We start from the raw sequence: 288,358 nt of genomic DNA on the forward strand, positions 1-288,358 counted from the left end.
TCATCGCACTTTTTCCGACAGGAAAACTGCAAGGAATCCCGGCGGGAAAATAGAGAACCTGCTCTCTATTTTCCCGCTGTGATTGCCAGCGGTTTTAAACTTGGCAGTTTTCCTATGGGGAAACACTGCCTTTCTATCATCTTGAGCCAGTCCGATCTCCTCTGACATCAACAAGGCATTTTTGTCTGCCACTCACTGGATATTTTCTCTTTTTCTGAACATTCTTTGTAAAGCCTATAGATGATTATATGTGAAAGAGTTTTTTAAATAGTCAGACCAGCCCACCTGGTACCAACAACCATGCCATGGTCAAAGTCACTTAGATGCCCTTTATTCCCCATTCTGATGCTCAGTTTGAACTTCAGCAAGTTGTCTTCATCATGTCTAGATGCCTAAATGCATTGAGTTGCTGCCATGTGATTTGCTAATTAGAAATTTGTTTCACCAAGCAATTGAACAGGTGTACCTAATAAAGTGGCCTGTAAATCTATGGCACAATCATCACCTCCTTTACTTAACTTGCCTTACCATAGATGTTTCCTTCACTGTTGTCTGTTCTAGTTTACATTCTATTTATTACTTCTCTGGTGAACTCTAGAAGAGTTGTACAATAAAAGTTTTGGGTTAAGATGGAAGTTCTTCACTTACAACTTGGCTCCATACTGAGTTTATTTTCTCAATATACCGTATTTTCCACTTGCCCCCACTGTGCCATCACTTGCCCCCATTTGCCCCTCACTGTGCCATCACTTGCCCCTCACTGTGCCATCACTTGCCCCCTCTCTGTGCCATCACTTGCCCCCTCTCTGTGCCATCACTTGCCCCCTCTCTGTGCCATCACTTTCCCCTCACTGTGCCTGAGCTTGCCCCCACTGTGCCTGAACTTGCCCCCCAGTGCAATCACTGCAAACAGTGCCATCACTCACTTTTTTTCTGAATAGGCGGTGCGGTGCGGTGACAGTCTCCGTGCTGCGAGCGTCAATGATTTAAAAGACGCACCTTCTCCTCAGACTGTCCTGTGTTAGGCGGAACACAAAATTTCCCACGTCTTCTCATCTTGTCCGAGGATGAGAAGGCATCTGTGATAGGAGGAACACAGAACAGAGGCGCTGCTGGGAAGATTTGTGTTCCACCTATCACAGAACACTCTGAGGAGAAGGAGCGTCTTTTAAATCATTGACGCTCTCGCAGCACGGAGACCGTACCCGGCGTATAAGACGACCCCCGACTTTGGATGCATTTTTTTGCATCCAGAAAGTCGTCTTATACGCCGGAAAATACGGTAAAACTATTTAGGGTAACTTTGTTTTTCCTAATTCACAAACTTTAGCAAGTTAATCACACAATACAAAAATATTAAGATATGGATAAACATTTATATTCATATACATGAAAGATCAGCACTAATCAATTCAACAAATGCATCAATGTGCCATGCCAGGACATTATTTCAATATACATGTTAACACCACAACAATCTGAGTGTTAACATGAATAAAGGACTACTACCCTGACTTACAAAATACTTTATTCTGATTCTTTTGTTTTGCTTTCACATTCTTTATATCATTTTTGCACCTTTTCAAACAGACTAAACTGACTTCAAAAGTTACAATGACAGGGACTGAACTAATGTTATTCTAGGAGTGCTTTAGTAGCTTTGTTCAGATTTAATCCATAATTAAAAAAATGTGGCTACAGTAGGCACCCCTACTAATGTTATCATTACATGTATTAAACATATTAAGTTATCATAATATTTAAAATACAATAAATGTTACCTTTAAAGTAATCAAAATAAAATGGTGTTCATGATAGTGGTCCTTTAACACACAGTAAATTGCATTAAGCCTGCACCTATTACTGCTCACAATTGTAGACTCAGAGGACTATTCATGTTTTATTTAATTAAATATAATGGTAAATTGGGTGAAAAAATTGATAAATAGACTGCTTAGTGTAAAGCCTGCTTGTAATCTAAGCAGGAAGGTGATCTTACCCACAAAATCCAACAGAGGTTTTGGAAATTAGTTAGTAATCCATCCCACCATAATTTGCATATTAGTCCTGGATAGCCTTATGCCGCGTACACACGATCAGGCTTTTACCCGGCCAAATCACATTGGAATTCCGACGCAATTCCATCGGAAAAAAATAGAACATGTTCTATATCTATGATAATAGACAGAGGGGTCTTCTGCGCTGGCCAAGTGAATCTACAAAGGAAATTTACAACCGGGAAAGTGATGTGTAAACGTAAGTGAAAATGCTGCTCAAATCTAAAGTGTACAAATACTAAAAATGGGAAAAATAAGTAAATAATGATGAGCGCAATCTCAAACACACCTGATGTGCATGAATATAAATTGTGAAGGACTTTTATGCATTTGCCTATATGCTTCAGTTTAATTCTCTCCCTGCTATGTTAATGTCTGTGTGTTATGTGTAGAAGGTGATTTCATGCTACCCGAGTGTCTCATTCCTCTGCATAACAGACTGTTGAAATGCTAATGTACCATCACCAGCCAGCTCTCTATTCTAAAGGGTAATTGATCTATTGTGTGTGTGAAGAAGACCTGTGTTTACCCTTAAGAGATGTGTATTGTATCGTCAGGCTAAATGATTAGATAATTGGCTCATGTTAATTATTCTGATTGCTTCGTTGTAGTAATTAACTTCACTGATGTCATTATCTAAAGAAATGGGTCTTGTCAGGGTCGGCACCAGAGTGTCTAACTATAATCTGTATGGGAGCCCTAGTGTGTGAAAAGGGGGTGGAGATTTCATTGTTCTTTGATTGATGATTAGCTTGTAAACTGTATATAACTAGCAGAATGCTACCATTAAAGAGTGTCTTGTTCCAGCATTAAGCTTTGGCTCATGTATGGATTATTCAGCGATTCCAGGGATTCCTACTCATGGAATATTGGGTGATTTTCTTTTATGGGAAGAAGGGAATGCTTGACAGGGATATCTTCTACTACCGTCACAACTGGTTGGCAGCAGCGGGATTTTCCCTTCTACTCTCCTTTACACCAGGATTCCAAGCAGACACTGGGAACAGTGAATGGAAGGCTGCTACACCCTGCTTAAAAGAAATACACTGAAAGAACTACTGGAAGTTCGTGAAAGGATTGCTAGCAACAAAACCAAGAGGGTCATCATAGGAGAATTAATGGAGCTAGACCAGGAGAACTTGGTTGCAGCAACGCCAGCAGTACAAGAGATGGAGACACCAGTGATTCAGGAGGAGGAATCACCAGCCAACAAGGTAATGAGAGAGAAGCTAGCATGGTTCGGTCCGAACCCAACGGCGGATGTGGTGCTGAAAGTGATGGACCTGTTAGCGAAGGAGGCTAAACAAATAAGAGACGCAGAGCTACAGTTAAAACTGGCAGCAGTCCAACAAGCAGCCGCACATTCTCCAAACAGTGAGTACAGCACAGCAGACACAAGGAAGATTCCGTTTAGCGCTTTTAAAGCTTTTGATGAAAAAGACTGTGAAATTGATAACTACCTGGCAGATTTTGAGCGACAATGTAACCTGCACCGAATAGCTAGAGGAGAGTGGGTTTCAATATTGTCAGGCAAACTGTCAGGCAAAGCTTCTGATGCTTTCCGAACCGTGCCAGAGCAGGAGATCCATAGCTACGCCAGGGTTAAAGAAGTGCTCCTGGCTCGTTATGCAGTAACCCCAGAGTCCTACCGACAGAAGTTCAGGGACTCACGCAAAACCACAAAAGACTCTTATGTGGAATGGGCATGCCAGTTATCCCTGTCGGCCTCTAACTGGGTTAACAGCAGCCAGGCCACCACCGCAGAGGACATTTTGCAACTAATGCTCCTGGAGCAATTTTACAATCACATCCAGATGGATGTCAAAGACTGGGTGAGAGATCGCAGGCCCATGACTCTACCAGAGGCCGCTAAGTTGGCGGATGAATATGCGGATACTCGCAAGACGAACCAGGTCACACCACGGGTACAACCTCCACGACCAACGGTGCCCTCACACCCATCAGCCGCTAGATACCAACCTCCTAACAGACCGGTGACATCTAGCCCTCGCTATCCACGCCAGGAGGACAACGAACAACGCTGCTTCCGGTGCAAACAGCTGGGTCACTTCAAGCAGAATTGCCCCATGGACGACAACACCAGGTCAAATTGGTCTCGACCTGGGTACCGCCCACCAGCAGCAGCCCATTGTGTAGACTCGGCTTGGGATCCCCAGGAGCTGGGTCAGGAAGAACCATTGGGCACCCTTTACGAAGCCCTCATGGTACAATCTGTTATTACGGACAACAGGAAACACCATTGTCAGCTGGTCATGGGTAACGGAAAAACCGCCCGGGGATTAAGAGACAGCCGGGTGGGCGACAGCCATGAGCCGGAGCCCTGGAGGGAGCTGGGCAGAAAGAGGCACCGCCGGCTACCCTCCAAGAAGAAGAGGTCCTGGAAGCCGTATAACAAGCTGACCTGGGAGGAGAAGAAGCGTCTGGAGGAGAGGGAGTCGCAGCGGGCGTCCAAGATGCGGGCCGAGATGTTCGCCAAGGGCCAACCGGTGGCCCCTTACAACACCACCCAGTTCCTGATGGAGGACCACGTGGAGAGCCTGCAGGACATGAGCAAGCAGGAGCTGATCCGTGAGTACACGGAGCTGGAGAAGTGCATAAGCCGCATGGAGGAGGAGAACAACCACCTGAGGTCACAGCAGGCCGACCCCCCCAGGCTTCATGAACTGAAGATGGAGCTGGAGAAGCTCAAAGAGGAGAACCGGCGGCTGCGGAGGGAGCAGGTGGTGGCTGACCCTATGGGGCACTGATCCACCCCCCCCCCTCCCCCCGGACTCTGAGCACCAGTGCTACAGCATTTCAACAAATATCAATTTTTCTTTTTATGAATCTCCTGTGATTGTCACTTCAGAGCCATAACCTGCCCCCTCCCATAGCGGGACACCTAGACGGCGGCGCACAGACCCATCCGCCGTCTTCACACTGACTTCTGGTGACTCTGCAGATCGCACAAAGACTTGGGGACTGACCGGCGTGTGATCTGACGACCCGGTGGCATACCTGAGTCAGAAGCTGTTGCCAAGGGAGGTCAGTTACGCCACCATTGAAAAAGAGTGTTTGGCTTTGGTATGGGCACTCAAAAAGCTCACACCTTACCTTTATGGCCGGGCTTTCACTCTCATCACCGATCACAACCCCTTGGTGTGGCTTAACCGGGTTTCGGGGGACAACGCCGTTTGCTACGCCGGAGCTTGGCCTTACAGCCCTATGACTTTACGATTCATTATCGCCCAGGCAAGCAAAACGGGAATGCCGATGGATTGTCACGCCAAACGGAGTTAACCTCGGACTAAAAGCTCTGAACCCGTTAACCCTACTGGACCAGGAAAGGTCCAACCGAGTTGCCGGAGCAGGGAGAAAAAGGGGGGCCATTGTGAAGGACTTTTATGCATTTGCCTATATGCTTCAGTTTAATTCTCTCCCTGCTATTTTAATGTCTGTGTGTTATGTGTAGAAGGTGATTTCATGCTACCCGAGTGACTCATTCCTCTGCATAACAAACTGTTAAAAAGCTAATGTACCATCACCAGCCAGCTCTCTATTCTAAAGGGTAATTGATCTATTGTGTGTGTGAAGAAGACCTGTGTTTACCCTTAAGAGATGTGTATTGTATCGTCAGGCTAAATGATTAGATAATTGGCTCATGTTAATTATTCTGATTGCTTCGTTGTAGTAATTAACTTCACTGATGTCATTATCTAAAGAAATGGGTCTTGTCAGGGTCGGCACCAGAGTGTCTAACTATAATCTGTATGGGAGCCCCAGTGTGTGAAAAGGGGGTGGAGATTTAATTGTTCTTTGATTGATGATTAGCTTGTAAACTGTATATAACTAGCAGAATGCTGCCATTAACCACTTGACCACTAGGCACGTAAACCCCCTTAATAACCAGACCAATTTTCAGCTTTCGGGTGCTCTCACAATTTGAATGACAATTACTCAGTCATACAACACTGTACCCAAATGAAATTTTCGTCCTTTTTTTCACACAAATAGAGCTTTCTTTTGGTGGTATTTAATCACCGTTGGGTTTTTTATTTTTTGCGCTATAAAAGAAAAAAGACTGAAAATTCTGTAAAAAATAATAATTTTTCTTTGTTTCTGTTATAAAATTTGGCAAATTTAGTATTTTTTCTTCATTCTTTTGCATAAATGTGAAAGATGAAGTTACGCCGAGTAAATAGATACCCAACATGTCACCCTTCAAAATTGCACACGCTCGTGGAATGGCGCCAAACTTCGCTACTTAAAAATCCCCATAGACGACGTTGCAGGGTATTGCGGAGTATTGTGGGGTATTGCGGAGTATTGTGGGGTATTGCGGAGTATTGTGGGGTATTGCAGGGTATTGCGGAGTATTGCGGGGTATTGTGGGGTATTGCGGAGTATTGCGGAGTATTGCGGGGTATTGTGGAGTATTGCGGGGTATTGCGGGGTATTGCGGAGTATTGCGGGGTATTGCGGAGTATTGCGGGGTATTGCGGGGTATTGCGGAGTATTGCGGGGTATTGCGGGGCATTGCGGAGTATTGCGGGGCATTGCGGAGTATTGCGGGGCATTGCGGAGTATTGCGGGGCATTGCGGAGTATTGCGGGCATTGCAGAGTATTTTGGGGTATTGCAGAGTATTTTGGGGTATTGCACAGTGTGGGGGCATTGCAGAGTGTGGGGGCATTGCAGAGTATTTTGGGGTATTGCACAGTGTGGGGGCATTGCAGAGTGTGGGGGCATTGCAGAGTGTGGGGGCATTGCAGAGTATGGCTGGTACTGCAGAGTATTGCACAGGGAGGGATCGATAGCTGGATCTGTGACTGCATGTGTCACAGATCCAGCCCGCAGCAGCAGCAGCAGCTGCTGCTGCTTCCGCTCTCTCCCCTCTCCTCTCTCACACTGTACCGTTCGGTACAGAGAGGAGATGGAGGAACCGGCGTCATCACATGACGCCGGTTTGTTTACTAGTGATCGCTCCGTCATTGGACGGAGCGATCACGTGGTAAACCGCCGCTATCAGCGGCGATTTACCGTGATCCGTGATCAGCCGGCGGTCACTGAGACTAACATGTGCGCGCCCCACAGGGCGCGCGGGAGCGCGATTCTGGGAGGACGTACATTGACGCCCCCCCAGAGTTAAGCAACCGCCTTGTAGACATATTTTGTCTATAGGGCGTTTGCTAACTGGTTAAAGAGTGTCTTGTTCCAGTATTAAGCTTTGGCTCATGTATGGATTATTCGGCGATTCCAGGGATTCCTACTCATGGAATATTGGGTGATTTTCTCTTATGGGAAGAAGGGAATGCTTGACGGAGATATCTTCTACTACCGTCATATAAATCAATGCTGAAAGTAAGCAGTGTGTGTACCTATAAATGTGTCTCAAACAACAATAAAGTGCAAGTGCAATGTGGAGCTATATCCAACAAAAGCTCCAAAAGAGCAACAGCTCTATGTGAAAGTGCAAATAAACAAGCCAGAACAATATAACAACTCATAAAAATGAGTCAACAGTCCAAAATGAGTGCATCGGATGAAAAATCTCTTCACATGCTTTAATTCACAATATAAATTCTTCAATCCACAATGAAAGTGCTTTAAAAATGCAGATCTTCCTGATAGATGGGCTCACAGAGCGGTTCCCTCAATAGGTGAGTAAATCAGCTTTCAATAGCTATACCCCAGCTTCCCGAGCAGATGGTATCTTCAATGTATGTCTTCCTGATACTGACACTAGCTGTGACGGTCTTCAAGAAAATGGAGGCTCACAGACGGATCAGGTATTCACCAGGCAAGCAGAGAACAAATATCTACACTATTCCAAAGCTACATAAGGACAAAGATAATCCCCCGGGGAGACCCATTGTAAATGGGATCAATTCCCTTACGTCAAGAATGGGACAATATCTGGACTTCTTTATGCAGCCCGCAATACAGCAAACCAAATCTTATCTTAAAGACACAAAACATGTATTACAACTAATAGAGGAGGTTCCAGTTATAGAAGGGAAAACATATATAACAGCAGATGTATCATCCCTCTATACCATTGTCCAACACCACCAAGCGTGCAGTGCTACCATATGGTTACTGAGGAATTATACGACATTGATGTGTATACAACGGAAATACCTTATCAAGTGTTTAGAGTTTTACTTGAAATCCAATTATTTTTGGTAAAATCAAACATACTACAACCAAAAGTACAGGTATAGCAATGGGGGCCAAGTTTGCCCCCTCGGTGGCGAATGCCTTAATGGCACAGTGGGAGGAGAGTGTAATATATTCCAACACTCCGGTTGAACTCACCTTCTACAAACGATACATAGATGATGTGCTATTAGTGTGGAATGGAACCAAGGATTCACTCGAAGAATTTCTCACTCAACTCAATATCAATGATAAAAATATAAAATTGATATATAACATCAGTGATAAACAGGTGAGTTTCCTTGATTGGAAAATCACGTTGTCACATCAAACACTTACCACCAAAACCCATTTGAAAAATATTGACATTAACAGCTATCTATCCCTCAATAGTTGCCATTTCAAGCCATCGTTATACAACATCCCTAAGGGACAAATGGTACGCATTAAAAGAAATTGCACGAATGATACTGACTTCCTCGTTCAAGCTGATTTTATAGGCAGTGGGCCAGATTCACATAGAATTGCCCTGGCGCAGCGTATCAGAGATACGCTACGCCGCCATATCTTACCTGGCTCTAAGTCGAATCCAGGAAGATTTTGCGCCGTAAGTTACGGCGGCATAGTGTATCTCTCGGCGCGTTGTTCAAATTGGGCGGGTAGGGGGCGTGATTCATTTAAATGAAGCGTGTCCCCGCACCGATTGAACTGCGCATGCTCCATTTTTAAATTTCCTGCCGTGCTTTGCGCGAAATGACGTCGCACCGACCTAATTTTTTGAACTTAGACGTGAGTTACGTCCTTTCCTATTCACGGACGACTTACGCAAAAAAAAAAAATTTGACGCGGGAACGACGGCCATACTTTAACATGGCAAGTCTATCTATACGCCACAAAATAGCAGCTTTAACTATACGCCGGGAAAAGCCGACTAGCGACGACATAAGAGAATGCGACGGCCGCGCGTACCTTCGTGGATCGACGGAAAAAGCTAATTAGCATACCCGATGCGGAAAAAAGACACGAACTCCACCCAGCGGGTGCCGAAGTATTGCACCTACGATCCGAAGGCGTACGAAGCCGTACGCCTGTCGGATCGAAGCCAGAAGCTGTCGTATCTTGGTTTGAGGATTCAAACTAAAGATACGACGTGGCAAATTTGAAAGTACGCCGGTGTATCAGTAGATACGCGGGCGTACTTCTTCTGTGAATCTGGCCCAGTATGTTTAGAGCTAAAGGGTATTCTGAGGAATTTATTCAACAGCAGATTCAAATGGTCTCAGGACTGAATAGGAACGTTATGCCTGAAGCACCAGCTTTAATACTGGATTATAACGTCCAACACAAAGATGTAAAAAAGTTAATAAAAAAACACTGGCATATTCCTAAAAGTGATAAACATTTGAAAAGTATTCTACCAGATAAACCCAACATTATATACAAAAAGGCACCGACTATTAGGGATATTCTTGTGAAAAATGTGATTGACCCTCCCCCACCCAGCGGTTATACCTTTTTTAATAGTAAAGGGGTTTTTCCCTGTAAATATTGCAATGCCTGCATTAATACTTAAACCCCACAAGTTAAAAGAATGAAATTTATAGGCACCAAGACCGGGATTTGTCATCCCATTGGGAATTTTATTAGCTGTCACATTGAAGGAGTGGTCTATGTTCTACAGTGTACCTGCAACCTACAAAATGTGGGTAGAACCAAAAGACCTTTGAAGTTTCGCATCAAGGAACATGTTAAGAATATCATTAATGGTTTTCCCAAACATAACGTTAGTAGGCATTTTGCAGAGGCCCACAATAAAGACCCCACGCATTTGTCCTTTTGGGGCATAGATAAATATACTAAGCCATGGAGGGGTGCCCATTTGGTTAGATCAATTAGCCAGAAGGAATCCCAATGGATTCATTCTCTCCCCACTCTCGTACCGGACGGTTTAAAGGTAGAATATGACTTGAACTGTTTCTTGAGCAATTTTTAGCTGATGAGTACTTTAAACACATTTTAGTAGGCCACTTTTATTGATACATATATTTTTCACTTGCCCTTCATTATGGATTATGATATATGCATATATGTCTGCAGATGATTTTATTTTATTTTTATTTTATTCATATTTTTTTGCTAATATATAGGTTATGTGGATATAGATTATTATTATATATGTTTGCCGATGATAATTATTATTGCCAACATATGTGTCATGTAGATATAGACACATGTCCTTTCCGGTTCACAGTACCATATATTCATCTGCTATGGACATTATACCTGACGGGAATGGTTAATTTTATATATAATCTGTTTTAATATTTTAGCCGTGATGCCATTTGCCTAAGTAGTATCATCATATGATGAATATTCTCTGGGCAGTCCAATAAGTAAAATGGCCGCCGTAAGCTCTGTGCATACGAGCTCCATTCATATAGCTGTTTATTCAGGTTATTCCCACCATTAAAACGGCCGCCGCCTGTATTGGAGACTAGTTTATTTCCAAAATGGCTGCCGATGCACTGTTTATTCAGGTTATTTCCACCATTAAAATGGCAGCCGCCTGTATTGGAGACTAGTTTCTTTCAAAATGGCTGCCGATGCACTTCCGCTTTGAGCACTTATAAAGAAAAGTTATGCACCCAATTAGATTCCTCTGATGAAGTCACATAACATGACGACACGCGTAAGGAACAGCACACGTTACCGGAAGTGACGTGGAGTCCGTCCGTCCATTTGGATGCCAATTTTATCTCTGCCTGGTTTTATTTTATGCGATGTAAACATATATTTATTTTATTAAAAGTCATTTATCTTTGCGTACTTCACGATGGGACTTCCTTTTTGTTTTCTGCTTGCCTGGTGAATACCTGATCTGTCTGTGAGGCTCCATTTTCTTGAAGACCGTCACAGATAGTGTCAGTATCAGGAAGACATACATTGAAGATACCATCTGCTCGGGAAGCTGAGGTATAGCAATTAAAAGCTGATTTACTCACCTATTGAGGGAACCGCTCTGTGAGCCCATCTATCAGGAAGATCTGCATTTTTGAAGCACTTTCATTGTGGATTGAAGCACTTATATTGTGGATTGAAGCATGTGAAGAGATTTTTCATCCATTGCACTCATTTTGGACTATTGACTAATTTTTATGAGTTGTTATATTGTTTTAGCTTGTTTATTTGCACTTTCACATAGAGCTGTTGCTCTTTTGGAGCTTTTGCTGACTATAGCTCCACATTCCACTTGCACTTTATTGTTGCTTGAGACACGTTTATAGGTACACACACTGCTTACTTTCAGCAGTGATTTATATTCATGCACATCAGGTGTGTTTGAGATTGCGCTCATCATTATATACTTAATGTTCTATATCTAAACTCCGATAGAATAATTGGGGATTTTCCTTGTGTAGTGTGTTGCAGTGTTTGTGAAAGACAGACAGACAGAGAAAGAGAGAGACAGTGTCACTTCAATTGAGTTAGATAGAGCAGGCAGGCGAGTCAGTTAGCTGCAGTGACAGTGTGTAGAGGATATATATGCATCCCAGGTGTTGTATATATATTTATACACTGTATCCAGTTTAGCTAGATACGTTCCTGTATGCTCTTCCTAATATAATGACAGGCAGGCAGGTGATTGTGCTAGCTGCAGTATTTTCACTTAGTGTACTGTGTCCTTTGCACAGTGTGCACCTAAACCTGACCTGAATACAATTGCTAGTGTTATCATACAAATACAGGCAGGGACATACAGTATTCAGTTTTATTGTCCTTTGCACAGTGTGCACCTAAAGCTTACCTGAATACAATTGCTGGTGTTCTCATACAAAATACAGGCAGGGACATACAGTATTCAGTTTTATTGTCCTTTGCACAGTGTGCACCTAAAGCTTACCTGAATACAATTGCCGGTATTCTCATACAAATACAGGCAGGGACATACAGTATTCAGTTTTATTGTCCTTTGCACAGTGTGTACCTAAAGCTACCTGAATACAATTGCTGGTGTTCTCATACTAATTCCACAGGCAGGGATCTGCAAGTATTGTCAGTTAGTGTACTGTGTCTTTGCACAGTGTGCACCCAGTGCCGGCCCAAGACATTGTGCTGCCTGGGACCAAGAATGAAATGCTGCCCCCCCCCAAAAAAAAATCACGTCATGGCTCTATATATGTATAAAGAGGACCTGTCATGGCTCTATTCATGTATAAAGAGGACCTGTCATGGCTCTATTCATGTGATAAAGACAAAATTGCTTAAGGAAAGCAACCAATGGTCAGACTTTACAGGCAACACAGACAGGGATAGCAAAAAATATATAATTTTATTACAAAGTAGTTGCATAAAACAACATTAAAAAGTAAACCATACAAGATGTCAGGTATGTATGTTGCCTATAAATGTCCCCTGTGCGTCTACGCGTTTTGCGGTGAGGCTTCTTCAGGACAGACAAGAGAGGAAAATAGTAAATGTCATCCGAACCACATAGGCATAGAAATATCCTGTACACAGGCTGTCTCCCGGGGGCAAACACTGCTATCCAATCTGCCATAATGAGTAATAACATTGTACCGGGGACGCGCACGGGGACGGGGTGGTATTAGGATCATAAGAATTTGTGGGTAGAGTAGGAGAGAGCGGCAATGCAGAGGGCTGGAAAGGCGGGCGGTACTAGGATCATAAAAATTTGTGGGTAGAGTAGGAGGGAGCGGCAATGCAGAGGGCTGGAGAGGTGGGCGGTACTAGGATCATAAGAATTTGTGGGTAGAGTAGGAGGGAGCGGCAATGCAGAGGGCTGGAGAGGCGGAGTTCCGATCAGAGCCGAGAGACAGGGGGGAACAGATTCCGACGGGGCAACCATTCTCGGCACAACAGGTTCCTCAGAGGGAGCGGTGCCTGCCTTTCTCATTCGCACTCGACTGCTCCCCTCGGGCTGCGAGTGTCCTCACAGGCAGCAGAGTGGGCTGTCTGGCGGGCGGCAGAATGCTGCCCCCCTAAAAGTGCTGCCTGGTACCCATGGTACCACCCGGTCCCATCATAGGGCCGGCCCTGTTTGCACCTAAAACTATGTGACTACAATTGCTGGTGTTCTCATACTAATACCACAGGCAGGGATCTGCAAGTATTTTCACTTTGTGTACTGTGTCCTCTGTACAGTGTGCACCTAAAGCTACCTGACTACAATTGCTGGTGTTCTCATACTAATACCACAGGCAGGGATCTGCAAGTATTGTCAGATAGTGTACTGTGTCTTTGCACAGTGTGCACCTAAAACTACGTGACTACAATTGCTGGTGTTCTCATACTAATACCACAGGCAGGGATCTGCAAGTATTTTCACTTGGTGTACTGTGTCCTCTGTACAGTGTGCACCTAAAGCTACCTGAATACAATTGCTGGTGTTCTCATACTAATACCACAGACAGGGATCTGCAAGTATTGTCAGTTAGTGGACTGTGTCTTTGCACAGTGTGCACCTAAAGCTACGTGACTACAATTGCTGGTGTTCTCATACTAATACCACAGGCAGGCATCTGCAAGTATTTTCTATTGGTGTACCGTGTCCTCTTTACAGTGTGCACCTAAAGCTACCTGACTACAATTGCTGGTACTAATACCACAGGCAGGGATCTTCAAGTATTGTCAGTTAGTGTACTGTGTCTTTGCACAGTGTGTACCTAAAGCTACGTGACTACAATTGCTGGTGTTCTTATACTTATACCACAGGCAGGGATCTGCAAGTATTTTCACTTGGTGTACTGTGTCCTCTGCACAGTGTGCACCTAAAGCTACCTGACTACAATTGCTGGTGTTCTCATACTAATATCATAGGCAGGGATCTGCAAGTATTGTCAGTATTTGTGCAGCTACATCTCCCTGCAGGCCATTAGTATGTCTGGATGGACAACAAGGAGAGGCAGAGAGTCACGAGCCGATTAAAGAGGGCAAGCAGGCTCTACGTCTAGAGGCAACAGTGCTGGTCATGGACGCGGTGCATCCTCATCAGCACGTGGCAGTGGGTCACGCTCGTCCTTTTTTTCGGCAGCTGGCCGTGTTGAGTCGCAACATGCCGAAGACTTGGTAGAGTGGATGACCAAGCCGTCCTCATCCTCCTCATCCTCACTCACCCAGGCTCAGGGTATTTTGTCTGGCAAAGCAGCTGCCAACGCGACCTCTTCCCTCTGCTCAATGGCATCAATCACTCCTTCCCTAGCCCCACCATGTCCTCCTGAGGAGTCCCCCAAACTGTTTGACCACAGTGTTGGGTACATGCTGCAAGAGGATGCGCAGCGTTTTGAAGGCTCCGATGATGGTACCCAGCTAGAGGAAGACAGTAACGTGAACCCAGAGAGAGGGGGTGCCCAAGATGTACAGCAATCTGGCAGTCATGTTCCCCCATCTGCAGCATAGTGCCAGGTTTGTTACAGTGATAAGGAGGGAGGGGATGATGAGGTTACTGACTCCATGTGTGTGCCTGATAGGAGAGAGGAGGAGGAGGAGGCACAGCTCCAATGAGGCAGGATGCCCTCCAGGGGCAAGCTTAAGGGCAGCACACTGACTACATCACACTTCAGAGCTCTGCATGTGCAGGGTGCTGCTTTCTCTCCGCGTTATTCCAAAAGTTCTTTGGTCTGGCCCTTTTTTGAGACGAGTGCATCAGATCGCACCGCTGCTATTTGCAACTAGTGTTGAGCAGAATATGCCATATTCGATTTCGCGATATATCTCGAATATATATTCGAATATTCGAGATATATTCGCTAAATTCGAATATTCGTGATATTTTATCGAAAGTAAATGATTGCGATTTTTCGCTATTGCGAATGCGAAAATAATTGCGATTTTTTGATAACTGCGGTAGGAGCACTCTGATTGGCTCAGAATATTCGTGATATTTTATTGAAATATCGCAACATGCGAATGCGATATTTATTGCGCAATTTCGAGAAATGCTGGAGGAGCGCTCTGATTGGCTCAGAATATTCGTGATATTTTATCGAAATATCGCAACATGCGAATGCGATATTTATTGCGCAATTTCGAGAAATGCTGTAGGAGCACTCTGATTGGCTCAGAATATTCGTGATATTTTACAATACAAAATAATTGCGAATATTCGGCAAATGCGGAAGGAGCACTCTGATTGGCTCAGAATATTCTTGATATTTTACAATACAAAATAATTGCGAATATTCGGCAAATGCAGAAGGAGCACTCTGATTGGCTCAGAATATTCTTGATATTTTACAATACAAAATAATTGCGAATATTCGGCAAATGCGGAAGGAGCACTCTGATTGGCTCAGAATATTCTTGATATTTTACAATAGAAAATAAAAAGTGTTTTGCATTGGTGGTGATTCTTTACTCTATCCATCTGTCACAGCCGTTTGTCAATCAAACACCTTAAAGATTGAACACGTTCATGCTGCATGCTTTGGACTTTTTTTCACTTCACATATCAAAGACATTTTTATGAAAGATTATTTTTCTATTATTGGGACTATATTTCTTTATATATTTGTTTCACTGTGTATTTCACAAGTTATTTGCGCTTGCTTATTTTATAATTTGCCCACATGTCTTGTCACTAGACATATTTTTTATTCTTGTAGAGCGACTCCATTTTCTGTCTTGTATTAATTTATGTTGTATAACATTTTTGAGTTGCTGCTGTATTCTCCCCTTTTTTAAGGTATGCGCAATTTTTTCCTTCTTACAAAAAATAATAATATCAAACATACAAATATTCATAACATACACATACACAAAGCCCCCCCCTTTTGCATCAGAGACAATCAGAGTTCTCCTACCACAGTTATCGAAAATTCGCAATCATTTTCGCATTCGCAATAGCGAAAAATCGCAATTTTTTTTTTTTCAATTTGGCAACATAAAAGGATCGCCTCAGCTTAGCTACTCGGCCCAGGGTCTCTAATCATACCAGCAATGCTTTTAGACGTCGATAGGATGTGATCTGTTTTAAAAATCAAATTGAAAAAATGCGAATATTCGGAATTGCGAATATTCACCGCGAAATTCGAAATATAGCGCGATTTCTCGAATATGCTATATTCGAGTCGAATATTCGCAATGCGAATATTCGTGAGCAACACTATTTGCAACATATGTCTCAAGCGTATCTCGCGTGGCCAAAACATAACCTGCTTGAGCACTACATGCTTGACCAGACATATGTCGACCCGCCATGCAGTTTGTTGGCAAGCGCACCTAAAAGACCCACACCAAAGAACAAAGCGGACCTCTCCTTGCTCCACATCAGCTGGGATCTCCAACCCCACTATACCTTCAGTCCTCTGTGAAACCTGCACTGAGAGGAATGAAGGTGTAGAATTAGGTGTGTTACAACCAAGTACTTGCGGGCAATCTGCTATCGGTACACCAATGTCAGATTGTACAAGGCGAATTTCCCTGGCCCAGCTGCTGCGGCGCCAAAATAAGTTTGCTCCCAGCCATCCACATGCCCAGCGGTTGAATGCTAGCTTGGCTAAATTGCTAGCACTTCAACTGCCGCCTTTTCAGTTGGTAGACTCTGCCCCCTTCCGTGAGTTTGTGGAATGTGCGGTACCTCAGTTGCAGGTTCCCAAACGCCACTTTTTCTCATGGAAGGCGATTCCGGCTCTCTACCGGCATGTGGAAGGCAATGTCCATGACTCGCTGGACAGGGCGGTCAGTGGTAAGGTGCATATTACGGCTGACTTATGGTCCAGCAGGCATGGACAGGGACGTTACCTATCTTTCACGGTGCATTGGGTGACTCTGCTGGCAGCTGGGAAGGATGCAGGACAAGGTACAGTAGTGTTGGAGGTTGTTCCGCCACCACGCCTCCAAAATGCTACTACTGGTGATTGTGACACACCTCTCTCCTCCACCCCCTCCTCTTGTTCTTCCTCCGTGGCCTCTTCCTGTGCTGATTTGTCCTCGGAAACCAGCGGTGCTCCATAGGCGATCAAGGGGCTAATCAGGTACGCAGGCAAAAAGATGCCATGCAGTGCTTGAGCTATTGTGCTTGGGGGACAGGAGCCACACTGGGGCAGAGGTTCTGTCAGCTCTGCAGGGGTAGGCTCAGAGGTGGTTGATGCCACACCAGCTTAAGCCAGGAATGGTGGTTTGTGACAATGGCACCAACCTCCTCTCCGTCCTCCGACAGGGACAACTGACCCATGTGCCCTGTTTTGCTCACGTCCTTAACTTGGTGGTGCAGCGGTTCTTGGGCAGGTACCCGGGCTTACAGGATGTCCTGAAGCAGGCCAAAAACCTGTGTGTATTTCCGACGCTCATATAATGCCAGTTCTCGGCTGGCTGACCTCCAAAAGGAATACAACCTGCCCAAGAACTGCCTAATCTGTGAAATGCCCACCAGGTGGAACTCTATGTTGGCCATGCTGCAGCAGCTGCACACGCAGCAGAGGGCCATCAATGAGTATCTGTGCCAATATGGCACCAGGACAGGGTCAGGGGAGCTTGTTTTTTTCCCCCACACCAGTGGGCCATGATCAGAGAAGGCCACGATGATGGTGAGCAGTGACAGTGCATGCATCAGTGACACTGTCCCTCTTATCCACCTGTTGGAGCACACGCTGCTTGGAATAATGGACAGGGCACTTGAGGCAGAACAGAGGGAGGAAGAGGAGGACTTCCTTACCTCTCAAGGTCCCCTTTATCCAGACAGTGTTCCTGCTTCCCCGCCTATCACACAGGAAGAGGACGAGGAGTAGGAGGAGGATTGTGTCAGCCTGGAGGTGGGGCCTAGCACTCAGCATCAGCATCAGTCTTCAAGGGATTAATTACAGTCCCAAGAAACCCATGGACTTGTACGTGGCTGGGTAGAGGTGGCTGCGGATCATGTCGTCCTCAGTGACCCAAAGGACTCTGCACCGAATGCCTCAGAAAACCTACGCTGCTTGGCCTCCCTCATCCTGCAAAGCCTGCGGAAGGATCCTTGTATTCGTGCTATCAAGGAGAGGGATCATTACTGGGTGGCAACCCTCCTTGATCCACGTTACAAGGGTAACCTTATCTTGCCGTCACAGAGGGAGCAGAGGATGAAATATCTTCGGGAGGCCTTGCAGAAAGGTCTGTGCAACACGTTCCCAGAGACTGGGAGGTTACAAAATCCTGGTCCTGGGCAACGTGTTGCTGAGGCTTCGGTCAGTCAAAGAAGGAGCAGTGTAGAAGGTGGCCGTCTAACTGATGCGTTCAGACAATTTTATAGTATGCAGCCCCAAGGTATGATCGGTTCCAGCAACCATCGCCAGCGTCTGTTTTACATACCTGGGGGCAAGATCAGACTTGGACACCTTTCCCACCAAAAATCCTCTGGCTTACTGGGTCTTGAGGTTGAATCACTGGCCAGAGCTTGCACAGTATGCAATTGAGCTACTGGCCTGTCCTGCATCCAGCGTTCTTTCGGAACGCACATTCAGTGCTGCGGTAGGCTTTGTAACCAATCACAGTGTGCGCCTGTCCACCGACTTGGTCGATCGACTGACCTTCATAAAAATGAATCAGTCTTGGATAACCACCAGCTACCAAGCACCTGATGCTGATGTAACCGAATCATTTTTTTTAAATGTCAGATCCCTTCAAGACTGCCTATGCTGATGCTGAGTGACTATCCTTTTATGCTGAGTGACTATCCTGTTATGCTGTGTGACTATCCTCTTCCTCCTCAATGATCATGCTGATAGCTTGTAAGAACATTTTTGGTTCTGGGCACCGCCACCAGTGGCTAAGGCCCAATTTTTCTGCCCCTGTTTAACAGGAGAGTGTAGTTACAATTTTTGATGCCCAATTTTTCTGCCCCTCTTCAACAGGTGCATGTAATTACAATTCTTGATCTAATATTTAACAGCAAAGCTCATTCATGCGCACACCAAGAGTAACTGTGAGGACTTACAGTGTTGTGGCACCAGCACCACCACCACCACCAAAGGCCCAATTTTTCTACCACTGTTCAACAATGGCATGTAGCTACAATTTTTTATATAATAGTTCACAGCTGGGCGTTCCAGCACCCACCAAGACTAAGGCCCCGTACACACCAGCGGATCTGTCCGATGAAAACGGTCCGCGGATCGTTTTCATCGGACATGTCCGCTGCCGGATTTTGGTCTGATGGCAGTACACACCATCAGACCAAGCAGCAATCCCAGCAGAAAAACAAATGCGGTGACGTGTCGCGACGTGGCCGCGCCGTCGCCGCGACGATGACGCTGCGACGTGCGCGACCCTGGAAGGTCAATGCTTCCACGCATGCGTCGAATCACTTTGACGCATGCGAGGGATGGCGGCCGATCGGACGTGTCCGGTGAGTCTGTACAGACGACCGAACACGTCTGACGGACAGGCTTCCAGCAGACATGTTTCTTAGCATGCTAAGAAACATTTGTCCGCTGGAAAAAGTCCGCTCGGCTGGGAATCCGGTCCGGTCGGCTGTACACACGACCAAACATGTCTGCTGAAACTGGTCAGCGGACCAGTTTCAGCAGACATGTTCGGTCGTGTGTACGAGGCCTTAACTGTGAGGGCTTACAGTGTTGTGGCAACACCAACACCTAAGGCCCAAATTTCTGCAGAGTATATATGGCAGGCCCCTACTTTCAAACATCCAACTTACAAACGACTCCTACTTGCAAACAGAAGGAGACAACAGGAAGTGAGAGGAAATTTACCCCTAGGAAGGGAAATTCTCTCCTGTAAGAGGTGTCTCCTGTCCACTGATGCTTTATCACCAATCCTTGTTTCACTAAAAACCCCAAATAAAAAATAAAAAACATTTGTCATTGGGACAGAAAGTGAGGTGAAATCATCTGAACAGATGCACAGACAGCAAAACAAATGTTACATGGGTGATAACCCATCCCTATGTTTTCCAAAAAGCTTAAAAATAGACTTTTTGGCTGGAGCTACACTTAAAAATTTACCAAAATTTAAAAATTACGAACAGATTCTACTTAACAATAAACCTACAGACCTTGGGGCAGATTCAGGTACCTGCGCGCCTAGTTACGGCGGCGCAGCGTATTGTATTTATGCTACGCCGGCGCAACTTACAGGAGGAAGTGCAGTATTCACAAAGCACTTGCTCCGTAAGTTGCGGCGGCATAGCGTAAATGGGGCCGGCGTAAGCCCGCGTAATTCAAATGTGGAAGGGGGGGCGTGTTTTATAGTAATGTGTTATGACCTGACGTGATTGATGTGTTTTACGAACGGCGCATGCGCCGTCCGTGTACATATCCCAGTATGCATTGCTCTCAAGTACGCTGCAACGACGTATTGGTTTTGACGTGAACGTAAATTACGTCCAGCCCTATTCGCGAACGACTTACGCAAACGACGCAAACAATTCAAATTTCGAAGCGGGAACGACGTCCATACTTAACGCCACCTAATAGCAGGAGCAACGTTGCGCTGAAAACGACTTACGACAAACGATGTAAAAAACTACCGCCGGGCACACGTACGTTTGTGAATCAGCGTAACTAGGTAATTTGCATAATCTACGCCGAAAATGACGGGAGCGCCACCTAGCGGCCAGCGTGAGAATGCACCCTAAGATACGATGGCGTAAGAGACTTATGCCAGTCGTATCTTAGGCTAATGTCGGCGTATCTTGCTTTCTGAATACAGAAATAAGATACGCCGGCGCAGATTTGAATTTACACAGCATATCTATAGATACGCCGGCGTAAATTCTCTCTGAATCTACCCCCTTGTCTTGTTTGCACCACCTGTATACTGCTGTTCAGAGTATATAGGGCCTGGGGGCCCCACGCCTTTCCTTTTTCTAAGTTGGGTGCGGGGTTCCCTTAATATCCATACAAGACCCAAAGGGCCTGGGGGGGGGGGTACCCGGGGGGGGGGGGGCACCCCTGCCATTTTTCTCAATGATTTTCATCCATATTGCCGGGACCCGACATTACATTAAAGCCGCAAGCAGTTTTTAATAACTTTTTTCCTATAGAAATTTCATTTTGTGCAGGGACAGTTCTAAACAAGCATACAATAGACACCCAGCAGGTACGATATTTAAAGGAATATTTCACTTTTTTTTTTTCACTTTAAGCATCATTAACCACTTGCCGCCCGCCAATGACATATTGACGTCGGCAAAGTGGTTGTAGAATCCTGACTGGACGTCATATGACGTCCTCGGGATTCTGAGCCGCTGCGCGCCTCCGGGGGCGCGCGTCGCGGTGATCGTTGTTGCAGGGTGTCAGTCTGACACCCCGCAACACCGATCAAGGTAAAGAGTCTCTCACGGAGGCTCTTTACCACGTGATCAGCCGTGTCCAACCACAGCTGATCATGATGTAAACAGGAAGAGCCGTTGATGGCTCTTCCTCACTCGCGTCTGACAGAGAGAGAGAGCCGATCGGCGGCTCTCCTGACAGGGGGGGTTCGCGCTGATTGTTTATCAGCGCAGCCCCCCTCGGATCGCCACACTGGACCACCAGGGAAGCCCACCCTGGACCACCAGGGAAGGACAAACAAAAAAAAAAGGGGGCAAAAAAAAAAAAGCATTACAAAATAAAAAAGATGCCAATCAGTGCCCACAAATGGGTAAATTAGTGCCTCCCCACAGTGTCCATCAGTGCCACCCCACAGTGTCCATCAGTGCCACCCCACAGTGTCCATCAGTGCCACCCCACAGTGCCCATCCATGCCCAGTGCCCACCTATCAGTGCCCACCTGTGCCATCCATAAGTATCCATCAGTGCCACCCATAAGTGCTGCCCATGAGTGCCCATCTGTGCCGCCTATGAGTGCCCAGTGCCGCCCATGAGTGCCCATCAGTGCCGCCCATGAGTGCCCATCAGTGCCGCCCATGAGTGCCCATCAGTGCCGCCTATGTGTGCCCATCAGTGCCGCCTATGTATGCCCATCAGTGCCTCCTATGTGTGCCACATACCAGTGCCGCCAATCAGTGCCACCTCATCTGTGCCCGTCAGTACTACCTCATCGATGTCCATCAGTGCCATCTCATCAGTGCCCATCAGTGGCGCCATATCAGTGCCCATAATTGAAAGAGAAAACATACTTATTTACAAAAAAATTAACAGAAAAAAATAAAAACGTATTTTTTTTTCAAAATGTTCAGACTTTTTTTAGTTGTTGCGCAAAAAAAAAATCGCAGAGGTGATCAAATACCACCAAAAGAAAGCTCTATTTGTGGGGAAAAAAGGACGTCAATTTTGTTTGGGTACAGTGTAGCATGACCGCGCAATTGCCATTCAAAGTGCGACAGTGCTGAAAGCTGAAAATTGGCTTGGGCGGGAAGGTGTGTAAGTATGGAAGTGGTTAAAATCACTGCTCCCTAAAAAAACTGACATTTTTAAAACTGTTTTTGCATTGATACATGTTCCGTGGGGCAGGACCCGGGTCCCCAAACCCCTTTTAGGACAATAACTTGCATATTAGCCTTTAAAATTTGCAGTTTTGATTTCGAACGTTCGAGCCCCATAGACTTCAATGGGGTTCTAAAGTTCGCGGAAAAACAAACAAAAAAAGTGTCTAAATAATTTCAATTTTTTTTTTATTTCATTTTTATTACAATAGTAACACTGTACTACTCTGGGGAAGTGATCAAGTAATTTTTTGCGTTATTTTTTACACTTCATGGCCCGGATTCACAAAGCACTTACGCTGACGTATCTCGAGATACGCCGCGTAAGTCTATCTATGCGCCGTCGTATCTGTGCGCCGTGCCCACAATCTGAGATACGCCTGAAAATAGGCTGCATACTGTACGACCGGCGTAACTTTCCTACGCCGGCGTATCGTGGGCACATATTTACGCTGGCCGCAAGGGGCGCTCCCATTGATTTTCTATGCACATATGCAAATGAGGGAGATACGCCGATTCATGAACGTAGTTGCGCCCGGCACATAATATACACGGTTTGCGTAAGGCGTACGTCAGGCGTACAGTTATTCCACATATAGGAGGCGCAACTCATGCAAAGGTATGGACCAGGGAAAAGAGCCGTCATATTTGACGTTGTTTACGTAGTACGTGAATAGGGCTGGGCGTAGGTTACGTTCACGTCGTAGGCAGTGATCCGTCGTATCTTAGGGAGTAGTTCCGACGTGATTCTGTGCATGCGCACTGGGATGCATCCACGGGACGGCGCATGCGCCGTATGTTATTTGTATCATTATGACGCTCAGTTCATTATTTACATGGGGTCACGCCTCATTAGCATGGCTCACGCCCACTTCCACCTACGCTGGCTTACGCTGAGGAAACCCAGCGTAGATTTGGGGGCGAGTGCTTTGTGAATACTGTGCTTGCCTCTGTGCGCTGCGTCGGCGTAGCGTATATTAGATACGCTACGCCCGCATAAATATGCGCCGATGTATGTGAATCCGGGCCTATGACTGTTAATACCAGTGAATTTAAGTGTAATGAGCAAGCATTTTTACTGAACGAAATTGATTAATTCAGTGCTTATTACTGTTGTTAGCTGTGGTACAAACATGATACAGATGGGCTGTGATTGGTCCTATCTGTACCAGGTGATCCCTATGACCAATCACAGAGATCAACACAATAGTACACAATGAATGGCATGAATCAAAGCCAGTCATTGTGTACAATTGTCATGTGATTTGCTCTGATTGGTCCCAGCAATCACATGGTACCAGCAGCGGCCGGTACACTGATCAGTCATCTGCTGTGTTCGGTTAGCACAGGCAGCACAGGCCATGGGGTGCATTCCGGGGGCAATGTCATAAGACATCCACCCAAAATGACAAATGTCCCGCCTGGCTGTCATTTCCCTATAAGCCGGGGCGGGGGTTGGCTAAAATAGTTTTTGTCTATAGTTTTGGGGCTATACCCTTAATTTTTTTATAAGCTAACATAAATATATATATTTTCATGTCGTAGTGTGCTGTTTTTGTGAAAGAAAAGTAACACTGCTCTGCAATGACTTTAGGGAATTTAGGAATTGTTTTAGGTTGTTTGTATACTATTATGTGTCAATTGCAGTCATTTGTTTTCTATTTTATTAATGTGATGTAATAAAATGTAGTTTGTGACCAATGTGTAAGTAAAAGTTATATTATTTTTTTTCCTTTAAGTGTCCTATGAATAAAATATGCTTTCTTATTGCTGTGTTACATTCCAGTTACACACATTTGCTATGGGAAATATAAAGCATGAAGAAGTTTATCATTATTTCTCATCAGGATGTCAAGGCACTTCTTCAGCTGAACATCTTGGTTTATGATATCAGCACAGCTTTATGTCTGATTTACAGCTTATGTTTTTTGTGCACAGAGCAACACCAAGAGTATCTAAAGTTTACTTTCCGCCTAAAGGTCTTGATTGGCTGTCCATGAGATCATGCTAGCATTTGCTTGTCACAATCCTTAGGTAATGCCAGATCAGGGCCACTTTGTGTATATGTTTTACAGCGTAAGTTTCATTATTGTCATAAGACTCACCAGGAAATGTACTTCTAAGGGATTATTGAAGTTCTCATGAGATTGGAATCACCTGGCCTTGGGCTCAATTCCTGACAATATGTCTCAGGCATGCAAACCAATTTAAATGAGCTTCCCATATTGTGTTTTGTTACACAATGTGACTGATGGTAACTCTTGCTATACTTTACTGTATATGAATTATTTCCATTGTGTTCAGCTAAAGCAGTACTTTACTAAAATAAAATGTTTTTTTTTTTTCTTTTTAATAAGTTGGCACATGTTGGTCTATGTTAATTTTTAAAAGTAGACCTTTTTTCATTTAACTTGCATGTATGCAACATATATACAGGGGCGGACTGACCATTGGGACTCCCGGGCACTGCCCGAGGGCCCCATGCCTCTAGGGGGCCCCATCAGGGTTTCCAGGCTCAATAAAACCAGGGACAGTATGTAAAAATCTATGTTTTTTTTACATCTGTCGCTGATATGTCTGAAACCAACATGCTTTTGATGTTAAAATCCGGAGATTTTAGCTGCCCCGCCTCTGCACTGCCTCCTGGCGTGGCCATCTGTAAGCCCGGGGGCCCCATAATCTTCTATTGCCCGGGGGCCCCATGAGTTGTCAGTCCACCCCTGCATATATATATTATAATATATATGTAGCAAACCCCAGAGGGAGCTGCTTTTGTTTGTTCAGTCCGTTACTCTGCCTTTCAACCCCAACCCCACAGAATAACTCAACAGGAATACACAACACAGTTCTGTTTGTAGTTTACTTGAAGAAAAGTAAATTTCAGGTTAACATTAGTCAGCCAGGGCATGTGTAAGTACCCAGAACTTGGTTGAAACTGTTTAAAGAATACAGTCAGGACCACTAACAATGAAAGCAATAGGTAACAATATGTACAGATTAAATAGACTCCCCAATAACTTTTGGTGTGTGTGGGATGCTGTGGCCGGCCTACGATACCTCTAGTACACACCCAGTGACATAATCTCAAAACCCATGGTGTGTCCCCTTTAAGAGAAACCGCGGTAATGTCCTGGAGGCAAAGCTTTGCTTTTTATTATCTTCACCGGCAATGTAGGAGCTCTGTGGACAATATTTGGATGTGGTATTCTATGAAAAGCATTAAAAGGTTCCTGGGCAAAGCACCTTCACCAAATCCTGTACACAGTCAGCGGTCCTCCGCTGAGCGATCGATCGATCTTAGATGCAGGTGTGTCGCAGTGGCATTCAGTCCTTGAGCTGTTGCAGGGTGTCCTTCTTTAGCATGGACAGTCTGTTCCTCTGGGCTGGAGCTGCATGAACAATCTGTTCCTCTGGGCTGGAGCTGCAGGCTGTGTGCCCCTTGGTAGGCCGCGATTCCACACACACACATAGAGTGCAGGAGATGCTCTCCTGATTGGGTGCAGGCACAAAGAGGCTCTGGCCTAGTTCCTCTCGCTTTTTATCTCCTCCCCCCACAGTCCTTAGCTGCTGCCTGATGATTGGCTCAGGCTCTTCCAATATGGAGTTTACAGACACCTTCCAGCAGGGAGTTTACAAACAAGCAGTTCTGAGTGTCTGTGTGAAGAGAGAAAGGGGGGTGAAAAAGCCCACGCTGCTGCAGCAGACAGTTCTCCCATCATAGATTAGATCAGTCTGTTCTACATGTACCTGCTACATATATATATTAATTACCTCTCAAAGAGATCATATTATTAGCTAATTCCTGAAATAAAACCTTTGTATTGGGATACGTGCAAAAGTTGTCTCACATAGATCAGCTCTCCTACTGCTGGTTCTCACCTTGTTACAAAGTGCAGACTTAGTAATCACTAGGTATGAGCCGAACACCCCCCGGTTCGGTTTGCAGCAGAACATGCGAACATGCAAAAAATTTGTTTGAACACACAAGCACAGTTAAAGTCTATGGGACATGAACGTGAATATGCAAGTTATTGTCATAAAAAGTGTTTGGGGACCTGGGTCCTGCCCCAGGGGACATGTATCAATGCAAAAATAAGTTTTAAAAAAGTTTTTTTCGAGAGCAATGATTTTACTAATGCTTAAAGTGAAACAATAAAAGTTAAATATTCCTTTAAATTTCATGCCTGGGGGTGGCTATAGTATGCCTGTAAAGTGTCGCATTTTTCCCGTGTTTAAAACAGTCACTGCACAAAATGACATCTCTAAAGGAAAAAAAGTAATTTAAAACTACTTGCGGCTATAATGAATTGTTGGCCCCGGTAATACAGATAAAAGTAATTGAAAAAAACTGCATGGGTCCCCCCCCCCCCCAGTTCATTACCAGGCCCTTTGGGTCAGCTATGACATATCATGACAGCGTTTTTTTTTTTTTCTCCGTATCCACTGGTCGAGAATCGATTTACATCGCTGAATTTTTTATTTTTTTTTAAAAAAAATTAATAAAAAGGACTTGTCCAAAGCTATCTCCTGTATTTTTTTAATTGTTGACACTTTTTTTGGGAAATGGTAGGGCTCTTGGGTTCCCCTTGTTAAAGGGGGGCCTCCAGATTCTGATAAGCCCCCCCGCCCGCATACCCCCACAGCCACCGGGCAAGGGATGAGGCCCCTGTCCCCATTAACATGGGGACATGGTGCTTTGGGGTCCAGACCCCAAAGCATCCTCCCCATGTTGAGGGCACGGCCTGGTACCGTTCAGGAGGGGGAGGCGCTCTCTCGTCTCCCCTCTTTTCCTGCGGCCTGCCAGGTTGTGTGCTCGGATAAGGGTCTGGTATGGATTTTTGGGAGACCCCACATAATTTTTTTTTATTTTGGCATGGGATTCCCCTTAAAATCCATACCAGACCTATGGATTTTGAGGTGGACCCCTACACCAAAATAGGCGCAGGGTTCCCCTTAATATTCATACCAGACTCAAAGGGCCTGGTAATGGACTGTGGGGGAACCCATGCCGTTTTTTTCAATGACTTTTATCTGTATTGCCGTACCCGACAATTCATTATAGCCGCAAGTAGTTTTCCTTCCTGACGGTGCCCCCTTTGCTGAGGAGGGCCCTGTTTTGGTGTGCGCTCCCAAACTGGGCTGTGCGGATCCATAGACACTCACATCACTGATACAGGAGTTTGACTAACAGCATTGGCTACTGCAAGCTGTCCAATGTCTGTGAGACTAGGAAGTGAGGAGAGTGGTTCTGCAGCCGGGATGGCGCAGGATCATGAGAAGAGACAGGCAAGTGTTTAGGGATGGGGGGAGACAAGTAATTGGGAGTTTCTAGAATACATTTCAGTAAAACACTTTTTGACTTTAGAGCCACTTTAATCCATACATTAAATCTTCCAGGCTGCAGCAGAGGACTGCTATCATTCAATGCAGTGGTGGCAGATTTAAAGGGACACTGAGCACCAATATTGTAGGATTGTTTTGGGGGGATTTAAAGTGGCGGTGACCACTAATGATGGCTGAGGGTGTGGGGTCAGGGGTAAAATGGAGGGCGGTTTAAAGTGCCTTTGGTTTATCCATGACATCTAGCTATTGCACACAATGCAATTTCATCCTTAAAGGGAACTTTCTTCCACTATTTACTGAAGCACTTGGCTTCAATGGGTGACTTTTAAAGGCTTAGCACACCTTAACCACCAATATTTTAAATTTAAAAAAACTGTGACAAACTTGCGGTGTCCACTTTCCAAAAAAGGGTAGTTTGGAGGTGTTTGTATATTTATTTGGTATGTTTTAAAGCAGAAAGTAAGGAAAACTTTTTTTTTCTACATCAGTAAAAAAATAAAATAAAAATGAATAGAAAGAGAGTGTAACATGCTAGTATTGAGGTGGTTAAGCTAATAGTCAATGACAAGACAGAAAATGCTCAAAGTCTGACATAACTTTATTATACACAAAAACTCACACAAGCTCCACTGCAACATAGAAGGATAATGAACTGAGTGTAGGTGCTTAGGGTATTACGTCCGTTCTATGCTGTGAGGAAGGTTTTGGCCGCAGCGCATTATAATTTAAGATGTTGCACTGCTGTTAATGCTACAATAAAGGTTCCTAAGAAGAAACATTTGTTGCCGGCTTTTTTGATTACTTGACAACTTTTGATACCTGTCACTGCACTGGCATTACAGAATGATCCCACATGAGCTGCCATCAACAGAGCAGGAGAAATATGTGGGTAGGGGCTACCGCAAGCAAAAAACAACAGGGCTTTGCACAGGAGGGCAGGTAACTGTTGCTGGACGATTCATGGAATGGAGGGAAAATGTAAGGCCGCGTATACACGGTCGTTCCAAACGGATGAGAATGGTCCGACGGGCCATTTCCATCGATTCACCGCCGAAGTGGCCTGATGGTCTGATGTGCGTACACACCATCGTTCCAAAAACCGATCGGGTCAGAACGCGGTGACATCAAACACGCAGCGTGCTGAATAAAACGAAGTTCAATGCTTCCAAGCATGCGTCGACTTGATTCTGAGCATGCGCAGGTTTTGAACCAATGCTTTCTGTACTAACCATCGGTTTGGACCGATCGGGCAGCGGTCCATCGGTTCGATTTTGAAGCATGTTTTAAAATTTTGGACCGAAGGAAAACAGACCGATGGGCTATACACACGGTCGGTTTGGACCGATGAAACTGAACCTCGGTCCATTCTCATCGGTTTTGTCCAACCGTGTGTACGCGGCCTAAGAGATTTGTGTGCTGAAAGAGGTTTTATTGGAAGAAACAGGATGGCCGATTTTAAAGTTTTCTGTCTGCAGTTTTCTTCACACTACATTGTCCATAGAAGATACAACAATATTATATGGTAGTAATAAAAAGCACAATAATAATATAAATATATACACACACACACACAGTGGGTAACATAAATATTGAACATGTCACCATTTTTCTAAGTAAATATATTTCTAAAGGTGACATTACGAAATGTTCCCTACATGTCGGTAAGAACCCATGCGATCCATATATACAAAAGAATCCAAAACAAATAAGTTCTGTTATTACTGTGTAATAAAATGGAATGACACACGGAAAAAGTATTGAACACGCTAACTGAAATTTATTTAATACTTTGTTTATAATGACAGCTTCAAGATGGCTCAAGTATGGAGAAACAATTCACATGCATTGCTCAGGTGTGGTTTTGGCCCACTCTTCCACACAAATGGTCTTCAAATCTTGAAGGTTTTGTGGGCTTCTTCTCTAAACTATGATATTTAATTCTTTCTATATATTTTCTATTGGATTCAAGTCAAGTGATTGGCTGGGCCATTCTAGTAGCTTTATTTTCTTTCTTTGAAACCAATTGAGAGTTTCCTTGGCTTTGTGTTCGGGATTGTTGTCTTGCTGAAATGTCCACCCTCATTTTATCTTAATTATCCTGGTAGATGGCAGCAGATTGTTATCAAGAATGTCTTGGTACATTTTTCCATTCATCTTTCTTTCATTCAATTCAATTTCCCAGTACCCAATGCTGAAAAACAGCCCCACACCATGATGTTCCCACCTCCAAACTTCACTGTTGGTATGGGGGTGTTTTTGGGGTGAAGCGCAGTGCCGTTTGACCTCTAAACATGGTGTGTATTATGGCATCCAAAGAGTTGAATTTTGGTCTCATCTGACCAGACTATATTCTCCCAGTATTTCACAGGCTTGTCTAAATGTTGTGCAGCAAACTTTAAACAAGCTTCAACATGCTTTTTCTTCAGAAATGGTGTCTTGTGTGGTGAGCATGTATACAGGCCATGGCGATTGAGTGCTTACTTATTGTTTTCTTTTTAAGAGATTGTACTTGTAAATTTCAAGTCTTTCTGAAGCTCTCCACACGTGGTCCTTGGCTCTTGGACAACTCTTCTGATAATTCTTTTCACTCCTCTGTTAGAGATCTTGCAAGGAGCACCTGGTCGTGGCCGGTTTATGGTAAGATGATGTTCTTTTCACTTCCGATAATGGCCCCAACACTGCTCACTGGAACATTCAGAATTTTAATAATCCTTCTGTAACCAATGTCATCAGTATGTTTTGCAACAATAAGTTTGTGAAGGTCTTGCAAAGGTCTTGGGAGAGCTCTTTGATTTTACCTATCATGAGATGTTTCTTGTGTGACAATCTTGGTAATGAGACACCTTTTTATAGGCCATCAGTTGAGACTGAACCAGCTGATATTAATTTTCACTGACAAGGGGCAGATTTGCTTTCTAATTACTGATAGATTTCAGCTGGTGTCTTGGCTTTCCATGCCTTTTTGTATCTCCCTTTCTTCACGCGTTCAATACTTTTTCCCTGTGTCATTCCATTTTATTACACATAACTTAATTTCTGAACCTATTTGTTTTGGTTTCTTTGTATCTTTGCGTGCATGGATTACCATGGGTTGTTACCTTCATGTGGTGGAAATTTTATGTCAATAGCACCTTTAGAGATGGATTTACCTAGAAAAATGGTGACATGCTCAATACTTTTACTGAACTAAATTATATATATATATATATATATATGCTTTATAATAATATTATTGTTATTATCAATGGTTCCGTAACAGCACAGGAAATACACTTCCATTTGTGCAGCTCTGATAATAGCATGATCAAGCACGGTACATAGAAACCTAGCATTGAAGTAATACAATTTTTTTTGTCTCTTTTCAGACAATGCTGGCCAAGGTGAGTTTATTACCAAGTGGCATTTTACCCCTTTTGTGCAGACCTTTGCAAGTTTGTGGAAAGGCTGCATTACCCTATCAAAATGTATTTATTTATATAAGATTTTTAGATTGGCCAAAATTAGCAGTGGTCATAAATATCAAGCTAACAGATCGATAAAAATGGCTATAATGAGTTTAAATGACATCCAAACCTGCTTAAAATATACATGTATACTTTTCTCTAAATGTCCGCTAAGCCCACCGCCATCTAAACTACATTAAACCTCCCCTCTTATACTCCTTAGTTCAAAGACCAAGGTACCTTGTGTTGATTACAGCCCTTCCAAGGAAGAGCTCCTCAGTGAGCAGTAGGAATAGGGAGTGGTAGAGTCCTTTAGATTGCAGGGGTGCTTTAGTAAAAGTTTACAATATGGTACAGCTGTCCTTGAAAGCATATTGCTCTTTTCATCACACTGCATTTTTATACAATATTTGAGAGCCTAAAGGAGAACTGAGATCCATGGGTCCTAGAAAAGTAGCACCTACAATAGGACTACTGGCTTTATTTCATGACTGCATCATCCCTGTTATTACCTCACCCTATAGAAGGAAAAACTAAAGTGAAGATAATTTTTTTTATCTCTATATACATAGGCCAGGATTCACAAAGACTTACGCCGACGTATCTACTGATACGCCGTCATAAGTCCAAATGAGCGCCGTCGTATCTATGCGCTGATTCTTTAAATGATATACGCCTGAATTTTGCCAAGATACAACCGACATAAGTCTCCTACGCTGTCATATCTTGGGTGCATATTTACGCTGGCCGCTAGGTGCGCTTCCGTTGATTTACGAATATGTAAATGAGCTAGATACGCCGATTCACGAACGTACTTGCGCCCGTCGCAGTAAGCTACGCCGTTTACGCAAGGCGTACGTCCGGCGTAAAGATAAACCACACAATAGCTGGTCTAAATCGTGTAGGGTATGGACGTCGGAACTGCCGTCGGATTTTACGTTGTTTACGTAAGTCGTACGTGAATGAGCCGACGTATCTTAGGGAGTATTTGCGACGTAAGTTCTGAGCATGCACTCGCATGCGCCGTTCATTCGGCCATGCATTCACATGGGGTCACGCTTCATTATAATACTACACGCCCACTGCCTTGCTACTTTGAATTAGGCGGGCTTACGCCGGACCATTTACGCTACGCCGACGTAACTTAGGGAGCAAGTGCTTTGTGAATACTGTACTTGCCTCTCTATTTTACGTCGGCGTAGCGCATATGAGCTGCGCTACGCCCGCTTAAACATACGCCGCTCTACCTGAATCTGGCCCATAATCTATATAAAAATCTATGTTTAAAAAAAAACAAAAAACTGTATAATTCTATTTTTAACAGCAAAGTTTCTGGCCTATCTGTGTTTATACATTTATTCTTGATTTGCCACTTCTAATCAGAACTTTTTTTTTTTGTTTAAAACATCTGCCTAATTAATCTAAATCTTGACACTATCCAAATAAACACTTTCATACCGAGATATGTTAAATCCGCTGTCTTTAGACTTACTTTCTGGTCCAAATGTTTTCAAATCTCAGTTGACTTAATTAGACCAAAATTTTAAGATATACATCTGTTTGTTCTAAACGAAAAATAAAAGTATAATTAACATCGTGCTGAATGGCTAATATTAATGCTCTTTGGCAGGTTTAAAATTTGCTGAATCTGACCTTAACAGTGTTTAAACCATAACAGACACTTGTTATTGCTCCCGCGGGAAGTGTTACACACTTAGGGATATGTAAGTTAATTAGACATTGTACTGATAATAAACAGTTCAGTTCTGTAATTAATAAAATATGGATAATCGTCATAACAAATTTTTACACTTTGTAGTAACAGTTATTTTAAGTCATGATTACCTTTTAAAATTCTAATTTGTTTAATAAAGGGTCGGTCAATGTCGAGAGCCTTGACATCTGTATTTGGGTCCTGTATGTTTGTTCTTTATAGAACAGCAAGTACATGCTTTTGCTGAGACCAGTGTTGTATTACTGAAAAAATAAATACTTATGTAAGTGGTTAACTAACACAAACTTACAGTAAAAATGTACAGACCTTAAAGAGTTTATTTTAGACATGTAATAAATTAGATTATTAGCATGCGTAAATGGGAATACTTATTCCCTGCAGCAAATCCAACAAAGCCCAGTCACTCAGCTCTATAGAATTTTCCTTTACTGCAAATTAAGTAATATGTAAGGTTTCCTTGCTATGCAAGTGGAATCAATAACAGAAAATTATCAAAATTTTATATTTTGTATATTTACATTTTTTTGGGTTGTGGAGAGTGATCCTGATACGCCGTCGTATCTCTGAGATACGCTTGTCGTATCTATGCGGCTGATTCATAGAATCAGTTCCGCATAGATAGCCCTAAGATCCGACAGGTGTAATTGACTTACACCGTCGGATCTTAGGATGCAATTCTAGGCCGGCCGCTAGGTTGCGTTTCCATTGCGGTCGGCGTAGAATATGCAAATCACTAGTTTCACGATTCACGAACGTACGCTTTACCAGTCGCTCTAACTTTATGTCGTTTCCGTCGAGATACGCCGCGTAAAACTAAGGCTGCCCTCTAGGTGGACTAGCCAATGTTAAAGTGGAGGTTCCATCAAAAAAAAAAATTTGCTTTAAACTCTAGCTTACGTCTAAAAAAGAAAAAATTTTTTTTTTTTTTTACTCATCTGGAAATGCCTGTTGCTATGCGGTCCCACGAAATCTGCCTTTGAATCCACCTAGGATTCTGACATCATCTCCCTCTAATGCTCCTGGGAAATGTGTGTCATCATTTCCCAGGATGCAGTGCGCTGTCCAATTATCACTCCCCATCCAAGACTTCCAGGAAGTAAGTGCTTGTAGGCTTCACATTGCCCACAAGCAAAATGACAACGGTGTAGATATAGTTTTATAAACTATCTTTTTTGAATATCTATGCGGATCGGTGGCAGATTGTAAAATAGTAAGTGACCAGATTTATATTATAAAAACGCAGGATGAAAGGACATACATTTAAAAAATGCTAATTGTGGTTGGAACTCCGCTTTAAGTATGGCCGTCGTTCCCGCGTCGAAATTCTAAAAATCACGTCGTTTGTGTAAGTTGTCCGTGAATGGCGCTGGACACCATTTACGTTAACGTCGAAACCAATGACGTCCTTGCGACGTCATTTAGCGCAATGCACATCGGGTAATTTTCCCGACGAAGCATGCGCAGTACGTTCGGCGTGGGAACGCGCCTAATTTAAATGGTGCCCGCCCCATTTGAATTAGGCGGGCTTGCGCCGAGCGGATTTACGTTACACCGCCGCAAGTTTACAGGTAAGTGCTTTGTGAATCAGGCACTTACGCTGTAAACTTGCGGCGGTGTAACGTAAATCAGATACGTTACGCCACCGCGGCGCGACGTATTTGTCTGTGAATCTGGCCCTGTGTGTTTAAGCAGTATTAAACACAAAAGCAAAAATGTATTACCGTATATACTCGAGTATAAGCCGACCCGAATATAAGCCGAGGCACCTAATTTTACCACAAAAAAATGTGAAAGCTTATTGACTCGAGTATAAGCCTAGGGTGTCCATCTTCATGCCTCACTGTGCCTCACTTTGCCTCACTGTGTCCATGTGCATGCCTCACAGTTTCCATGCCTCACAGTGTCCATGCCTCACTGTGTCCATGTCTCACTGTGCCCATGCCTCACTGTGCCCATGCCTCACTGTGCCCATGCCTCACTGTGCCCATGCCTCCCTGTGCCCATGCCTCACTATGCCCATGCCTAGACTGATGTTTAACATAGGAGTCTATGGAAGGGCTGCCCTGCTTTGAAAAAACAGTGCTCCCCAGCTGTAGGTTCCTCAGACAACAAATGTTGCACACTTGAGAGAAATGGGGCTACATGTGTGCCAAGTTCCGGGTCCAGGGGACCTACGACCAGCCAGTACCGGGTCCCCAAACTCACCAGAGAAATTACCATTTAACATGGGAGTCTATAGAAGGGGTGCCCGGCTTTGAAAAATCGGTGTTCCCTGGCCATAGGTCCCCCAGACAACAAACTGTGCACACTTATAGAGGAGTGGGGCTAAAAGTGTGCCAAGTTTGGGGGCCAGGGGACCTACGGCCAGCCAGTACCGGGTCCCCAAAGTCCGAGAGATCAGGTGCAAAAAAGTGACTCGAGTATAAGCCAAGGGGGGCATTTTCAGCACAAAAAAAGTGCTGAAAAACTTGGCTTATATATGAGTATATATGGTATATTGCAGCTTACTATCCTTTTTCTGGCTTTCTTTCTTCTATTTTCATCTGGTGATTCAGCCAGTAAGTCTGCTGTTTTTTAGAAGCCCAAGCTGTCCGGCAAAATGTGTCAGTTACAGGCATCCCTTTACCACTGACAGGGGTTATTAAAATGATCAGCTTTTATTTATTCTTGTAAAACCTTTATCCCAAAAGGAAAAAAAAAAATATTTCTGTGACTGCTTATAAAGTGTGACCTGAAGTTTGTCCTCAATTTGCTATTGCATTTAAACCCGCTAATACATTTAACACTACCCTCCCCCAAGACTGACAATGTGGATGTCTGCTGTGTTCTGTGTTCATTCCTCCAGAGTTGTGTCTCACTAATACAGGAGGTGTGTTATTGGTCAGATCACCAGGTAAAAACAGAGGACAAAAGCCAAAGGAAAGAAAAACAGATGAAGCCGCAACATCTAATGATTGGTAAGCTGCAATATAATATACTTTTTATTTTGGTTTTAATACTGCTTTAACTGCGGGTCGGGCGCAACGCGCTCTGTGATTAGCGAGTCTATGAGACTCGGCTGATCACAGATCAAAGGGTCGATCTGGGCCCCTTACCACGTGATCAGTTGTCAGCCAATGACAGCTGATCACGTGATGTAAACAGAAGATCAGTAATCAGTATTTTTTTCCCTCACACTATAAGCTATGACTGGCTTCTGTCAGAGGGACATCGGTCCCTCACACAGAGAGCCGTGGCTGCATTTTCTGTGCCCAAAAGGTGCCAATGCCCACAGTGCCACCAACCTGTGCCACCTATCAGTACCCACAAGTGCCACCTACCAGTCCCCACCAGTGCCACCTACCAGTGCCCACCAGTGCCACCCAACAATGCCCACCAGTGCTACCCAACAATGCCCATCTCATAATCAGTGACACCGATCAGTGCTGCCTATTAGTGTCACCTACCAGTGCCTACCAGTGCCACCCATCAGTGAACATCAGTGCCCATCAGTGCCACCTATCAGAGCCAATCAGTGCAGTCTCAATAGCGCACATCAGTGAAGGAGAAAAATTACCTGTTTTCAAAATTTTATAACAAACTATGAAACTTTTTTTTTTTTTACGTTTTCGGTCCTTTTTCGTTTCATTTAGCAAAAAAAAATAAAAACCCAGCAGTGATTAAATACCACCAAAAGTAAGCTCGATTTGTGTGAAAAAAAATTATAAGAATTTAATTTGAGTACAGTTTAGCACGACTGCGCAATTGTCATTCAAAGAGTGCGAGCGCTGAAAGCTGAACATTGGTTTAAGTGCCCAGTGAGCAAGTGGTAAATTGTATTTACCTTGATGTAAAGATTACAGTAATCACAGATTCAATTATTAATCTTTCCTAATTAGTGAGAATTAGCTATATATGCTTTTGATTTCAGTCCTCCCAAATTAAATCACTAAGTCACCCCTAAACTGAAGGGTTCATTCACATCATATGTGTTGGCTTGCACTTGGCAGCCTAGTTCAACGCACTCCCAACTCATAGACAAGGCAAGGTTCTATGAGTTCAGTTCACACTACTATGCTACAATGGTGTACCTTGAATTTTTTTTAGCACACTCTCTAATATTTTTTATGGTAGTGCATTGCGCATCACACCAATTGGCTTCTTACATTGTACATTAGAAGCTGCTGCATGTCAGATAAAGCTGGTCTCTTGGCTGGTAGGCTTCCAGCATCATTTAATAACCATTTCCTCTGCAGCCTAAGGCCCCTTTCACATGGGGCGGATCAGTAATGATCCGCCCCGTGAACCTCCGCTTGCTCAGCAGGGATCGCTCCGTTGATCCCCGCTGAGCCGGCGGATGACAGGGCGGTCCCCGCACACTGTGCAGGGACCACCCTGTCTTTTCTCTGCTCTCCCCTATGGGGGGATCGGATGAACACGGACCGTCTGTCCGTGTGCACCCGATCCAATCCGCCAGACGGATGGAAAAGTAGGTTTTTCCTCCGTCACACTTTGGTGGATCGGAGCGGGTCGGATGTCAGCGGGCATGTCACCGCTGACATCTGCGGCTCCATAGAGGAGCATGGAGCACCCGTTCAGGTCTGCCAAAAAAACTGGCAGGCGAACCTGAACGGGCCGCCCATGTGAAAGAGCCCTTAGGCCTCGTACACACGATAGGTTAACCAGAGGACAACGGTCTAAAGGACCGTTTTCAACGGTCCAAACCGATCGTGTGTAGGCCCCATAGGTTGTTTAACCTTAGGTTAAAAAAATGGCAACTTGCTTTAAAATTTAACCGATGGATTGCTAACCGATAGGTCAAAACCGATGATAAAGAGGCCACTTTTCACCACCAACAGAACTGTCCACCAGAGATTCAGAAAGAAATAGAGAAGGGGTTCTTCTGCTTCTACTACTAACGCTGCGCTACAGAATTGGTGAGAGGGTTGTTAACCCTCTGTCTACACTGTTTGGCAGGAACAGAGTTATCCTGGAAAGACTACAACAGTTCTCCAGCATGTTAAAAACTGAATGCATGTTCTATAGACACTATTAAAGTGCACCAACACTTAAAAGGGCCCCAACGGTAGTCAGCAGAAGAAGCAAATGAAGGACTGCCCTTGGTTATTTTATTTTACCCATATATCACCTCCTGTTTCCTATTTGGGGTCGGTAGGGCCAAGATGGTGCCCTGCAGGTAGCATTAGGCCTAGCATGGCCAGTATAGCTCTGGGGGTTTAGACATATCTATGATCATTCCTCTATTACATTGTTTGACCAATGACAGATATCAATATACAAAATTTGATTTTCTTTTACTGACTGGTTTGGTGTCTATCCTTTAAGGTTGGCATTATTATAAAACACTAGGTTTGATATCCATGATCCCCATGTGAGACCCAGCATTTGTGAGCTCAGCTGGGTGTGTTGGTGTCACGTACCTGATGGTGGTGAGCCTGATATAGCAGAGGGAGGCCTCCCTTACGGCTCCTACTCTCGGCCCCTGGTAAAGTAACAGATGGCGCAGGAGTGAGGAGTGGTACGAGTGCCTGGCAGGATCAACAGAGGTAGAGGTAATCCGGACGATCAGGAACTCCTCAGGAACTGGGAAACAGGAGCTGAAGCAGCTGACAGGTTAGGCAGACAGGAACTGGATCACTGGACCGGAACCAGGAACAAACAGGCTCAGTTCAGCAGACTGGAACAGCTTGGACTGGAACCAGGACAGACAGGAATCGTTCAGCAGACTGGACTGGAAGTAGGAACAGACAGGAACCGTTCAGCAGACTGGACTGGAACTAGGAACAACAAATACAAGGGCGCTACTATCATAGCATCAAAGCCATGGTTGACCAATGTGCATAGTGAATGGAATGCATCAAAAAAAATGATGAAAATATAAATACAAATAAAAAGTCTCTGTGTGACAGATAACCACAAGTGTTGTAAAGCAGTAGGTGCAATAAGTCCTATCGCAAAGCAGCTGATTTTATACTCTTCATAAACACTTGTTCCTATGGCGATATCAGCAGGAAGGTAATTGAAATCCAAAAAGATATAGGATGGCCTCTTACCAGAACGTTGTACCCTCAAGGGGTTATTGGGCACTATTGTAATTCCGTGGATCCCAGGAAGTACTCCAATGCTGTCAGTGGCGTATCTAGGGTATGGCAGCCATGGCAAGTGCCATGGGCGCCATATGAAGGGGGCATTGTTGAGTGGCTGGGCAGCAAGGTACTTACCAGGGTCTGAGGGTCTCTTCTTCCCTCCTCTCGAGGATAGGCAGGATCTCCTTTTCAGCACCTTTGCTAATGGACAATGGCAGCGTTATCCCTGCTACGTTCAGCCACAGCCCTCCCCTGTTCTTCCAGGCTCTCCCTTTCCATCTGGTCGGATTGGCAGCGCACAAAGAAGAAGGAGGAACATCAGATTTTTCCTCTCCTCTGTGAAAACTGAGGCCTTAAGTGATGAAGATTTCATCACTTCCAGTATTGGTTCTGCATTTACCTGGCCTTGGAGGGCAGAGGAGGGATCAGGGGTCTAATAAACCCCATATTTCTTCATAAAGAGGATATGTCACTACCCAAGGTATCACAAGGGATGATATAAATCACTAGTTTTGTTAGCTGTTTTGTTTGTTAAGGTTATCTGAAAGATGGTTTTAAAATGTTTCGACAGGGGCGCAGTTTTAGTGCTTGCCATAGGCGCTATTTTCACTAGATACGCCTCTGAATGCTGTGTCTCAGCTCCCTTCTTGGACCTTCAGGATTGGAAGATATGCCGTTCCGTGTGCTCAAACAAATTCTTTATGCTCAAACGATGAGTGGGATTAGAAGGAGAGGATAAAGGACTTCATGGTGCAGTAGGTTTAATAAAGGATTTTATTTTCTTCAGTATGACACTGACAGATGGTAAAACGAATTCACCCTGCACACACGGATCCTCATGAATCAAAAGATAGGATGTCAGCGTGTGTAACAGCTGACGGCTGCGATGCAGTCTACTGCGTGACTACGCCTCCTTTATCCTCTCCTTCTAATTCCACTCATCGTTTGAGCATAAAGAATTTGTTTGAGCACACGGAACGGCATATCTTCCAATCCTGAAGGTCCAAGAAGGGAGCTGAGACACAGCATTGGAGTACTTCCTGGGATCCACGGAATTACAGCCCTCTGAGTGCCCAATAACCCCTTGAGGGTACAATGTTCTGGTAAGCGGCCATCCTATATCTTTTTGGATTTAAATTACCTGCCTGCTGATATCGCCATAGGAACAAGTGTTTATGAAGAGTATAAAATCAGCTGCTTTGCGATAGGACTTATTGCACCTACTGCTTTACAACACTTGTGGTTATCTGTCACACAGAGACTTTTTTATTTGTATTTATATTTTCATCATTTTTTTTTGATGCATTCCATTCACTATGCACATTGGTCAACCATGGCTTTGATGCTATGATAGTAGCGCACTTGTATTGTTTGTTTCGATATGTCTTCTGGAGCCCAATATTAGGTTCCTATATTTTTGAGTGCAGCACTTCACTTTTTATTTTTTATCACTATTTATATTCAACATTATTTCAATTGTACTTTTTGGGAGTAGCGCGGATTCATCTGTGCCTTTATTATTTGGAACTAGGAACAGACAGGAACCATTCAGCAGACTGGACTGGAACTAGGAACAGACAGGAACCGTTCAGCAGACTGAAGCAGACTGGATGGTCAGACAGGCCGGTTCGGTTATCAGGCAGTCGGCGAGGTTCAGAGGTGCAGACAGAAGAGTAATAGTCACAGGTAAGCCAGGGTCTTTCACAGGTTAAGTCACAGATCAGGTTTCAGGTGCACAAACGCTGTAGAGCAGACAGCAGGAACGGTGTGTGACAGGCCGGCTTGAATAACCTGCTTGGCTCCAACAGAGGTGTGCGTACGCACGCGCATGCGCGGTTGCAGCCGCAATCGGGAACCGTAGAGTCCGAGGCGCCTGTTTCTGGCAGGATCTTCATGACAGTTGGAGAGGCTGGGGGCTTGGATACGGTTGAGGCCAGTATCAGAGGGACCCACCTTAACCAGGAGCTCTTTCGGGGGTGGCACTACATGTTCTTTAAATACATTTTTACAGACAATTAGATTGTCCCTTGCAATCTTACATACTTTGTTTGTGGTTGGGGGATGTTTCAGAAGAAATTGTCAGCGTTCACTATGGCAGTATCGCCTGGTAAAATTAAAGAGTAAAATACAACCATCACAAAAGACTGCACAAAGTGTTTATAAATTAAACTAAGCTATCTCTTACTAAATATTATTATTATTATTTGCCTTTACATACACTTACATTTTTTTTTGCTTGCATTGTTTCTTTGTGCATTGTATTTTTGTAACGTTTGCCCATTTTTCAGTCTGAAGTTTGAGTACTTGGCATATATACTCTATAAAAAGAAATAAGCTATTTTATGAAAAGTAAGACTATTGTTGGCATCAGTATTGAGATATCACCTAGAACAGCTAATAGCTTTGCTAATGTGTAAGTTTCAGATAAATCAGAAGGGTTGCTTGGAACACTGAAAGTCAAATAAACGCTGCAAGATATCCATACCACCTTGGACGTAATGTAAACCCTACCAGATATCTTCATTTTTTTCCTTAGGAAATTAGAACATTTATTATGAGAACAGTATACTCTATTTTACTGTGCCAATGCATTCAGAGTACTTTCAAGATCAGCCATACATCATGTGGAACCATAGACTGTGGGCTATCTACCAGATGTTAGAATTTTGGAAACCCTTCAGAAAATAGGAGTCATTTATAACAAATGGATCCTTCTCAAGGCTGTTTCCAGGAATCCTGGTTTAACAAAGAGACTGTTTGAAGATGATGTTGACCTGAGATTTTCAAGAAATTACAAATTCTAACAAAATAGCTAATCAGAAGTTAAACCTTCCTAATGTCTACAACACCATAAGAAAAGCATTTCCAGCAAACTACACAACATGTGGTGGTACATAAAATGTATCTCTATTAAAATAAGCCTTTATTGTTTGTCTTGGAGAGAGTGATGGGGGTTTAGAAACCTTGGTGGGTTTTTATACCTGTCTGAGGGAGATTTCTGCACACATTGGCCCGGATTCAGATATGAGATACGACGGCGTATCTCCTGATACGCCGTCGTATATCTCTGAGTCCGGCCGTCGTATCTATGCGCCTGATTCAGAGAATCAGTTACGCATAGATATCCCTAAGATCCGCCAGGTGTAAGTGTCGGATCTTAGGCTGCAATTTCAGGCTGACTGCTAGGTGGCGCTTCCGTATGTTTTACGCAAGGAATATGCAAATTAGGATTTACGCCGATTCAGAAACGAACGACCGCCCGGCGCTTTTTTTTTGCGTCGTTTGCGTTCGGCTTTTTCCGGCGTATAGTTACCCCTGCTATATGAGGCGTAGCTAATGTTAAGTATGGCCGTCGTTCCCGCACCGAGTTTTGAAATTTGACGTTGTTTGTGTAAGTCGAGTCACAATTGAGCTTGTCGTAAGTTACGCTCACGTCGTTTTCATTGACAAATAGCGACGTGATTTGGAGCATGCGCACTGGGATTCAGTCGCGGCCGGCGCATGCGCAGTTCGTTCGGCACGGGGACACGCTTCATTTAAATGTAACACGCCCCCTACCCGCGGAATTTGAATTCCGCCGGGTGATTTACGCTACGCCGGCTCAACTTTACAGGCAAGTGCTTTCTGAATAAAGCACTTGCCTGAAAAACTTGCGGCGGCGTAACGTAAATGAGATACGTTACGCCAGCAGAAAGATCCGCTGATCTTTCTGAATCTGGCCCTTTATGTTTTGGTTACCCCTGCATGTGGAAAAAGTAATGAGATTATCACAGAAATAAGGATACAGTCAGCAAAACAAACATGACAAAGATTATAACGCTTGCCCACTTTAAGGTTCAGTTCACACTGCTGAGAATTGGGATCCGATTTGTGAGACCCCAAGCGTGACATGTGTAATCCCATTTTAGTCAATGAGAGCTGTCTTAATTAGCAATACTAAAGTCACTCCGACTTTAAGAAAGGTTCCTGTACTACTTGAAGGCGTCTTCTATCCAACTTGTGCACATACTTTAATAGAAGTTGCCTCCACGTTGGATCCTCATCTTAATTGATGTGATTTGGATCTGACATTACAGGAGGATTACCCAGACATTCCCTGAAGTTGCTACAAAGTCACTTCAAATCACTTAAAATTTGCTTAAATGCCGCACAATGCATTGGAAGCCCTGATTGGCTGAAGCAGGGGTAGGCAATCTTAAAGAGGTGAAGATTTACCTGAACAACATGGGAGAAGTCGCTTCCTCACACATTTAAACCTTTAATTGCCATACTACCATGTCGCAATCGGGTGAATTGCACAGTAATTATAGGTTTAAAACAGGTCGCGAGGAGGCACCATATCGCCTCCTCACCACCTGTCAAACACACTCGGATTGCTTTTCAGGGGAGTAGCAGTGCCTGCTGCACTTGTGAATTAGCTCTTAGGTGCATTCCGCAGCAGTACCCTTAGTGCTCTTTCACATGCAAAGTTAGGGAGGTGTGGTAAAACCCTGTGGTTGAGTTGCAGTTTTACCACCCTCAACCCCTTACCCTCTTTAAAAAAAAAATTATACATACCTGAAGTGCCTGTTGCTAGGCAGATCGTCCTAATCTGCCACTTCCTGATCCGCGGTCCTTCATCTTTCTTCTGTTCCTCGGCTGCCTACTGTGGACCTTGTGTGTGTCCCAGGAGACATCATCCATTCACGTCGTGCCACGCGGCTCGCACATTCGCAGCAGGGAATCGGGCGGTGAAGCCGCAAGGCTTCACTTCCTGATTCCCTCACCGAGGATGGCCGCGGGGCAGCCGAGACCCGAGCAATTGCTCGGCTTCGGCTGCCGTCATCGAGGGAACCCTGCATAGGTAAGTCTCCTTATTAAAAGTCAGCAGCTACAGTGTTAGTAGCCGCTGACTTTTAATTTTTTTTTTCTAACCGGACCTCCGCTTTAAGCCCCCTGGGGCTTTTGATGGATGCTACCGCCTGCCAATCACAACCCATTCAAGTAAATGGGGCATCTGCAAGTGCCCCGCAACTGCATGCTTCTGGTGGTCCAAGGGGTTTAGTCAGGTGGCGAGAAAGCAACGCAACGCTGCCGGCTTTAACCCCTTGTTTGCTGTACTGCACAAGGTTTCACTTCACTGGGTCATGCTCGGCAGCAGTGGTGGTGGCAAACTAATACCATTCACCCCCCGGACAGACGGGAAGGCTGCAAGCAACATAAGGGGAGACGAACGGCAGACGGGAAGGCAGCGATTGACGCAAGCACACCAATGACTCCCCCTGGGGCGTTAGACGGATGAGAAGGTGGTGGTGCAGACTAACCTTAAGATAAGAGGCAGGGGGAATGAAGAGCCTGGCTATTCTCCTCTCCTTTCTCCTCCAGGCTTGAACAGAAAGTGTGTTCTGAGACACGATTGGTCAGTGTCTCCAGAGACACGATTGGGAGTCCTAAGACTCCCTGGCCAATTGGGTCTCAGGAGCTGCTTCCTGATTGGCCAGGAGGGAAATCAGGAAGACACTAGTGAATATTAATTCGCTATTGTCACACAAGTGGGTGGTCTCGGGGTGCAGTGCTTTGTGCCCTGAGCATAACCTTTTTTGAAGCCAATTAGAGCTTCAGGCTCTAATCATGTGCTTAAAAAACACATTGAAATCAATGCGTCTGGTGCTCTGCATGTAGATTAGGGGCTGGGTGCATGGATTAGGGGGGTGGCGGCCCTGCGCCTCATATGGATGGGCCGCCACTGCTAGGCAGGTGCTATATCCACCAACCATGACAGGGCGTATAACTCTTGAGGTTTTACTAACTCCCAAACTGCAAACTAACCCTTGCTGTTCTGAGCCCCCAATAAGTCTGCTTTCACACGGATGTTTTGCGGTTTACCTGAACCGTGCCCGCTGCGGGTACACTGCACTGCTCCCCCCGTGTGGGTAAACAGCAGCAAATCAGTGTAAAACAGCCCTATACTATTATGCCCAGTGTATTAGTGCTCACTGACCTAAAGATCGTATCTTCCCTGCTGTTGGCATCACTCTGGTGATGGCTAAGTGCTGTCAAAGCGAAGAGAGAGCAGTTGGCGGGAGGCTTCTCATGGAGGCGGAGCATTTATTTATTTTTTTGCTATTTTTCAGGTCCATTGGGCGGCGTGATTGACGGTGGATTTACTGCGAGACACTTTAAAAAAAATAAAGGATTTCTCAAAAAGGTGATTTTTACTTTTTGACACTTTTAAACAGTCGATCCAGTATTCCCACACGAGGGCCCCAACTTTACACAATAACAATGTTAACAAAAAATACCAAGCCATCTGGCTCTCTGGACAGCACTGCTGCTCAGGCTTTGGCATTGGTCCTCGTGACCCTGTAACAGTGTCCCTGTGTTTGGTACACACTCTATACCTTTGCTGGTACTCTCTTTCACGGCTTCATTGCTGCTCCAGCCCACAGACTTTGGGGTCTCTGTCTGACTGCACCATGCAGACATGAATGCGTCTTTCTTGCACACCTGGACTCCTTAGGAGGGTGGAGCCCAGAACCCTGGTCCTGACTCAACTAATAGTCCAGAACCCACCTAAACAATCAGTGTCCTGGCTATTCCCAAATTCTGGTCCCAGGACTGGAGATTTCCTGCCATCCAGATCGCTAAGAAATCTCCAGGCTCCAGGTCCCCAACTGGATTTTAGAAACCACAGAGGAAAATGACAAAACAGATTCCTCCAAATATTCCGGGAGCCCCTCAACCTGTCTGGTTGAAAATCCTGGGTGACATACCCCATCCCAGATGACTGCACTGTCACACATCATATAATAAATGAATGAAGGCACACTGCTATCTTTGGCTCAACTAATGTAGCTGCTGTGCATATTCCTAAAATGTTTTTTTTTTTTTTTGCAACATATTCCAACAACATCAACACCTTGGTCTCACTGGAAATGAACCCGAGATCTTAAGTTGAGCCTTAAACCAAAATGTGGGTGTAAGCAGTTCTAAAATGCTGATCTATCACTACACAATTTGAAAATTCTAACCATTTTGTCAAAAGAAAATAGTTGCTGATGTCAAGCATCACATAAATGATGTCTCCAGACCAGATAACCACAAAAGAAGCAGTATTAGTCATTTAAAAAAAAAAAAAAAAACAACGCCGGTCAAATATATAAATCTTTCTGAAAATATTGTCATCCCTGAATATTTTTTGGTGACTTATTAAAATAATTTTTTATATGTTTATAAGCATTTGTAGTGAACATACAAATACTGGACACCTGAAAAATGTGCAAACATGACACTGTTATGTTTGCTTTTTAAGCTCTTTCAGCAAAGCATAATGTTACAATTGGAGACACTTAACAGAGCTTTTAGGTTATGCTAGGTAGCATGGAACCAAAGCAAACAGGAGAGTGTGTTTTATTCCTTAAGATTTGCTGCTTAACATGGAACCAAAGCAAACACTAGAGTGTACTTTATTCCCAGCTGTTTCTGATCTCTGTCCATTGAATCATTAACCCTAACTTCATTTAGTGGGTATACTACATGTACAGTTGACTTTTTAAAGTTGATAGCAACTTCGACAGCAGCATTTTGCAGGACTACTGTGATGCCGCGTACACACGATCAGGCCTTTGCCCGGGCCAAAAGCATATCAGAATTCCGACGAATTCCATCAGAGTAAAATAGAACATGTTCTATATTTAAAACTCTGATGGAATTTTTCTGATGGGGCATACACACGGTCGGAATTTCATATGGAAAAAGTCCATCTGACTTCTTCCATCGGAAATTCCGATCGTGTGTATGCGGCATAAAAGGACCAATCCACTTATAATGGATATAAAAGTTTTAAAAAGATGACAGAAAATACAGTCAACCAATATCTTCTAATACCTTTAGGCAATGTCAGTGAAAACAGCTACCCACCTAAATTCACAGCCTCACTAATTACTTCCTGGATTTTTAGACAGCCCTTAGATGATTTGATTTTCTTTTGCTATTGTCTTCTGCTGCGAGGCGAGGCATTGGTGGCAGGGGGAACCTTCCCAGCTGGCAGAACACAATGATTGATCACAGTGATCAGTCACTGTACAACCCACTCCTATTTATGTCTCCCTTTGAATGGAGGAAAAATATATAGTGTATCTTGTTCTCCTTGCTAGAGGAGAAGATTGTGAATAAAAAAAGTGCGTAAAAAAATAAAAAGAAGATAAAATTGGTAGACCAGGGTTTGATTTAGGTTAGTGTCAAGATTAGAGTTAGGATCAAAGGTCATGTTCAGAGTGAAGATCAGGGTTAAAAGTCAGTTCCAGTGTGTTTAAGGATCGATTTTTGTGATATGTGATATTGCTGCAATCGTCAGGAGTAGGAGAATTTTTTTTGGGCTGCTCTGGTCATGGTAGCTGGTAGGTCATGGTAATTGTAAGAAATATACAGCTAAATAAAAAAAAATACAAATTTTGTGCCAGTTTTCCCCAAACCTGCCTGTTAATTGGGACCCAATGTAAGATGTAAACAGTATAGTACAGGGAAAAAAAAAAAAAAACAGCACAAAGAAAAAAAAAAGCCATTTGAACTAAAGTCCCTTTAATGTGTGCATTTTGGAAAATCTCTGGTAATGGTCCCCATGACATTTTTTTTTTTTTTTTTTTTTTTTAAAGAAAAAAGCCATAAGGGAAAAAAAAATGATCTGCAACTTTTTTTTTCCTAAACTGTAAACGGTCCTTTATCTTTAGTACATCCAACTGCAAGAATGACAAAACAATCAAGCCTGTTATAGATTTATAGGGGAACCCTATGCAAAAAAATAATTGGCCTAGGGGTCTCCCCCAAAATTCATACTAAATCCTCATAAGAGAATGCAGCCTAAATGGCCAGAAAGGGGGAGACAAGTGTGCACCCCCTTCCTGAACTTTACTAGACCACATGCCCTCAAAATAGGGAGGGTACCTTACCAAGAGTATGAGTGTCATTGATTAATGTCATTGCCCAAATATGGCTATGGCCATTTCAAGGATGTCAGATATCATCTCTGCCCTTTTGCATTCTCTGTATTCCATTTGCATCCAACTGAATGGGCCAAGTGAGGTTGGGACCTAATGTGGGGAGCAAGCCTTTGTCCCTCAATATTGAAAGGCCCATGCTTGCTCGCTCCCTTTCCTGGCCACCTAGGCTGCATGTGTGGATAAGGATCTGGTTAAAATATTAAAGGTAACTCAATGCATTATTTTTAAACATATGTCCTGTATCATAATCCAACTTAAGGATTTTACAATTCAAGATTCCTATTATTATATGAGGTTGCTAAACTGGATCCTGCTCCCTCTCAAATTCTATGCTTACCCTCTGACTCGATTTTACACCCTCTAACTCACATTTTCAACCTCACCCTCTCTTCTGGTATCTTCTCAAACTCTCTAAAATATGCGTTAGTCACCCCCATGCCTAAAAACCCCTCACTGGACCCCACCAATTTTAACCACCTATGCCCCATCTCCCCTTTTCCTCCAAACTTCTGGAAAGACTGGTCTACAACCGATGAGTGACCATCTGACCATGAACAAACTTCTTGACCCCCATTAGTCTAGATTTCGCCCTCAACACTCCAGGGAAACTGCTCTCCTCAAAAACTCACAAATGACCTAACGGCTAAAACCAACGGACACTATTCAGTACTACTTCTCCTGAACCTCTCTGCTGCCTTTGACACAGTGGACCACTCCCTCCTCCTTAAAAAACTTCACTCCTTTGGTCTTTGTAACTGTACGCTTCACTGGTTCTGCTCCTTCAGTGTCACTTACAACTCTACTTCCTCCTCTTTTCTTCCTTTCTCTGTCGGGGTCCCACAAGGTTATGTTCTTGGACCTCCCCTTTTCTCAATCTACACCACCTCCCTGGGTCAGCTGATTGCCTCCCATGTTTCAATATAATTTATATGCCGATGACACCCAAATCTATTTCTCCACCCCCAGCTCTCCATCTGTCTCCTCATGCATCACCAACTTACTAACAGACATATCAGTCTGGATGTCACATCACTTCCTCAAACTCAACCTATCCAAAACCGAGCTTATGATATTTCCTCTCCTACGTGCCACTTCCCTGGATTTCTCAGTCAAAATCAACGGCTCAACTATAAACTTGTCCCCCAGTGCCAAGATCCTAGGTGTAATCCTGGACTCCGAACGAACCTTTCGGCCGCACATCCAATCGCTATCTAAAATTTGTTGCCTCAACCTCCACAACATCTCCAAGATATGCCCCTTCCTGACCAATGTCACCACAAAGCTTATAATCAACTCCCTGGTCATCTCTCGACTACTGCAACTCCCTCCTCACTGGCTTACCTCTAAATAGACTATCCCCATTTTAGTCCATCACGAACGCTCAGCGTCTGCTATACCCCTCTGCCAATCCCTCCATTGCCTGCCTCTTAACCTACAAATAAAATTCAAGATACTAACAATAACTTGCAAAGACATCCACAACCTGGCCCCCAGCTACATTACTAACCTGGTCCCAAAATATCAACCAAATCATTCTCTTTGCTCCTCCCAAGACCTTCTGCTCTCAATCTCCCTTGTCACCTCATCCCATGCTCGCCACCAGGACTGCTCCAGAGCCTTTCCCATCCTCTGGAATGCTCTACCCCAATCTGTCCGACTTTCTCCTACTTTATCCACTTTCAGACGATCCCTGAAAACGTAGTACTTCAGAGAAGCCTGTCTGGCCCCCACCTAACAATTGTACATTTATTTTCTCCATCAGCACATCCCCAACAGTTATTATGACATGTATCTTTGAACCTTCCCTCTTAGATTGTAAGCTCTAAGGAGCAGGGCCCTCTGATTCCTACTGTATTAAAGTGTATTGTATTTGTACTGTCTACCCTCAAGTTGTAAAGCACTGTGTAAACTGTTGGCGCTATATAAATCCATAATAATAATAATAATAATAATCTTAATTATATAGTACAGGACACTGTACATAGACCACAGGATGTACCCAAGCAATAAACTGATGAGTGGGCAACAACATAGCAAACAGAACTGCCAACAAGTCCACAATACTGTGAAGGAAAGATTTTCCTAATTCCAAGGCAGGATTTGACTGGCAGGACAGAAGCGTTGAGCAATCTAAGAATTGGATTAGCTTGTTTCATGTTGTGAATATGTTGGATTGAAGAGATCTTGAGTAAAATTGGACAAAGAAACTGCCCCAAAGGAGGCTACCATTAAGCCTAGGACCCTCATGAAGTGAATTGAGGAGTGCTGTTTTGACCTGAGGGTCTTCATTTGAGGCCCTAGGAAAGCAACAGTCTCCTGGGGAAGGAAGAGTCTGGCTTAGACTGTGTATAAGATCGGACTCAGGTGCTCCAGATGGTGTAAGGGCTGGAGATCAGTCTCTGGAAAGTTGATAATCCAGCCATAGTTCTAAAAGAACTGAATAATCCTTTATACATTGACAGACAAAGTTGTGGAGTCCTTTTGGAAGTAATAGGTGTTCAGGTAACCTGTAACATGAATGTACTGGGTTTGTAGAAGAGCAAGAAGTGAGGCAAGCACTTTTGTGAACACTCAAGGTGCAGAGTACAACACAAATAAAAGTGTCACAAATTGAAGGGAATATTGTAGTACTGCTGAGAAATCTGACCCATTTATATGAATAGGGCCACACTGCAACCACCCTTCAACCATGTGAAATGCAATTTGTAGCCTAACTCTGGTCCTGTAGATATGACATACCATCACTGAGGCACACCTGTGTTTAATTTTCTTTATACTTGCCTTTTCCAAAAGTCTTCAGACTGCTCACATGATAAAGAGGGACCTCTTGTGTTGAAAAGGGATGGACTGATTGTAGAGGTGGTAAGTACTACATCAAAAGTTGCTTTTTTAACCTCTTCTTTACTGTGCTGAAAGATGGCTACAGTGCGGTCGTCAAGTTCTGGGAGGGCATCCAAGGATCCCCTCCTAAAACCAAGGCACTCTTTGGCCCCCTGCAGTGTACATCCGGCCTGATCTTTGATCGATGTGTCTTTCGAACACAACTGGTCACTGATCGGGGTAAAGGGCTAATCAAAGAAGCCATTTACCATGTGATCTGCTGTGCCCAATGTCACAGCATGAGGAGAGGAAAGTCGGTAAGTGGCAAGTGTGACAGGGGACATGTACACTGATAATCAGGGTACTGATCATCAGTGCCACTTCATTAGTGCCCATCAGTGCATCCCATCAGTGCAGCCTCATCAGGGCACATCAGTGAAGGAGAAAAAATACTTATTTTAAAATTTTAATAACAGAAACTAAAAAAAAATTCTGTCTATTTTGTTTGTTTAGCAAAAAATAAAGAAAACCCCAGTGGCAATTAAATACCCCCAAAAGAAAGCTCTATCTCTCTGAAAAAAATTATAACAATTTCATATGTGTACAGTGTTGCATGGCCGTGCAATTGTCATTCAAAGTGCAACAGCACTGAAAGCTGAAAGGGGGTGAAAGTGCCCAGTATTGAAGTGGTTAAATGTCACCTATGCCTGGCAGACTTTATTTAAAAACATTATGCCAGAGTTGGGCTAAAAGTAATCTCAGTATAGAAATAAAAAGAGAAAACATGACACAATACACTACATTAATCTTTTTGTCCTCCATTTGAATCTAATGATGTCTCCAAAAAGTACTGAAAAGCACAAACAGTGTTTCTTGTACAGCATTTAATATGGTTCAACCTTGGCAGAATTTACATTGAGTCAGAGGTGGTATTGATATGTTTAAGGTTACCTTGGAACATTTCAGTAAAACTTTTTTATCATAAACTTTTTGATTTGCAGTTCTTATTCTAGGAATCATTCAGCGCCAAGAAATACCAATAGACATATATATTATTTTGAAGATGGTAAACAGTACAGCATTATTATTGAAATGAACTGAAGCAGAACAGCCAGCCCAATTAAAACATAAATATGAATAGCTAGTAATTCAAGTTAATCCTGATGCCATTTTTCAATCCTCAAATCCTGCTGTTAACAAATATTAAAACAGACTAGTCTTCCAAAATCATTACAAATAATGTGATGGTTGAAATGAGAAAATGCAGAACAGCAAGTAACAGATTTATAGTCAAACATTTTATGTTCATGTTATGCTGCCAGTTAAGCTATAACTACAGAACCCAAAAAATTCAACATTTTGAATAGAATTTATTATTAAAGAGCTGAGGAAAGTTTGCAGCTTGTTGACAAGGTTGCTACACTTGTAGATGAGGGGGACATCCTAAGCCTAAAATTGCAACGTGGTTTCTTCTGTCATGAGTTGATCATATTACTGTACCCTGGACTGTACAGTAGGTGATAACCGCTGTGGAACGTTTTCCTTTCTTGTTGCTGTATTGTCCTTCTGCAGTGTGGACAGCTTTAAAGGGAATATTCAATAATACAGAAGTGCAGCAGCCATCTTTAAGAAAACCAATTTGCAACGATCGTCTATGGAGTGTCTTCAGTGCAGGGGGCAACCTTCTTGGCTGGGTCTGGGTTGATCCTGGAAGGACAGTGTTTAAGTGATGCAACAAAGAAAGATGAGGAGGGTGTGTAGACAAGCTGGTGAGGAGGGAACGTTCTTAAAGCATCAGGTGTGTGGAAAAGAGACTGATCTGCTGCTGAATGAATATATCCCTGCCATAGCTGATCACAATCAAGTGAGAAGTAGAGAGTGAGAACCTTCTCCCTGGATTGGTGTGATTTGGGTGCAAGGTGAGATCACACTGTACTAGAGAGCACTCTCACTGCTTATAAGCAAGGAAAAGGGGGAGTGTCTCATCTTTGTTGAAAGAGAGACATCACAGCAAATTCTATCCCTGTCTGAACTAAACTTGACTTTTACTGAGTTTGAGTATGTGTCTGTACCAGAATACAGTAGAAACCCTTCATATACACTATCCACTACCTACAGTTAATCCAGAGGAAGGTAAAAAACACCAATAAAGCATGATTTAATTTGCTACAGCAGGGGAAAATATTCATTTTTGATTCCCCAAGAGGCAAACGGATATTCCCTGGATCAACTTTACCTATAAATATTGGTGACCAGTTATATTATGTGCATTTAGGAAAGAATCCAGACCTTTCTTAAAATAATCTAGTGAGTTGGCCAGAACCAGCTCTTGAGTCTATTCCACATTTTCACAGCTCTGTGAAAGAAGCCTTTCCATATTTGGAGATTCAATTTATTTTTCTCAAGACGTAAAGAGTACCCCCTTGTCCTCTGTGATGACCTTAAAGTGAATAACTCTACACCATATGCACTATATGGACCACTTTTGAATTTATACATGTTAATCGTATCCCCCCTTAATCTCCTCTCCTCAAGAAAGATCATTCAGTTCAGCTAATCTTTTCTTCGGCTGATCCATGACTCTTATCAGTTTGGTTGCCCTTCTCTTCACTTTCTTTTGTTCCCCAATATCCTTTTTGTGAACTGGTGCCCAAAACTGAACTGCATATACTAGATGAGATCTTACTAATGACTTGTACAGGGGCAAAATGATATCTCTCTTTCTGGAGTCCATACCTCTTTTAATACAAGAAAGACTTTTGCTTGCTTTGGAAACCACTGCTTGGCATTGCATGCCATTATTAAGCTTAAGATCTACCACAACACCCAGCTCCTTCTCCATGGATTTCCCCAGTTGTACTCCCCCAAGTATGTATGATGCATGCATATTCTTAGCCCCAAGGGCATAACTTTACATTTATCAACATTAAACGTAATTTGCCACACAGTTGTCCAATTAAAAGTATGGTATTCCACTGCATAGTTTGGTGTCATCGACAAAGACTGAAATGGTACTTTAAAATCCCAGACCATATATGATTTATAAATATATTAAAAAGTAAGGGTCCCAACACTGAACCTTAGGGTACACCACTAATAACCTTAGAGCATTCAGAGTATACTGCATGTGTTTAATCATATCTCTCAGAATAACATCATTGTTTTATTGATTGTTTGCGAGTTGTGCATCTTCAGATGTGTTGAGAAATACCAAAACAATTCAGTGGTTCTTCTCAGTAGGAGTTGGAGTATCTTAATCTGCTGATTATTAAACTACCTGGAATACATATATTGCTATTGTGGTCAAGGATCTGGCATGCTTTTGCATCCCCTTTATTGATGTCAGGATTAAATTGTAGACCAGAATTTATTTGGATTATTGTATACATATTTTGCTCTTTCTCTTTGAAGCTTTTTGCCTGTGATGTAAAAAAGTGGATGACTATATTGGAGATTTATTACACCTTTAATTATTATCGTTATGTCCCTCAGCTGTACCCTTCTGTATTTGAGAATTTCCACTCCAGCAAACTGTATGAAAACTTTTGACTTTACACTACTGAGTTTTCTTAAACAGATACTGTTCATATGTTCTCCTGATGAAGATGTTTGAAGCATTCAAAACACGTTGAACTAACATGTGGATGTTGAATTGAAATAAGATTTGTGAACTTCACGTTGCAAACACTGGATATGGTGCTATAGACAATTTTAATGTTTATATAATAAAACTTTATAATTTTATGAATCTACTTTGTGGTACCATTTTCTATATGCCCAAAAAAAAAAAAATTCCTGTTCTATGTGTATTCATACTATAATCACTTGAAACCCCTGACTACACACAGGTGATCAATGTGTTTGTTTTATTGGAGGTGATTTAGGAATATTATATTAAAGGTGCTTACAATTATGCAATTGTATACTTACCCCAAATTTGATCCTCGGATGTTCAATTTATCACTACATCACTACAACCCAGTTCCCCTTCAACCAAGCTTTTTTGGATTTCATTTACAAAAGGACAGCTCTATAACATATTTTTTTATTCAGTCTTCTGGTCAAAGATATTTGACATGTTCAAGAATTAAAAAAAAAAAAAATGTGTAACAGGAAAAGTAGAAATGTTCCAATATCTTTCAAAAAACAATGATATGTCTCAAGAAATTCTAGTTGTAATTCTCATACAAATAACAGCCAAATTATAAATAACTACATTCTGAGGATCTTCTATTCAACAAACATGTGAGTGGTGGGGAGCATGTACATCCTTGCTGATGCCTCTGAGCTGTAAGCCCATGGGGTTCTGGGGCTATGCCAGGCAATGTGGGCAGTGTCACTTGCCCTACATGCGGCGGTACCTTTTTGTGTGGAGTGCGCTCATCAATGTCCGAGACCAAGCAGAGACTGTGGTCATTTGAAGAATTTAACATTAAGGCAGTTAGACTTGGAGATTAGCCTTCACTGTGTGCAGCGATTAAGGTATACAGTTCCTCAAAAAAAAAAAAAAAACTTCTCCAATGTCACTACACACTGTAACTTGTATGTTTGCATTAGAAGAGACGTGCTGAGCCCATGCCCTCTCCACCAATCCAGCGTATCTCGGTTACTTCACTCCCAGTATCATAATGGGGTCCAGCAATGCACATAGAGCAGACCTCATGCGTGTACTTTTTAACTTTTCCACTTTATATTTACCTTGCGACTAGGTTATATATTCCCATAATGCAGGTTTGGACCTGATTGCTATGGGATACCGACAGCTAGGGAGGGAGCCAAAACACGACCCCCTAAGCTACCAGAGAATCTGTCACTTTACTATACCAGGTACCACGCCTAATGACTGGTTTCTTTGTGTCTTGAACTTGTGCTTGGTTACCCCTTAGCAAAGGCTTTACTCTTCCCTGCCTTGCTGAGTTAACTCCTTGCAACTGACCTGCTTCATACCCTGTATGTGCTTTACTGACCAAAAATAGTGTAGTGTTATCTGCCATAGAACACTTATGCACCCCTTTAGTGACTTTAGATAGGCTCAGGAAAAAGTTAACAAACTTTACTGAAAGTTCTGCAGCATAACAGGTTCAGTGCAAACACAGTTTGATGCATCCATCCCTAACTAGCTACTCTAGAGTGTGACTGCCCAGGCATACCTTGCAAAGGTGAGAGTCCATTACTTGGTACAACTTCATGCTATGGCAGGAGAGCCCCCTTTATGGCTTGTCTCTGTCTTCTTCCCATGCAGACTCTGAGCAGAGCCTTTCCCCTTTTATAACAGCACAGGGAGAGAAGCAGGGCTCAGAAAGAGCAGAAACAGCAGAACCTTTTCCTAACCTTGGCAGACTAGCTAGTTTACTAACATGGTATATTCTCTTGTTAGGCAACTGCCTATAAATATACATTGAGGAGGAAAGAGCTGTTTTATCATATATAATAATGAAAAAAATTGAAAATTAAAACATATATTTCAGTTAAGTTACCCATCATTACACAATATGATCAAATGAGATATTTGCTAGGAAAAAATCTGTAATCTGTAAACATTGTCATGTATTTTTTATTTTTTTTAGTTCCTTTAGTGAATATGTAATAGTGACCAGGAATGAGTGAACCAGGAAGAATTTACAGGAAGATCAGTCAACCCAGGATGAAAATACACTTAACCCGAGTCTAGCGTTGAACTGTGAAGTATTGTAATTCTGTGAATCAAGTTATTTTTTCAAGCCCTTTTCAAAGTCAATGAAAGCTAGGCAATCAAAGCAATGAAAGCTAGGCACTGCTATAAGGGAAATGTAACAATGCAAAAAAATGGGGGGGGGGGGGGTTAAGGTGGCTTAAGGGCAACATCAAAATTATACATATCCTTGAAATAGCATGCTTTGAGGAATGCCGCAAACCTGCACATGAAGTTAAGGAGCACAATGTATGTATTTTAAATCATCTTTTTTTTTTTTTTTTTTTACAAACATTGACTGGGGACCTGTCATTAAGTGGCAGTAACACTACTGCCTCTAAATTACAAATCTCCATCTGACATTTGGCTAGGTTCACACTTGTGCGGGTCTGCGAGCCATGTTTTGTGCTGGGCTGCGCTGGGCTGCGCTGCGCTGCTGACCTGTGCTGTGAATGTACACAGGGTGAGTTTGTCATCAGATTTCAGCCAATGATTTATTGCTGAAGCCTGCTGATTGGCTGTGGTCAACCACAACACAGAGTTCTGTGTTGCCAAACACAGAAAACGCTATACACAGACAGCGATCTGGCTGTTTCTTCTCCCTGAAACCAAATCTGACTTCAGGGAGAAAAAGAAGCCAGATAAAAACAGTACACATTACACTTGTTAGGCACACAGTTAATCCCTTGATTTCCCCTTGATGTTTATCTCTTCCCAACCAGTGTCCTTAGTCCGGTTTATAGTTTACAATATTATCACTGATTGCTGTAATAATATCATTAATGATATTGGGTCTGAGATCAAAAGTAACATTTCTGTCTTTGCAGATGACACCAAGCTATGCAGTGGAATAACGTCCTTGCAGGATGTCTCCAATTTACAAGCCGACCTCAATGCTCTGTCTAATTGGGCGACTAAGTGGCAGATGAGGTTTAATGTAGATAAATGTAAAGTTATGCACTTGGGGGCTAAGAATATGCATGCATCATACATGCTAGGGGGAGTACAACTGGGGGGATCTGTAGTGGAGAAGGATCTGGGGGTTTTAGTTGATCATAAGCTCAATAATGGCATGCAATGCCAAGCTGCGGTTTCCAAAGCGAGCAAAGTCCTTTCTTGTATTAAGAGAGGTATGGACTCCAGAGACAGAGATATAATTTTGCCCCTGTACAAATCATTAGTAAGACCTCATCTGGAATATGCAGTTCAGTTTTGGGCACCAGTTCTCAAGAAGGATATCGGGGAGCTGGAGAAAGTGCAGAGAAGGGCAACCAAACTGATAAGAGGCATGGAGTAGCTCAGCTATGAGGAAAGATTAGAGGAACTGAATTTATTCACTCTTGAGAAGAGGAGAATAAGGGGGGATATGATCAACATGTACAAATATATAAGAGGTCCATACAGTGAACTTGGTGTTGAGTTATTCACTTTACGGTCAACACTGAGGACAAGGGGGCACTCTTTACATCTAGAGGAAAAGAGATTTCACCTCCAAATACGGAAAGGTTTTTTCACAGTAAGAGCTGTGAAAATGTGGAACAGACTCCCTCCAGACGTGGTTCTGGCCAGCTCAGTAGATTGCTATAAGAAAGGCCTGGATTCTTTCCTAAATGTACATAATATAACTGAGTACTAAGATTTGTAGGTAAAGTTGATCCAGGGTAAATCCGATTGCCTCTCGGGGGGATCAGGAAGGAATTTTTTCCCCTGCTGTAGCAAATTGGATCTCATGCTCTGCTGGGGTTTTTTGCCTTCCTCTGGATCAACTGTGGGTATGGAGTTGGGTGTATAGGATTTTACTGTGTTTTTTATTTTGTTTTTTTTATTTTTTGTGGTTGAACTGGATGGACTTGTGTCTTTTTTCAACCTGACTAACTATGTAACTATGTAACTATGTAACTATATGTCAGTGTCAGTTAGTCAGCTAGTGTCCCTTCCAGCCAGTATGCCTACCACACTATCACAGTAGCACTATAAGTCGCTGATCACTGCCATTACAAGTATAGCCTCTATAGCTGTGTAAATTCCAGTATATATACCATAGTTTGTAAACTATATAACTTTCACACAAACCAATTAATATACAATTATTGTGACTATTTTTTCCAAAGACATGTACTGTAGCAGCATATGTAGTGCCCTGCTACTTTCATAGCGGGTGCTGCCTTAAATTTAGAGGGTGGTCATTAGACATGTGCAGACTGGAATATTTTGTTTCGTTTTTTCGTTTTCGTTTTGGAAAACAAATTTATTTAGTTACTCCCGAAAATCTTTTTGATCTATTTCGTTTTTCGTTGGGGGAATAGCTTTCGTCCGAAAATCCAATAATACTTGGTTTCTGTCTAATGGTCAAAAAATATTCGACGGAACGTCGAATCTTTACATCGAATCGTACATTTCCGTTCGAATATTCCGCCTACAAGAATTCTAATGTTTTATCGCTGGAAGCAGGATTGTTTCCGAACAAAGTTATACACCTGAACCTACTACCTACTATTCTTTCTACCTCTTCAACTACTACTTTTATTATTTTACCACGTTGGGTAATAAAGCACAGAAAAAGACACCTAAAGTGTGGACATTGCAGTTCTTCTCAGCTCTCATTGTGTATCCTAGATGGCAAAGGAATAGAGGTAACATGCCACCCAAAACAAACCAGCAGCTCCTTCGGGGGTAGTGCTACACATACATTTGGCCTAAATTGATGAAGACATTTGATTTTAATGGATACATTTTTAATAGAAAGTAGAAAATATAAATTTTCAAAATTTCCTGTCTTTTTCCATTTTTATAATGTAGCACTACCCCCGAAGGAGCTGCTGGTTTGTTTTGGGTGGCACATTTACCTCGTGGCTCTCCGAATTCCTAGGGGTGTATGGTGCATATAGCAGTAGTAATGGACTGTCCACAACAGGTGTCTTTTGCTGTGCTCTTTATTACCCAGCCGGGTTAAAACAATTAAACTTGTGGTGAAGAAGGTAGAGTTGAAAGGAGAAGAAGAATAGCAAATTCAGGCGTAGCAATGGGGAAACAATCCTGCTCCCACGTGTAACACTTCTTGCGCCACTCCTGCCTGAGTGGGAATAGCGTACCTGGACAGGCCTCTCTCACTGACCTGACAGCCAAAGTCTCTGCCACAGACCCTCCTGGAATGAACTGGAACCTTTTGGGAGAAGTCTCTGCCACAGACCCTCCTGGAATGGATTCATAGAGAAACCTCTGCCACAGACCCTCCTGATTGTGGTTACAGAGAAAAACCTCCTTGGTAGAATTACGCCTGGATCTCCTTCAAGTTGCTTTCAGGTACTGACTGACAGGTGACCAGCCTCTCAGTGTCCGGATACCTCGATCCCCGGTGGTTTGTCGAGACCCTATTGGATCGCCAGCCTCTCATTGGCTCTCCTCAGATGGACTCCCCAACGAACAGCTATACCGCATGGGATCTTCAGGATTGGGAACCCATTTCCTGGCCACAGCTCAATTGTTCCGGACCAACATGGTCCCGGTACCAGGAACTCCCCGTGGCACGTACGCCCAGGCCTGGTAGGTCCGTGGTGCAGACACCCTAAAGGTAGATGCCGCATTCGAAGAAGAAGACCCAGAACTAATGGCGTCTGCCCCATAAATACCTTCCCCCAGCATGCACAGCGAGGTCCAACCCTCCGGATTGGCTGCTGGGAAAGAGCACCCAAGCCTTGACTCCACTGCTGCCACCTACTGTCCTGGGGTGGGAAGAGCACCCCAGCAACAACAGAATGAGCCCACAGCACAGTCAAGCTCAGACAGAGACCCACGTTTGAACACATTAACTAGATCAGAGTTCAATTAACACTCTGATCTCCCTCTAAAATTAAAAACCCAGCGGTGATCAAATACTACCAAAAAAAGCTCTATTTGTGTGAAAAAAATCTAGTGAGGCCTCGTGTACACGAAAACCAGCAAGAAACTTGCTGGGAGATATTTTTTTGCCGAGGAAACCGGTCGTGTGTACATTTTCGTCGAGGAAACTGTCGAGAAACTTGAGGAGCCAAAAAGAGAGCAAGTTCTCTATTTCCTCGATGGGAATGGAGAAACTTGCCTTATCGAGTTCCTCGACAGCCCAACTAGGAACTCGACGAGGAAAACGATGTGTTTCGCCCGTCGAGTTCCTCGGTCGTGTGTACGAGGCTTGACACTTTTTTGGGGACCAGTGACACCAATACAGTAATTAATGTTAAAAAAATAATTTGTGGATGAGGCCTCTGCCCTTATCAACATGGGGACAAGGTGACAGGCAAGTAAGGGAGGCTTTAATCATCCACCCCCTGCAAGCTACCCTCACAATTTTCTTTCTAAAAATATTTTTTTTTTCACAAGGTAGGTGTTTTATTTACAATTTAAATGTTTTCTATGAATGAGTAATAAAGGTTGCTTTGTCATGTCACATTGTGGGTGGCCATATATCTAGGGCCCTCTAATTTCAAAGGCGACTTTCAGATTTGGGTAAGCCCCCACACACCCACATCTTTTGGAGGACAGGATGTGGGAATGAGGCCCTTGCCCCTATCAACACGGGGACAAAAAGCCTTGCAAGAGAAGAGATATTGAGGCATATGGCCAGGAGGTCCAAGAGGAAAGGGGGCCTGCCTCATGTTTGCTGCCCCTCCCTCCCCCTTCTTTCTTGGTCAGCCAAACAAAAACACAATTTCAAAAACATTTACATTGGATATCCCAAAAAATACATAAAAGGCTCCCATATTTGAACCCCCTCCGACGTTCTCAGTGAATCAGTAAAGAGAAAATAGTACTCTTTGTTACTCATTTACAAAAAAAATTGTAAATACGAACACACTTTCCTTCATTGTAAAAAAAAATGTCTTCTGATGTAAATTCAATGTCCGTTATACCATCCAGCAATATAAAGCCATGTCAACAACGATAAACACTGTCCAATGAAGTTGAGCTGATGCTCTACCGATCTGCTGTGCACAACGATCTCCAGCTGCCGCTACTCCCATCACAAAGGACAAATCCCTGCTAGCTTCTGTGTAAATAAACTTGCAAGGATTCTGGGTGACATCATTAACCAAATATGGCCAGGCCATTTTTGGTCACTGATCACATTCCGGATTACCCAACTTGTTTACAAACAGAAGCCACTGGGGAACATACCACTAAATCACAGACCTTCAACAAACATCAGCCAGAGGTTGGGAGAACTGGCCAAAAATAGCTAGTTTGTTCACCCATTTGCTGAACTGCAAACAAGATGAGTGTGAGTCAAACTAATGTTCAACCTGAAGGCAAAGCTCATCCCCAAAGCTGACTAAGCATTATTATCATTTTTAAAATGTTTTCGTATTATTAATTTTGTGTTCAAATATGGAAAACCAGATCCCATATTGTTTTCAGTATGGGTCTGTAACGGAATGACCCGTGACACCCAAAGACTTTGTGAGGATGGAGGATACTCCTGTGTCAGCGTCACTGATAACTCTTGGGTCTGAGTCCACTCTGTGCCCTTTGGGCATGGAGTGGCAAGGGAATCATAATTCATGTATTACATGAGATAGGACCTCAATAATAGTTCATATTGCAGGATCTTGAGAAATTGCAAGATGTTGGCCCAACCAGTCAATAGTGACTCATTTCTAGTGACATGCTAATTGCATCAGGGCCTGGGAGACAGTCCATTGTCCTTGTGTAAAGGTGTTGTAACGGACAGGTGTTAATCCCAGGTCTGCTCCCAGACCTATAATTATGCATGCTAAAAACTGTTTATGTGTGGAATGTACTTGCAGAGAGGGAGTGGGTGAAGGTGTTTTGTTGTTGATTAAGGAATGTTAAGTAATTACCCTTAGTGTGTGATTAGGGGGGTGGAGATCTCATTGTCCCTTTGAATACTGTCACATGCTTGTACTGTATAAAAAGCTGAGAAGAAACCATTAAAGTTGTCATTACATTTGGAACAAGCACAGAGCTGTGTCTCGTCTTGATTCTGGGCAAATGAAATGGGATCGGGTCCTGTCGGTTGGAGTGTCGATAAGCTGTCGTGACTGGGATGGAAGGTCGTAAACGGTGGTGACCGTTACAGGGTCTAATGTTCAAGAACCAACAGCCTGATACAATCTACTAGTAATAAAAATAGTATACTTGAAGTGGACCTGAGACATCCTGAATTATAATCATCGCTCAGGCATATTACTCACCTGGCACATCAGGAATCTGGCAAAGAGATGGTCCACTCTGAAAATCGTCCAGTATTGCGGAATGTAGTGATTGCTTCTTCCTGCATGAGAAGGAAATGAGTGGGAAACATGCCACATAGGTTCATGTAAAGAACTTTGCGTCTGAAGCAAGCAATGTAATACAATGTGATTCAATGAAAAGAGCAGGTGTTCATAAAGAATAGAAATAAATAATCAATTTTAGATTACACTCATAGCATAGCAAATTAAATGTTTCTTTCCTGCACATAATACAAGATGTACACTGTATGACCATAAGAAATGTAGAGCTAAAGGAAGAAAAAAAAATCTGACTCCGATCCCTCCTAAATTTTGAAAGCACTTAGTGAACATGCCTATTCTAAGCAATGACAGCAAAAATATGGACCCAGCATCAGATAGATTTTTTCAATGTGGAGTAAGTGAATGCTACATAATATGTAGGTGTAAGGCCGGCCATACATGGAGCGAACCATGAGTTGCAGGAAAGAAATTTGCTTGATTCACCTATCAACACATACAGTGTTGAAGAAGGAATCCCTCCTGCTGGGCCATTGTCTTCTTCAGGGGGCGGGGGAAGCTGTCCCAGCTGGGAGAAGACAGTGTATATTGATAGCAGCTATAGCAGCCACTAGCGATATTCATAGGGAAAATCCAACATGTTGGTTGTACATAGGTTGATTAATTGACCAACTTGCTACATTCAGCCTGCCCATACATGGTTCGAGATTCATGTATGGCCAGCCGAACACTTTCAAAAATGTATTATCCTTTACAGAGATCACAGTAATTCATTGATTTGTTTTAATTTCTGGAAGAACAGAGCTATCTTTGTTTAGACATTATTTAGGTTAAGCATCTATTTTCTAGACTGGAAATGCTGGCTCAAAGATCTTGGGGCCAGATTCACGTACAAGAGCACCGGTGTAACGTAACCCGTTTACGATACACCGCCGCAAGTTTCCAGTTTTAGTGCCCGATCCACAAAGCACTTACCTGGAAACTTGCGGCGGTGTATCGTAAAGACGTCCGGCGCAAGGCGGGCCAATTCAAATGGGCGTGTGCCATTTAAATTAGGCGCGCTCCCGCGCCAGACCTTCTGCGCATACTCCGTTTCGCAATTCCCGTCGTGCTTTACGCGCAGTGACGTAATTTTTTCAAACGGCGACGCGCGTAGCGTAATTCCGTATTTCCGGACGGCTTACGCAAACGACGTTCATTTTTAAATTTCGACGCGGGAACGACGGCCATACTTTATCCACTTAAGCCCCGGACCAATACGCTGTCCAAAGACCCAAGGTGTTTTTACAATTTGGCAATGCGCTGCTTTAACTGGTAATTGCGCGGTCATGCAATGTTGTACCGAAACGAAACTTGCGTCCTTTTCTTCCCACAAATAGAGCTTTCTTTTGATGGTATTTGATTGCCTGTGCGATTTTTATTTTGTGCGATATAAACGCAAAAAGACCGTAAATTTTGAAAAAAAATGATTTTTCTTATAACAAAAAGTAAAAAATATCGAATAAACTAAATTTTAGTCAAACATTTAGGCCAAAATGTATTCAGCCACATGTCTTTAGTAAAAAAAATCGCAATAAGCGTATATTTATTGGTTTTCGCAAAAGTTATAGCGTCTACAAACTAGGGTACGTTTTCTGGAATTTACACAGCTTTTATTTTATGACTGCCTATCTCATTTCTTGAGGTGCTAAAATGGCAGGGCAGTACTAAACCCCCCTAAATGACCCCATTTTGGAAAGTAGACACCCCAAGGAAACTGCTGAGAAGCATGTTGAGTCCATTGAATATTTTTTTTTTTGTCCCAAGTGATTGAATAATGACGAAAAAAAAAAAAAAAAAAAATGTTTACAAAAAGTTGTCACTAAATGATATATTGCTCACACATGCCATGGTTATATGTGGAATTGCACCCCAAAATACATTCTGCTGCTTCTCCTGAGTACGGGGATACCACATGTGAGGGACTTTTTGGGAGCCTAGCCGCATACGGGGCCCCAAAACCAAGCAACGCCTTCAGCATTTCTAAGGGCACAAATTTTTGATTTCACTCCTCACTACCTATCAAGGTTTCGAAGGCCATAAAATGCCAAAATAGCAAAAAAAATAAACAAATGACCCATTTTGGAAAGTAGACACCCCAAGCTATTTGCTGAGAGGCATGTCGAGTCCATGGAATATTTTATATTTTGACACAAGTTGCGGGAATATGACAAACTGATTTTTTTTTGCACAAAGTTGTCACTAAATGATATATTTATCGCACATGCCATAGTTATATGTGGAATTGCACCCCAAAATACATTCTGCTGCTTCTCCTGAGTACGGGGATACCACATGTGTGGGACTTTTTGTGAGCCTAGCCGCATACGGGGCCCCGAAAACAAAGCACCGCCTTCAAGTTTTCTAAGGGCATACATTTTTGATTTCACTCCTCACTACCTATCACTACCTATCACAGTTTTGAAGGCCATAAAATGCCAAGATGTCACACAACCCCCCCCAAATGACCCCATTTTGGAAAGAAGACACCCCAAGCTATTTGCTGAGAGGCATGTTGAGTCCATGGAATATTTAATTTTATGGCCCCAAGTGATTGAATAATGACCAAAAAAAATAATTTTTTTTTTTAAACAAAACGTTGTCACTAAATGATATATTTCTCACATATGCCATGGGCATATGTGGAATTACACCCCAAAATACATTCTGCTGCTTCTCCTGAGTACGGGGATACCACATGTGTGGGACTTTTTGGGAGCCTAGCCGCGTACGGGACCCCGAAAACCAAGCACCGCCTTCAAGATTTCTAAGGGCATACATTTTTGATTTCACTCCTCACTACCTATCACAGTTTCGAAGGCCATAAAATGCCAAAACAGCACAAAACCCCCCCAAATGACCCCATTTTGGAAAGTAGACACCCCAAGCTATTTGCTGAGAGGGATGTTGAGTCCATGGAATATTAAATTTTTTTGCCCCAAGTCACTGAATAATGACCAAAAAAAAAAAATTACAAAACGTTGTCACTAAATGATATATTTCTCACACATGCCACGGTTATATGTGGAATTGCACCCCAAAATACATTCTGCTGCTTCTCCTGAGTACGGGGATACCACATGTGTGGGACTTTTTGGGAGCCTAGCCGCGTACGGGGCCCCGAAAACCAAGCACTGCCTTCAAGATTTGTGTGAGTGAAATCAAAAATTTATGTCCTTAGAAATCCTGAAGGCGGTGCTTGGTTTTCGGGGTCTCATACGCGGCTAGGCTCCCAAAAAGTCCCACACATGTGGTATCCCCGTACTCAGGAGAAGTAGCAGAATGTATTTTGGGGTGCAATTCCACATATAACCGTGGCATGTGTGAGAAATATATCATTTAGTGACAATGTTTTGTACATTTTTTTATTTTTATTTTTTTTGGTCATGATTCAATCACTTGGGGCAAAAAAATTAAATATTCCATGGACTCAACATGCCTCTCAGCAAATAGCTTGGGGTGTCTACTTTCCAAAATGGGGTCATTTGGGGGGGTTTTGTGCTATTTTGGCATTTTATGGCCTTCGAAACTGTGATAGGTAGTGAGGAGTGAAATCAAAAATTTGCGCCCTTAGAAATGCTGAAGGCGGTGCTTGGTTTTCGGGGTCCCGTATGCGGCTAGGCTCCCAAAAAGTCCCAAACATGTGGTATCCCCGTACTCAGGAGAAGCAGCAGAATGTATTTTAGGGTGCAACTCCACATATAACCGTGGCATGTGTGAGCAATATATCATTTAGTGACACATTTTTTTTTTTTTTTTTTTTTTTTGTCATTATTCAATCACTTTGGACAAAAAAAAAAAATCAATGGACTCAGCATGCCTCTCAGCAGTTTCCTTGGGGTGTCTTCTTTCCAAAATGGGGTCATTTGGGTTTTTTTTGTGCTATTTTGACATTTTATGGCCTTCAAAACTGTGATAGGTAGTGAGGAGTGAAATCAAAAATTTACACCCTTAGAAAGCCTGAAGGCGGTGATTGGTTTTTGGGGTCCCGTACGCGGCTAGGCTCCCAAAAAGTCTCACACATGTGGTATCCCCGTACTCAGGAGAAGCAGCAGAATGTATTTTGGGGTGTAATTCCACATATGCCCATGGCATGTTTGAGCAATATATCATTTAGTGACAACTTTGCGCAAAAAAAATATATATATATATATATATATTTATATATCCCGCAACTTGGGTCAAAATCTAAAATATTCCATGGACTTGAGATGCCTCTCAGCAAATAGCTTGGGGTGTCTACTTTCCAAAATGGGGTCATTTGGGGGGGTTTTCAATTGTCCTGGCATTTTATGCACAACATTTAGAAGCTTATGTCACACATCACCCACTCTTCTAACCACTTGAAGAAAAAGCCCTTTCTGACACTGTTTGTTTACATAAAAACCTATTATTTTTTTGCAAGAAAGTTAAGTTGAACCCCCAAACATTATATATTTTTTTAAAGCAAAGGCCCTACAGATTAAAATGGTGGGTGTTGCAAAAAAAATTTCCACACAGTATTTGCGCAGCGTTTTTTCAAACGCATTTTTTGGGGAAAAAATACACTTTTTTTTATTTTAAAGCACTAAAACACACTATATTGCCCAAATTATTGATGAAATTAAAATTATGATCTTAGGCCGAGTACGTGGATACCAAACACGACATACTTTAAAATTGCGCACAAACGCGCAGTGGCGACAAACTACATACATTTTTAAAAGCCTTTAAAAGCCTTTACAGGTTACCACATTAGATTTACAGAGTAGGTCTACTGCTAAAATTACTGTCCTCGATCTGCCCTTCGCGGTGATACCTCACATGCATGGTGCAATTGCTGTTTACATATGACTCCAGACCGACGCTTGCGTTCGCCTTTGCGCAAGAGCAGGGGGGGACAGGGATGCTTTTTTTTTTTTTTTTTTTTTTTTTTAATATATTTATTTCGCTTTTTCTATTTTATTTGTTAACTGTTCCTTCCATTTTTTTTTTTTTTACCATTTTTATTGTTATCTCAGGGAATGTAAATATCCCTTATGATAGCAATAGTTAGTGACAGGTACTCTTTTTTTTTTTAAATGGGGTCTAATAGACCCTAGATCTTTCCTCTGCCCTCAAAGCATCTGACCACACCAAGATCGGTGTGATAAAATGCTTTCCCATATTCTCAATGGCGCCGTTTATATCCGGGGGGGGACATTCCCTCCCACTGAATGTAGAAGCAGTCTAGAGGCTAATTAGCCGCTAGGACTGCTTTTACATGAAAGCCGACCGCTGGCTGAAAAGAATGATACCAAGATGATGCCTAAACCCGCAGGCATCATTCTGGTATAACCATTCAAAGTCCAGCAACATACCAGTACGTTGATGGTTCTTGTTGGACATGTATTGTAATCTTTTTTTTTCCATGCAGCCTGTTGGCTGAACGAAAAAAAGATTGATCGGTGGGTATGCCCACCATTAGAATACCTCCCTTCATCCACCCACTTCTAATGATGGGCATACATGCACCATTTATATATGCCGAAGCATGGGGGCATCCTCCCGCAAAAAAGTTATGCCGCGTACGGTCGGACTTTTCTATGCCGCGTACACACGGTCGGACTTTTCTATGCCGTGTACACATGGTCAGACTTTTCCACGGGAAAGCCTCCGTAGGAATGTCAACCGTATGTACGCGGCATTAGGAGCAAAATCGCTCCTCCGCCCCTAATGCCCCTATGCTTCGGCATATATGCTCTTTTTTGAACTGTGGTGGTGAAATCACCTCATACAGCATTGGAGTCGCGGCTTTATATATATCGTGGGAGCAAACGCTGTTGCTGTCACGCTAAATAAATCCGCACTGCAACTGAATGGCGTACCTGCTAAGCAAATGATGGTTAACATTAAAACAAAGTAACATTCCAGTATAACAGTAAGATCATACCATACCTGCAAAGCAAATACCTATAAAAAAAACATAGTAAAAAATAAAACATTTTTTAACGCAACCTGTGCCTAAAATATATATATGCCGAAGCATGGGGACATCCTCCCGCAAAAAAGTTATGCCGCGTACGGTCAGACTTTTCTATGCCGCGTACACACGGTCGGACTTTTCTATGCCGTGTACACATGGTCAGACTTTTCCACGGGAAAGCATCCGTAGGAATGTCAACCGTATGTACGCGGCATTAGGAGCAAAATCGCTCCTCCGCCCCTGCTGCCCCCATGCTTCGGCATATATGCTCTTTTTTTTAACTGTGGTGGTAAAAACACCTCCTACAGCACTGGAGTCGCGGCTTTATATATCGTGGGAGCAAACGCTGTTGCTGTCAAGATAAATAAGTCCGCGCAACAGCTGAATGGCGTACCTGAAAACAGTAAAGTAAATTACATACCTGAAAAGCAAGCATGAAAAAACACAACAACAATAAAACTTTGCAGAATAGAATACAGTAAAAAAGAGCAGAACAATAGAGAGAGAATAGAGAGGGAGAGAACAATAAAACGACAACTATTTTTTTGTTTTTTATTTTTTCCTTTTTAACACTTTTTTTTGTAACTGTTCAACTTTTCGGTTTGCAGGTTTGGGTCTCTCAAAATGCGATGGCATCTTGGGAGACCCTGTGTAAGTGTACTTAGCCTGTGTAATGTTTTGCCCTACACTAATAATTAACTCGTGTGTGGAAGCGTTCAAAACATTCCCCAATACAAAGACCAGGATTGTCAGGACAGCGGGGACAAAAATAACGGGTGTCACGCCTAAATCCGCGCTTTCTACAGACACGACATTTTCTTTGGGGGGCTCGTTGGGTAGGGGTACTCTCGAGGGCATACGAAAAATGCCTCTCATGCAGTCGGCTTACTGCATTTGGTTGGGGATGGTGAGGTACAGTACCGCCTGGATACAGGAGTTCTGTGATGATCTCCTTCTGGAATGCAAGAAAGGATCCATTCTGTCCTGAAGCTCTGTATAAGACGTGAGCATTCAGTAGAGCCAATTGAAATAAATGTAGAGACACTTTTTTGTACCAGCGTCTCGTCTTACGGACAATATGATACGGCGCCATCAACTGGTCGTTGAGGTCCACCCCTCCCATGTTTTGGTTATATTCGTGGATACAGAGGGGTTTCTCCACAACACCAGTCGCCGTACGAATTTGTACTGTCGTGTCTGCATGAAGGGTGGTAAGAACGAAAACATTCTTATTGTCCCGCCACTTCACAGCGAGCAAATTATTACTTCTGAAGCAGGCTCTCGCCCCCAGGCTAAGACGGGAATCTACAAGCCTCTGGGGGAAGCCCCGGCGATTAGGTCGCACGGTGCCACATGCTCCAATCTGATGATCGAACAGGTGACTAAAAAGTGGCACGCTGCTGTAATAATTGTCCACGTATAAGTGGTACCCCTTTCCGAATAAGGGTGACACCAAGTCCCACACGATCTTGCCAGCGCTCCCCATGTAATCTGGGCATCCTTCCGGCTCTACCTCACTATCTTTGCCCTCATAAACCCTAAAGCTCCATGTGTAGCCTGTTGCCCTGTCACAGAGCTTATAGAGCTTGACCCCGTATCTGGCACGCTTGTTGGGAAGGTACTGCTTGAAAGACAAGCGGCCAGAAAATTTAATCAGGGACTCGTCAACGCAAACAACCTGCTGGGGATTAAACAAGGCTGCAAAACGTTCGTTGAAATGATTTATGAGGGGCCGAATTTTGTAGAGCCGGTCAAATTCAGGGTCTCCACGTGGACGACAAAGTGCATTGTCACTGAAATGCAGAAACCGCAGGATCGCCTCGTATCGTTTCCTGGCCATGTGAGCAGAGAACACGGGCATATGGTCGATGGGATGTGTGGACCAATACATCCGCAACTCCGGAAATTGGTGTATGCCCATGTTGAGGGTAAGGCCCAGAAAGGTTTTAAATTCGGAAACCTCAAGAGGTTTCCATTCTTTGGCAAGGAGAGACTGGGGGTTAGCGGCGATGTAGGTACCAGCATATAAATTACTCTGGTCCACAATAGATCTAAAGAGATCTTCCGTGAAAAACAGCGAATAAAAATCAAGTGCCATAAAATTCGCTGTATCCACCTGAATACCGGGTTGGCCAGTGAATGGGGGAAGTACGGGTGCTGCAGAAGTGGTGGGGACCCAATCAGGATAGGCGAATTCTGCAGGAAGGGCACTATGGGCACGACGGGCCTGTCTCTGTCTTCTTCTTGGTGGCAGCGGGACACTACTTGTGCTTGCCACATCGCCAGCTTGAACTGCACTTATGGGACTCGCTACGTCACCACGTGATACTGCAGTGCTGGATGAACGACCAGGGTGTACTAGGCCGCTGGTGCTTGCCAATCCACCAGAAGGAATGGCGGCGCTAGTACTGGCTCTCTGCTCCATACAAGGGTCCTGCGGTTCTTGCTGCTCAACAACATCAGAACGGGGTCGGGTACGCCTGGCCTTAGCAGGGACCACTACTCCGTCGTCCGAGCTATCTGACATGGAGCCGCTGTCGTAAACAGGATCGTATTCTGAGCCAGATTCTGTCAGATACGTGACCTCCTCTTCTTCACTATCTGACATGCACAGAATCCTGACGGCCTCTTCACCACTGTACATTCGCTTTGCCATTTTGGGTTTTAAATTTAGTGGTACACTGGTGATGATTCACAGGTAAAAAAAGCACCTGACTATAGAAAGGAAAATGTAGAAAACGCTTCCAAAAAAAACTGTTAGCGATCGCAGGGATCAGGCCTGTCTCTACGAACGCTGCAGTTGTGTGTTGTGTTTTTGAAGTGACAGTGATCGATCGATACTGCACTTGGGTGGGTTGGGCAGAGGGGGAAAACGCAGGTGCTAGCGGGTATCTGGGCTGATTCCGCTAACAATGCGTTTTTGGGTACCCTAAACTGCTGGGTACGCTAGTATAGATCTGATCAGATCAGGTATCGATCCGTTCAGATACTATACCACTAAGGGGGGTGTATGCTTTGTGGGTGTAAGCGGTACTGGCACTAACCTAACACTGCCTGGGGCGACGCAGACCCTGACTGACGCTAAAATTTAATTTATATCACCCGCCGGGCGATCAGGGGGTTAAACCTTTATTGGGTTATATACGGCGGGTGCCCTGATGCTATAAACAGCAAACTAACCAGCGTCAACCGTAACACTTATACGGTGATCACTGGTGAAAGGGTTAACTAGGGGGCAATCAGGGGTTAAAAACTTTATTTATGGGGGTACCTAACGCTATAGAACTTGGCGGGGAACCTCAAAAAAAGCTAACTGCCTAGCGGCAACAGTGACACTAATAGAGCGATCAGAAAATCGATCGCTTAGTGACACTGGCAATAGGGGGTGAAAGGGTTAACTAGGGGGCAATCAGGGGTTAAAAACTTTATTTATTGGGGGTACCTAACGCTATAGAACTTGGCGGGGAACCTCAAAAAAAGCTAACTGCCTAGCGGCAACAGTGACACTAATACAGCGATCAGAAAATCGATCGCTTAGTGACACTGGCAATAGGGGGTGAAAGGGTTAACTAGGGGGCAATCAGGGGTTAAAAACTTTATTTATTGGGGGTACCTAACGCTATAGAACCTGGCGGCGAACCTCAAAAAAAACTAACTGCCTAGCGGCAACAGTGACACTAATACAGCGATCAGAAAATCGATCGCTTAGTGACACTGGCAATAGGGGGTGAAAGGGTTAACTAGGGCGGTGATCAAGGGGTTAAACCTTTATTAGGGGGGGGTAGGGGGCTACCCTGGACCTAAAGGGGGCTAAAACTAACTGCCCTGACACTTTTTTCTGTAACACTGACACTAAATGCAGAAATCAGAAAATAAATGATCCCTGCAATCAGTGTCAATGTTACAGGAGACTGGGGGGGGCGATCGGCGGTGACTGAAGGGGTTAAAAGGGGGTTAAATGTGCCTAATGTACAGGTGTCAGTGTGCTGTTAGGTGCAACTTACGATTGTGATGTCTTCTCTCCGCAGCGGTGGTCGATATGACCACCACGAGGAGAGAACACACACTTCCCTCTTCCTGTGTTTACACTAAACACAGGAAGAGGAAGGGGGAGTTCAGTCATTGGCTCAGAGCGATCGCAGAGGGGGAGCTGAAAACGGACAGCCGCCCCCTCATCACGGATCGCTTCTGGAGCCTACCGAACCGCCGCATGTACCGGGGGGGGTCCAATCGGACCCCCGACCGGCGTCTAGGCAGGGACGTACAGGTACGCCAATGTGCCTGTACGTGCCATTCTGCCGACGTATATGTACAGGCGGCGGTCCGGAACCGGTTATACAGCAATACGATTGCTGCATAAAGTTAGGGCACCTAAAACGATGACTAACTTTGCGACGGGAAACTAGACTATCGGCGACGTAGCGAACGCGAAAATCCGTTGTGGATCACCGTAACTCCTAATTTGCATACCCAACGCTGGTTTACGACGCAAACTCCCCCCAGCGGCGGCCGCGGTACTGCATCCTAAGATCCGACAGTGTAAAACAATTACACCTGTCGGATCTTATGGATATCTATGCGTAACTGATTCTATGAATCAGTCGCATAGATAGAAACAGAGATTTGACAGCGTATAAGGAGATATGCCGTCGTATCTCTTTTGTGAATCTGGCCCTTGGTGCCTGTGTAGTCCTTGGCTGTATTCACATATGTTCTCTGACACAGAGCACCCCCTGCTGCAGGTTCTCACAATGCAACTTACCATAAAGTTACAATGCTGCAATGTGATCAGTGAAGGAGAGGAGACTGAGGAAATGCTTCCTCCTTCCTGCAGCAGATTGATGACTCCCATTTCACACAGGCAGCCGGCTCGCCCCCAGCTCCCAGGCAGCCCTTCCTTACCAGCCCTCAAAATCCACTCGCAAAATGTGAGCAGGTGAGTGGATTTTTTGAGGGCTGAGATATATATATATAAATATATATATATATATATATATACTCTGCATTTAGTGTAGACTAGATATTCAGTGTGGACTCTATATGCAGTCAGTGCAGGCAGTGTAGTATAATAACACAGTGTATTAAAGTGGTTAAGGGGAACTCCGCGCCAAAATTTAAAAAATAAATGGCTTGGGTGGTCCCCCCAAAATCCATACCAGGCTCTTCAGGTCTGGTATGTATTTTAAGGGGAACCCCATGCCAAAAGGGGGAAAAAATGGCGTGGAGTCCCCCCCAAAATCCATACCAGAGCCTTATCTGAGCAAGCAGCCATGGCAGGCCAAGAAGGAGGGGGAAGAGAGAGCGCCCCCCCGAACCATATCAGGCCACTTGCCCTCAACATGGGGAAGGTGCTTTGGGGTCCCCCTCAAAGCACCTTGTCCCCCTCAAAGCACCTTGTCCCCATGTTGATGGGGTAAAGGGTCTCGTCCCCACAACCCCTGCCCGGTGGTTTTGGGGGTCTGCGGGCAGGGGGCTTATCGGAATCTGGAAGCCCCCTTTAACAAGGGGGACCCCAGATCCCGTCCCCCCTTGTGATTAGTTAGGGTTATGGTTAATTGTCAAAAACTACAGGAGACAGTTTTTGACAATTCCTTTATTAAAAAAAAAAAGTGTCCCGCAATGTCCATCCATCTTCAAACACGGCGAGTGGCCTATGGTGGCAGTGGGGTTATGATATGGGTAGGATTATGCCATGGACAATGAACACGGGTGCATTTTATTGATGGCATTTTCAATACCGTGATGAGATCCTGAGGCCCATTGTTGTGCCATTCATCCACGACCCTCACCTCATGTTGCAGCATGATAATGCACGGCCCCATGTTGCAAGGATCTGTACACAATTCCTGGAAGCTGAAAACATCCCAGTTCTTGCATAGCCAGCATACTCACCAGACATGTCACCCATTGAGCATGTGTGGGATGCTCTCGATTGGCATATACAACAGCGTGTTCCAGTTCCAGCAACTTTGCACAGCCATTGAAGTGGAATGGACCAACATTCCACAGGACACAATCAACAACCTAATCAACTCAATGCGAAGGAGATGTGCTGCACTGCGTGAGGCAAATGGTGGTCACACCAGATACTGACTGGTTTTCAGACCCGACCCCCCAATACAGTAAAACTGCAGGTTTTTGAGTGGCCTAAGGCACACCTGTGCAATAATCATGAATTTTCTTGTGCAATAATCATGCTGTCTAATCAGCATCTGGTTATGCCACATCTGTGAGGTGGATGGATTATCTCGGCAAAGGAGAAGTGCTCACTAACACAGATTAAGCCCTGGTTCACACTGGTGCGTTTTGCCATGTGATTTGACATGTCAAATCAGCGGGAATTGCCGGCAATTGCTGGCAATGGCACGTCCTAATCGGTGTGACTCCGCTTCTGTGGCGCTGCACCGATTTCAAAAAGTTGTTTCTGTACTACATTTTGCAATTTCTGGCCACGATTTACATTTACATCTATGAAGAAACCTGCACAGATGTCTCTGAAATCACGTCCGAAATCAGGACTGACAAGCGGGAGTAAATTGTGTGAGTTCAGCTGAACTCACATGGCTTCATTCCCACAGCCCAGTGTGAACCTGGGCTTAGACAGATTTGTGAACAATATTTGAGAGGAATAGGCCTTTTGTGTACATAGAAAAAGTCATAGATCTTTGAGTTCAGCTCATGATAAATAGGGGCAAACACAAAAGTAATATGTATCTTCATGAAAAAAAAAAAAGACTACCATTTTTCTCTATAACTGGCTATGATTAGGCTCTAATAGGTTTACAAAAGGTGGACTTGGAGCCCAGAGCATTGAGCTCGCAGTCCACCCAGGCGTGTTAGAAAAGCAAATAAATATTTGCTTTTCTATAACTGAACCGCCTCTCCACCAATCGGACGGATTGGCTGAAGGCACAGGCGATCCCATTGGCTAGCTAGCAGATATGAAGAGACGCATGGAGGACACAGGAGCCATCGTCTGACCCGTGCTACCCATCCCACAGCTCGCCGCTGTCACTTGCTGCCTGACCCGCCACCAAGATGGGGTAAGTGTCGGTCAGACAGCGAGCAGGCAGGGGCACAGTGGCTGCATATATTATGATGGGCACAGAGGCTGCAATTGATGGGGCACAGAGGCTGCATTTCATGGGCACAGAGGCTGCATATGATGGGCACAGTGGCTGCAATTGATGGGGCACAGAGGCTGCATATGATGGGCACAGTGGCTGCAATTGATGGGGCACAGAGGCTGCATTTCATGGGCACAGAGACTGCATACATATGATAGGTATAGAGGCTGCAATTGATGGGGCACAGTAGCTGCAATTAATGGGCACAGTAGCTGCAATTGATGGGCACAGTGGCTGCAATTGATGGGCACGGAGGCTGCATTTCATGGTCACAGAGGCTGCATATGATGGGCACAGAGGCCGCATTTCATGGGCACAGAGGCTGCATATGTTGGGCACAGTAGCTGCAATTAATGGACACAGTAGCTACAATTGATGGGCATAGTGACTGCAATTGATGGCTACAGAGGCTGCATTTCATGGGCACAGAGGCTGCAATTGATGGGGCACATGGGCTGAGTTTCATGGGCACAGAGGCTGCATATAATGGGCGTAGTAGCTGCAATTGATAGGCACAGTGGCTGCAATTGATGGGCACAGATGCTGCATTTCATGGGCACAGAGGCTGCATATAATGGGCATAGAGGCTACATATGATGGGCACAGTGGCTGTATTTGATGGGGCACAGTGGCTGCAATTGATGGCTCAGTGGCTGCATTTGATTTTCGTTTTTGCTTGATTTTTTTCCTGAATTTTTCAGTTTGTTTGTGCCCCCCCCCCCCCAAACATTTTGAGCACCAGCCACCACTGCTTTACGTAGGTTTATTTCAAAATCTATTCACCTCTCCTGTTATAAATATAGAAATGTTTCCTGCAAAGTTCTGCTTTCACTGGGGTAAAGGGAAATGTTCACATTTCTGATCTTCTTTGATCCAATTATGCTTTAATTAAACATATCTACATAGGGCTGATGTAACATCTTTACCACACCTCCCAACTTTTTGAGATGGGAATGAGTGACACTTACTAGCAAAAGCATGTAGGCATAGGACACGCCCCCCTGCCACGCCCCCTTAAAGGAGAATTAACCTAAAAAAATTAGTTAAAGGGGTAGTAAAGGTTCATTTTTTATTTTCTATATAGGTTACTTTAAGCTAGTGCATTGTTGGTTCGCTTACCCTTTCCTTCCATATGTTTTTTTTCTTTGTTTCTTTGTCTGAATTTCTCACTTCCTGTTTCTCCTCAGTAAGGTGTTCAGTAAGCTGTTCTAAATGACTTTCCACCGCTCAGATGATGGTGGAAAGCTTACTGAGGAGAAACAGGAAGTGAGAAATTCAGACAAAGAAAAAAAACATTTAGAAGGGAAATGGAAGGAAAAGGTTAGTGCTAAAACACATCTTTTTTGAAGTAGATACCAAGGTAATACATATTAAAATAAAGAAGTATTCTCCAAGAACACTTCTTTACTGCAAAAAAAACTAAACGATTAAAGCGTTATAACAATACCTGCCTACAACTTTTTGCTAGGCCGGGTGCGAGGAGCTACTGAGGATTAATACATCACCACTATCATGTGTTATGCCGCGTACACACGTTCGTAATTTTTAACTACAAATGTTCGATGGGAGCTTGTTGTCGGAAAATCCGACCGTGTAGGCTCCATCGGACATTTGCCGTCGGATTTTCAACAACAAAAATTTGAGAGCTGGTTCTCAAATTTTTCGACAACAAAACTTGTCAGAAATTTTGAGCATGTGTACACAATTCCGGCTCACAAAATTCCATGCATGCTCGAAATCAAGCAGAAGAGCCGCACTGACTATTAAACTTCCTTTTTATCGGCTCGTTGTACGTGTTATACGTCACCATGTTCTTGACGTTCACAATTTCCGACAACATTTGTGTGATCGTGTGTATGCCAGACAAGTTTGAGCCAACATCCGTCGGAAAAAAATCCACGGTTTTGTTATCAGAATGTCCGATCTTCTGTACGCGGCATAAGACTATAACAGCCTTTGTAAACCTTTTCAACACTTGAAATTACTTTCCAGTTATGACTATATAACTATGTCTATAACTCATGATAGATTAGTGTGATGGTCAGTAGGAAGAATGCTCCTTACAGTTGTGGTCATTGGGATGAATTGCCCCTTTACCGATCACTAAAAAGATCAATGGTCTCAGTGGGGACTTATGTGAGAGGCAGAAATTGCTCATTGCCCAAGGAATCCCTAGAAACCTCTGGAGGAACCCTAGTTGAGTAACTCTGAACTAAACCTTGCTTGCTATAGCTCTGGAGGCAGCGTCAGCAATATTTCAGTCACCAACAACTTCTCTAGGCAGGCAGCATGATGATGTGGATCTGAATGACAACAGCGGTGTGACAATTACCATTGAAGGCCTTCCCTGAGAAATACTCAAGTTGAGCACACGCTGGCAGGATCACCAGGTAAATAGTGCCCTCTGATTCCTCCTGTATTCAATTATTTGTTACTGTACTGTGTGCCCTCATGTTGTAAAGCGCTGCGCAAACTCTTGGCGCTATATACAGGCATACCCCACTTTTAAGTACACAATGGAGTTTATTTACTAAAGCTGGAAAGTGCAAAATCAGACTCACTTCTGCATAGAAACCAATGAGCTTCTCACGCCAGCTTGTTGAATTAAGCTTTGCTAATAAAACCTGGAAGCTCATTGGTTTCTATGCAGAAGTGAGCCTGATTTTGCACTTTCCAGCTTAAGTAAATAAACCCCATTGTGTACTTAAAAGTGGGGTATGCCTGCAAAGCCTGTATGGTAATAATAATAATAATAATAATAATAATAATAATAATAATAATAATAATAAATATTTACAGATGAATATATTATTTTAGTTTATAAAACAAAATGTGAATGTATTTGTGCACACTTTTTGGGAGTTCTAATTTAAATTTTCATCCTTATTGAGTATAACTGTATTGAAAGTAAGCATTTACTTTTGCTAAGGGAACAGCTTTTGCTTATTTGTAAATCAATACGCACACACACGCACACACACGCACACACACACACACACACACACACACATCAAAAGCATAAATGGAGAAGGATAGCACTACAACTATTAATAATAATAATGATAATAATAATAATTTCTCTTTCTATTTTGTTTAAAAAGGCCTGTTTGATCAGGATATAACAGTGACACCAAGTGGTGAGAGTCAGCATTGCTATGGGATATTTTCCCAGTTGCTGTCCAGTAATATAAATGCAGTACAGTAAAACCTTGGTTTGAGAGCGTTTTGCAAGACAAGAAAAATGTTTTAATAAATTCTGCCTTGATATACAAGTGATGTCTTGATATAAGAGTAGCGCCATGTCACAACTGAGTATAAAAGAGAAGAGAGGAGCCTCTAAGTGTAGTAATATGGTTACATTTAATGAAGGTACAACATTTAGCAACTTAGAGTTGCCTCTCTTCTCTTTTACACCCTGTAAAAAAAAATGCTTTGATATACAAGTGCTTTGGATTACAAGCATGTTTCTGGAACAAATTATGCTTGGTTTTACTGTATATCCACAGACAACCTGTGTAAGGCATTTTTATCGCATACACCTTTCTTGATTAGAGACGTCAGTATTGATTTACTAAAAAATCAGAGACTGTTCTCTTATTAACCACTTGCTTACTGGGCACATAAACCCCCTTCGTTCCCAGGCGAAATTTCAGTTTCCGGCACTGCGTTGCTTTAACTGACATTTGCGCGGTCGTGCGACGTGGCTCCCAAACAAAATTGACGTCCTTTTTTCCCCACAAATAGAGCTTTATTTTGGTGGTATTTGATCACCTCTGCGGTTTTTATTTTTTGCGCTATAAACAAAAAAAGAGCGACAATTTAAAAAATATATATATTTTTTTACTTGTTGCTATAATAAATATCCCCATTTTTTTTAAAAAATATATTTTTTTTTTCTCAGTTAAGGCCGATACGTATTTTTCGACGTATTTTTGTGTAAAAAAAAAAAAAAACGCAATAAGCGACTGGTTTGCGCAAAAGTTATAGCGCTTACAAAATAGGGGACAGAATTATGTTTTTTTTTTATTATTTATTTTTTTACTAGTAATGGCGGCGATCTGCGATTTTTATTGGGACTGCGATATTGCGACGGACGTATCGGACACTTTTGACACAAATTTGGCGCCATTCACATTTATACAGCGATCAGTGCTATAAAAATGCACTAATTACTGTATAAATGTGACTGGCAGTGAAGGGGTTAACACTAGGGGGTGAGGAAGGGGTTAAATGTGTATCCTGGGTGTGTTCTAACTGTGTGGGGGGAGGGGGGTGACTGGGGGAGGTGACCGATGCTGTGTCTCTATGTACAAGAGACACAGATCGGTCTCCTCTCCTCTGACAGCATGTGGAGCTCTGTGTTTACACATAGAGCTCCACGTCCCTGCTGTCTTACAGACGATCGCGTGTACCCGGCGGACATCGCGGCCGCCAGGTACACGCATCGGATCCCCAGTGATGCGCCGGGACAGTGTTTACCCGCTGCGCGCCCCCCAGTGGCGCGCGCGGGTAATGCTATTAAATGACGTCCAAAGACGTCCTGTTGGCACTTGAGAGCCGTCTTTTGTAAATAGCGCGGGTCTCAAGTGGTTAAAGTGAATGTTTACTTTGTAATGGGAATATCACTTAGGATAGTGAATGAGTTGAAGCTGTAGGGGTTATTTACTAAAACTGGAGAGTGCAAACTCTAGTGCAGCTCTGCAAAGAAACCAATCAGCTTCCAGGTTTTATTGCCAAAGCTTAATTGAACAAGCTGAATTTAGAAGCTGATTGGCTACTATGCACAGCTGCACCAGATTCTAAATGCACCACTTTTAGTAATTCTCTCCTTGTGCGCTTTATGAATACCCAATAGTGCAAGAGAAAGCAAGATTTTGCCTTGCTCATGATTGGATACTTGAAATGAATACATCTTCACATGATTTAGTAAGCCTTTACCTTGCTCACAATTTGCTTTTACCTAGAACATAATGGAGATATTTACGAAAGGGAAATCCACTTTGCACTAAGTGCAAACTACAAGTGCAAAGTGCACTTGGAAGTGCAGTCGCTGTAGATCCGAGGGGGACATGCAAGGAAAAGAAAAAACAGCATTGTAGCTGGCACATGATTGGATGATAAAATCAGCAGAGCTTCCCCTCATTTCAGATCTACCCCTCAGATTTACAGCGACTGCACTTCCAAGTGGACTTTCAGTGCAATTTCAAGTGCACTTTGCACCTGTAGTTTGCACTTGTAGTGCAAAATGGATTTGCCTTTTGTAAATAACCCCCAACATACATAAACATGATACACTAAAGCACAGAGCAGTGATAGTGAGGTGCTATAAATTCAAAAGGGTGCCATCCTATAACCCCAAAACATAGGTCAACTATAGCTGTGAATAAGCAAACCCACACATTTTATGATGCAGTTTGAGGTCTGGACACCCTGAAATTATGTTTTTTGGACCTCATTCTTTTACACCTGACTGTTTTACCTCTTTTTTTTTTTTTTTTGATTCTCTGCCTTTCACACTATTGTAAACTTTTATGCCTTGACCCATTTGTATACTGTGTATAACTTGTTTATACTGCTTGCTAAGCTGTTGCTGATGCCGTTTGTTAGGCAGTTTTTTGGCTTCAATACATGAAGTGAATCATTAGGTTTGTGGGTGTGCCTATTCACTGCTATTCACTTTGCTCAATGAACAACAAGGTTACGCATTTAGGGCCAGATCCACATACAAATAGATCGGCGCAGCGTATCAGAGATACGCTACGCCGCCGTACCTCACCTGGCGTAATTTCGAATCCTTAAAGATTTTGCGCCGTAAGTTACGGCAGCGTAGTGTATCTCTGGCGGCGGAATTCAAATCGGCGATTAGGGGGCGTGTTTCATTTAAATGAAGCGCGTCCCCGCGCCGAATGAACTGCGCATGCTACGTTTCTAAATTTCCCGCCGTGCATTGCGCTAAATGATGTCGCAACAACGTCATTTTTATTAACTTAGACATGAATTACGTCCATCCCGAATCACGGACGACTTACGCAAAAAAAAAAATCTAATTTCGACGCGGGAACGACGGCCATGCTTAACATGGCAAGTCTAACTAGACGCCGCAAAATACCAGCTTTAACTATACGCCAGGAAAAAGCCGACTAGGGACGCCGGAAAAAAATGCGCCGGCCGCTCGTACGTTCGTGGATCGTCGGAAATAGCTAATTTGCATACCCGACGCGGAAAACCATGTGAACGCCACCCAGCGGATGCCGAAGTATTGCATCTTAGATCGGAAGGCGTACGAGGACGTACACCTGTCGGATCTAACCCAGAAGCCGTCGTATCTTGGTTTGAGGATTCAAACTAAAGATACGACGCAGGTAATTTGAAAGTACGCCGGCGTATCAGTGTCTGTGGATCTGCCCCTGTGAATATAAACCTAATTTTAAGCAGGGAATTGCAATAATTTCTCAGTAATTTTCATTTTTTCCCTCTGTATGCTCATTCAGACTTTCATTTTTATTGCCATACCCTACATCTCATCCTCTAGCAGTTTTCTTCCATCCTAGCTTGTCTTTTTTATCAAGTTATAGTCTTTTGACGAAAAATGCCATTTTAGTTTTAGTCATATCGTTAGTCTTTTGTCCAAAATGCCATCTTAGTTTAAGTCATATTTTAGTCATCTGAGTAATTTTAGTTTTAGTTGTATTTTAGTCTACTAAAATCCCCAGTACATTTTAGTCTACTAAAATCCCCAGTACATTTTAGTCAACTAAAATCGAATGGGTTTAGTTAAATTTTAATGCATTATTTCTATAGAACTGCCCAACATTATAAATATATACTCCTGGAGTAAAAAATCTAATAACATGTTTATTATTTATGGTTTGAACATGCACTACAGACACAGATTTAGCCGATGTGATATAAATTCAATTTCGTTTTAGTCATAGTTTTTTGACTAAATTGCCATTTTAGTTTTAGCCTTATTTTAGTCATCTGAATTGTTTTTGTTTTAGCTGTATTTTAGTTGACTAAAATAGTATGGGGCAGATCCACTTTCAAATTTCCCGCGTCGTATCTTTGTTTTGAATCCTCAAAACAAGATACGACGGTATATGGGTTAGATCCGACAGGCGTACGTCTTTGTACGCCTTTGGATCTAAGATGCAATTCTTCGGCGTCCGCTGGGTGGCGTTCCCGTCGTAATCCGCGGCGAGTATGCAAATTAGCTATTTCCGACGATCTACGAACGTACGAGCGGCCGTCGCATTCTTTTACGTCGTCTCTAGTCAGCTTTTTCCGGCGTATAGTTAAACCTGCTATTTGGTGGCGTACGCAATGTTAAGTATGGCCGTCGTTCCCGCGTATCATTTAAAAAAAAAATAGTTTTCGTAAGTCGTCCGTGAATCGGGATGGACGTAATTTAGGTCCACGTCAAAACAATGACGTCCTTGCGACGTCATTTAGCGCAATGCATGGCGGGAAATTTAGGGACGGCGCATTCGCAGTTCGTTCGGCGCGGGGACCCGCTTCATTTAAATGAAACACGCCCCCCTACTCGCCGATTTGAATTAGGCGCCGTTACGCCGCGAGAGATACACTACGCCGCCGTAACTTACGGCGCAAATTCTTTCAGGATTCAAACCAACAAAAGTAAGTTACGGCGGCGTAGCGTATCTCAGATACGCTGCGCCGGGGCAGATCTTTGTGGATCTGCCCCTATATATTTAGTCAACGAAAATATTTTTGTAGATGAAATTAACACTGTTGGCTGGTTTATGGGCACCAATCTGCAATTATTTTTAATTGGCTGAGCCTAGATGATATAGGGAGTGCAGGCCGGCAGGCAGGCTATGACTAAGTGTTAAGGGAGCGTGAAATGCGTTAGTGGTGCTGCTGCTCCCCTCTATTTGTGTTTTTGGACATGTTTTTATGGCCTTGCTGAAATAAAGGTGATTTTACTGGACGTTCAGCCAACCAGAATTCTTTTTTGCTCATTGGAAGGGACTGGTATGCTCCTGGAAGGGGAACCCATGCCGTTTTTTATCAAATATTTGGCGTTCAGTTCCCCCTCATAATTCATACCAAACACAGTGTCTGGAATTGATGGGAATACAATTCGGATCCTCGTTCATTGTAAGTCGTATGTATGTCGGCTTTTTCCCTTACCGGCGAGCCAGCTCAGCACTTGCTCCCACGACCGGGCTCGTAGGTGGTCAATCTCGCCAAGAAAAGCAGCGAGATTGACACAATATCGCAGTCGCCTACTGTTATAGAGGGGTTCCCTGGACTCTTCTAAGTTTTAAACAGCTATGATCAGTGACTAACAAGCCACTAGTTGCAGCCATTCATATCATAAATTGAGTTCAAACCCCCATCCCCCGTCCTGTGTATCCTGTCTGTCAGATCCTCCCTATTGTGTGCCACAACCATCTCTTTCATTTTCTGAATGAATGCAGAAGTGCTGAATATTCAGCGCTTATGTGTTTAGTAGTAAACGGGGCCGGCGCTACCACTAGGCGGAATAGGCAACCGCCTAGGGCGCACTGCCGCCTAGGGTGCCCAGCCGTACTGTCCTCCACGGAGCTTGCACTATCCACCAGGCAGCCGCCCTGACATGTCAAGCAGCAGCAGCAGCGCCGACACCGCCCCCCCCCTGGCTTGAGCTCTCCGCTCTGACACTGACAGAGAGCAGAGGAGGGGGGGGGGCGGCTGCCTTGTTTGAATCTGAGTGGAGAGTGTAGAGGGGGATTGCTGGACACATGTGACTCACATGTGTCCAGCAATCCCCCTCTAAACTCTCCGTTCAGAACAAGGCAGCCGCGCCCCCCCCCTCTGCTCTCTGTGTCCACAGGCCACTCTCACTTCTCTCTAGTCTACAGTGTCCAGCAGCACAGCGCCCCCTCCCCCCCCCATGTCTGGAGCGGACATGGATGGTGCATCATGGGATATAGCATGGCACTGGCACCTGGCAGCGACTCCCGGGCTTGGGGACAGGTGGAGCCTGGAAGAGGCACGAACGCAGAGGAAGCAAACAGCAGGTACACTTACACAGTACAGCAGAGTTGATCATGCGAGCAAGGGACAGGCAGCAATTACAGGGTCACCTGTCATATTGTCAGAAGTTTACCGAGCCCAAGACCGTCACCTGGTGACACTAGTGTGGTGAATAAAAACTGTTGCATATTGTATATATGTGATGACAACTTCTTGTGTAACTGCATTTATGAGGATTTAGGTTGAAGATTGTCCTCCTGTTAATCGCTAGTGTCATTTTGGAGTATCCTGATCCCTGAACCCTTCTCATGATCGTTGACATGAAATTTTAAAATGTGTATTAAAATATCCCCCACCCCACACTGCATTGATTGGCACTGGTGACGCTGCATTTGATGGGCGCTGGTGACGCTGCATTTGATGGGCGTTGGTGACACTGTATTTGATGGGCGCTGGTGACACTGTATTTGATGGGCCCTGGTGATGCTGTATTTGATGGGCGCTGGTGACACTGTATTTGATGGGCGCTGGTGACGCTGTATTTGATGGGCGCTGGTGACGCTGCATTTGATGGGCGCTGGTGACGCTGCATTTGATGTGCGCTAGTAAGGCTGTATTTGATGGGCCCTGGTGACGCTGCATTTGATGGGCGCTGGTGAGGCTGTATTTGATGGGCGCTGGTTACGCTGCATTTGATGGGCGCTGGTGACACTGTATTTGATGTGCACTAGTGAGGCTGTATTTGATGGGCCCTGGAAACTCTGTTCCTTTGATCTTTTTCTCTATTTCAAAGGGGAAATATTAGACTTCAGATATTTTCCTTAAAGCCTCCACTGGGGGGGGGGGGGGGGGAACTACCAAAATAAATAAAATAAAAATGAAAAAATACACCCCATCCTGACAAACATGACACAAATTGCACACACTTAGTGCACATTCACTTGAATGCAGGAAGCGATGCACCACAAAAATTTTGCATATTTCTGCAATCAAAAAATGGGTGTTTGTGTACAGCTGAGGCCAGTAGTCTGTGCAGATCAATGACCGGTTAACAGGCGCTGGCGGTATGGATGTAACTGTACATCTGAGCAGTTACATGCATACAGGAAGTATCACTCCGCTCTAGACATAGACAGTTTGCTAATCAGTAACCACTCAGACATGTGTACAGCTATTGATTTGTACAGGTGATACAAATTGAGCAGCGCCATCTTTTTTTTCCCGAAGAGTTCCATGCTTTCAGAAAAAGTATGGTTTGAGGATTTTTAAATAGGTAAAAAAATTGGCAAACATAATTAAAAGGTGCAAAATAGCACACAAAGTCTGGCTACCTGAGGTAAAAATGGAGAGCAGGGCCCTAAAAGGGTTAAAGGGGATAGTAAATGGTTAAATGTGCATGTATTATAGAGATGAGCTACTGTCTATTTTTTTCCAATTTGGCTAGAAATACACTTTATGCATTTGTATTGGGGGTCTAGTCCTCCTACAGACCCAGTGATTAGCAGTAGGAAAGAGGGCTCTATTCCATCTAGACCTCCTGGAAACACAAGGTGACCCTCTGTACCTTTATACCATCCTCCTTACCTTTGGGCCCTGATGGGGTAGCATAGAACTACAGCACTATAATCACATCCATGTTTTTCTGACTTTTGCTGTAACTAGTATATCTAGTTTGCTTGCCGCTGACCTTCAGATAGCCTTATTGATATTATTATTAGATGACATGACTCCAATCCTCCAAAATCCATTTATTTACCCCATAGTTACCACTGTGCTTTTCCTGGATTATTATTTGAACAATATTGTTGTAGAAAGTTCACTCACAGCCATTGTTTTTATGCCCTTATCTTGACAGTGGGGTAACTGCCTTTGGCAAGATAGCACCCTTTTCTCCTTTCATTTTCAGATAACATACACCTTGGCCAGAAGTACAAAACCGAGTCAGTTCTATTTAACAGTTTGTTCCTGTAGGCAGGAAACTAATACAAATTTTCCATTCAGCATGTGTTATTATTTTAATATAATTTTAAAGAAAATCACTTGTCCTAAACTTGAACCACATTGCAGTCCTGTTGATCACTGCAAACGCCATAATATTAAAAGTACTTTAGTTGGACAATCAATATCTCTGTTTTAATCATTTGTTCTTGCCAAAATAAAGATCTGTATTAAAAATAATACTGGGGGTTTTCTGTAGAGATAAACAACTTTGATCAGAAAGTCCCTATAGCAGTTAATCTCTCTGCATAAAGACCTGGAGTTTCAAAGAAATGCAAACATATTTCTGTCATAACTAGTATAACATTTTAGCTGGGATTTGATGTTACTAATTATTTATTCTTTAAGCGGTGATCTTCCCGCTACAGCATGTTTTAATATCCAATTTGGCACTTTTCAAAGATGTTCTGTTAATTGCTATTGAATAAAATATGGGAGCAGTGAGAGATTTGAAGTCAGTGCTCAGACCATACGCTGCACACTGCATCAAATTGGTCTGGATGGCTGTCATCCCAGAAGGAAGCTTCTTCTAAAGATGTTGCACAAGAAAGCCAGTTTGCTGAAGACAAGCAGACTTGGACATGGATTACTGGAACCATGTACTGTGGTCTAATGAGAGCAAAATAAATGTATTTGGTTCAGATGGCATCAAGTGTGTGTGGCGGCAACCAGGTGAGGAGTACAAAGACAAGTGTGTCTTGGATATAGTCAAGAATGGTGGTGGGAGTGTCATAATCTGGGGCTGTATGAGTGCTGCCGGCACTGGGGAGCTAAAGCTCATTGAAGGAACCATGAATGCCAACAAGTACTGTGACATACTAAAGCAGAGCATGATCCACTTTGTTTAGAGACTGGGTCGCAGGGCAGTATTCCAACATGTTAACGACCCCAAACACACCTCCAAGATGACCACTGCCTTGCTAAAGGAGCTGAGGGTAAAAGTGATGGAGTGGCCAAGCATGTCTAAGCTCTAACTATAGTTTGAGATTCATTCACAGAAGATGTACTATAGTTTTTATGAATTGAGAATGGGTGTATGATGGAAAGGTCTTCCCCATTCATAGACTGTAATTTTTTCATAGAAGCTGTAGGTATTGGCTTCTATGAGTGGATGAGCTAGGCAGAAAGATTAAGCATGGTTATGACTGCCTGTCACAGCTCTCAAATTTCTACTAACCTCCACTGTACTGGAAGAAGGGAAAGATTCACATACACCATGAGACAGCAGCACAAGGGACACATCATACTCAGGGTAAGAAATGCCCCTTGTTTTTATTTAGGCTTTAAATATTTTTTGGGCAGAGTAGAGAATGGTTCAGTGTTAAAGAGATGGTATGAAGATTTTAGGTGACTTTTATTTTTTTATTTTTTTACATTTAAATGATTTAAACTGATGTTATTATTTAGGGGAGGGGGCTCTAACTTGTTCAGTTATGTTTGGAATATTCAGCTTGATATACTGAGCTCTATAAACAACAGGTTTTCTTTGTAAACTAGAAATAATGAGCCTAAAGCACTACCTGCTGCCTTGATATAAGAAATCTTACTATTCATGTGCAATATTTTACATTTACCTCATAGCAAAAAAATGATTTTTAAAATTTGCTTTCGTTGTGCTGTTCATAAAAAGAAATTATACATTTTACACAAAAATACAGAATAGTTCCTTTAAGATCAAGCTACATCGTTACAAAGTAGGTGAGGTTGAAAAAAAAAGTCCATCAAGTCCAACCTATGTGTAGCACCCCCTTACTTTCGCTAAAGTTAGTGGGGAATGGGAGAGTTATTTTGCTCCCATTCACAATTTGCTAAATTTAGAATTCTGTCATTCCAGAAAAATCCACTGGGTCAGTCTGTGCTCCAGGGATGCGGTACCATCCCTGGCCAGCAGTTGGCGCCAGAGAGGTTCTGGCAGAGTACGTTTTCCCCAGCAGCCAATTAGAGGAGTTTTTCCCTCGCGGGGCATGCTGGGGCAGGGTATATCTGTGACAGGTGTCATGTGCTAGACAAGCTTTCGCGGGGTCCCGGTTCCAGGTGCGGCATCCACCTTCAGGGTGCGCGCATCCATGGACCCCGCCAGCGCTGCCCACCAGGCCAGAATTGCCGGCTACACAAAACCTCATCCGGAGGTAAAAGGGGACTCCAGTGACTTACTGGGTCCCCAGTTCTATTGAAAGAATCCCAGGCTGGGTGCTGTTCGATTGGGGGGTTAGCTTGAGGGGAACCCGGAGGCAGGTTGTCCAACAGGGCTTGAACGAACCAATCAGGGATCTGGAGACCGGAATGTTGACAGGTACGCTTTTCTATCATCTGGTGACCTATGCTAAAAAACCTACTGGGAGGATTCTCTCCATTCATCCATTTAGCTCACCTAAAGTAATTGGCCTGTGGCAGAGGCCCTAGAGCCAGGTCTGTGAGAGAGATCTGTTCCTCCCAGCAAATCCAAAGTGACACCTCGGCTGCCAGGCTTGTGAGAGGGGTCTGTCCGGGGGCACTTCACCCACTCAGAAAGAGTGGCGACGAATCACAGGTTGATACTACTGAGAGCAGGACTGCTCGGTTCATATACAGGCCTGATATCGCAAGGTTCTCCCTTTCTCCTCATCAACCTTTTCTTCCCATTTGAAGTTGATGTTGGCCGAGTTGGCCAGGAAATAAAGCATTGGAAAACCCTTTATTCACTGTCTGGACCTTCGCTCACTGCTTTGTTCTCCAACTGCACCCATACGCCATATTAAGGTAACTCAATATGCCGATTTGAATAACAAATCAGCGGCTCTTTCAGGGGTAGCACTACACATGTGTGTGATTATATGTCAGTATTACATTGTATATCCCTGTATTTTGCGGTCATTCAGGTGCTTATCTAATAGTTTCTTGAAACTATCGATGCTCCCCGCTGAAACCACCTCCTGTGGAATGGAATTCCACATCCTTGCTGCTCTTACAGTAAAGAATCTCTACGTAGTTTAAGGTAAACCTCTCTTCTTCTAATTTTAATGAGTGGCCACGTGTTATTAAACTCAGTTCCGCGAAAAAAGTTTTATCCCTATTGTGGGGTCACCAGTATGGTATTTTTAAATTGAAATCATATCCCCTCTCAAACCTCTCTTCTCCAGAGAGAATAAGTTCAGTGCTCGCAACCTTTCCTCATAACTAATATTCTCCAGAACCTTTATTAGCTTTGTTGCCCTTCTTTGTACTCGCTCCATTTCCAGTACATCCTTCCTGAGGACTGGTGCCCAGAACTGGACAGCATACTCCAGGTGCGGCCGGACCAAAGTCTTTGTAGAGTGAGAGAATTATCACTTTATCTCTGGAGTTAATCCCCTTTTTAATCCATGCCAATATTCTGTTTTGCTTTGCTAGCTGCAGCTTAGGATTGCATGCCATTGCTGAGCCTATCATCTACTAGGACCCCAGGTCCTTTCCCATCCTAGATTCCCCCAGAGGTTCACCTCCTAGTGAGTAGATTGCATTCATATTTTTGCCACACAAATGCATCATTTTACATGTTTTTACATTAAACCTCATTTGCCATGTAGTTGCCCACCCCATTAATTTGTTCAGATCTCCTTGCAAGGTTTCCACATCCTGTGGAGAAGATATTGCCCAGCTTAGCTTAGTGTTGTCCGCACATACAGAGATTGAACTATTTACCCCATCCTCCAGGTCGTTTATGAACAAATTAAACAGGATTGGTCCCAGCACAGAACCCTGGGGGACCCCACTATCCACCCCTGACCATTCCGAGTATTACCCATTTATCACCACCCTCTGAACTTGCCCTTGTAGCCAGTTTTCAATCCATGTACTCACCCTATGGTCCATGCCAACGGACCTTACTTTGTACAGTAAATGTTTATAAGGGACTGTGTCAAATGCTTTTGCAAAATCCAGATACACCACAGCTATGGACCTTTCTTTATCTAGATGGCAGCTCACCACCTCATAGAAGATTAATAGATTGGTTTGGCAAGAATGATTCTTCACAAATCCATGCTAATTACTGCTAATGATACAGTTTTCCTTACTAAAATCTTGTATATAGTCCCTTAACATCCCCTCCAAGTGCTTGCATACTATTGATGTTAGGCTAACTAGTCTGTAATTACCAGGGATGTATTTTGGCCCCTTTTTAAATATTGGTGCTACATTTTCTCCAATCAGCTGGTACCAATCCAGTCAGTAGACTGTCAATAAAAATTAGGAACTATGGTCTGGCAATTACTTAACTGAGTTCCCTAAGTACCCTCGAGTGCAAGCCATCTGGTCCAAGTGAATTATTAATGTTAAGCTTCCCTACATTCAATACCTTCACCATCTCCCCATCCTTATGTGGCCAATGGTCTGTCCTCCCGTTTTACTGTTAATATACTTAACAAGCTTCTTGGGATTTTTTTTTTTTTTGCTCTCCTCCACTATGTGTCTTTCGTGCTCTATCTTAGCTGCCCTAATTGCACCCTTACATATCTTGTTGCATTCTTTGTAAACTTTGAATGCTGCTGATTATCCTTCGGCCTTGTATTTTTTTGAAGGCCTTCTCCTATGCTTTTATATGCATTTTACATTGGAGTTAAGCCACCCAGGATTTTTGTTCTCTCTTTAAAATGTATTTCCCAATGGGATGCACTGACTAATTCCCTTATTTAACCACTTCCATACAGGGCACTTATACACCTCCCCCCCAGACCAATTTTTAGCTTTCATCGCTGTTGCACTTTGAATGACAATTGCACGGTCATACTACACTGTACCCAAACTAAATTTTTATCATTTTGTTCCCACATATAGAGCTTTCTTTTGGTGGTATTTGACCACCTCTGGGATTTTTATTTTCTGCAAAAAATATAAAAAAATGACTGAAAATTTAGAAAAATTTTTTGTTTCAGTTATAAAACATTGTAAATAAGTACATTTTCTCCTTCACTGATGGGCACTGATGGTACTGCACTGACGGGCACTGATAAGGCAACACTGATGGGCACCAACGAGGTGGCACTGATGTGGTGGCATTGATGGGCACTAATATGCAGCACTGATAGGCGGCATGGATTGGCACTGATAGGCGGCACGGATGGGCACGGATAGGCGGCATGGATGCTCACACATAGGCGACACGGATGGGCACAGATAGGTGGCATGGATGGGCACGGATAGGCAGCATGGATGGGCACTGATAGGCAGCATGGATGGGCATAGATGGGCACTGATAGGTGGCACAAACGTACTAATAGTATGTGTTGTACTAATGGATGCCAATCAGTGCCAAACAATAATGCCTGCCAATCAGTGATACCCATTGTGGGCACTGATTGGCATCCATTGTGGGCACTCATTGGCATCCATTTGTGATTGTCATCCCTGGTGGTCTAGGGTGGCATACCTGTGATGGCATCCCTGGTGGTCTAGTGGCATCCCTGGTGGTCCAGTGTGGGAATCCTCGGGGGGGGCTGTGCTGATAATCGATCAGCACAAACCCCCCCTGTCAGAGGAGCAGCCGATCAGCTCTCCTCTACTCGCGCCTGACAGACGAGAGTGAGGAAAAGCCGATTACAGGCTTTTCCTGTTTACATCGTGATCAGTTGTGATTGGACACGGCTGATCACGTGGTAAAGAGTCCCTGTCGGAGACTCTTTACCTAGATCGGTGTTGCGGGGTGTCAGACAGACACCCTGCAACAACGATCGTCTCGATGTGCGCCCCCGGGGGCGCGCATCGGCTCAATATCCTGAGGACGTCATATGACTTCCACTCAGGGTATTGAAACCACTTTGCCAACGTCTTTTTGCATAAGGCGGGCGGCATCTCTCCTCCGTGTTCTTTGTTTCTAACATTTTATCCCAATTTATATCTTCTAGCAAGGTTCGTAGTTTAAGTAAGTTGGCTCTTTTGAAGTTCAGTGTCTTTGTGTTCCCCTTGTGTTTCCTATTTGTGTGATTTATATTAAAGTCAATTGACCTGTGATCGCTGTTTCCTAAATTGCCCCGTATTTCCACATCCGTGATCAGGTCTGTATTGTTGTTAATCAGTAGATCTAATAGTGTCTTGTTTCTAATTGGTACATCTGCCATCTGACCCATGAAATTGTCCTGCAAGACATTTAGGAACTGGCAAGCCTTAGACAAATGCGTGGTTCCCTCTGCCCAGTCTATGTTTGGATAATTAAAATCCCCCATTATGATAACATTTGCTGCTAATCCAAATTGTGATAGGAGGTCCGTCTCCCCCTCATCCCTCAGGTTAGGGGGCCTATAGCATACTCCCAGTATTATTTTTCCCTTAGCTTCATCCCTTTGGATCTCCACCCATAATGATACCACCTCCTCCCTAGCTCCCTTATTGATTAAGAAAATGATGTAGACTGGTGTGAACTGAGCTCAACTCGGCAATGCTCGAGATCAGATCGGTCCCTGCTCGGTGGTGCTCGGGGCTAATAATAGAATTGTGAATGCCCGAGACCTGTGCCTTTTTGGGGACCCACTCGGGGCTCCAGCACCCCTTAGTCCCCTCCCTCCCAACGCCACTGAAGGAAGGAGAAAGCAGTTGAAGGATTTAAAGTGGCTGTCTATAGGTTTATGGTTACCCCAATAAAACAAGAAAGTAATAATAAAACATTTCTGTACAAACACCATTTCTCCTGCCCTGTTTACACTGTCTCAAAGACGTTAAGCCATATGTGCGGGGCACATAAATTGGTCCCCAACCAGGTACCTTGCATCCTTTCAATATTCATTCAGTTTTTTTGTTTACAAACGGTTTATTGAAAAATAAGTCTCAATACAGTTTTAACAAACATTGGCAAGAAGTACAAGATGGTGTGACAATAAAGCTTTTTGGTGGTTGCTTTGAGTGTATGGTTGGATGTTTCTTTTCAATGAATTCAGTATGGAGCAAATTGTCTGAACATCAAAAAGTGCTATTACACTGCTCCAATCCTCCATCCTTACTGCTGCCTTTTATGCTTCTGTCTCCTCTGGCAATCTACCATTAGACCTAATTCTGCAAACTGTAGTGACAATCTGCTGTATTTGCACATTATGGAAGACATAGGAAAGAGCAAAAATTCTGTTTAGACTTGTCTCTTGCTCATCCATTTTGTCCAGTGCATTTTACAAAGTCACCGACAGAGAATTACCATTTGCATGTATAACCTATACTAACGACATATAGCTAGATTCAGTAAGATGGCCGCAACTTTGCGGCGGCGTAGCTTAGTGTGTTTAGGCTACGCCGCCGTAAGTTAGCTAGGCAAGTACATGATTCACAATGTACTTGCCTGCTAAGTTACGGCGGCGTAAACAAAAGCGGGCGGGCGTAAGGGCGCCTAATTCATATGTATGTAAGGGGGCGTGTTTTATGTTAATGGCGCTTGACCTTACGTTTTTGATGGGTTTTTTTTAACTGCATATGCGCCGGGCGCCTACATTTCCCAGTGTGCATTGCGGCTAAGTACGCCGCACGGGCCTATTGATTTCGACGTGGACGTAAACAACGTAAATCCCTATTCACGGACGACTTACACAAATGACGTAAAAAATTCGAATTTCGACGGGGGAAGGCCGGCCAAACTTAACATTACTATTCCAACTAGGGCCTAGCTCTAACTTTACGCGGCCTATCTCTAACGTAAACAGCGTAAAAGTACTGCGTCGGCCGGGCGTACGTTTGTGAATCGGTGTATCTACTAATTTACACATTCTACGCCGACCGCAATGGAAGCGCCACCTAGCGGCCAGCAAAAATATTGCAACCTAAGATAGGACGGCGCAAGGCGTCGTATCTTAGATATGTTTAAGTGTAACTCTGATTGAGAATACACTTTAAAGTCGGCGTAGATTCTGAGTTAGGTCGGCTTATCTACTGATAAGCCGGCCTAACTCTTTCTGAATCTACCTAATAGTATTTTCAGACCCATGATGAAGAGGTTTGAGGGTGGACGTGATCACTTTGATACTTCCCGAGATAAAAAAGGTCCTCTATCGGCCATATCATGATGCCTATGATAATTTAGTGCAGCTCATGCACCTGGTATATGTACATGTTCATTTTGTAAATTTGACAGGCGGTCCCCTACTTACCAACAGAAGAAGACAACAGGAAGTGAGAGGGAATCTTCCCCTAGGAAGGGAAATTATCTCCTGTGAGAGTTAATATGGGAAAAGGGTACCTCCACTGATGCTTTATCACCAATTCTTGTTTTCACAACAACCCAAAATGTTCTAAATCCAATTGTCATTGGGACAGAAAGTGAGGTGAGATCTGCTGAACAGGGTTACAGACAGCAAAACAAACATACCAGGGGTATTAACCCTTATCTATGCTATCCAAAAGCTTAAAAATAGTTTTTTTGGCTGGAGCTACACTTAGGAAATTCACCTGTTCCGACTTACAAACAGATTCAACTTAAGAACAAACCCTATCTTGTTTGTAACCCGGGGACTGCCTCTACTCCTTTTTTTAACAATAAACAGTATAATACAATTTTTTCGCGCTTCCTTATACATTATGTAACATGGTATGGTATAAGTGGGAGTGATGCGGTTGCTATTTGCTCGTGAACAACGTACTTTTGACCCACCTATAATCTGGAAGTCACTGTTAGTGAGTGCAATTCTAATTTGGTGGAAGTGCATGAAATGATCAGGATTTAGATATCTTCATTTATCATATGAGAAGTTTTTCAAATTTTCACACATTTTCACAAATGTTGGAAATGTACACTGACCAACCATAACATTATAACCACTGACAGGTAAAGTGACTTTGATTATTTTGTTACAATCACACCTGAAAGTGGGAGGCATATATTAAGCAGAAAGTAAACATAAACTGAAGACGATGTGTTGACAGCAGAAAAAAAAGACAAGCTTTAGGGCTCTTTTACACGGGCAGCCAGTTTTTTAGGCGGACCTGAATGGGCGCTCCGTGCTCCTCTATGGAGCCGCGGATGTCAGCGGTGACATGCCCGCTGACATCCGACCCGCTCCGATCCGCCAAAGTGTGATGGAGGAAAAACCTACTTTTCCATCCGTCTGGCGGATCGGATCGGGTGAACACGGACAGACGGTCCGTGTTCATCCGATCCCCCCATAGGGGAGAGCGGAGAAAAGACAGGGCGGTCCCTGCACAGTGTGCGGGGACCGCCCTGTCATCCGCCGGCTCAGCGGGGATCAACGGAGCGATCCCCGCTGAGCAAGCAGAGGTTCACAGGGAGGATCATTACTGATTACTATTAGAGATACATTTTTGCACATTCTTCTTTGCAAAACAGCTCAAGCTCTGTCAGACTGGATGAGGAGCATCTGTAAATAGCATTTTTCAAGTCTTGCCACATAATTTCAATTGGATTTAGGTCTGGACTTTGACTGGGCCATTGTAACACATTTATATGCTTTGATCTAAACAATTCCATTGTAGCTTTGGCTGTATGTTTAGGGTCATTGCCCAGTCTCCAGTCTTTTGAAGACATTAACAGGTTTTCTTCGAAGATTGCCTTGTATTTGGCTCCATCCATCTCCCCATCAAATCTGACCAGCTTTCCTGTCCCTGCTGAAGAAAAGCATCCCCACAACATGATGCTGCTGCCAACTTTTTTTTACGTTGGGGATGGTGTGTTCAAGGTGAAGTGCAGTGTTAGTTTTCCACCACACACAGTGTTATGCTTTTAAGTGCCAAAAAGTTACATTTTGGTCATCTGATCTGAGCACCTTCTTCCACATGTTTGCTGTGTCCCCCAAATGGCTTCTCACAAACTGCAAACAGGACTTCTTAAAGTGGAGGTTCACCCTAAAAACAAGTATATACCATTCAATCCAGCATACTGCCGACATGTACAGTATGCTATTTTTTTTTTTCCGGTTTACATACCGTAGTATAGGTATTTCTTCCCCCGGCTTCCGGGTAGTGAATCCCACGGGACTGGGCGTTCCTATTCGAGACTAAGTGATTGACGTGATGACAAAATCTTGCCCCCCGGCGCATAATGCACATCACCAGTTTCCGAAAAAAGTCAAACGTCGGTGCGCAGGCGCCGTATAGCGCCGACTCGCAGTTCGGCTTCTTTCGGAAACTGGTGATGCGCATTATGAGCCGGGGGGGCAAGCTTTTGTCATACGTCAATCACTTAGTCTCGAATAGGAACGCCCAGTCCCGCGGGATTCACTACCCGGAAGCCGGGGGAAGAAATACCTATAATACGGTATGTAAACCGAAAAGAAAAAAAACAGCATACTGTACATGTCGGCAGTATGCTGGATTGAATGGTATATACTTGTTTTAGGGTGAACCTCCACTTTAAGCAAACAGGATAAAGGCCAGATTTGTGGAGTGCATGACTAATAGTTGTCCTGTGGACAGATTTTCTCACCTGAGCTGTGGATCTCTGCTCTGTGAGATGTTCAAAGCTTGTTTTTTATTTTATTTCTAACCTAACCCTGCTTTAACCACTTGCTTACTGGGCACATATACCCCCCTCCTGCCCAGGTGAAATTTCAGCTTTCGGCACTGCGTCGCTTTAACTAACAATTGCGCGGTCGTGCGACGTGGCTCCCAAACAAAATTGACGTCCTTTTTTCCCCACAAGTAGAGCTTTCTTTTGGTGGTATTTGATCGCCGGTGCGGTTTTTATTTTTTGCGCTATAAACAAAAAAGTGCAACAATTTTGAAAAAAATACAATTTTTTTTCTCAGTTTAGGCCGATATGTATTCTTCTACATATTTTTGGTAAAAAAAAAAAAAATCGCAATAAGCGACTGGTTTGCGCAAAAGTTATAGCGCTTACAATATAGGGGACAGAATTATTATTTTTTTATTTATTTTTTACTAGAAATGGCGGCGATCTGCGATTTTTATTGGGACTGCGACGTTATGGTGGACACATCGGACACATTTTTGGCGCCATTCACATTTATACTGCGATTAGTGCTATAAATATGCACTAATTACAGTATAAATGTGACTGGCATTGAAGGGGTTAACACTAGGGGGTGAGGAAGGGGTTAAATATGTTTTCCTATATAGTGTTCTAACTGTGGGGGAAGGGGGGTGACTGGGGGGGTGACCGATCTGTGTCTCTATGTACAAGAGACACAGATCGGTCTCCTCTCCAGAGACAGCACCGCTGTCTCTGTGTGAGCCGGCAATGAGAGATGATCTCATATGTTTACATATGAGATCATCTCTCATTGGCCGCACAGATCGCATCGCAAACGGCCACTCTGATTGGCCGTTCGCGGCGATCTGTAATTGGCTGTGTCCAAGGGACACGGCCAACACAGATTTTCAATTGACGTCCTGTTGGCTTTTGGGATCCGCGCTGTAGCCGTCAATTGACGGCAGGCGGATCCCAAGTGGTTAAACTTCTCCACAACTATATCCCTGACTTGTCTGGTGTGTTCCTGGTTGCTGTTTCTGGTTGCTGTTTGTTCACTAAGAATCTTTAAAAAAACTCTGAGGGCTTCACAGAACAACTGTTTTTAAAATGAGATTAAATTACACACAGGTGGTCTTTATTTACTAAATAGATGACTTCTGAAGGCAATGGTTCCACTAGATTTTAGTTAGGGGTACCAGTGTAAATGGGGCTGAATACAAATGCACGCTACACTTTCCATTTATTTATTTGTAAAAAACTGAAAACCAATTATCATTTTCCTTCCACTTCACAATTATGTGCCACTTTGCGTTGGTCTATCACATAAAATCCCAATAAAAAACAATTACGTTTTTGGTTGAAACATGATAAAATTTGGAAAATTTCAAGGGGTATGAGTACTTTTTTAAGGCACTGTATAACAGCTTCAACTCTGGGAAGGCTGTCCACAAGGTTTAGGAGTGTGTCTATGGGAATGTTTGACCATTCTTCCAGAAGTGCATTTGTGAGGTCAGGCACTGATGTGGACGAGAAGGTCTGGCTCACAGTCTATGCTCTAATTCCTCCCAAAGGTGTTCTATCAGGTTGAGGTCAGGACAGTCAAGTTCCTCCACCCAAAACTTGTTCATCCATGTCTATATGGACCTTTCTTTGTGCACTGGTCAAAATCATTTGGTGGAGGGGGGATTATGGTGTTGGGTTGTTTTTCAAGGGTTGGACTTGGCCCCTTTGTTCCAGTGGGTTGGACTTGACTCCTTAGTTCCAGGTGTCAGAATACCAAGACATTTTGGCCAATTTCATGCTCCTGAATTTGTGCAAACATTTTCAGGTTGGCCCCTTCCTGTTCCAACATGACTGCGCACAAAGCAAGGTCCATAAAGACATGGATGAGCGAGTTTGGGGTGGAGGATCTTGACTGGCTTGCACAGTCCTGACCTCAACCAGATAGAACACCTTTGGGATGAATTAGAGTGGAGACTGCGAGCCAGGCCGTCTCATCCAACATCAGTACCTGATCTCACAAATGCGCTTCTGAAAGAATAGTCAAATATTCCCATAGACACACTCCTAAACCTTGTGGACAGCCTTCCCAGAAGAGTTGAAGCTGTTCTAGCTGCAAAGGGTGGGCCAACTCAATATTGAAGCCTACGGACTAAGACTGAGGCCGCATACACACGACCGGTTTTCTCGGCAGAATCCAGCAAGAAACTCGATGGGAGACGTATTCTGCCGAGAAAACCGGTCGTGTGTACACTTTTCGCCGAGAAACCAGTCGGGAAACTCGTCGAGCCAAAAAGAGAGCATGTTCTCTATTTCCTCGACGGGCAATGGGAAAATTTGGCTCGACAAGTTTTTTGACAGCCGAACAAGGAACTCGACAGGGAAAACGATGTGTTTCGCCCGTCGAGTTTCTCGGTCGTGTGTACACGGCCTGAGATGTCATTAAAGTTCATGTGCGTGTAAAGGCAGACGTCTCAATACTTTTACTCTCAATAAAGTGTACATTCTTCAGATTGTAATGGAGGAGATTTGAAGGTATATGATGGTAATAAGGAGCCAGGTGTTGTGCACCAGCATTAATAATCCCCCATCTACAGTAAGCCCCCCTCGCCCCCCAATACACACACACATGCCATATGTTATGAGTGTGAAGAGGGCTCCTTTACATTAAGAACATGGGGTGAACATCAACTGCGTAATATGATTCAGAAAGAAGCCTTCAAACACAGACCATCGTTTGCCTTATCCTGGACCCTCATTGGCCGACTCTCCAGGTCTGAAGCTTACAGATATCATATCCTCATTTGAAAAAACAATACATTCCTTAATGCTGAAAATAAACTATAGTGGGATCTGTGGCAGGCCTAATGCCTTGTACACACAATCGGAATTTCTAATGGAAAAAGTCTGACGGACTTTTTCCATCGGATTTTCCGCTCGTGTGTAGCCCCATCAGAGTTTTTTCATTGGATATTCCGATGAATTCCGTTGGAGTTTAGATATGGAACATTATCTATTTTACTCCGATGGAATTCAGGTGGAATTCCAATGTGATTTGCCAGATCGTGGCCAGATCGTGTGTACAAGACATTACTGTGCCATGTGTTAGGCCTCGTACACATGACCGAGTTTCCTCAGCAAAAACCAGCAAGAAACTTGCTGGGAGATATTTTTTTGCCGAGGAAACCGGTCGTGTGTTCATTTTCGTCGAGGAAACTGTCGAGAAACTCGACGAGCCAAAAAGAGAGCAAGTTCTCTATTTCCTCGATGGGAGTCTCAAATTGGCTCATCGAGTTCCTGGTCGGGCTGGTTTCCGACGAGAAACTTGAGCGTGTGTTTGCTAAGAAACCCGCGCTTGCTCAGAATAAAGTATGAGACGGGAGTAAAAGTAGCATTTGTAATGGAGATAACACATTTTTCAAGCTGTAACTGAAAAAGTGCAAATCGTCTTTTACTTTTACTTAAAGCGGAGGTTCACCGGTAATATGCTGTTTTTACCCTTAGATGGATGCTCATTTAGTCTAGGGGAATCGGCTAGTTGTTTTAAAATCCGAGCATTACTTACCGTTGTAGAGGGCGATCTTCTCCGCCACTTCCGGGTATGGGCTGCAGGACTGGGCGTTCCTTCTTGATTGACAGTCTTCCGACAGGCTTCCGAAAGGCTTCCGACGGTCGCATCCATCGCGTCACGATTTTCCGAAAGTAGCCGAACGTCGGTGCGCAGGCACAGTATAGAGCCGCACCGACGTTCGGCTTCTTTCGGCTACTCGTGACGCGATAGATGCGACCGTCGGAAGCCTTTCGGAAGCCTGTCGGAAGACTGTCAATCAAGAAGGAACGCCCAGTCCCGAAGACCCATACCCGGAAGTGGCGGAGAAGATCGCTCTCTACAACGGTAAGTAATGCTCGGATTTTAAAACAACTAGCCGATTCCCCTAGACTAAATGAGCATCCATCTAAGGGTAAAAACAGCATTTATGGGTGAACTCCCGCTTTAACACGCAAACACATGAGATTAGCAAAAGCAGCCCCAAGAGTTTAGCCAGTGGAATCGAACTTCCCCTGCCGTTGTATGAGTTGTATGTCACCGCGTTTTAAGAACGAGGAGATTTTGTCTTGACTGTGTGTACGCAAAGCAAGCTTGTCAAGTTCCTCGACAAGCCTAACAAGGAACTCGACAAGGAAAACGTTGTGTTTCGCCCATCGAGTTCCTCGGTCGTGTGTACGAGGCCTTAGTGAACTTTCTGTTGCTTCTTACCCTATTCTCACAAGATCAGTCAGTCAGAGTTCTGTCAATGGGTGACCGGTGCTAGGAGGCTGGGAACACTTACCATGTTACTTTATAAAGCATGCTGAAGAAGTTAAAGCAGTTCTATTTTAATTTGTTTTATAAACAATGAAAGTTAACATAATGTAGTGAAAGGAGTTGTAGATTAAGAAAAGTCTCTCACTATTTAAAGTTGATGTAAAAAGCTATACTTATGTACACAGTAAGCATGAACGTGTGCACACTTTGTAAACACTGAGATCTTCGACAGACATTTTCTTCAAATGACCCATAAACATAGACTGGATGGTAAAAATGAATAGTGTCACATTGACAAACCTCCTACTTTAGTTTTACACAGTGGAAAATCTTCAGAGCAATTTACAAGCAATTTTCCGGATTGAGTTTCTTCTGCTTCCAATGGCAGCTGAAAACCACCGCTTGCTGAGACATTTTCAGGTGATTTCAAGATTTCCTATGTAAAGAAAGAGACAGCCACAAATTACTGTTTAACAGGGCATGCCCAGTGGGCTGAAAGTGATATGTTTTACACAAGAGGAGAACATTTCAAAGTTTTAACACTCGGTAAAGAAATGCTTTTTCTTTGTGGTCACATAAAAAAACTCTCTGTCACACTTCCTCTTAATTTAAAGTGGTTGTAAACCCTTATATATACCCAGTGAAGTTACTATGCTCAGGTGATGCATACAGATGAAACAAATCCTCCTACATAAGTTGTATCTGTTTGTCTGTAGTCTTCTCTACAGCCCTTCAAAGTCCAGCATTTATAAAGCTTGTCTGAGCTGTCAGAAAAATAGGGGTAGAGAGCTGAAGTCACACTCTAAAGCCCCGTACACACGATCTGAAAATCGTACGAAAAATGACACTTTTGAATCGTTCGTACGATAATCGGATCGTTAGTACAGAGCTTTTCGAGAGCCGATCAGGACAGTTCATCCGATATTATTCTATCGGACATGCACGGAATTTTTTTTCGTGCGATGCCAGATCGTGCGATTTTCGCTTATTCAGTACAGCTGTCGTTCGAAAATGCAATACAAATGCATTACAACGCATGACATCACTTCCGAATTTGTATTTTGTCGTACGAGAATTTTCATGACTTTAGTAAACTCATCAGATTCGACTTGAGATTAGGATGCAAAAAAAAAAGATAAAGATAATCGGATCGTGTGTACCGGGCATTAGAGCTGATTGGAGGAAAGTGACACACCCCCCTTCACGCAGCACACAGGAACAGAGCTGAGGCTGTCGATGGCTCCTTCCCCTGTCATCTTTTTTCTCTTGGTGTCAGTAATACTTGTGAGAATTCATGCTGATAGCAGAGGAATGAAGCAGCAGACAGAAATGACACATATCGCTCAGGGGCGGCCATTATGATAAAAAACCTTCTGTGTGCAGCACGCCCTAATATTTACCTGAGCCTTATCACTGTCCAGCAATGTCTAAGGGTTCCTCGGCTGTTCGGCAGAGGGCTGTATGCGGCACCTATTAAATTCAGGGCAGAGAATAACCCCAAGGTGCATGCCTTACAAGCATTCCCCTCTTAGCCAAGGTTCACACGCAAATGTCAAATCGCATGTCAATTCGCCGCCTCTTGCCGGCAACGGCGCCGGCTGAATCAGTGCAACACCACACAGATTCCCAAAAGTAGTTCCTGCACTATTTTTGGCAACTTCGGGTGATTTAAATAGACTTCCGTGCATGAACCCGCACAGATATCTGTCAAACGAGCCCGATTTCGGACTGAAATGCCAGTTTGAAATCGCACAAGTTCGGCCCTCAGTGTGACCGTGGGCTCAGACACAGTTGTCACCAGAGCAGGTGTACCTATTAGAAGATTCCCCTCTCCTTCTATAATGATATTCTTAAATGTTGGATTTTCCATCAGTTTCTGTTGTGCTACTAATGGTCACCAAGACAAATAGATGTAGTCCCAGTTTGAGGCACTCCCTGAACAATAGCTGCATGGACCAGGCTGTCACTGACAGTGTCAGACATGCTGCTGCAGCTCACACATAGCCAGTGCTGATCTTCCTCTCCTTGCCTGCCAGTAAACATTGAACATTTCCAGGGCTGTATGCAGCCACAGAGAGAGCAGAAGAAAGCCTGTCCACCACCAGAAAAACAAAGAAAGCAGTAATACTGCTGCTGTGCAGCCTGGGAAAAGACCAAGCCTGCTGTAAAGAGCAAGGACTATTGAGAGAGATACTGTACCTGAGGCTACAAAGTGTTTTGGAACTACAAATCCCAGCATCGCCGGAGCTCTGCAGAGGAGGAACCATTCCTGAGCTTGGGGCAGTCAGAGCACATACTGTGCAGCAGGCTGCTGATAGGATGGCTTGCTGCAGTGTTGGTGGGGATGAGAGAAGTAGAGTTGCTGACATCTTCTGTTCTGTAGGAATATCATTATCAAGCCTGGTGTCACCGCTTGGTCAAGGGGAGGATATCATAGCAGCTGGCATCGCTGAGCACTGGACAGAGAGCGGGAGAAGACAAGTCATCATCCTATGTATTAGTGAGAGGCCACTGTCTGTACCCTCTGCACACTTTTTAAAGGAACAGCATTGCCACTTCCACCTGGGTTTGCGGGACTCACATTTGAGTGCCCTGATGCTGGATTTGGACCCCAACATGCTAGTGGGAGAGAAATTGCCAGAGACCATTATTTTAGCAATGTCCCTTCATCAGGACTCCTCTAAGGGTTGGGATTATGGGTAAAATGACTAGTCCGCATGCTAGTTACTAAGTCACACATTATTTAGCAAATGTTTTTGTTTATTTGTTAAAGTCTTTGTTACTGCTTTTCCATCCTTTGGGTATTGCACATGTATCGCTTGGTTACTTAAAAGGTAACGGTGCTAGTCAAACTTAGAGGAGGATCAGAGTGTTAACTGACTCTGATCCAATTGTTATGTTCTAAACTGGTCTCTGTCTCGGCTTGGCTGTGGGCTGTCTATTGTTACTGGGGTGTAGTTCCTACCCCAGGACAGTAGGTGGCAGCAGTGGAGTCAAGGTTTGGGTTCTCTTCCCCAGCAGCCAATCAGGAGGGTTGAGCCTCGCTGTGCATGCTGGGGGAGGGTATTTATTTGGCAGATGCCATTTAGTCTGGGTTCTTCTTCGGAGTGCGGCACCCACCTTTAGGGGGACTGCACATCACGGCGCCCCGGCGAAATGGCCTTCCAGGCTGGGGAGCGAGTGCCACGTGGAGTTCCTGGTTCCGGGACCATGTTGGTCCGGAACATTTGAGATGTGGCAGGGAGCCCAGTGGTCGACTGGGTTCCCAAGATCCCAGGCGGGATAGCTGTTCGGTGGGGAGTTCATCTGAGGAGAGCCAATGAGAGGCTGGCGATCCAATAGGGTCTCGACAAACCACTGGGGATCAAGGTAGCCGGACATTGAGAGACTGGTCACCTCTCAGTCGGTACCTGAAAATTATCTGAAGGAGTTCCAGACGCAATTCTATCAAGGAGGATCATCTCCGCAATTACAATCACAGAGAGGGCCTGTGGCAGAGGCTTTTACCTGAGTCCATTTGAGGAGGGTCTGTGGCAGAGACTTTTCCTACATGTTTGAGTGGTACTCTGGCTGCCAGGTCAGTGAGAGGGGCCTGTCCAGGTTCCGTTTGAAGGAATTTGGGGGCCCCAAGCAAAATGGGGGCCCCCAAGCCCCCCCCCCCCCCCGCACGCAAAGACTACGTAGCGATTCACTAATTTTTTACATCCATGTTCTTACTCCTCACCCCCCCCAATGTTTTTCTATTCTCACCTCCCCTTCTTCCCTGTAGGCTGCTGCTGTAGTGTGGCCAAGCTTCTCTTCCTCCTGTCAGATAGTGCCCGGGCCGGGTACCGCGCGGTACAGGAGATTCAGTTTCCTGTATTGCCGGCCGGACTGACAGGAAGTGAGCACTCAGTGTGCACTTCCTCTCAGTCCGGCCGGGAACAGGAAACTGAATCTCCTGTACCACGCGCGGTACCCAGCCGGACTGACAGGACTCCATGAGGAAGGAAGAGGAGCTCGGCCACGCTACAACCTGGGAAGGGGAAGTTGGGGCCTCAGGCCAGCTCGGGGCCCCAAGCAATTGTTTGTTTTGCCTGTCCTGTAGCGACGGGCCTGGCTATACCCACTCTGGCTGGAGTGGTGAAGAATACAAAGTATTGTTGGAAGTAGGACTGTTTCCCTTTTGTTGCGCCTGAGTCTGCTACTTCTTCTTTTACTTCACCTCTACTCTTCATCACAAGTTTTGATGTTTTTACCCGGCTGGGTAATAAAGAGCACAGCAAAAGACATGTGTCGTGGACATTCTGTTACTACTATATGCACCATACACCCCTAGGCCGGCGGAAGAGCCACGAGGTAACATGCCACCCAAAACAAACCAGCAGCTCCTTCAGGGGGTAGTGCTACACACACATGAGGTCATTAACCTGGGAAGGTCATTAACATCCGAGGTCAGGGGACCATAACATCCGTGGATCCTTCAGGGGTAGGCATACATAGAGAGAGCAAATCTCCCCAGTAGAAACAGCAATACAAACTTGATAGGGGTTCTAATGCTCATTTAGGTCTAGTGGCTGCAAAAAAGCAGTCTTACTTACCCAGTCCTCTGTTTCTACAAACTCTCTCCAGGCTGCAAGTTGTTGCTGTGTGGTTGTACTGTACATCTTCTAAACATAAGATCAATGCTGAGCCCTTAGGCCTGCATTGGATGTGAGGACACCAAGGAATAATCCACTGCCACATTATAGGGGAGTAGAGGAGACTGGGTAATCACAATTCCTTTTTGCAGCCCCCTAGACCTAAACAAGTATTTAAAGTGGTTGTAAACCCTTGCACACCACTTTTACCTACAGCTAAGCCTATAAAAAAGCTTACCTGTAGGTACTGGAAATATCTCCTAAACCATATATGCTTGCACTGATGTCATCGGCGCATGCACACTGAAGTAAGGGCGGGAGTGATGTCATGCGACTCCAGCCAGTCACAGAGACAGTGTCTACGGCCCCGGAAGGAAGAGGTGTGAAGATGGACGCGGCCACCAGCGGCCACATTGCGGGCTTCGTTTGCAGGTAAGTGCAATATAATGGGCTAGTATGCGATGTATACTAGCCCATTATGCTTTTACTTTGCAGGGGAAAAAAGAGGAAGTAAAACCTGTCAGGGTTTACGTCCTGTTTAACTTTGCAATGCAGGTTCAGTCCTACTGCAAGGGAGGACTTTTAAGTTCCCTGGAGATGGGTTTTAAAGCTGAGGTCTGGTTAATTTTTTTTTGGCAGTGCATTGGAGGTTCTCTGAATAGGGGAGAAGCGAATGAATGAAAGAATCCTCTACTCCAATAAGAAAACGTATTATATTCTGTGACAACAGTTTTTGAGCGTTTTTAGAAGTGTATTAAAGTGTTTTACAGCTTTAGGCGTTTTTGTTTATCCAATAGAAAGTGCTAGGTGGAGGAGAGGGAGAGGAAATTAGGGGTGGAGAGCTGCTGTTTGGACATCAAAATGTGCGCCAAAACGCTTGTAAAACGTTCAAATCAGGTGTTTCTATTGAAGTCTATGGGACCAAAAACGCTTGTAATCTGCCAAAAAGAAGCTTGTGTTCTTTTTTGAGTGACAGACGTTTTGCTTCAGGCAACAGCATGCTCATATGTGACTATTGAAATGAATTGAATTTAACCTGTTGAGTATTTTAGAGGTACAAGCTTTAAGGCTGGATTCACATCTATGCATTTTTCGTGCTTTTTGCAGATTTGCACTACAGTCCATTTAACATGGTTTCCTACGGAACACGTTCTGTAGGGCAAATCTGCAAAATGCAAAAAGCACTAAAAATGCATAGGTGTGAATCCAGCCTAAGCAGAATATTGCTCAGGTGTGAACAGGAGCCTAATGCCGCCTACACACGACCGTTTTTCGGGTTGTAAAAAAATTATGTTTTTAAGGGTCTAGAAAAAACAAAGTTTTTTTTCAACCCCATCATTAAAACGGCCTTGCCTACGCACGATGGTGAAAAAAAAATGCTCTAGCAAAGCGCGGTGACGTACAACAGCACTATAAAGGGGAAGTTCCATGCGGATGGCGCCACCCTTTGGGCTGCTTTTGCTGATTTTGTGTTAGTAAAGCCCTGTAAACACGATCAGTCCATCCGATGAGAACGGACTGAGGGACCAGTTCATCGGTTAACCGATGAAGCTGACTGATGGTCTGATGTGCCTACACACCATCAGTTAAAAAAACGATCGAGTCCAACGTGGTGACGTAAAACACAATGACGTGCTGAGAAAAATTAAGTTAAATGCTTCCAAGCATGCGTCGACTTGATTCTGAGCATGCGCGGGTTTTTAACCAATGCTTTTGCATACTAACGGTCGGTTTTGACCTATCGGTTAGGCGTCCATCGGTTCAATCTTAAAGCAAGTTCTATTTTTTTGGACCGAAGGATAACTGACCGATGGGGCCCACACACGGTCCAAACGGTTTGGACCGATGAAACGGTCCTTCAGTCCGTTTTCATCTGTTTAGACTGATCGTGTGTACAAGGCCTAAAAGATGATTTGCGCTTTTCAGTCTGTTACAGCGTGATGAATGCGCTTACTCCATTACGAACGCTAGTTTTACCAGAACGAGCGCTCTCATAACTTGCTTCTGAGCATGCACGTTTTTTTCACGCCGTTAAAGCCCACACACGACCATTTTTTGCGACGTAAAGAACGACAACGTTAAAAACAACGTGAAAAATTAGAGCATGTTCGAAATTTTTAATGCCCATTTTCGTGAAAAATGCTCTGGAGCCCACACACGATCGTTTTTAACGACATTAAAAAAAAACTTAATTTTTTACAACCCGAAAAACGGTCGTGTGTATGCGGCATAAGGGCTAGTTCACACCATAAAAACGTCCTCCACATCCTTTCCGAATGCGTTTCTGCATGTGTATTTTTAATGCGCGCTTGATGCGTTTCTGGATGTGTTCCAGATGCTTTTCTATTCTTTTTTTTTCTTTCACTGTACTGAGGTCTGGTGGGTTTTGGATGCGTTTTATAGGTTTGTTTCAGTGCGTTTTTGATGCGTTTTACCTTGTTCCAGTAAAATTTTGTGCAGAAAAAATTGAGCATGTTTTACTTTTTTCTGGAACTGCAAGCACTGGTGGGAACTATGCCATTGAAAACCATGTAACCTACTTTCTATGCGTCTTCGATGCACTGGTGCGCATGTGGTGTGATCTAGCCCTAAAAAAATAATCTGTGACAACAACACAAGTAGGAGGCCTCGTACACACGACAGAGTTTCTCGGCAGAATTCGGCGAGAAACTCGGTCAGAGCCTGATTCTGCCGAGAAACTCTGTCGTGTGTACACTTTCGGCCCGATGGAGCCGCCGAGGAACTCGTCGAGAAAATAGAGAACATGTTCTCTATTTTCTCGTTGTTCTATGGGAGCTCTCGGCCCGCCGATCTCCTCGGCGGCTTCAGGGCTGAACTGGCCGAGGAACTCGATGTGTTTGGCACGTCGAGTTCCTCGGCCCTGTGTACGAGGCCGGAGAGTTATGCCCTGTACACACAACCGGTTTTCCTGACATGCCAAAACCCGTCATTTTCCCCCAACGTGATTCCTCTAAAGCCTGCCTTGCATGCACACATTCAGTCAAAAGAACGCTCGACCAAAGCGCAGTGGCGTCCAACACGTACAACGGCACTATAAAGGGAACGTTCCATTCAAATGGCACCACCCTTTGGGCTTCTTTTGCTGATCCTCGTGTTAGTAAAAGTTTGGTGAGAGACAATTCAAGCTTTTCAGCCTCCTGCTTTTCAGTCCATTACAGCGTGACGAATGTGCTATCTCCATTAGGAATGCTAGTTTTACCAGAACGAACACTCCTGTCTCATACTTGATTCTGCGCATGCACGATTTTTTCCCCTCGGAAAAGCATACACAGGAGAGGTTTTTGCGACGAGAAAAAGACTGATGGGAAACACAACGTGAAAAAATAGAGCAGGTTCGATTTTTTTGGCGGGCAGTTTTCTCGTCTGGAATACTGCTAGGGAGCATACACACGACCAGTTTTCCCGACCAATCTAAAAAATGTCAGTTTTCTCGTCAGGAAAACCGGTCGTGTGTATGAGGCATTACATTTCCAGACATCCTTCCTAGAGCGGCATCCCTCTTCCCAACAACACAAGGAGTGTTATGAATGGAGGAAAGGACAGAAAGAGATGGGCAGCTGCTGGGACCTTCTTCAGTGCGCGTCAATGTAAGAGCCAAAACTATTAACCCTTGCAGCGCCAACATTTCAGCACTGTGAGTATGACCGGTCATCATTAAAGAGAAGATTTCTACATTAAGTGGTTGTAGACCCAACCACACATCTTGCACCTACAGGTAAGCCTAGATTAAGGCTTACCTGTAGGTGCAAGAAATATCTCCTAAACCTGCCCGGTTTAGGAGATATTTCCAGTAATTACAGGCGCCGATGTCTACGGTGCATACGCGCCGTAGACAACGGCGCAGACGCACTGAAAGTGCAGTTTTTCTTAATGGCATAACCAGGGTAAATGCTGTATTCCCGTGCGCGGGAGTGACGTCATCACCGCTCGAGCCAATCACAGCGCCGGAGCGGCGAATACAGGAAGTAACTGCGAGGGGACATGGCAGTGGCGGTGGAGGTGGACGAGGAGGACTTCGGGGGCTGAGATCTCAGGTAAGTGCCACATAATGAGCTAGTATGCTATGCATACTAGCTCATTATGCCTTTCTCTTGCAGGTAATTTTTTTCCCCCAGTTTTCAGGGGGGCGGGTGTTTATTTCACATTTTGTACACACGGCCGGATTCTCGTCAGGAAAAAAAAATAGTTTTTCCTGACGAGATTCCTTGCAAGGTTCTCTTGCCGGCCGAGTGTACACACGTACGATTCAAAAGAACCGCGGTTCTTTTGAATGGCACGAACGCGGTAACGTCATCGATTATGACGAGCATGCGCTCGTCACATCTTGCTTCACCCTACCTATGCCTTGGAAGCTTCCGTGCATGCGTCAAAGTCATTTCGAGCATGCGCGGGTTTCCATGGAGACAGGAAAGTATACACACTCTTGGGTTTCTCGGCAGGGAATCACGACGAGAAAATAGAGAGCAGGTTCTCCTTTTTTCTTGTCTAGATTCTGGGCATTTTTTCTCTACGAGAAACCTGAAAGCCTCGTACACACGCACGGTTTACTCGGCAAGAAAGCTTTGCCAGCAGTTTTCTTGCTGTTTCTTACCGAGAAAACCGAGCGTGTGTACGAGGTTTTAGTCTGCAGCATGTGGGACATTACTTTATTACAAGAATATTATGTGAGTGCAGCTGTAGCTAAAAAAATAAAGAAAAATGAAACTTCAGTGATTGTCAGCTCTGTGTCCCATCAAGTAAAGAAATGGTCTTTTGTCATTGATGTGACAACACCACAGAGCTTTCAATAACACTGCAAACCCCAAATTTCTCAAAGCTCTGCTAAAACACAGCATGTCGCGTATTTTTCAGAGAATAATCCATCAGTACTGCGGTCTGACTGCATGCCAGGAGATTACATTGTAAACAAAACCATATTTGCTATAATGAAACCGTTTCGCTTACATTAAATGTCGCAAAATGATTCACGTCGCCATAAGTCCCACAAAAAAAGAAATGATCATATTTGACTTGTTTTTAAAATGACGGTGACATTCCTTCTAATTATAATCCTATCCAATCTATCCATTTGGATTTTATTTTTGGTGGGCTTGTGGCTGTCAAGCACAGAGCGCACAGAAAGCTGATCTGATTTAACATTTATCATTAGTTCATGTAAACCAGAGCTGCCTTTCTTAGAGGAATTCAGCAATCAGAGCAATGTATGTGTATACCTGTACCCAATTAGCAATCTGTAGGGAGCTGGGACCCCCCTCTCCTTATATTGGATAACCATATGGTGAGGTATAGAAACCACAGCTCTATTAGACATAATTCTGCATTAGAAACATATATTATCAAGCCCTGGCCATCCCACATGGAACTTGTATCTGAGAGACGTCTGATATTCGGAAAGAAAAGATTTCCTGTGGAACAGCTGTGCAGACTGTAATTGTTTATAACGCAGGAAAAGAGAGAACAATACGACGTGTCTGGGTGTTATGTGTCTCTGATAATGCCTTGCAGATAGTTACATACCAGAGGAGAGCTCATGTGAGAAGTGCCAGCTTCTCCTGCCTGGGAGGATGCAATAGGCTTGTCTTCATCATCATCACCAGGCAACTTTTCAGAAGGGCATCTCTCTTCTCCTCTCCAACTTCTAGAAGTAGCTAGTGGATCAGTTACATGCTTTGTCACTCCTGGAGGTGGGCGGGAGAAATAAACCCCTTTGTGGAATCCTATAAAAAGAAAGGAGCTGAGGTCATTAAAGACCAAAGAGAAAAAAGGGGGAGTAGGAAGACTCAGAAACACACAGGGTGTTTGCATAAGTTTGAGTACACTGTGAGCTCTCAGCTGCTTGTAGAATACAGCACATCCCTGGCAGCACTGCACTAAGCAACACAGATTGTCATTACATGGGACAGCAGAGCTACGTCTAGTAGCAGCAGCTAGGTCTAGTAGCAGCTAAGTCTAGTAGCAGCTAGGTCTAGTAGCAGCTAAGTCTAGTAGCAGCTAGGTCTAGTAGCAGCTAGGTCTAGTAGCAGCTAGGTCTAGTAGCAGCTAAGTCTAGTAGCAGCTAAGTCTAGTAGCAGCTAAGTCTAGTAGCAGCTAAGTCTAGTAGCAGCTAAGTCTAGTAGCAGCATCTTCATTCATCTTCTCCTTACCTGGCTCAAACTCCAATCGCTGGACTATCTGCCTAACATCTGGATCTTCTGTTTTCTGGACTCAAACAAGACAATCTCATACACCTTGCTATGCTAAGTGCTTTGGCAACTGTATAGAAAATACCCATATATTTTGACAGCTGTCTGATTGGACTGTGGAGGATCTACTTTTATTTTACTGATGCTTCCAAACATCCGGATCTGTTGTTTCTACAGCAAGTTCTTAATGTTTTGGGTGTGATTGTAAACTAAGCAGTTGCCATAGTGACTTCTGCTTTGGACATTGGGAGGACTGTTGTGTGTGACTGTTTTTTTACTTAGACTGGTGAAGGATGAACATGGTTTTTCTTGGGTGGAATGGAGAGTGCTGCTGTCTGTTACCTATTTTACTAGCAGTACTGTTGGTGGAGGGGACCCAGATAGACTATTCCAGATCCAAAGCTAACTCAATCAAGTCCATTCTGGTGGTGCAGACCCCAACCCTGGCAACCAACAGGTCTTCCAGCTTCCAGCATGGAGGGTCACACAAGAAAGGGAAAAGCCTTAGCCAGGTAAGAGATGGCTCTCATTACTTATATTTATTGAAGGGGTAATGCTTGTATAAGAAAAACAGGTCATTAGGTAGGAAAAGGCATGTGCCCAAAAACATTCAGTCATGTTCCAGAACTGTTTAGTAGATGTTGGTGTATCAAACAAGAACCTAATGAAATTATATTGGCAATAGTCTATACAGTAAAACCTTGGTTTGCGAGCATAATTCGTTCCAGAAACATGCTTGTAATCCAACGCACTTGTATATCAAAGCATTTTTTTTACAGGGTATAAAAGAGAAGGGAGGCACCTCTAAGAGTAGCAAAAAGTTGCTAAATGTTGTACCTTCATTAAATGTAACCATATTGCTACACTTAGTGGCTCCTCTCTTCTTTTTTATACTCAGTTGTGACATGACGCTACTCTTATATCAAGACATCGCTTGTATATCAAAACATTTCGCTTGTCTTGCAAAACGCTCTCAAACCAAGGTTTTACTGTATAATGTTAACTGGACAGTTACTAAAATTATCCTATTTTATTATTTTTTTTACTCCCTTATTGCACAAGTTTCATACTTAAATATACATATCATTTACATTTTACTGTATATTTGAGGAAGATACTGTTATTTTTAAATATCATACTACATGTTGTTTTTCTTTGCAAATAAAGGTGATCACTAGATGTTTACCATGGTCAGGTACATTAGGATGGGCTATTCGTTCCATTTTTGTTAATCGATTAAATAGCAATGGGATTTATTTACTAAAGCTGGAGAGTGCAAGATCAGTCTCACTTCTGCATATAAACCAATCAGCTTCCAGGTTTTATTGCCAAACCTTAATTGAACAAGCTGAGGTTAGTAGCTGATTGGTTCTATGCAGAAATGAGCCTGATTTTGCACTCTCCGGCTTTAGTAAATAAACCCCACTAATATCAAATCTATCTGCAGTGTAGAGCATGTTGCTTCTCTAAAGATCTGCATGTCTATCTGTTATGCATGATTTGTTGTCTGATCTACTGCTCGAATTGTTGCTTAAGTATCATTTATGTGTGTTAAGAGTATAATAATTGGAGGATTTTAGTATGAATCTGGTCGAGAAATGGTCATCATGGTCTTCTGTGTGAGCATTTGCTCCTTTTTTTATTTATTTTTTCTCACATGCAAACAGTTAAAAAGGATATTGACCAACAGGTTACAAATTACACTGAGAAAGTTCTTGACATCTTGTTGCCATTATCTTTGTAGAACTACAAGACATAGCCCGCCATGCCAACAAACAACCAAGATGGTGTTAGCTGTTCTTTTTGACTGGGCAAAGACTCATTGGTGTTGATTTACTGGTGTTGATTTACTAAAACTGGAGAGTGCAAAATCAGCTTCCAGTTTTTTTTTTGTCAAAGCTTAAATGAACAAGCTGAAGTTAGAAGCTGATTGGTTACCATGCACGGCTGCACCAGATTCCAAGTGCTCCAGTTTTAGTAAATAAGACCAATTGGATCAACAAAGTTGGAAAGTCAGTGATTGCCTATCGCCTATGGCTGGCCATATAATATACAATTTTCTTATTCAAATTCCTTCAGAGTTATCTTCAACTATGTAGTGCAAGTGCCTTTCTGATTGCATACAAATTGAACGTGTTTAGGTTTGACTTTATATATACTGTGTGTATATATATATATATATATATATATATATATATATATATATATATATATATATATATCTAAAGGAAAATTGTATAATGTATGGACAGCCTATGGCATTTATTTACATTAATTTCATTTTTAATGAACCACTCCTTTTGGGCATTTAAATCCATTAAAAAAAATTCTGGCAGTGCAAATCTTCCCAAAGCTGCGTTTAATTTTTTAGGTTTATAGGAGCATCCCAAAGCAGATTAAGTACAAGTAATGGCTACATCAATTACATCTGAAAGGATGGATTATATTACACTGTGCCCTGTGTTACATCAGTGCACGCTGGGGTTATCTGCGCACTGCCTGTTGAGCTAGACAGTTTAATCCTGGGTTCACAAACAGTTGCCACTCACACTGATTCGCGTGTGATTTCTATGGGGATGCTGTGATCTTAACTTATTTGTCATATAAAAGAATCTTAAGGTACAAGTAAATGTGTTAGAGTTCGCGTTAGATGTATTTAGATAATAGGAGTCTACAGCTGACAGCAAACATCATGATTTTACTTAATGGGCAATGTATGATTTCTTTTTTTTTTAAGAAATGTTTCTGAAAAATCTTTTACATTTTACCAACGCAGAGCTTTAGTTTAGAAAAGAAAGCTGTCATAGTATAGCAGAGACTTCTTACTTTCATTAAAATCTTACAAAAAAATTTATATATAACCAAACTTTTAAAGAGAAACACCCTGATATCTTTTCACTTGTGATATGTATTTAATAAAGCAAAAAATAGTGGCATATAAAGAATGACAATCTTTCTACTAAAAGAGTAATAACAAGTAAAATGACATCTGTAAGATGCACTATGAGTCTTTAACCAAATTAACTATACATGTGATTTTAATTAATATTTTGTAAGAAATTTAACTCCTTATTGATAGTGGTAAAAATTGCAGTACATTGTTTTCAACTGAAGCAGTTGTCAGCCAGGGGTTAAATGTCTCTCTAACAAGCGATTAAAATCTCACATGTAGCCCCACACTTCTGCTTGGTTCATTGCAGGGATATAATACCGCACATTAAAGCAAGTCTTTTAAAAAGTCCCATCTGGTGAACAGGTACCCAATGGTCTGATACACACCAGACTGCTTCTTAACCCATTCTGTGTGATTGGTTTTAATGTATTGTATATGGGCATCTTTTATTATTTCTACTTAGGCAATCCAATATGAAATACTCTAGATAATTTATGTTGCTTTTTGTTAGAAATTCTGCCACTTTGTGTTGTTTTTTTTGGCATTTGTTTACTATGAAGGGAATGCATTACAGCTGTGCTGTGGTTTAGGTCTTAATGACCCCAGGTTGTGTGGTTTTCAATGCTGCAAGTCTTGTTTTATGTCCTTATTCCCAATGTGTAGCCTCCTGTTCCTCAGCAAGATGTGCAGACAGGGAATTCATCGGTTCAGCTCTGGACATCCTAGACAGATATTCCCAGCACCCCATCTTATCACACCAGCCATCTGGCTTCTATTAACATGGTTCTAGCAGATTTTTCCCCTTCAGAATGAGCTAACATAAAACTGCACATCATAAGATAAGTGACATATAATATGTCAAAAGAGAAAAGAACATTGCAAATTCTCCTGAAATAACACATTGGACAGGTTACCTGATATGGCAGCTCATGATAAACATTTGTTATTTATCCAAATAAATCAGCACTAATTACATGCATGTGTCCCATGGGTAGGAAGAGGAAAAAAGATACAGATCACAGGATGGTGAATAGCCTATCCCCTTTTCCTATACGCACATAACTAACACATATGGATATGCGTAATTTGTTCTGTGCATCATTAAATACTAATTTGTAACTTTTACTGCTTCACCCATCCGCCATAGTTCACAAAACGCTTTGTCTTCATCTCCCAGGCATGATATCTACCAATTCCTGATTACCTTAGAAAGCAGATCAGTCATTTTAAATATTCCTATCTTTCTGCTGACTTAAAGGCTTATATTGCAATTTCCCCAGTTAAAAGGATCCAGAAACTGTAGTCTACAGTTTGTCAACCGGTGGTAACTGTTTCATTAGGGGAACTTTTGACATACCCCAGGAGCACTTCCTCTTTCTGATCTTTTTAGCTAGTAAAGCACTGTGTGCAAAACAGGCATCAAACGCTTGAAAATGTATAATTAATTTTGGTCTGTGCCCAGTTGGTCACATGTAGGATAGAGACTAACTGAGCTAACTGGATGTGTGGGACCAAGGAGCACTATTTTATTGGGGGTATGTCAGGGCCCTTGCAGTGGTTAGCACAGAAGCCTAGTGGTTAACATTGTAACCCTAAATCATGGAGACCATGGGTTTCAACCCCGCAGAACACTATATGAGATTTATAGGTTCTCACTATGTTTGTGTGGTTTTGTTGAGGTGTTCTGGCTTTTCCCCACAGTCAAAAACATAGCGTTGGGTTAATTACGTCTAATCAAAACAGTTCTACTATACATTTGCATCTGTAAAACTGTGGTAGGAACATAGGAGTTAGGAGGTCATGCTAGTAGCCATTAATAGAAACATCTTCAATATTACAGAACAAGTCAAGTTTAATATGACTGACTAAAAGCATTACCATGACCTGGATACATTAAAACTTTTTAGAAACATGGGAGCGCAAATTCTTTCTAGGGAAAACACTGATGGAAACAACTGTTTGTATATGATAAAGTGCTGTGGAATAATTTAGCGCCATATAAACAAATAAAATACTTGGTACAAATTTGCCATTACAAAAGAGTATGTAATATAATAAATCTGGGGCTTTCTTTTGTAAATTGAAGTATGCAAACATTTCTTAGACAATTCCTTTTCTGTTTCCAATAAAGTAATTATGTTAAACTTTTCAGTACTTAAAAGCATGCTGTAATAAATATACTGAGAAAGTCAATTAGGCGTAGGTTGAGGACAGGTATTGTACATGATGTAGAATTATTATCAACAAGCTAAAATTTAAGCAACACTTTTAAACAGCTGGAATGCTGTTTATTTTGTATTGCAGTTTTATGCCATTGTGTATTTTTCCATTGCGGATATTTATTTGGAGATCATTCTTCACTTTAATTGTATGAAACAAATTTAAGGAAGCTGAAGCTCAACTTAATCCAAAAATATCTCACAGATGGGGATAGTTATTTAAAAGTCTTATGTTAATCAGAATTTTAAAAATAATATTTTTTTTTAAGACTTGGGAACTTAAAGGATTTTGTTGTTACCGTCAGAATATTAGAGAATGTTTATTAAGCACAAAAGAAATAACTTTTTACAAGCAGCCAGCAATCATTATCATTGTTCAAATAATTGCTACAGCAAAAATTATGATTGGTTGCTATGTGTTATTGCACTTTGCACGCCATCATTGCTCTCAGCCTGTGGCTGTCTAGCTTGTTCAGTTTAATGTCTAGTAGAAAACTATTTTGGAATGAATCCAAGTGTATGGTACTCCAACTCATTAGTGTAATACTTAAAAGGAATCTGTCTTCAGAATTGTATTTAATTACATATTTGTTTAACCAGAACTCCATTTTGCTCTCTGTGGATGTTAATTTACATAATCTAGTTATTCACTCTGAAAATGATGACATGCATATCAAGTAAACTGTGGTATGTGAGCAGCAGTATTTTTTTACAATTTATTTTGCGAACTTAAGGCAAAACATATTCTTTATTTTTGGATAGGGTAAAGGGGGGCTATAAACCTTGGTAGGTTTTTGTCATCCTAGTCACAGATGACACAATACATTTGTCCTTGACTTCTTGTTCCATAGCAACAAAAGGAAGCGAAACGAAATCCCTGATTTTCACCAGATTTACCGGAACTAGTGTCCCCATTGGAAGATTTCCATTCAATTCCTGTTCTAGTGACCACTCGAAATGTGGGAATCGCTTTCACTTTCTTTCACAAACAAAAATAGATAGGGCGGATCTCAATGATCAGGGACACAGACAACAATAAAAACCTGAGAGGCGTTCTAAACCCTCTCTACTCTATCTAAAATTGAAGAAATAAGTTTCGTGTTCAGTTTTACTTTAACTTTGTATATTGCCAGGAAATTTGGAAAAATCTCAGTATTTATAGGAGATTGTCAGTGTGGAAAAGGGTATATCGAGTAGCAGAACACAATAATTGCCTGCAAGTTTAATCACATATTGACTTCCTTCATTTTTCATGGACTCCAACAAATCACTGACTAAAAGCCCTGCTATTGCAAATTCAAATGACGGTATCACACTCTTCAGATGGATTTTTAAACTGTCCTGTAAACTAATAATTGGGCAGTCTAGCTGCAAAAAAGTGACACTTTGCTATGGTCAAATGGAAAGAGCACAGACATAAACTACTGTAGACAAATCTTACCATGGAAGTCTCTGAGGCCCCGTACACACGACCGAGTTTCTCGGCAGAATTCAGCCAGAAACTCGATCGGAGCTGAATTCTGCCGAGAAACCCGGCGTGTGTACACTTTCGGCCGAGGAAGCCGACGAGTTCCTCGTCGAGCCAAATAGAGAACATGTTCTCTATTTCCTCGTTGTTCTATGAGGAAAGTTGGCTCGCCGAGATCCTCGGCGGCTTCACACAGAACTTGACGAGCAAAACGATGAGTTTTGCCCGTCGAGTTCCTCGGACTTATGTACGGGGCCTCAGAGATAGAGAACATTAATAAACCAATTGCTCGGAAAATTAATCCTGGAAGTAACACAGAACATACATTTTTAAGAGAAGATATTTCACCAGAGAGATAATGCATATTGTTTGGTAGTTTGGCCGGGGCTGTAATTATGTATGATGGGGTCCCCATATTGAAACAATTAAGGTGCCCTATAGTCTTTCCAATCTGTATCTCAAAGGCAGTTTCCACAGAATACTAATTGATTTTTTTAAGAAAGTATGTCAAATGCGTTTGCTACCTACATGAACACAAATTACCCAGAAGGTACTGAACACCCATACTTCTGAGCCCATAGTAGAATCATGGTTTATTATTGGTATAGTTATACCCTAAGTCTAGTAGCATTTTGCTCTGTAGTGGCTACAGGTTGTTTTCTGGCAGACCCACAAGCAAAGCACTACTGTAAGGCCAGCCATACATGGTTCAATTCTCTGCAGGTACAGCAGGAACTGCCTGAGATTCCAACCTTTAATGGGCAGGCTGAATGTACCAAGTTGATCGATCCATCAACTTGGGTAAAACCAGGCTGTCGGATTCTCTTCCAATTATTGCTAGTGGTTGCTAAGCTGCTAACGATAATCACTGTCTTCTCCCAGTGGGGATGGCTTCCCCCGCCCGCCCCCCAGCTGGGAGCAGACAATTGCTGTCAACACTGTCTGTGTTGATGGGGGAATTGTGCAAATGTATTTTCTGCAACCACAGGTTGAAGAAATTCACACCATATATGGCCTGCCTAATGCACACAGGAGGATACCAATTTATTAATTATTGTAGCAGATGTAAATTAAATAAGGTGCTTGATTCTCTCTGGTTATTCGGGTGGAAGATGTATGTGATAATAGCTGAAACTTTCTAAAAGTAAAAATTCCATCAAGCACATCCCCAATGTATTTTCGTGAGGCTAGGGCCACTCAAAACTTGAACTTCAGGTTTAGCAAAGTTCTTCTTTAATCAGTTTGAATTTATAAAGCCTTATGCCGCGTACACACCGGTCTTTTGCCTGGTCCTCTCTCATAGGTTCCATAGCCAGGAGAACTCACAGGAGCAGTGAGGGGACCAGTGCCCAAGAAGATAACAGGGAGGGGAAAATGTTTGGTCCCCAGGGCAGGAAATTAGCTTGGATCATAGAGGAAACTGTGACTTTGATCCACTACACTGCAGGGTGGCTTAGGAAGGAGTGTTTGGAATCAAAACTGTAAAGCCTCGTACACACGACCAAGAAACTCGACGGGCGAAACACATCGTTTTGCTCGTCGAGTTCCTTGTTAGGCTGTCGAGGATCTCGGCGAGCCAAATTTCCCCATTCCCGTCAAGGAAAAAGAAGACATGCTCTCTTTTTGGCTCGACGAGATCCTCGATAGTTTCCTCGTCGAAAAGTGTACACACGACCAGTTTCCTCTGCAAAAAAAAAAACCCAGCAAGTTTCTTGCTGGTTTTTGCAGAGAAACTCAGTCGTGTGTACGAGGCCTAAGGTAACTGATGCATAATGCATTATTTAAATGTCATTTTTGCCTGGAGTTGGGTTTTAAAATATCATGTTGTAGTTGAAAATGAACATTCCATTGTATGGTAACTGGTTTTATTTGGTGGTTGCTTCTAGCTCATTTTGAAGAAGAAAGTTGAGTTTAAACTGAACAGGAATTCCTTCTAACAAAATGTAATTAACCACATAAAAACCAGGCTTTTTCTGGCACTTTTTGTTCACATGTAACAGTCAGGTTTGCTGTTCTATAAAGTTACTTAGAACCCCCAAACATTATATATGTTTTTTTAAAGCAGATGCCCTAGAGAATAATTTGGTGGGGCCAGGAGAGCTCACAGGGTCAGGTGCCCAAGAAGATAACTGGCAGGGAAAATTGTTTGGTCCCCAGGGAAGGAAATTAGCTTGGATCATAGAAGAAACTGTGACTTTGACCCATTACACTGCAGGATGGCTTAGGGAGGAGTGTTTGGAATCAAAACTACAAGGTAATTGATGCATAATGCATTATTTAAATGACATTTTCGCCTGGAGTTGGGTTTTAAAGTACCATGTCGTAACTGAAAATTAACATTCCATTGCAAGGAAATTATATATGTTAACTGGTTTTATTTAGTGATTTTAAACTGAACAGGAATTCCTTCTAAAAAGATGTAATTAAACAAACAATTGTAAAGTATGCACGTTTTTGGAGTGTAACTGTGTCATTTATGTCCTTTATAAAGAGTACTGGTAAGAATGTCAAAATATACTAAGCCTCTTCCTGTATATATTGTTAATCACAGTTTTTAAGTGTGAATTTTGTTTTTGCTTCAGAATCTAAATCCTAGAGACTTTGCTGTCAAACTATTTCGGTGATGGTTTCATATTCCATTGATGAGGGGGGAAACCTTCAGTATGAAAGAAAGTGTGAATGTCAGATTACAAGCTTTTTCTTCTGGCTGCTCTCATAGCAGCTGCTGACCATTCGTATTGCGAGGAAGAAATAGTATATTAATTGTTTCACTTCTTGAAATGTCATTGCAGTTAAGGCATATTCCCACGAGAGCCTATTCTCCAGTAAATACAGCGCACTGTCTTTCTCCTTGGTATAAATACATTGGTGAAAACCAAGTGGAGATGTGACATTTAAGACTATCAGGATCAGGTATTTTCCTTCAGGGCTAACAGGAAAAAAGTCATTGGAAAAAAAGAGGAAATCTAAGAGGTGTTCTGGTCTAAAACATGATTTTGCCAATGATGAAAGGGCAAAGGGATAGATTACTTTTAGGCAGACATTATTAGCACCTTCAATGCATTCTTCTCCTGAGAACTATAAACACTAGGACACATTGCAAATGTTTCAATAGGAAACCTTGACTGGTATCTGCTACTGCTGCTGGGTGGTACCTTGCTCTGGTAGCTCAAAGAGTTCATTTTGGTTCATAGAATACAATACATTGTCATTTGTTATAAAAGGAAGGAATGGCCATTGTGAAGACGGATTTCCTTATGTGAAACTAATAATCTGATATACTTGTGGTATACGCGACAAAACAATTTGAGCAGGCTGTTGAGGTGAATCTTTTCAAGAGAACAGTGCAAAGAACAATATGTGAAAAGTACAATAACCTATAGCAGCCAATAGAATATCAGATGACTGAATTTAGGTCACCAAAAACTACGTTCTGATGGGTTAAAACGCACAATGCTCATATGTATTTGCTTTACAAAATAAACCACTTGAAGCATATGAATATCAAGGTCCTGATTATGTCACCATTACATAAAGTCCATAAACATCCTTTTTTTTCAAATCCTTTATTTATTCAAAGGGCATGGTCCAGGGGCATTGACATGTTATAAACATAATATCATTTATTGCAAAGCAACTAAGTGCTGTTACATAAACATGACAAATATATTGTCAACCAAAATACATTGTTCAGCATGGTAGGTCCATTAGGCCCTTTCACGCAAGCCTATGGAGCGTCGGATGTCAGCAGAGACATGTCCGCTGACATCCGATCCGATCCGCCAAAATCGGACGGATGGCAGTACGTCCCCATCCGTCCATGGCGGATCGGATCGGGTGAGATCTGATGAAAATGGACACGCTGTCCGTTTTCATCAGATCTTCCCATAGGAGACAGTGGCGCTGCACAAGCCCCTCCCCACTCAGTGAGCAGAGAGGGACTTTTCACCTACCGGCTCAGCGGAGATCATTATGGCATCCGTAGCGACGGAGTCCGCCTGTGTGGAAGAGGCCTAAGATCGTCCCTCATCATTTTTTTAACTTTTAAAACAGAGAGAGGCAGAGAAAGCTTGAAACATCCTTCATACGAGCTGCTGTTTGAAACAGACCTGAACCCTCCTATTATTTACAGCCAAGGAAGCTGCCATCTAAAGCCTAGTACACACAGGTCAAATGTTGGGTGGCATCGGCCAGTTCAACAGAAACCTGCCGACATTCGGCCCATGTGTACTACAGCTGGTTAGACAGAACCCAAAAAAGTTTGCCGATCGTCTCCCGATCAGTACTCTCAGCCAATAGCACAGCAGGGGAGATCACTGTACTAACATCACATGGTTAGTACAGCGGCTCCTCCAGAGCTGTACATTTTTTTTTGTTCAGCCCTGCTGGGTTGAACGAAAAATAAACAAATAGTGTGTACTAGGCGTTAGCCTCTGTTTGATTTGCAGTTCCGTGGTTCTGCACATGTGATCACTTATGACACCCGCAATTTGATGGCTTGACAGTTCAGTTGAGAGTACAAGCATCTGTGACAATTACCAATCATGGCATGATTTGAATGTAAACTTTTGGGAAACCATTCAATTTATTAGTTCTGTTTTAATAATTGAAAATGCTTGCATAGCTTATGTTTTTTTTTTTTCCCTCAATACTTATTTTTTTTTACTATTATCTGTTTGTCTCTTCTGTTTGTTTCTGTAATGATAAATGTTAACAAAAGACGAATTCATAAAAAAAAAAAAATACAGAAAAAGCCATGCTTGATGAAATAGATTATAATGTTTTGTGTTGTATACTGTCGAACGCCACTTGTACTTTGTTTTTTGAATTTGCCATACATCTGAGAACAAGAACCTGGAAAAATCTGCAAAATGCTAGGTTACTCAGGTGTTACTCTACGTCAGATAGCAGTGTTATTGCTTTTTTTCTGTTTAAGACATTGTTATGATAATTAATTTACGAAATTTCTTCTGATACTTTTTTGATGTACTACTAGATTATCTTGAGGTTCTCTCTGCAATGGCACCTTGTTTTATGTGTACTGAACACCAATCTATTAATCTCCTGTGCTGTGTTGCCAACCTTCCAGATTGAAACGTGCTGACGCAACAACCAAAAGTTACTGGCACAGCAAAGTTTTTACTGGCATTTCCAAAAGTTACAAAATTAAAATTCTAAGTGCAAATTTAAGTATGTAGGCTACAAACAAGTACAATATGCAATTAACAATGTGATTTAACCACTTAAGGACCCCTTCACGCCAATATACGTCGGCAGAATGGCACGGCTGGGCACATCCACGTACCTGTACGTGGCTCTTTAAGCCCAGCCGCGGGGTCGCGCACGCGCCGCCGGCGCGTGCACACGACCCGGTCTGAAGCTCCGTGAACGTGGCCACGGGACTCGCGGACCCGATGGCCGCTGGAGTCCCGCGATCGGTCACCAGAGCTGAAGAACGGGGAGAGCCGTGTGTAAACACAGCTTCCCTGTTCTTAACTGTTGCGCCGTCATTGATCGTGTGTTCCTTTTTATAGGGAAACACAATCAATGACGTCACACCTACAGCCACACGCCCCTAGAGTTAGAAACACAGATGAGGTCACACTTAACCCCTTCAGCGTCCCCTTGTGGTTACCTCCCAAACTGCAATTGTAATTTTCACAGTAAACAATGCATTTGTTTACTCACAGTAAACAATGCATTTTTAATGCATTTTTTGCTGTGAAAATGACAATGGTCCCAAAAATGTGTCAAAATTGTCCAAAGTGTCCGCCATAATGTCGCAATCACGGAAAAAAACGCTGATCGCCGCCATTAGTAGTAAAAAAAAAAATGTTATAAAAATGCAATAAAACTATCCCCTATTTGGTAAACGCTATAAATTTTGCACAAACCAATCGATAAACGCTTATTCCTTTTTTTTTTTTACCAAAAATAGGTAGAAGAATACGTATTGGCCTAAACTGAGGAAAAACATTTATCTTTTTGGGGGATATTTATCATAGCAAAAAGTTAAAAATATTGAATTTTTTTCAAAATTGACGCTCTACTTTTGTTTATAGCGCAAAAAATGAAAACTGCAGAGGTGATCAAATACCACCAAAAGAAAGCTCTATTTGTGGGAAAAAAAGGACGCCAATTTTGTTTGGGAGCCACGTCGCACGACCGCGCAATTGTCAGTTAAAGCGACGCAGTGCCGAATTGCAAAGACTGTCCAGGTCCTTTAGCTGCCTAAAGGTCCAGGTCTTAAGTGGTTAAAGTATATAATAATTAAAAAAACATATTTCTTATTTTATTTTCGATACAGTAAGTAAGTAGCTTGGGGACATGATTCAGGAGAGGAAGAAATTAGAATGGGCAGGCACACACATGAAATGGTCTCTCACCGTGACACTGACAGCAGTGGGCAGCAGTGCAGATGATGATGACACCTCATCCACATGACACATCCCCTCTTGAGTCCAAGTGACAGTCTCTCTCCATGCCAGGTGGTCCCTTCAGTCCATTTCAATCTGAACGGTACCTACTCCCAGCTTGCCTTGCTCCCATCCTGCACACGTAACTCCAAGCGCTCTGCTTGGCTCCCTTGCACCATGACATCACATGACACACTCAGGAACTACCTCCACCAGACTGTAGCAGGCACTTGGATGGTCTAGGCCAGCTCATTCGCATGCACAGTTTCGTGCAGGGTGTCAAAGCCACATTTTTTACTGGAAACCTTTCCCTGTCACTGGCATTTACTGGCAGGAGAAGAAGTGAGAGAGAAGTGAGAGAGAAGTGCCCATTTTTTACTGGCTGCTAATAAAAATACTGACGGTTGACTACACTGCTCCCGTGTATAGTTGAGACCTGCATATCTACCAGAGGGTTATGATACAGTCTATAGTGTTATAAAAAAAGTATAAGTACTGATAATAATCAAAGTGTGCAAGTAAGAACTGCCTCAGCTTCCAAATAGCAACCATGTCAGATTAAAATAAAATATATTATGAAACTAAGAACACTTTGCCATGGGAAACCCTCTATAATTGGTAAAGGTCAATGGGGCAAGTGGAATATTAGAGCCAGCCATATACAACGTGTTTTTGTAATGATCTGTTACATGGACATAAAGCTCAGGTAGTACCACTGTATGTAGAAATGTAGCCAGTCTCTCTTGCTTTCTCCCAAGACGTATTAAAGTGGTTGCAAAGTCACTGTGCCTAATTGCTAGAATCCCCTTCGTTATATGAAGCCATGTTGCACAGTGTCTTTGTTTTATAAAAATTATGCAGCACAATACCTTATTTCAGAATGCTGCTGTGCAGTCACGTGACATCCTGACACTCTTTCCCTGATCTGAGGACTACAGCGGGAGGGGTTGAGATTCCCCTCTGACTTCAGCCGGGAGAGGAGGAAGAGAATGGCAGGCAGCCACGTGACTGCTCAGCGGCGCTCTGAAATAAGGTTTTGAGCTGCATAATTTTTATAAAACAAAGACACTATGCAACATAGTTTTATATAACAGAGGGGATTCTACTTATTAGGCACAGTTACTTTACACAGAATAGCAGCAGGAGGGGAGGGGAGAAGAGCAGATCGGCACTGACTCAATAGCTGACAGGCAGGGAGGGAAGGTGAGATGGGGCACGTAGAGGTAAACTGACCACAGTATTATGGATCAGCAGCTATCATTACCGTGGTCAGCACATACAGGACAGGGGAGACTAAGGAACATGCAGGATCAACCAGGTATTTTACAGCATAGAGAGGGACAAATGACTTTGCACAAGCACTATGCTGTATATCATTCTTTAAAGGAACAGGATAATTTTTTTTTTTTTTTTAGGGTTACAACCGCATTATATACTTTATGATTTGTAGTGTGTATAGAGCAGTGCACATGATCAAACTAACATGCACTGCTTGTTAAAAACAAACAGAAGTTAGGAGGGAAAGGAGAGATTTGGGAGCTCATAGAAGATGTTGCAAGGAGGCAGAAAAACACTCACAAAAAAAAAACAATCTCATGAAAAATAGATTACAGGGCCATAATGTAATGGATGTGTCTGGAGTATTTTTGGAGAATAAAGGTATAATTTAGTTTCACCTTAACATTTGAACATTTGTATTTACTGTAGAGCGTAGAGCAAGTATAGCGTGTACTGCAGAATTGTACAGCTGCATTGACTGCTATATATAGCTCACTTTCACATGGCGGCACTTTAAAAATAATGGAAATTAATAGGTTTGGACGCTTTTAACTTTTATCAAAGCATGGAGCATGTACAAGAGATGCACATCACAAAGGGTTAAATGTAGCTGGAAACATTGTTTAAATATATGCATGCAGTAACAATGTCAAAGGACCAGTGATTTCTCATACAGATAGACTTTGTCTGGTAGTCTGGCAGTTCTGTAATTTGCCTGAAGGGCTGCTTCGTCTAAAATATTTGTCAGCTAATCCTTTATACTTTGTGCAGCTGGAACCTATGCATATTCTGCATTTGGGTTTTTAATTAAACTGCATATGATTTTGTCCCACAATGCATAGCGAAGACTAATTGCATACACTAGTAGAGCTGGCATGCATGGATTTTAAATGCTGTTTTAGTGCTTGCTCTAAATGCTAGTGCAAATCTAATATCAATACATTTTGAAGAAGGCCATATCATGATTTTTTTCTTCTGTTGCTTAACCACTATATACCCCCTTCTTGCCCAGGCAAAATTTCAGCTTTCAGCACTGCGTCGCTTTAAATTAAAATTGCGCGGTCGTGCGACGTGCTTCCCAAACAAAATTGACGTCCCTTTTTCCCCACAAATAGAGCTTTCTTTTGGGGGTATTTGATCACCTTTGCGGTTTTTATTTTTTGCGCTATAAACAAAAAAAGAGTGACACTTTTGAAAAAAAACACAATATTTTTTACTTTTTGCTGTAATAAATATCCTATTTAAAAAAAAAAAAAAAAAATTCTCAGTTTAGGCCGATATGTATCCTACATATTTTTGGTAAAAAAAAAAATAATAAAAAAATCGCAATAAGCGTATAGTGATTGGTTTGCGCAAAAAGTTATAGTGGCTACAAAATAGGGGATAGAATTCTGACATTTTTTTTATTATTTATTCTTTTACTAGTAATACAGTGATCTGTGAATTTTGTCAGGACTGCGATATTATGGCGGACACATCGGACACTTTTGACACATTTTTGGGACCAATCACATTAATACAGCAAACAGTGCTATAAAAACGCACTGATAACTGTATAAATGTGACTGGCAGGGAAGGGGTTAACACTAGGGGGCGAAGAAGGGGTTAAATGTGTATCCTGGGAGTAATTCTTACTGTGGGGGGAGGGGACTGACAGGGGGAGGTGACCGATGATGTGTCCCTATGTACAAGGAACACAGCATCAGTCTCCTCTCCCTCACAGGAAGTGTAGCTCTGTGTTTACACACAGAGCTCCACGTCCCTGCTCTAAAACTGACGATCGCGGGTACCTGGCGGACATCACGGCCGCTAGGCAAGCGCATCGGCATCGCGGTGACACGCCCGGCGCGCGCGCCCCCCAGTGGTCGGAGGATCCGAGGCCGTAAAAAGACTGCCTCCTGGATTTATAGAGCAACCTGGAGGCCGTCTTTTTACTATGGCCTCGGACTGAAGTAGTTAAAGGGCAATTATAAGCAATCAGCAAGTTATTTACTGTTAAGCAAATACTGAATTAAAATAAACATATTCGTACCGACATTTTTTATGGCTTTCTATATGGGAAAGACATCCAAGTACCAGTACCGGTGGGGAGCCAGTTTACATAAACCTCTCCTCCATCATAAGCAAGGATTTTCTGCACCATAAGAAGAGGTTCTTGTCATGGATATGCAGTAATGTTTGTCTGTCAGCTTACCTCCTCCATGTGTTCACCTTAGAGGCCAGCCACTCTCACCTGGCTGCTTAAGTAATCTCTCCTCTAGCATGGCTCCACCTCAGGCCCTATCAGGGAACTCCTATATTAACCTGTGCACTGCAAGCCAGCTGTGTTGATCAAAATTGTTTGTTAAGCTATTGTGTATTTGGTTTCCTGCTTGCCGTGTGCTCTACGTTTGTCTCTGCTACCAATCTTGGCGTGTCCCCAACCATCCCCGCCTGCTTGTGACCCTGACCTTTGGCGCATTCTCGACTATCCCTGCCTGCTTGTGACCCTTGACCTTTGGCTTGTTCTACGTTTATCCTTGCCTGCTAGTCGCCACCAACCTTTAGCTTATCCTCCTATAGCCTACCGTATGCGTGAGCTGGGGGCCGCAACCTGGAGTCAGCTGCAGCGTAGTCCTTCCTCACCACTAGAGGCTCTGGTGAACACATGCTGGCTCTTAGACTCTGCGCCCTGGGGAATCTTATGTTCTAGCTCCCTGTGAGATCCATGTTGGCTCCCCATAAGACCTGCATTCCTGCACCACCCATGGTTCCATCCGCAGCAGTCAGCCGTAGGGTCCACTATCATAGCGGTGCACTCCTGACCCCAACGGTGTGCATCTGTCACCTGGCCTCAAGTGACCTGACAGTTCTCTAGATTACTGAGAAAGAAGCGTTAGGTGGTCTAGTGCAATGGCTGAGTGCAAAACTTTATTACAGAGTAGACAAGTTAAGCTTCCTGTATGCACCTTGAGGTTTACAATTTCTGTTTTTACTGGAACATACACTATTGTGCAAAAGTTTGCGGCCGATGTGAAAAAATGCTGTAAATTAGGAATGCTTTCAGAAATAAAAGTGTTACTAGTTTACTTTTATCAATTAGCAAAGTGAAAAATAAATGAACAGAAGAGAACAGAAGAGAAATCCAAATTAAATCTATATTTGGTGTGCCTTCAAAACAGCATCAATTCTTCTATGTACACTTGCACACAGATTTTGAGGCTACTCAACAGGTAGGTTGTTCAAAACATATTGGGGAATTAACCCCAGATGTTCTGTGTATGTAGTCTGTCTGAAATCCTTCTACCTCTTCACGTGATCTCATACAGACCTGATGATGTTGAGATCAGGGCTTTGTGGGGGGCCAAACCATCCCTTCCAGGACTCCTTGTTCTTCTTTACACTGAAGATAGTTCTTAAAGGAGTTGTAAAGGAAAAATATTTTTTTGCTGAAATGACTGTTTACAGGGTATAGAGACATAATAGTTAACTGATTCCTTTTAAAAATGATTAAAAATAGATAAAAATCAATCATATAATGTACCTACAGTTTCAGTTTCATTTTTGCATGCTGTTTCCTGCTTCTGTGATATACAGAGACACAGAGCCAATACAGGGCAGTGATGGTTTGTAAAACGAAACTGATTGGTGTTGAGGGCTTTTAGACACACAGTTATCACACCTCCTTGATTAGTGACCACAGAGAGAAAGCTCCTATGACTTTTTTCATCAGGAAACAGACAACCAGGAAGTGTTCAGAACAGAGTAGGATTACAGCAACATCAGAGCAAAAACGAGCAATGAGGACATGAAACCAGGACTGCAGTAAGGTAAAGGAAGCTATTTAGCTAAAAAAAAATTCCTTTAGTGACCCTTTAATGACGTAGGGCCATATTCTCCTACATTGTAGGCGGGCGGCGCGTAAACCATTTACACTACGCCGCCCCAACCTACAGGAGCAAGTGCTGTATTCCCCAAACACTTGCTCCGTAGTTTGGGGCGGCGTAGTGTAATTGGCACGGCGTATCCCCGCGTAACTCCAAGGGGGCGGCTTGTATTTAAATTAAGCGCGCCCCCGATTCGAACGAACTGCGCATGCGCCGGGCTTAAAATAGCCCAGTGCGCATGCTCCAGTTCTCGGCGGAAAACGTCAATGACGCCGACGCGTGCGTCATTGACGTAAAGTCGTATTGAAGAACGACTTAGGGAAACGACATACCCGACGGGAAAAGACGACGCGGACCCGACACCATACTTAACATGGCGTACGTGGGACTGGCGTAAGGTTACCCCTCATATAGCAGGGGTAACCTTACGCTTACGCAAACGACGTTAGCGACGGTTACGCGACGCAAATTTGTTCGGGAACCGGCGTATCAGGCTCATTTGCATAAACAAATGAGACCTGAACGTAAACGCCACCTAGCGGCCGGCTGGGTAATTACATTTAAGATCCGACAGTGTAAGTGACTTACACATGTAGGATCCTAAGCGTATCTATGCGAAAATGATTCTAAGAATCACTCGCATAGATACGCGGGCCAAAAAAGAGAGATACGATGGAGTATCCTGAGATACTCCATCGTAACTATACTCAGAATATGGCCCATTGGCTCTATGTTTGGGGTTGTTGTCCTGCTGCAGAATACGTTTGGGGCCTCCCTAATGATATGGAATGATGGATAAGTATCTACATGTATTTCTCAGCATTGAGGACACCATTGATCCTGACCAACTCACACTGCTCTTCTTAATATAAATATATATTTTTAAACTTTTAGGATAATGTCTCTTTAAAAGAAGGTAATTGGAGATATTTCAACCAGTGACATAAAAGTCAGGTTTGGTTTAAATGTGCCCCATTTTATAAAAAAAAAGTAGAACGTTTAGGCACTGAGAAAGTTTGCTTCGCTCAAGAAAATATTCTTAATGTGGGTCACATGACCTAATTAAAAAAATTTTTTGAGAACTTTTAAAAGAAAAAAATTGAAAACACTGATTTCTGTAGGCCTGGGTGGTCATAGTAATACATAGTGGCCCAGATTCAAGAAGCACTTGCGCCCGCACAACCATAGGTTGCGCGGCGCAAGGGCTTACTTGCTCCGGTGTAACGAGTGCTCCTGATTCAGGAACCTCGTTACACCGACTGCAGCCTAGGATGTGACAGACATAAGCCTCCTTATGCCTTCACATCCCAGGCTGCATTCTTGCGTTGGCCGCTAGGGGGCGCGGCCTTTGTGATCGGCGTATAGTATGCAAATTGCATACTACCACCGATTCACAAAAGTTGCGCGGGCCCTGCGCACGCAAGGTACGGAGTTTCCGTACGGCCACTTTAGCATAAGGCTGCTCCTGCTAATAGCAGGCGCAACCAATGCTAAAGTATAGCTGCGCTTCCCGCTCGCGACGTTCAAATTTTACGTCGTTTACGTAAGTGAACCGTGAATGGCGCTGGACGCCATTCACGTTCACTTAGAAGCAAATTACGTCCTTGCGACGTCATTTGCCGCAATGCACGTCGGGAAAGTTTCCCGACGGAGCATGCGCTGTTCGCTCGGCGCGGGAGCGCGCCTAATTTAAATGATTCCCGCCCCCGGCGGGATCATTTACATTAGGCAGCCTTACGCACGGCTGATTAACATATCGCCCGCGCAATTTACGGAGCAATTGCTCCGTGAATCGCGGGCAAAGCGCAATATTTGCGTGGGCGCAGAGAAAAATTTTTGCTCTTTGCCCACGCAAATATTGCGCGATTCTACCTGAATCTGGGCCACTGTCGACAAGATTGCAATGTCCTGTAAAGATTGAAGCAAGAACTAAGCAGTGCAAAGCAAAGCACTTACAGAACTTTCCAAATTCTCTGTTCATGTGTGATTGAAAGAATGTAATGTTCTTGAAGGGACACTAAGGACATAACCATTGTTCTGTAACGTAAAAAACAAACAAAAAAAAACTAACTTCTGTGATGTTTAGTGCTCCAAAACATTAACCCAAAGCACAGGAAAAATTGATATGATGGCTTAAACAGGAAACAAAAAAAAATGCCCAAGTCAAAGTCCAGACCTTAACACGTCCGAAATACTGTGGCATGGCCCAAAGGGAATTGTTTATACAAAGATTTCCAGAACAATAAATGTCAGGAATCAGGGGTGTGAATACTTTTTAAAGGCACTGTAAGTATAATGCCGTGTACAGACGACCAGACATTCCGACAACAAAACTGTGGATTTTTTTCTGACGGATGTTGGCTCAAGCTTGTCTTGCATACACACGGTCACACAAATGTTGCCGGAAATTACAATCGCCAAGAACGCGGTCACGTACAACACGTTTGACGGCACTATTAATGGGAAGTTCAATACCCAGTCGTGTTAGTAGTAGTTTGAGAGACGTTTCTCGCTTTTCAGCCTTGTGCTTTTCAGTCCGTTACAGCGTGACCAATGTGGTATCTCCATTATGCTACTAGTTTTTCCAGACCGAGCGCTTCCGTCTCGTACTTGTGAATTTTGTGCGTCGGAATTGCCAGAATTGTCTACACATGATCTGAATTTACGAGAACGGAGCTCTCAAATTTTTGTTGTCGGAAATTCCGGCAAAAAATGTCCGATGGGGCCTACACACGGTCGGAATTTCCAACCAAAAGCTCACATTGAACATTTGTTGTCGGAAATTCCGAGCGTGTGTATTAGAGGGGCTAAGGTGGAAGCCGCACATAAAAAGATTATTATTTTTTTTACAATGCATAAAGGTAAAAAAACTTCACCTTTGCAACCACTTTAATAAATACGCTTTTTTCTCCTTGTTTTACTGTTTGTTTTACCATTTATTTTACTTTTTACAATTTTTGCATCACAGTAAGGGTCCTTTCAGACATGCGGATCCCGTAGGGATCCCCGCTGAGCCAGCAGATGACAGGGCGGTCCCCGCACACTGTGCAGAGACCGCCCTGTCAGATCACCGCTCTCCCCTATGGGGGAATCGTATGAACACGGACCGTCTGTCCGTGTTCACCCGATCCGCTCTGCAGACGGATGGAAAAATCGAATTTTCCTCCATCTGCAGAATCGGACCATAGCGGGGATGGATGATATCAGGTGTCAGCAGATGTTCATCCCACAGGGATACATGTATGTCCCTTTTTCATCTGTAAACGGATGGATGAAAAAGCGGACATACGGTCCGCATGTGTGAAAGGGCCCTAACACAATTACTAACAACTGATATTAAATGAGTAGGTCATGATGCAGACACGATTATAAATTATTTTGCTGGTCTTTTATAAATGGACCTCTTAATATTATTCTAATTTGACTTTAACCACTTCAGCCCTGGAATAATTGGCTGCTGAATGACCAGGTCATTTTTGCGATTCAGCACTGCATCGCTTTAACTGACAATTTTGCGGTCTTTCGACATGGTACCCAAACAAAATTCCTCAGTTTAGGCCAATATGTATTTTTCTACATATTTTTGGTAAAAAAAATCGCAATAAGCGTATATTTATTGGTTTGCACAAAAGTTATAGCTTCTACAAAATAGGGGATAGTTTTATGGCATTTTTATCACAACTTTTTTTTTTTTTACTAGTAATGGCGGTGATCAGTGATTTTTTATCATGTCTGAGATATTGTGGTGGACACATCGGACACTTTTGATGCTATTTTGGGACCATTGTCATTTATACAGCGATCAGTGCTATAAAAATGCACTGTTTACTGTGTAAATGATACTGGCAGTGAAGAAGGGGGCGGGGAAGGGATTAAGTGTGTCCTAGGGAGTGATTCTAACTGTGAGGGGGCTGGGCTACCAGTGACACGACACTGATCACTGCTCCCGATTACAGAGAGCAGTAGATCAGTGTCCTGTCACTAGGTAGAACAGCAAAAGGCCTTGTTTACAAAGGCATCTCCCGTACTGCCTCTCTGTGACCCGATTGTGGGACACCGGCAGACATCGAGTTTGCAGGTCCCGCGGGCACGGTCATAGAGACCGCAGCGGGCAGATTCAAAGCAATGTATCTGTACGTTGCTTTGCCTGCCCGTGCCATTCTGCTGATGTATATCTATGTGAGGCAGTCGGCAAGCGGTTAACAAACAGAAATAACTCCTGAAATGACCATTAGGACCCCTAATAGTACATTGATTAAAGGACCACTATACCTTTTACCATGAATTTTAGCCTACACAAATTACAGTGTTCAATTCACTCATACTGGTACCATTATGGGCTCCTAAATGATGATAGCCAGGAGAAAACTTGACAGGTGTAAAAGGGCCCCCTGTTCAAAGGCTGGTATATTCATTTAGATGATTTCAGGCATCTTTATTTTAACCCAGAGAAACTATGGTAACTAAAATAAATACTGTTTCTCTCTATCTATCTATCTATCTATCTATCTATCTATCTATCTATCTATCTATCTATCTATCTATCTATCTATCTATCTATCTATCTATCTATCTATCTATCTATCTTTCTATCTATCTATCTATCTATCTATCTATCTATCTATCTATCTATCTATATCTATCTACAAGTTGTATTCTATCTATCACGTTTACATTCAGCATCACTCTACAGATACATTAATGAAATAAAATGATTTAGGGGAATACTGTACATGTGCACACATACATCAGAGCAAGTGGTTACATTATTGGATCCTATACAGTATATTGAGACACATTTGAATAGGAATAAATATTTAACAGAGAGAGAGAGAGAAGAGTGCCATCAAGGCACAGATATAAGGCAGAATTATATGTAAAAATTTAATATTTCTCTCAGTGTATACATAAATAATTGCAAACTGTAGTTTTACAGATTCCATTTTTTGAGTCCAACTTGTAAAAACCTATATTTATGTATAAAAACAAGAGGTCTGTTTAAAACTGTTTTCACCCATGAGTCACACATCTTTCACCCTAGATTGACATGCTTACTCAAAATTGATTCTATTGACAACATGTGTAAAAAAATTCCTATCGGAAAATCCGTTCATCTGTATAGAATTCCGATGGGAAAAAAACATGCATGCTTGGAAACAATTCGACGCATGCTCAGAAGCATTGAACTTCTTTTTATTGCCTCATTGTAGTGTTGTACGTCACTGCATTCTTAACGCTCGAAAGTTCAGAGAACTTTTGTGTGACCGTGTGTATGCAAGCCAAGCTTGAGCAGAATTCCGTCGGAAAAGCCATCAAACTTTTTTCCGACGAAAATTCTGCTCGTGTGTACAGGGCATAACAGTTGGAAACAAAAAACTGCAAAATATTTGTCATACATACGGCTATAGATTACAAAATTATTTTTATTACAGTAAATTAAATTGGATGCTTAAATGTATTTGCCATTGTAATGACACACATCTAGTTTACAATCAATCAGAAAATAAAATAAAAATACCTAATGATAAATGTCAAATATTTGTTTTTTAACTAAAATATTTTTTCTTGTCCGCTGATTTTGGGTTCTGTGCTTGCAAATAGACAGTTATGCCCATGGAGTTGTGTATTCGCATTTATTGAATTTCCGCATGGCATAGTTCTGAGCTGGGTATGCATGTGCACATATACAGAAAAAGTGTTACTGCGCTGATCTGATAATCCAAAGAATTCAATCTCTGGGAATGTGGACTATGAACTAATTTAGTGCACAAACAACCATATATAACATATACAATATCGGGATATACCCGATATTCTATGTGGATAAACTTCTGTGAATCAATTAATCTTAATACAAAAATATAAAGTAAATAATGTATGCGTTATACAAATATTACAATAAACACAATGCTCTAAATGTGACCCAAAATTCGTTATCGGCATGCACATCAATGCACCATAGTGCTCCTGTGAAAGAGAAAATGGCCACTCATGCTGCTCTAAACCGACCAAATATGAAAACAAAACAGAATAAAAAATATATATGATGAAAATGAAAAAAAATAAAAAGCAAAACCAATAACAAAGCAAAAAAGTCCCAAATGTGAAGTGCGCCAGCTGCACTGAGAAAAAGTCCAACAACAGACAATCTTGCTTTTACACAGATAAATTCTACTGGGAAAAAAAGTTCAATGCTGGTATTGCTGTATATAGAGAGGTGCAACTATCTCTTCCACCCGGCAAAGCTGTGCCACCATCACCAATGGTTAGATTCAACACTCACCAGACCCCGGATAATAAAAGGCCCCAAAAGCTGTGTCTTTTCTTTGTCCGTCACTGGGTGTTGCCTCCTTCTCCCTCTTACAAGATATCCTTATTTCCTAAAAAACAAGGGGCTCATCATAGTGTAGTATATAAAAACTTGTTTATTAAAAAGATAAAAAAGATACACTTACAAGAAAGAGTGCCTCTGACCGGCACTAAGTATCTCTGGCAGAGTCAACCGTTATAGCCGCTGACCAGCATATATGTTTGGTCTCACAAGGTGTGCATCCCCTGCTCCTGTCCCCATGTATTGCTACAGGCGGTCCTGGCGTGCTGGTATGCTTCCCCCTTCGTGTGTGTCCAGACAGCCTCTACGCGTTTCGCTATTGCGTCATCAGGAAAGCACATCACATTGATTAAGGTAAGGTAAGGTATCGTTCTGAACATCCATGAAATCAAAGCTTGCACTGATATTGTGTAATAAGAGAATCCTTTAAATAGAGTATAGTAGAGCATTAAATGTGCTTAAAGAGAATAAATATCAAACATGATTACGTGATGTTTTATTTTGTTTTATAACCACGCTCAAGCAAATTCAGTCCTCTATTGAGATCTACTGTACGAGTCTGCTGTTGTTGACATTACATTTTTTGGGGAAACTATGAACACCTGTTTGACGTGTGCAGCTGAACTTATGTAAGATTTATTATCCCCTCAATTGCTCATAAGATCATAAAAATAAAATTGTGTAACAATCACACATCTGTTAGGAAGCAAAGGAGGGGACAGAGCATAAGGGATTTTATCCGTCCACCATAGGCAAAGTTGATTCATTGCTTCAGAGAGTAGCTGAAGAAAGTATTTCAGGGCTGTGGATAAAGGCAATCGGTAAATTCCACAGTGTAGACTGAATATTCACTGCTGCCAGATGACCCATAATTAAATAACAGAATAGCGATGCATGTAACACCAATAAAAAGTGAGACACATTCCTGCTAACAAACAAAGGAGAACATAGCACATTTTTTAAAAATTCATTTTATATGATTCAAGAGCCGTCCTTCAATGACATTGTGTGGCTAAATCATACAATTTTGCCATAATAGATGTGTGTCCATTCCATACTGAGTAATGCCGCGTACACACGATCGGTCCATCCGATGGGGATGGACTGATGGTCCGTCGCGCCTACACACCATCAGTTAAAAAACTGATCGTGTCAGAACGCAGTGACGTAAAACACAACGACGTGCTGAAAAAAATGAAGTTCAATGCTTCCAAGCATGCGTCGACTTGATTCCGAGCATGCATGGATTTTTAACCGATGGTTGTGCCTACTAACGATTGTTTTTTTCCCATCGGTTAGGAATCCATTGGTTAAATTTAAAACGAGATTGCTTTTTTTTAACCTATGGATAAATAACCGATGGGGCCCACACACGATCGGTTTTGACCGATGAAAACGGTCCATCAGACCATTCTCATCGGTTTAACCGATCGTGTGTACGCGGCATTACTCTTGCAAATATTTGGACCACCAAGGGAAACATCTACTTCCTCTGGTTCAGAGGACCTCTATTGTTGCTATACACATTTTGTATTGGAAGGTGTATTCACCTTCTCATACTGCTAATGGAAGAGGGGATGGAGGGAGTGCAGAGGCCAATAGATGCAGAGAAATGCATGCAGTGGAACATTAATGTGCCAGGAGATAAGGTTATGACCCTAATTTAATACCGCGTACACACGATCGAAAATTCCGACAAGAAAACGGTGGATTTTATTCCGACTAAATTTTGGCTCAAACTTGTCTTGCATACACAAGGTCACACCAAATTCCGACCGTGGTGACGTACAACACTACGACGAGCCGAGAAAAATGAAGTTCAATGCTCCTGAGCATGCGTCAACCTGTTGGAATTGCATACAGACGATCGGAATTTCCGACAAGAACTTTTCCCGTCTGAAAATTTGAGAACCAGCTCTCAAATTTTTCTTTGCGGAAATTCCGACAGAAAATTTCCGTTGGAGCCTACACGAGGTCGGAATTTCCGACCAAAAGCTCACATCAGACTTTTCTTGTCGGAATTTCTGATCGTGTGTACACGACATTAGTCTTTCAAAAGATGCCTTGTGAGAATTGTGATCGGTTCTGCTTTTGTCTCATTTTAGGGAATGGGATTCCTTTGGCATTAACACAGTAAATTGTTACAATATGCATTGTTAAATCATTGTGTGGAGTGATGTTTTTCATTTAGGGTTATATATGGACTCTATATCAATGAGCTTGTGAATGTTCATATGACATGTGTCCACACACTGGGAACTCCACAAATCTGTGTACTTAGTTCTACTACTTACTGTAATCTTATATTTATTTGCATTTTAGTGTTTCCTCCAATCTGCAGACTAAAGCTGGTCTTATATATCAGACAGCAGTTAGACAATAGGATACGATCAGGGTGATGAGTGATCCGACAGGTGTAATTGAATTACACCGTCGGATCCTAGGATGTAATACTTCGGCCGCCGCTGGGGGGAGTTTGCGTCGTAAACCAGCGTCGGGTATGCAAATTAGCAGTTACGGCGATCCACAAAGGTTTTTCCCGTCGTTACGTCGGCGCAAGTCTTAGTTTCCCGTCGCAAAGTTAGGGGTACTTTAACATGGTGTAAAATTACTCCACCATGTTAAAGTATGCCCGTCTTTCCCGCGTCGCTTTTGAATTTTTTTGTTTTCCCGGCGTAAGTACATTACGCACGTCGTGATTCTCAACACGTCGGCGCGTCGTAATTTCGCACAAAGCACGTCGGGAAATTTGCGAATGGAGCATGCGCAGTACGTCCGGCGCGGGAGCGCGCCTAATTTAAATGGTACCCGCCCCATTTGAATTGGGCCGCCTTGCGCCGGACGTGTTTATGATACACCGCCGCAAGTTTACAGGTAAGTGCTTTGTGGATCGGGCACTTAGACTGAAAACTTGCGGCGGTGTAACGTAAATGGGTTACGTTACGCTGCACCGCAGGTACGAGAATCTGGCCCACAGTGTACATTTTGTACGCTTCAAATAAAGCTTGTACAAAACAAAAACAAACAAAAAAAAGGGATGGTGTGGTGCGGTGCGCTGAATTGTGCACCACATTTCCCCCTAGCCAGCCTTCAACGCACAGCGCCAGGAGCGTTGAATCGCTCTGGCTGCTCTGTGATTATGTGTGAATGCGCCCTTAGCACTCTTAATTCAGGCAAGTACACACTATAGAGGGATATGCTTTGTTCATATTTCATGATGTTTACAACCACTTTAAATGCAGTATTTGAAATAATTGACTATTTGTGAAAGGTGATTTTAACAATATGCCATATCATTCATTTAGATGAGAATATAGAATATAAGGATTGTAGCACAATAAGCACATCATGTTTTGGCTATTGTGATCTTTTAACAGTAAAAAGCTAAAACATTCCTACTCTGTAGGAGACTTTGAGAATTTTTTTTAAAGTCCACAAGAGGGCGCACACTATTTGTTAGATGTAATGAACAGTTCTGTCCAAAAGTTTGGAATATCAGATTTCTTAAGTAGCAAGTTATTGTAGTTTGACTTTAAATAACTGACATGCAATCGTGTGATTATTTCACTGTAACAGGTTATTAAACCAGCGCAAATGGCTATTTTTATACAGTACATGTGGATTAGGTATGCTGTACTTAAAGCAGAATGGGAATTATTTTTTTTAATCTGCGGTGTAAAAATGTATTGTGTAATATGTATGTAATAAGAGGCATATGTCACTTTACATATGTTTGTTGCCATTGTAATATTTACACATTTCATTCATGGCAGGAAGTATAGACATCACAATACTTCTGAAGCTGCAACAGGATTCCTGGGATTCTCATACATTTGAGCTGCTCTGTTTGTCCGTCCATCCTCTCCCCTTGCCTAGTCACAGAACACTTTGTTTACTGTGAACCCATTCACAGAACAGTGTTCTATGAATGGGAAAGGGGAGAGAGAGGGGAGAAACTGCATTTTCTGTGTATAAGAGCCAACCAGCTGTCATAGCTCCTCTCGCTGTACTTCTGCTAAATAAAAGTGTACATTTTACAGCAATCACACTTAAAGGGTCACTAAAGGATTTTTTTTTTTAGCTAAATAGCTTCCTTTACCTTACTGCAGTCCTGGTTTCATGTCCTCATTGTTCGTTTTTGCTTTGATGTTGCTGTAATTCCTCTCTGTTCTGGACACTTCCTGGTTGTCTGTTTCCTGATCACCACAGTACTGGTAGATTTCTCACTGTGGTGACTAATCAAGGAGGTGTGATTACTGTGTGTCTATAACCCCTCAGCACCAATCCAGTTTCGTTTTGCAAAACCTTCACTGCCCTCTATTGGCTCTCTGGCTCTGTACATCAGAGAACCAGGAAACAACAGCAAAAACGAAACTAAACTAAATTATATGATTGGTTTTTATCTATTTTGAATCATTTTTAAAAGGAATCAGTTAACTATTATGTCTCTATACCCTGTAAACAGTCATTTCAGCAAAAAAAAAAAAAAATATTTTAGTGACCCTTTAATTAAAGTTACATAAACCTCTTAACACTTAGTATTTTTTAAATCTGTTCTGTAAATATATTATTTCCTAGAGTTCTGCTTTAATGTAAAGTTAAATCAGAGCTCCAGCCTCCTACCACCAACATTTTTTTAGTCAGCAGCTACAAATACTGTAGCTGATGACTTTTACTATTATGCCTCGTACACACGACCGGTTTTCCTGGCAGGAATACTGCCATGAGAGCTTTTGGCTGGGAATCCCGGCCGTGTGTATGCTCCATTGCAGTTTTACCGACAGGAAAACCGCCGAGAATCCCGGTGGGAAAAAAGAGAACATGTTCTCTTTTTTCCCGCCAGGATTCCCAGCGGTTTTTAAGCCGGTAGTTTTCCTATAGGGAAAACCTGCGGTGGAGCATACACATGGCCGGGTTTCCCGACCAAAGCTCTCATGGCAGTTTTCCTGTCAGGAAACCCGGTCCTGTGTAAGGGGGAAAAAGCTACCGAGCAGGTTCTCGGTTTTCCCGGCGGACTTTTTACCGCCGAGAAAATCGATCATGTGTACAAGGAATTAGAGCCCTTTCACACTGCCAGTGCCTGAAAAACGCTGGTAAAGCGCCACTAAAACTAGTGGCGATTTACCGGCATTTTTCGAGATCTAGCAGGTCGCTTTTAACCCCTGCTAGTGGCCGAATAAAGAGTTAAAAGCGCCGCTCCTAAGGCGCTTTGCAGGCACTTCCCATTGATTTCAATGGGAAGGGGCACTTTAGCAGCGGTGTATTCACTGCTCCTAAAGCGCTGCAAAGAAGCTGCTTGCAGGACTTTTTTTGACACCCTGCCAGCGCAGCGCCCCAGTGTGATAGCACTCAGGCTTTCACACTGGGATTGCAGATGAGGCTTCTTTCAGGCGCTTTACAGGCGCTAGTTTTAGTGCTAAAGCGCCTGAAGAATGCCTCCAATGTAAAAGGGGTCTTAGGGTACTTGTCCGTCCAGGGATCCCGTAGTGTCCTCACCCAAGCTGATTTTTTAACCCTCCCCTTCGGGTGCTGGCTCCACCATCTCGGGTAAGGGAAATCGTCGGTGAAGCCTTGCACACTGCTTTGTGCATTGGTGTGCAGTCATTTTGGAACAGGAGGGGGCCATCCCCAAACTGTTCCCAGAAAGTTGGGAACATGAAATTGTCTTGGTATGCTGCATTAAGTGTTCCCTTAACTGGACCTAAGCGGCCAAGCCCAACCCCTGAAAAACAACCCCACACCATAATCCCCCCTCCACCAAATGATTTGGACCAGTGCACAAAGCAAGGTCCATAAAGATATGGATGAGCAAATACGGGGTGGAGGAACTTGACTGGCCTGCATAGAGTCCTGACCTCAACCCGCTAGAACACTTTTGGGATAAATTAGAGTGGAGACAGGCATTCTTATCCACATCAGTGCCTGACCTCACAATTGCGTGCTTGGAAGAGTTGTCAAACATTCCCATAGACATACTCCTAAACCTTGTGGGCCAACTCAATATTGAAGCCTACGGACGAAGACTGGGATGCCATTAAAATTCATGTTCGTGTAAAGGCAGGTGTCCCTATACTTTTGCGTGTGTGTATATATATATATATAAATATATATATATATATATATACTGCTCAAAAAAATTAAAGGAACACTTTTGAATCAGAACTTCTGGGATATTGATCAGGTCAGTGTTAAGTAGCAGAGGGGGAGGGGTGTATACAGAGGGGGTTGTTAATCAGTTTCAACTGCTTTGCTGTTAATTGAAATTAACAACAGGTGCACTAGATGGGCAACATGAACTCTTTATTCGGCCACTAGCAGGGGTTAAAAGCGACCTGCTATATCTCGAAAAATGCCGGTAAAGCGCCACTAGTTTTAGTGGCGCTTTACCAGCGTTTTTCAGGCGCTGGCAGTGTGAAAGGGCTCTAATTCCTTGTACACATGATCGATTTTCTCGGCGGTAAAAGGTCCGCCGGGAAAACCGAGAACCTGCTCGGTAGCTTTTTCCCCTTACACAGGACCGGGTTTCCTGACAGGAAAACTGCCATGAGAGCTTTGGTCGGGAAACCCGGCCATGTGTATGCTCCACCGCAGGTTTTCCCTATAGGAAAACTACCGGCTTAAAAACCGCTGGGAATCCTGGCGGGAAAAAACGAGAACATGTTCTCTTTTTTCCCACCGGGATTCTCGGCGGTTTTCCTGTCGGTAAAACTGCGATGGAGCATATACACGGCTGGGATTCCCAGCCAAAAGCTCTCATGGCAGTATTCCTGCCAGGAAAACCGGTCGTGTGTACGAGGCATAATAGTAAAAGTCATCAGCTACAGTATTTGTAGCTGCTGACTAAAAAAATGTTGGTGGTAGGAGGCTGGAGCTCTGATTTAACTTTACATTAAAGCAGAACTCTAGGAAATAATATATTTACAGAACAGATTTAAAAAATACTAAGTGTTAAGAGGTTTATGTAACTTTAATTAAAGGGTCACTAAAAGATTTTTTTTTTTTTGCTGAAATGACTGTTTACAGGGTATAGAGACATAATAGTTTACTGATTCCTTTTAAAAATGATTCAAAATAGATAAAAACCAATCATATAATGTACCTACAGTTTAGTTTAGTTTTTGCTGTTGTTTCCTGGTTCTCTGATGTACAGAGCCAAAGAGCCAATAGAGGGCAGTGAAGGTTTTGGAGGTCGTTTCAACATTGAAACAACCTCCAAAACAGGAATGTTTTTTCAGGTGGAGGTGTCTGACATTTTTTTTCACTACTCATCTTTTCTGACTGTTTTTCACTAGTTTTGCATTTGGCTAGGGTCAGTAGGGTCAGTGTCACTACTGGTAGCATGAGGCGATACTTGGACCCTATAAAGGCTGCACAGGCAGTCCAACTCCTCCAGGATGGCACATCAATACGTGTCATTGCCAGAAGGTTTGCCGTGTCACCCAGCACAGTCTCAAGAGCATGGAGGAGATACCAGGAGACAGGCAGTTACTCTAGAAGAGCTGGACAGAGCCGTAGAAGGTCCTTAACCCATCATCAGGACTGGTATCTGCTCCTTTGTGCAAGGAGGAACAGGATGAGCACTGCCAGAGCCCTGCAAAATGACCTCCAGCAGGCCACTGGTGTGAATGTCTCTGACCAAACAATCAGAAACAGACTTCATGGAGGTGGCCTGAGGGTCCGACGTCCTCTAGTGTGCTCTGTGCTCATTTCCCGACACTGTGGAGCTCGATTGGCATTTTTCATTGAACACCAGAATTGGCAGGTCCGCCACTGGTGCCCCATGCTTTTCACAGATGAGAGCAGGTTCACTCTGAGCATATGTGACAGACGTGAAAGGTTCTGGAGAAGCCGTGGAGAACTTTATGCTGCCTGTAACATCGTTCAGCATGACTGGTTTGGTGGTGGGTCAGTGATGGTCTGGGGAGGCATATCCATGGAGGGACGCACAGACCTCTACAGGCTACACAATGGCACCCTGACTGCATTAGGTATTGGGATGAAATCCTTGGACCCATTGTCAGACCCTACACTGGTGCAGTGGGTCCTGGGTTCCTCCTGGTGCACGACAATGCCCGGCCTCGTGTGGCGAGAGCATGCAGCCAGTTCCTGGAGGATGAAGAAATTGATACCATTGAATTGCCCCCACGCTCACCTGACCTAAATTCAAAAGAACACCTCTGGGACATTATGTTTCGGTCCATCCGGTGCCGCCAGGTTGCACCTCGGTCTGTTCAGGAGCTCAGTGATGCTCTGGTCCAGATCTGGGAGGCAATACCCCAGGACACCACCCATCGTCTCATTAGGAGTATGCCCTGATGTTAGGCATGCATACAAGCACTTGGGGGCCATACAAATTACTGAGGACCATTTTGAGTTGTTGCAATGAAATTTCAGCAAAGTGTACTAGCTTGCTGCATAATTTTTTCACTTTGATTTTCGAGGTGTGGTCATTTTAATTTCCATCATATGATGTGCCATCCTTTCATTCCTAAAACATTACCCAGTCAATATCAGTATAGATATCCAGCATGAGATTTTTGCCCGTTGAGATCTGATATGTTTTCAAAGTGTTCCTTGAGCAGTATATATATATATATATATATATATATATATATATATATATATATATATATATATACATATATATAATAGTACTGGTTTAGCCATGAAAGCATTACAAAGAAGATATTTTTCTTTCTTGGATGCACAGGAAGTGCTTCCATTATGGCCAACCACACTAGTAGTCATCTTTCAAGTCCTGTGTCATTTTGGATCTAAGCCAGAAGTAAAAGGTTAACAAAAAGAAAAGTTGATGAATCCAACACCTGTTTTGTTTCTGAATTCTACTCTGAAAATAACTTCTCCCACAACATTGGAAACTAATGAAATTCAGCTGGACGCTAATGTGTGATTGGGATACCATCTCACACGGTCCACCTGCTCTGAGCTGTGACAGCACACTCATTGAAGGAAGCTATTTAGTAACCTGACAAGGGAATTTCATGGAAGTTCACACACATGGGGAGCAGGAGGGCAATCATTTGACTATGTTTTATTTTTGTCACAATTTAAATCATGTAAACATGTTTCAGAAGACATAATATATATCCACATTTACAGCATATAATATATAGTATATATACTGAAGCTAACACATTTTGTTAGCTTTGTAAAACAACATTCATATGTAAAAAAAAAAAAAAAAAAAATCATGGTTCTTAGCTTCATAGCAACCACCCATCACTTGCATTTTTTCGGCAGTTATTAACTAGGCTTCAGGAATTAGATTAATTGCATTCTACTGAGAAATGTACCCTTGTTGGTGATCATGTTGAAATCATTATATTTGAAATGATGTAACTGCAAGCAAGAGGGCAGTAAAAATATCTGTAGTTTAGGTCTGTGGGAGTTTTGGATTTTTCTTCTTTCAAACAAATCTAAAATTAGATATAGAAGTTGTCTGGCAGTGTGTTGGCAACCACAACAGTACTCATTAATCCTTAATGGCTACTTTCACCAAATAGACCCCTGCATTGCCTAGGAGGAGCAATACCTTTTACCTGAAAACTCTGATTTGTACTGTCTGATACATTTTGAAGGCATCACTTCATATCATAACTGCCGTATTCTATCAAGATTGGCAGGATAATGTGAAAATTATTTTATGACAATGACACCTTAGTAATGCGAATGAACAGCTAGTAAGAGAAATTCCAAGATTTTAATATCATGATAGAGTGTTCTAAATGTCAGTACCAAGTGCATGAAGTAGCCGATTTTCATGCTGTTGTGTTCTGTGAAGGACTATAAGGAAAGTCTGGAATGACAAAATTGGAAGGTTCCTGAGGAGAATGTATTACCGTATATACTCGAGTATAAGCCGACCCGAATATAAGCCGAGGCACCTAATTTTACCACAAAAAATTTGGAAATTGTATTAACTCGAGTAGGGTAGGAAATGCAGCAGCTACTGTAAGTGGAAAAGAGGGTCAACAATGCTCATTTGCAGCTTCACTGTGCCCATTGCAGCCTCACTGTGCCCATCGCATGCCTCACTGTGCCCATCGCATGCCTCACTGTGCCCATTGCATGCCTCACTGTGCCCATTGCAAGCCTCACTGTGCCGATCTGCATACCTGATCTCCATGTCATGCAGTCGGCAGCCGCCCAGTGTAACCCCGCCCCTCCTCCTCGTCCGTGATAGATGGAACACTCAGTTTTCCAGCAGTGAGTCAGTCTTCAGTGTTCCGCCTATCACGAATGAGGAGGAGGTGGGGCGGGGTTACACTGGATGCCGTATGACTGGCTACAGAGGCCAGAGGCTATACTACATGGGACCATATCATCTTATGCTGTTGTTGACCTACAGTATCTGTAATGGGTGGTCAATTTCATCTGGAAAGCCTTGAATGCTGCCTCACGGTGGTGTTTTTCCACAGCACGCAGAGTTTGGATTTGGCTCTTTGCTTTCTAGATACACAAAGTGACCACCAGCAGAAGTGGATCTGTGGGAGTTTCGTGGGACTTTTTTCTTTGAACTTTCTCCCTTTTTGGACTATCTATTTATGTTGTATATTGGTCAAATTTCGATGTCAATGTTTATATGTTTTTCATTTGGATGTAATAGCATGGCACTGTTTTTTAACTGTTTGTTCACTGTGAAAATATCACATGGTGTACTGCTGCTGCTGTGATATCCTGTACCATATGTTCTACCTAAGCGCAGTATATACCTGCATAATAACCCTATTGGAAGGTGCCCATAGGAATAAAAAAAAGGCTTCACCAGTTATTTGTCCTATACACACATGAGATATGATATGATATGATAGAAATTTAATATGGGCCAAAATTTTATTTTATGTCAGGTACCTAATAGGAAGTATAGTTCCTGTTCTTCAAGGGGGAAATTCCCTGACTGTTATATATTTCTTACTGGATACATTTTAAATTACTACTGGACATACTTAAAACAGATTGTGTATGGTAGACGTCCTCCCGATTTAAGCTCCTGTGTCTTATTTCATGGAGTGTGGTGTGAAGACTGGTCTGTAATTTGTAGGAGCAATACAGTATATAATCTGCTGTTTAAGAGTACATAGAAGGGGGAAGAAAAAGATGCTGCCGACAAGTTTGGATTTTACTAATCTGTTTAGATTTTTTCATTGATTACTTATTTGCTACATGTGTCTGATGACAAGAAGCATGTTTCAATTACCATACTGTTTCATTCATGTAATTTTGTGCCCTTCCCGAAAATGTATAGGGTCACCTAACTCCTTATGTGGGCAAATGAAACATAGGAAGACTTGAGAACATGTTTATCTCACCTGCAGATATATCTAGCATTGGAACTGCTTTAGTTCTTTTATAGTAAGCATTTAAAGCACGGCTGGCAGCCAGCTCATCCGGGATGTCTGACATTCTATTTTAATGTCTCAGTGACAATAGATTGCTCAGCCTTGACTAACAAAACAGTGGGGATTCCCGTTTCTAATAAAGCTAAGGAAAACAAATGTTGGACCAAAATAAATAATCAAAACATGAGACGATAACCTATTCCTTATATGGAAAATACAGTTAATATATTGTTGAAACATCCGCATCAACATATGGCAGTGAAAATTAGGAAATGTTGCCTGAAATTCCTGAAAAATACCATTTTAGGCAAAAAAGCTTTTTGCCTTTAACAAAGGATAGACCCCCTGAACCAAACCCATAAATATAGCAAAGGTAATTTACACTTGCTCTCTCTCTTTTGCTCTCACTTCTTGCTGGGATCCGAGGTGATCAGATTTTACCTACAGAAATGTTTCTGGTGAAACTATAAATATTAGGGTGTTCATATGAGCTCTATGTCAGATTAGGGTACTGTCAAAACACACAATTGTAGAAATGCAGTCTTTAGATTGCTTGCTATAGATTGATCAACTAGACAGTCTTGACCAGCAGCAAGAGGATTTCTGGCTCAGGGTGTAACATTGCACGCACAAGGTCTTGCTCCCTGAGGCTCAAAGATTTAACTGTGTAGTTAGTACCAGACAGACTAGGATTTACGTTTCATTCACACTTGGTGATTTGGAAGCTGGGCAGAAGCACCACAATTCTACCTGCAATTCCAAATCATGTGGCAATTGTTGCCCATTGTGCAACACACGTTTTGGGTGCAGTTATCCCTTAATAACACCTGTAAGATTGGGGTTATTAGACTCCAGCGATAGATGCGTTTTCCAGTGAGTACGCCAGTCCAGAACTGAGTTTTTAAGGGCCTGGTAGCCCACTTTTATTTAAAAGCACAAAAGTTCACAAATACATTAGCAGCCCTTGCAGGGGGTTCCACCATTCTTGTATCTTGCCAACTCAACAGTTTAGCCTCCTGGCTTTCATACTTGCCATCCGGCTGTTTCAGGCCTTTAGCCTAGGCCTAGATTCTGTTCCTCAGAACAAACAGTTTCCTAGAGTTAAGCACACACCTAGCTTACTCCTGTCAGCATCTTGCTGCTCAATCATTAATGACATCTGCCTCCTGCAGACATGCATACAGCCTCTGACTCCTCTCAGAGGGATTTGGGAATCCATCTGATTCCCAGGACAGACTTCCTGTCTGTAGGGTGGGGCCCTGAGCCATGTCAGGTCAGACTTAAAAAGCCCAAGACACAGCTGTGCAATTAATGTGTCTTTCACTCCAAAATATGGCGTAAACCAGCAATCTTTCACATAGCACAGAGTCCCACCCTCACACACCCCAAATGAAATAGGATTCTGCTGCAATTCTTGCAATCATGGCAAAAAGTGCCTTTCAAAATCGTGTGAAGCTTGTTGTCCAAAAAAGAGCAGGCGCTTATTTTCAGACGATAAAGGCACACAGGGTGTGGTGATGATCATGGATGCTAGGACTTGTGTGGTAATGATCATCGCCACAGTAACTAATGTGGCGATGATCAGGGACACAGTAACTGGTGTGTCGGTGGTCATGGACACAGTAACTGGTGTGGCGATGATCAGGGACACAGTAACTGGTGTGGCAATGATCAGGGACACAGTAACTAATGTGGCAATGATCAGGGACACAGTAACTGGTGTGTTGGTGATCATGGACACAGTAACTGGTGTGGCGATGATCAGGGACACAGTAACTTGTGTGGCAGTGATCATGGACACTGTAACTGGTGTGGCAATGATCAGGGACACAGTAACTTGTGTGGCAGTGATCATGGACACTGTAACTGGTGTGGCGATGATCAGGGACACAGTAACTTGTGTGGCAGTGATCATGGACACTGTAACTGGTGTGGCAGTGATCATGGACACAGTAACTGGCGTGACAGTGATCAGGTACACAGTAAGTGGTTTGGTGTTGATCAAGAACAATGTAACTGGTGTGGTGTTGACAGGGCCGTCTTTAATATGGTTTGGGCCCTGGGCAAATATTTTTTTTGGGCCCCCCTCCAGCTTATTTTGGGTCTGGCTGGTTCACATGTATGTTTTGGCGGCCCTCATTTGTGCAGGTACAGCAGCCCATTGATTTGAATAGGCTGCCATGCCTTCGTTTCCTGCAGAAAAAAGGTGCATTCAGCATTTTAAAAATACAGTTGCCTTGAAATCCATTCTGCTTTTGCACCATGCTACTTACCTGCAGTTCTTGCACACACAAACGCACTGTGTTTTTAAAAGCATGACCTAAACGTCTAAAAATGCAGCAAGTTTGACAGTGCGGGAACTGCAGATAAGTCACAGCAGACAGCAGAATGGACCGACAGTGCCGTATTTCAGTGCTTGATGGGCATAGGCGTGCCTATTACATGAGGCATGCGCTTTTCTTTGCAGGAAACGCAGGCATGGCGGCCCATTCAAATGAATGGGCTGCTGTTCCTGCGCAAATGTGGGCTGCCAAAACACATACATGTGAACCAGCCAGGCCCAAAATAAGCCCATCAAGCAGTTAAATACAGACAGTAATGCCATGTGCTCTGAGGCCTTACTCAGCCTGGACTGCAGGTCTGGTCTGTGATTTAAAGAGTTCCTCTATTTTACACATGGCATGGCATGGCATGGGGTCCCATGGTGCTAAAGCAGAATGGACAGACGGTGCTGTGACCCCATGCCATGCCATGTGTAAAATAGAGGAACTTTTTAAAACACTGACAAGACCTGCAGTGAATCATCAAATATTATAAAGACTTTGGGCACACTCTACTGTACATTTTAAAACACTGGGAAGGGAAGCAGTACTGTCACTGGCTGCATGCCGCTGATGATTTTCAGCCTGATTTGTGTGCAGCACAGGGGCTTAATGGGCGGCAGGGCCGCCATCAGGAATTATGGGGCCACTTACACAGCTTCAGGCATGGGGGTTGTCATCCGGGGCCCTGGTGACCCTTTAATAAAAAATAAAATAAAGATATATTAAAAAAATATATATTTTTTATTTAAAAATAAATAAAAAAGGGGGGTTGCCCTCTGGGGGCCTCCGGGCCCCTGGGGACCCCTAAAAAAATTGTCCCTTTAATAAGTAATAAAAATATATATAAAAAAAAAAATTGTATTTAAAAATAAATAAAAAAAAAGGGGGGGTTGCTATATGGGGCCCTGGGGGCCTCCAGGCCCCTGGGGACCTCCGGACCCCTATAAAAAAAACACATTTTTTTTTATTTTTCAAAGGGGGTCGCTTTGGGCCCCCAACAGTGACAGAGCCCTGTGCAGCTGCCCCGTTTGCCCTGTGGTAAAGACGGCCCTGGGTGTTGATCAGGAACATTATGACTGGTGTGGCTGTGATTAGGGAAACTGTGACTGGGTTGTGGTAATTAGAGACAGGCGCGCTCCAGATGACGTCAGATCGACAAAACCGGTAGAGCAGACGCTATTCTAAGCCACAGCACGTTTTATGTTACATGTTTGTTAACCTTTCTACTAAATGTGAGTACCCTGTTATATGTGAATAAAAGTTATTTATCACTTTAAAAACGGTATCACGCTATTGGGCAATCTATTTGTCTCCTCTTATGAGCGGCTGAGAGTTTTAGATTCTGGGAAGATCCAGGGAACTTGTCAGTATATTATACTGTGAACGCCCGTTACCCCTGTAGGGGTTCAAGTATCTGGTGAGTGCGGGACCACAGGGAGTGAGCACGATTTTTTCACAGAAGATTCACATCAACGTTTTTTCACTTGGAAGAAGCACACAGCACTTTATTTATTTATTTATTGCATGGAACTATTTTTTGCATAAGGATTCTTCACTTTACAGTATGAGTGTTGTCCGCTGAAAGCACACAGCACCATATATTTATTTATATTTATTTATTTATTCAATTTGTGCATGAAGCAATTTTGGAAATAGGATTTTGTTTTGGAAATCACTAGCACTGGTACACATCTGAGTTTGTGTTTTTTTGGATTATCACTAGCACTTTTTGTTTCTTTATACTGGACCATATTTTTATTTATCACCCACATGCTATTATTATTAATTATCATTGGTACTAGTCCACACTCTACACTTTAGGGTGGCGCCACCACCTGCTATTTTTACTTTATTTCAATTAGAGACACTGACTGGTGCGGTGATGATTAGGGATACTGACAGACGGCACTGGTCTGGTGACATTGTACTGCCGTGGCAGTCATTGTACATGATCACCGCCACAGTGATACAATGTCACCATAGTGACACTGCACTTGCTCTACATCACGCTGTAACAGACAAAAAAGCGCAAATCGTCTTTTACTAACACGGAATCAGCTAAAGCAGCCCGAAGGCGAATGGAACTTCCCCTTTATAGTGCCGTCGTACGTGTTGTACGTCACCTCGCTTTGCTAGATCATTTTTTAAAAACGATGGTGTGTAGGCAACATCGTTTTAATGATGAAGTTGGGAAAACGTCGTTTTTTTAGACATGCTGAAAAACAACGTTTTTTTTCATGCTGAAAAATTATCGTGTTTATGCGGCATCACTTACGTCTATTGTGATCCAAAGTGCAGGTATTACAGGGTGGCACAGGGAAATGCATGGGCACTCTAAACTATTAGGATTGACATGGATAATAGAACACGTGGAAATACATCTGTAAAAGGAGGAAACCCATTTCTATGCATTCGGGAGCTACTTAATTTAATTATTGCTGACTATTTAATTATAAAGACATATATCTGTTCATTTGTGAACTGCCAGCTATGTCTTTATTCAAGGCACTTTACAAGTACATTATTCTCCTTGAGTGTTAATATGTTCTCATACAAATTTTCATTGCTGACAATAAGCTATTAAGATGTGCTGCTGTAACATGTGCATACCAGGTGTAATGTGATGAGCAGTCCTCCTCTGTCACTAATTCCTTGTTAAATAGTACATGGAAATAAAATTCCATGTTGAGATAACTCTTTTTAGAGTCTGGTCGTTAGTCATTCATTTTTTTATGTTCTAAAGGCTACATAAAGTATACAGTACGTCATATTGTACGTCATATTGTAGCCTGGAGATTAATTAACCACTCCCCATCCCACATACTATATAAGTTCATCCTGATTGGAAGTGGTTAATACCAGGATCATGGTTACAGTACCATTTTTTTCAACTGTGCAATTGGCTTCCTTGTAAAAGTAAACTTTTACAGTACTACAAAGCCCCCCCATTTGCCTGTGGTAATTAGTCAGGGTGGCTGCCCACAGAAGAAAAGGAGGAACCCTTAACAACTTCAGCCCCGGAGGATTTGGCTGCCAAATGACCGGGCAACTTTTTTGCGATTCGGCACTGCGTCGCTTTAACTGACAATTGCACGGTCGTGCGACGTGGCTCCCAAACAAAATTGACGTCCTTTTCTTCCCCACAAATAGAGCTTTATTTTGGTGGTATTTTTTGCGCTATAAACAAAAATAGAATGTCAATTTCGAAAAAAAAAACTTTTTACTATAATAAATATCCCCCAAAAATATAAAAAAAAAATAAATATTCCTCAGTTTAGGCCGATACGTATTCTTCTACATATTTTTGGTAAAAATATCGCAATAAGCATTTATTGATTGGTTTGCGCAAAAGTTAAAGGATCGGATTCACAAAGCACTTGCGCCGACGTAAGTGCAAATATGTGCTGTCGTATCTGTGCGCCGTGCCCACAAAACTAGATACGCCTGAAAATAGGCTTCATCCAACCGACGTAACTTGCCTACGTCGGCGTAGCGTGGGCACATATTTACGCTGGACGCATGTGTCGCTCCCATTGATTTTCTATTCAAATATGGAAATGAGGGAGATACGTCGATTCACGAACGTACTTGCGCCCGGCGCATTATATACGCGGTTTGCGTAAGTCGTACGTCCGGCGTAAAGTTATTCCCCATATATGAGGCGCAACCCATGCAAAGGTATGGACAAGGGAACTCAAGCCGTCGTTTTTTACATTGTTTACGTTGTACGTGAATATGGCTGGGCGTAGGTTACGTTCACGCCGTAAGCAGTGATCCGTCGTATCTTAGGCATTCGTTCCGACGTGATTCTGAGCATGCGCACTGGGATGCGTCCACGGGACGGCGCATTCGCCGTTCGTTATTCGTATCTGGCTGAGACTCAGCCCATCATTTGCATGGGGTCACGCCTCATTTGCATGGCTCACGCCCACTTCCACTTACGACGACTTACGCCTAAGGCCCCGTACAGACGACCAAACATGTCTGCTGAAACAGGTCCGTGGACCAGTTTCAGCAGACATGTTCGGTCGTCTGTACAGCCGAGCGGACAGGATTCCAGCGTACATTTGCCCGCTGGGCCTTTTTCCAGCGGGCAAATATTTCCAAACTTGTTTAGAAACAGCCCGCTGGAATCCTGTCCGTCGGACATGTTCGGTCGTCTGTACAGACCTACCGTACATGTCCGAGCGGCCGCCATTCCTTTGCATGCGTCGATTGACTTCGACGCATGCGTGGAAGCATTGAACTGGCAGGGCCGCGCACGTCGCCGCATCATCGTCGCGGCGATGGCGCGGCCTCGTCGCCGCGTATCGAGTACGCGCGGATTTCTGTATGATGGTGTGTACAGCCATCATACAGAAATCCCCGGGCAGACATGTACGCTGAAAACGGTCCGGCGGACCGTTTTCATCGTACATGTTTGCCCGTGTGTACAAGGCTTAAGAAACCCAGTGCAGATTTGGTGGCAAGTGCTTTGTGAATTCGGTGCTTGCTTCTCTTCGCTACGTCGGCGTAGCGTATATGAGATACGCTACGGCGGCATAAATATGCGCCGATGTCTGTGAATCCGGGCCAACATCTCCCCGTTCTTCTTAGTGACATGTCACTGATCGTCTGTTCCCTGTCATCGGGAACAATGATCAGTGACGTGTCACTCGTAGCCACGCCTCCTAACAGTTAGAATCACTCCCTAGGACACATTTAACCCCTTCAGCGCCCTCTACAGGTTAACCCCTTCACTGCCAGTGTAATTTTTACAGTAATCAGTACATTTTTATAGCACTGATCACTGTAAAAATGACAATAGTTCCAAAAAGGGTGTCAAAAGTGTGCGATGTGTCCGCCATAATGTCGCAGTCACGATAAAAATTGCTGATCGCCACTATTACTAGTAAAAAAAAAAATATTACTAAAAATGCCATAAAACAAGCCCCCATTTTGTAGACGCTATAACTTTTGCACAAACCAATCAATAGACGCTTATTGTGATTTTTTTTTTTTAACAAAAATATGTAGAAGAATATGTATCGGCCTAAACTGAGGAAAAAAAAAATTCTTATATATTTTTGGGGGAGTTATTATAGCAAAAAGTTAAAGTTTTTTCAGTTTTTTCAAAATTGTCGCTTTATTTTTGTTTATAGCGCAAAAAATAAAAAGGTGATCAAATACCACCAAAAAAAAGCTCTATTTGTGGGGAAAAAAGGACATCAATTTTGTTTGGGAGCCACGTCGCACAACCGCGCAATTGTCAGTTAAAACGACACAGTGCCGAATCGCAAAAAGTAGCCTGGTCTTTGGCCAGCAAAATAGTCCGGGACTTAAGTGGTTGAGAATATTTCCATTCATTTCCTGCCAGAACTCTCCAATGAAGGACACATTTTAGCAAGGTGGAGAGGGTTAAAACTTTTGACAATGTTTTTATTCCTGTCCTGGTGACAGCTGTTCTACCCATTACGTATAGGAGCATCAAAGGGGCATACAGACATTGAGGGAGGGAAAACCCATTATGTCCTGTAATGACTTACAAGCTCACAGGAGGAACCACGATCTGCAGGGAGCAGGGAGCAGAGTTAGATACTTGAAAACAGCAACACGCCAAAGTTTTATTACACTGACCACTAAAATGGTGTGGTGTTTTTAATAGGCTAGCATTAATTTAGTTGTGACCCTGTAGCGACAGGGTGCAGGGATTAATGCCAGGAGAGGATGGAATTTTATCTGGATTTGGGAAGAAGTCAAAATCCAGTGCACAGCCTAAACCCGTTATATAAACAAAGGGATTGCTTTTAAAGACTAAAACTAGTACTTGTAGGCACCACACAGTGGTGTGGTTTACTAAGACTGCAGAGTGCAAAATCTGGTGCAGCTGTGCATGGTAGCCAATCGGCTTCTAACTTCCGCTTGTTCAATTAAGCTTTGACAATAAAACTGAAAACGGATTGGTTTCTATGCACAGCTGCACCAGATTTTGCACTCTCCAGTTTTAGTAAATCAACCTCAGTCTTTGTACTTCATTGCTGTTGCTGCTTTACAATTGTTTTTAGGCAACGTTTCATGGTCTAGTTAAAAGCCTTGGAGAAGGTTGTTGATCCAGCTGTATTTCTTAGCTTTAGTGAAGCAAGGTGATGCCACCTACCTGGTGACTAGGGATGAGCCGAACACCCCCCTGTTCGGTTCGCACCAGAACTTGCGAACACACCAAATGTTCGTGTGAACTTTAGAACCCCGTTAAAGTCTATGGGACTCGAACATTTGAAATCTAAAGTGCTAATTTTAAAGGCTAATATGCAAGTTATTGTCCTAAAAAGTGTTTGGGGACCTGGGTCCTGTCCCATGGGACATGTATCAATGCAAAAAAAGTTTTAAAAACTGCTGTTTTTTCGGGAGCAGTGATTTTAATAATGCTTAAAGTGAAACAATAAAAGTGAAATATTCCTTTAAATTTCGTACCTAGGGGGGGTGTAAACGTAGCATGTGAAATATCGCATGTTTCCAGTACATAGAACTGTCCCTGCACAAAGTGTCATTTCTGAAAGAAAAAAAGACATTTAAAACTGACTTGCGGCAATAATGAATTGTCGGCTCTGGCAATTCAGAGCGAATTCATTCATAAAAAAAAAATAGCGTGGGGGTCCCCCCAAATTCCATTACCAGTCCCTTCAGGTCTGGAATGGATATTAAGGGAAACCCCGCCGTCAATTTAAAAAAAAAATGACGTGGGGTTCCCCCCAAATATCCATTCCAGACCCTTCTGGTCTGGTGTGGCTTTTAAGGGGAACTCCACCCCAAATTAAAAAAAAATGGTGTGGAGTTCCCCCAAAAATTCACACCAGACCCCTTATCCGAGCACGTTAACCTGGCCGGCTGCAGAAAAGAGGGGGGACAGAGTGCGGCCCCCCTCTCCTGAACCGTACCAGGCCACATGCCCTCAACATGGGGAGGATGTCCCCATGTTGATGGGGACAAGGGCCTCATCCCCACAACCCTTGCCCAGTGGTTGTGGGGGTCTGCGGGCAGGGGGCTTATCAGAATCTGGAAGACCCCTTTAACAAAGGGGACCCCCAGATCCTGGCCCCCCATGTGAATTGGTAATGGGGTACATTGTACCCCTACCATTTCACAAAGGAAGTGTAAATAGTTGGAAAAAACACACACACACCATAGAAAAAAGTCCTTTATTAATTAAAAAAACATTTAAAAAATCCAGCGGTGGTAATCTACTCGGTCCCAGCTCCCTGCTCCAACGTTGTCTGTATCCAGCGACGGGTGATCTCTGGTCCAGCAATGAAAAGATCCATCCATCCAGAGCGCAGCCACGCTGACCTCCTCTCTCCACTGGACACAGCCCAGCGAATGACGCGGCTGAAGCTGTGACATTTCTTATATAGGGGATGCCCCCTCTGACGCACCCTCTGCTACTTCACTGGGGAAGCCCAGTCTTCCCCCTTGCGTCAGAGGGGGCGGGTTCACGTGACGGGTGACCCCACTTCCCCTATATAAGAAATGTCACAGCTTCAGCCGCGTCATTCGCTGGGATGTGTCCAGCGGAGAGAGGAGGTCGGCGTGGCTGCGCTCTGGATGGATGGATCTTCTCATCGCTGGACCGGAGATCACCCGTCGCTGGATATAGACAACGTTGGAGCAGGGAGCTGGGACCGAGTAGATTACCACCGCTGGATTTTTTTTTCTTTTTTTTTATTAATAAAGGACTTTTTTCTACGGTGTGTGTGTGTTTTTTCCAACTATTTACACTTCCTTTGTGAAATGGTAGGGGTACAATGTACCCAATTACCAATTCACATGGGGGGGGCCAGGATCTGGGGGTCCCCTTTGTCAAAGGGGTCTTCCAGATTCTGATAAGCCCCCCGCCCGCAGACCCCCACAACCACCGGGCAAGGGTTGTGGGGATGAGGCCCTTGTCCCCATCAACATGGGAACATCCTCCCCATGTTGAGGGCATGTGGCCTGGTACGGTTCAGGAGAGGGGGGGGTCCGCACTCTGTCCCCCCCTCTTTTCTGCGGCCGGCCAGGTTAACGTTCTCGGATAAAGGGTCTGGTGTAAATTTTTGGGGGAACTCCACGCCATTTTTTTTTTAAATTTGGGGTGGAGTTTCCCTTAAAATCCACACCAGACTTGAAGGGTCTGGAATGGATATTTGGGGGGAACCCCCACGTCATTTTTTTTTTAAATTGACGGCAGGGTTCCCCTTAATATCCATTCCAGACCTGAAGGGCCTGGTAATGGAATTTGGGGGGACCCCCACGCTATTTTTTTTATGAATGAATTCTCTCTGAATTTCCAGAGCCGACAATTCATTATAGCCGCAAGTCAGTTTTAAATGTCTTTTTTTCTTTCAGAAATGACACTTTGTTCAGGGACAGTTCTATGTACGGGAAACATGCACTATTTCACATGCTAACTTTACACCCCCCCCCCCCCAGGTACGAAATTTAAAGTAATATTTCACTTTTATTTTTTCACTTTTAGCATTATTAAATTCACTGCTCCCGGAAAAACTTCTGTTTTTAAAAAAAAAATTTGCATTGAAACATGTCCCCTGGGGCAGGACCCAGGTCCCCAAACACTTTTTAGGACAATACCTTGCATATTAGCCTTTAAAATTAGCACTTAAGATTTCTCCCATAGACTTTAACAGGGTGTTCCGCGGCTTTTCGAATTTGCCGCGAACACCCCTAATTGTTCGTTGTTCGCCGAACAGGCAATGTTCGAGTCGAACATGAGTTCGACTCAAACTGGAAGCTCATCCCTACTGGTGGTGACTGATAGGGGTTTCCAGATCACAGGACTGACTAAAGATAATTACACATTTTGACAGACAACGCACTTTAGTGTTAAGGAAAGCTACACTGTTGAACTTTTAGCTGTATTGCTTGGAGTTCAGCTTAACAATGTAACATGCAGTGTATGTTTTTATTATTTCTTTCTCCAGGTGATTACAATTAAAATTTACATCAAAAGGAACATAACTGTAAATTAGCCATAAAGAGAAGTGCATTACTGTTATAATTGTTGCTATTTATTTTGTCTTAGGAACAATGGTGAAATGATCATAGTTGTGCTCAACCTGAAAGGAAACCGGAGCTCTGGCTGTGGATGTCTGTTGGGAGCTTTTTGTCGGAAATTCCAACCGTGTGTAGGATCCATCGGACATTTGCTGTCGGAATTTCCGACAACAAAAATTTGAGAGCTGGTTCTCAAATTTTCCGACAACAAAATCCGATCGCGTGTGGACAACTTGGATGCACAAAATTCCACGCATGCGCTGAATCAAGTACGAGATGAAAGCGCCCGGTCTTGTAAAACTAGCATTCGTAATGGAGATAGCACATTCGTCACATTGTAACAGACTGAAAAGCACGAGGCTGAAAAGAGCGAATCGTCTCTCACCAAACTTCTAATAACATGACTGGTATTGAACTTCTCTTTAATAGTGCCATCGTACGCGTTGTACGTGACTGCGTTCTTGGCGATTGTAATTTCCAACAACATTTGTGGGACCGTGTGTATACAAGACAAGTTTAAGCCAATATCCGTCGAAAAAAAAATCCATGGTTTTGCTGTCGGAATTTCCGATAGTGTGTACGTAGCATTAGACTTTTGGTTTTCTATTAAACAGAAGCTCAGAAGATGGTATTCGATTTGCTTCAGTACAGTTGTTTTTCTACATTGAAGTCCATTGTTCTTGGCATAGGGCGTTAAGATGTAAATAAAGTGTGTGCAGCCATGCCTTCCAAATGCTATCTATTTCTAATGCTTAATGCGTGGTAGACATGAAGAGATTATCGGACAAATTATCGTTTTTTTTGCATGCTAATCTCATATTAAAAATAAAGAGGTTATTAAAGTTGCGAAAATTCTCATACGACAGAATAAACATTTGGAAGTTATGTAATATATTGTATTTGTCCTGATTAAACGAAAATCTTACAATTTGGTATCGTACGAGAAAAAGTTTTGTGCAATCGGTTAATTTTGCATTAATTGTCGTGATCGACTCTCGAAAGCTGTGTACAAATGATCAGATTATTGTACGAAAGCTGTATTTTTTGTACAATTTTATGATCTTGTGTACGGGCCTTTAGACCCAATTGAATCTTCAGCTTAAATCATCTAAATACAATTTAGGTGCATGAAAAAGGTAAAACATAACACATAACCCCTCAAACTAACCGCTTATTTAGCTTTTAAATGTCCTTATTTCTTCTGAGAAATGCTCACTTCCTGTTCTTCTGTCTGTAACTACACACCGTAATGCAAGGCTTTCTTCCTGGTGTGGAGAAAGCCTCTTGAGGGGGGAGGGGGCGAGCAGGAGTGTCAGGATGCCCACTAACACACAGCTCCTTTCTCTATCTGCAAAGTAGAGAGTGTCCTGACCCTCCTGCTCGCCCCCTCAAGAGGCTTTCTCCACACCAGGGAGAAAGCCTTACATTACGGTGTGTGAGGAAGTGAGGATTTCTCAGAAGAAATAAGGACATTTAAAAGCAAAATCGAAGGATGAGGTAAGTGAAGGAGGACTGCACTAAGGCAAAGGAAGCTATTTAGGGGAAAAAAAAATTTCCTTTACAACCCCTTTAACATTCAATATGTCCTTGGCACTATTTTTATTCCATCTTTGTTTAAAGCCATACATCTTACAGAAAATGTGATGAACACGTTGAATATAATGGCCAAAAACATAACAGTTAACAACCATTTCCATCTTGACAATAATACTATGGAAACATCATTGACATACTCTTGTGGGAATAGGCCTACATGCAATAAGACAAATCCAAGATGAAAGGAAGACAGGACAAGGCACTCAATTGCAGTAACAATTTTGGTTGATTTGCCCAGTGCCGCCAACCCAACTTGCCTGATGTTGACTGTTTAGCATAGCCTTGGTAAAACAAGTAATATAAACTTGTCACATATTAATCATATAGAACACAAAAAAGAATAGCATAAAGATGTGAGCCAACTGTGAAGGGCCAACTCAGGTCCAAGTGAATCAGCAACACGTCTTTGTCACATTGGGTAAAAAAGGTTTCTAGGGCACTTAAAAGAAAATGTAGTCTTTTTTTTATTTATTTTTATTTATTTATTGTATTGTAATCTCTGATATGGGTTTATTGGATAGCTATTATTATGCCTTGGGTCTTGACTGAAAGATTTTATACTTAGATATTTCAAGAGCCAATACAGCACAAGGTTGTTTGTTCTTTTCTTGTGGAAATGCTACAGCTGTATGTTACTAATGTTGGAAGCAGCCCAATTGCCGGCTGGCATTGACCCCTGCGTGGGTCTAGTCCCAACGCTGTGGCAGGTCTACTGTTGTTTGTTTATATGTCTTATACTCAATAAAAAGATAAAAAAAAAGAAAAGAAAATGTAGTTGAAGTAGAGGCCAGAAAGTATTGTGGTAAGAGGGAACATAGAAGAGGAGAGAGAGTGGGAGGAGATATTAGAAAAAAAGGTAAGGGAGCCAAAGAGTAACCCTCCGGGGTCCAGACAATATCTGCTAAACATAGGCAAAAGAGCAATTAGGTGGCTCAGCCGGCAACCTGCTCAAGTTGAGACAATGCTTGTAGATGGCCAAATAAAGTTTCGCCAGGGCCCCCACTGCTCCCTAAAATGTTTTCCTCCATATTGTTTAGAGTGGCAGTCAGTTCCTTCATATGGAGGATATCATTAATTTTGGCATACCACAGTACCCTAGTAGGAGGCTGCATCTGCCGCGAGAGCGAGGGAATACAAGCTCTGGCAGCATTTACCAGATGAATAGTAAGCGATTGTTTGTATTTACGCATGGGCCTCTCCATAAGGTGGAGGAGACACTCTGCTGGATTCTCACTCAGGTCAACCGATGTCAAGTGTTTAATAGTAGCATGTCCTTGACACGTAACCCAATCCTCCCCTGACCTTAACTATTTCTCTGACACTAAGAGGGTTTAATTACTAAAACTGGAGGGGGCAAAATCTGGTGCAGCTGTGTATGGTTGCCAATCAGCTTCTAGCTTATTGGTTTCTATGCAGAGCTGCACCAGATTTTACACTCTCCAATTTTAGTAAATTAACCCCTAAGATCCTTTTCACACTAGGGCATTGCACTAATATGCTTAGGTGCGCTATCTATTGTGAATGGCACCCCAACACAGCTTTCCAACACACTTATGTTTAGCAATGTATGGTAACACTGTACTAGCCAGTCTTGGTGCAGGATCGATGTGTTATGCTGTGGTGCACTCGCGGGTCATTCAAATAACTGCCTTTTCATAATATTAATGTTAATTCTTATGTGGTAATGCACAATCCTGGTCTAAAATGGCCCTTAACCACTTAACCCCTGGACCATATTGCTGGTCAAAGACCAGGCCACTTTTTTTGCGATTCGGCACTGCGTCGCTTTAACTGACAATTGCGCGGTCGTGCGACGTGGTTCCCAAACAAAATTGGCGTCCTTTTTTTCCCACAAATAGAGCTTTCTTTTGGTGGTATTTGATCACCTCTGCGATTTTTTGTTTTTGCGCTATAAACAAAAATAGAGCGACAATTTTGAAAAAAATGAATATTTTTTACTTTTTGCTATAATAAATATCCCCCAAAAAATATTAAAAAAAAGATACGTATTCTTCTACATATTTTTCATTAAAAAAATTGCAATAAGCGTTTTCTGATTGGTTTGCGCAAAAGTTATAGGGTTTACAAAATAGGGGTAGTTTTATGGCATTTTTATTAATATTTTTTTTAGTAGTAATGGCGGCGATCAGCGATTTTTATCGATACTGCGACATTATGGCGGACACTTCGGACACTTTTGACACATTTTTGGGACCATTGGCATTTTTATAGCGATCAGTGCTATAAAAATGCACTGATTACTATAAAAATGCCACTGGCAGCGAAGGGGTTAACACTAGGGGGCGAGAAAGCGGTTAATCATGTTCCCTGGGTGTGTTCTAACTGAAGGGGGGGGGTGGAGTGAAATGGGAAATTACAAATCGCTGTTCATACATTGTATGAACAGACGATAGGTCATTTTCCCCCCTGACAGGACCGGGAGCTGTGTATTTACACACAGCTCCCGGTTCTCGCTCTGTAACGAGCGATCGCGGGTGCCCGGCGGTGAATTTGACCCAAACCTAGCTTTTTCACAGTTTTGCCAATTTACCCACAGCTGCTCTTTGTAAACAAACTGACCACCGATCCTGGGTGAGGTTATTGACCAAATATAGTTTGGCTTGTTTACAAACCAGAACCTGGCTGGGATCTGTCATTTTGTAGTACTGCAGCAGGTCATTATGGTGGTGGCACAACATCCTCTGGTGGTGGGTTGTCGTGGCAGAAGATCATTGTTATTCATGATAGATTTACATTCTGGAAGATATGACTGACCATAGAGTTAAATTGTGGGACATTGTTTACTATTTTTTTGCTTGCATCAGGATGTTGGTGTCTATTTATTTTTTACTTTTTTGTAAATGAGTAATAAGGGGTACTCATGTACCCCATACTCATTCCCAGGGAGAGGCTAATATCTGGGGTCATCCTTATTATAAAGCAGGCTTCCTGGGCCAAATCCTCAAAAGGGATACGCAGGCGGATCTGCTGTTCCGCCTGCGTATCCCTGTGCCTATCTTTGGAACTGATCCTCAGAAGCAGTTTTCCAAAGATAGGCAGAAGATCCGACATCTGTAAGAGACTTACACTGTCGGATCTTAGGATGCAGTACCGCATCCGCCGCTGGGGGCATTTCGAGTCGAAATGCCGCTTCGCGTATGCAAATGAGGACTTACGGAGATCCACAAAGCTTTTCAGCTTTGTTTTTTCTCCGTAAGTTTACGTTTGCATGCGTAAAATTAGGGATGCTTTTACAAGGTGTAAACTGTTTACACCTTGTAAAAACAGACCTTTTTTTCGATCGCCGCGATTTTTTTTTAAATTTGATTTATCTTTTTTCCGCCGTATCTTTTTTTTAACCCGTCGCAACTTTATTGTCCCGTCGCAATCCACAAAGCCCGGCGTAACGTAATTTCGCGCGATGCACGTCGGGAAAATGACGTCACGAGCATGCGCAGTACGGCCGGCGCGGGAGCGCGCCTCATTTAAATTGTCATCGCCCCCTGGATAACAGGACCGCCTTGCGCCGGGAGAATTTAGGTTACACTGCGTGAAATTTCTAGGTAAGTGCTTTGTGGATCGGGCACTTAGGTAGAAATTTCCCGCCAGTGTAACTTAAATGGGAAAAATTAAGTTAGGCTACGATTTTGAGGATTTGGCCCCCTGTTTCTGATAAGTTAGCTCTTCAGCAAACCCCACAAACCTTTGTTTGAGACAGGATTTGGGGATTGCAAGGGCTTGGAAGGGGACAATGTGCCTTGCAAGGGGGAAGTATATGCTGTTGCCAATGGTAATCACTATTTCTTTTATACTTTCAAATGCCTTCTGGCTTCTACTTTGGATTGACTGGCTCATGAATTCTATATTGGCTTGTCTACTGCTGCTTAAAACTGTGTTTTGTGAGAAGCCCCTACTGCCCCTGTGAGTTGCTTTGTGCAATAGATTTGTGTAGAAAAAAAGATCATATTCTAAAAAGTATTCTAAATATAAATATTACTTTTTCTTTTATCATCTTGGGAATATTCTTATGACGTTAAACAATAAAGTAGCAGCTATAGATGAGTCAGATATGCATAATTTCCTAAAACTGATATGGGTGTAACCAAGAAGTGAACTTTTGTCATTGAAGACGTAGACTTCTTAACTTGGAAACACACTGGGTGGGGAAGGTACAAATGTGTAAATAAAGGCAATTACAAAGCTACAAAGCATTTGTTCAAGTTATCCTTCATTTATTTTCTCTCTCCCTCTCTTGATCTAATTTTTTATTTTATTTTATTCACTCTATCTTTATTTAATATTGAGGCCTGGTAGTGATTTTTTATAAATTAATAACTATTTTCATCCAAATTAATATAACTATCGCTTTAAAGTTAGATTTTAAATACGTTTCTTTACGGAATGCCCAAATGCTGAACCGTTTTAAATTGGATGCTTTTTCAGATTTACAACAAAACCAATGTAATACTAACTTTGAAATGGATTTTAGAGAAATTAAACTCGTACTCCTCGAAAAGACATGGTAAAACCATTAAGCTTGGTGAAGAAAAAAGCAAACCTGCATCTAGCTAAAATCAGACAGCATTTCCGTGATGTATAGAGCCCCTGCTGCAGCCTCTGTCCTGACATTTCCCCCAGTAAGATTTATAATTTATTATGTATCCTTTATTTTTTGTAAGAATTCCCTGAATCATTTGTAGTTGGGATGCTTCCTTTTGTATCAGCGTGGAAACATATTCAATACAAGTAGGTAGAAGATCTTTTTGATGCATTTTTTTTAACATTTTCATTGATTTGATATTGTGGGATGTGCAATATATATATTTTGTTACAAAAAAGGTTAAAGTATATTAGAAATATATTCAAATTGTAAATCAACAACAATAGATTTCGGTTACAGCTTGAAAATGTTACCACCACTGTTAAATTTGTATTACTGTTTGTCACCCCATTGTATTAGATTGGACCTTGAGTAGGGGGGTACACTCTAAAAAATATCAAAAACCAACATTTATTTAAAACCGTTAAAGGAACAGAAGGCAAGGGGAAATCTTTTAATAGGTAAACTGGTTCTGTTGATAACTAACTTTTAAATGATCTCCTTTTATTTCTTCTGTGTCTCTGAGACAGGAAATTAAGGGAAATCTCTCCAACAGGACAGAACTGCACGTAAAGAGTCGCTGTGTCTCAATATGACATGCGATTGCAGGTCCCTGAATGCATACAGGGTCCAGGTAACACCTGTGCATCCCCACGTCAGGAAAACATAGACCTGCACAGGGCACAAATCAAGTAAAGTGCCCTGTGTGAATGGACCCTTAAAAAACAATATGATACTATCATAAAACAATTTTTTCTCTGCTTTCTAAATTGCCTGTAAATAATAAAAATCATAATGAAAATTATAAAAATATAGCTAAAAAAACGTATTAATTGGATGTTTTTATGATAGGACTACGCAGCCAATTTTACTACTTTTTTAACTACTATCAATCATTAGCTGCTTATTGATTTTGTGTGCTGAAAATAGGAAACTGGCAACATGTGGTTAAAGTGCTTCTAAATGGTCACCTTGTAAACAACCTATTCAGTTGAAAATAGTAATGAAAGCAAAACATTTGCATATATATATTTTACACAAAGGAAGCAATACAAAGAGAACATATACAAGTACATTGTGCAGCAGGCAAATATCAGGAATATGAAATGTTGGGTTTACATATTCTTTAACCACTTAAGGACCGCCGCCTGTAGATATACGTTTACAGAATGGCACCTGACTTTATGTATAAAGGTAATTGTGCAAATTTTATGATAGTGTTTTCCTGACGTGGGGATGCACAGGTGTTACCTGGACCCTGTGTGCATTCAGGGACCTGCAACCGCATGTCATATTGAGACACAGCGACTCTTTACGTGCAGTTGCATGTCCCAATAGATTTCCATGGACGGGGGGGGGGAGGCACGGGTTTGACTATTACAACATTGCACAAAATCATTTGTAGATGAGAAGTAGCAAAAAAATAAGGTTTGGAGGAATGGATGCAATAGTTTCCTCTGTCATCATGTTTACACCTGTGATCAGAAAGGCTCTTTACTTGAAAAAATGTGTGAAAGGATAAGAGAATTTCACACTGACAATGCAGATAGTATACAGTAGAATTTTTAAAAGATGACATTTAACCACTTGTTAAATGTCCTGGTAGACAAGGGGTTAAAACAAGCTCATGGATGTAGGTTGTTTTGTTCCACCGGCTCTAGGCTGTCAAGTAAATGTGATCAATCACTTTTACAGAACTGTGACTTTTTAGCCTCGAATATAGTACTGAACGGTAAACATTTGTCTTTTTTTTAGTTCTGTCCTGTTGGAGAGATTTCCCTTAATTTCCTGTCTCAGAGACACAGAAGAAATAAAAGGAGATCATTTCAAAGTTAGTTATCAACAGAACCAGTTTACCTATTAAAAGATTTCCCCTTGCCTTCTGTTCCTTTAACGGTTTTAAATAAATGTTGGTTTTTGATAATTTTTTAGAGTGTACCCCCCCTACTCAAGGTCCAATCTAATACAATGGGGTGACAAACAGTGATACAATTTGAATATATTTCTAATATACTTTAACCTTTTTTGTAACAAAACATATATATTGCACATCCCACAATATCAAATCAATAAAAATGTTAAAAAAAATGCATCAAAAAGATCTTCTACCTACTTGTGAATATGTTTCCACGCTGATACAAAAGGAAGCATCCCAACTACAAATGATTCAGGGAATTCTTACAAAAAATAAAGGATACATAATAAGTTATAAATCTTACTGGGGGAAATGTCAGGGCAGGGGCTCTATAGATCACGGAAATGCTGTCTGATTTTAGCTAGATGCAGGTTTGCTTTTTTCTTCACCAACATAGAATAACAGAGGGGAGTTTATGGGCTGTTAAAAAAAATGCCCAAACTCTCAAAAACGTCCGTTTATGAGCTTCAGTGTGCTTGCCTCCTTAGCATATTGAAGGATTTACAGTTCTCTAAGCATGCTAATGTTCTACTGCACAATTGTACCTATGAGCTTGGAGATAAGCTGCAAACATTTTAGAAATCTTGGAAACCCTGAATTCATTCCCCTTACAGACTTGCTTCACAGGAATCTGGCATTGTATATATTAGTAGAACCTTTTGGTATACATGTTATTTGCTATACATGATATCACTTTTGTACCTAAAATTGCATTACAATATTTATTTGAACTCACCACCCTAGGAACAACACTGACTTTATGTATAAAGGTAATTGTGCAAATAAATACATAAATAAAAATTAATAAAAGCGGAAGCCTGGTTTATCTTGAGAGATTTTAAAGGACTGTGGGCATATCATGTGAAATGATTACATAATTGCCTGTGGAATAATAAAAAAGGCAGCTTTTTAGAAACATCGCTGTATGTGTGGCCGGCAAGAAAATAAAATCTATAAATCTTTCTTTTTTCCAAATAGTGATAGTTATTCCAGACTGGCCATTATTTCTTTTACATGGAACACCAGATAAAGCGATGAAGAATTTGTAACACATAACTGGCACAATAATTAAAAAATGTGAAAAAGAATAATATTATTTGTAGACTGTATTCCATTAAACTACAGTATGCATGGAACAAAATCATCAACGAAATTGAAAGACAAATGAAAGATTCGGTTACATGTGATAAGAAGCAGTGATTTAACCGAAGCATGTTGTTTGCTTTGGAAGAACAACATGGTATATTGGTTCCTGGGGGCTGTCCAAGTAGGGTGCTTTGAAGTGGTCTGACAGTGGCAGTCTTTTGTGATGATGGGTTAACGTGCATGCAGTTCTGAAATAGGCTATTTCCTCTAAGAAGCTGAAAGCATTAACCGATTCTACTTTGCTTCAATCGAAAAGCTTAACTTTGCAATGCTATTTATTAGAAAATATCATACCATTTGGTCACACTCACTGCCATCAATATCAACTACTCACATATTTGAAATCTTTTAAAGGATTTAGATTATTTTTTTATCACACCTACTTTTTTACACGTCTAACACTAAAATAAAATCACATCTTTTACCTTGTCTTCTGTTTTCCAGATGAGTACTAAAGACAGCATGTAAAAAAATTAATATATATTTTTTTAATACTGCACCTGGTCCCTGTTATCAATATAAGGAGTAACACTATATTATAAACCTATGGCAACAAACTCAGGAATTCACCAAATGTGCAATAAATGTCTTAGACTGTATCTTTAAGACAAACACAGATAATCCCGGATTCCAGATGTAGAAAGGTTGCATTTAAGTGTCAATTAAAAGGAAAATTCTGTTGTAATTTAGCGTAATGATGTTCATTACAGTATATATGCTAATAAGACAGATAGGTCACCATTCAGGCCAACAAATCTAATGAAAGCTACTGAGAACCCTATAAGCAAAGGTAATGGCAGTTCTGTTGATCAAAAAAGTTCACGCCAATGCTAACAGGAGGGGGAGGTGGTCTTTGGTACCGGCAAACACTGCAAGTGTAGGTAACCTCTAGGGAGTACATTAGCAACAAAGACAGATATTCTAACCTGTCCCACCCATACACATATACATGATAATCTCATGTCTGTTACATGCCTAGGGGAAGAAAAACCCCATTAATTTGTGCTGCGCTTTTGGCTACCTGTCACATTGCAATAAACACTTGATGGTAGGAGAAATAATCTGATTGCTATAAGTCGTATATTTGTTCCCTTAACAAGCAACTGTTAGTTCCAATCCAGACCAGGTTTATTTTAAGTCTGCAGTCCTTAAATCATTATATCAGAAATACTCATAAAGTGCCTGGAAATATTTAACAGGATTATAAGAGAGGTTACAGTGTTTTTATGGTATTATGAAAAATTTGCCTTGGATGTTAAGGCTTCATGCTACTGCAAGTTATGAGCTAGTTGAGGAAGCGTGCATGTGTAAGCAATTCTAAAGGCATTTTCCTCTATATTATATAGACATGCTAGTAGGTTAATTGGATGCTGTCTAAATTGTCCCTAGTATGTATATGTATGAATGTGTGTCAGGGGCCTTAGAGTGTAAGCTCCTTGAGGGCAGGGACTGATGTGAATGTACAATGTATATGTAAAGCACTGCGTAAATTGACGACGCTAAATAAGTACAGTACCTGAAATAAATAAATAAATATGTAGAGGGTCCTGTGTCTGCAAAGACTGAAACAGAAAGACATTAGTAATATTCACAAAAGTTTAATTGTGTGCTAATATGCTCAACATTTTCATAAATACGCTGGTGATTTACAAGACACTTAGGCTGCTCCCTATCCAACTGAATTTTTAGGAGACATTCCATTAGCTTAGCAAATGTGGTGAAAATTCACTTTGCAAAGAATACCCAATTATGTGAAAGGAAAATAGTCTAAAAATTCAGTTTTCTTTTGCACGCGATAGATGGATGGAAGTCAACACCTCAATCACCTAACTAAGTGAAAATTCCCTTCTAGAAGTGAAAACTCCCTCACAAAGATCACAGACTATTTGTCTTAAAATCAACCGCATGGTACCTGCATTATGTCATGTTATTGTTGTGTTGTTACAGCTGCCTAGCTAAAATCTTTCTATATAAAATAGAACACGTTTTTCACGTATAGCGTCCCTTCCTCGTGTGTTAAAATCAATGATGTTGCTTTGCTGTTGATCTTTAAAAATAATTTTACTAAATGAAAACTCTAATGCCGCGTACACGATCAGAAATTCCGACAAGAAAACCGTGGATTTTTTCTGACGGAATGTTGGCTCAAGCTTGTGTTGCATACACATGGTCACACAAATCTTGTAGGAAATTCCGACCGTCAAGAACGCGTGACGTATAAGACGTTACTACGAGCCGAGATCATTGAAGTTCAATGGGCAGTTCGGCTCTTCTGCTTAATTCTGAGCATGCATGTTTTTTTGCGCGTTGGAAATGCATACAGACGAGCAGATTTTCCGATCCAAATTTTTTTCGTCGGAAAAATAGAGAAACTGCTCTCAATCTTTTGTTGGTCGAAATTCCGACAGCAAAAGTCCGATGGAGCATACACACGGTCGGAATTTCCGACCAAAAGCTCACATCGGACTTTTCTTGTCATAATTTCCGATCGTGTGTACACGAAATTAGTATTAGACTCTATAATTCAGCAACTTTGTAAAAAGTGCAGGCATACTGTGAGTTAAGTCCAACAAGGTTTCTACAACCTTCTGGACTTATCTCTATTATTTACATCTGACAGGTTTATTGTGCTCCAAAAAGATAGCTCCCAAAGCACACAAACTACAAATGCATCTATGAATGGGCCTCAGAGTGGAGCGGTGGGCATAGCTGCTGTGTGTGCTTCTCTCCTCTCAGAGACCAGAAACCTGTCAGATAAAAATAAAGGAGATAAGTCTAAGGTGTGGACATAACTCACAGTAATTTGGCGCTGAGTGGGTGTTCTGCAGGCCTTTTTTTACACCCTTTCCTCTTTATAACTCACAGTATAACTGCACTTTTTACAAAGTTGTTGCATTCCTAGAATGCAGCCTTAAAATGTCGATACAGGCATACCCCGCTTTAAGTACACTCACTTTAAATACACTCACGAGTAAGGACATACCCGTGAGTGTATGTAAAGGGCCTCACAAGTACTGTACAGACATTTTGCAGCCACAATAGAAGGAGCCGAAGCTCAGAGAGCATAGCCTGCCTTGTTCCAGTGTGCCCCTGACACCCCCACTACAGCCCCTGAGACCTCAACTACAGCCCCCTGATCCCCCACTACACCTTAGAAGTGAAAAAGGGTATTGTTTCACTTTAAGTACATTTTCGTTTTAAATACATCCTCTGGTCCCATTGTGTACTTAAAAGTGGGGCATGCCTGTAGTAGTGTTGCTACATTCATGAAAGAAATCCCATTTTCTGAAAAAAAAAAAAAGGAATTTCCCACCCACTTCTAATCCAAAGTTCTTCAAAGCTCTCCAGGCACATGACTGGTTGTATTTGCATGCCTTTTTTTTATAGATGATCCATGAGTGCAGCCGGATGAAAGCATTACAGAGGTTGCTAAGCATATTAAAACATTTGCTTTCAGCTATTATGAATTCAACCAGAGAGGAAGATGCGTAGTGGGTCCAAATCATAATGTCAATTGTATATAAGTTAAACCTGCACTGGAAGAAATATGGGTAGCACAATTGCAGACCTCTATTTTATAATGCTCATTGCTTGCAAACTAGAAAGTAAGGATCGCCATACATTATGCAATTTGCTTTACTTCAACCATAGGTTCCTACTGCATTTCGATCCTTCTTTGTCCAGCTTTAGAGTGCAGTTAGAACACCTAATCTGCATACTTGTAACTATTTAATTACTAAGGAAGCAGCAAAGCCTCTGGATCAGCATAACAGATAGTAAACAAGTATTTGGAGAATAGTTTTATTTAATCCTTATGGGACATTTTCTTTATATTATTATTAGGGCTGGTACTGATCAAAATGTTTCTGTTCGATTAATCGTTTTTTTTTTAATCGATTAATCAACTCATTTCGATTAATTATAACGCACATACAGATCCAACTACTTTTAGCTGATCTCCTTGCAGGCTGATTCCCAGTGGAGCTACCAACAACTGGTGAACAATATGTGAAAAATTCTGTAAATTAAGAATGCTTTCAGAAATTTTAATTACAATTCTAATTAATATTTGGTGTGACCACCCTTCAAAACAGCATGATTTTTTCTATGGTATACTTGCATGCAGTTTTTAAAGGAACTCAGCTGGTATGTTGTTCCAAACATCTTGGAGAACTAACCCCAGATCTTCATGTAATCCCAGAGAGAATCAATGATGTTGAGATCAGGACCCTGTGGGGAGGGGGGGGCAAACCATCACTTCCAGGACTCCTTGTTCTTCTTTACACTGAAGATACTTCTTCATGACATTGTAGGTTTGGAGTTATTGTCCTGCTGCAGAATAATTTGAGGCCAATTTCAGGCCTCCCGGATGGTATGGCATGATGGATAAGTATCTGCCTGTATTTCTCAGCATTGAAGACACCAATGATCCCGACCAAAACTCCAGCTCTATTTGCAGAATTGCAGCCCCAAACTTACAAGGAACCTCCACTATATTTCACCGTTGACTGCAGACACTCATTATTGTATTACTGACTCCTGCTACAGCCAAATATTAAACATTTTGACTCATCAGTTCAGAGCACCTGCTGGCATTTTTTTTTGCACCCCAGTTCCTGTGTTTTCGTGCATAGGATCTCTAAACAAGGCTAAGCAACTGACCAATGCAAGAAAACATAGGAACTGGCGACAGAAGGATTTAAGGCAGGCTACATCCACAGAAGATCTGTGGTTAGTTCTCCAAGATGTTTGGAACAACCTACCTGCTAAGTTCCTTCAAAAACTGTGTGCAACTGTACCTAGAGGAATTGATGCTGTTTTGAAGGCAAAGTGTGGTCACACTAAATAGATTAGAAGATTAGAATTATAGATTAGAATTTTTGTTCTGTTCGTTTACTTTCCATTTTGTTAGTTGATAAAAACACTTCAATTTCTGAAAGAATTCTTAATTTACAGCATGTTTTCACCTCTGCCTAAAAGGTTTTCACAGTACTGTACATATATTTTTGAAAGAAAATTCTATTTACCTTATTTAATTTAAATGTGTGAACTTGCACTGTTAGCTATGAATACTTTGAAGCAGAACTAGTCAGGACAAACATCCCATAATCTTGTAAAAATTAGGCAGTTTGTGTGGTTTTTTTTCTGATTGCGAGTTTCAACACCTGAATCACATGGACTTGTATTGAGAATAAGAAAAAGATTTTACAAGTAACCCAAAGAAGAATACACAGTTTCAGGTTTCATTATCTGCCCAAAAAAATCGAGCACCTGCAAATAAAACCAAATATAGAAAGATCATTTTTTATTTTACTTATATAAAAATTGAAAAAGTGCCTCAAATGAATAGCAACACTTCACTCACTCCAAGGTGGGGAAAAAATAATACTTTTATACATGGATTTTGTGGGGGCAAATAGATGGTCCCTCTTTATTAGACATTGTCATATTTCTGTCTCTGGCTTAAAAATATTGCTAAAAATTTTTTTTATTGAATGCCAGCTGGGCCACCCACTATCCAACGTGTGGTGACCATTAGGGGAATACTATAGCTTTCATGTGTTAAGTATTTACTCCAAAGGCTACATGGAAAGGGTACTCAGACTGATGTGATGCCAAACATGCAGGATTAGTCTTTTAGAGAAGGTTGCTAAACATACCAAGAATATTACTTTCAGCTGAACAGGATCAAGCCGCTGATCAAAAGAATACTTAATAAGCAAACCAAAAGTGGGTAAGTAGATCTGAAACAACGTACATTGTATTTAATCATTAGGAGGTATTTTATTTACATAATTTCTTAAATATCAAAGGCTTGGCAGACAAATCAATTTTAGCGTAGTCGCAAGTTACAACTCATTAAGCCATTTTGGTGGACAATTAGGGAAAATGAATGATCTGTTAAAGAGGGCAATTATATTAAACTACAAAAATGTTTAAATAACTAATTGGTAATCACAAAATTGCCTTCTTTTTAGTTCTAGACAAATATTGGACTGGGGAACTGTATACCTTTCAGAGAAATTCGGTGCAGTGCAGACTGCAATAAAAATAAAAACGTGTAAGTCCAGTAATTCCAAGATCAAAACTGAGCTCTGTATATAGCTTACAAAAATCTTATTGAGTGCTAAAAATGATTGCACTGCACAGATTTATTGCCAGCATACAGACTTCCCTGAAAGGATCAGTATACACTTTGTTTACATTTTCTTACTTTGCATTTGCAAATTTACACACATTACCAGCATGCATGCCCATGTGAACACATAAAGAAAATGAACAGCAGCTGAATAGTTGTTGACCTTTGACCACTGTCCCTGATTAAGCATAGATTCCCATTGGTCCGATTTGGCATGCGAGTTACATGTCAAATCGCATTTCAAATTGCCGGTGTTCTGTCAAAATAGACAATTCATTAAGATCTCCAATTACATCACTTCCTGTTACTGTAAACTGCCAGCAATTGGAGATTTCCATAAATTGCTGTTTCGACACAACACTCCGGTACACCATATTATGAGTGAAAATTGCTACTCTGCTATTAACCAACAAAATGTCCGCCTCAACTTTTTCCTCATTACCCGCTGTTGTGTCAAAACAGCAAAGTCTTCATGTACCGGAATGTACACGCTTTCGGGAGTTGTGTCAAAATGGCAAGAACTATGCCATATGACGGCAGGACGATAAGCCTCCCTTTCTGGGAGAACGTCATATGACGTCTTCGCCTTCCAGAGCCACTAGGGGGCACGCGCCCGCCGCGTCACAGGGGACCCAATGCGCGTGTACGGTGGCCGCGATGTCCACCGGGCACCCGCGATTGCCCAGTAACTGAGCAAGACCGTGGATCTGTGTTTGTAAACACACAGATCCACGTCTTTTCAGGGATAGGAGACCGATGGTGTGTCCCTAGGGACACCGATCGGTCACCTCCCACAGTCAGTCTCCTCCCCCTACAGTTAGAATCACTCCCTAGGGTACACATTTAACCCCTTGATCGCCCCCTAGTGTTAACCCCTTCCCTGCCAGTCACATTTACACAGTAATCAGTGCATATTTATAGTACTGTTCGCTGTATAAATCTGAATGGTCCCAAAACAGTGTCAACAGTGTCCGATATGTCCTCCACAATATCACGGTCATGATAAAAATCACTCATCGCCGCCATTACTAGTAAAAATAAATAAAACCATTTAAATGCTATGAATCCATACCCTATGTTTTAGCCGCTATAACTTTTGCGCAAACCAATCAATATACGCTTATTGTGATTTTTTTTTACCAAAAATATGACTTTGCTGCGCCGCACAGATTCCCAAAAGTAGTTACTGTACTACTTTTGACAACTTCGTCATCTGTGCAGGAACCCGCACAGATGTCTGTCAAATTGCCCCCGAAGTTGCACTGCATTGCTGGGTTGAAATTGTGTGAACTCACACGATTTCTAACCTGCAGCAATGTGAACCTAGGCTTATACTTAGGCCCCGTACACACAACCGAGTTTCTCGGCAGAATTCAGCCAGAAACTCGATCGGAGCTGAATTCTGCCGAGAAACCCGGCGTGTGTACACTTTCGGCTGAGGAAGCCGACGAGTTCCTCATCGAGCCAAATAGAGAACATGTTCTCTATCTCCTCGTTGTTCAATGAGGAAAGTTGGCTCGCCAAGATCCTCGGCGGCTTCACACAGAACTCGACGAGCAAAACGATGAGTTTTGCCCGTCGAGTTCCTCGGACGTGTGTACAAGGCCTTAGAATTAACAGTTAAGCCCCATACACACTATCAGTTTTCTTGCAGGTTTTTCTCTTCAGGTTTACCAAAACCATGTAGTACAAGGGCCTGCCTGATTGCATACCAATTGAAACTCTTGAGGTTTGACCTCATATTAGATGGTTTTGGTGAACCTGAAGAGAAAGCGCCCCACTAGCGCCCCACTTGCGGCCGAAAAACACAGCACAAAAGACGGTAAAGCCCCCAATGCCTCGGTGTGAAAGTAGCTTATAATCAGCGTTAGATGTAAAGTTGTATTTTCAGCAAGCATTACGGTGAAAAATGAGAATCATTAGTCAACAACAGAGTACATTTTATCTACTATGTAACCATTTTTAATTTCAAAGAACACCTCTATAGAACACAGCATTTCCAAAAAAACAAGAACTGCAAGGAACAATCATTTTATTTGTAAAAATCTGGTGCAGCTATGCATGGTAGCCAATCAGCTTCTAACTTCAGGTTGTTTAACCACTTCAGCCCCAGAATATTTGGCTGTTCAATGACTGGGCCATTTTTTGCGATACGGCACTGTGTCACTTTAACTGACAATTGCACAGTCATGCGATGCTGTACCCAAACAAAATTGATGTCCTTTTTTTCTCACAAATAGAGCTTTCTTTTGGTGGTATTTGATTACCTCTGATTTGATCACCCCTGTGGTTTTAAATGCACTGATTACTGTATAAATGTCACTGGCAGGGAAGGGGCGATCAAGGTGTGAGGGGTGAAAGTGCACTTTCAAGTGCAGTCACTGTAGATCTGAGGGGGACATGCAAGGAAAATAAAAAACAGCATTTTAGCTTGCACATGATTGAATGATAAAATCAGCAGAGCTTCCCCTCATTTGAGATCTACCCCTCAGATTTACAGCGACTGCACTTCCAAGTGCACTTTCAGTGTACTTGCAGTGCACTTGTAGTGCAAAGTGGATTTGCCTTTTGTAAATAACCCCCACTGAGTTGTTTATCATTTGAATAGCTCATATTTGAAGGCAGTTTCTGTAAACACTGTAAATAAATGGGTTACTAGAAACGTGTTATATGCATTTTTTCTGTGCATTTACATTTATGAGCGTTGTAATGCCTTTTATGTTTACTTGTTTAAACCAACTCTGCAAATCAAATGAACCAGAAATGCACAGAATTGCTTAATCACCATATACACTGTTCAATTTTTAAATTTTACAAATATTTACTACACTACACCATAGCACAAGTACTGTATAAAATGTGACATTTTGTTTGCATGAAAGCTAAAGTCAAATCACTAGAAGCTCTATGCACATAACTATAACTGCTCCAATGTACATCTCTACAAGAATTTTAAAGTTGAACACATATCGGCTAGCTGATTACATTACTATATGTTTTTTTAAATAAGAGACAGTTAAAAAATTATTGTGATCTTGTAAGCTGTAATTGTGGTGCTGAAAGGTACGAGTAGGTTACCACGCCACGCCACATGTTTGATTTGACTGCAGTGAGAGTATGAACACACGAGGACACAGTTATTGTGACGTTAACTAAACATTCCCTGCAGGTGAATAAATTACTGTAATTTAAAGCACCTGTACCCTTAAGATTCACCTGCTCTGAAAGTTTGGTCAGGTGCCTTTGGGGAGCGGTGTTTGTCCAGGATACCTTGCTTACTGATAGTCCTTATGCCTTTGATGCAGTTTCTCAATTGGATCATCACTCATTAAACTTCAGGACCTGATCCTTTTCCATCTTAAATCTGCAACAATATCCCAGGGCTTCATCATAATTATTTTGCAATTGTGATTTACCCAGTGCACCCCCATATTCCAGCATTCAGTGTGGTGCGTTTTCTTAGATCGTCGCCAGGGTTGGTGGTTTTTCCCCTCAAATGTTGAGGGGCGTTTGGTGCAGTTGTGGCACTGTTTGGGCAGGGGCAATCATTAACACCTTCTGTAGCACCTTTCATTGAAGCTCCTGAAAAAGCAACACCTTCTAGTCGCGAAACATGTAGAGTTATTTCAACTCTCCAAGGATCCTTTTGGCTATACCCAGGAATCAATACTCCATTTCAATGTGGGCCTTGTTATTCGATACAACCCCGCACCAAGCATACTGTGTAGACTGAGTACTTTCCCTGGGAAACCATTGGGTCCAACTACCTATATTTTGTTATTTGATTTTAGATGCATCATACGTATATGTATTTATGTGACTATTCAATTTTGATAACTTTTTATGTGCCTACAAAGTCAATTTGTCAAAAAAATAATAATTGGCTCGCACTGCTGTCAATCAACTCCAATGACGTGAGGTTCGGTGGACGGGGCCAAGTCCTATAGTTGGCGGCTATGGATGCCGAATATGGGACTCAGGAGTGCGCCCGCAAGTTAACCCCCTTGGGAGATCACTTCCCAGGGGGGTTACCAGAAGCGGGATGAGCCGAGACAGCCGCCGAGGGGCCCCAAAGACGAGGATCGGGGCCACTCTGTGCAAAATGAGCTACACAGCGGAGGTAAGTATGACCTGTTTGTTATTTAATTTTTTTTAAAGCTTTACAACCACTTAAAGTATGAGTGAATCCATTCTCTCAAATAAACAGCTATTCCAGGCTTAGGATTCTCCAGAGAGTGGCAGCCTTCTTGACCGCTGAACAGTGCTTCACCACTGAAAAACGTTGCTCAGTTGTACTGGTTACATTGATCCAAAGGCCCATTTACCAGTTTACTCCCAGCTTGAAAAAGCTCATTCTCCAAGGGTATCCCCTTTTTCACAGTACATACAGTACTATCAATGTATGCTTCTTTCTTATTAGGTAACTAATGCCATAAGGGGAAGAGACGCTTACCCCCCTAAGCTTCAGCTGCCTTAAAAATGGGATTGCTATTAGATTCTGACAAGTGTTTCTCATTAAGTGAGTTGCTTCCACTCTGCAGGATTTTTAAAATATTCCCTCATCTTAACCTAATATATACATGGATGTTCCGGGACAGTGACTCAGTAGGTACTGAAAGAGAGGTTGGCATAGTGGCACTGAAACCTGCACCTTTAAAAGCTACTGAGCAAGGGCATCTCGCATGTTTCCTTTCTGATAGGCATCCTTTAAATATTCTTTGAAACTACTTGAATGAAAAGGTGGTTTTAATATAAAAAGTATTTACCAGATATTGCCTAGTTCAGATATAGACAAGCATAATGGTAGCACACATGTGCCTGTAAATGAGGCTTCTGTCATCATAAACACTCATGGCGGAACACACTTTCAGGAGCTGACTCATCTAGGGCAAATGTGTTCTTTGATAAGATGAAATAGAATGACTGCCCAAGTAGTAGCATTTATGTGATTTGTGGTCAATCTTGACCGGACAATAGAGTGCAGTGCCCAGGTGCACTGAAACAGTCATCTTCAGTTCATTCTTGAGGGTGTTTTTCTTGCTAATTTCCTCTCCCTTTAAATTTCACAGCGTGAGAAATATTGGTTTTCTTTTTTTCATTTCCTTTGAGGTTAAAACCTGTGCCTTGTTTTTACTTTGAAGATTGCCCTTTACCAATGCTATATTATAAAGCATGAGCAATGAAGTTAGGTTTGTCTAGAACTGTCAAAAATAATTCTATTAGAGGATGGTAGAAATAAAAACAGTAGTGATTTCCGCGCCACATGTTCAGCTGTATATAATATAACTCCAGGCCTAGATTTCATCTTCCCAAAATATTTTTTTTAGGGCTATATTAATGATGAAACATTTTGTATTACAGAATTTACTTAAAGTACAGTAAATTCCAGAAAGTCCTTCAAAAGGACCTTCAAAAAAATACAGTAAAACTGAAAGTAAATCTAGAAAGAAAAGCTCCAACTAAATCACGTTTTCTTATTTAAGCCGAGGCAAATAGTACATTCACTGTCAATTGTTGGAGTTCATAAATCTGACAAGTTCTAAGTTCTGCAAAAAATATGGAGAGCAATGTTTGCACAAGACAAATGTTTTATGAAGTTGGGGCATGTGCTGTGCAGCATGCTTAGACCATCTCTGTTTTTCATTTTTTTTTTTATAATTAGTTTTTTTTAAATTAAGGGTATTTTATTTTTATTTCTTTTTTAATAATAACTATCCTTTTTACACTTTCCTGGCACTATTTTTTTTTTTATCAAGTGCTTTTTTACTACACAAATGCTGTGTTAGTTATTTAGTGAATATGCCTGCCAAAACATAATGGTATTTAGAATTTAGCCCGCTAAACAATAATAGAATTTAGTTTCATGATCATTTTCAAATTATAAGCCCTTTTTACTAATGTTGCAAACCAAAGCAGGGATAAATCATTGTTGTATGCTTGCATTTCAGGCCCGCACACATAGCAATCGCAATCCCTTTACGAATCTAATAAACAATAAATGCTGTACTATTGTTAAAAACCTGAAATTGGTCTGTATAATTCACAAACTTAAAAACAAATCATAATGTTCACTGTGATAGCCGTAGCTACAAAATCTATAAAATTACCATATTATTAAAGCAAAAACAATATCCATATACTGTATATACTCGAGTATAAGCCAACCCGAATATAAGCTGAGGCACCTAATTTTACCACAAAAAACTGGGAAAACGTATTGACTCGAGTAAAAGCCTAGGGTGTCCATCTGCATGCCTCACTGTGCCTCACTTTGCCTCACTGTGTCCATGTGCATGCCTCACTGTGTCCATGCTTCACTGTGCCCATGCCTCACTGTGTTCATGCCTCACTGTGCCCATGTCTTATTGTGCCTCACTATGCCCATGCCTCACTGTGTCCATGACTTGACTGACGTTTAACATGGAAGTCTACGGAAGGGGGGCCCGGCTTTGAAAAATCGGTGCTCCCGGGCCGTAGGTCCCCCGGACAACAATCTTTGCACACTTGCAGAGGAAGAGTGGGGCTATATCTGTGCAAAGTTTGGGGTCCAGGGGACCTACGGCCGGCTAGTACCGGGTCCCCAAAATCCGGGAGATCAGGCGCAAAAAGGTGACTTGAGTATAAGCCGAGGGGGGCATTTTAAGCATAAAGAAAATGTGCTGAAAAACTCGGCTTATACTCAAGTATATACGGTAATTTTTTTGTGCTAATAGTATCAACAATAGAGTGCTAAAAGCCCAAACGTGATTATTGACATTGATTTGATTACCACCAATGTTGCTGAAAAATTATAAAATAATAAATGAACAGTCCAAAATATCCATGAACGCACTATATATATCTCCCAGTGAAACCTTCACCATACCCTTATGAACATTTCCTCATCTTATTGGTATGACCTTTGAATAGGTCTAAAGTGCATATCCCTTTTAGAGTCAGGATAGGGCTGTCTCTCCACTGGTGGATGCAAACTGATTAAACCTCTAGAACAGGGTCCCAAACTGGCGGACCTCTAAGCTGTGGCGAAACTACAAGTCCCATCATGCCTCTGCCTGTGGAAGTCATGTTTGTAACTGTCAGTCTTGCAATGTCTTATGGGACTTTTGGGAGTTTTGCAACAGTTGAAGGGCCATCAGTTTGAGAACCCTGCTCTAGGATCATAACCAATGGTTAAAAGACACAAAGGAAGCGAAAAATAGTGCTTTCTTTTATTTTGTTTTTATTGCTACAAAATAGACACATCTACATAAAAACAGATCAGTTTAGCCTTCGGTAACAGCGTAGCCCCATACAGGGCAGCAATGCATATTATAAAATGCTCCTGTGTGAGCAGTGCACTACTATTCTCCAGTCTCCTTCATCTAGATCATGTTTCTCAACTCCAGTCCTCAAGACGCCCCAGCAGGTCATGTTTTCAGGCTTTTCATTATTTTGCACAGGTGATTTGATCAGTTTCACTGCCTTAGTAATTACCAAAGCTGTTTCATTTGAGGGAAATCCAGAAAACATGACCTGTTGGGTGCCCCCCCCTCCGGATTCTGTTTTGCTCCAACTGCGTATACTAGTATCTAGTGAGTGAATGCAGGAAGGGGATTGGTGTGTTGAAGTCCTGTACACAGGGGGAGGGCAAGGGATGAGGAAGTTTTATGAGATCTCTTGTGAGGAATATGGGCTGGGGATCCTGAACAAATTGGGTAAATTTGGGGAGATTTAGACGTGTCTAAAGTCTACAAAAAAAATTCTGGAAAACTGCACTCAGATCCACTTAGTCATATGAAAAGCAGGTACAACAAATTTGCTGGTCACAAATGAAAATACAAAAACATATACAAATTTAAAAAAAAATGAATTTCTTAATTTTCCCAATTCTTTTTACAAAAGATTACAACTTCAAAAAACTTGCCATGCCTCTTACTAAATACCTTGTCAACTTTTCAAAAAGGGGTAATTTGAGGGGTACTTGTGCTGTCCTAGCATTTTAAAGAAATTAGATAAGCAGTCAGTACATCAAGATATGGGTTATTTTTACCAAAGAAATGTAGCAGAATAAATGTTGGTCTAAATGTTTGAAGAAAGATTATTTATCTGCTAAATTTTAAAACAGAAATTAAGAAAAACATTTTTAGATGTTATTTTTTTATATAGCAAAAAAAAAAAAATACAGTGGTGATTAAATACCACCAAATGAAAGCTCTATCTGTCCCAACAATTATAAAAAATATCATTTGGGTACAGTGTTGCATAATTGAGTAATTGTCATTCAAAGTGTGACAGCACTTAAATCTGAAAATTGGGTGTAAACGTGTCTGGTATTAAAGTAAATATACACTGTGCCCTATTTGGATTTGAATAAACATATCTAAGATCATTTCAGCCCAGGATGTGTAATGCTATGAAACTGCTTAGTACAATTTAGTCATTACACTACATCTCATAAAAATGTCTTTTTGATGTAGATATGTAAACTGTAGATCTATGTGTTTGAAATCTCAATAGAAAACACAGCAGAGAAGTCTCTGCAAACAAATTTAGCCTTCAGATGCTCCCAGATGGCATCATGGTATTTTGCCTTTATTTTGAATGTCCAAAGCTTGGCACTGGTTCTGAGATAGGAACCAGAAAAGCCAATCGCAACACTGTAAGCTGTGAGGCATGGTATAATCATAATTGTTCAATTTTTTACTGGGAATTTAGTCCATCACAGCACCGTTTTGAACTAAACTAGGGTGTTTTGGTTATGTATGCAAAGCATTTAGTTCTATTTCATGCAATAATATTTTGGGTTCACAGCACCCAAATTCGCCTGAAGAGTGAAGACTAGAATCTTTGTCTCTTCCATGAACTGCCTTACCAAATGTGTATGAATAACCAATGCTCTTTCTTCTAAAATGCCATACGCTTTATAATTAATACTGGAAAAGGTGTAGGTGTCTGTAATAGTCCCTCATTAGGTAGACCATTTAATAACAGGCCTTTAAAGACATTCTAAAAAAACTCACTGTATTACCGTCTTTTATATAATTCTATTTATTTGTTCACTTTGCACTGGCTAAATTTGGATATTTTTTCTCCTGAAAGTGTTTTCTCAGTGTACACCACCACAGCTGCTTTTGGACTAAGAGCTCTCGTTAGTTGGGACACTTCCCAGGATTGTGGTTTCTCATGAATCGAGTGGGGTAGATGGCAAAGACAAAGTGCAGAAAAGGTCAAAACTTTTATATTTGGAAACAGACAAATATTTTTGTTTCTGCTGAAAACTTAAATGATTGTGCTTTCTTGCATGGACCTTAAGGTTCAATTTTTCAATCTGCTTGAAACCTTTTCTTGAAGAGGTTACACTCCTTCTTTGCAGAAATGAAAGAAAAACAATTAATGTGATTATAACGTAATTTTTTTTAAAAATATATAAATAAAAATAAATAAAAAAACAAGCATGTTATACTTACCTGCTCTGTTGCAGTGGATTTGCACAGGGCAGCCCAGATCCTCCACTTCTCAGGTGCCTCTTTTGTGCTCCTGGCCCCTCCCTCCTGTTGAGTGCGCCCAAGCCGAGCTACAGCTCTGTGTGTCCATTCAGACACAAAGCTACGCTTCCACCCAGCCCCCTCTCTCTCCTGATTGGCTAGCTGACTTTGATTGACAGCAGTGGGAGACAATGGCACTGCTAATGTGTCTCAGTCAATCAGGAGGGAGAGTCCCAGATGGCTGAGACACTCGTAGACATCGCTTGGACAGAGATGGGGCTCCGATAAGTATTAGGTGATCGAGGAGGGTTGCTGCACAATGCATACACCTTCTGCCTTTACAATCACTTTAACCACTTGCCGACTAGCCGCCGCAGATATACTGTGGCAGGGAGGCTCTATTGCGCAAATCGCCATATCGGTGTGGGGCTTTGTGCAATAGCTATAGCAGGCGCCCTGTGTAAACAAAGCAGATCATCATTTTGACAGGGGAGTAGATAGAGATCGTCTGTTTCTAGTGATCAGCAACATCGATCTCTCTCTACTCCCAGTCAGTCCACTCCCCCCACAGTAAGAAACACCTCTCTAGGGAACACTTAACCTCTTGATCGCCCCCTAGTCTTAACCCGTTCCCTGTTATTGTCATTTATACAGTGATCATTTTTAGCTCTGATCACTGTAATAATATCACTGGTCCCAAAAAAGTGTCAAAAGTGTCAGATTTGTACACCGCAATGTTGCAATTCCGCTAAAAATCGCCAACATTACTAGTAAAAATAAAAATAATGCCATAAATCTATTCCCTATTTTGTAGACGCTATAACTTTTGCTCAAACCAATTAATATACACTTATTGTGATTTTTTTACCAAAAATATGTAGAAGAATACATATTGGCCTAAACTGATGAAGATTTTTTTGGGGGATATTTATTATAGCAAAAAAGTAAACTTTTTTTTTTTATTCAAAATTGTCGGTCTTTTTTTGTTTATAACGCAAAATAAAGCTCTATTTGTGGGGATTTTTTTTATTTGGGTGCAGAGTCACACGACCGCCCAATTGTCAGTTAAAGTGACGCAGTGCTGTATCGCAAAAATGGCCTGGTCATTAAGGGGGTAAATCCTTCCAGGGCTGAAGTGATTAAAATAAGCCATTGCGATGTTGGGCAATTGAAAACTAAGCAGCTGAAGTTATATGCAAATGTTGATATATTTACGAAGTATCAAGATTTGCATGCAAATATATATATATATATATATATATATATATATATATATATATATATATATTTGTCATTAAATGATTAGATTGAATTGTAAAGCTTTATGATGGATTTACTGCTTTACTGACAATTTATTTTGAATAATATTATTACCCCAAAGCAAGTTGTTGCATGCTTATTTGTAAATGCCTATTATGAGCTTAAATCATTTCTATATGAGGGTGGTTAATACTTTGTAAGTTTCTTACATACTGTAGGTATGCCATATGTTCTTGTTTTAGGAATGTGCTGCATAATAGGGCTTTACTGTTGTGCCTTTATACAGCCAGGTGGTATGTAGTTGTCATCATTGTGGTTGGCCATCTGGAGCACTTTGAATAATCAGTCAGTCGGAGACTGGTCCTCACTAACGCATCCTGCTTATGGCTTCCCCTCTGTTTCCTCTGTTGTGACTTTCTCTGATTTTCCACCTGCTGGTTTTGAATGAGCTTCACTTGCTGTAACAAATTCTTTACTCTTCTTTCAGTTTACCTATACTGGGTCTTACCATGCTTCAGATCTTCCTCCTGACACATACATCAATTCTCTGTTCTGACACTGCTTCAAGCCCAAAAAGACGTCCACACACACAAAAAGAGGCTCCACTTCTCAGGTGCCTCACATCCAACAAAAATGTTATAGTCTGCACATCCAACTTTTGTTTGTCGAAAAACCTGAATCGGCTGTTGAAAGCACCGCACTAACGATCCTAAAATCGGCTGGACGGAATTTTACTTCCGATTTTCGTATCGTGTGTACGTGCCTTAATGTGGCAAATCACCACATACCAATATAAGCATATTTTTATTTTATTAATTTATGGAATCAGCACATACTCCCACCCTGGATCCTCACCTGAGTGAGTGAGTAACTTGTATAGCGCTAACAAATGCGCTTGTATCCGGAGTCGTCCTTGTCCTTCAGAAGAGGTGGGTCTTCAGGTTTTTCCTAAAGGCGCGATGGTTATCTTCCATGCGGATGATCGTTGGTAGCACGTTCCACAGCCGTGGCCCCTGGACTGCAAATCTTCGTTCTCCTTTCAAATTTGTAGCTGGTCTTGGGGATGCAGAGCAGGTTTTGATTTGTCGACCGTAGGGCCCGCCCAGGGTTGTAGTGTCGTATTTTCTCACATAGGTATTGCGGGGCTTTTCCTTGTGTGCACTTGTGAGTGAGGCAGAGTGTCTTAAATGTCACCCGTTCTCAGTGATTAAAGTGACACTAAACTCACATTTCTTATAGAATAAAATGAATGCAATATATTTAAATATAAGCAACATTTTACCTTCTACTGTATCCTTTACTTTGTTTCTTCTCTCAAATGCAAGTTTTTTCGTGCTGATCTCAGACTTCCCGTTCTAGGGTGGCTACATTCATTCTCCATGGAACTATCAGTTTCAGCACCAGAGACTAGAGGTTAGATACTTACAGTAGTCACTGGGATGCATAAAACTAATAGTTTTACCTAACGTAGCACCATCCACACATGGGACACCCATCAGTAGAGGTCATTTTTACATAGCAAATGTGCAAAGAGTTCAGCTTTAAAAGCATTAAAAAAATAAAAATAAATTATAGGAATATTTTTTCTTACATTTTTGCCAGTTGATCTAATTTGTAACACATATCATTTGCATGCATAACATTGCAAAAATATATGAAATAAAATAATTTCTGAAAGAGCTTACTGCCGTGACAAGGTATCTGGGCTTAGCTTATCTTTTCATTGTTTTGTTTTCCAAAAAACTCACAGAAGTCAATGGTTTAGAGGTTATGGCCTGTGATCAAGCATGTAAAACCACATTCTAGTGTATTGCTGGTTAAGGAGCCCAATATTTTTGCATTCATGTTCAACCACAATGAAAATCTCTTGTCTTAATGACAACTTGCATATCTTCCTTAATCCTCTGATTTTGTGGGTCACAGCTAAAACAAGTACAAAGTGGGGTATGCCTGTACATATGATTTAAAATAAGTCCTCTTCCTGTTTTTTTTAACCAAATTAGCAGCAAATTGAGAAAGTACTTTGTATCTTTCCAATTTTTCTGTTGGAACTGGAAACATCTCACGTGCTCTAAGTGCGGTTTCACGAATCTCACCCACTTGTGAAATAAATCATGCTAGCAATATTTAGCAAATGCAATACCACTTAAAGCACCTGAAAAAACAGAAAGAGCTTGCACTTATTCCAAATACATGGTGTTAATGAACAAAATCCAGACCTCACAAACAGTGAGGCCTTTGAGCCAGCACATAAGAAAGAGTCATACATTTTATCCACTTCTGTTTGGTGAAATGTGCCCTCCAAAAGACTGCAGATTCCTTGCTATTTTAAAGAGGCCCTGTCATCTCATAAAAAACTAGGTAAAAAAAAATTGACAAATATAGAAAAGAGATGATCGCACTCCACGCAAATCCACGTATGACATGAAACATCCACAAAACAGGAGGACAATAGCAGTATGGTTAAGAGCTCTTTCACACGGGCAGACCGTATGTCCGCTTTTTCATCCATCTGTTTACGGATGAAAAAGGGACATGCATTGATCCCTATGAGATTGCGGGTGTCAGCGGATGAAGATCCGCTGACACCCAATCTTGTCCGGGTCCGTAATCCTCCGATTCTGCAGACGGAGGAAACCCCTATTTTTCCATCTGTCTGCGGATCGGATCGGGTGAACACGGACAGACAGTCCGTGTTCATCCGATTCCCCCATAGGGTAGAGCGGAGATCTGACAGGGTGGTCCCTGCCCTGTCATCTGCCAGCTTAGCAGGGATCAGCGGAGCTATCCCTGATGAGCAAGTGGAGGTTCACGGGGCGGATCATCAAGGATCCGTCCCGTGTGAAAGAGCCCTTACATGTTTCATGAACCACATTGCTTAATCATAACCCTCCAAGCACATTTGCAGTTAACCCTTAAATACTTCAAATGACAGTTAGATCAAATTAAAGTAATTAGTGCTTGAAGTGCGCTGATTCAAACAGACAAAACTAGTGCAAACAGAAATAAGACAAGCACAATGCTGTAGTGGTTAGCACTTTTGCCTAGCAGCAAAAGGGTCACCAGTTTGAATCCCAACCACGCCACTACCTGGAGCATGTTCTCCTTGTGCCTGTGTGGGGTTCCTCCAGTTTCCTCCCATACTCCAAAGTAATGCTGGTAGGTTAATTGGATCCTGTATAAATGGCCCTAGCATGTTCATGTATGAATGTGAGTTAGGGAACTATGTAAAGCGCCGTATAAATTGACAGAGCTATAAAAGTACCTGAAATAAATACATAAAAAAAACACTAAGTGAAAGTTAGCTACATGTGATATATATATATATATATATATATATATATATATATATATATATATATATATATATATATATATATATATATAAAAAAAATGTAGCAAGTTTACATTTTTTTTTCAAATAGCTGACATAGATGCAGACCACAGAAATGAGACATCTACAGAAATCTCACTGGGTGTCGCCCGCACTGACTACACAAATGAAAGCACAAAAATAAACAGACGTTCATTAATAAATAAATTGGATAACTACCCAAGTCTATATTCATGATCAATACATATACAGACAAATGAGTAAATCTCATATACAGTACAGACCAAAAGTTTGGACACACCTTCTCAATCAAAGAGTTTTCTTTATTTTCATGACTATGAAAATTGTAGATTCACACTGAAGGCATCAAAACTATGAATTAACACATGTGGAATTATACATAACAAAAAAGTGTGAAACAACTGAAAATATATTTCATATTCTAGGTTCTTCAAAGTAGCCACCTTTTGCAGCAGACACATCTCTAGAACTGTTAAGAGGAGACTGTGTGAATCAGGCCTTCATGGTAGAATATCTGCTAGGAAACCACTGCTAAAGAAAAGCAACAAGCAGAAGAGACTTGTTTGGGCTAAAGAACACAAGGAATGGACATTAGACCAGTGGAAATCTGTGCTTTGGTCTGATGATTCCAAACTTGAGATCTTTGGTTCCAACCCCCGTGTCTTTGTGCGACGCAGAAAAGGTGAACGGATGGACTCTACATGCCTGGTTCCCACCGTGAAGCATGGAGGAGGAGGTGTGATGGTGTGGGGGTGCTTTGCTGGTGACACTGTTGGGGATTTAATCAAAATTGAAGGCATACTGAACCAGCATGGCCCTTTGGGTCTGGTATGAATATTAAAGGGAACCCCGCACCAAAATTGAAAAAGAAAATTGCGTGGGGGTCCCCCCAAAATCCATACCAGGCCCTCCGGGTCTGGTATTGATATTAGGGGGAACCCTGTGCCAAAATAAAAAAAATGGTGTGGGGATCCCCCAAAATCCACATCAGACCCTTCAGGTTTGGTATGGATTTTAAGGGGAACCCCACTCCAAAAATTTTAAAAAATGGCATGGGGTCCCCAAAATCCATACCAGACGCTTATCTGAGCACGCAACCTGTCGGGCCACAGGAAAAGGGGGGGACGAGAGAGTGCCCCCCCTCCTGAACAGTACCAGGCCACATGCCCTCAACATGGGGAGGGTGTTTTGGGGTCCCCCCAAAACACCTTTGGCCCATCTTGATGGGGACAAGGGCCTCTTCCCCACAACCCTTGCACAGTGGTTGTGGGGGTCCGTGGGTGGGGGGCTTATCGTAATCTGGAAGCCCCCTTTAACATGGGTATTGGGTACATTGTACCCCTACACATTCATCCAAAAAAGTGTCAAAATGGTAAAAAGGACAGTAGACAGTTTGGAACAAGTCCTTTATAATAAAAAAAAAGGAAAAAATGTGTCCCGCGATGTAATTCCATCTTTGATGACAGCGCCGGCGTCCCGCGACTGCAGGATTTTTGCAATGACAGCTGTTATATAGCTGAGCAAAGGGAAATTATTTACATGTGCTACCACACCCAAATGAATTTTCTTCCCTCTTAAAGTAGTATTAAACCCTCAGAATTGTATAGCTTAACCACTTCAGCCCCGAAAGGATTTGTCCCCTTAATGACCAGGCCATTTTTTGCGATATGGCACTGCTTCGCTTTTAGTGAAAATTGCACGGTCGTACGACGCTGTACCCAAACAAAATTGACATACTTTTTTTTCTCTCACAAACAGAGCTTTCTTTTGGTGGGATTTGATTACCTCTGCAGTTTTATTTTTTTGCGCTATAAACTATAAAGTAGGAGCCTCTGGGTAAAAATATGTAGATATAAATGTGGGAAGTACCATCATCCTGAAATCATATAGAATATTTTGGGTCTGAGGTCCCCGAACCAGAGAACCAAAGGGGAAAAAAATGGGCCAATTAGGACTATCGCGGTACAGATACAAAAAGGGAACAATTAAGGGTGCATTTTAAAAGACAAAAATAAATTGTATTGAAGACATAAATAGACATGGTCACACAATTAAAATACTCATAACCTATGACAACACCATATTGAGAAACCCCCGATAAGGAGAAAGACACGATGGGTTGAGGGTTATGACGGTCTCTACTAGTTTCGCGGACAATTCCGCTTCCTCAGGAGAAGTTCTAGACAGGTCCCGCCAGGGTGGAAACAGCGGGCGTAACCCTACAAGGTCCCATGTGGTATCCGGGGTGGACACATGGAGGGATTGTCCTGCTAGTCTTGGTAATACGATGGGTGATAAAGGATAAGGGGGTCCCGGGAGCAGGAGCCCAATGGTGGCACCTGTTGAAGTGTCTGTGGGTTCAACCCAGCATGTGGGGGTAGTACAAGTGTATGGAAAAGGGGGGCCAAACAATGACCCATTGTGGCATCAGTGTAGTGGTGCTAGCATCTAGTACTGTAGACTGGGTAAAGTCGCAGTAGTCCCGGGACCACGCCGGTTCGGGGACCTCAGACCCAAAATATTCTATTTGCGCTATAAACAAACAAAGATGCACAATTTAAAAAAAAATATATGTTTTTGTTTACTTTTTGCTATAATACATAGCCCAAAAAAATAATAAAAAATAAGTTTAGGCCGATATATATTCTTCTACATATTTATGGTAAAAAAATCCCAATTCGTATATTGATTGGTTTGCACAAAAGTTACTGCTTCTAAAAACTATGGGATAGATTTAAGGACTTTTTTTTATTGTTTTTACTAGTAATAGCGGCAATTTTTTGTGGGACTGCGACTTTGCGGGGGACAAAGCTGACTCCAAATTACACTTTTTGGGGACCAGTAACATTATTACATTGATCAGTGATATAAAAATGTAAATCAATGTAAAAATGACACTGGCAGGGAAGGGGTTAACACTAGGGGCGATCAAGGGGTTAACTGTGTTCCCTGGGTGTGCTCTAACTGTAGGGGGGATGGACTTCCAGGAACATGACAGAGATTACTGTTCCCGATGTCATCTGCCAGAATGGGGATCTGCATTGTTTACAAAGGCGGATCCCCGTTCTGCCTCTGTACTAGGCGATCGCGGGTCGCCGGCGAAACGACTTAAAGCTACGGCGATTCATGCAAGAGAGCCAGCCTGCCACCGTATAAGGACGGCGGCTGGTCGACAAGCAGTTAAAGGGTTTTAGGGAAAAAAAGCAAATGCAAAAATAATATATCATATACAATTGCGACACAAGTCGTATTGTAATTGAATGTTATTAAAAATTACCTTTCCTTTTCAATCTGCAGCCACTATGGTCTTCTGTAAAATGCAACGCAATATGTCTACCTGGAGGTGTTGTGTGCACAGAATGTGTACAGGATGCCCCACAGATATGTAATTTCCTGCTTGTGTGATTGGCTCACTGATTTTGCCAGAAGTCTACCCTAAGATACAAGTCAGATTTTAGGCATCCTCTGCAAACAAAATGTCATTTTTGGTGACATACTCCCAATAGGAAATCACATCTAAAAGGATGCATACCCTGCAATTTTCCTTCTTAGATCTTTGTAGGTGCAGCAGCTGGTTCATAATTAGGAAACCACTCCCATTGTACTCACTCCACACATGGACACAAACAAGCACCCATGGATTTCGTCAGAATAACAAAAGATAAGAATCTGCAACAAAATTGGTCAAAATCCTTGTTGTGTACATAGATCATTGTGAGTAAGCACGAGTGATTTGTGTGAAACACGTCAACTATGTTCCTGTGTTTTTGTCTGGCATAGTGACAATAAACAACTTCTAAGATTTTGACTCCACTGCGGTGTGCCACCATCTTCCATTCCTCATTTGCATTTTCGGTGGCGAGATGGGGTGAGCACCTGTAGCCATCAGCAACCTACTGATTGCCTGAGCGGTGTATACATTGTGGTTGGAATGTACATAGATCACCCAGAGGGAAATGTTTTTTATTTTTTTCAACAAAAGTGGAGTTACTCTTTAACACATTAAGCACAATAAAAACAAAACAAAAAAAAACAGTAAACTATTTGTTAAAAATATTACTTGCAGTTTACAATTTCCATTGTTGCTGCCTTTGCTTTCTCAATACTGCTTCCCCAAACTTCTAGTCTTCACAGGTAAAAGTGGACCGTGCAATCTACAGACACTCTGTAAGCTCAGAAAAGGAAGAGGAGGGGGAGCAGGGAAGTGCCTTGCTGTCCTATAGGGCTGTGGGTTTTTATTGATGCACACAGTGTAGAGTATGGGTCTTCAAACTATGGCCCTCCAGTTGTTCAGGAACTACAATTCCCATCATGCCCAGTCATGTCTGTGAATGTTTTGAGTTTTACAATGCCTCATGGGATGTGTAGTTTCGCAACAGCTGGAGGGCTGTAGTTTGAGGATCCCTGGTGTAGAGAGACAAAACTCCAGTCTCTGCATGCAAGGGTGGCTCCATTGGTTGCTGCAGAAGAAAGGAGCCACCTTGGATCAGGAAACCTGGGGCAGCGGTCATGGCACAGGAATATAGACAAGGATTAAAAGATGAATACTGCTGCATACTCAGTAAAAGATTAAATCAGATGTCTAAAGTGCTTAAAATGGAGGGTTTAATATCATAATAATAGTGGTAGAATAAAGAAAAGGGGAGTATAAGCTACTGAGGAAGAGGGCATTGCAATGAACGTGTTGCTTTGCACTGGCTGGGTCTCAATTTGCATATCAATGTAAATAGGCTTTGTTAGGCTCTGATTTTGTGCAACATTAAGAATGTCTCGCTAGCTTATGTTGTCAACTATCTGCACTGCTGTTGGCTTTGTTAGCCAAAGTTACTTTTTTTTTTTTTCTGAAGGGAGAGGTTTCATGTTTTTATAAGAAAATGTAGTGAAATTTCTTTTGTATATTAAAAAATGCTTTATAAAAACTCTTATCACTAATGATATGTAAAATGTCCTTGGTGATGTTCCAGATACATTTTGGTTTGAATAAAAATCCAGCACATAAAATCCACTATTCAGTGGTGAAGCCCTGTTTTTAGCTTTGCCTCATACTATTACTTCCAGATATCCAGCTATCTCCTTATGCCAAGACCCCAGGCTACTCCTTTGCGATTAGATCAGAGCAATTGTGCAATATATTAAAACAGTAATAGGAAAGAGAAACAAGGAATAAAAAATATCACTCCATTTCCCGTGCAATGCTTCACATTAGAGATGGAATATAAATTCAAAATGTGACGGGACACAGTTTTTCTGTCTCCTTTTTGTAAACAGATGGTAAAACTAAGTTTGGAAGATGTATGTCTGTTCATGAAGTTACTGCTGGTTTTCATTTGGAACTGGTTTTGTATAATTATTACAGTAAAGAAGCATGAGATTTACAAAGTATTTTCCGACTAGCACATATGATGTTATAACAGTCTATGTAGCCTGTACCCTTTTTCAGGGGAAAAAAAATACTCTCCTGGGACCTGTAAGATTATTAAATAGAGGATGTTATGCTACACACTGATTGCAGGAGATAGGGCCAACTGCACTAGTAGATGGAATGAATTTTAAAAGTTTACAGTAAAATAATATGTAAATCAAAAACATTTTTCACATAACTGTACCTTGATGAATTCTATTTCTGTATGGATCTATTAAATAAAAAAAAGCCCCAAAAGAAAAACTTTTGGGTGTGTAATCACAGTAAAATAGATATCACATCCCATATCACCACCAGCACACTAAAACAGTTCCAAAAGACAGATATACACGTTCAGTTATATATATATGTGTGTTTACCTTATTTACTAAACTCAGTAAACATTCATGTTTTTATTTTAAATATTTATGAAACTGGTAGGAGTGCATAAAATAATTAAGTTCATTAGTTACTTATTTTTCCAAATGTTATGTTTGCTTTTTCTGTTTTCCTTATTTTATCCTTTCCATTTTCTTTTTCTGCCATGTATTTTTTCCTAAGATAAAGTAATTAGTCAGGCTGAAAAAGGACACAAGTCTATAGCGTTCAGCCAATAATAGAAACCCTCCAGAAACAGAAAATGTAAGGATCTTAACACTAAACCTTAGAGTACACCACTAATAACTTTAGACCATTCAGGTTATGAATCATTAATCACCACTCTCTCAATACGATTTTTTTGCCTGTATGCTATCCATTATAGACTCAACTTTCTAAGCTTATAGGCCCTCATTTACATATTAGCTGTCTAAAAAAGAAAAAAAATTAGGTTTCTTTGACAATGTCATTCTTTTGTAAATCCATGCAGACTATCGCTTATAGTATGGTTTTGTAGCAAAAACTCATGTATGTGACCCCTTATCAAACTCTTGTGTGTCTTACCAAATATAGAAGTTAAAGTGGATGTAAACCCACTCTCATCCTTTCTAAACTACTGCCATAGTGCTGATCTATAAGGATATACATGCCTCCTGCATGTATCCTTACCTGTCAAATGTTTTCCCTCTGCCTGTTATAAGAACTGAAAAACTGCAGATTCTGTGGGTGGATCTGTTGTCTGGAGCTCTGTGGGTGGAGTTGTGATGTCAGTAGACTCCCCACCCTCCTCTACACTCCCCTTGTCAATATGCATTTTTTCCTGTGTATTCCTTACACTGAATTCTGCTATGATCACTTACATCCAGTCAAAATCCAGAAAAGTAACCACATGACTTCAGAAAAGGAGTGGGGTGGGAATTAAAAAATAATGAAATATGAAGTGATAAGCGCAATATTAGTGACTGTGTATCAAAAAGTGATGGTCAGTGAACCAAACTGATCATGAACTAATGCCGCGTACACACCATCACTTTATGTGATGAAAAAAAATGACGTTTTTAAAAACGTCACTTTAATTGACTGTGTGTGGGGGAAAACGTCGTTTTATGTCTTGTAAAAAACGACCAAAAAAAATTGAAGCATGCTTCAATTTTATGTGTCGTTTTTCAAAAGTGCACTTTTTACTTCACAGAAATTGACCGTGTGTAGCAAAAAACGTCGTTTTCTAAGACGTTTTTTCATCCACGCATGCCCAGAAGCTACTTCAATGGTAAAACGTGGTGGAACGTAACCTCACTTTGCAAGAACATTGTGAGAAAAACGATGGTGTGTAGGCAACTTCGTCTTTGAAAATTGAAGTTTCAAAAACGTCATTTTTTACTTCACAGAAAGTGTCGTTTTTTTTCATCACATAAAGTGATGGTGTGTACGCGGCATAAGAATAAAACCACAGTGCCAAAAATAAACAATGATAATAAATGATTATCCTAACCAGCATGTGGCAAGTGAAAAATAACATAAACAAACGGCTGTGATGCTGTGAACTGTCGGCAGACAAATGTGATCTCTATGAGTCCTGAGATACGTGGGCTAATAGTGGAGCCTCAAATAAGAATATGCATAAAATAAATTAAATAAGCATCAATCAATGCAATAAACAGTTCCACAAAGCAATATAGCTCTCCAAAACAGTGATGTGGTGATTTCAGGGATCTTCCAATGCAGATCTTCAAAGATTTGTGCTCACAGAGCGCTTACCTTCCCAAAGAAGTAATCAAGCCTTGATTATATGGATGTCCATAAGGGGTGCTGTTGGATCTGCATCTGAGTATAGATGTCCAGGATGTCCTGTGTAATCCTGTACAGGCATACCCCGCTTTAAGTACACTCACTTTACATACACTCGCGAGTAAGGACATACCCCTGAGTGTATGTAAAGTGCCTTACAAGCACTGTACAGACATTTTGCAGCCGCAGTAGAAGGAACTGAAGCTCAGAGAGCATAGCCTGCCCTGTTCCAGTGTGCCCCTGACACCTCCACTACAGCCCCTGAGACCTTAACTACAGCTCCTAACACCCCCACTACACCCTAGAAGTGAAAAAAGGTATTGTTTCACTTTAAGTACATTTTCGTTTTACATACATGCTCTGGTCCCATTGTGTACTTAAAAGTGGGGTATGCCTGTACTGTCAGCTCCAAACTTCTAGTGGACATCGATGGTGCTCAGCATGAAGGAATAAAAAGATAGCTTCCCATAGTGTAGTAAAACAAGGGCTGGTTTATTGTAAAAAAAAACGCTGCATTTACAATACAAACAAAGTAAAAACAGCTGATCACAGCTTCCTGGTGAGTTCCTATAGTGAACTGCCGACAGTTCACAGCATCACAGCCGTTTGTTTATGTTATTTTTCACTTGCCACATGCTGGTTAGGATAATCATTTATTATCATTGTTTATTTTTGGCACTGTGGTTTTATTCTTAGTTCATGATCAGTTTGGTTCACTGACCATCACTTTTTGATACACAGTCACTAATATTGCGCTTATCACTTCATATTTCATCACTCTACTGTATTTATTCACATATATACATTATAAGATTGAGCAGCAATATAATTATTTTTAGATATTTTATATCACACTATATTATTTTATTCTCATCTTAAGTTTTATTTGGTAGGCGCGAGAGCACCCCCACACTTCTAATTAAAAAATAATGCCTGTCTCCAGGCTAGTGCATGAGATATGTAAATTACCTGTCACTCACAGCAAGGGGGCGGAACGGACTAAGGTTTTTCTCTGTAAGTCCGTTTTATTTTACTGAACAATTAAAGAGGATTGCTCAGAGCTGGATTAACTCTGTGTGGCAAGACTGGGCACAGATGATAGGAAATCTTATACTATACATTGTGACAGCAAAAAAAAAAATTGGGTTTACATCCACTTTAAGCTTAGAGGTCTGTAGTTACTTGGTAAAGACTTTGATCCCTTTTTACATGTGGGCATCACATTGACCTTGTGTATTACCAAGTCAGTCATTAACCACTTAAGACCATGATGCAGGTTAAGGACCTTGCCCCTGTTTGCGATTCGGCACTGCTTCGCTTTAACTGACAATTGCACAGTCATGCGACGTGGCTCCCAAACAAAATTGGCGTCCTTTTTTCACCACAAATAGAGCTTTATTTTGGTGGTATTTGATCACCTCTGCGGTTTTTATTTTTTGCGCTGAAAACAAAAATAGAGCGACAATTTTGAAAAAAATTCTATATTTTTAACTTTTTGCTATAATAAATATCCCCAAAAAATATCTAAAAAAACATTTTTTCCTCAGTTTAGGCCGATACGTATTCTTCTACCTATTTTTGGTAAAAAAAAATCGCAATAAGAGTTTATCGATTGGTTTGCGCAAAATTTATAGCGTTTACAAAATAGGGGATAGTTTTATGGCATTTTTATTAATATTTTTTTTTACTAGTAATGTCGGCGATCAGCAATTTTTTTCATGACTGCGACATTATGGCGGACACATCGGACACTTTTGACACATTTTTGGGACTATTGTCATTTTCACAGCGAAAAGTGCTATAACAATGCACTGATTACTGTGAAAATGAGAATGGCAGTGAAGGGGTTAACCACTAGGTGGCGCTAAGGGGTTAAGTGTGCCCTGAGGGAGTGATCCTTACTGTAGGGTGGCATGGCTGTAGGCGTGACATCACTGATCGTCGCTCCCTATATCAGGGAACAGACAATCTATGTCACTGCCACACAGAAGAACGGGGAAGGTGTGTTTAAACACACCTCTCCCCATTCTTCAGCTCCTGTGACCGATCGCAGGGACACTGGCGGCGATCAGGTCCACGGGTCCCGCGGGCGCGGTCACAGAGCTTCAGAACGGGTCGACCCGGTTCTCGCGACCCACGACTGGGCTCTTAAAGGCGACGTACAGGTACGTGCCTGTGCCCAGCCGTGCCATTCTGCGGACGTATATGTGCAGGAGGCTGTCCTTAAGTGGTTAAAGAGTCTATGAAATAAGAAACAATGGCTTCTAAATAACAATACACAACTTTTTGTTTGTTGGTGCAAGCAAATTTTTAATTTAACTCTGGTTTGCCTAACTGGATAAATATCTTGTTTTTAATTATCAATTTCTTACTAATTCCTATTTGAACCTTGTATACAGACAAAATATTTTATGACTGAAAATTAATGGATCTTGAATTGCAGACAATTAATGTATCTAGGTGGGGTGCAGCGCTGGGATAAATAACCAGATGGGAAGGCCACCCAACTGGAAACACGTACAGTTCCAACAGCATGTAGTGAGCTGAATGTAGCTGAGTTGTCAGCATCTGTAAAGAGGGGGAAAATGTGGCCTGGCCGTCTTGTGCCCAACAAGCAGGTGTCCAGAGAAGTTGCGAGCCCTATGCTTTCTCTCCTTGTCAGTAACCTTTCCCTGCTGCTAGTACTGTCCCTACCAGGTAGGGTACCTGTCCCTACTCTACCAACTTGCAAATGTGCACCCTAACCTGGAAGCCAGGGTCTTAAATTGGCTCTGCCTGGCTCAAAATGGATGTCAGAATCCATTTGTATGCTTCCCCAGTGACCCAGGAAATCATAGAGGAACTGTGTTCCTCCTGACTTCCTCTGCAACTGCAGTGCCACTGCAGACAAGTGCCACCTGCAGTGGAAAAAGTAGACTGCACCTGTCTACATGTATGTCAGTTTGTGTCTCTTAAACTTAATAAATAAAAAGACTGAAACAATCTCTTGAAAACAAGACGATATCTCCCTATAGACAGTTGTCATCAGAATAGGTTTCCCTTTTGGCTCTCGCCTCCTGCTTCTAGAGTAATTGCTTTCCCATTACTTTTTGTATGAGAAACAATGGTCACCAGGACAGTAGTGATGTTTGAATGTCCTCAGTGGAAACACAGGCTGCAATAACGATCTGACAAAGGATCTAACCATTTCTCACTATTCATAACGAAAAATGGGTTTTACATACATTTTAAAGCTGATGTTTAGTAGTTTGGGGATGATTTTTTAGCAGAAACAGTAGCATGCATGAAGTAGGATGTACACCATTGCACACACCTAATAGGTTACAGCTTTGATGACAGGGGTCTTTTTGATCTCTGATGTCTCACCTGCCCTCAGTTGAAGCAAATGGAGTGCAGATTGTGCTCCTATAACTTCTTCCAGTCCCTAGTGACCAAGGAAAGGGACACAAGAAACCAGAAGACACAAAATACATGTCACTTCTGGGTTATTTGCAGCTAGGGGAGATTATTGAACAGATGTTAAGTGGTTTTCTTTTTTTCTACCCAGCAACACCTAAGCTGCTGGCCATAGTTAACAGGCCATGCAGTGCATTAAAGCAGTGGTTCACCCTTAATAACAACAATCTACCATTAAATCAAGCATAGTAGCGCGAGCTATAGTATGCCTTTATTTATTTTTTTGGCGCCGTACTCACTGTTTAATGCCATAGTGAAGTTTCAGACTCTTTGCGGGGAATGGGCGTTCCTATGGAGAGGGAAGAGGATTGACGGCTGGCTATGGCGCATCACGCTTCTCCGGAAATAGCCGGAGTAGGTCTCGGCTCTTCACTGCGCTATACGGCGCCTGCACACAGAGTAGGCGCAGGCGCCGTGAAGAGCCAAGTCCTATTTCGGCTATTTCTGAAGAAGCGTGACGCGCCATAGCCGGCCGTCAATCATCTTCCCTATGCATAGGAACGCCCATTCCCTGAGTGAAGTCTGAAACTTCACTATGGGATTAAACTGTGAGTACGGGGCCGAAAAAATAAATTAAAGGCATACTGTAGCTCGCGCTACTATGCTTGATTTAATGCTAGAAAAAACATTTTTTTTAGGGTGAACCCCCTCTTTAAAGTTTAAAATAAATTCTCCTGGGCAAATCAGTACAGGCATACCACACTTTTGAGTACACAATGTGGTTTATTTACTAAAGCTGGAAAAGGCAAAATCAGGCTCACTTCGGCATAAAAACCAATGAGCTTCCAGGTTTTATTACCAAAGCTTAATTCAACAAGCTGGGGTTAGAAGCTTATTGGTTTCTAGGCAGAAGTGAGCCTGATTTTGCACTTTCCAGCTTTAGTAAATAATCCCCAGTGTGTACTTAAAAGTGGGGTATGCCTGTACATAAATTCGCCAGGGTCGTAAAGCTCGAACCAACAGAATGTGCCTCGTACCCTTTGTAGCTGTAAACTCAAGCATCATCCCAACTGCTGTCTGTGTCCCGATTGCAGATTTACCCTTACTTACAATTTCCTTCTCACAGGGAAGTGGGAGAAAAATCTCCCCAATAGGGCAAGTTGGGGAGTTTCTATTCTAGTCCTTTTATACCCAAAAATGAAAAAAAGGACACCTTGACTGGAATACTATTTTAATATATTTAGTTATCACACAGTAGGAGCACAGTTTAAATATTTGTATATAACTTGTACTTGGTGTCCATGAATTATGTCAGCTATTTCCATTTATATTGGTAGGAATTTTACTAATTAGCTAATCCTCACTTATCTACTAAAATTTATTTTAAAGAAGAGAGAGGGGAAGTATAATTTCTTGGGTAATCTCCTGTGTTATCAAACCATTTTATTACATCCTTGCATGAGATCATTTTGATGACTTCAGTGCACCGCAGTCTTTATGAAACAATACAATAAAACCTGGCGAACATGCTAAATAAGACGTTATGTAAAAAAAGTTTATGCTCAGTTGTGTAGCTTAAGTTTTCTTAAATTAATGTTGACACATAATTATATTGCAGTTGATGGTTCCTTTAGCAAGAGATTTCTGCGCACGTTTTGTTCAGGGTATGTGAAGTACTTTAATCCATGGAAAGAAAACAACTGAAAAGCGGTTTATGCTTGATAATGTTTTTGATTTGCCAAGGGACTTGGAATAATGTACGATTCAGTATTTTGCTTCGTAGCAAGATTTAGACATTGGGAGGCATGATCGTTTTTTGAATTTCATCACATTCAAATTTTATTATAATAGTTTAAAACTTATACACGAACAAAGCAAAACTATTGAAATAACATAATCTCAAAGAACACAGCTGTTAAAAAAAATCCTATGCAATCAAAAATACTTTTGACTGCTGTACTGGTTGTACTGCCTAAACTACTGCATACATATTTACTTTTATATTGCTCTTAATTTATATAGTTATTACATTTTACAAAGATGTATAACACTGTATATTTAAGATAAAAAAGTATTCTTAAAGGGAAGCCTGGAAAAAATGTGCTTGCCATTGCAGATTGCTGTATTTTAAACCCTTTCTAGGAATGATGCAAAGGAGTAGTACTTTATACATGGAATACATTGGCCAGTATTTCTGTAGGCTCAGATGATAGCTATTTAGAAGATAAAGATACCAGCAACTATAGGGAAAGGGCCAGGTGAATAAGATACAAGCCAAGATGAAAACTAAATCCATTTGGAGGATAGGCTCCGTCCCTTGAGCCAGTTCATATTATGTGTGAGCAGAATGTAACACCAGCTAAATTGTACATACAGAATTCAGTCAGGAGAGTTCCAATTGTACTGGAAGCTCAACTGCAAGAAACATCCAAGTACAGTATTGCGCTTTCTTATTATTTATTTATTCTTTGCTATGCTCTTGCGCATTATTTTTATACAGGTATCTGTCTGGTCTGTACATTCCAAAAAAGAATAAATAGCTAATAAATTCTTTCACAGTGCCATTATAAATTCAAGCATATTGTGAGCACCAAAATGGAGATTACTCGCACTGGATAATTGAATGCAGACCAAGGTTTGATTTTTTTCAAACCAAGGCTACCATTGAGTTAAATTGAAGTATCAGTGCTTATTTAAGGTTTTAGATCATGTATTGTTATAGATTACCATCTTATAGTTTCCATGTGTTACAGGCATATGTTGCCTTTGTTAAATACCTATCCCCTAGCAATGTTTTGACAATCTGACATCATTTCACTACCATCAAATGCATCTACTCACTGTATAAGCCAACTATACACAGTAAATGTAATGAATACAATAAGTTATGAAAAGTTTAAGATCTTCCTTGACACTTTTAATTTTTTTGTTACATATCTACGCTCATTATGCAACCACTTGCAGCTGCAAAATACTGAATGCCTACCCAGCTGCAAGTAACGTCAGAAAAATAGGTAATGATTGAGCTAGTAAATAGATTCAAATACTCATTTTACGTAAAGAAAAACATTTTAAAACCACATCTAAAAAGATATGGTCAGTTATACAAAATTAACCAATTAAGGTGTAATAGGTCAGCTACACTTAAAGAGTAACTCCACCTTTGATGAGAAAAACACAAACCCCTCAGGTGACCAAGGTACATTGTAAGGATCCTAACAATTGTTTTTTGCAGAATCTTGCCTTTTGTTGCTTTGAAGGAAAAGCTGCGTGTATGGGTCAATGTCAATGTGCAAAGTAAAACTGAATGGGAGTGACTTTTTCATTTTTAATCAGCTGCTGTACTGACAGTGTGTTATAATAAGTGAAATTGTAATGTCTGAATCCCTTTAGAAGTGAATAATCGTTTGTAAGTGTCTCACCAAAAATGTGTTTTTGGTTGCAGAGGAAGTTTTTTTTTCCCCCACGCAAGTCGAGTTACCCTTTCAACTACTGATTTATTATGAAATGCAGAATTAAATATTACATGAATGGTGGCAAAATAAGATGGATTAAGCAATTAAATGTTCACTGGGTGTGATAAATGAAAATGTTAGTCCACCCAAAAGAGCCTGTGCATATACAGTACAGGAAGTTTAGGACCCTCTTGCAATGTCTGTTTGGGAGGGAGTTTGGAAACTCAAATCACAGAGATATCACTACCAAGGTCCCTATAAGAGATATGGAACTTTTGGTGGTTTAAATTTACAGTAATAAAGAAAAGCTAAAATATAGTTTTAGCAAAACTAACCATTCCCACGGTGGGTATGGTTAACCCCCTAATATCTAGGATGTTGCCTTGCCGTTGCAAGCATTTTTACCAAATGTAGTATGCCCATTGAGTTATTATGGCTAACTTATGGTACTAATACATATGTATGCGTTAGATAGAAAGACAACATTTAATGGCGATGTGTTACCAACAGCAAAATTGCATATCTGACATCACCCATCACCATAATTCTGCTGAGAAATGGTAGTCCTATAAAAATTATGGGCAAAACAGAGCACATATTTATATTTTATGTTGAAATATACATGTAGAAAAATAGCAACATACAGTACTTAGTTAAAATACATATTTACGAACACAAAATAGTACCGGTAATTACATTTTTTCTAATCTATATTTACAAGTAAGACACTGGTGTTAATTTACTAAAGCCAAATAGGACTGTTCACTTTGTAAGGGAAATTTAACTTTGCAAGAGAATTTTCCTCAAAGCGTAATGAATGACATGAATTTCCATCATCAATTATATGCAAGCACAAATGCTGTTTTATAAAAAAAAATTGTATTTTTTTTTTTAGCATGTGATTAGGTATTCTTTGCAAAGGGAAGTTTAAACTCCTAAACGGTAATCCCGAGTGTGGCTCGGGATGAAACATCTTACAGATTACAGTACTGGTTCAATTTTTTTTACATCCCCTTTGTCCCTAGTGGCTTGTCCAGTGCGTGTCCAGTGCCCTGCATGCAGTTTTATATTATAAATACTTTTCTTTCTGCCTGGAAACTGGTGATTGTCCATAGCAACCAAAAAGTGTCCCTTTACATCAAAAGTGATAATAAATTAGAATCACTTGCAGAATTGAGTGATAGTGATTTGTGGGGAAATTCGTCATCAAACAATAAAAGTAATGACAGCGACAATTCTGCAACTGATCAAATGTCAGTGTTTTTGATTACATTATTAAATAATTTGTATTATATTATTATTTGTTATAATTATTTATAATAATTTATTATTATAGAATTTATGATTTTGTGTTTCAAACTTTATCATACCCGGGATGTCTACTAGACTTTGGACAGATTTAAGTGAGTTATTTCTAAGAACTACAATATAAAGCGCCAAATTTCCAAGCAAAACGTTGTACTGCTTTGAGCATCAAAAATCTGACATAATCATACCGCCAGGGAGGTTAAGCACATGGGCTAGTACAGAGGTATTGAATAAGGAGACCAAACAACAATTTGATACAACATTTTTATTTAACTTTGGTAAAATTGGCCACGGTGTCATCCATAAAATGTGGGGGCGGGGTTACAAAAATTTTCTCAATAAATAAATTAAATTACAAAAGGCCAAATTGGCTAAACTTAAAACTTTAAAATCAAATTAATTTCTGTCCATCCAGCAAAAGCTGGACGACTACTCCCCCCATACAGACGACCCCATGACTTATTATGACAAACTGACAGGTAAGGGTGGGCGGGCGGGCGATGCTGCTTGTCAGGAGATGTGACTGAGCAAATCGCCTCAGCCTCTCCCTTATATAGGCTCGTCCAGTGCAGGTTTTACCTCACGCGAACGGACCTATCAGAGAAGGGGGCTGCCGCAGCTGACCAATCAGAGGCTGTTACTACCCCAGAGCGCGGCAGCCCACTTCTCCCTCTGCTCTATCCCATGCAGGCTCAGCATACTGCCGTAGCCTCACATGGGCTAGTACAGAGGTATTGAATAAGGAGACCAAACAACAATTTGATACAACATTTTTATTTAACTTTGGTAAAATTGGCCACGGTGTCATCCATAAAATGTGGGGGCGGGGTTACAAAAATTTTCTCAATAAATAAATTAAATTACAAAAGGCCAAATTGGCTAAACTTAAAACTTTAAAATCAAATTAATTTCTGTCCATCCAGCAAAAGCTGGACGACTACTCCCCACCGGCCGGGGCCAACCGCGAAGCTGTTGGCCGAGGCCCCCCCACCACCGTGGCTGATTCGATCATGGACTGGATACCCATATTAAAAATGTCCAGGCCAATGCCTGACAGATGAATTTGGTCAACCCGAAACAACCCAGGCAAAAAACCCTCTAACTCGGAATGACGAAAGGAAGAGCCACCAATTGAAGGCATAAAACTATGAATCGTCCTATTTAGCCGTCTGCGGATTCTATCCACGTAGAAAAGGGTGCCGTGCGGCGACCATAACAGCCTGGGAACCATCTCAGAATATACTAACACTGAACCTGGGAACATTTGAGTTATGGAATAGAGATCCCTTTTCATTTCACATAACAAGTCCCATGTGTTGAATTTACCCAAGTCATTAGCCCCCACGTGGATAACTATCACTTGGGGTTGAGGCCAGACAGAAGACAAATAAGCTAGGTGGTCTTTTAAATTGCGCCACCGCATACCTCTAACACCTGACCATAAAATTAAAAATAAATCAGGATCAAGCCCCAGGTTAGCAGAGTATGATCTGGATCCGGAGTGCTTGTAAGCCCAGAACACGTAGGAGTGACCTATGACCCAAGCGATATTCCTGGATAAATCTGAAAGAGAATCATAAAGTTAGAAGACTGGGACGAACATATAACTTATATCTATTGCTGCCCCACCTGCCCACTTTTTTAACCTTACTCTCTGAAAAACCTATAGAATCAGCTGTGGTGGCAGCGCCAATTCGGAAAGAATGGGAAGAAAATTGGTACCCAGATAAATTCAAGCGCTTCAAACAGGAGGCCAAAACAGCTGAGAACTGGTACCTAGTTAGAGAGGACAAGTCTTCATGAATAAAAAAGGAATCGTTACTCAATGGTCTGACCAAAAGATAATTACGAACATGAAACACGGGACAGATAGCCTCATTAGGAGAACTGGATAAAGAAAACCACTGGCCAACCTGAGAGGACTTTGATCTGGACAAAAACAGACGGACAGAACCGACGTCAAACTGAACATGAGAAAAACGGAGAAATGAAAAAGCGTTTCTATTTGCTGCAGTAAACTCACCTAACCGAAGGGCTCCAAAGAATGCTATAGAGAAAGCAGCCTTAAAAAGCAAAGATTCGAAATTGGATGAGCAGACATCTTGAAGGATCTGAAGAAGATCGATCAAAATGGGGATAGATATGGGACGCCTATTATCTAAAGAGGGCCTAGACTTTTTGAGGCCCTTCAAAACCTGAGTGACCTGAAAGAAAGAGGTAAGAGCAGGAAGGCCTGCAAACTTAAGGAAAAAAGAAACTCCAGCCAATATTTTACCTATGGAAGCCGGGGACAGATTAGACTGAATGAGAAAGGACAAAAAAGACAAAGCCACGTAAGAAGATACATCTAGTGGATCCAAACCCAATGGTTGACAGAAAGAGCACCATTTGTGCCATGAAAGCCTATAATCCCTCCAGGTGTTTTCCGCTACTGAAGCCTTGAGATTCCGGAATATTATTCCCAAATTAAGCCCCAGAGGAAGTCTGGGCAAGGGGTGCCATGTTGATCCGCTGATGGCGCCAACTCTCGGAATCTCTTGAACTGTGAACGAGATAAAGAATCTGCTATGTTATTTTCTTTACCTGCAATATGCTCAGCTCTCAACCATATATTACAGTTCATACAATGAAGTACAAGGAAACGCAATAACCTCAGAACGGGATCAGACTTAGAGGACAGAGTATTGATGGCAAAAAAGACACCTTTATTATCCGTATGAACTAAGATTCTACGATTCCTAAAGATGTCTTCCCACACAACCACCGACACAATCACTGGAAAGAGCTCCAACAGAACTAGATTTTGAAGTATCTCCTTCTGGAGCCAATCAGGGTGCCAGGACTGGGCGCACCAGCGCCCATCCAAGAAAGCCCCGAACCCAGCAGAGCCAGCTGCATCGGTGAAGAATTCCAACTGAGAACTATTAATAAAGTCCATTTGCCAGGCCGAGGAACCATTAAACTCATTTAAAAAAGCATCCCAAATTCTTAGATCATCCTTGATGCTTTTTGAAATTCGGAAATGAGCGTAAGGGTTCACCATACCTTTTATGGCTAACGAGAACCTGCGCGAAAATACCCTCGCCATAGGGATGACTCTGGCTGCAAAAGCAAAAAGACCCAGCAAAGATTGTGCCTCCTTTAAGCACACCTTCTTACTGACAAGAAAGGTTGCAATCATAGACTTCATTTTATGTATCTTCTGTTGTGGCAATCTGAATTCCATTCGTTCGGAGTCAACCGTGATCCCCAAAAATTCAATAACTGTCGTGGGAAAAACTGTTTTCTCCTGGGCCAGAGGCACGCCAAAGTCATGACAAACGTCAAAGAAAACCTGTAAAGCTTCCATACACACTGATGACCCCCGGGGACCTAAAAACAAGAAGTCATCTAGATAATGTAGGATAAGGCCTTGAGGGATAACGACTGACACGACCCAATGTAAGAAGGAGGAAAAAGCCTCGAAATAAAAGCATGACATTGAAAACCCCATTGGCATGCATTTATCAAAATAATATTTATTCAAAAATTGAAAACCCAAAGAATTGAAGCCTTGTGGATGCACGGGAAGAAGGCGGAAAGCCGACTTAATATCAGCCTTTGCTAGCACAGCCCCTTGCCCTGCTTGCCTCAAAAGACACAAAGCCTCATCAAATGAGGCGTAGCAGACTGGAGCCTCCACAGAGGCAACTTCGTCATTGAGTGACGAATGCGGTGGGTAAGATAGGTGGTGGATCAGTCTGAACGCACCCAGCTCTTTCTTGGGTACGATGGCAAAGGGGACAACCGGAAATTAGAGAATGGCGGGTCATTAAAGGGGCCAGCCACCCTACCCTCAGACAATTCTTTGCAAATTTTCTCAAGCACTAAGTTAGAGTGCATGGATACCGATAGTAAATTTTTAACTGGTGTACACCCTGAACCAGTAAAGGATGGCACTAAGAAACCATTGGCAAAACCTTCAGTTAGCAGAGCCGCCATCCTGTGGTCTGGATAGCGCTCGAGCCATGGGCGCATTCTTGCCAGGCTCACCGGAGTCGGGGCCTTTCCCATGTGTGTCCTTGGGTCCTGAATGAGAGGAACTAGCGGCAGCTTTACGAAAACATCTGCTCGCCGCGTGAGTACCGCCACAATAAGAACACTCATGTTTGTATCTACAATTCAATAAGAATTTACATTGACCCTCATTGAATGCAAAGCATACACCCTTCCTGACTGGACTCTGACCATTTGAAGCGGGGCGAGGGGTGAACTGGGGCCTAGGTGGCAGCATAAGGTTTAACCATAAACCAACGTCCTTAGCCCCCCAATGCAGCGATGGGTGCACAGCTAGTTTTTGACGGAAATTCTCGTCATATGAGAACCATGCGGAGCCGCCAAAGTGGCGAAAGGCCTCCGCAATAATATCCAGGTGTTGGAATAAACCTGAGCACTTCCCCGGGAAGCGTTCTCCCATAACTGCTGAATAGATACAGAACGCTTGCAGCCAGTTTTGAAATGTCTTAGGAACCGCTCTCCTCCTATCTTCCTCTGTTCTTTCGCTGGACTGCCTGTCAGATTTAGCCAAAAACTCCTTAGAAGCAGGGAGAAGTGATAATATATCGAGATATTCACCCCTCCAAATTTTTTCTTTGACTGACTTAGACAGATGAAAACCCAGCGGGGATAAACTGCAAGGGAGGGGTTCCTTAAAGGAAGACTCGCTGACCATAGCAGCCGAGGATCTGAGGGGTAAAGTATTATTAACAGCAGGACACCTCACACTCGATCTGACAGTAACATCCTTATTTAGCAGAGAGGGATGACCAGCCTCATGCCACACCACACCAACCTCCTCCATATCAATAGCATTATCGCTATTTCCAGCACCAGTCTCCTGTGCACTCTGACTTACTGTGCATGCCTGAGTACTCAGACTCTCACCTGGTTGCACATACATCTTTACATTTTGTGAGGTAAAATCCGCATCATGTATACCTTTGAACTGCTGCACAATGACAGACAAAGATTCAATTAGACTAGAAAATGCAGATAACTGGTTAACATTACTGAAAACAACTTCAGGTAAAACATGCTCACCCAAGTCCCCAGGAGGGGGGGAAGAGGCAGCGCTGCTCCCTTGCTGGCAAGAAGCACCTCTTGTTGCAGCTCCCTCAGCTTGAGGAGCTAAATTATTGGTCTTACATTTCTTTTTTCTTCCAGGCTGTTTCCTGGGGGCGCCCACGCTCATCTCTGGTACTGCAGCTGGGCTGACAGATAAAACAGAGCCACTCTCCTCAGACAGGCAACGCTTCAGCCACTCTTCACCTCCCCTGCTCTCCGCCTTCTCTAGGAGTCTACATAAGAGCTCCTCACGGCTGTCCTGCACAGCGCGCTTCATCCTGAGAGAGAGGGAGAGGCGGGCGATGCTGCTTGTCAGGAGATGTGACTGAGCAAATCGCCTCAGCCTCTCCCTTATATAGGCTCGTCCAGTGCAGGTTTTACCTCACGCGAACGGACCTATCAGAGAAGGGGGCTGCCGCAGCTGACCAATCAGAGGCTGTTACTACCCCAGAGCGCGGCAGCCCACTTCTCCCTCTGCTCTATCCCATGCAGGCTCAGCATACTGCCGTAGCCTCACATTCACTAAGTTTTGGGAACCCTACTCTTTTTTTATTGCAGTTAAATCCATACAGCTCAGTTAAAGCAGTGATTACATAATTAAAGAACAGCAGCTTGCTAAAAAGTTAATCTTAATGCTTTCACCTCTATTGAATAAATTCAGTTTCTAATGCCGCGTAACACGATCAGGCTTTTGCCTGGCCAAATCTCATCAGAAACCCAGACGGAATTCCATCGGAGAAAAATAGAACATGTTCTATATCTAAACTCCGATGGAATTCATCTGAATTTCCGATGAAAAAACTCAGATGGGGCTACACACGATCGGAATATCTGATGAAAAAAGTCCGTCTGACTTTTTCCATTGGAAATTCCCATCATGTGTAGAAGACATTAGTCTAGTGCAGTGAAGTTTGATTGGATAACAATGTTGCCCTCTTCTCTCCTTGTCAGAATGCTGATTTGCAGGTGATAACAAGAATTTAGTAAAAAAGGAAATTCATTTATTATTTAAAATATAAATTAAGCATTTTATTGACTGCATACTTGGAATACACTGGGGTCCTTTATATATGTCTACATTTGCTTTCTAAAAAATATAGACAAAAGTCTTTAACCACTTCCATACAGGGCACGTATACACCTTCCCGCCCAAGCCAATTTTCAGCTTTCAGCACTGTCGCACTTTGAATGGCAATTGCGCGGTCGTGCTACACTGTACCCAAACAAAATTGGCGTCCTTTTTTCCCCACAAATAGAGCTTTCTTTTGGTGGTATTTGATCACCTCTGCGATTTTTTTTTGCGCAACAACTAAAAAAAGACTGGAAATTTTGAAAAAAAATTATGTTTTAATTTTTTTCTGTAATTTTTTTTGTAAATAAGTAAGTTTTCTCTTTCAATCATGGGCACTGATATGGCGGCACTGATGGGCACAGATGAGATGGCACTGATGGACATCGATGAGGTAGTACTGACGGGCACAGATGAGGTGGTACTGATTGGCGGCGCTGGTATGCGGCACTGATGGGCGCTGATATGCGGCACTGATGGGCACTCATAGGCGGCACTGATGGGCACATGGGCGGCACTGATGGGCACACATAGGCGGCACTTATGGGCACATGGGCGGCACTGATGGGCACTCATGGGTGGCACTGATGGGCACTCATGGGCGGCACTGATGGGCACTGTGGGGTGGCACAAATGGGCACTGTGGGGTGGCACTGATGGGCACTGTGGGGTGGCACTGATGGACACTGTGGGGTGGCACTGATGGACACTGTGGGGCGGCACTGATGGACACTGTTGGGCGGCACTGTTTTCCTTTTGTTGCCAGTCAGTGCCCATTTGTGGGCACTGATTGGCATCTTTATTTTTTTTTCCAGACTTATTTTTTTTTTTTTAAACTTTTTTTTTTTTTTCAAACTTTTTTTTTTTTTTCAGGCTTTTTTTTTGCCCCGTTTTTTTTCTTCCTGCCCTTCCCTGGACCCTGGGCTTCCCTGGTGGTCCATGTGGCGATCCGAGGGGGGGCTGCGCTGATAAACAATCAGCGCGACCCCCCCCCCTGTCAGGAGAGCCGCCGATCGGCTCTCCTCTACTCGCGTCTGTCAGACGCGAGTGAGGAAGAGCCATCGACGGCTCTTCCTGTTTACATCGTGATCAGCCGTGATTCGACACGGCTGATCACGTGGTAAAGAGTCTCCGTGAGAGACTCTTTACCGAGATCGGTGTTGCGGGGTGTCTGACTGACACCCCGCAACAACGATCGCCGCGATGCGCGCCCCCGGGGGCGCGCAGCGGCTCAGAATCCTGAGGACGTCATATGACGTCCGGTCAGGATTCTACAACCACTTTGCCGCCGTCAATATGTCATTGGCGGGCGGCAAGTGGTTAAATACAAAAAGTTTCATTATTTGGGTCAAACAGTAAAAAAAATGAAAACTGCCACAATATTGAATATTCAGGGAAGAAAAAAAAGTTGGCACCCCTATTTATACCAATAAAGAGATGAAATCAAACTCACAGACCTAATGTAGACAAGCAAAGGAGTTAATGAGTGTCTTGTTCTACTATACCCAAGTGGCATCTTTCCAAGCCTTACATTGCAGCTTTGTGCATTACCAGTCTTGATATAATACTGCCAAACTGGATTAGGGTCTGCCTGCATTGGCAGACACAGATATTTTTATTAACATAGTGTGCAATCTGGAAGCCAACATAAACTATAGAAAATGATTCTAGTATGTAAGGAGTCAAAGAAACCTAAGTGGAAATCTGTATTGCAATTGATTTATATCGGTTATATTCCACTTGAGCAATAAATACCTGCTGTTACTGTTATTTCAGTACAAGTACAAGTACAAGTAGTTGCTTTGTGGATTCACAATACCATGGTGAGCAGTATGAAAATAAAACCAGGGATAATCTTTGATCGTAATATAATTTTCATAGCAATCTACAAATGTATAACCCATCGTGCCATATTAGATATGAAAGAAGATGCCTAGAGTGTGATTTTTAAAATTGATATTAAACCTTTCCATTCCAAAGTGTATGAACATAGTAGTACTTTTATACAGTCTGACATAATTTTCTCTGCTCTGTGAGAGGCAAGGTGCCAGCACCCATTGGGGGAATAACTGAATCTCTGGGGAATGAGAAGATGGCTTTCATTCACTGATTATGTATCGGTGGTTGTAGCTCATGCTGATTAGTTCAATTTTGGCAGTGGTTTCTACAGACATTGGCAATGGAAAGGGTTGCTTTGAAGTTAGCATCTTTCAAAGATTTAATCCTTCAAGCTTGTATATCAGCGATTCATTTATTTCTATTTTTTTTGTGCAAGTTATTTTATTATGATGTGCAATTTTGTCTGGTAAGGAAACACTTACATATTTTTTATATCAAACAATATTGCATAGAACTGGCAAAGTTTTAGCACTTAAGTTAATTAGCATAAACCTGTTTTACATTATACAATTTTAAAAGGCTGCCCAAAAGCAGACACTCCAAGATTACTGATGTTACCGTCACTATGCAACAAAGCTTATTCTATGCCCCTCTCTAAGTTAGATAGACATTGCTACTGGGGCCTGACTTTTCCTGACTTCATGGCTGAGCCCTAACAACTACCATTTAGGCTATTCAATGAGATGTCTCAGTAGTTAGTATAGGTACTCGTACTCAACATGGGGATGGCAGTTGGTGGAGCTCACCAATGAAGCCAGGGAAAGCCCACCCTAGTAACAAAGCAAAATGAAATCAGCTAAGACCACAGAAGACGAAAAGGCTTTCCTAACTAATTATAGTAACAGGCTATAGCAGGTTTCTTGTGATATGTGCCCTTAAGGGCTACCATACTTTTAATTGTATAAAATTAACTTACAGACCAGTTATGTTTATTTCAAACAGGTAGCATAAAGTGATTTGGTATTATTATTGAAAGAGCAGTAATATTTAATTTTTATCGGTTAATTTGAACCACGTATCTGTCTAAATCTTGGGTACTTAGGTTTATATTCAGAACTTCCAGGCATCCCCTAACCCCTGTGGTTATACTTCAATCCCCCCTTTACCATTCTATTGATCATTGAGGACAGCCGCTAAGGTTCAAAAGAAGATGAGCAGGAATCATTAACGAGAGCTGTGGTTTCTGTTTGCATAACTGAGCACTTGTGTTTTAGGAATACCTACTTTAGATGGTAAGATGGACATAAAGGTTTAGTATAAGGTTATTGAGGAAACTTTACACTAGATGTTTGCTGACTGGTCACCATGAGCTTCTAACTTGCACACTGCCTACTAGGTATATTTGTGCATATTCGTACTATACAACAATGATCTGTAATAATTTACCAATTATTATTTCTGCTATTTGTTTCAGGCATATCCCTGTATAAGTGATAAAGAGTGTGAAGTAGGAAAATATTGCTACAGTCCTCATCAGGCCCCTTCCTCCTGTATGGCTTGCAGAAGAAAGAAGAAACGCTGTCACAGAGATGGCATGTGCTGTGCTGGTAATCACTGCAACAATGGTAAGGTGATAACAATGGAAAGATACTGTGGCTATCTTTAGACAATCATACTATATAGTAACAGATTCTATTTTATGTATTTTTCTCTAATGCCATCGAAGATAAGGAAGGTCATTCTGGCAGGCATAACTAAACCACATAGTAAAAGTTGGGGCCCCCAGGAGATCTGCCATAGTATGCAAGTATGCTCACTAAATTTGCATATTATGGCACATTTACATTGTAAAACATCCCCTTATGATGTTTGTGATCCAGTATATCACTCTGTTGCTAGATTTTCCATCTGCTCCCTGTCCTCTCAAGCTTGGAGTCTTTGACTGTCCTGATTGGCTGGGCTAGGATTATGGAACTCACACCTGCATACAGGAGTTTTTTTCTCCCGGCACCAAAGGCATGCCAAGATTGTACACCCACCTGACAAGAAAAAAAAATGGCATACATTTCTTAAAATGGATACAAAAAAAGCTGCGCTAAAACAAGTGACTAAATAAAGATCCCTCTTAAAGGGAAAAGGGGTATTGAATAAATGTGATAACACAATGAATACGTGTAGTATCACAATCAATAGGTGTGAATGATAATGAACCTAGATAGCAACAATCTAGGTCAGTGTAACTAAATGAGGACTTATAAACAAATAGATGTGAAACATAAAAAAAATTTGCAATGAACATACCAAACCCAGTGACATAAGTATAAATAAAGTCCAAAAAGAAGTCCAAATAAAAAAAGGGCAAGATCCGCAAAGTGACAGCGGCGTCTAAAACTGAGTGGATTCAGTGTAAAGGAAGTAATCCCAAAATCCAGAAAAACGTGTGGATAGGAAAGCCACCACCTTAGATAATACTGTCTCTTACCAGCTGGATTGATCTCTGATTAGGAGATCAAAAACACATGAGACAGATGCCTCTCAACGACGCTCCACCGGAGGGATCCTCGTAGTAACTTTCACAAGTAGGATATGCCATGAAAGAGAAGGACTCGCATAGTATAAAATCCCAGATGATTTATTAAAGAATATAAAAATGCGCACTTACAATTATCCAATTGTTATGGAGCATATAGATAAAATCGAGCCGGCCGGCTCCTCGATGTGCCTGCCTGTGTCTTCCGGGTTCAGCTGGTGTCGTGGTGACGTCAGAACGTCGCCTGCCCAACGTTTCATTGCAATTGGACGTGGTCATTTTCTTAAAATGCACTTACATAATGCTTTAAAGTGTCATTAAACTCAGATCATTAAAAACTGTCAATAAATGCTGTATTACACGCTGTTTATACTCACTCAGTCCCTATGGGATTTGTCTTCTGTATTTTTCATACAATCCTGTTTAATCCTGCTCTCTACTGTCCCTCCCTCCTTGTTTGTGTTCCTGCTGCAGCCTGAGATTGTGTAAATCAGCCATTGACACTTCTACTGAGCATGCTCCAGTTTCAGTTCCCTTCTGAGCTGTTTAATTCCTTGTTTTTCTTATTTATGCAGCACAAGTGACTATGGAGTCACACATGTGTGTGCATACACAGGGAAAAATAACAGCCTACTTCCTCCCTCCCCCTCCATGCCCACTAAATAGCGCTACTCAATGGGGTTGGAATAATACATGTTGAATGATACACCTCCCTGTAATTATAAGCACATACCGTGTTTCCCCGAAAATAAGACCGGGTCTTATATTAATTTTAGTCACCAAAAACACACTAGGGCTTATTTTCAGGGTAGGGCTTATTTATTTATGGTATAAACATCAAAACAAGTTTGTCGCCAAAGACTGGAAAAGTAATTATACAATAAAAAAATCGAGAAAATATATCGATGGTTGGCTGCAATAATTAGAAGATTCTGCCAGGCATTGATCAGCAGCTAAATGGTGTGGCAGAGAGTCATGTGAAAATGGTGAGCAGAACAAAAAAACATGTATCAAGCGATTAATCAATATACCTATTTTGTCCATGCAATAGTGAAAACAAAGTAATATTTATTGCCATGAACACATAAAAATTCCAGCAATCCTCTGTGTTGTAAATAATGTAACTGACAAGCAGGATCAGTGTAGTGATGGAATTTACACAGTCAATCAGTCAGTCTACCTTGCAGTGTACAGCACCTGTCACCCACAGGCACAGCTCCACTGGCAGAGGGAGGGGGCGTATGGAGCCCAGAGGCAGCACGTCTGTGCTATGACATTCTTACCCGGTCCACTGGAGACGGATGGCCAAACGGTAACGGTGGGAAGGGGGAGCCGAAGCTGTGGAGGGCTCGGTGGTGTGACTGTGGTATCTCCGCTCCGCTGTGTAGTTTAACTCCACTCACGTGTGCGCCGGCAACTTCCAGGTCGGGACGTCTCGCCGAATCAGGAAAGCAGAGCAGGAACGAGGCTTGGAGAGGGCGGAGGGGATTGACGGTAGCTCTCCCATTAGCCGAGATCCCTGGCTGATGCGCGCACAGGAGGCAGCATCAGCCGGGAGGAGAGAAGAGGACCTCCGGCGGGGCAGCGGTGGGTGCAAACACGTTTTCTCATTTATACCGGTAGCAGCAAAAGGCAAACAATAACAAGCATTTACAAAAAAAATCACGGAGATTGACTAGGTCTTATTTTCGGGGTAGGGCTTATATTGCAGCCCACCCCGATAATACAGCTAGGGCTTATTTTCGGGGTAGGGTGTATTTTCGGGGAAACACGGTAAAAACAATGGGCACAGTCTGGAGAGTGGTGAAATTGGCTGTAATTGGCAAAACCTTGCCCTTGATAGCCCACACCATGTTTTTGTACAAAAATCATAAAGAATTGAGCTCAAATATTTTATGATGATTTAAACCATTTCTTTTATAATAATTATGTGTTTTCTTTGTATTCTGAAGGCTGTTTTTTTTTTAACATGTGACTGGCAGCAGAGCACTAGAAGCTCCTCCCGCCATTATTTTCCTGCAGACAGGCTGGGAACGAGCAGGGTCACATGACAGCTGTATATTGATTGTGAAAACAGGTACTTAGCTGTGTGTTTTTTTTTTCTTAATAAATGCAATGCCATCAGCAATTAACATAAAAAGAAGGGATAAAGTAAATTAAACAAAAATGAAAGGTCGCATCCAAAGGAGGCAGCAATTATTTTGCAAGCAGAACCAATGCTGCACAATGTTTAAACAAAGTGAAATTTAAACCGCAGCAATAAAAACATGCAAGTGCCCTCCCCCTCCTGAACCATAACAGGCCATATGCCCTTATCATGGAGGGGTGGGTCTCCAGGTCCTGTAAATCCCCCCCCCCCCCACCACCCACCAATTCACCAAAAAGTGTCAAGAAGTAATGAAAACACAGAGACAGTTTTTGAAAATTCCTTTATTAAAAAATTTAAAAACAATGTCGCCCGATGTAGATCCACCATCAATCACGACGGTGCCACCACGCCGGACCTGAAAAAGAATAACAAATTCACCTCTGTTAGCTAAGGCAAACCACCCAAAGCCTGGCTTGCTTTAGACAGTTTTTATATAGGTAAGGGGCAGAGCCACCTGGCAACGTCACCGAATAGTGCAGAGCCCCCCTGCCCCAAGGCACCCACCCCCCCATGTTGTGGGCAGGTGGCCTGGTATGGTTTAGGAGGGGAAGGATCACTCCCTCGTCCCCCCCCTTTCCTGGCCTGCCAGGCTGTGTCCTGGTATGGATTTTAGGTGGGAGCCCAAGCCGTTTTAACCATTTTTCTATTACCGGCAATGGTATTGTATTTCCGGCAATTTAAATGTAATTTAATTTAATTTTTTTCTTTCAAAATTCCATTTTTGCTGCAGCATGTACTATACACCCTACAGATGCGCCACTTTACAGGCAGACTAAGGGGACCCCTAGTCGCTATATTTGAAGGAATTTTTAATTTTTATTATTGCACTTTAAACATAATTAAAATCACTGCTTCTCTAAAAACGATCTTTAAACAAATATAAAATAATTGCATTGATACGTCCCCTAGGGCAGTATCCCAACTCCCATACTCTTTTAATGGCCAATGGGGACTTTTGATTTTTCAAGTTCGGGTCCCATAGACTCTAATAGTGTTCACTGTTCGGGTCACAATTTTTTCTCTGTTCAAGAGTTCTGGTGCAAACCGAACATGGGGGTGTTCGGCCCATCTCTACTCTTAATTAAGGATTGTTATTTTGTATCTATTCACAGTTAACCTGAGTATTCAGTACACTCATCACTTATCAAAAGTGAGTTTTACTTTTACAGCATTTTTACCACGATTTTGTCCAGGTCACCAATGTAAAAAGCAGAAAACCACCTGTAATCTGCCCCAAAGAAGCTCATGTTCTTTTTTGAGCTATGGCTACATTTAGACAAATTTTACTGCTTTTTTTTATCGTGTTTTTACAATGTTTTTACCGCAATTTTGTACAGGTCACCAATGGAAAAAGCAGAAAAACGCTTGCAATCTGCCCCAAAGAAGCTTAAATTCTTTTTTGAGCTTAAGGCGTTTTGCTTCATGTGACAAAACGCTTATATGCATTTTACGAGCATTTTATGAGCTGAAAACGCTCAGGTGTGAATGCATCTTTAATTTGACTGTTCTGGTCTAATAACTGGCTTCTATCAAACAGTCATACTTTGAAAATTAGCATTCAATGAGCACTTTCAGGCAATAGCTACAGTGCATTCTGCTGGGTGGGAGGAGCCCCCACTGTCAAAATACAACAGTACAATAGAAAAGATCCCAGCATCCACATTGCTTTTGTGGATGCAAGGATCTGTGAGTTTTGTTTCATTCAACCCGCTTACTGAACGAAAAAAACTCAGTGTGTACCCAGCTTTAGAGTGTTAGTTTATGTGGTGTGTTTACACTTTTCACAGAGTTTGGATGTATAGAGTTTCGATCAACACAGGGTTAAGCAGAATGGTCATAAATTAAGCTTCATATTATCTGGATATACACAGAGTGCTAGGGGTTTGCTCAGGGGCGGACTGACAACTCATGGGGCCCCCGGGCAATAGAAGATTATGGGGCCCCTGGGCTTACAGATGGCCACCACGCCAGGAGGCAGTGCAGAGGCAGGGCAGCTAAATTCTCGGGATTTTCACATCAAAAGCATGTCGGTTTCGGACATATCGGGGACAGATCTAAAAAAAACATACATTTTTACATACTGTCCCTGGTTTTACTGAGCCTGGCAACCCTGATGGGGCCCCCTAGTGGCATGGGGCCCTCGGGCAGTGCCCGAGTGACTCAATGGTCAGTCCGCCCCTGGGTTTGCTTATATACTGTAGATTGTTATGTGTGCCTGTTTGGGAGGGAGGCTGCAAACCCAATTGGCTTCCTCACACACTCACTCCTCTTTCGACTCTCCTTGCCCCCTAAACCCTTCTCCTGTCCCTGCAATCAAATTCTTCATATATAACCCCCCCCCCCTGGGGGGGGGGGTCCCAAGAGGTATGAGCATTAGATGTCAGGAAAAATAAATCCCCCACCCCCCATTACTTTTTCTAGCACAAATCCTCTGCCCCTCAAATTTTACCTCCCAGTCCACATTCTCTACCCCTCACTTCAAATCTCCTCTCCCAGCAAAAATCCCCCCATTCACCCATCTAGCACAAATCCCCCATCCCAAATTTCCCATACTAGCTAAAAAGAAAAATCAATAATCATCCCCACTAGCACAAACCCCCCCCCCCTCCCCAAGAAACAATCCATACCCCCTAAATTCCCCCTCCCAACACAACCTGACCCCACAGTGCCCAGGGTAGCTACTCCTCCTGCCCACCCCCTTGTCCCGGCCCTGTAAACGATTGACTGTTTTCAGTGTAATTCTTTATGATGAAAATTTCATTTAAACTAAAATGAAATTCCAAAATTCACATTTGCACAGCAAGGTTAATATAATAGTAGCACAAGGCTCACAATATGACTCCATGTTAGAACCCTCCATCTATATGCTAGGATTTCAAGTAATTAATTGGCTGCATGTGGTCCACAAAGCCAAAACCCATGATAAAACTGTGAAACTTGACTGCTTTGTGCCATATTTTATTTCTTATTATACACTTCCATAAAATCTACAAATAGTTTGGCAATATAATAAAATAACATTTCCAAAGGATATCCCATTTGGTGGTACATGCTAGTGTTTCCACTCAAGAAACCATGCCAACAGATTATTGCTGCTGAATACTACAATGAAAGCAGACACAAGCGTATCAGTTTCAGTGGAAATTGCACTGGACTTTGTTATGAGTGTTCTGGCAACGTCAAATCTAATTTAGATGATGAAGTGTTTTCACAGCTTTTTAAATGCAGTAATTCCTTTATGAACGTAAAGGTATTGCAGGCTTATTTGGCCTGTGCCAGCACCCATCAGGTCTGTTCTCTTATTTCCATTTTTTAAAGTTAGGGGAAGATATACAATGTACAATAGCATAAAGTGCCTCATGCCATATTTTTGCACAGTTGACTATTTACTAATCTGTGCCATTAAAGGGTTAATTCACATTAAAAAACACTCTATGCAGTTACTATACACAGTGGCATCATCCTAAGCTAATCAAATTTTAAAACTATACCTCTCTTTTGCTAACCTGTAGCCTACCAGAAAAACTGCAAATGTTTTTTATGGTTCTGTCCTGTCTTCTTTCTAGGACAGAGCAGCAGTTAAGACGAACGACCCCTAGCACTATAGGAAAGAGCATAGTACACATGTGTAGTGTGGTCTGCTGCCCGTCAGAGTTCAGTGGCTACAACAAGAGAGAGAGCACACTGCGTGTGTGTGTGTGTGGTCATCAGGAAAAAGATGGTGCTTCCTCCTGTAGCACTAGGGGGCACTCATCCAAAAAGCTGCTCCCTCCTAGTAAAAAGACAGGCTTGAGCCTACAGGGTATGTTGGCCCAAGAGATTTATAGCTTAAAATCCAGTAGCAGCTGGTGGTATATTTTTCTGGTGGGCGGCAATCATTGCACCTACAGCCATCCCCTACCCCCGGTCTGTTAACAGCTTCCCCTGTGTCTCCTTCTCTTTGGCATCATGGCAGCCTCTGCCGTGCATCTTCTCCCTCCTCCTCCTCCTCCTCCTCTTCCAAGGTGAAAGGAATGCTCTTCCTTTTGGCCAATCAGGTGATACGTCTCAGGACCGCTTCCTGATTTGCCGGGAGAACAATCACATAGCTCCCAACTGTCCCTGATTTTGAGGGACTGTCCCTGATTTGGAGCAATGTTCCTCTATCCCCCATTCCTCCTCATTTGTCCCTCATTTTGGTCTGATCTATATAGATGTATATAAAATGCACTTTTTATCTATCAAAAAGTGTTTTCCAGTGCTAAACCTTTCAACTGACTTCTAAATTGCTGCAATTTTTAAATTCCAAAAGCCAGTATAAAGGAATAGTAGTGGTAAAAAAAGCACTTGTGGGTTTAACCATTCTTGTTTTTTTGTACAATTCTCCTTTAAGGGGGCGTGGCAATGGGTGTGTCCTATGCCTGCATACTTTTGCTGATAGGTGTCCCTCATTCCCATCTCAAAAAGTTGGGAGGTATGAAATCAGGAAGACAATAGCGAATATTAATTTGCTATTGTCACACAAATGGGTGGGCTCTGGGCACAGTGCTCTGCACCCTGAGCCCACCCTTTTTTTTAAGCCAATTAGAGCCTCGGGGTCTAATCATGCACTTCCAAAACAAATAAAAACACCATTGGAATCCATGAGTACAGCGCCCTGCATGTAGATTATGGGCTGGTCGCATGAATTAGGGGGTGATGGGCCGCCAACGTTAAAATCTGAATTGCTTAGGCCGGCCATAGACAGTTCAAAACACAACTATTTCAGCAGGATTGGGCATACTGAATGTACCAAGATGATCAATCGCTCAATTTGGGTTCAACCAGCCTGCAATTATCACTAGAGGCTGCTATAGCTGCTAGCATTAATCACTGTCTTCTCTCTCTCTCTCTCTCACTTTCTCTCTCTCTCTCTCTCACTTTCTCTCTCTCTCTCTCTCTCTCTCTCTCTCTCTATTTCTCTCTCTCTCACTTTCTCTCTCTCTCTCTCTCTCTCTCTCTCTCTCTCTCTCTCTCTCTCTCTCTCTCTCTCTCTCTCTTTCAACCTTACAGACTATACTATTATGGCTCCAGCCAGAAACTGGGGTATGAGCTGAAGCAGAATTGTGGCTGGAAAAAACAATCACGCAGTCCTCTTTCTATGCCCAATTTCCTTGTACATGTGTATTTTTATGACAACCAGATTATACATCAGGGATCAAAAGATCTGTGGCAGAGCAATGTTATAAGTGCTGCTTCTCCAATGCCCCCTTTGTTCATTATATTTATTGAACAATTGAGCCTCCATTTACTAGTTTTATGATGGGTGTGCCATAGTGTTTGAATCAATGTCCTGGCTGTACCCAAGTGGATTTAAGAAGATATTGTTCTGCCTTCTCGGTTGGCAGCAGTTGATGATGAGTGATGGAATTATATGTTCCTTAGTCACATAATAAGAACTCTTGCAGTCTGTAATTTTCTCAAGAGACAAGTCCACATAGGCAGGCCGTCACAGACTAGTATGTACTGATTGGGCTTACTCTTTTGGATCTTATTGTACTAGACACAAATATAAATAATGTGCATACAGTATATGTCTCTAATATGCATAAAGAACAAAGAGGCCGAACTGGGTACTTTTCAGCTGCCTGATTTCATCTATGAATGTTAGAATCGTGTAATGCTCTGCAATCTATGGTAGGGTAACTTCCAACACTGTTGAGCATACAAAGTGGTATCCAAAAAGTTTTGAGACTGGCTCTGTTTACAAGAGAGTGTACCCCATCTAGTACACAGTCCCCCTCACCAGTATACAGCCCCCCATCCAGTACACAGCCCCCCTCCCTTGTACACAGCCTCCCTCCCCTGCACTCCCAGGAGACCCCCAGTCTCCTGGAACAGTGCTGCCAGCATTCTCTACAGTTAGGGAAAAAAATGGTGCCATGCCAGCTCCTTCCACACTGCTCCTCCTGTGTCACTCATATTGTAAAATTAAGCTTCCACGTACCTCAATAGGTAATTTTTTTCACTGACCTGGTCACATGACTGCTGTCTCTGACGTTACATAGATGGCCATGTGACCGCTCTCCTCCTCCATTCTGAACCTAAAGCTAGAAGTAGAAGGAGCGGGAGGAGGAGAGCAGACAGAAAAAATGGAGCTATTGAGATATTTACAAGCTTTGTTTTATAATCACACTGACACAGGAGGACCGGTGTAGGAGAAGGGGCTGGCAAGTGATTTTTTCATCAACTTTAGACTATGCAGGCAGCACTGTCCCAGGGCCAAGAGAGGCAGGCGGCCGGCCTGACACCCCCCCAATGGGTGGCTCCCAGGCAGGCCCGGACTGGGACAAAAAATAAGCCCGGGCATTTTAGACTGAGTAGCCCGGGTGGGGGGGTGGCGGCGCTTCGCATTGACGGTTAATGATGGGATTTTTACCTCTGGACCCCTTTACATTACACAGCACCCTGCACCTCTGGACCCCTTTACATTACACAGCACCTTGCACCTCTGGACCCCTTTACATTGCACAGCACCCTGGACCCCTTTACCTTACACAGCACCCTGGACCCCTTTACCTTACACAGCACCTAACCTTTGGACCCTTTGACATTACATAGCACCCTGCACCTCTGGGTCCCTTTACATTACACAGCACCCTGCACCTTTGGACCCCTTTACATTACACAGCACCCTGCACCTCTGGGCCCCTTTACATTACACAGCACCCTGCACCTCTGGACCTCTTTACATTACACAGAACCCTGCACCTCTGGACACCTTTACATTACACAGCATCTTGCACCTCTGGAGCCTTTTACATTACACAGCACCCTGCACCTCTGGACCCCTTTACATTACAGAGCACCGCACTTCTGGACCCCTTTACATTACACAGCTCCCCACAGTTTGTTACACAGACACCCCCCTAACAGTTCTGGACCCCCTGCATGTTACACTGGGGGGAGACGTGACATGCGGCATATGCGCGGTATGCCCTATGGCCAGTCCGGGCCTGCTTCCAGGGCAGACCGCCTGATCCCCTCCCCCTTTCATCTACTTTTACACACTATCACCTTCAAAATAGTCCCCTTGCTACAGCAATACCGTGCTCCCAGCATTCCTGACACTTCTGGAATGTGTCCTGAAAGTCATGTCAAGCACCTTCTGCGAATCGCACTGAATCTCCGCAATGGTGTCAAAACTGCAACCTTTATCTAGCTTGATCTTCATCTTTGGGAGGAGTGCAAAGTCCACAGGAGCCAAATCTGGCCCGTAGGATGAGTACGGAAGTGAGATCCTGTTGTTTCCGGCAAGAAACTCACGTTTATTCTAACTTGCTGTTCATGACAAAATAACAGACTTGGTAACACACATGATCAGAATAGCACCAGTTGCAAAGCTCCCAGTATACACAGGGTGATGTCTTTTGGCACACTGACTTATTAAAGAGGAGTTCCACCCAAATTTGAACTTCCGCTTATCCCACTCCTCACCCCCTTACATGCCACATTTGGCATGTAATTTTTTGGGGGGGGGGAGTGGGGGCTTCAGGAAGAGTGGGACTTCCTTTCCCACTTCCTCCTTCCTGTAGGCGACTAAGCTTAATCGCCTTCAGGAAGGGGCTGCTGTAGGCGATCGCCTAGGACACGTCACAGGTCCTAGGCGATCTCCTGGCCAATTACACGGCGCAGCGCCGAGCCGCGCCGCTCGCGCATGCGCAGTGCCGCTCGCGCATGCGCAGTGGGTGCACGGCCGTGAAGCCGAAAGCTGTCACGGCCGGGTGCCCACACTGAGAATGAAGACGCCGGTCGGGGAGGGGGGGAGAGGATGCGGAGCCCCGGCCTGCGCGTCGCTGGAGCGCTGAAGCAGGTAAGTGTCTGTTTATTAAAAGCCAGCAGCTACACTTTTTGTAGCTGCTGACTTTTAATAAACATACAAATTGGCTGGAACTCCCCTTTAAGGTCGGTGCTCCCTGTGACTGTGCATGCAGCCTTGAGCTGCCATCTTTTGGAGTGTACAAAACTAGTTTCAAAACTTTGATACCACAGTATCTTAATAAATGCAGACATTTTGGCAAATATTTGCAGTTCATAAAAAAAAACTAGAGGTAAGAAAGCATAGTTGTCCAGGGCTTTGTTCTAACCATATCTGTTGAGCTGCATTTTTCCACACACTACTTACTGTACATGTATGATGTGAAAAAAATTGTTTACCATGTTCACCCCAAATTTGTGCTGTGGTGTGTAGAAGGATGCAGCTCAGTAGACATTTTGGCCCAGATTCAGAAAGATGAGCGCACCTTTCTGCAGGCGTAACGTTACGCCGCCGTAACTTTGAGCGCAAGTTCCGTATGCAGAAAGAATTTGCGCCCTTAGTTACAGCGGCATAACGTATGTGTTGCGGCGTAAGCCCGCCTAATTCAAATGGGGATGTTGGGGGCGTGTTTTGTTTAAATATCACTTGACCCCGCGTTTTTGATGTTTTTTTTGAACGGCGCATGCGCCGTCCATAAAATATCCCAGTGTGCATTGCTCCAAAGTACTCCGCAAGGACGTATTGGATTCGACGTGAATGTAAATGACGTCCAGCCCTATTCGCGAACGACTTACGCAAATGACGTAAAATTTTCAAAACTCGGCGCGGGAACAACATCCATACTTAACATTAGCTACGCCTCATATAGCAGGGGTAACTATACGCCGAAAAAAGCCAAACGTAAACGACGTAAAAAAATGAGCCGGCGGGACGTACGTTTCTGAATCGGCGTAAATACCTAATTAGCATATTCCTTGCGTATCTATACGGAAGCGCCACCTAGCGGCATATGCAGCCTAAGAAACGACGGTGTAAGACACTTACACCAGTCGGATCTTAGGGAAATCTATCCGTAACTGATTCTCTGAATCAGGCGCATAGATACGACGGCCCGCATTTAGAGATACGACGGCGTATCAGGAGATACGCCGTCATATCTCCTATCTGAATCCGGGCCTGTGTAAACACATTTGTTTTGTAGGGGCTCATTCAAATAAGCACAGAGGGCCATACAACAACAGAATTCAGTGCATTTCTGTGCCCGAGAGTCACAGATGTTTGTACTCATCCATCATTGTACAGATGAAACTGTTTATATGTGCATACAGCCACAGTGTCTGAAAGCCTGTCATTGATTTGTAAAGGCTGTTGGCCGTAGCTGTACGCTAACACCTGTGATTCCCACATTCACATAGAAATTTGCTGAGTTTTGTCCATGCAGGGCTTTGTGCACTCGTATGAATGAGCCCTAAGGCACAGCTTATACAACAGTTTTCAAGCAAAATGTAAGAATACGGTGCCTTGAAAAAGTATTTATACCCCTTGAAATTTTCCACATTTTGTCATGTTACAACCAAAAACGTAAATGTATTTTATTGAGATTCTCTGTTATAGACCAACACAAAGTGGCACATAATTGTAAAGTGGAAAGAAAATTATAAATGGTTTTCAAGAATTTTTACAAAAAAATATCTGAAAAGTGTGGCATGCATTTGTATTCAGCCACGTTTACTCCGATATCTCTAATTAAAATCTAGTGGAACCAATTGCCTTCAGAAGTCACCTAATTGGTAAAAATAAGTCCACCTGTGTGTAATTTCATCTCAGTATAAATACAGCTGTTCTATGAAGCCCTCAGATGTTTGTTAGAGAATCTTAGTGAACAAACAGAATCATGAAGGCCAAGGAACACACCAGACAGTTCAGGGATAAAGATGTGAAGAAGTTTAAAGCAGGGTTAGGTTATGAAAAAATATAAGCTTTGAACATCTCACAGAGCACTGTTTAATCCATCATCCAAAAATGGAAAGAATATGGCAAAACTGCAAACTTACCAAGACATGGCTGACAGGCCGGGCAAAGAGAGGATTAATCAGAGTAGCAACCAAGAGGACCATGGTAACTATGGAGGAGCTGCAGAGATCCACAGCTCAGGTTGGAGATCCTGTCCACAGGATAACTATTAGTCGTGCACTCCACAAATCTGGTCTTTATGGAAGAGTGACAAGAAGAAAGCCATTGCTGAAAGAAAGTCATAAGAAGTCCTGTTCGCAGCTTGCGAGAAGCCATGTGGGGGGCACAGCAAACATGTAGAAGAAGATTGACCTAAAGCAAAATGCTATGTGTGGCGGAAAACTAACACTGCACATCAACCTGGACACACCATCCCCACCGTGAAACATGGTGGTGGCAGTATCATGTTGTGGGGATTCTTTTCTTCATCAGGGACAGGAAAGCTAGTCAGAGTTGTTGGGAAGATGTATGGAGCCAAATACAGGGCAATCTTGGAAGAAAACCTGTTAGAGTCTGCAAAAGACTTGAGACTGGGGCGGAGGTTCACCTTCCAGCAGGACAACAACCCTAAACATACAGCCAGAGCTACAATGGAATGGTTTAGATCAAAGCATATTCATGTGTTAGAATGCCAAAGTCCAGATATAAATCCAATTGAGAATCTGTGGCAAGACTTGAAAATTGCTATTTACAGACGCTCTCAATCCAATCTGAAAGAGCTTGAGCTATTTTGCACAGAAGAATGGGCAAAAATGTCACTCTCTGGATGTGCAAAGCTGGTAGAGACATACCCAAAAAGTCTTGCAGCTGTAATTGCAGCGAAAGGTTGTTCTACAAAGTATTGACTCAGCCGGGCTGAATACAAATGCACACCACACTTTTCACATATTTATTTGTAAAAAAAAATGAAAACCATTTATCATTTTACTTCCACTTCACAATTATGTTCTACTTTGTGTTGGTCTATCATATAAAATCCCAATAGAATACATTTACGTTTTTGGTTGTACAATGACAAAATGTGGAAAATTCCAAGGGGTATGAATATTTTTTTAAGGCGCTGTATCTCTAGCAAAAATGATCAGCAAGCTCCCGTATTTTTCGCTCTATAAGACGCACCTGACCATAAGACACAGCTAGGTTTTAGAGGAGGAAAACAAGAAAGAAAATATTCTGAACCAAATGGTGTACTAAAATATTTGCTGCGGACATGGACAGGGGCTGCGGACATGGACATGGGCAGGGGCTGCAGACATGGACAGGAACAGGGGCAGCGGACATGGACATGGACAGGGGCTGCAGACATGGACATGGACAGGGGCTGCGGACATGGACATGGACAGGGGCTGCGGACATGGACATGGACAGGGGCTGCGGACATGGACAGGGGCTGCGGACATGGAAAGGGGCTGCGGACATGGACATGGGCAGGGGCTGCAGACATGGACAGGGACAGGGGCAGCGGACATGGACATGGACAGGGGCCGCAGACATGGACATGGACAGGGGCTGCGGACATGGACATGGACAGGGGCTGCGGACATGGACATGGACAGGGGCTGCAGACATGGACAGGGGCTGCGGACATGGACATGGACAGGGGCTGCGGACATGGACATGGACAGGGGCTGCGGACATGGACATGGACAGGGGCTGCGGACATGGACATGGACAGGGTCTGCGGACATGGACATGGACAGGGGCTGCGGACATGGACAGGGGCTGCAGACATGGACAGGGACAGGGGCTGCGGACATGGACATGGACAGGGGCTGCAGACATGGACAGGGACAGGGGCTGCGGACATGGACATGGACAGGGGCTGCAGACATGGACATGGACAGAGGCTGCGGACATGGACAGGGGCTGCGGACATGGACATGGACAGGGGCTGCAGACATGGACATGGACAGGGGCTGCGGACATGGACAGGGGCTGCGGACATGGACATGGACAGGGGCTGCGGACATGGACATGGACAGGGGCTGCGGACAGGGACAGGAGTTGCGGACAGGGACAGGGGCTGCAAACATGGACAGGAACAGGGGCTGCGGACAGGGACAGGGGCTGCAGACATGGACAGGGACAGGGGCTGCTGACATAGTCAGCATCCTTCTTCTAATACATTTGCCAGTCATTATTGCTTACATGTTACATCACTGTGACTGTCCCTCTGCTGAGCTAAGCCGACGTCAAGACCGACCGCCCGAGTAGATTTTGCACCCAGTTCGTTTAAATAGAATACAAAGGTGACATTAGGAGTCTAATAGACATCGGATGTCTACTTAAAGAGAAGCTGTCAACTGCACTATGCTATTACCTTAACATATTTGGTATTTATTTATTTACTTGACACAGCCTTATTTTTTGTATTGTACCAACATTGTTTGTAGTATATTGCGTTTGTGTGAACTAAAATTACTTTGATTTCAAATATGGGTTTCTTAAACATTTGTACTAATATTGTGTTAAGTGAATAGGCAAAGGGAGATCCTGTCGTTTGTCTACCCCCTGTCTACCCCCTCTTCGGTCCTCATCCAATCACAGAAAGTCTTGAAATCTTTGAAAAGAATACAAGGGAAGGATAAAAGTAAAGGGAGGGTGAACAATGGGATCTCTTCACTGTCCTAGTCACTGCCTGTCATCCCCACAGCACTGAAAGATCTCTGTTCTTTGATGGGAGAATTTGTACAGTAAAAAGCATCCAGTCGGACACAGGACATATTTCACTGGAGATCCATTTTTTGACTGTTGGTATGTCCTAAAACAAAATTTTACTAGCGATCAGCTTGAAAGCCTAACTCTGTGAATTACACAAATTTGAGTAGAGACACCCAGGACTATAGAGGTTACATGCTTGTTAATTCTAGAAGGTAGAGAAATAAGGTGTTAGGCTGGCCATGCATTATACCATTTTCTTATTCAATTTCCTTTAGATATACCTTCAACTATGTAGTGCAAGGGTCTGCCTGATTGCATACAAATTGAAAGGGTTTAGGTTTGACCTCATATTATATGGTTTTGGTAAATCTAATGGAAAGTTTAACAGGAAAATTGTATTGTATATGGCCAGCCTAATCCTCCTAACACCTTAGTTTTTGCTCTAGTAGGCTTCCTCATCTATGGGACTGATCCCTTTAAGACACTCCAGCTGGAAGTTGCACACTGACATCATCAAGTACTATGCAGGGTCAACACAATGACCTTAAAGTGTAAAGGAGGATGGTGAGGTACCTCCCACAACACTAGACATGTGTAATTAATTTCCGTCCGAATATAAATTGGAATGAATCTTTGGTTATTCAGAGATTCAAATGTATCAGAATCTTTGAATGAAATAGTGATGAATTTAGTTGAAATTAGTTTAATAATGTTTTGTATATTCATTTTCTAACAAATTCCAAATTTTCGGGAACAATTTGAATTCGGATTGGTCGAAAAATGATCGACCGATTAGAATTCTGCATGAAGAATAGCTTGTTGTTAAAGCGCGGGCCAGGAAGCCAGCCGCCATGTCCTTAAAAAACAACAAATGACTCATCAGCTGGGGCGCCTCCCCCCATGTGAATGAGTATGGGGTACATAGTACCCTTACCCATTCACCAAAAAAGTGTAAAAAGTGAGTAAAGACACAAATTTGACAAGTCCTTTATTAAAAAAAAAAAAAAAAAATGTCCCCTGAAGTAGATCCATCGTCAATCGCAATGCCCGTCACACTATTGGAACCAAAAAAACAAAAACCCTCCGGTCTCGTCGAGGTTCCCACTATCTGCCTGCTTTGCTGTCTGACAGTTCTTAAATGGCTAAGGGGTGGGGGCCACCTGGCGAAAATCACCGGTTGCCCCATCCCCTCCCGATGTCATTGACCAGGGTATATTGGGTCGATATCACCCGATTACATCATCGGGGACTCTGCCCCGTAGTTATTTAAGCCCCCCTGCCCCAAAGCATCCCCTCATGTTTAGGGTTTGGGGCCTGGTATGGTTCAGGAGGACGGGTGCACGCTCATCCCCCCACTGCACACTGATTTCAGCGAATGTTTTTGCACTGCAGACTGAGTCTGGTATGGATTTTTTCTCTCATTTTGGTGTGGGGTTCTCCTTAAAATCCATACCAGACCCAAAGAGCCTGGTATGGATTTGGGGACTTCACACTGGTAAAAAGCATCCAGTTGGAATTGCTGGCATTCTTTTATTTGCATTTCAGCTGTCAGTGGGGAAGCCCGCTGACGAGTCATTGATTGTTAATGACGAGGAAGCCCGATTCCTAGCCCACTCTTTATAAACCAGCTACTCTTTCAAATTAGAACCATTCAAAAAAATATGGTTAGAAAATTAATAACCTAAATTTAATTAAACTAAACTAAGCAAATTCTAAAAATCAGATAGCTGTCATATCCCCAGTATTTTTAAAAACGACAGAATTTGCTTAGTTTAGTTAGACCCCCCGAAAAGCGGAGAAGACCCCCGGAGAGCGGAAGAGAACCAGACGGCGGTGAAGAAGAAGGCCCCCCTGGTAAAAGAGCTAAAGAAGACAGGGGGGCCCCCCGGAGCAGACTAATAAATTATTTTAAAAACCCTGTGTCGTGTGTTTATTTACTTTTACACTTTGCCTCCAGGTGAATGGGTAGGGGTACGATGTACCCCATATTCATTCACTTAGGGTGGGGGGCCGGTATCTGGGGGCCCCCTTTTTAAGGGGGCTCCCAGATTCCGATAAGCCCTCCGCCCGCAGACCCCGACAACCAACGGCCAGGGTTGTCGGGAAGAGGCCCTGTCCTTATCAACATGGGGACAGGGTGCTCTGGGGTGGGGGGGCCGCAGTGTGCCCCCCTGCCCCAGAGCACCCAACCCCCCATGTTGAGGGCATGCGGCCTGGTATGGCTCAGGAGGGGGGGGTGCTCGCTCATCCCCACCCTCATTCCTGACCGGCCGGGCAGCGTGCTTTGGATACAGGTCTGGTATGGATTGTGGGGGGACCCCCTACGTCGGCTTTTCAGCATAGGGGGGCTCTCCCTACAACCCATACCAGACCTAAGGGCCTGGTATGCTCCTGGGGGGGGAACCCATGCCCGTTTTTTATTTAAAATTTGGCGTGGAGTTCCTTCTCAGGATGCATACCAAACGCCGCAGCTAGAATTGGCGGGAATCCAAGTCGGATCTTCCGTTGCTTCTATGACGGCTTTGTCTCCATCACGGCAAGCCAGCTCTGCGCTGGCTCCCGCAGTAGGGCTCGTAGGTGCTCAATCTCGCCGAGAAAGGGAGCGAGATTGACACAATATCGCGGTCACCCACTGTACATTAGGGTGTGCACCCCAGAACACAAACATACATGCTTGTATATCAGCAGAGCAGTGGACGGTGTCAGTACAGCAGAGATTGATGTCAGTTGGACAGTGAACACTCAGAATTTTTTTTGCATTTTTATTAATGCAGTTTACTATGCTTCAGTTAAGAATGAAGTCAGGAGCGATCAATACAGATCACTCACTGTGTTTACTCAGAAAAAGAAGAAGCCGGTTAATAAAATATTTACCAGCCCCTTCCCCACTCCTGAAAAGAGAGGAGAGAAGCTGGCAGCACTGCAGATGGAAGAGAGGAAGTACTCAGCACACCTTGTGCACACGCCTATGGCTGCCCTACATGCAGCAAAGTAGCTCATGCACCTTTCTGAGTGTCTTTTTTGCTGCATTTGGTGTGCTGTTAATAAGGGATGGTAACATGATTGTGATAGTTCGTAAACATGCACTAAATTGCATGATTGTATGCAAGTTCATGTAATGCTAAAGTGTGAATTCAGCCTTGGAGTTGTCTGTTTTCAACAACACAAAGTCCCTGAATTTGAAGAATCCTAAAATGATACCAATTTATAGATTTCTAGAGTAAACATTCTCAGTAAAAAAAAAAAGCAATAACCAAAACTGCACTTCATAAAACAAGGATATGAAAATTTATGAAATTTGCATTGTTATATTTTACAGGTATCTGCGTTCCAGTTGCTGAGACTATGTTGACAGCTCATATACCAGAACTTGAAGGGCGCCCAAAGAAGAACAGTCATACATCTAGTAAAGATATGAACTGGCAAGATATTAGGAGACATCACCCTAAAATGCCCCATATAAAAGGTAAGACTTGCTGCTATATGAAGAAGTTTCATGGTTTTACATAAGACATGTGTGAAAGCAGTGTTATCAAATAATAAAGACATTTTCATATACTGTATTTATGGAGGATCTGAATTGTCCAGGGTCAGGTTCCAGTTTAGGTCATGAAGAACACAGCTCCTGAATTAATTGGCAGTACCAGTGAGAAAGGCAGAGGAAGTGATTTAAAAAAAAATCTAATATTCTAAAACCAAACCTTTTTTTTTTTATAGTTTTGATAGCTGCTTCCTGTTTCCCATTAGGGAGACTTTCTGTTCTGAAGACACAACACAAACTGTAAGGTAATCCTTTCTTAGTCAGTTTTTTACCACAGCAAGTGCCCACATTAAAAAGATGTTCCCTTTTATTCCTGTTGCATTGACATGTCAAAATTAGTAAAAGATTCTGCCTGCCACATACCCCGAATTTTCAGATTTGTTTTCAGGCAATCTATGTCAGTTTCTTATATGGGAACTTTTTATTACTCTCTGCTTTGCATTGTTGTAAGGTAGGTACTCTCTCTTGGATTCACAATGGCTCATGCAGAAAGGTGTGCAGATAATTGGTAATTCTTGAGACTCAGGTGGACCAAGTAGGCATAAGAAGGAACTCATTAAAAAAAAATTATAATATTATTTACCTTAAGTAAGCCTGTATCTGTGGGAAGAACCAAAGCAGGTGGAACAAGCCAGGGACCCCTGACACTTAGTGCCCGTTCACACTACCGCAAATTGGGATCCGACTTGTGTTGCCCCAAGTCGCGCGACATGAGAAATTACATTAACGTGAATGAGAGCCGTCTTAATGCACACTACTGAAGTCGCTCTGACTTCAGAAAAGGTTCCTGTACTAATTCAAGGCGACTTCTAGGCGACTTGTAGCCATTGATTTCAATGGAAGTCGCCTCCAAAATCAGAGGAAGAGAAATTTACAGGAAGAGAAAATAGTTTTCTCAGGCAAACCCCTCCCTCCCAGAGAGCTGATTATTGTTTGATTGGCCACTGTTAAAGTTGTCCTGGAGGCAACTTGAAGTTGACTCGAAGTTGCCTCGAAGTTGCCTCGAAGTTGCCTTGGAGTTGCCTCAATTTGCCTCGCAAAGTCGCTGTAGTGTGAACCGGCACTTAGGACACAATGGACACCCTGCAATATTTTAGTTTGCTGGTGATTTTTGCCCATACTGAGAGTGTAGTCCTAACAAAACTAAGATGTACTTATAAGCTGGAGTCACATGCAAGTTCTTCATACCAGCAGTATCATTCCTGAGACCATGTCAAATAGAAGGATCTTCTTCTAAGGCCCCGTACACACGACCGAGTTTCTCGGCTGAATTCAGCCAGAAACTCGATCGGAGCTGAATTCTGCCGAGAAACCCGGCTGTGTGTACACTTTCGGCCGAGGAAGCCGACGAGTTCCTCGTCGAGCCAAATAGAGAACATGTTCTCTATTTCCTCGTTGTTCAATGAGGAAAGTTGGCTCGCCGAGATCCTCGGCGGCTTCACACAGAACTCGACGAGCAAAAACGATGAGTTTTGCCCGTCGAGTTCCTCGGACGTGTGTACGGGGCCTAAAAGGTACTTACAGGATCACATTTTTCCTGTTGGCTTCACCACTTAGGTTATGCCTCAATCAATCATTAGTTTCATGGCAATTTTTTTTAAATGTACTAACAAAACCTTGACATTAAACAAACAAACTCTTGCCTTTTTTGTATGTCATCATACTTGTTTGTTATTATTGCTGATTTTTGCTTTTTAATTTATAGGACATGAAGGAGACCCTTGCCTTCGTTCAACTGACTGCATTGAAGGTTATTGCTGTGCTCGCCATTTTTGGACCAAAATCTGCAAACCAGTACTACGACAAGGAGAAGTTTGCACAAAGATACGGAAAAAAGGCTCTCATGGATTGGAGATCTTTCAGCGATGCGACTGTGCTAAGGGCTTGTCTTGCAAAGTATGGAAAGATGCCACATTTTCTTCAAAATCAAGACTGCACATTTGTCAGAAAATCTAAGCCATTAGAATCATTTATACAAAAGATTGTTTTCTTGAAGGAGGATACTATTGATCCACATATATGAAGGACATTGAATACTGAGAATGACACTGAACTGAAAGGGGATGTATATTATGAACTGGAGCTAATGGACCATTCCTGTGTAAATAAACAATTTGTGACATTGACATTTCATAAAATGGCATTTATTATGGTAACAACGCATGCCCACTGATTTTACAACAATATATGAGCATTAAGTATATAAACATTATCTTCATTTGTGTATTCTGTTGAAACACTTTAACAAAATCCAAACATAGTTTTTTTTTTTTTTTTTTTTCTGTGCATTGGCATAGAGTGCTTTACATTAAAAGTAGAACAGATTTTGTCCAGGGAGTACAGCTACAGTGTTTTCACATGATGATCAATCATACTGCATTACAGTTACGGTATATCCTGTTCTTTGTCAAAAAAGTATTTTTCAGAACACAGAAATCTGGGTCAGCCAATTACTGGCAACTACCATACGTTTATAAAAGCTCAATTACGAATAACAGATCTATGCAAGTCAGATATTGCTGACACTGTGCCGACCAGATCTTTATTATTAAATTATACCAATTAACAGAAAGCACGCCTGCTCAACACAAAGTTCACCGTAGCATTTAAAATGGTTAGCGCACATGTGTTAGCTGTCCAGTTTGATACACTACAGTGTTTTTTTTTTTGTGGTTTACAGAATTAATATCCTGAAAAAATGGTATAGTAAAAAAGAGCAAGATGACACTGTATAATTTGCTAACTAAGAAGAATATCATCATTGTATGATGTTTACTACAGTAAAATAGAAAATATACACAGAATATATGATAGCAGTGGCTGCTTTGTCTTTTTCATCAGCATTAATTGCCTTTCTTATTCTTTACAGTTATTTATATTGTTCATTATAGACGCCCATGTTCAGGTTCTGATCTGGCTTTCATTAAAAATTAAATAAAGTAGTTATATTTGTTTTTTTTTATTATTGCGTGTAACTGTGTCTTGAATACTAATAAGTTACATGGAAAGGGTCAAAGTTGTACAAACCATGTTAAGGGGGCATGTTACCATTTAGATAGTTCTGACTGTTACACAAAAGTTTGGGACTTTATCATAATGATCAACAAACACAAAACAGTTGTGTGCAGTTTAAAATAAATGGCTCTATACTATTTGGTTATATATGTTTTGTAAACCACTTAAGGTGTAGTTGGCTCAGAGGCATAAAGGTATGTTTTCTATGATTTCCTCAAATTAGAAATAAGCTTCTTGTCTTTTTGATCTGTGATAATGTGATGACAAGTACATACCTTCTGTATGAAGAAGGCTCTGCCATCTTTTACAAAGAATTCATTGCAAGCTTTGCTGTTCCTTTGATCCCACCTCACCATAACCTGTCCGGTTACATTATCACTATGACTGTACATAGGGTGGCCAACATACCACTTAGTAAGTATATGTTCCTCACTAAATTAAATTGAAAATCTATCATGTATCGCTTACTTGGAGCACAATTTGTTGGGCTGTGATCTGTTTTTTGATGCTAACAGCCGTTGTAGTGACAGGATTGCAAGTTCTAAAGCCATTTGCAAGTCACACAATACTGACATTTTCAATTCTGTAAGGGCTGGAACCCATATGGTTGTCGTTTAATCAGTAGCAAAACCTTAGCCTAGCATACTGTAGTTGGTCAAAAATTTTAATACATTTTTGAAGGGCACTTTCCTGTTGAAATGGCTTGCCATGCTAGTTATAGTGCTGTGAATTATCACATCTAAAAATTAGGTCAAAAATGAATTACACTCTTTTTCTGACCTATGTAGCTGCAGGCACAGTTAAGCAATTCACCTTGAAAGTTCAAAACTGACGTGCTGTAGTCATTCTAATTGTGAGTTTAGCTTACTCTGTCTCCGCCATCCCAAAACACCCACTCTATGTTTACTTTAGAGCACCAGGGACCCAGTTTCATGGCAGCTAATTGTCCCAGGGACCGAGCGGGCGGGGGGAGTCGTGGTGGGTGGATAAGGGAATAGGAGCTTCATGGAGTTTGTCCTCAGCCCCCTTCACACCACAACCCTCCTTTAGAGCACTGTCCCCTCTTTATATCAGTGTCCACGGCCCCCCTTTACATCACAGATCCCCTTTAGGGCAGTCCACACAGCATCCTCAGTTCCCCTTCACATCACAGCCCCCTTTACATTACAGTGGCCCATTACATTGCAGTGCCATTTACATTAATGTAATGGGGAACTGTGATATAAAGGGGACTGCACTGTAAAGGGGGCACTGTAATATAATGGGGCTGTGATGTAAAGGGGACTGCCCTGTAAAGGGGGCATAGTGATATACTGTAAAGATTACTGTGCCCCTTTACAGCACAGACACCTTCATATTACAGTGCCCCTAGCAATCACAGCCTCCTCCATCACAGTGCCCCTGCAGTCTTCCCCACCCCCCTTTCCTCTCTAACATCACATTTCACCATTCCAAGCTCTGCTTCACTCCAACCTTTGGCAGGACAGAGGCTGTTATCAGTCTGTGTGTCCTCTCCCGGCACTTCCGCCCACCTGGCAGACTATGCCATCCTATCAGCAGGGCATGGGTGGCGAGGTGAGAGTCTGTGATAGCCCTGTGTGGACCGCAGTCATCACTTATCTTCTGTGGGCAGGCCAGTTATCAACAGGCCACAGACTAGCACCGGTCCGTGGCCTGGGGGTTGGGGACACCTGCTTTAAGAAATAGAAGCATAGTAGGCTGCTGAGTTGCTGCTGGGAGAGGCAAGCAGGCTGAGTGAAGCTGCATAGAGAAAAGATCTCAGTACTTCTGGTGATACATTTGTGGAATAATTTCTACACAGGGCCTGTTGCTACAAAGGGCAGTGAGGGTCTAATTTAAAGCTAATTCACTGCTTTTTAGGAATATGTAAACATTTAAATGACCATAGATATACTTTAATGCCAAAGATATACTTTAAGTTAAAATCTCTTGATATTTAGGTATGCCCATAATACTTAGACCATACATTTCATAATCCATACCGTTTTGCTTTCTGTAGTAAGTACATGCACAATTAACTACTATATATAATGCACAGAAAAAACAGGCATACTCTCCTTAATTGGTCACGGAGCTCCCTTGTACAGTCCACATTTTGTCCCTCTGCCTTGAGTTTTATGTACTACAGGGCATTTACAGATCACTTTTATTAAGGCAACATTTGTGCAATGTTTTTTTTGTCCAGCAGTAGAACTTATAGAAGATCCTGATGTCATTGTGGTAAGAATGATACTGCCTGGTATAGACCTTTTGTTCTATATATGTTTTTCTAGGACAAATAAAAAAATATGTAAAGCAAAATAGTAAAATAACAAGTCTATTCAAGTCCTGTGGTTTACTAAAGCAGCGCTAATTATCACTCCACTGAGTGTGACCAATCTTTTCTTATAAAATAGTTCATAAGAAGTGTAAAATTGAAGGAATATCTCCAAGTGTCCCCAAAAGTGCTTCTAAACTATATGGTGCTCTTCAATCCAAACAGCTTCCACCGTGTCTTACACACCCTTTCGGGTTTGTACTCACCACAAGCTTGAGTTTAGTAGGCACTGACAAGCAGTATATTCACTCCTCTCCCATATCAGCACTGCACTCGATCTCCCACACTGGCTCTCTGGATCTCCTGTTTCCATCTGTCTTATGAACTATATTATAAGAAAAGATTGGTCACACTGAGTGAAGTGATAATTAGCGCTGCTTTAGTAAACCACAGGACTTGAATAGACTTGTTATTTTACTATTTTGCTTTACATATCTATATATATATTAAAGCGGCTGCTGAATTGTTTATATTTTTATATTTCTATATATATATTTATGATTATCTTAGTGGTAACACTATTTTAAATATTTATATACCGTATTTATTTTAAATTGAGTTATTGGAATCCTGGGAATTCCTGAGCGCCGGGATAGTGAAAGGAGGCCAGAAACTTCACTATTTTTGCAAATAAAAAAATATAGTCGGGCATGTTTTAGTGGGGCTCAAAGATTAATTATGGGTGTCCACATTCCATTTAATTCTTAACCATTAAAAAATACAAACATTTAAGGGACTTTGCCAGACATTTGCAAAAAAAACCTCAAAACACAATAAAAACCTTTAGGAATAAACCACTAAGGAATATGTCACTTCTAAGCACATGTTGTGAGCATATTATGCAAATATGATCAATAATCATGAAACAAAAACACTAATAAATATCTAAATAATAATAGTCCAAAATGTGGAAAAAAGGTGAAATTACTTCAGTAATAATATTGCACTATGGGGTGCAAAATTTTCTTTTTTTTCTTTTTTTTTCTCTTCTTTCTTTGATTAAGAAGAATACTACCCTTTGTCATAGACTTTTTATGGATGCTATTTAATGCAGGATAGAGTATTGAAAATAAGATCCTGGAATGTCCGTGGATGGGGTACACCAGCTAAAAGAGCTGCAGTATTTGATATGTTGGAAGCGCATGACGTGGGACTGATCAGCTTACAGGAGACACACTATACCAATGAAATTAGGAAACAAGTTCAAAATAGGAAATTTCAATATCGATACCACTCGGTCCACAAAGGGGAGTGATGTTCACTTGTAAGCAGATCCGTATTGATGAGGAGGGTCGGTATGTATTTATTGTGTAATAGAAAACAGGGAATATGTTTTAGCAAATATATATATCCCTCATCCATTTAAATTGGAAGTTATATATAAATTTATGGATTTTATGATGGATAAAACTGGGATTCCTTTCATAGCAATGGGGGATTTTAATGAGGTAATAAATAAAAAATGGGATAGGTTTCCAAGGGAAAGTGTACAGAATGCCCCTGAGAGTCGGTTGTATCAGTTCTTACAGGAAGTAGGATATATTTGATATATGGAGAGTGAGAAACTCAGAGGAGTTGCAATATTCTTGTTACTCTAGTTCCTATTCCACATTAACCAGGATAGATTTAGTCCTGGGTAATGTGGAAGCATCTCAAATCATAAGGGAAATAGTATACCAGGCCAGAGGGTAATCGGACCATTCATTGGTGACAATAACGGTAAACCTGAACTAATGGGGGAACCTGAGGAGATATTACAGAAATTAAAAGAGTTTATAGAGTTCAATGAAGGCACGGTGACACAGGGGGTGATGTGGGATACACTGAAAGCATTCTTTAGGGGCCTATGTATCCAACAAATGGCCAAAATTAAGAAAGTATCAAGGGAATGGGAAAATAGGATTAGGAAGGAACTAGAGAATACAGAGAAGGAATATATTGAGAACCCAACATTGGAGAAACAATGAACATGGTTAAACAAGCAACAGGAGTATAGGGTTGAAATGATAAGAAAATCACCGCTTCCCACCCCCACACCCCCTCCTGTCCCATTAGCCCAAGAGTCTGTCCATGACCAGGTCGTTCGGGGCCAGCCCCGGCGTTCCCAACCACAAGTCCCACAACCGCTCACATTTTCCGGAGCAACCCCTATGCTGGTATATAACCTTTTCCATCCTTAACGTATTACCAAGTGCAGTGATCCACTCCCTAACCGTGGGGGGGCGCCTCGGATATCCAATGCAGCATAATCAGTTTCCTGGCCATGAATAGGGCCCTGGTGATGGCCTCTCTAGTGTGGGGTTCCCACTCTAGCTCGTCCAGAAGATTCAGGAGGCACTGCTTAGGGTCTAATGGGATCGAAACCTGGAACACTGTGTTTAGTGTGTCTGTCACTCCCGCCCAGTAGGTGTGCAACTTGGGGCAGCGCCAAAGCATGTGTATCAAATCCCCGTGATCCCTTTTACACCTTGCACATATCAGTGTGGGCCGCACTCCCATAAGATGCAATCTGTGGGCGTATAGTATACTCTTAGGAGTGTATACAGTTGTGTCAGGCGCTGTGTTACATTCAGGGAACAGCTGGTAACCGATTGCAGGGCCTCCTCCCATTGCTCCTCATCCAGGGGCCTACGTCCACTTCCCACTTCCTCCTGACTGTCAGAGGGTGTTTCTTAAGGTACCTGCAAAGCAGTATATTATAGCTCTGGGATATAAACCCCTTAGACATCTCTGCACTCTTAAGCTGGGAGAGGATTGGAAGGGAGTCCACATGCCACTCCGAGGCCCTGGACTGGGCGACAAATGCATGTCTAAGCTGCATGTAGTAGAAGAACATGCTCGCTGGTAGCTGGTATGTCTCCCTCAGCGTCTCAAAAGGCAATAAGCCACCATTACCCAAAATCTGTGTTAAATAGCGGATCCCATACCTCTTCCACCTTTCCCCTTGTTGCAGTTTGGCTAGTTCGGGATACGAGTCATTTGCCCAAATAGGGCTAAACTCGGTAACCCCCGAGGCCCCTTGTAAATACTTGGTCTTGTTCCATATCTTTTGTATTAGGCTATATGTGGGAAAGCTTTTATGGGATCTTTCAAAGGCCAAGGACTCAAGCGCTGTCGGGATTGACTCTCCCCCCACCGTCCTGAGCATAATATGCTCAGAATAAGAGATTATTTCAAAAGCAAGTTGCCTTTGGGGAGGGGGAAAGCATCGGGAGAATGCTAGCCCATTTAGTAAGAACCAATTCCTCCCCCTCCACGGTACCCACGATTAACACACTTAATGGAGAAATTTCCACACAGGTGTCAGTGATTACAGATACATTTAGAGAATATTATGACAAGTTATATAGGTCACAAGGGGTGGCGGGAGCGGAGGAATTGGAAGGTTTTTTTTGAGAACTTAGAATTACCGACTCACACGGAGACAGAGAAAGAGCAAATGGAGGCCCCAATAACCCTTGAAGAGGTACAATTAGCAGTTACTGAGATGGCTAATCAGAAGTCCCCTGGACCGGATGGACTTCCGGTAGAGACCTATAAATACTACGGGAAAGTGGCTACTCCAGAACTCCTTAAAGTATTGAACTGGGCAAAAGAAAGGGGGGAAGTTTCCCACCTCCATGACTGAAGCTACAATAATAGTATTGCACAAGGAAGGGAAGAATCCATTAGAGACAACATCATATCGACCTATTTCCCTTCTTTGTGTAGATGCTAAAATATTGGCTAAAATAATGGCGGGTAGGTTAAATAAAATTGTTGCGAGACTCAGGCCCCATACACACGGGAGGATTTATCCGCGGATACGGTCCAGCGGACCGTTTCCGCGGATAAATCCTCTCGAGGATTTCAGCAGATTTTAATGCGATGGAGTGTACTCACCATCGCATTGAAATCCGCGCCAAAATCCTCTGGCGATGACGTGTCGCGCCGTCGCCGCGATTATGACGCGGCGACGGCGCGACGCTGTCATATAAGGAATTCCACGCATGCGTTGAATCATTGCGGACGCATGCGGGGCTCCCTTCGGACGGATGGATTCGGTGAGTCTGTACAGACCAGCGGAATCCATCCGTGGGATCCGATTCCAGCGGATAGATATTCTGTGCATGTCGACAAATATCTATCTGCTGGAATTCGGAAATATCCGCGGATAAATAATCCGCGGATAAATATCCGCGGAGTGTACACACCATAGAATCTATCCGCTGAAACCCATTCGATGGGATTTATCTGCGGATAGATTCTATGGTGTGTATGGGGCCTTATACAGCAGGACCAAACTGGATTTATTCCGAGCAGATCAACCAGCATGAATATTAGGAGGGTATTTCCTAACTTGCAAATGCCAATAGAGAATGGGGACACAAGAGCAGTAATGTCCTTAGATGTGGTCAAAGCTTTTGACAGCTTGGAATGGGGGTATATCTGGCATGTTTTGGAAGTCTTTGGGTTTGGCCCAAAATTTATTAGGTGGGTCAAAATATTGTACAACGGCCCTAGTGCGAGAGTTAGAGTCAACAATGACTATTCGGCTAAGGTTCAGTTAGAGAGGGGCACGAGGCAGGGGTGCCCATTGTCACTGGCCACTGCAATAAGAACATATACAAAAATGGAGGGATTCGTGAGACCGACTGGGGAGGAGAGAATTGCTCTCTATGCGGACGATGTTCTCCTCTTCCTCGGTGACACGGATCACTCCATCAAACAGGCAATGACGATTTTCAGAAAATTTGGAAGACTCTCAGGATTGGTCAAAAATTGGGAGAAATCAGCATTAATGCCGGTAGACCCAATGAGAACCCCGACATTGGTAGAAATCCTACAGTTGGAGATAGTGGGGAGTATGAAATACTTAGGAATATATATAACAAGTGACCTTAACAAATATATAGGGAATAATTTAGTCCCCCTTTTGTCTAAATTTAAAAATAAAATACACTACGCCGCCGTAACTTAGTGAGGCAGGTCCCGTATTCACAAAGAACTTGCGCACTAAGTTACGGCGGCGTAGTGTAACTGTGCCGGCGTAAGCCTGCGCAATTCAAAGTAGGCTGGTGTGGGCGTGTTGTATGCTTTGTTGACGCTTTTAATGAACGGCGAAAGCGCCGTCCGTGAACGTATCCCAGTGCGCATGCTCAAAATTTCGCTGCAAATAGTCAATGCTTTCGACGTAACTTACGTCCAGCCCCATTCACGGACAACTTACGCAAACAACGTAAAATACGACGCTGTTCGTTCGTTTCCGACGTCCATACCTAACATTACTTTACGCCGGCGTATGTCTTACGTAAACAACGTATCTTGATACGCCGGGCGCACGTACGTTCGTGAATCGGCGTATCTAGCTAATTAGCATATTTAATGCAGAAATATACGGAAGCGCCACCTAGCGGCCAGCGTAAATATGCACCCTAAGATACGACGGCATAGGAGACTTACGCCGCTCGTATCTAGGCAACTGTGTGGCATATCTGATTCTATGAATCAGGCGCCGAGTTGCGACGGCCCACACTCAGTATGGAAAGCAGCAAGGTCACTGGGAGGACAGGGTGGTGTAACAGAATATGCACCCCTGTGGAATAACAGGAACCTCCAGGAGCTGGAGTTAGTCGGGGAAATTAGGGAATGGGCAGCAAAGGGGATAGTCAGATTGGCTCAGCTATACAAAGGAAGAACCTTAAAAACGTTTGCCGTTTTTAAACAGGAATATGACATACCTAATCATACGTTTTATAGGTATCTCCAAATTAGACATGCTCTAAATGTCCAGTTTGATAGAGTAGGACCAACGTGGGATAGGACCCTCATCACACAAAAACTGGGTGGTAGTAGTGAGATGAGGGGGTATATCTCTGTAATCTATCCATGTATATGCGAAGGAAGCATTGAGGGCCCGGAACAGCTCAAAAGTAGAGAGAAATGGGAGGAAGATCTGGGGACCATAACAGATAGATAATTTAGGAAGATATTGGAGAGAGGAAATATGGTGACAGTCTCGCCCGCACATAAATTTTAATTTCTGAAGATCATACACAGGACGTATTACACACCAAAAAGATTATTTAACTTCGGGTGGAGAGTAGACCCGAGATTCCCTAGATGCCAGGACACGGGGGACCTGATACACATGTTATGGAGGTGCCCAAAATTGTTTAGGTACTGGCAAGGGATCCTCAATGTTATAAACAAGATATATAAAACGAAGTTGGAGATGGACCCCAGAACGTGTATTTTGGAACTGGGGGAAAAAATTTGCCGAGTAGCCAGTACAATAAAAGCAGTGCTAAGGTGCCTCTTTCAAGCAAGAAAACTAATTGCCCAAAGGTGGTAAGCAGAGAATCCCCCATCAGTAAGAGAGTGGATCAATGTAGTAACTGAAACAATATGGAAGGAAAAGGTAGTATATATTAAGAGAAGGAACATCAGGGAATTCGGTGAAATGTGGAACCCTTGGTTGGAAAAAATGGGATATACCATATGAAAGGAAAATCCATTAACCCTGATAGCAAAAAGGAGGGGGGGGGGGGGGATCGAATAAATGTATGATATTGAAAAGATTATGCTATATGAGTAATAAGAAATGATAACACCAAGGTTTTATATGGATGCAATCTGTTTTTTATATGATAAAGAAAACTAATAAAGAATATAAAAATTAAAAAATGATATTCCACTCCAAATCCCTACCACAGATCGATTGTATTGTGGGTGAAAAAACGAACACTGCTTCCTCCGAGTGCAATGCCTGCTTACCTCAGCAAAAGACCCCCACGAGTCAAAAAAAACGTTGGATATATAAATCTTGGATGAAAAGGAAACATCAAACCCTGGCCCAGTTAATAGCCAATAATCGATCAGACTTGTGGGGAGTGGACCCGGGCCGTGGCTGGAGAGGCCTGGACCAGTTATCGGAGCAGTTCCCAGGGTACACAAAGAGGAATATATTGGATCCAGGACACAGCTGATGTTTCCTTTTCATCCAAGATCTATATATCCAAGGTGTTCTTTAACCCTTTGGGGTCTTTCGCTGAGGTAAGCAGGCATTGCACTCAGAGGTGGCTTTGTTAGTTTTTTGAATCATCCACTATGCAATTGATCTGTAAATTTGGAGTGGAATATTATCACTGGAGTAATTTCACCTTTATTTTTTACATTTTGGACTTTTTAAGTGGACTATTATTATTTAGATAGTTATTAGTGTTTTTGTTTTATAATTATTGATCATATTTGCATATTATGTTCACATCATTGTGCTTAGGGGTTTTATATTCCTTGGTGGTTAATGCTAGCACCATGCACAATATTATTCATTGGATTAGCGCACTATTATTCCTTTACCTAATTGACTATGAGTGTAAGATCACTACTGTATAGTTGCAGCTGTCCTGCTTATACACTATTATTATTATTTTCATCACCACAAATAGCAGCGATTGGGTATTCTGTATACTCAATAAAAACCCTATTTACGTGTATTCATTCTTAATATAATTTTTATTGAATTCAATATACAAAAATACATTCACTACTCTACCATGTAAAGCAAACATACTTTATTCCTTTAGTAAAATAACCTTATTGTCTCAGAAATAGACATTTCTTCCATGAAACATATATATAACCCAAGTTTTAGAGTTTCCTCTGTATATATATATATATATATATATATATATATATATATATATACACACACACAGTATCTCACAAAAGTATCTCACAAAAGTGAGTACACCCCTCACATTTTTGTAAATATTTTATTATATCTTTTCCTGTGACAACACTGAAGAAATTACACTTTGCTACAATGTAAAGTAGTGAGCTTGTATAACAATGTAAATTTGCTGTCCCCTCAAAATAACTCAACACACAGCCATAAATGTCTAGACCACTGGTAACAAAAGTGAGTATATAAGTTAAACAGTCCAAATTGGTCCCAATTAACCATTTTCCTCCTGGTGTCATGTGACTCGTTAGTGTTACGAGTTCTCAGGTGTTAATGGGGAGCAGGTGCATTAAATTTAGTGTTATCGCTCTCACTCTCTCATACTGGTGACTGAAATTCCAAAATGGCACCTTATGGCAAAGAACTCTCTGAGGATCTGAAAAAAAGAATTGTTGCTCCACAGAGAGATGGCCTAGGATATAAGAAGATTGGCAAGACCCTGAAACTGAGCTGCAGCACGGTGGCCTAGACCATACAGCAGTTTAACAGGACATCTACTCAGAACAGGCCTCGCCATGGTCGACCAAAGAAGTTAAGTGCATGTGCTCACGTCATATCCAGTGATTGTCTTTGGGAAATAGATGTATGGGTGCTTCCAGCATTGCTGCAGATGTTGATGGGGTGGGGGGGGGGGGTCAGCCTGTTAGTGCTCAGACCATATGCCACACACTGCATCAAATTGGTCTGCATGGCTGTCATCCCAGAAGGAAGCCTCTTCTAAAGATGATGCACAAGAAAGCCCGCAAACAGTTTGCTAACGACAAGGAGACTAAGGATATGGCTTACTGGAACTGTGGTCTGATGAGACCAGGATAAACGTATTTGGTGAGGAGTACAAAGACAAGTGTGTCTTGCCTACAGTCAAGCATGGTGGTGGGAGTGTCATGGTCTGGGGCTGCATGAGTGCTGCCGGCACTGGGAGCTACAGTTCATTGAGGGAACCATGAATGCCAACATGTACTGGACATACTGAAGCAGAGCATGATCCCCTCCCTTCAGAGACGGAGCCGCAGGGCAGTATTCCAACATGATAACAACCCCAAACACACCTCCAAGAGGACCATTGCCTTGCTAAAGAAGCTGAGGGTAAAGGTGATGAATTGACCAAGCATGTCTCCAAAACTAAACCGTATAAAGCATCTGTGAGGCATCCTCAAATGGAAGGTGGAGGAGCCCAAGGTCTCTAACATCCACCAGCTCTATGATGTCGTCATGGAAGAGTGGAAGAGGACTCCAGTGGCAACCTGTGAAGCTCTGGTGAACTCTATGCCCAAGAGGGTTAAGAAAGTGAGAGATGATACCGCTCTAAAAACTGCTGATCCCTTGACTTTGCTTTCGTCCCACTAAACCAAAAGGGTGCTGGCTATGCACAGGTGCATTGGATAGAAGAAGATCCTGGACTGCCGCACTCCTTAAAACTATGGGCCAGATCCACGTACCTGATTTTCAGGGCAAAAAAGTGTGCAGTGCAGTATACGGCGATAAATACGGTAATAAAAAGAAAAAGAGAGATTATTATCTACGTCCATGTGTGAAACAAATATATATCATAACCAATATGGTGAAAAAAGTGATGTGGGTATACCATAAATTAATAAAGTATTAGACAATACTACAATAATAAATAAATGAATGATTGAATGTGAATGTGAAGAAAGGAAAAAATTGTGTATCGGTATGTGTATAGGCACACACGGACATATAAGGTGTCACAAAATTCACACACAATATTTGTGTACTGTGATATAAAATGATTTGAAATGTACATATATTGCTTAAAGTGGATGTAATGGGCTCATATAATGATCAAAATGATCATTGGTGAATGATATCAAGTATAGAGCTCATTAAAAAAACAACAAAAAAATTATATGTAAATCACAAATATGTAAAAATATAGTATAGTATTGTATATATATGATTATGATACTATACGCTGTACCATGTCATTCTGGTTTGGATGCCATTTTGAAGCATCTAGATCTTCCTAATATTATTATGCGAAAAATGCTCAAAGAGACACATACTAATGTAGCATGGAATATAATGGACAAACCAGAGATGACATTATGGTATACTGTACGTAAAGGGCTGAACTCTTCTAAGACCCCATTGTCTTCTATCTTCCATTTTCTATTTAAATTAAATTATGCGAACAGCACAGTATCATGTGCAGAAAAACTATACATGCAGTCCGCAGGTGCATCTGAAAAAATAATAAAATAAAAATAGAAAATAAAAAAAGGAAGAATGAAAGATGAAAATTGCTTCGACATTCACAATGTTTCAAAAAGTGTTGCTATCTTGGATTGTACCAATAAAATATGGAGAAATGCTGCAATTGACCAAAGCTGGATATCATATGTCTTACACCTCGTAAGGAACATAATTACATACTAAAGGTTCCCATTTGCAATCTCACTTCCTCCAACAAGGATGTTAAACGATGACATGAAATTTGTGCCATATACTGAACCAATCCGGTCCAATATGGCAAAAGATCAATAATACAAAAACAGCACAAAAGGAGTGAATCCCATTTCCCCTACTCCCGCTTCAAGACCTAGCCATCCATAACCTCATGTGTGACATAAAAAAATATATATATATTCTTAGAGGATGTATGAATGAATAAATAACATGAGATGGATGGTATGTGATGTGGGAGGGGAATGTTAGGGGAAGACTTACTAACTTACTTACTAACCCATGTTATTTATATATTTTTCAAGATTTTTTGATACTATTATACACAAGGTCATGGATGGCTAGGTTTTGAAGTGGTGGCAAGGAGAACAGGATTTAGATTTCTTTTGTGCTATTTTTGTATTATTGATTGTTTTGTTACATTGGACCGGACTAGTTCAGTATATGGCATAAATTCTATGTTTATTATCTAACATTCGTGTTGGAGGAAGCGAGACCGCATATGGGAAATCTTGGCTTGTAATTTATAGTGCCTCTGTATTCTGGCCACTCCCTTACAAACACCACTATTTAGTAAGTCTTCCCCTAACATTCCCCCTCCCACATCACATACCATCCATCTCATGTTATTTATACATTCATATATTCTCTAAGAATATATATATATATATATATATATATATATATATATATTTTTGTGATCACACATGAGGTTATGGATGGCTAGGTCTTGAAGCGGGAGTAGGGGAAATGGGATTCACTCCTTTTGTGCTGTTTTTGTATTATTGATCTTTTGCCATATTGGACCGGATTGGTTCAGTATATGGCACAAATTTCATGTCATTGTTTAACAGCTTGCCGACCAGCCGCCGTTGTTTTACAGCGGCAGGTCGGCTCCCCTGCGCGAGAGCCCGTAGCTATATGTCGGCTCTCGCGCAGGCCACTAGGGGCGCGTGCGCGCCGCTGGAGGCGAGCGCCCCATGCTCTCCCCCGACTCCCGTGCGCGTGCCCGGTGGGCACGATCGCCGCCGGGCACACGCGATCGCTCGAGAGCGGGGACCGGGAGCTGTGTGTGTAAACACACAGCTCCCGGTCCTGTCAGGGGAGAAATTCTGATCTTCTGTTCATACAACGTATGAACAGAAGATCAGTCATTTCCCCTAGTGAGGCCACCCCCCTACAGTTAGAACACACCCAGGGAACATACTTAACCCCTTCCCCGCCCCTAGTGTTAACCCCTTCACTGACAGTGGCATTTTTATAGCACTGAACGCTATAAAAATGCCAATGGTCCCAAAAATGTGTCAAAAGTGTCCGAAGTGTCCGCCATAATGTCACAGTACCGATAAAAAATTGCTGATAGCCGCCATTACTTAATAAATTAATAAAAATGCCAAAAAAATACCCTCTATTTTGTAAACGCTAAAACTTTTGCGCAAACCAATCAATAAACGCTTATCGCAATTTTATTTTACGAAAAATATGTAGAAGAATACGTATCAGCCTAAACTTATCACTGTTTTCTAGCTGCTCTAACACCATTTTTGACATAAAGGGACACTTTTGGTTGCTATGGACAATCTACAGTTTGCAGGCAGAAAGAACAGTTTTTATTATATAAAAGTACATGTAGGGCACTGGGCAGACCACTAGGGACAAGGGGGGGGTGTATTTTTTACATACAGTACTGTAATCTATAAGATTACAGTATACTGTATGTATTGTGTTTGTTTACCTTTTTGAATTTGGCGCAGTTCTCCGCTGCCGTGCGTCGTAACGTCACAGAGGCACTGTGTGAATCAAGCAAGGTCCCGCTCGCTCACACAGCGCGGTGGCATCGCTGGATCCAGGGACAAGGTAAGTAAACCAAGCCTGTGGATTCAGCGAGGCGAGCACGAGTCTGACTCGGGGTTACCGATCGTAACCCAAAAATCTCACCCCGAGTCAGACTCGGGAATACCGCCAGGGGGGTTAATGGTAACTGAACAGGAGAGAGGGTGGATTGCAGTGTGTGGGGTTTATTAAAATGAGTAAAGCTTATTCAAATTGGATGTGGCTCAATATGGGTAATCAAAAAACACCTAAAGCATTCTATTTTGCAAAATGTGCTGGTTTGTCACTTCTTTATCTACACCTGCATTACAGCAAGATATCAGTTCCAGTGTGTGTACTGAGGTTAAAGCACAACACAGAGAGGAAGACAATCCACAACTAGATAAAGGGTGGTGGATCAGAGTTGAAGAAGAGATTGACAACTCAAAACGGGATTGAATAATTTTATATAACAGCCAAGGCGTATCAGTAGATACGGCGTTGTAAGTCCGAATGCGCGCCATCGTATCTTTAAGTGTATTCTCAAACTGAGATACGCCGTTGTATCTTATGTGCATATTTACGCTGGCCGCTAGGGGCATGTACGTGGATTGGGCGTAGGTTACGTTCACGTCGAAAGCAATGAGTATTTGCGACGTGATTCTGAGCATGCGCGCACATGCGCCGTACCAACGGCCCTCATTTACATGGGGTCACGGTTAATTTAAATGAAGCCCGCCCACTACATGCCTACTTTGAATTAGGCGGGGTTACGCCGGGCCATTTGCGCTACGCCGACGTAACTTAGGGAGCAAGTGCTTTGTGAATACTGTACTTGCCTCACTATGTTACATTGGCGTAGTGCAAATGGGATGCGCTACGCCGGCATAAAGATACCCTGCCATACGTGAATCTGGCTATATATACCTACAAAACAGAGACATATCTTACTTAGACAAATATGCTCAAATGTTGACAGCTCTAAATTAAGACAAATAGAATATACCGCAGATTGGAAGACAGTGTTACACGTTATTACCAGAGCATGCATGTAAGGTACATTATCAAAACCTTTTAAGTGGTTTATTGCAAATAAACAATGTCAGATACCTAGTCAACTTAAAAGGAAAGGGTACTTGAAAAATAAGAGGCCCACCGGCCCAACCTACATAACGTAAGATATGGTCTTGTAGGTAATATATAATATGGTCAATCTTTTAGCATGGACATGAGGAGAAAATTAGGAAGGAGGAAACGGCAAAAAGGAGATAAACTAAAAGGGGGAGAAAAAAAGAAGAAGAGGGGAAGCCAATGAGAGGTTATCCATAGCAAATAAAGTTTCACACTTTCGAAGAGATGAATGAGTCAAACTTAGAGGAGTATCTGAAATGGGACCACACTGCCCACTGGCAAGATCTTTCAGCAACAAAATAAATGACTGCCTTGCATGTAATGCCCCGTACACACGATCAGGCTTTAGCCTGACCAAACTCACATCGGAATTCCGAAGGAATTCTATCGGAGGAAAAGAGAACATGTTCTCTATGTAAACTCCGACGGAATTCCTCGGAATATCCGATGAAAAAACTCAGATGGGCATACACACGGTCGGAATCAGTTACGCATAGATAGCCCTAAGATCCGACAGGTGTAACTGTGGTACACCGTCGGATCTTAGGCTGCAATTCTAGGCCGGCCGCTAGGTGGCGATTCCATTGCGGTCGGCGTAGAATTGCAAATGACTAGTTACGCCGATTCACGAACGTCCGCTTTGCCCGTCGATCTAAATTTCCGTAGTTTCCGTAGAGATGCGTTGCGTAAAACTAAGGGTGCCCTCTAGGTGGTGTAACCCATGTTAAGTATGGCCGTCGTTCCCACGTCAAAATTTTAAATTTCACATCGTTTGCGTAAGTCGTCCGTGAATGACGCCATTTACGTTAACGTCGAAACCAATGACGTCCTTGCGACGTCATTTAGCGCAATGCACGTCGGGTAATTTTACGGACGGAGCATGCGCAATACGTTCGGCGCGGGAACGCGCCTAATTTAAATGGTGCCCGCCCCATTTGAATTAGGCGGGCTTGCGCCAAGCGGATTTAAGCTACGCCGCCGCAAGTTTACAGGTAATTGCTTTGTTAATCAGGCACTTATGCTGTAAACTTGCGGTGGTGTAACGTAAATGGGATATGTTACGCCGCGGCAGCGTAACGTAGTTCTATGTGAATCTGACCCATAGTTCTATGTTATATATTTACTTCTATTTTTTGCATGAATCGGTTATTTTACAAGGTATGTGTTTACATATTCTGGTTAATTTACGTATTCTGCTTCAGTTAACTGGACTATAACACATATATAATTATGATTAAGTAGGAAAATGTATTGTGTGTCAGTTCTGAACAAGATAACGCTTGTTTTTTTTTATTATTTATATCATAAATGATTGTTTCTGATTAAAAACATGACATTACAGTAAACATTTACATCGTTGCACAGCAGTCATCCCTGTTAAATGTATCTCTTACATGCAAGGCAGTAATTTATTTTGTTGCTGAAAGATGATTACACAATGGCTTTAACCACTTCCCACTGTTTCCTATTGTAGACAGTCCACATAAACCACTACTGATTCATTTACCTTTTCATTCATTTGGAGAGACTACCATTCATCGGGGGAAGCTTTATTCTTTATGACCTATTTTACATTTTGGACCCCAAATGACAAAGCAGAGACTGCCAATTGGACCCAAGATGAGGTAGTTTTGTTCTGGGAACTTTATGTCTCTGGGATCCAAGCCAAGACCACCATATTCACTTCCCTTAGAACTTTCTAACATCACCTCATCAGAATGATTTTCAATCCCTCAGGTTGTGACTGGCTTCAAACCAGGGTGCTTCAGGTTAAAGGTTTCTGTATTTACAATGTATCTGACATTACACCATGTTTTTCACTCATATGATGATAGCTTATTTTGAATATACTACCTGCAGACAGCTAAGACTACATGTCTTTAGACATCATTTGGCCTTGCGTTATGCAGTATTATCAATAGGATTTTAACTGCGTCTTAACAATAGTATTTCCAATTTGAAAGAAGTAGCTGAACTTCCTGAAAATTAAATATTAAGTAAATATACGTTTAATTTGTGGGAAATAATTTTGAAACTAAAAAGTGAAAACGAATAAAAGATACACATTTTTAACAAACAAAATCTTAAAAAAAAAAAAAAAAAAAAAAAATTTGGATAATAACAAACCCACCAGCAAACATGTAGCAAATCAATTTTTATCCAGACACTAAAAGTAAGTCAATACGCATTTCTTTCTCATGTATATTTAACACTAGATAAACCATTTTTACATGCAAATAAGTATTGTGAATTTTTAAAGAGAAGAACCAGCTTAAATAAACATCACAGAAATACTGTACTTTTGTCAGTTATTATAATCAATCTATAATTGAAGAATGGAATGGTTTTAGTGAAATAGATTTTACTACACAATGGAAAACTCTTAACTGACTGTATATTATATGAATTATGCTTAAAAATATATTATTTATCTTGTTTTCTCTGTTTTTTTTGTTTTTTTTTTTAGGTTTAATTTCATTTTCTTAGTATATTTTAACATTATTTTTGTACTTATACGTTTTTTATTTTATTTCTTGCATGTTTTTTCTGTCTGTCATATAAGGCTGATAAGGCACTGCATTTTGGCACACGTATTCACCAGTAGGGTTGAAAGTACAGGCATACCCCCACTTTTAAGTACACAATGGGGTTTATTTACTAAAGCTGGAAAGCAGGCTCACTTTTGCATAGAAACCAATGAGCTTCTAACCCCAGCTTGTTCAATTAAGCTTTGGTAATAAAACCTGGAAGCTCATTGTTTTTTATGCAGAAGTGAGCCTGATTTTGCGCTTTTCAGCTTTAGTAAATAAACCCCATTGTGTACTTAAGAGTGGGGTATGCCTGTAGTTTCCATGTATTTTGCCAACCTGTTGAAGTGTCATTAAAATCTTTTGATTTTCAGCAACATTTTGGTAGATAATTAACTACACAACAACAATTTTAATATATAATAATATTCTTGTTGTCTAGTTACCTCTTTACATTTTCATGAGCAATAAAGGCTTGAAAATTCCATATTTGGTTGTTCCATGTGGTGGAGTTAAATTTTGGTTATTTTTATTTATTTTTTTCTCTTTGCTTTAATACAATACAGTTACTATTGTTTTGATTAAATAACATTGTTTATGCTAATATGAGGCATTTATATTAAATTATGAGGATTATGATGATAACATTTTTTTTTCTTTTGCTATTGCTTGATATTATTCCTTAACTACAACATAATTTAACTGCAGACAATTATTATTTGTATCTTGATAACATTGTTAATGTTCTTAACATACACAATACAACAAAAATAGATTATTAGCATTTCTCTTTTCAATAATTTTATTCAGAAATGTTTTAACAAAAACAAAAGCATTTGCCATTGTAACAGAGAGTAATTGCTCATTATCAAACCGGAGATGATTTGGTTACAGCACAGAAGAGCATATTTTGATATTAAATTTGATGTATCATCATCCACATATTAGGTTTATGTGAGAAAATCAAACATAGACGGAAAAAATTAAAAATGTAATATTTTTAGCATTTTAAAAAAAAAAAAAAAAAAAAATGGGGATGATTTTCTAAAATTGGAGAGAGCAAAATCTGATGCAGCTCTGCATAGAAACCAATCAGTTTTCATTTTTTTTGGCAAAACTAAATTGAACAAGCTGAAGGTAGAAGCTGATTGGCTACAATGCAAAGCTGCACCAGATGTGGCACTCTTCAGTTTTAATAAATCAATTCTGCGGTGTGTATGTATTTTTCTTTGAATAAATTACAAAATAATGCTGGCCATACACTATACGAAAAATCGGCCAAACTCATTTTCGAAAAAACATTTGGCTGTTAGTGCAAACGATAGTGCCATCATGTAATGACCGATAAATCGTTCAGTGGACATAAATGAATGAATTTTGTATTTGTTTTTTTTTACATACACCTAGTGCAGACAGTTCAGACAGGAACTAATTAATCTTTCAATTTATCGTTTGTTCGATTATCGATTTTGTACCCATTAACTGGCCGAAAAACTAACAAACTGTTTAAATGACCGAATTTTGCCCGATTTTTTAGTCTTTGGCCAGCATGAGTGTATACAGGGTGCTGCAGAATAAAATTTTGTGGCATATATATATATATATATATATATATATATATATATATATATATATATATGATCTCACTGATTGTATAGTGAGCACGGGATAGCTGTACCCTTAGTAAATCAGTCTTAATCACAGAGATATACAAATAAGTATATAGACAGAAGATTTAGCTAAACTGACTGTAAAATGATCCGAGTTTTACTCCACAAAAACATTTGCAGATGTTATTTTATGAACAGTGTCAGCCACCCGTTACATTGTGGCATGTTTTTTTATTTTTTATGAGGGAGTTTCATTTACTCTGAAGCATGTCCTAAGAAGAAGAACATATGAGGTGCAAATCCTATAAATTCAGCAGAATCAGGAGGCGAAAAGTGACTATACAACGTAGTACCCTGACAGGATAAATATGTATCCATTTAATATAAATGATATAAATGCTAACAAACAGCAGCCAGATGCTTTTCACATGCATAGCAGGTGAAAGTGTGACATTCGGTTCAGCCAGCAGACTATCAACAGAAAGTACTTTTGCTTTGAAATTTCCCATGCAAATTACAGTGGTGACACCATTCCGTAGCAAGGGAATGCTGGAGATTTACCAGATTACATTACCTTCTGCTATGAATTATTGCATTCATTGGATGTAGCCTTAAGACGAAAGCACTAGGGTGTTTCAGACTGTAACACCTGGGTGACTTGGAAGCTATTTTATAAATCACACGTTTCACAATGCACCCTTTTTTAGTTCTGGTGTACACTATTAGTTATTAATTATGCAATGTTAAAGACTTTAGTAAAACCTGCTTTTAACGTTTAGCACAGAAAAAACAAAACAAAAAAAAACAATGTAATAATTTAAAACATTTGCAAGAAATTAACTCATATGCATGAAGTCATACATTATTTTGTACAAGGTAAACATTTCGTTGGAAAACAGTCATTGGCTCAAATATTTTTGAGATAATGAGTGTTCCCTTTACCTGCCAGGCATAGCCTAGTAAAAAAAAAAAAGAGTAGTACTAACAACAGATTTAAACTGATAGTAAAATCTATTGTTTATGTTTTATCTATAGGTAAGCCTATAACAAGACTTAACTGTAGGTACCTATAACAAGACTTAACTGTAGGTACTACAAATATCTCCTAAACTTGCGCCATTTAGGAGATATTTACTTGTGTAGCAGCTGGTGACATCACAGGCACATGCGCTCTTAAGGAACAACATACCTGCACCTTTCCTTCAGAGCTCAGTATTGTAAACCATGACTCCCACGTGCATGTGCGGGAGTGATGTCATCGCGGCTTCCACCAATCAAAGGACCAGAGCCTGCATACCCAGAAGGAAAATAGGTGAAGATGGAAGCCCTGTGAGCAGTATCAGCCTGCTTCTGGAGGGCTTTGTTTTGAAGTTTCACATAATGTGCTGGTATGCGATGCATACCAGCACATTATAACATTGTCTTTTTTTTAATGTTCAACTTTACTACCACTTTAAAGGTATAAATTTAATAATGGCACATAGACTGTTCATTTTGCAAGAGAATTTTCCCCAGGCCTTAATAAAGAAGATGAAGCCCTGCTGATGCCCACCAGTCTTATTATTTTTTTGCACGTGATTGGCTATTCTTACAAAGTGAAATTTCACCACATTCACTAAGCATTGGGGAAAATTCCCTTGTAAATTGCAATGTCCCAGCTTATTTGCCTTTAGGAAATCGACTCAAATATACATAGATTTAAAAATGTGATTGTTAGTTCGGAAATCTAATTGTAAAATGGTCCAAATAACCCACATGATCTGGTATACAGTAATAACAATTTATGGGGTACATTTATAAAATGGTAAATGTTACTTTCACTGGTAGCAAATCACTTACTTTAATTTAAAACACGTGCACCTGGAAGATTCACCTGCTTTGAAATATGTATTGTGTTGGCAAAAAATGAGTAAGGAGGGCTCATATATATGTGCCCAATTACATGGGCATGCAGCTGCCCCTCCCTCTAATTTTTTTTTTCAATTTACCTTAGGTTACTGCATCTTTTAAGAATTTAAATAATGTTTGTTGTTCGATTTCCCTTCCAAAAGTTGTTTTTCTTTGTCTGAATTTCTCACTTCCTATTTCTCCTCAGTAAACTTGCCCTTATAATCTGAGCCGTGGTTAGTCAGCCAGAACAGCTTACTGAACAGATTACTGAGGAGGAACAGGAAGTGAGAAATTCAGACAAAGAAAACAAAGAAAAAATAAAACATTTAGAAGGGATATCGAAGGAAAAGGTAAGTGAACAAACAATGCACTAGCTTAAAGGAACCTATTTAGAAAATAAAAAACAAACCTTTACAACTCCTTTAACAATTACATTCTTAATCCTGGCTACCTTACCTGCATTATTTAGTTCTATTATATTTTTATGTTTTTGACTAATAGGCAATATAAATGTTTTCAAACTATGGAGCAAGCACACAGATTAATACTCATTCCGGGACACCACTTAATTAATGAGAAAGACAAAAAAGCCTGGTCCCCTCAGGAGAAAGTGGGAGGACATCATCACAGGGAGATGGCAGTGGTCCCCGCACTGGAATCAGTGGTAGTGAGGGATCGGGACAAGGCACTAAGATGAGTATATCTGCCTTACCAGGTAAAGGGGGTAAAAATACTATTAGAGTGGGTTAGAGGGGGGGGGGGGGGTACGGTGAAAAATGTGTTTTATCTCAGAGTGGGGCTTTAGAAATTAGAAAGTCAGAAATCCCAATCTGCGTATTCATTTATACAGGCCTGCCCCACAGCACAGTCCTGTTTAGCAGATGAGAGGACTTAATCTTTCTCTGCTGCATTTTTTTTTTACATACAGATCTTTTTTTTTTTTTTCACTATCAATACATTTTATTGAGAAAAATTATAGCATTCAATAGACAATGTACTAGAATTGTGTCAAACATGTGGAAACAATGTCAGTTAACGGTATTAAACTGCTCAAATTTACATTGCATTCATAAAATTGTATAGGGAATATATAGAATCACATTGTATGTTTTGAGGAATGAAAAAAACAAGAGGGGAAGAGGGGGGGGGGTATGGGGGGAGGGGAAGAGAGGGGGAAATGAAGAGGGTAAGGTGGGTAGTTGAGGGAGTTTGTAGAAAGTAATACTAGTTGAGTATACAGTTACATAACCTGAAGGAATTTTATATCTTGATAAGACCAAATACTGGAGTTATAGCAAAAAATCTTTTATGTGAATAATGATTGATATTCACTTGAATAGGTGAACATTAACCAAGGTTGCCACATTTTATTAAAACCATCACTGTTTTCTTTTTTCATTGCTAGCATCTCTTCCATCTTGTATATATATTGGACTCTGTTGAGCCAATCCTTGACCGTCGGGGTGTGAGTGGTTTTCCAGTGTAATGGGATATAGATCCTTTCCCCATCCCCAACCTGTAAGGCCTCGTACACACGGCCGAGGAACTCGACGTGCCAAACACATCGAGTTCCTCGGCCAGTTCAGCACTGAAGCCGCCGAGGAGCTCGGCGGGATGAGAGCTCCCATAGAACAACGAGGAAATAGAGAACATGTTCTCTATTTCCTCGTCGAGCTCCTCGTCGGCTTCCTCGGCCGAAAGTGTACACACGACCAGTTTCCTCGGCAGAATTCAGCCAGGAACTCGGTCGGAAGCTGAATTCTGCCGAGGAAACTGGTCGTGTGTACGGGGCCTTGACTGAACAGAGACAGGTAATGCAGTACACAAGCTAAATTCCCTATCATTCTGCTCTCTCGGGTCTGCTGTGCTAAATGTAAAGTATGGTCAACATTCCTATCGCACACGTTACTGGCAACTATGGCTCATAAAATAGTGGGTGGTGCAGCGATTAACAGTTGGGTCCTGGAAACATCTGGCAAGTGTACATATTGTATCCAGCACACCATAGATCGACAACTTCTGTCCAAAGGTTTCTTTTAATGAAAGAGATCACATCACAAAGATAAGTGCAACGTTTCGGAGCAGCGCAACGTTTCACATGCCTGATAAAGGGGCCATGCGTGGCTCCGAAACGTTGCACTTATCTTTGTGATGTGATCTCTTTCATTAAAAGAAACCTTTGGATGGAAATTGTCCCTAAATGTAAAGTACTGTGGACTACAAGAGGCTGATACCAAGTCAGGTACATGCACTGCTTGGATTAAAAAAAAAAAAAATTACCAATCTAATTATAATTACAGCACTTAATTAAATTGTGCCTAGTGTTCAGCTTTAACATATAACAATGTATTCTCATTGGCTCCTTATTATGTTCATTACACCTTACATTTTATTTGTCTCTGTCATACAGCTGGATAGAGTCAAACGTAATGTGTTTTTAACTTTGGATGCTATGCTCAATTTTTGCTGTCCAAGATCAACATGTACACACATATATAATGTTCTTTCAAAACGAATTCCATCATCGCTATGGAAAAAAAAAGCTATTGACTTCATTCCACTGAGATATTCTCGTCCATGTAAAATTACTTCTTCAACCAACATGTTGTCAACTAATACCTAGTCCAAAATGAAAGATTAGAACTGATATAAACAAAAAGTATGTTTTTTCAAATATATTGTACATATCTTATGCATTTGAGTAGGTGCTAGCCTAATCCCTGTTTCAAATGTACATTGAAGCACATAATCTAAAACAATCCATACCAAGGTTTTGGCAAAAAAAAGTGTAAATTACACCATGGATATCCTATTGTCCAAGCGATCTATTTATATTTTTTACACAATAAAAAAATGATATCATACATTGGATAATGACATGTAAATGGGGGGTTAAAAAACCCAGAACCAGCGCAAAGTGGAGAGATAATGAGTAAAAACAACTAGAGTAACGGTCTCGGACTAGAAGGCATCCGTGATAGGCGGAACACTGAACACAGTGTCTGCTGGGAAGCTGAGTGTTCTACGGAACAGCAGAAGGAGGAGGCGCAGCTTTTGAAAAATGGACGGCCGCGGTCTGACTGAGAGTCTGCATGATAGGTTACCAGCAGAATTAGAGCCTAGCAGAATTGTTCCAGTGATTGGAGATAGAGAACAAGTGATAATGGACGGCCGCGGTCTGACAGATTCTGCATGTCAGGGATAAGGTAAGGGTTTTTTGAAACATGCAATGGCACAGTGAGGTATGCAGTGAGGCATGTAATGTTGGCACAGTGAGGTATGCAGTGAGGCATGTAATGGTGGCACAGTGAGGCATGTAATGGTGGCACAGTGAGGCATGTAATGGTGGCACAGTGAGGCATGTAATGGTGGCACAGTCTGGCATGTAATGGTGGCACAGTCTGGCATGTAATGGCACAGTGAGGTGAGGTGAGGTGAGGCATGACTAGTAGGAAGGGGGTCATCTTATACAGTGAGTATATCCCAAAACCAACATTTTAGCTGGAAAATTAGGGGGTCGTCTTATACGCCCAGTCGTCTTATATGCCGGCAAATACGGTAATTCAGAATTTGAGACACTGGTTCATTATAATCAGCTTGTACTTTCAGTGCTTTGATGAGAAAGAGCTGCAGGGTCTGCTGTTTTTAGAAGTATTTAACTCTTGTAGAGTATCTAACCAAAATTATATTTCTTGCTACATTTCCTAGTAGAGACTTCTGGGAAAATCAGTAAGCCAATCACGCAAGCAGGGAATTACTTTTCTAGGGGTGTTTTGTGCATTGATTTTTAAAGAAAATTAGACAGATTAAAGGGAAAGATAATCTTATAATTCCATAAAATTGCTAAATTGCTTGTGTAGCAACGGTATATGATATATTTTTGTTATGTAAACTAAACTGTGCTGTGCTTGTGTAGTAATACAGTGATAAGAAAATCAAAAGCTTAAAGTGTTACTAAACCCAGGAGCCTGCATTCACTATATCTGGTCTCCCAGTACATAGAACATAGAAATGCAATTATGTTAGTAAATATAAACTGCTAAATACCATTTCTCATCAGCAGTATATAGCAGTCTTGTATCTTCTATATGGGTCCGGCCGTGTACTGGTTAAAGCTTGTAGGAGGAGTTTTCATTCTTCTTTGACTGTCCTATGAGCCTGCATGGACAGTGCTGATTAGCCCTGGGACAAAAAAATGCAATACACACCAAACTGAGCATGTGCAGAGTGCCTACCATGGCTATGTACTATCAGCAGATTGAATGTGGACTGTGGAAGAAGGGGAGGATTAGAGAAGACAAGATTAAACAGTCTTTTTACGCAATGCATAGGATTAACCCCTTAGGTTTCACAGTAAGTATAAAAATCATGCTAAATACTGATTTTACTGTTGTGGGTTTAATAACACTTTAAAACAAAATATGTGACAATTTTTATATAACTATACACATTTAAAAAAAAACAAGAAAAATAAAAAAACAGAAAGTGTATATTGTATCAAAACATTTTCCATGTGTTATTAAATTCATAATGTAATGTGCTTCAGTTTACAATAGTTCAAAGAGTTTTCAAAACGACAAAAAAAGAGCTCTCCTAACTGGGTCAATGCAACAATGTACAGAGACATTCTTGATGAAAACCTGCTCCAGAGCGCTCTGGACCTCGAAGATTCTTCTTCCAACAGGACAACGACCCTAAGCACGACCCTAAGCAAGCAGCCAAGATAACAAAGGAGTGGCTGCGGGACAACTCTGTGAATGTCCTTGAGTGGCCCAGCCAGAGACCAGACTTTAACCCATTCGAACATCTCTGGAGAGATCCAAAAAGGGCTGTGCACCGACGCTCCACACCCAACCTGATGGAGCTTGAGGGCACCTGCAAAGAAGAATGGGAGAAACTGCCCAAAAATAGGAGTGCCAGGCTTGTAGCATCATACTTAAAAAGACTTGAGGCTGTAATTGGTGCCAAAGATGCTTCAACAAAGTATTGAGCAAAGGATGTGAATACTTATGTACATTTTATTTTTTTTATTTTTTCATAAATTTGCAAAGATTTCAAACAAACTTCTTTCACGTTGTCATTATGGGGTATTGTTTGTAGAATTTTGAGGAAAATAATGAGTTGAATCCATTTTGGAATAAGGCTGTAAAATAACAAACTGTGGAAAAAGTGAAGCGCTGTGAATGCTTTCCTGATGCACTGTATATTTTCTGGGAGGTCCATAAATCTGTCAGATGTAAATAACAGAGATAAGTCTAGGAGGTGGCATGTACCTCGTTGGACTTAAATCATATTATGCCTGCACGTTTTACAAAGTAGTTGAATTCCTGGAGTTCAACTTTAACTACTTGCAATCTGGCCAACAGTAATTTTACTGCCAACCACCAGATTGAGCAAGCACCTGTACATCGCCCCGCTCAAGTGCACTGTGTGTGCCACCTGGGGTGTGCAGTAGTGTGTTCTGTGAGTGCTGTGTTTACCAGACATAGCGAATTGCGATGCTCTGAATCGGCCCGCTGCAACTGTGTGTGATCTGTTATTGGGTTTCACATGGTACCTGGGCCAAATCACAGCACCTGGCCTGTACCATGTTAAAACTGTGGCCAATCACATCATCACAATAGTAAACAATAAGTCATGAACGAAAGCCATTCATGACAGGTCCAACAATTGCTGTTACAGTGATGGTCACTGTAAAAAACAATCACAGTGTAAAAAAATAAAATAAATCCTGATTCCCTCATCACCCTCCCCACACCAGTGTAGTACGGTGACACTGAACTACTCTGATGACTGTATATAAAAAAGAAATAAAAAAAGAAATAGAGTGTTGAAAAAAATTATAATAGAAAAGTATTAATTTATTTTTACATTCTGTCGCCATCTCTGATCACTGCCACACCAGTCATATATGCATATGAAGATGCTGCACTGCACTGGTGACAGTAAAACAAAAAGACTGGGACAAAAATTACATCTTCAAAAAAACTTGTCATGCCTCTTACTAAATACCTTGGACTGAGTACTTTACAAAAATGGGTCATATAGGGGGCATTTTAGGGCCTCAAGAAATAGAGTACATTAGACTCAGTACATTAAACTTGATCAATTCAACTATAAAAATATAATATAATTGAGAAATGTAGAAAACTACATGTTGGTCTAGATAAAGAAAGGCTGTGAAATTGTGTAACAGAAACTAAGAAACACATATTCTTTTACAATTTTAAGCATTTGTTTAGTCTAGCAAAAAATAAAAAACCCTGAAGCCCTGTACACACAGCCCAGAATCTCGTCAGGAAAAAAACATTGTTTTGTCTGACAAGATTCTTGGCAAGATTCTCTTGCCGGCTGAGTGTACACACACTCCATTCAAAAGAATGGCACAAACGCGGTGACGTCATCGACTACGACGAGCATGCGCTCGTCACATTCAATGCCGTCGTCGCCATCTTGCTACACCCTACCTATGCCTTGGGAGCTACCGCGCATGCGTCAAAGTCATTTCGAGCATGCGCGGGTTTCCACAGCAACAGGTAAGTATACACACGCTCTGGTTTCTCGGCAGGAAAACACTGCCGAGAATCACAACGAGAAAATAGAGAACAGGTTCTCTCTTTTTCTCGTCTAGATTCTGGGCAGTTTTTTTGACGAGAAACCTCAAAGCCTCGTACACATGTTGAAGTCCCCTGTTGAAGTCACGTGACAGTGATGTTTTTTATTTCATGTGTTAAACATTTATGGACTTTATTGCTACAATATTTGTTTTATTTATATGTCTATATATATTTTTATTTGGTTAATATTTATTGATCTAATGATATGATCTAAAAAAAAAATGTTGATGTTCATTTATCACTGTTTCACTGTTATTGTGGGACTTGAGAGTGCTATATAGTACCCTCTAGTGGCTACCAACCTCTCTTGTTTTTTGGTATATTAGTGATTTATATATACCATCAAATATCACATACTGTAGTTTATGATTTATATCAACATATATCACATAGTTTTGTGTGTTTTGTGATTCAAACATTTGTTTCACATGGTTTAGAGGTAGCGCGATTTCCATTTGTTTCTAATTCTACACGCATTGTTTTTTATTCTAATTATTATACATTTTTGAATATTTATTATCATTGCACTTTATATCATTGCACCTGTAGTCACTTGTTTGCAGCACAGCAGCACTTTATATATTTATTTATATAATTTTATATAATTTATTCTCTCTGCATTCATATATCTAGGTTTATATGTTATTTCATGAGGGAGCACAACCCCACTATTTGATTTTTTTGTGATTCTTTCATGGGTAGTGTTTGACCCTTATGGTGTTTGCAGCACCCTTGAGCAACTCTATTTACCCATAATAGCGCAGGAATACCCCTGTTTTACGTACACATGCATGGTTTACTTGGCAAGAAAGCTCTGCCAGCAGTTTTCTTGCTGGTTCTTGTCGAGAAAACGCGCGTATGTACGAGGCCTTGACTCTGACTATGTTTTAACCACTTAAGGACCGCCTCCTGCACATATACGTCGGCAGAATGGCATGGCTGGGCACATGCACGTACAGGTACGTGCTGTGCTATTGTCCCAGCCGAGTGGGTCACGGGGGCGCGCCTGCATCGCGCCCCCGCGACCGGTCTGAAGCTCCGTGACCGGGACCGCGGGACCCGCGGACCTGATCGCCGCTGGAGTCCCGCAATCGGTCCCCGGAGCTGAAGATCGGGGACAGCTGTGTGTAAACACAGCTTCCCGTTCTTCACTGTGGCTCCGTCATCGATCGTGTGATCCCTTTTATAGGGGGACACAATCGATGATGTCACACCTACAGCCACAACCGCCCTACAGTTTGTAAACACATTTCAGGTCCCACATAACCCATACAGCGCCCCCTGTGGTTAACTCCCAAACTGCAATTGTCATTTTCACAAAAAAACAATGCATTTTAAATGCATTTTTTGCTGTGAAAATGAAAATGGTCCCAAAAATGTGTCAAAATTGTCCGAAGTGTCCGCCATAATGTCGCAGTCACAAAAAAAAATCGCTGACCAACTGTTTTTTTACATAATTTTTTACATAATTTTTTTCTTCACAAAAATAGAGCTTTCATTTGGTGGAATTGAATCACCGCTACAAAAGTAAAAAATTATGTAAAAAAAACAACACCAAAGGTGACCTTAAAGTATAGCATCATTAAAGTGGATCTCCATACAGCACATAGACCAGTTAAAATACATATTTTACTGTCTTTACCTGCCAAATAATCTTAAATTGTACTCATTGTTGCAATTCACACCACCTGAACAGCCAGAAAGATCAGTACTGGACAGAGGTGATGGTGCTATTCCCACTATGCAGTGAACAGGACTGAGGGTAAACGGTGCTAAAACTAGTGCACACAAAATCTAGTGCAGATGTGCATAGTAACCAATCATCTTTTAACTTCTTTTAGCTTCTCAATTAAGCTTTGACCAATAAAACCTACAAGCTGATTTGTTACTAGTGTTGTATGAACGGTTCAGGCCAAGGGAAAGTTCGGGCCAAACATCGCCTGTTCGGCAAACACCCGAAATTGCGGGGTACTCATTGGGATGTTCGCTCGCCCAGGTGCCCACAATGCACTGCACTCTGAATGGTGCATTTTAAGGCCCTAATTGGATGAAGCCTTGCACCTGACCGCTGGCCAGGTGCAAGGCTTTGCCAATTAGGGCACAGAGCACTGTCAGAGCCCTGATTGGACAAAGTGATGATGACTTTGTCCAATCACAGCTCAGTGCTCATAGTACCACCCCACACTATAAAAGGTTCCTTCCCATAGGAACATTTAGCAGTGTTGTTGAAGTGGAGATAGATAGAGCAGGGCTCAGTTTGCTACTAGGGAGCAAATATGCGCCGAGGTAAGTGAATCTGCCCCAATATTTGCACAGTTTTTTTTTTCGAGACCTTTGCAATTCGCCCTGGCATACTGTCAATTAACTTTAGGGCAGCATCCTGATTAATGGCAGCAAATTCTTGCATAACCAATGCTTGGAGTTTGTCAATTTATGTTTTTTTTTATTTTTTTTCACTTGCCTCTTGAGGCTTGACCACAAGTTCTCAATAGGATTAAGGTCTGAGGAGTTTCCTGGCCATGGAGCCAAAATGTTAAAGTTTTGTTCCCCAAGCCACTTAGTTATGAATGAATGAATGAATGAAAAACTTATAAAGCGCGGCACATGCGAACTGAATCGCTTCTGGGCGCTAGTTGTTCGTGTCTCATGACATCAAAAGAGCAGAGTTTTGATCTGTCTTCTGAAAGTCAGGTGGTTTTCCTCCAACCGAATGCTGGTTGGTAAAGCGTTCCATAGTCTAGGACCCTGAAAAGCAAACCTTCTTTCTCCTTTGGACTTGTATTTGGTTTTTGGTACCCTGACCAGATTTTGGTCGGTGGATCGCAGAACGCGATTAGAATTGTGAGGTTCTATCTTGTCGCAAAGATATTGCGGCGCCTTCCCATGGATGCACTTATGTGTCAGGCAGAGTGCTTTAAATGCAATTCTGTCTTTTACTGGCAGCCAGTGAAGGGTTCTCAACGAAGGTGAGATTGATTCCCATTTTTTTTTCCCAGTCACCAGTCTGGCGGCCGTATTCTGAACGACTTGCAGACGGGAGATTTGGTACTTTGGGAGTCCGAGGTACAGGGCGTTAGCATAGTCCAGTCTGGAATTCACGATTGTTCCCACCACGACTGCTACGTCTTCTTTGGGGATAAATGGAATAAGTCTGCGTAGTAGGCGCAACAGATGGTGCGCTCCGCTGACTACTGACCCTATTTGTGCGTCCATTGTCATGTAGGTGTCGAAGATGACCCCGAGACTTTTGACTTTGGAGCTAGGGGTGATGATTTGGCCCAGAATGGGCGGGGGTGTCCAGGTTGTTGCCAGTTGACTCTTTCGGCTGGCGTGAAACATAAGGAGTTCTGTTTTTGAACTGTTGAGTTTAAGATAACTCTTTGTCATCCAGTTTTCTATCAAAGAGAGACATTTCTCTAAACTGGGATGATGATCCTTTTTGTTGCAGATGCGAAAATACAGTTGCGTATCGTCTGCATAAGAGTGATAGAGTAGTTCTTGGCTACTGATAATATCAAAGAGAGGGCGAAGATAGATGTTGAAAAGCACCGGTGACAGGGGGGATCCTTGGGGGACTCCACATGACACCGTGCGCTTTTCCGACGTGAAAGAACCCAATTTAACTGTTTGTGATCGGTTTTCAAGAAAGGAAGAAAACCATGGTAAATCACCTTCTGCGACTTCTGCTACCTTGGCTAGTCGCATCAGTAACAGTTTGTGGTCTACCGTGTCAAAGGCTGCGCTTAGGTCCAGCAGAACCAGGAGACAAGATTCTCCTTCGTCTGCGGCATCGAGGGCATCGTCCCATATTTTGAGTAAGGCCGTTTCTGTCCCGTGTCCGGGACGGAAGCCTGATTGTAATGGATCCAGTAGATTGTGGGTATCTAGATGCTGTTGCAGCTGTTGTACCACTACTTTCTCCATTATCTTGGAGAGAACATTTAGGCCTGTTATGGGACGGCGGTGAGTTGGGTCCTTGGGATCCAGGTTAGGTTTTTTCAAGATGGGCTGGATTGTGCCCTCTTTCAACAGGGATGGCACTGTGCCTTCCTTAAATGACTGGTTTATAAGCTGTGTGATGGGTGGTGCCAGGATGTCGGCACATTCCTTCAGCAGTTTGGTGGGGATGATATCATTGGGCGATGTGCTGTTCCGCAAAGCACCAATGATATTTTTTGTGGTATCGATGGAGATCGGTTCCAGAGTGAACTTTGTTGATTGTAGAGCGTTTCTGTGGGTGTTTTGTGGTTGATTTACGGTGGGGTTGAGGGGGGTATTGTTTTGCAAGATGCTTTCCCGGATTCTTTCAATTTTGTTGATGAAGAAATCCGATAGTTCATTACAGAACTCTTGGGTGTCTGAGTTGGGGACTTCAAGACATCCTGGATTCATGGTCTGGGTGACCATCTTGAAGAGTTCGCGGGGGCGGTTAAGGGCGCTGTTAATCGCCATAGAAAAATGATGTTTCTTGGCTTTGAAGATTTCTTTATGATATCGTGTTGTTATTGCCTTGTAGATGATGAGGTTATCCCCTGCAGGGCTTCTTTTCCAGGCGGCTTCCGCCCTTCTGCGCTCTTGCTTCAGAAGCGACAGCTGGTTGTTGAACCAGCCAGACTTTCTTTTTCGGATGCAGGCTTTGCGTTTCGGTGCTACTAAATCGGCTGACTGTAGCAGGGCTGCGTTTATGGCATCCAGTGTATCTGCGGCTGTTTGATGTGGATGGATTGTTTTGATTCTGTTTCCCAAGGTAGATTTAAAGAGTTCCGAATGGAGCTTCTTCTGAGATCTAGCCCAGTGTATTGTCACCGGCTTGGGTGCTTTTATCACTGGGGGAATTTTGGAGATTATGAAATTGATTGCATGGTGGTCTGTCCATGGCAATGGTTCATTTTCTAAAATTCTTATTTTCAGATTTTGTCTGAAAATTAGGTCGAGTGTGTGACCTGAAGCATGTGTTGGCCCGCATATAAGTTGCTGTAGCCCTAATCCCTCCAGGTGATCGATGCAGGCGTCCGCAATGGGATCCTGTGCGGAGTTGGCCCACAGATTAAAGTCCCCGAGCAGCAAAAGGTGTTTGCTGTTAAGGGTATAAGTGGATATAAACTCCGTTAAAGATGGCAAAAACTGCGATTTTGGCCCAGGTGGCCTATAGCAGAGGAGAATGTGAACAGTCTCCTGGGGGGAAGTTTGAAGTTGAAGAGTAAGGGTTTCCATGAATGGAAGAGGATTTTGAAGGGCTGGCTTAGTGATTGTAATGTGATTCTTGTGGATCACCGCCAGGCCTCCTCCTCTTTGCCCTATTCTGTTTTCCGTTATAATGCGATAGTTTTCTGGCACCAATTCTCCGAGAATGGTGTTGCAGTCGTCTGAGAGCCAGCTTTCTGTAATAAAGAGGCAGTCTAGATCGTTTTGTAGTAAGAAATCGTGGATTTCTAATCGGTGTTTTACTGCCGATCTTGTGTTGATCAAAGCACATGATATGTGCTTGAGCTGGGTTAAATAGTTTACATTTTTGATGGTCGATAGTCGATCGAATCTCAAAAGTTGCTCTATTTTTAAGGCCTTTTTGGTGACGGCTGGTAATGCTGTTGCGAATTGTCTCAGACCCCGAATAGAGTCCGCAGAGTATCGCAGATTAGCCATTGTCGCCAGTCACATTGTCGTCAGTCTTTCCTAATTGCGGCGGCCGCGAATGAGGCCTGGTCTGGCGCGGATGCGGGAAGAGCCGTGAGACGCCGGACGTGATGGGTGGAAGACTGTCCAAGTGAGCCGTCACTCGTTGAGTCTTCTCTCCCCGATTGGTCCAGAGGAAGGCGAAAAACCCCAGGCGTGCTGTGCCAATCTGCAGCGATCGGGGGGAAAAATTCCTTCCTGACCCCTTAACGGCGATCGGTGCAACCCTGGATCAATTGGCTAGGGGGGTGGGGGGGGTCTTAGTCCTGTTTTTTTGAGCTGTGTCTGCAGCACCTGAGAGCTGGGAGGACCCTGCCTGGCTGCACTATACCTGGGGAGAGCCGACTCGTTTGAGAGCGTCCTGCTCTCACTATCCCTGGGGTGAGCAGACTAAGATGAGAGCGTCTGCTGCACCGCTGAATCTATATAGCAAGAGTTCCAACTTTATTAGCTGCAAGCTTGTTCTGGATCAGTGATTGAAAAAAAATAATGAAGACTCCTGTCTTACCTCCTGTTTCAAACTCCTGGTTTTTAACTCAGGCACTTTTGATCAAAGAATGCACTTCTGATCAGGGAGTCCACATGTGAAGCCACCATCATTGGGAGTTATCACGTTTGCCTTATGGCAAGGTCCTCCATCATGCTGGATAATACATTGTTGGTCACTAAACTGTTCTTGGATGGTTGGGAGAAGTTTCTCTCGGAGGATATTTTGTACCATTCTTTATTCATGGCGTGTTCTTAGGCAGAATTGTGAGTGAGCCCACTTTGTTGGCTGAGAAGCAATCATACACATGAATGGTCTCAGGATGCTTTACTGTTGGCATGACACAGGACTTATGGTAGCGCTCACCTTTTCTTCTTCAAACATGGATTTTTCCGGACACACCAAACAATTGAAAAGGGGATTTATCAGAGAAAATTACCCCAGTCCTCAGCAGTCCAATTCCTGTACCTTTTGCAAAATATCAGAGTGTCCCTGATGTTTTTCCTGGAGATAAGTAGCTTATTTGTTGCCCTTCTTGACAGTTGACACCAGGCCATCCTCCCAAAGTATTTTCCTCACTGTGCTTGCAGCACAGTGTGTGCAAGTGAAATACACTGCTCAAAAAATTAAAGGAACACTTTTGAATCAGAACTCCTGGGATATTGATCTGGCCAGTTAAGTAGCAGAGGGGGAGGGGTGTATACAGAGGGGGTTGTTAATCAGTTTCATCTGCTTTGCTGTTAATTGAAATTAACAACAGGTGCAATAGATGGGCAACAATGAGACGACCTCCAAAACAGAAATATTATACGCCAGCAAATACAGTAGTAGGTTTTTAAATAGCTAAGACAAACTATGATTAACACGTGTGCATGAAACACATCAAAGGCTCAGTGACTTGTTCCTAAAAGAGAATAGTATCAGCACTGTGTGAGGAGATTCTACTTTCAAGCATTCAATCATATGCAAGTATTTTTAAAAAAACTGAGCTTCTTCCTTATTACATGATTGGATGAATGACTTACATTGCCCTAGCTTACAGTCCAGTAAACATGGCTCACTAAATAAAAGTAGGACATTATTCTAATTGTTTTTAGTTTTGGATGTGGAGAGAAGGTCCTAAATCTCTGTATTCCTGGTTTGTTTTGCTGTCTATGATCCCATAAGGGAGAGTCCTGTTGCAGAAATAGTGGTGATTGAGACAAGAGTAAGAGAAAACAAGTATCTTACAAAAAATAAAACAACAAAGAAGTTCTAACCCTTTCCCATTCTACACAAAACTGAAAAAAAAATGTTTTGGCTGGAGATAAACCAAAAAGCCCAACTCCAACATTTTTTTGTCCCACCCCCTCTTAATAACACCTCCTCCAATATCTCTGTGCCCAATTCCTAAGGGAGAGGAAAATGCATCAGAGGAGGGCAGCCTATGGACAGGATTTTTGCATTGCTTGTGTTTATACCTAGCTTCCTTTAAACCGTTTTCAAGATGACTTCTTCTGGGCATGGCAGAGTCTTTTGCACAAAGAAATGGGCAATGTTGATTGGCAAAGGAAACCTAATCCCGCAAATGAAAGACACATCATGATTATTATGCCATCAGTACAGAACTGATGGAAACCAGCGGGACCCAAGTACACCTATCTGTCCAGAAGTGGTCTTCATGGATGAATTGAGGCCAACAAGCCATACCTTTGTAAACAAGGCTAATTGTGACTCAACTATGCACAAAACATAGGAACTGGGAAAAGGCAGCAGGTGCTCTAGACTGATGAGTAAAATTTGAAATATTTGACCATAGCTGGAGGCAGCTTGTTTGCCAAAAGGCTGGATAATGGTACAATAATTAGTGTCAGTAGGCAACAGTGAAGCATGGTGGAGGTTCATTTGAAGAATGGGGCTGCATTTCTGCAAATGGAGTTGGAGACTTTATAAGGATCAATTGTGTCCTCATGGATGAGAAATAAGTAGATACTTATCCATCATGCCATACCATCAGTGATGTGTGTGATTGGCTCATTGTAAGGAAGAACAAGGAGCCCTGAAGTTTGGAGAGCCCTGATCTCAACATCAAGTCAGTCTGGGATTACATGAAGAGACAGAGGGATTTGAGGCAGTCTACATCCACAGAGGATCTATGTTTAGTTCTCCAAGATGTTTGGAACAACCTACCTGCCAAGTTCCTTCAAAAACTATGTGCAAGTGTACCTAGAAGAATTGATGTTGTTTTGATGGCAATTGGGGGGGGGGGGGGCACGCCAAATATTGATTTTATTTGGATTTCTCTTCTGTTCATTTGTTTTCCATTTTGTTAATTGATAAAAAAGAAACTATTATATAGAATAGCCTGATTGGTTGTTGCATGAGACCAGCATTTTCATTTGATGCTCACCTTAAATTTTGAAATCCAGTGTTTCTATATAAGAAAGGCTCCAGGAGAAAGCAAATGTATGGGGAAGGTGAATGGTAGGGTAACACTCACGTGTCTCATGTGCCCCAGGTATCAAATTAACCAATAGGCTGCAATGGTAGTACTTTTGGAAAAAGAAAAACAAGTTTTTAATTTTCCATTTAAAACTAAAATAATAGAATGCACTCCATTTTTATTCATCTGAGTTTCTGCTTTAAAATTTACTTTTTTTTAGGTAAATAAATCCGTATGTGTATGTGTGACACTGAGTGGATTTATATCAAAATGACTTCTCATAAATTCATATTTTATTAAGAATAGTTAACATTTGATCCAGAAGCCCTATAATAATACATGGGAACATAACATTAAACCTTGGATAGCTTCTTAGAATAGGGACCCTGCCAAAAATTGCAGTTTGTGACTTATGAAATACAGTGCACCATACTTACTTCAAGACACCTTTAAATATATTGAAGTCAACAGAGCACACATACTTTTTATTTCAGGTGCTTAAAATATTTCATTACATGATTGTTTAAACATATTAAAGCTTTTGTGAAAATACCTGTACAAATCTGGTACTCCATAGATAAAATGCATATAAAAAAGAGTTTGTATAACTTGTTGTGGAACAGGTGTAGTGAAGTTATGTATTGCAATAAATTTTAGATTAGTAAGTCCCCCACAGCATTCCTTCAAAATGAAAATACCATTCCAGCAAATAGTATATGCTATAAAAGTGGAGGAGAATTTATCACAACTGATAAATTAGGATGAGTTTTGGGTTCGATTCCAGCATGGGTTTGCAGTGAACCCAATCCAGCGAACAAATGAAGCCATTCGAATTCCATAGTAACCAATTAACAATAATATACTTCCTGACCTTTGAACGATGGTCGGGTCACTTTAAAGGACCAATTAAAGGTTTTTCCCCCTCCCTAAAAGGGCAGGGTTTCCCAGAAGCCTTTTGTCAGTGAATGTTGTTTGCAGTGAGAAATAGTTGTACTACAGAGGGCTCTATACAGTGCTCTACAATGTTATACACAGTGCTGTATTGTGCAACATTACTATGAAAACACTGTGGTGGGCTATATACAGTATGTAGCACCCTTTAGTGTGCTATTAGTACAGGGCAGGCAAATATATTGACTCATGGTAAGTGTGAGTCTGGAATTGTTTTTTTGCAGTTCAGGCTGGACGTCTCATACAGGCAGGTCTCTGGTACCTCCCTGAGTGTTAAAGTTTTTAGAAACTTCTAGAAGTTAGTGGGGGGAGGTCAGGAGGTTAATCTGCATACTTACAGCATCACGGTTTGTCATAGGAGTCTCATCTGAGAAGCAGTGGGAGCAAGGAGGACAGCGTGAGTACATCAGCACACATTTTCAAGGGAGAAACTGCTACATGTAGCAAGCATTCTAAAAAGGACAGCGTTGTGCTTTAAAGTGGACCTTCAGTAATTTTGTCATCTTTCCATCTACTAAATCTTCTGCCTTTGTCCCTGTGTCCCATGAAATGCCAGCCTGTGTCCATGAAATGCAGCCTGTGTCACATCAAATGCAGGGCCTATGTCCATGAAATGCAGTCTCTGTCCATCAAATGCAGCCTGTGTCCCGTGAAATGCAGCCTGTGTCCATGAAATGTAGCCTGTGTCACATCAAATGCAGCTGTGTCCCATCAAATACAGCCTGTTCCCATCAAATTCAGCCTGTGTCACATCAAATCCCCCTCCTCCCCCTCCTTCTCCGCGGGAGCACAGCGGCACTTCCTTGCTGTGTGGTGCCCTTCCAATGGCAGCGGTCATGGAGTCCGCTCCTCATACTTCCGGATATCTCTCTCTCGTTCGCTATGGGACAGAGAAACACAGGAAGTGACATCTAACTCAGATGTCAATCAAACTGCCCAGCCGTAGTAACAGATATTAAGAGCGCTAGGCAGAAGCTACTCGGAGCATCGGAAAGCCCCACAAGGCGGGACAAAAGTCTGCAAATGAAGCGCTGTGTCTGCAATCTCGGCGTCCAAACGCAGTTAACTTAACCATAGCAGATTGACGTCCGGGAAGTGGTTCTGATATCCTGACTGGACGTCCAGCAGGATAACAGCCACCGCGTGCCCGTAGGGGCACGCATTGTGCCGATCGGTGGTGCAGCGTGTCAGTCTGACACACCGCTACACCAATATCTGAAGGAGATACAGGCGTAATTCACCAAAGGAGGATTGCCTCTGTAACTGCAGTCAGAGAGGGCATGTGGCAGAGGTGTCTCCCTGAAGTATCATTTTTAAGGAGGGTCTATGGCAGAGACTTTATTCTACAAAGGTTTGAGTGATACTCCAGCTGGCAGGTCAGTGAGAGAGGCCTGTCCGGGTACACTAATTCCACTCAAGCTGAAACGACCTCTCCGTTGGATTCGACCCGCGCACTCGCCGCGCGGGCCACATGGTCGCTTTTATTCTCCGTCCCATCCAACGGGCCTACCTTCAAAGAGTGAGAGAATGAGACAGCTGGTAGCAGAGTCCTAGTGGATGGGACAGTGGTAGCGGCATCATTCAGGGTCTCCGATTTCACAATCCCCTCGGAGAAGAAAGGTTCCGGCCATGAGGCCTCCACCTCTGCGGTGACTGTCCCCGAAAAACGATCCACATGGTATTCCCTTGGGGGACCGACAGACGGTGCGACCTTGAACTAATAAGCCCGGCATCTCCAGCACTGGGCAAAGGGCAAGAGGCAAACGGCCAACTCCTGGCATCGAGGGAAGGCCAGACCCAACATTTCTGTCCCTCCAGAGGACAGCAATACAAACTGTCCTCTCGTAGACAACTGAATGCCAGTATCCGTCACGGGCACTCCAGTTGGACGGACACAGAGAGCACCCCCACTGTGGTCATAGGGCGTCTCAACCCAGCAGGAGCAGTAGAATTCTCCATCGAAACAGACACCACTCACGCGGTCCGTTCTTCATGAGGAAAATGGTGGTTCTGCCGACTTGACGCCAAGATGGGCGGTGCTCGGCTGGCTTGGCGCGAAATCTTATTATACGTCCCGCACAGGGGAGGGTGGCTCCTCCCACTTGAAGAACTTGTCCGGACATGTTGTAGGCTGCACGTACGCCCAAGCTTAGCTGTGCGAGGTTAACTCCCTCGTAGCAGGACAGTTCCAAATACACAATGCCGAACACTCTTCGCTCTTTAATAAATTGCTACTCACAATTTCCGTTGTCAATGGTAACAGCCGAATCCCGGACGAGCCCCCACGTGTAGCGCTACCCCCGCAGGAGCCGCTGGTTGTTGTTGGGATCGGCGTATTAAGTTACCTCAGTGTTGTCTAGGGGTGTAGTTGATAAGTAGAGTAGCTTAGAGTAGTGAGCGAATGTCCAGTCATTGAATAAGGGTTTTCAAATGCTTTATTTCCAGGCCCAACATGGCCAACATCAACATCCAATGAGGAGAAAAGGGTTGATGAAGCAAGAGAGAACTTTGCAGTATCAGGCCTGGATATGAACCGAGCAATCCTGCTCTCAGTAACACAGTAGTAATAAACACAATTCATCGCCACTCTAGCCAGAGTGGGTGAAGTGCCCCCGGACAGACTTCTGCCACAAGTCTGGCAGCCGAAATGTCACTTTAGATTTCTGGGAGGAAGAGGCCTCTGCCACAGACCTGGCTCTAGGGCCTCTGCCACAGGCCAATTACTTGAATGAGCTGAATGGACAGATTGAGATTGAGCGAATCCTCCCAGTAGATTAAGCATAGGTCACCAGATGACAGCAATAGTGTACCTGTCAACATTCCGATCACCAGATCCCCGATGGTTCGTTCAAGCCCTGTTGGACAACCTGCCTCCGGGTTCTCCTCAAGCCGACCCCCCATCGAACGGCACACAACCTGGGATCTCCTCAGTCAAACTGGGGACCCAGCAAGTCACTGGGGCCCCTTTCAGCAACATGGAGCTCCGCGTAGTGTATGACCCCGGCCTGGTAGGCCATCACCGGGGTCCGTTGGATGCGCACACCCTGAAGGTGGGTGCCGCACCTGGAACCCGCGAAGAACCAAAGAAAATGGCGTCTGCCACAGATATCCTCTCCCCCAGCATGCCCCGCGAGGGAAAAACTCCTCTAATTGGCTGCTGGGGAAAAGCGGCTCTGCCAGAACCCCTCTAGCGCCAGCTGCCGCACAGGGATGGAAACTACATCCCTGGAGCGCAGACTGATCTAAAGGACAGTTCAGGAATGACAGCAGCCCAAATTTAGCAAATTGTGAATGGGAGCAAAATAACTCTCCCATTCCCCACTAACTTTAGCGTAGTGCCCATACTGAAAGTAAGGGGGCGATACATATAAAATACAGATAAAAATTGAATAAAATTGAATAATGGACCTTCTATATGCCTATACCATCCAGCCAAATGTATAGCATAAGGATCCATTACAAACCAATATAGAATATGGATTGCATACAAATAATAAAACAATGAATTAATAAATGCAAAAAATTACTTAAGAAACAGTTTAAATCAAATTCAACGTTAAGTCCATCTGGTGTAAGAGTTTTTAATGTATGTATCCACTTGGATTCCTTTTGACTTATAGACCTTACAATGTGTGCCTCCCTCCGCTGTCTATTGTATCTTTCTATCCACCAAAAGGATAGTTGTGTAGGGTCATTGTCATGGTGTTGTGCAAAATGTCTACTCACATTGTGTTTAGGGAAGCCTTTGATAATGTTCTGAATGTGTTCATTAATCTGCACCATCAGGGGTCTTTTGGTCCTACCCACATATTATATGTTGCAAGTACATTGCAAGATATACACTACCCCTTCTGTGTGGCAACTGATAAAGTCCTTAATTGGATACTGTTGTCATGTCCTTGTGGAGATAAATTATTTTCTTTTCACTTGTGATTTCTTGGAGAATTTACATGCATAGCAGTATTTGCAAGGAAAAAAAAACCCTTTCCGGAGAAAAAAGTGTAGCCACTTCGTGGAGGAGGTTCCACCACATTCTTCACAACAATGTCTCTTATGGTCAGTGCTCTCCTGTACACTATATTGGGTTTTTCTGGTAAAATATTTTTTAGATGTCTGTCACTCTTTAAAATATGCCAGTGTCTTCTAATTAGTTTTTCTACTTCTCTGTGTTGAACATTGTAATCTAAGACTATTACTGGTGCTTCCAATTTCCGTTGATCTTTCTTTTGACCCTGTAGCATATAATTCTTCTATCCAATTTTAAAGCATCCTCAATTTGTTTTTGAATGAATTCTTCAGTCTAGCCCTTGTCTTTGAATCTGTTCCCAATGAACATGGCCTGGGATAAAAAACCTTTTTCATGCGTGCAGTTTCTCTTGATTCTTACCAGTTGTCCCTTAGGAATCAAGAGAAACACTTCAGACCAAAGTCAATGTTGAGCCCAGCTTATTCTTTAAGCCATGTGAAAATTTCTTACATATTTTTGGTAATCAGTTGGTCTGATATCTGTGCCTGAATTCCTGGGTCTGTACATTTGCTATGAGGCCTACTCTGACTGTTAAAGCGTGTTTAATTTTTTTTTTGTTTTAATAAGAAATATGACATGCAGAAAGGTAGACAGGAAAACCTAAAGCTCCCATGTCAACAAAAAGAGACTCAGGAATTACGGGGGATCTCACTGTTGGAGTAAGGAGAAAAAAGGAGTCCACCAGTAACCACCTACAGTATAAGTAAAATAACCCCTTTTGGGTGGACTAATGTTTTATGACCAGGGTTATGTTTTTGGGGTTTTTCAAGATGTGCAAAGAGAGAGCACACTAAAAATTAATGGGTATAATTTATTAAAGTAGTAACAGATACAGATGAAGATAACAAATGGAATAATATTGGAAAATGTAACAAGAATACCTAGCTATAAATGCTTTTTTTACCATGGCAAACTAGGCACGTGCTCTCCCTAGTATGAGACCCCCTAGTACGAGACTCTCTATGACAAGTTTTAGCTGTAGTATATAGAGGATTAGATGGTATCGTTTGACAAATCGTAAGCAATATTACCTTTTAAAGGGGATAGTATACATTCCCAGAATAAAAGTTAGTGGGTTTGGCCATATGGTCAGTTTACAGTGACATTCCTATATGTTAGGTTAAGGTAAAAACCATCCTTCTGTCCTTATATGACCTCTTAACCAGGTTTCAAAGGCATTCTTATACATTAGTGAGTAACAAACAAGGAATATTAATTTCTCCATCAACTAGTCATTTAAAGTGGAAGTCCAGGCTATGGGCCAGATTCACGTAGATCAGCGGATCTATAGATCCGCTCGATCTACGTGATTTAAGATCCGCTCCCGAAAGTTTAAGAGGCAAGTGGCTAATTCACAAACCACTTACCTCCAAACTTGCGACGGCGGATCCTAAATCCCCCGGCGGAATTCAAATTCCGTGGCTAGGGGGAGTGTACTATTTAAATCAGGCGCGTTCCTGCGCCGATTTAAATGCGCATGCGCCGTCCGGGGAATTTCCCGGCGTGCATTGCTCCCACTGACGTCACTAGGACGTCAGTGGTTTCGACGTGAGCGTGACTTGCGACGCGCGTGTTTGTGAATCGGCGTATGCAAACGACGTTAGAAAATTCAAATTCGACGCGGGAACGCCGGCTATACTTAACATTGGCTGCGCCTGATAAAAGCAGGGGTAAGTATACGACGGGTACGCCGCTACGGAAACGTCGTAAGAAGACTGTGTCGGGTCCGCGTACATTCGTGAATTTGCGTATCTCGCTGATTTACATATTATTTATCGTAAATCAGCGGGAACGCCCCCGGCGCCATTTTTAAATTGAAAAAAAGATCTGACAGTGTAACACTGTCAGATCTTAGCCCTACAGTATCTATGCGTATCTGATTCTATGAATCAGGCGCATAGATAGGACCAGTGTAAGTCAGAGATACGATGGTGTATCTGTAGATACACCGTCGTATCTCTTTGTGAATCTGGCCCTATAACTCTCTAATCTTAAAATGTCCCCCACCTCCTTTCTAACGTCTACTCTAACTACCCTATAGAAGGATAATGCTTATACTTGCCTATTCTCAGAGCACTTCTGTCCAGTCCCCTGAATGGCTCCAAGCAGTGGCTACAGAGGAGAGGAGGGACAGCTGACAACAGATGCCCCATCGGAAGCCTATGGGTAATTTCACTGCCCAGGCATCCCAGCCATTGTTGGCGCTCTCTCCTCTTCCCCAAAACCAGCCACTGTGGAGATCATATGACCAGACCAGAGCACCCTGAGAATAGGTAAGTATAAGCATCTCCTTTTACAGCATAGTTAGAATAAAATTTAGAAGGGGTAGGGGAAGATTTAAAAGTAGATAGTTATAACCTGAAAATCTGCTTTAAGTGTACAAGTTAAACATGGTTTTAGAGCAGATGTTTCAATGTACTGCTAGGACTGTTTTTTAAGAGATAGGAAGCAACTTTCTGTCTCGTAAAAATAGGTATATTTCTGATACCATGATTTCAAAACAATGTTAATCAGAAAACCAATAAGAGGTGTAACATTGTAGCTTCACCAACTCAAAAACAACAAAAAAGGTAAAGTAAATACAATTTGAATCTGAAGACAAAAGAAACTGAAAATGATTCTCCATTTCTGTTCCTTTACAAAATTTCCATTGTTTCTTTCTTTATGTTAAGAACTTTCAGCATATTCCTCTAAACACAGTTCATGTATGCAGAGTTTTGTACATTTTGGTTTTCATTAAGATTATATCACCATTCGCTTTTGGGTGATATATCTATTTAGAACTATTGCACTATCCATTCTGCCAAAAGACACAAACATGAAATTTGAGCAACCTCATCTTGATTTAGGTAACAGGTTTCATGGAAATACAGCTGTTGCTTTAGTACAATTTCAGAAACAGACACACACAGTTTGGACAATATCTGATCTTGGTTATTGTATTTCTTTGTGTTTGGTTGAGGGGAGGTATAAACTATACGTTTTCTTAGCCTGGTTCATATTGGAATGCAAATGGTGCAAGCTGTTTTGGATTTATGAACTGCAATAAGCAGGCTAGATACAGAGATAATATGCATAAACACTTTTGATGGCAAACGTAATTGCTTAAGAACAGATTATCATAGACGTGGACCAGCATGAAATGTTCTAAATCAAAAGAAAACAACTACTTTTAAAAAAATGTTCTGCAACACAGGCAGAATTAAATGATCCAAAAAAGTGTTAGGATGGGAGGGTAGCATCGGTTGGTGGCCCTTTTAGGCCAACTGGTAGAACGTCACACCCTATCACAGATTGTTTCTCCCACCTGCAAGTAATTGACAAAACACAACGAGAGGAAGTGGGACCCAGAGAAAGAGGAATTGCATAGATCGGCCCAAAACCTCCTCTTCTTGAGTCCCCACTCCTGGCCCCTCCTTTCTGCCCAGTGCCCCCATGGGGAGCACCACTGCTGCGTCCATTGACATGGCCCCGCCCCCACTCCCTTGTCACTAGATTTAATTGGCACAGTGAAAGTCAATGGCGTCCAGTGCCCCAGCAAAGCCAGTGAGACACAGAAGTGAGGGAATAGAAGAGCTGCAGACATGCACAGCTCTGTATCGAATGAGGGCTCAGGTAAGTTAAAGGGAGAAGGAGGGGCTAATACTGATGCCTAAACAATTTTTACCTTAATGCAAAGAATTGCATTAAAGAAAAAAATGTTAAGGCTTTAGAGACACTTTGATAAAGTGTGAAGATACAATGGTTACCAAGGATAATGAAAAATGCTGTGGAAAATTCTTCATCTTGGCACCAAGGGAATTAGAGAGAGACCACCTCTTTCTGGATGTTTATCTACCAGCAGAAGACCATAGAGTGTAGATCCAAGTCTGAGACTGGTAGTGAGGACACCCAGGGGCAGCGCAGCACCGCTCACATCACAGCACCTGCACCACTGTAGCAGGGAAACTGGAGTGTCTACTCACCCTCTGTTTCTCACTGCTGATCCCTGGAGGCTTTTAGGGAGAGACCAGGGGGGGGGGGCACCCTTCTACAGCGAGATGTCACCACAGCATCCCGGGACTGGTGAAAGGGCTATTTGTCCATTGTTGATACTGCTGATACAGCTAGGAGAGCAGGACACCAAGTGTACTCAATCTGTACTGCACACATACTGTACTCTATACCATACTTATTCCATATTTAGACTGCACCTATACCAACCCTACTGCATCTGAACCACATCTTACACCTGTGCCAAGACTATACCATACCTCTACTGTATCTATACTGCATGCAGGTTAACTAGGACTGCCATTAAATGTACGAAACTCTAAGGGCCCCAATGGTAGCTGGCAGAAGGACATTTCAAAGGATTGCTCCTCCCATAATAATTATTCTGCAAGCCCCCTTAGTTCTCCCACCCCCACCGCTACCATCCTCCTGTTCTTATGAGCAGTGCATACCCAGTTGGTCTAGGACTAGCTTCGCCACCATAAAAATGCTCTGGAAAGATAGTTACAGCACTCAGTACATTAAACGTTACTATTGATCATTGCTGCACTTTAGGTGACCTCGCTACTGTTTATGGTGATCTGAATGCCAAATGTCTTGTTATGTCTAGTTCTTGCTGTTAATCACTTGGTATGCTACATTGTGTCATTCCCATTGTTGCCTAATTACCAACCATATTGGGTGACAATGTATTAAAGGAGTTGTAAAGGGAGAACGTTTTTTTATCTTAATGCATTATGCATTAAAGTAAAAAACCTTCTATGTGTAGAAGCCTCCCCAGCACCCCCAATTACTTACCTGAGACCGATCTCTCTCCAGCGATGTCCACGAGTGTCTAAGCCATCTGTGACACTCCTCCTGATTGCCTGAAGCACAGCAGCAGTGCCATTGGCTCCTGCAGCTGTCAATCAAGTCAGTAAGCCAATCAGGGGAGAGAGGAGGCATGAATCTGGGGGCATCTGAATGGATACATGGCACTCTGACTCGGCTCGGGTGCCCTCATAGAAAGCTGTTGGCTGAGGGGGCACTCGATAGGAGGGAAGGGCAGCAAAGAGGGACCTGAGAAGAGAAAGATCCTGGCTGTTCTGTGCAAAACCAACTGCACAGAGGAGGTAAGTATAACATGTTTGCTATTTTTATTTATTTTTAAATGAGACTTTTCAATCACTTTAAGTTTTCCTTTACTACCTGGTTTGGTGCCTGTGTTCTTTGATATAGCACTACTATTGGGTACTAAGTGATACTTTCAGTAAATTCCTGTGATGCTGTATGTTTGTACACTCAACCGTGTGTGTCAGAGGGGCTGTGGCTCTTAAAGAAGGTCAAGGCAAAGAACAGAGGACCCATTCTATCCAAGGGCTCCTACGGGGGTAGTGTACAGGCTAATAAATCCCTCTTTATGCAATTGGTGTGGCAGCGAGTTGTGGGTCTGTTCACTGGGAGTAGCTGGAGGACCCAACATCTACCCAGCACCCGCTCTGAGGGTAGCGCCACAGGATCATATACATACAGTACTGTACACGTTAAAGTGGATCTGCTTAGTGAAAATTATGCAATTGATAAGTATTTTTGTTTTAGAAAACGAGCTAGTATGGTATATTTTCTAAATATACAGTATCTCACAAAAGTGAGTACACCCCTCACATTTTTGTAAATATTTTATTATAACTTTTCATGTGACAACACTGAAGAAATTACACTTTTCTGCAATATAAACCAGTAAGTGTATAGCAATGTAAATGTGATGTCCCTTCAACATAACTCAACACGCAGCCATTAATATCTAAACTGCTGGCAACAAAAGTGAGTACACCCCTAAGTGAAAATGTCCAAATTGGGCTCAAGGTGTCAATATTTTGTGTGGCCACCATTATTTTCCAGCACTGCCTTAACCTTCTTGGGCATGGCGTTCACCAGAGGTTGCCATTGGAGTCCTTTCCACTCCTCCATGATGACATTGTGGAGCTGGTGGATGTTAGAGACCTTGCGCTCCTCCACCTTCCGTTTGAGGATGCCTCACAAATGCTCAATAGGGTTTAGGTCTGGAGACATGTTTGGCCAGTTCATCACCTTTACTCTCAGCTTCTTTAGCAAGGCAGTGGTCATCTTGGAGGTGTGTTTGGGGTTGTTATGTTGGAATACTGCCCTGCGGCCCAGTCTCTGAAGGGAGGAGATCATGCTTTGCTTCAGTATGTCACAGTACATTGACATTCGTGGTTCCCTCAATGAACTATAGCTCCCCAGTGCCGGCAGCACTCATACAGCCCCAGACCATGAAACTCCCATCACCATGCTTTACTGTAGGCAAGCCACACTTGTCTTTGTATTCCTCACCTGGTTACTGCCACACACGCTTGACACCATCTGAACCAAATAAGTTCATCTTGTTGCATCAGACTACAGGACATGGTTCCAGTAATCCATTACCTTAGTCTGCTTGTCTTCAGCAAACTGTTTGTGGGCTTTCTTGTGCATCATCTTTAGAAGAGGCTTCCTTCTGGGACAACAGCCATGCAGACCAATTTTATGCAGTGTGCAGCATATGGTCTGAACACTGACAGGCTGTCAACCTCTGCTGCAATGCTGGCAGCACTCATATGTCTTAATATGAGAAGATCTCTGCTTTTAGGAGTAAATATGAGAAACACCAGCTTTACATTAGGTGCACAATGTGCAGAGGACACAGACAGTACGCACACCATGTAGTTTTAGGTGCACACTGCAGAGGACACAGACAGTACACACACCACGTAGTTTTTGGTGCACACTGCAGAGGACACAGACAGTACACACACCACGTAGCTTTAGGTGCACACTGCAGAGGACACATTCAGTACACCACGTGAAAGTACTTGCAGCAATATACCCTGCCTGTAGTATTAATATGAGAAGATCTCTGCTTCTAGGAGTAAATATGAGAAACACCAGCTTTACGTTAGGTGCACAATGTGCAGTGGACACGGACAGTACACACACCACGTAGCTTTAGGTGCACACTGCAGAGGACACAGACAGTACACCACGTGAGAATACTGCAGCTAGCACAATCACCTGCCTGCCTGTCAGTAAATTAGGAAGAGCGGATCTAGCTAAATTATACAGTGTATAAATATATATACAACACCTGGGATGCATATATATCCTCTACACACTGTAATTCTAACTGACTAGCCTGCCTGCCTGATCTATCTACCTGCAAAAAATTACACTCTCTCTCTGTCTCTCTCTGTCCTCTCTTAACCACCGCAACACACTACACAAGGCCGACCTGCAGGCATCCTTTTATAGTGTGGGGCATGTACTAAACCCCCTGAACCATAATTGGCTAAAGCCACCCTGGCTTTGGCCAATTATGGCTCTCTGTTTTTTGCAAGCTATGTTTGGCCAAGCATGCGGGTCATAGTGCATGCTTGGCCAATCATCAGCCAGCAATGCACTGCGATGCCGCAGTGAATTATGGGCCGTGACACACCACTCGAATTTGGCACGAATGGCCCGTAACGTTCGTATTTCGATGAACTTCGAAGCTCATCCCTAGTTGTGAGATACTGTATCCAGCAACTGCTCTGAGGGGAGCGCCACAGAATCATATACTGTACATACTGTACATGTTAAAGTGGATCAGCATAGTGAAAATTATGAATGTGTTCTTGTTTTGGAAAAAGAGCTAGTATGGAATATTTTTTTAATATATATGTACGTATGCAGCCTATGTTTCCTGCTCGGTATTGCTTCACAATGATTATGTGTTTCTCTTTCTTTCCTTGTAAAGTGCAATTCCAGGCTACAGGGGAAACCACGCATCTATTAATGCTGCATTATAAACACTGTAACTGGGCTAAAGCAAAATATTCACCAAGTTTACTTCAATACTATCTCTGTAAATTCCATTGAAGACACACAGTAAAACCTTGGATTGCGACCATAATTTGTTCCAGAAACATGCTTGTAATCCAAAGCACTTGTATATCAAAGCAAATTTTCCCATAAGAAATAATAGGAAACTCAAATGATTTGTTCCACAACCATTTATTCATAGGTCCTTCAGTTTATAGTCCATATAAAAATATTATAGCAACGTAACCAGGGCCGGATTTCCCACAAGGCCAACAAGGCCAGGCCTGGGGGCGGCACTGTGTGCAGGGGCGGCGCCGCGTGGTGGAGGAGACAAGGGCCCAGATCCACAAAGAACTTACGCCGGCGTATCTATTGATACGCCGTGTAAGTTCTACGATGCCCCGTCGTATCTTTGTTTTGTATCCACAAAACAAGATACGACTGAATGTGGGCTCGATCTGACTGACGTACGTCTTAGTTCGCCGTCGGATCTTAGGTGCATATTTACGCTGGCCGCTAGGTGGCACTTCCGTTGATTTCCACGTAGAGTATGCAAATTAGCTAGATACGGCGATCCTCAAACGTACGTCCGCCCGGAGCATTTTTTTACATCGTTTACGTAAGGCTTTTTCCGGCGTAACGTTACCCCTCAAAAAGCAGGGGTAAGTCATGTTAGGTATGGACGTCGGAAACGTACGAACAGCGTCGTGTTTTACGTCATTTGCGTAAGTCGTCCATGAATGGGGCTGGACGTCATTTACGTACACGTCGAAAGCATTGACTATTTGCGACGTGATTTCGAGCATGCGCACTGGGATACCCCCACGGACGGCGCATGCGTCGTTAAAAAAAAACATCATTTACGTGGGGTCAAGATGAATTAACATAAAATACGCCCACATCTTAGTCATTTGAATTGCGCGCCCTTACGCCGACACATTTACACTACGCCGCCGTAACTTACGGTGCAAATTCTTTGTGGATACGGAAGAGAGAGAATGACGTCATCTCTCACCGCCCGCCCTCACTCTCATCTCTCACTCTCATCTCATGTGCCTCTGTTTTACGATTCACCTGCAGCTAGTTTCCCCACGCGGGAGAGGAGAGGCTGACAGCGTTGTACCTGGCTGCAAGTACTCTGCAATGCTGGGGTGGGGGGGTTGATTTTACATGCAATTAGTGACAACCTGGAACTTTTTGGGTGGCAGCCAGGTAACAGTGACATTCCCATCTGGTGGCAGGCAGCATGGCAAGTGACATTCCCATCTGGTGGCAGGCAGCATGGCAAGATACATCCCCATCTGGTGGCAGGCAGCGTGGCAAGTGACATCCCCATCTGGTGGCAGGCAACGTGGCAAGTGACATCCCCATCGGGTGGCAGGCAGCGTGGCAAGTGACATCCCCATCTGGTGGCAGGCAGCGTGGCAAGTGACATCCCTATCTGGTGGCAGGCAGCGTGGCAAGTGACATTCCCATCTGGTGACAAGCGACGGTGGCAAGTGACACGCTCAGGGCTCCCACTCATTCTGCTTTATATATTAAAATGTAATGATAGAAATAATGCATTTCAATCATCCTGACACCATTACAACCATGGTGCCAGAATGATTGAAGCACTAACACCAGTCATTGTCTGCGAAAAATCGCTTAAACGGTCACTAAAGGAAAACATTTTTTTTTGCTGAAATGACTGTTTACAGGGTATAGAGACATAAAAGTTAACTGATTCCTTTTAAAAATGATTACAAATAGATAAAAATCAATCATATAATGTGCCTGCAGGTTAGTTTCACTTTTAAACTGGTTTCATGTTCCTGTGAACTAGAGAGACACACAGAACAAAAACAAACAAATCCAGGGCAGTGTTTTGTTTTTAAAATGAATCTGATTGGCTCTGTTAAGTTTTAGACACACGGTAATGACAGCTTAGACCACCGTGAAAAGCTCCCAGCACTGTGGTGATCAGGAAACAGACAACCAGGAAGTGTGGAGATCAGAGCAGAATTACAGCAACTTCAAAGCAAAAACGAACAATCAGGACATGAAACCAGTACTGCAGTAAGGTAAAGGAAGCTATTTAGCTAAAAAAAATTCCTTTAGTGATCCTTTAACCCCCTTGCATCACCCCCCCCCCCCCCCCATGTGATGATGGGGGGGGGGCGGCATTGAAGGACCCGGCCTTGGGGCAGCAAAGGGAGTAAATCCGGGCCTGAACGTAACCAGGTTGTGTAACCATAAAATGTCCATCCACAAATGGAAGCCTCCACAAAGGGGGATTAGAAGAAAAATCCATCAAGAGCTACATAGTATAAAAGAGAAGAGAG

General features: G+C 42.2%; 1 protein-coding gene across 1 annotated transcript; it reads left to right on the forward strand.

Annotated features, from left to right (window-relative positions):
- The first annotated feature begins 112,324 nt into the window (after positions 1–112,324).
- On the forward strand, positions 112,325–236,492 carry DKK2 (dickkopf WNT signaling pathway inhibitor 2). The gene is made up of 4 exons (XM_040329664.1): positions 112,325–113,000; positions 214,354–214,504; positions 233,329–233,475; positions 235,256–236,492. Exons 1-4 carry the CDS (start codon positions 112,782–112,784, stop codon positions 235,504–235,506), a joined length of 768 nt encoding a protein of 255 aa, XP_040185598.1. The 5' UTR covers positions 112,325–112,781; the 3' UTR covers positions 235,507–236,492.
- The last annotated feature ends 51,866 nt before the right edge of the window (positions 236,493–288,358 follow it).

This window comes from Rana temporaria, chromosome 1 (assembly GCF_905171775.1).
Source record: "Rana temporaria chromosome 1, aRanTem1.1, whole genome shotgun sequence".
Lineage (NCBI taxonomy): Eukaryota > Metazoa > Chordata > Amphibia > Anura > Ranidae > Rana > Rana temporaria.

Excerpts from the sequence above, each read along its gene's own strand:
- DKK2 (XM_040329664.1), top strand. The coding sequence starts at position 112,782 with ATGAACATGGTTTTTCTTGGGTGGAATGGAGAGTGCTGCTGTCTGTTA. Across the intron at positions 214,505-233,328 it reads TGGTAATCACTGCAACAATG|GTATCTGCGTTCCAGTTGCT; the intron begins GTAAGGTGATAA and ends TATATTTTACAG. Across the intron at positions 233,476-235,255 it reads TAAAATGCCCCATATAAAAG|GACATGAAGGAGACCCTTGC; the intron begins GTAAGACTTGCT and ends TTTAATTTATAG.